The sequence below is a fragment of the Aegilops tauschii genome, chromosome 1 (assembly GCF_002575655.3).
Source record: "Aegilops tauschii subsp. strangulata cultivar AL8/78 chromosome 1, Aet v6.0, whole genome shotgun sequence".
Lineage (NCBI taxonomy): Eukaryota > Viridiplantae > Streptophyta > Magnoliopsida > Poales > Poaceae > Aegilops > Aegilops tauschii.
The window spans coordinates 481,787,514-482,075,871 of NC_053035.3; the positions used below are offsets into that span (position 1 = coordinate 481,787,514).

The 288,358-nt window shown below is 49.5% G+C and overlaps 1 protein-coding gene across 1 annotated transcript; it reads left to right on the plus strand.

The window, feature by feature from the left end:
- The first annotated feature begins 79,853 nt into the window (after window positions 1-79,853).
- Window positions 79,854-84,946, plus strand: LOC109743596 (auxin response factor 15). The gene is made up of 11 exons (XM_020302690.4): window positions 79,854-80,645; window positions 80,781-80,837; window positions 80,953-81,138; window positions 81,251-81,335; window positions 81,591-81,681; window positions 81,759-81,923; window positions 82,450-82,569; window positions 82,657-82,729; window positions 83,428-83,587; window positions 83,680-84,512; window positions 84,588-84,946. The coding sequence occupies exons 1-11, from the start codon at window positions 80,265-80,267 to the stop codon at window positions 84,642-84,644; spliced, it is 2,208 nt and encodes a 735-aa protein (XP_020158279.1). The 5' UTR covers window positions 79,854-80,264; the 3' UTR covers window positions 84,645-84,946.
- Window positions 84,947-288,358: the final 203,412 nt, after the last annotated feature.

The following is a 288,358-nucleotide window of genomic DNA, read 5'->3' on the forward strand; positions in this document are numbered from 1 at the left end:
CACAATTTTTACGAAGTGGGGTCGGCGCATTCGATACCTTCTCCAGAAGAGGTGTGGCGGATAGGTAGGATTATCCACGAAGTAGTCTTACATCAACATCATGTTCCCGAGATGGTGGTTGCGAGGGATGCAAAGACGGCCGACGGTCGATCCTCGCCGCCTCTTGCGGTTTTGATCCTCGACCTCCTTCATGGCTAGGACCGCGACCAGCATTTGCTGCCGATGGTGTTCGAGCAGCGATTCCACGTCCGATTCGTCGGACGAGGACGAATCCTCAAGCAAAAGTTGCTCGCAAGGGCTCAAATCCATCTACAAAAAACCGTATCCGAGCTCGCATCAACCAAATTTCACCTGCGGTTGAGCAATAAGGGCAGAAAAGGGGCTCACCGGGGGTAGCTCGGCGAATCCGGGGTTGCCGGCGACTCGGCGGCGATCGATCTGTTGCGGCGGCGACCCGGGGGCGGCTCGGCTCGACGGATCCGTGGCGTTGGCGAGTGGACTGGGCGTAGTGCGGGCGGGCGGAGCGATTCCGCTGGCGGAAATGGCCGGAATCATAGGCGGAGGGCCGACGGTGACGGTGGTGGGCGGCTGCGGGAGGGAATGTGGGGAGCGTGCGCGCTGAAATGTCCCTCCTGCCAACCGCGTTCGCGAGATACAGGGCACCGACGAGGCGGGAGGTGGGTACCTGTGTTTTCGCGGGTCAGGGGGAGGGGGGAATTTACCGCGCCCCTTAAAAAAATTTAAGCGTGGGACGCGTTTAAGGTTTCCGTTCGGGTTAAAAAATCTGTTAGATATACTCCTAGAGTAGTAGCGAGAACTAGTGTCAATGGTTGACGGTTATTGTCAACTCACAAGTATTACTACTAATAGCCGATGGTATACCAGATTCCCCAATAGTGAAAAACCAACCCTCGGGTATCTAATTTAGTGTCGAGCGGTTCATTGTAATGCCAGGTGGTTTTGAAATTTAATAGCCGAAGGTGAAAACGAAGCTCTCAGCTATGAATGAAAAATGACCGACCATACATATATGACTCTTTTTTTTTACAGTGAAAACAGTAGGAGAGGCTCCTACTGCAATTGAATTAATGGAATAGTGTTACATATTTACATGGCACCAGACACCACTTTGGGTGTGGTAAAGAAAAGGAAAAACTAGGGTAAAATAAAGGGTGTGTTACAACCGTAAAGAGAGTTTTATTTTGACTAGACTAGACTAGTGCTGCCATGTAGGCAGCAATGAACTCTTTAATATCCTCAGAACCCCTGTATTTGAGATTGGCAAAGTCTGACTTGAATCTTTGTTTCCAGGAAGAGACAGAAGGCACAATGTGTTGGAAATAATGTTTGTTCCTCTCTTTCCATAGGCTCCATGCAGCTACCGGAAAGATGTCCATAAACACCGGTCAGTCCCAAGCCTGTTTGGCTTCTTCCAACAACTTGAGCCTGTGCTACTGAGGAGACCAATGAATTCCCACAATGTCCCAGCATTCAGCATTGAAGGTGCAATGGAAGAACAAGTGCTCAACTGTCTCTTCAACGTGTAAACCACACAGTAAGCAGTTGAGGTTGGATCCAATGTTGTAATGCCTTCTCTTGAGCATATTGCGTGTGTTAAGAGGGCCAGTCAATAAAAACCAACTGAAGACCTTGTGCTTAGGTATTGATTTTGATCTCCGCAACCATTTGTAAGCATCATGTACCTCTATGTTTCTGAAGCAATAGTCATAGTAGTGTTTTTGCTTTGAAAGCACTAGCACCCCAAATGTAGGTCCAGGTGTCCTTGCCATTCTGTTCTAGTTGGGTGTCACTGATAAGCTGACTCATCTGCATGAATTCATCATATGCCTGAGGAGATAGGGGCAGCTGGAATGTCTCGTGCGGGTTGGCAGCAGCATTTAAGAAGTCCCAAACAGAGATATCTTCATTTGTAGTGTATGAGAACGCTCGAGGGAAGGCCTCCGACAGGATTTCAGTTTGCCATGCATCTTTCTAGAACAGAACCGAGGACCCCTCATGGACCTTAATCGAAGAAACCCCTTTGAATGTTGGACTGAGTTGCATAACATCTTTCCACCAGAATGAACCACAAGGATCCTGGGCATGTGGTATTGTGTGAGGATAGTACGTGTCCCAGATCAGTTGCACGCAGGGGATGTCCAAGCGGTTATAGAACTTGTGCAAGAATTTGAGCAAGAAGGCATCATTCTGGATGTGTTGGTTAATGATACCCAAACCACCATGTTTCTTGGGGCGGCAGACTAGGTCCCATGCTGCCAGTGAGTTGCTCTTTGTGCCTTGGTCAGTTTTTTTAACCCATAGACAATGCCTCGTAATTTTGTCTAGCTGAGCTAGAACTTTAGGATTTAATCTTATGGTGCACATGGCAAACATGGCTATGGAGGTGATCCATGAATTCACTAACGAGAGTTTACCAGCATAAGACATCATTGAAATAGCAGCAGTGATCCTTCTCTCAGCACGACACACCATTGGCATAAGATCCTGAATAGAAGGCCGAGTGGTACCAAGTGGCAACCCAAGATAGGTGAAGGGCATCTTTCCCATAGTGCAACCAAAGATTGTAGCTATGTTTTGGCAGAGGGTGTCCGGGGTGTTGATTGGGATAAGGGTGGATTTGTGGAAGTTAATGTGTTGTCCAATTGAAGAAGCATAGTCTAAGAGAAATTGCTTTATGGTGGCTGCTTGGGCGGGACAGGCCGGCATAACAATGATTGTGTCGTCCGCGTATTGAATGACCGGGTAGTCCGTAGTATTCCTAGCGGGGAAATAGTCAAACTTTCATCAGTGGTAGGGAGTTTCTGATGCGTCAAGGCAGCTGAGGGGATGTGTTGGTAACCTGGGAGTCTGGAAACAGGAATAAGAACATATCCATCAAGTGAGCTATCAGAACTGGAACTTCCAACAACAGTAATTGAGTCATTCCATGCTTGACCAGCGCTGACAGATAAACCATTAGATGGTGGCAGTCCATGATGAACCTGCAGGCCCTGGGCAGCAAGCCACTCCTGATAGTTAATCAGCATAGGAGGGGGGTGGAGGTGGTGGAGTAGGCCAAGCCCCCCATGCTGCATCAATCTGGAGCTCATCACACTACAAAAAAAATACACTTCCGTGATGATACGTGTTTGTCACAGTAGGTCACGTTTTTTGTCATGCATGTACATCCATGACGATTTTATGACAGAATCAAGATAGTCATACCTGTGCTGTCGTAGAAGTGTTCCATGACATTACCAAAATTATCATCACAGAAGTGTCCACTTCCATGACGATAAATCACGCGTCACAGAAGTGCTTTCGTCAAGGGTGACGGACACATGGCATCCACCGTAACGGAACGTCGTTAAGCTATCGGGTCCAGTTTTGGATCCGATAACCCCTTAACAGCCCTGACCAATGGGGATTTTCCACGTGTAAAATCATCATTGGCTGGAGGAAACACGTGTCGGCTCACCGTTGGGACAGATGTCATCCACTCATTGGACGCAAGGCGTCTATGATACGTCGACACGTGGCACGGCCCAACAGAGGCCCATTCCTGTGAAAAGGCCGGCCCGTTTGACTTGGTCAAAAGGTGGCGGGCCGACCCACGGAAAGCCTGTAACGACATGTTTGCATATAGCCCATTTACAGCCCGCTACCTCACGGCCCGGCCTAACGAAATTAGGCCCAGTAGCTATTGGGGAACATAGCAGAAATTCAAAATTTTCTACGCATCACCAAGATCAATCTATGGAGTAATCTAGCAACGAGGGGAAGGGGAGTGCATCTACATACCCTTGTAGATCGCGATGCGGAAGCGTTGCAAGAACGCGGATGAGGGATTCGTACTCGTAGCGATTCAGATCGCGGTTGGTTCCGATCTAAGCACCGAAGAACGGTGCCTCCGCGTTCAACACACGTGCAGCCCGGTGACGTCTCCCATGCCTTGATCCAGCAAGGAGAGAGGGAGAGGTTGGGGAAGACTCAATCCAACAGCAGCACGACGGTGTGGTGGTGATGGAGGAGCGTGGCAATCCCGCAGGGCTTCGCCAAGCACCGCGGGAGAGGAGGAGGAGGGAGAGGGGTAGGGCTGCGCCAAAAGAGAGACGTCCTCATGTCTCTTGGGCAGCCCAAACCTCAACTATATATAGGGGGGAGGGGGCTGCGCCCCCCTCTAGGGTTTCCACCCCAAGGGCTGGCGGCCAGCCCTAGATCCCATCAAGGGGGGCGGCCAAGGGGAGGAGGGGGGCGCCCCACTAGATGGGCCCTAAGGCTCATCTGGACCTAGGGTTTGCCCCCTCCCACTCTCCCATGTGCCTTGGGCCTTGGTGGGGGGGGGCGCACCAGCCCACCTGGGGCTGGTCCCCTCCCACACTTGGCCCACGCAGCCTTCTGGGGCTGGTGGCCCCACTTGGTGGACCCCCGGGACCCTCCCGGTGGTCCCGGTACATTACCGATATCACCCGAAACTTTTCCGGTGACCAAAACAGGACTTCCCATATATAAATCTTTACCTCCGGACCATTCCGGAACTCCTCGTGACGTCCGGGATCTCATCCGGGACTCCGAACAACATTCGGCAACCACGTACATACTTTCCCTATAACCCTAGCGTCATCGAACCTTAAGTGTGTAGACCCTACGGGTTCGGGAACCATGCAGACATGACCGAGACGTTCTCCGGTCAATAACCAACAGCGGGATCTGGATACCCATGTTGGCTCCCACATGTTCCACGATGATCTCATCGGATGAACCACGATGTCGGGGATTCAATCAATCCCGTATGCAATTCCCTTTGTCTATCGATATGTTACTTGCCCGAGATTCGATCGCCGGTATCCCTATACCTTGTTCAATCTCGTTACCGGCAAGTCTCTTTACTCGTTCCGTAACTCACATCATCCCGTGATCAACTCCTTGGTCACATTGTGCACATTATGATGATGTCCTACCGAGTGGGCCCAGAGATACCTCTCCGTTTACACGGAGTGACAAATCCCAGTCTCGATTCGTGCCAACCCAACAGACACTTTCGGAGATACCTGTCGTGCACCTTTATAGCCACCCAGTTACGTTGTGACGTTTGGTACACCCAAAGCATTCCTACGGTATCCGGGAGTTGCACAATCTCATGGTCTAAGGAAATGATACTTGACATTAGAAAAGCTCTGAGCAAACGAACTACACGATCTTGTGCTAGGCTTAGGATTGGGTCTTGTCCATCACATCATTCTCCTAATGATGTGATCCCGTTATCAACGACATCCAATGTCCATGGTTAGGAAACCGTAACCATCTATTGATCAACGAGCTAGTCAACTAGAGGCTTACTAGGGACATGGTGTTGTCTATGTATCCACACATGTATCTGAGTTTCCTATCAATACACTTCTAGCATGGATAATAAACGATTATCATGAACAAGGAAATATAATAATAACCTATTTATTATTGCCTCTAGGGCATATTTCCAACAGTAGCGTCATCTGGGCCGTCCAATATGATTCCAGCCCGTTGTAACTTCCGGCCCATGTATGGCCCATGACGTATTTCGGCCCATATGAGTCCCTTTGTAACTCTTGGCCCATTAATGGTCCGTGGTGAAACCGGCCCGTAATGAACAGTGTATCGCTTTATACCCATTAGCGGCCCATTATTCCATTGGGTCGTTTCCAGCCCGTGTTACCTTTCGGCCTTCTCAGGGCCCATTTATTCTTGGGCTCATTCCCAGCATTCGGTTACATACGGCCCGTTATTGGCCTTTTCTGCTTGTGGGCTAAATCCAGCCCGTGGATAGAGTCGGCCCGTTTGTGGCCCGTTAATCTGTTGGGCCATTTTCATAGCATCATCAAATACGACCTATTAACGGCCCGTTATGGTCAGCCCATAAAACGTATGATTTCCACTCTAGCCCGTTTACGGCCCCTTATACGGCCCGTACAAGGCCCATAGATGAGACGACCCGTAGAAAGCCCATGGATCCTACGGGACGTAGAAGGCCCATTGACCCGACCGCCCATAGAAGGCCCATTTATCCGACGGCCCATAGAAGGCCCATGGATCTGACGGCCCATAGAAGGCCCATGGATCCGACAGCCGATAGAAGGCCCATGGATCCGACAGCCCATAGAAGGCCCACGGATCCGACGGCCATAGAAGGCCATGGATAGTCCGTCCCGTAGATGGCCCATGGATCCTACGGCATGTGGAGGGCCATGGTCACTACAACGTTTGGGCGAGTTGGCCACCGTTTGAACGATATAGCATATTCAAAGAATTATCCTACTCTATACTATCACCTCTAAAAAACATACGCTATACAATAAAGAGACTAAGGCGTAGAAACGTAGAATAATCCTACACTATACAATAAAGAAATTACAACCGATTATACCCATTGGGCATTATGGTTCGGCACCAGTGATAATAAAGCATACACAAACAACAAATTACATACACTGGGAAAATACAGCTCATACATCATGGACGCGCATCAACATAACTTACCATTTGAACTCTAATCTCTTCAGAAAATAGAACTGGCCGGATTTAGATAGCACAAATTTAAGTCTGCAAAATCTCCAATTCCTTCGTTGTTACCTCAGTGTCTTGTTTCTTTTTCCTGACTCCTGCATCTAATACCTGCATGTCCAGTCTCAACTTGTTGATTGTACGTTGAGAATCATGTACACGTTGTCTTGCCACCTCTAGTTGATGCTCGAGAACATCAGCACATTCTAATTCCAATCGATAATCATTCGGTAACGGCCATGCCGCACTGCTCGCAGATCTTTGTGTTGATGTCACTTCATCCTGAAATGTTTCTGTAAGTACACATGACTAGGGAAAAAATATAGTTACAACAGTGAAGCGAGCAAGATAGACTATTTTGTACATGGCAAAACAGGACTAACAATAATGTTACACGTCATGAAGCATAAGCAGGTGATATTTTAAAAATTATAAAAAAGGTAGTCTGTGCAGCCTGCATACAGAAATCTCTCTTAGCTCACCAGAGGAGCATGATGTTGGGGCCCAATCCAAAACACAGACAAGTTACAAATTTAGACATCACGTTGCGTAGAAGTAAGCAAGCAGTTGGCCATTCCATAGCTCAATTAAAGTCTTAGGGAGCATAATGAACAACAGAGGGTTTCATACAAACATACTACAACAAGCAAAACTATGCAATCATTAGCCTAGTATAAACTAGATTGTGAGCCACATGCAATAATAGTTGGTTAAGCTTCAAAGCTTCAATCACACTTCGACAGAGTAATTAAATGGTAAGGCCTTTAATTATGTCAACTAATAGTTATACAAGTACCCAACACCAGGCATCGTTCTTTGGGCATCTCATAAACTGAGGACAAATAAAGCAATTGAAAAGAGCAAATTAACTATGCCTGAAACAAACAAGGAATTGAACTGTTGAGTTGGATACAGTGACTTACCTTATCAGGTTGAAGAGGCTCAACGCAACTCCTACTTATCTTGCAAGGCTCCGTCCTAACATCTTCTACTTGGAAATCCTCAATCTTATCTTCATTGCACCCCCTCTGCAATGTGACACAAACTAGTTACTCGTCTCCTTGGAAGAGAAATATGCATACTTTCCAGTCTGTGAACACAAAAGGATGACATTATAACAAAACAACACCACATAATGAAACATGCCACATCTCTTGCACTTGCACACAATGAAATGGGCATTTACTATTTCTGCAATATGTAAAAACTAGGCAAACCTTCGAACTGGATCTCCAGGTACTCTTGGAGAGCCTAGTTTAGTGTACAACCAAACCTTTACGTCACCTATGAGTTAGAAAAGGCCCCACTACAGCAGCCCTTAGTGTTTAAATCGTTGACAAGCTCTGTTAGAGTGTTAGGTCAAGAACAGCAAGTAATCAAAGCAAACAGTCCTAGTATAGCTGGCTGATGCAAACAAACAATTGAACAGATGTGTGAGCAAATCTTACATATCAAGAAAAGAAGCAAAGAAGGAGGCTTAAAGACCATCACTTGACTGACCAGATTTAAGGGGCATTTAAACATCATGTGCAACGTATGAACTAACATAAACATTGCATATTCCAGATTCTACAATGGATTGCACATGTATTAGGTTATGCCATGTATGATGATGCCTAAATGTACACTATAGCAGGCAGGAGTGATTCATCATTGCACGCACAATTGATTTGTAGGTTAAGGGCCAGTTCTATTCCGCCTTTTTAGGGCTTATTGTCAAAATAAGCCATAAAAGATGTAAAGAAGTCATTTTTGAGTTATGGGCTTGGGCTTATCTAATTTCGCTTTGGAGGGGGGGTGTTTCGGGTAGAACCTCACTAAAAATTGAAGGGAAGGGGAATAGTGAAATGACTCTGTTGTCTGCCTATATTACACTCAAAATGCAACTGCTGACGCGCGCGTCACACCTCACCCTCAAGTAAAAACAAACACGCAAGCGTTCATTGCCCTGCCCTCTTGCATCTCCTCTCCCCTTTCCCTCTACCTCGATCCCCTGCCTGCAGCACTAGGGATCCTCCAGCGAGCCGTCGCCACTGGTCCCATCTGGCCTGGTCCTCGACGATGCTCTGTCCAGCTAGGCTACATGGCCGGCGGGTAGGGGCAAATTTCCCTGGCTGCTCCTCCCTCTGGCGCCGCCCCTCATTCTCATGGTCTCCAGCAGCTGCTCCATTGTGGTTCGTCCAACGCACTACTCCGGCAGGCGCTGCACAACTACGGCTGATGCCACACTGCGGCAGAAGGCACCTTATTCCCCTTCCCCACCTCCCAGGCCGTGGCCTTGAGGTGCTGTTGAAGGATGAGCTCATCCAACAAGGTGAGGATCTCCTCTGATTTTTTGCCAAATTTTCATTCTAAGCAACTATACGATGAATTGCTATAAGCTGCTTCTGCTGCTGCTATATGATGCATTGCTATGAGCTGCTCCTGCTGCTGCTATATGATGAATTGCTATGAGCTGCTGATGCTATATGATGAATTGCTATGAGCTGCTGCTGCTGCTATATGATGAATTGCTATGAGCTGCTGCTGCTATATGATGAGTTGCTATAAGCTGCTCCTGCTGTATGATGAATTGCTATGAGTTGCTCCTGCTGATGTTATATGATGAATTGCTATGAGCTGCTCCTGCTGCTGCTATATGATGAATTGCTATGAGCTACTCCTGCTGCTGCTATATGATGAATTGCTATGAGCTGCTCCTGCTGCTATATGAAGAATTGCTATCAGCTGCTCCTGCTGCTGCTATATGATGAATTGCTATGAGCTGCTGCTGGTATATGATGAATTGCACACTGCTGGTGCTGCTGTATGATGAGTTGCTATGAGCTGCTGCTGCTATATGATGCTTTCAGGTGGTGCTGCTATATGATAATAACCAGCCACTTGGACCATCGAATTTCAATAAATAATTGTTCTTCATTTAAATGTGGGTCTGCGTTCCTCGTTTAAATTAGGCAATGGGATCTCTATGGAAAACATCGACCGAAGTAGATTGTGCCAAGTAGATGGTATCTTTGTATTTGCATTTTGAGCAAATAGTGATGGTCTGTTTTCCTATCATATTAATTACTGCACTGGGTTCAATTTGTGATGTTTGCAAGTCAAATTAATTTTCATATGGGCAGCAAAATGAAAAAATATAATGCAATCTAGACTTTTCACTGATCATACCAAAGATAAGCTGAAAACGCAATGAAAAGAACTGGTTGGCTTGTTACATGGAGCTTATATTCACAGGTGCTTATTTTCTTAGGATAACTCGTAATAACCGTCCCTAAGAAACTTGGCCAATAGAACTGACATACAAATAACATGTCACGATGATTGCAATGGAGGAGTGACGTACCATAGCACACTGTATAGGCTCACCGCTGGCTTTCCTTTTTTTGCGATGTTCCATGAAATTGCCACATACATCTTGTACTTTTTCATTGTGTAACCCTATGTGCAAGTTGACACGGCTAATTTCAGACATCTCTACATGATAATACATTGCATATCCTTTGCGCATATTTAAACCACCAATTAATGATTGTGTGCGTAGCATGAACTAGCCATGACTCTGTGTGCTAGACTAGCAGACACTCTAAGGGAGCCTAATGTAGTGCACTGGAATTCCTACAAGCCACCTACGATTTTGTGTAATGTACTGCCTCTGTTCCTAAATATATGTCTATGTAGAGATTCCAGTATGGACCACATACAGATGTATATAGATGCATTTTCGAGTGCAGATTCACTCATTTTGCTCCGTATGTAGCCTATAGTGGAATCTCTAGAAAGACTTATATTTAGGAACGGAGGTATGAGGTAGTATCATGTATGACATCTACATATCTAATTTAGCATCCAGTAGTAGAAATCATTGTCTGCACAAAGGGATTACTGGTCGAAAATCCTAGCAAAGCACGCTGGCTGGCACAGAACAATACAAGAGAGAGAGAGACGCGCTTACAAGATCATAGCAATGCCTCGGTCCAGGATCTTGGTTGAGCAAGCTGTTAGATCCAGAAGATACATCGTCCTTGTAGTTTTTGCCAGTTGCATAACAGGTAACATCGACCTATTAGTATATTTGAAGTACATCGGGCAGGTGATGCTGGACGGGTTTAAAGGTGACAAGCACCTAGGCCGTGGCGGGTGCTTGGCATCTTGCCAGACGGTGGGAATCAGGTTAGAAACGTCAAGGGTGATGACGCTGCGCTGGCTGTCGGGGTCCAGTAAGGAGATCTTGACCCGTCGAGTAGGGTGTTTGTGGAGCGGCTCTGGTAGGGTGGACTACGGTGTGGGCGAAGTGGATCTGTGGCCGTGGACGAGGGCGTAGGTGCAGCTTCTCCGGTGGTTGGGTTAAGGATGGTGTCGACGATGCGGATCTGTGGCCGTGGACGGGGTGTCAGAAGTTCCTCCGGTAGGTTGGATGAGGGTGTGAGGAAGCGGATCTGAGGGCGTGTACTTGTGAGTTGGCAAAGCGGCCCTGGTAGGGTTGAAAATGGTATAGGCGAAGCTACTCCAGTGGGGTTGATGATGGTGTCGGCGAGGGGGCTCCGGTAGGGTTGAGGAAGGTGTCGGCATAGAGGATCAGAGGCCGTCGATGGTGGGGCGGCTTCGGGGGTGTGGACGAAGCGTCTCCGGTGGGGAGTACGAATGAGCCACTGCAGATGCGCTGCGGTTGACGAGAGTACCGGCGAAGCAGATCCGGCGCCGTGGACAAGGCCGGCACTGAATGGGCTGTGGTACAATGGTGGATGAGCAGTCTACTTGTTTCTAGGGGAGGTGGGAGGGGTAGATGCAGCCGCAGAAGCAGATCCGGCGAGGTGGACGCCGCTGGCAATGAATGGGCTCTGGTACGCCGGTGGATGAGCAGTCTAGGGTTTCGAGAGGGGAGGGGAGAAAGGCCGATGAAGTACGGACTACGTAATGTGAGATGCTCTGGTGCTGTGGAGTTAGTCGTTTTTGCGGGGGGGGGGAGAGGAAATGGGGGTGCCGTGTAGTGGGGGGAACGGGAAGTTACCAAAGCAGCCCCGACCTATTAGGTAGATGAGGGCGGTATTGTAACTGTTGGTCTCAATAACATGTGGACCCGATAGGTGGCTGGTCCACATGTAATGCTCCCGAAGGCAGAGGGGTAGTGGGGCCGAGAGGAGTGAGCCGTAGGTCGGGGGACGTGTGGTGTCATGGGTTCGTGCGACGTCGTGGGAATCGCGTGTGGCTGTGGTAGAAACTTGATGCTCGTCGCATTTAAGGTGGCCCACATGTCATGCACACAAAGGCAGAGGGGCGGTGCGGCCGAGAGGGGGGAGGCGCACGTCGGGGGACGTTGTGCCGTGGGTTGGAGCAGCGTCGTGGGAATCGCGAGTGGTAGTGGATGAAACGTGATGGTCGCCGTAGTTGAACTTCCATGGACAAGCTGTCATGTGTACGGACACATGCATTGCATACCGATCACTGGAAGGAGTAGTACAAAAATCTAGGCGGATAAATAGTTCCTTATAGTCAAGCGGACCCACGCTACTACTTGTTCCAAAGACATGCACACCATCGAAATAGTCCATCTATATCAATATACACCGAGAGGGAATAATTTTTTTTACAAGAGAGGAAATAGTTCATCCATCCATAATGCCCTGCTGCCGGTGCAGCCTTATCTTCTTCTTCTTCTTCTTCTTCTTCTCCTTCTTCTTGTTCTCATTTTCTGTGGGAGACGGCTTCGCAACAAGCTATTTCGACCTTGCAGCTATCTCGAAACTCACACGGGCATCGAGGGCAACATATTTTATCCGCTCGTACGTCAAGGGATAATTCTCCCATCCAGACGACCTTAATGCCACCGTCTCGTCACCCTTCTGAAGATTTGTACCGAGCACAAAATTTGCTACGTCGAATAGGGATGGTGTCTGTTTATCACAATCTTCTATAGGAATTTTGATTCTGGTTTGTAGGTCAGCGATGCTTTTCAAATCAAGGTTGTATGGCTCCAACTTCTGTTTGTCCCCTTCGATGGCTGCCCCACAGAAGTATATGTCCTCCCGAGACAAGAAATCATGAAGCTCACCTGGTATGGAGGGCGCGTGTATGATGTGGCACACCAAAACATCATCTTCGAGGCACAGCTGAAGGACGGCGGCACGTTGGATCTTCCCAGTGGCACGCTCCGTGTACTCTGCGTCGAGACCGATGACCCTCGTCTCTACCTTTTCGAGGGAGTTGGATACATTGTTGATCCATTTTCGAACAACCCTTGGGTGGACGGTGACGGTGGCAACTATGCTCAACGAGCCTTCGACAAGGACATGTTGGACGCTAAAAACCTGCATCTCGATCTCTTTTGCCATTTGGAACCGCTGGAACGTAGGGCTATGGTTTGGAGAATTAGGATTAGATGGCTAGTCTAACTGAAGTAGTAGATGATTATTTAAAGAGGTTAAAACAATGTGAACGCAATGCGGTTTGGATGCAAATGAAGACGAGAGGGAGGTGAAGAAGTCAAGGAAAATCGGTTCCCGATGGAGAAGTAAATGGGAGAAGTGGCGTGCAGGCAATTGATTAGACGGCAAGGTAGACTAAACGAAAAGGCTATGCGGGTAGACTGAGGAGTTGTACCTGTTCGTGTACGTGCCCATCCTTCCTGATAGGTGGGACCTATGCAAACAGATAAAAAAATGTGTCGTAGCAGGTTCAGATGGATATTGGCGCGTGCGTGGGAGACACAACATTCTCTAGTTAAGGAATACACGATTATCCTCATCAAAAAAGAAAAGACCCATCTTCGCGCTTCTGCATGCACGAGAATTTGGTTCTGCTCGCAATATGGATGATACCTGGAGGATGAACTGAACAGGCATGCTAGCACGGGAGACCTATTTCCGCTATACAGTACTAGAGTACTCATGTTCCTACTACTACTAGTAGTAGTAGTAGTAGTAGTAGTACAACTGTGGTACACTTAATGGTCAAAATACTATTCATACGGTCCTCACAGTGAAGTGAAAACACCCTGCGCCTGACACTAGTCCAGGCGGCGTGTTCGGGTTACCAAAGTCATCCTCACCCTGTGCACTGTGCAGTCTGTCACCGCCGTTGTACAGCACATTAGCATGCCTCGCCTCGTCTCCCTCTCCCCTCCTGTAGCACCACTCCATCTCCATCTCCATCTTCGTCTTCATCTCACTGTGCCCCCGTGTACCGTCGCCTCGCTCGCCTCCCCCAGTACCACTATTCCCTCGCTAGCCGCTCCAGCACCTACAGCCTTCTCCCCCATAAATCAAGCCCCCCAAAAACCCCACCTTCCAAACTCCACCATGTTTGAACGCGAACCACGCATCATCCATATGAGCCGCGATTGGAGCAATCTCCCCAATGACATCCCCGACCTCTGTTGTTTGTGTATGGGTATGTTGAGCGCCCTGCAGCTGGCTGCATGCTCGAGGGACATGCACACTGCCATCGTCGAAGTGAGGCCTAAGCTTTTCAAGACACCCTGCTTGCTGCTATCTGGTCTTGCGAGATTGGCTCACCATGATACGGAGGCATACATGATGCCCCTCGACTTCAATCCAATCTCCATTAGCCGAAACTTCTTTGCAGGTATGTAGTGGGTGGCCGTACATCATTTCCCTCGACTTCGATCCGACCACCATCGCCCGAAACTTCTTGGCAGGTATGTACTGGGTCGGCATGAACTCCCACTGGATGGCTGCCTTCAGAGAAGACGGTAAAAAGTTGGTGCTCGTGAACTTCCAGACCTCCCATGAGATTATCCTTCCTCCGTTGGATTATATAGAGTTTTACCATCGCGGTCCTAGTCATCTAGATTACCACGTCAGTTGGACGGACCTTGTTTTGCAGAAGATTGTAATCTACCAAGTGCCCACACGACATGCGGATTACGCAGACTTCAAGCTAATTGCCTTGTTCGACAAGGGACTCGCCTATCTTTAGGCTGGTGCCTTCTTTAGCTGGAGACAACTCAGCTCGCAGTGGATCATCGTCAAAGTTGATACACACTTCTGTGATGCTATTGAACACAATGGCATCATCTACGCGATCGACAAACCAGATGGCACCACGTATTGCTGGGACGGCGCGTGTAAATTGTTTCTGTCTCATGTTAATGATGATGCCATGACACTGTTTGAACTTTTTGTGATGATTGGCATATCCCTGTTTGAGCAGAATTCGAGTAGAACTATGGCAATGTATTAGAGACACCGTAAATCAGCTATATTTGGAATGAATTAATTCATGCGATTGTGACCATGTCATTACAGCCAATTTGTACCCCTGAATAATCAAACGGTTAGGAATATATGGATATTCTCCTTATTTTACAGTAATCTATATTCTACTACTAAATATGAGTGTGTATCAATGGCCATGTTAGTTTCCTCATTTTCATGATGTAGAAACATGCACCACACTGTTGGTTTGATCTAACCATACATTAGGGAAGTAAATGTGCATATGGAGAACTCTATATTTGGAAGTAGTGAAATCCTGTAATGCTTACCATGTGTACATACCTATATTCGCCCTTCAGCAATCAATGGCTAGAATAATATCCTCACAAAAAAATTGCCCACAGAACACGAGTATATAACAATGCATGGTCTGTTAGTTACCTTGAAGAATTTATTTGTGAGGGCAGAACATGATTACATAACATGCATGACATGGTAGTTTCCTGTGAAGAATCGATTGCGAGATAACATGAGTATAACCATGCATGGCACTTCTATATTTTTGAACCCAGTATACATTTCCCTGTACTTTCCTCCCAGCTCCAACAGGGACATATCAATGCTGTTTCTCGCATTATCCTACTCATACTCTCAACAATGCTAATCTTACATTAACAATGCCTGTCCTTTTTGATATGATGCAGTGTCCCTACAGTTACTACCCTTTGCAATCACACCACCTTTGCCAAAAACAGGGAAGCACAACTGGTTCCTCGCTCGATTAGATGACGGCAAAAGACTGATGATCATTCGGACACATGAGCCGGAAAAGTTATATTGCAAAAAAACCCACTGTATACAAGCACCATGAAATACGTGAGTATCCGGATAGTGGTTGTTACGTCTATGAATAGGATACCAGCTTGTTGGGGCCTTCTGGATTTTTTAGTTGGAGGCGGGTAAACAGCCTTGGTTCACACCCTCTGTTTCTTGGACTCAATTATCCGATTAACCAGGAGATCACCGTTGGCAAGGACCTTGATGGCAGAGAGGCTCTGTTTGCTATGGAAAACTGTGTCTACATGGCGAGCCCTAGGAGTTCGGGAGCAAACTCCCCTGATTGTCAACGATACCGCCTGCAGCCAAAAGAAGGTGAGAATGACAAAGGCATCCGGATTAACTTTGATCGTTGGATGTCTCAATTACGACGGGCAGTGATGTGGTTCAAGCCTTCAGGTTGATAGGTAATTGGACTGTTGCGTCGAAAGGGTGGAGTACTAGTGTCTCCGGATCATTGGTCGCTGAAGCGGGGCTGCAAATTATGATGGTGTTGGATCATCTCTTCAAATGACTTTGTTGTCTTTGCTGCTTGTTCTGGATGGGTAGTTCTTTCTTTTGTTATGCATATTCCTTGTCATTTGGTCATCCTCGTCTATGTCACTCTTACTATGTAATAGTTGCCTCTGTTTAGAATGTCATTCTCGTATGGATCACGAGAGTCTGAGCGCTGCAGATGGGTGCGTTTTGGTGGTGTAGCAAGACTTCTTATGAACTATCATGTCTTGCTGTTTATGTCAGTAGTAGTCAGTAGTTAGTGTTTGAATGTTGTATATATCGTTGTTTCGAACTGTTTATTGTCTCGAACTACTGGTGGGCTAAATGAGGGCATCACCATTCTCCAGTGTTCAGAGTGTATCTCCTTTTTCAAGTTATATAATTTGAGCTCAGTGTCTTTTCGATGATGTACACTTGTTTGGGCCAGTGAGGTGTCGTTGAATATGGGCCGAGTAGTAACGCAATGCCAAACAGGTCAATTATGACTCTCAGGCCGGGCTCTCAAAAGATCCTCAAAAAAAAGGCCGGGCTCTCCAAAAAAGAAAGAATAAGGACTGTTAGGCCGACATGTGGGCGCCACCGGTGTTTTCGTACGCTTGCGCGCCGACAGCATATTGGCGCGTGTTCAAAATTCAAGCTACCTTTTCATCCCCAATCTCCCGCCCCTCCCCCACCTCTGGAATCTCGATTCCTACTCTAGTTCCCCCAAATCCCCCTCCTGTACTACCTGTACTCAAGCTCACTATCATGTCGCCGGTCAACGCTGATCACCGAGCCGGAGATCCTGAGGTCTGTCCTGTCTTCGGTCGCTGCGTGCTGTCGCTCAACAGTGGCATGGCGGCGCTTGACGACCAGTTTGCCAGCAAAGTGCTGATGCTAACCATCAACGGAGACCGGCATCCCGTCTCGCCGGACGACCTTGTCAAATCTCTTGGCATTGCGCACGGCATCCAAATAAGTGACTTGCTCGTCGAAGTCTGTCCGCCACCGGCTGATTTCTTCGTCAGGTTCCGGACAACTTTCGACTGCACTCGTGTGTTCGAATCTTCCCGGCGTTTGTTCTGCGAATGGCGCGCTGGTGAGCTTTGATCGGTGGCACCCAGGATGGGGCTCGGTGCCCTCTGAGCTTTAGTTTTTAACAAAGCTTACCTTCCACAACATGCCTCGACGTGCTTGGAACAGTGAGTCCATGAATGAGCTTATCAACGACCTTGGAGGTGAGCTCGTAAGTATGTTTGTTCCTCCAGACAGCTGGGCTCTGACGGTTATGGCATGGATGAAGAAGCCGTCCACCATACAGAAGGTGATTGGTGTTGAGATACCGGTGCAAGAACCGGGGTTGTACTATTCATTGCCACCAAGGCCGCCGCAGACCACGTTAGGGATGTACCTGTATCGAGTGTTCGTGCATGTCGAAGAAGTGGTCAATCCATCAATCGAAGTCCTGCCACCGCCGCTGGTGCCAGGGTCCGTCGACGACGTCCATTACACGAGTCAACGTCAGACTTTCCCCGTGTTGCTCGAAACGATGGATGGCACAGGCCTACTCCATCGCGCGGCGGAGGCCACTGCTTCTTTGGGAGAAGAGGCAGGGCTGGCTGCCTGGATGTGCTCTAATTTGAGGTAACAACTGAATCTTGTTAGATACTAGTTAAATCTGAGCTATGGGTGTGAAGCACTGATGTGCCAGTACATTTGATTGTGACCTGTTCTAATTTTGTACCTGAACTTTTTTTAGAAAGGGTTGTACGTCAACTTAATGTGCTAGCAAAACTTATTGTGTTGTTTGTCTGTTTTCTTTGCACAGCATTCAAGATATTTCCCCGTCATTGATAAAGACGATGAACCGTTATGTACGAGTTCGTTGGTTTCAACATAGCCCTACCCGTAGCGATCCACTGCTTCCATCCTGATTGTGCCGCCTGCGTGAAATTTTCGTATGCAAGTTCAGTGTGCTATGATGTTCTATATGACTTTGTCAACTATATAAGTTTTTACTGAGCATCAGCAATGCATATGGCTGAAAGATGTATTTACGAGCATCGATCAATGGGTCTCTCTCTCTCTCACACACACACACACACACACACACGCACACACACACACGCACACACGCACAAGTGGGACCCGTTGAATTATTTCTTTGCTCGTGACAACTTTTAATTAGGTTCCACTGTAATCTAACTTTTTTCGTAAGTTATTAATTGAGCTGAGTGACTTCAAAAAGTTGTACAAAAGCCTTGTTTGGGCCTTTCCGGCGTCGCTGAATGTGGGCTGAGTAGCCATGTTAGGTTGTACTATAATACACGGGCCTTGTTTTCAACATCAGCAATGCAACTGGGCCGACAGTTGTACAAAATATCCGGGTCAACTTGTTATTCTCCGCCATGCTGGGCTGCAAACTTTCCTAGGAGGTATGTATTAGGCTTAACAAGAAAATGGACTTTAAGAAATAATAAATAGGATGTAATTATAATAACTAGGCAATAACTATAAAAAAAGCACCAAACGCGTAATTAGTTTAAAAAATATATTATTTTTTGAATTTGAAATTTTTAATTTCATTACTTGTTGCGCGCGCAATATTTCGTTGGATTTTAACGTAATACAACTTTATCTTGAAATTATATTTAAACTGACCAGAAATTTCATATAAAAATATTTCGGATCCCATAAAAATGTGAGATTTCTTTAATTCTGTTTTGAGCGGTCGGTTGAAATTATTAATCGTTGTCCTAGCTAGAAAATGGGTTGTACTTTTAACAAACTGTAAATGGGCTGTAGTAAATTCCATTAGAATTAAAAAATGGGTTGTACATTGTTACAAATCGCAAATGGGCTATATGTTCTCTGCCACACACTTGTGGGCCTTCTAAGTTAACGCGTCCCCTAAAAAAACTAAGTTGACACGTATGCAAGGCTTTGTCAACAACACACGGTTCTGGCAGCTGTGGCCGTTGGATGTCCATCCAGAGGATGTCGTGCTTCTTCTTCAATCTCGGATATTCTTGCTTCACCCCCCAAAAAATGATTCCTCCCCCTGACATCTGGGGCGCACCGTTTCGGAGAATGACCTGTGGGCCTACTAAGTTGACGCGTACCAAGGGCTTTGTCAACTTAGTCAATATAAACGATTCTAGCTGCAGTGACCGTACGATGTCCATCCAACGGCCGTAGTGCTTCTCCAACCTCTGGTCTTCTTGCTCCGGCCGCCCAAAGCAGCGCTGGTCGTGCCGCGTGCTCCTGCCTCCCGTTGCCGGCTGTGATGCCGCGGAGGCCTCACCGCCCCCTACTACTCCCACCGCTGGTCAGGCCATCCCTCTACTCACCCACACCCCTTATTATTCTGCGGCGACGGCAGCCTCACACCGCAGCCGAACCAGTGAACCCTTGTACTCCTCTCCGCGCGGGCTTCCGCTGCCGCGTCTTCCCTGGCTCCGCGTCGTCCCCTTCCTAGGCCTCGCCGTCGTCCACCGCAGCGGTGCTCTCGGCGCGGCGTGGTCAATGTGGTCAACGACCGACTTCCATCGGAAGAGTACTGTACGTGGAGAGGCTGACAGTTGGGTCCACGGCAGCCGCAAGGAAGTGCCTCCATATTACGTGCAAAATATTTATTCCTCCACCTGACAGCGGGGACCCACCGGACGGGCCACCGTATTTCGTGAAAAAAAATGTTTCCCCCTGACTGCTGGGACCCACTAGCTACATCTTCGCACGCAAGGAAGTGCATCCGGGCAACAAAAAAAAGATTCGCCCCCTGACTGCTGGGACCCACCAGCTACATCTTCGCACGCAAGGAAGTGCCTGACAATCGGGACCCACCTTGTCGAAGCGTACGTAGCGTTGTCATTCTGGTCGTGAACGTGTACGTACATACTGGTCGATGTAGAGGGGCGCACGTAGCATGTACACGTACGTACAGCGGCCAGTGTGCAAGAAAGAAAATATGGCCACGTACGTACATACGGGCGGGGTCTCGAACACCTACTCGCGCATACGTACGGCCAGGGCTCGTGTACATGGCTGGGTCGGAACGGAGAAACTGCGTCGTCGTCGTGTTCATAGGGAGCCAACCGGCTGGGTCGGAACGGAATGCGTCGTCGTGTTCATCGGGAGGGCCTGGACGGAACAGCCGATGGAAACGAGGCCTAGCGTACCGCAGAACTGAGGAAACGGCCTTGTGTTCGACCGGCTACGGTCGAAACGGGATCCTGTTCATCGGGAGGGTCTGGCGTACCGCAAAACGGAGGAAACGGACCTCCTACTGTCGAAACCGGGGTCCTGTTGATCGGGAGGGGTGTCGCGCACCGCAAAACGGAGGAAACGGGCTAATGTTGGAGCGCTACGGTCGAAATGGGGGTCCTGTTCATCGGGAGGGGTGTGGCGTACCTCAAAACGGGACTCCACGGGATACTGTTCATCTCCACCGTCGACTTCCTCCAGCCTCCACGGGCTACTGTTCATCCACCGTCGACCTCCTCCAGCCTCCACCTGCGACTGTTCATCCACGGGCTCCTGTTCATCCACGGGCTCCTGTTAACCCAGCCTCCACTGCGCGCTACTCCACCGGCTACTATTCAACCAGCACTCTCCACGGGCTCCCGTTCAACCACTCCTCTATGGGCTACTGTTCATCCAGCCCTCCACCGTCTACTGTTCATCCAGCCCTCCACGGGGTGGTCCTGCTCATCCAGCCCTCCACGGGGTCCTGTTCATACGGCCCCAACCGGCTCGATCGATTGGGGTCCTATTCATCCAGAGGCAACACCACGGGGTTCTGTTCATCCATGCCCATCGGGAACTGTTCATCCAAACCCCCCAGCAACGCTCACTGTTCATCCAGAGGCAGCATCGATCGGCTTCAGTTAGCAGCAGTAGCGAAGGAATCGCTCGATCGGGTTCAGTTAACAGCCATCGATCGATCGCTCGGGTTCAGTAACGCGTAGCCTGCAGCGCAATCGCTCGGGTTCAGTTAGATCCCAACGCCTCGCTCGGGTTCAGGTAGAGCCCAACGCCTCGCACCCACGCGTGTGCGTGTACGAGAGAAACGTGCATTGCTCGGCCCCGACCACCCACCGTAACCGGGAACACGCCGATATTTTCCTCGCCCTTGCTTCTACCACGGTTTTTTCCGTCATGGACAGCCCAAAGAATGTCATGCAGCTGCGTCTCCGGCCCGCCGAGGAAGAAAAGCCCATTTTCTGTCATGATTTTTTGTCATAGAAGTAGGAGCCCACCACATCTGTGATGATACCGGGTTTTGTCACAATTATCGTCATAGAAGTGTCCTAACTATGACAGCAAAAGAATCGTTCGGCCCAAAATATCACGGATGTGTCTTTTTTTTGTAGTGTCATCATGATCAACATTGTTGTGCCCAGCATTTGCAACTCCAATGGGCATAGCATTGGCAGCGAACCAGTTGTGAACATGTTCTTGATGGAGTTGTTCAGTAGTAAGGTCAGATCCAAAGATTGGATGCGGATTACCATCTGGGGGTGGTGCATCCTCTCCGGTAGGTGGAACCTCCGACAACAGAGCGTTCCAGTCGTTGCTCCTGAGGATGGTGACTTGTACAGTCCAGCCTTCACATTGGCCCCCAAGCTGCCTTACAACAAAACTCTTAGCCACAAGATGAGAATGAATCACACGAGCCCTAAGCAAAACAAATCGATGGTCCTGACTCGGATTGTACCAATTCATCAGGCTACCATAACCACCCAGTGCCTTATTGATGTAATAATCTGTCTGGTAGTCGTAGGGGAAGCCAAAGAACATCAACCAAACAGCCGGACCGAAAGTGGTCTGTCGCATGTTAAGGGCAACATTGTGTGGAACGAAGTTTATCACAAGATCTTCCTCATCTAAGGTGAGCGGATTGGCAACATCAGTATCTCTGATGAAAGAATCAACAAATCCAAAGATCCCAATACCCAGAGGTTGATCGCTTACTTCAGTGGTGAAGAGTTGTTCTTCATGCAGAAGCCCTTCGATGATGGTACATAGAGCTGCACGGCGATGGTGAGGGACGAACTGGTTTGCTTCAACGATGGCGAGGGAATCATGGTTGGGGGTGGGATTGGGTGAACCACCATGCCGCTGAGGACTAGGCGGTCAGCTGGACCCGGTTCCACGGCCCATCCAGGCGGCAGGAAATGGACGGGGTTGAGCGGGTAGTTCGCCATTGCCGGAGAAACAGAGAGCTCTATTGCTTGGCGAGGGAGAGTGGCAGGCAGGGGTGGTGAAGCAGTGGAAACCGAGGCGTCCGGGGTAGAATGGGAAGGTGGAGGAATCTTGGGGATCCATTTCCAAAGTTGTTCCCTCTTCCGTTTAAAGCACGATTTTGCCAGGTTTCCATAAGCACTACACGCCTCGCATCGGACAGTCCTAGGCCGCTTGGCAGCTCGTCGAGCGAAGTTGGTCATTGCCAACTTAATATGACTCTGATCGATATGATTCCCGGGTAAGGATGATTTGACTGGACACGTAGAGGAGGGCAAGTTGCATGCCGCAGCTTTATGACCAGGCGTGGAGCAATTAATACAAATAATTTTAGCCGGGCAAGAGATTTTCTTGCGTCCGCATTGGAGGCATCTCGCACACAAAGATGCCCAGTTATTGGCAATGTCTAAAATTTCATGTTCCAAATACTTTGCCTGTGCCAAGTCACATTTATGACTGGAGCGAAGAAAAGGTGGCTATCGGTGCAAAACCGACGGATCTCGGGTAGGGGGTCCTGAACTGTGCGTCTAAGGTCGATGGTAACAGGAGAGAGGAGACACGATGTTTACCCAGGTTCGGACCCTCTCTATGGAGGTAATACCATACTTCCTACTTGATTGATCTTGATGAATATGAGTATTACAAGAGTTGATCTACCACGAGATCGTAATGGCTAAACCCTAGAAAGCTAGCCTGTATGATTATGATTGCCTCTACGGACTAAACCCTCCGGTTTATATAGACACCGGAGGGGACTAGGGTTGTACAAAGTCGGTTACGGAGAAATGAATCTTCATATCCGAATGCCAAGCTTGCCATCCACGCCAAGGAGAGTCCCATCCGGACACGGGAGAGAGTCTTCTGTCTTGTATCTTCATGGCCCATCAGTCCGGCCCATGTCCAACAGGCCGGACGCCCGAGGACCCCTTAATCCAGGACTCCCTGAGTAGCCCCTCAACCAGGCTTCAATGACGAGGTGTCCGGCGCGCAGATTGTCTTTGGCATTGCAAGGCGGGTTCCTTCTCCGAATACTCCAAACCATCCTTCGAACACAGAAAACGTGTTCGGCTCTGCAAAACAAGTACCACACACAACCGCAGAGAGTATTATATTTCACGAGTCTAATCTGCTGACAACTTTTGTAGCGTGACATCACGTCCCTTCCCGGTCATTATTTCGAACCGTTTTTTAGCCGCCCGCTCCATGTTTCGAGATGCGGTTTTATTGGCACATCTTGTCGACGCAGAGATCGTGTCCCCTTATCACGGGATTCTCATCAATATGGGCGTGGGTAATCCAACCGCTCCATTGGCACAATTCCTTGGGAATAGGCAAGTTTTAAGGCCCATGAGGAGGCGTTTGATATTCATCGCCTTTTATAAAGGGGCACAGACCCATCTTTCTCCTCTACACCTACCTCTTCCTGAACCTTTCCGACCTCGAGTTCCAACACCTAGGTTTCAACCTAATTGCTCCAAGCCTCCCAGTCATGTCCAGACCCAGCCCTCAAGGCCGGTGGGTGGCCTCCTCTTTCACAGAGGAGGATATCGCAAAGCTCCGGGCGGCAAGATACCTGACCGCGGAAATCCTCCATAGGCTCCCTGCCAAGGGGCAGGTTATTCCCACACCCAGATCCGGCGCGAGGGTCGTATTCATCTCCCACTTCCTCCGGGGGCTAGGGTTCGCTCTCCACCCCTTCGTTCGTGGCCTCACGTTCTATTATGGGCTAGATTTTCATGATCTAGCTCCGGACTCCTTTCTTCACATCTCGGCGTTCATCGTCATGTGCGAGGCCTTTCTCTGCATTCCCCCACACTTTGGCTTATGGCTTGATACGTCTCCAACGTATCTACAATTTTTTATTGTTCCATGCTATATTATATTCTGTTTTGGACATTATTGGGCTTTATTATACACTTTTATATTATTTTTGGGACTAACCTATTAACCGTAGGCCCAACCCAGAATTGTTGTTTTTTGCCTATTTCAGAGTTTCGCAGAAAAAGAATATCAAACGGAGTCCAAACGGAATGAAACCTTCGGGAACGTGATTTTTGGAACGAACGTGATCCAGAGGACTTGGACCCTACGTCAAGAAAGCTACCAGGAAGGCACGAGGTAGGGGGCGCGCCTACCCCCCCCCCCCCCAGGCGCGCCCTCCACCCTCATGGGCCCATGTTGCTCCGCCGACGTACTTCTTCCTCCTATATATACCTACGTACCCCCAAACTACCAGATACAGAGCCAAAAACCTAATTCCACCGCCGCAACCTTCTGTACGCGTGAGATCCCATCTTGGGGCCTTTTCCGGAGCTCCGCCGCAGGGGGCATTGATCACGGAGGGCTTCTACATCAACACCATAGCCTCTCCGATGATGTGTGAGTAGTTTACCTCAGACCTTCGGGTCCATAGTTATTAGCTAGATGGCTTCTTCTCTCTTTTTGGATCTCAATACAATGTTCTCCCCCTCTCTCGTGGAGATCTATTCGATGTAATCTTCTTTTGCGGTGTGTTTGTTGAGACCGATGAATTGTGGGTTTATGATCAAGTTTATCTATGAACAATATTTGAATCTTCTCTGAATTCTTTTATGTATGATTGGTTATCTTTGCAAGTCTCTTCGAATTATCAGTTTGGTTTGGCCTACTAGATTGATCTTTCTTGCAATGGGAGAAGTGCTTAGATTTGGGTTCAATCTTGCGGTGTCCTTTCCCAGTGACAGTAGGGGCAGCAAGGCACGTATTGTATTGTTGCCCTCGAGGATAACAAGATGGGTTTATATCATATTGCATGAGTTTATCCCTCTACATCATGTCATCTTACTTAAAGCGTTACTCTGTTCTTTTGAACTTAATACTCTAGATGCATGCTGGATAGAGGTCGATGTGTGGAGTAATAGTAGTAGATCCAGGCAGGAGTCGGTCTACTTGTCGCGGACGTGATGCCTATATACATGATCATACCTAGATATTCTCATAACTATGCTCAATTCTGTCAATTGCTCAACAGTAATTTGTTTACCCGCCGTAATACTTATGCTCTCGAGAGAAGCCACTAGTGAAACCTATGGCCCCGGGTCTATTTTCCATTATATTAATCTTCCACTACTTAGCTATTTTCATTGCCTTTTATTTTACTTTGCATCTTTATCATAAAAATACCAAAAATATTATCTTATCATATCTATCAGATCTCACTTTTGTAAGTGACCGTGAAGGGATTGACAACTCCTTTATTGCGTTGGTTGCGAGGATTTTATTTGTTTGTGTAGGTGCGAGGGACTCGTGCGTGGCCTCCTACTGGATTGAAACCTTGGTTCTAAAAAACTGAGGGAAATACTTACGCTACTTTACCGCATCACCATTTCCTCTTCAAGGTTAAACCAACGCAGTGCTCAAGAGGTAGCATGGCTCAAGACCTTTAATGTGAAGCCGAGGGTAGTTGACGGGGAGCAAGCGGAGTGTGGCGGTGCTACGGTGAGCAAACTCACCAATACTCTTTGGCCAAAAGGCTCTTTCACGGAAACTTCCAACCTATGGTAGCGGGAGTGGTTTTACATCACTGAACCCCGTGGTACCAAGTGGGCAGCTATGCCTGCGTTCTGATCTGGCCCTCCATTACGACTCGCATCACGGATTAATAAGGGGCTGGACTGGGGATCAATTGACGAAGTGCAGACGCTACAAAGCAGCATCCGGAGCCTCCTCGAAAAGGACGCCGGCCTCATCAACATAATCAAGGTAATGGTAGTTCGCCGGGTCCTGCCGTGCCAGCGACGGCTCCTCCGTATGTGAGAGTTCAATCGGGAAGGACCACGGACCCTTGAGCACTTCTTCGGCACGACGCACAGAGGAATGTGGAAGTTATTCTTCGGGACCCGAAAGCAGTGGTCGGATACATCCGAAGACATTATCCTTGACTGTAACCATCCGGATACCTCCGTAAGTTTTCAATTTCTGAACGCAACTTGATTTCATTGTCCCATAGAAATGTGCTAAGAAACCTATCTTTGACCAGGGCTGGATAAAGAAGGCAGAGCGCATCAGGTGTTCGGCTCCACTTCCCGAAGATTCAGCCAATCCTTTGATGAGGATGCTGGCCCCGGCGCCGTATCAAGTGCCGATGAAGGAGAGCAAAGAGGCTGAAGGTGGCCTCCACTCTAAAGATACACTGGACATTACATCCAGGGAGACTGAGACTCCCTCTTCCGAAGACGAAGGCGAAGGAAATGAAGAAGGTGATAGCCCTTCTCCCCACGGGAAGAAAATGTCTGCCTCTGAAGACTTGGAGGAAAAGGCACCCAAGAGAGGGAAGACATCCCTGTCCGATGGATCGGGCTCGGAAGCCGATGTTGCCGCCAGGCACCTTTATAGGGGGAAGCCCCTCGCCGAATCATAAGTGAACAAGGATGCACTAGACATATCTCATTCTTTTTCCGGTCGTAAGGGTAGTAACTAAATTATATGTTTGCAGTCTGGCCTACTCGCTTCCTCCACAGCCCTCCTCATCGGGGGACTTACTTCCGGAGATGATGGAAAGCGAGACGCCCCCGCAAGCATCCTCGCCTTTATGGTGGATGACTCCAAAGTTTCATCCAGGAGGATCTCTCCTGACCGAGAAGCGGCGCGGGGGACCATTAAAAAGGGGCCCGAGGGTGATACTTCAACCGTCAAGGGTCCAGGGGGCTCAACCCCCACGGGGACCAACAATGAAGGACCCGAGCTATCCGGTTTACAGCCGAAGATGTTTCTAGGGTCGAGTAAGCGGACCCCTTTGAGGGGAGTCCGTACTCCTGCAGCAACCTCCAAGAATCCGGAGGCGCCGTATACTCTGATGGGCACATTGCAGAGTGCGTCCATCTTAGAGGAACACCGTACCTTAATGGGTACGGTGGTTGAGAGGATTTTGTCCGCGAAAAGCGGATTGAATGAAGCCTTCATGGGCCTGCTAAGAGGCTTCGAGGTATGCAATATCATGTTTGTAATTGCTCTTGTCATGAAAAAATGTACCTATGCATAGATAGTAGCCCCTGAGGCTTCTGTCGGTTCCCACAAGGAAGCGATCAGAGGATCAAAAAGATATGCTCAGGTGGTAACACAAAAAAATTGAAACAGGTAGTTAGGTCGATGGAGACCGCTCAAGCTACGGAAGTTGCAGATTTAAAGCAGAAACTGGAGGTGGCGGATGAAGACGTCACTCTTATTAACAGGCAGCTCGACGAGGCGCAAGGTATATGTTGGGACAGTTTGTTTATGCACACATACTAGTATGAGCATGAAGCTAAAGATCATATACTGTGATATGCATAACTTGTAGATGGTGCTACCGCGGTTGAGATTCTTCGGGTTGAACTTGCCCGGGCCAAGGAGCAGGCCAGAGTGAGCAATGTTGCTGCCAAAAAGGTGGCTGCTGATTTAAAGGCCGAACAGGCCACACGGCTCAAGGGCGAGGAGAGAATATCTTCCATAGAGCGAGAGCTAAAGGGTGCCACTGGCAAATGCCAAACACTCGAGGAGGAGAACGAAACCAAGACGGCCGATCTCGACAAGGCCTTACAAGAGGCACGAGAGGCACGATCCGAGTCAAGGACGGCTCGGGAGGAGATCCGGCAAGCTGGGGAGATAGCGGCTGGTAAGCCTTTTCTATTACAGACTAAATTCGGCGATCCGAAGTATGCTCCTCTTAATCAAATGTGGAGTTCTCCAGACGCATTCTTGGACCTGCCAAAGAGTGTCTCCAATGCGGCACAGTTTTTCCAAGCGCAAGAAGGGTGTGCAACGGAGAAGCTTTTCTGATCACAATTCAGCAAGCCAAAGCGTCCATTGTTGCTGAGCGAATAGATGGCCTAGTGGGCCAAGCTCCACAAGATATCCGGAGCTACCATGAAGGACGTCGTGGTCCGGCTGTGGCCGACTAAGCCAATTCCAAATAGTTATTTCGGTTTGGTGCAGCGATTTGTTGATGCGGTGCCGCGTATCGACGCCGTTAAGCGGTCGGCGTGCATTGAAGGTGCACCGATGGCCTTTGCCCGCGTCAAGACTGTCGGCGTTCTGCGAAGGGGGGTCCCCAGACTTGCCTGCCTGCGGCCCACGGCGTGGCTAAGCCAGCGGGCCGTACGGTCCATCTTCATCAACAAGGCATCGAATACCCTCGCGAGGGGCCAAGCCTCGCGAGGCGGACGACGCAAGACCTCCTCAGAAGTAGCCTAGTCAGGAAGGATCACGAGGAGCAGAGATATCAAGGCGGGGCAAACCTCACGAGGCTCTCGTGACGTGAGCCATGACGATCGACACCAGGCGGGCGCCAGGCGGGCGCCAGCGCGTGCAGCGTCCTTGTTTCCTCTTTGGTGCTAAGGAGGCCAGCGCAGGCGAGGAGTACCGAGGCATCAGGCAAAGGTTGCCATATCGGTGCAAAAAGACCAAGACCAGAAGGACGGCAAGACGGAGGTCATCGTGGAGCCCAAGACGACATCACCACCAGAGCCTTTTGCAGGCGAAGACCGCTTTTGTCAGGATAGCTTGTACTAGCTGTACCCCTTCAAATTTGCCCGCCGTTGCTGGCTCCCTTCCTGCTCGATATTTGGGAAGAGGACCAGGGCTTATATAAGTAGAGCTAGCCACCACAGTAAGGGCATCGAGCAGTTCATCCAGCTCTCACCCACTAGTTCACCAAGCACAAGAACACCCCTACCTCAGGAGGCTATTCTTCTCCTTGTACTGTTCATCATCAGCCCAAGAGGCAATCCACCACCACCACACTGGAGTAGGGTATTACACCACAACGGTGGCCCGAACCAGTATAAATCTCGTGTCTTTCTATGTTGTGAGTTCGTCGAGTTCGTCCGCGAGATCTTAATGAGCTAGGGCGCGGATCGATAGAGAGAGAGAGACTTCATGCGCACCCCAGTGTTCGAACCTTAAGGGTTTTGCCGGAACCCCACATCCGACATTTGGCGCGCCAGGTAGGGGTGCGCCGGAGCTTCTTCTCTGTCAACCAGCTCGCCTACGCTCGACAGGCACGATGTCCGGCGATTCAAGGGCCGGCTCCGACCGCTGGGCAGCCTGGCCAGCCCGGGCAGCGCCGCCTGCCCATGAAGACCTCGACCCCGCGTTCCAGGCGGCGCGAGCGCCACCAAACTCCGCAGGGCGCGGGGGGCGCTGCCAGGCATCGTCCACCCTCACCCCACGGCAAGTACGAGCCGCTGCAAGAGCGGCGAGCCATGCCGCAGCAACGGCGCCGCACTCACGGCGGGAGCAAGCAAACATGCGGGCAGCACTCACGATGGCGAGGGAGCTGCTGCGATGCAGGTTGATGGAGATCGGACGGGATGCACTGCTGGAGCGCGTTGCCGAGCTGCTGGATGCAGCGGCGTCGGGAGCACCGCCTTTCCGCTATCGACTTTCTCCTCAGGCCACCGCAGGGCCACACAGCGGGCCTCACCACAACCCCGCGCCATCGGCTACGCCCGGGGGCTTCATTAGCATCAGCACGGCCGGCGGCGTAGGGGGCTCTGCCACCCCCATGCCGCCCGCGACAAGCATGGGCGCAAGCGTCGCCCCCCATGGTCCTGGCCGGATGCCGCGCTACCATCCTTAGGACGCCACCCTAGGCCGAGCAACGTGGAGCGTGGGGCACTATGACGAGGTGTTCGGGGTGGTGGCCCCGGAAGCCTACGTGCCCCGCATGATGGACCAAGAGTACGCACCGGAGGACGACCCCGGCTCATTCGTTGGAGAAGATTGGGAAGAAGGGGCGCTAGGAGCTGAAGCCTTCCAAGAACCAACGGAGAACCACGACGATCACGCCGGCAACGGCAACTACAGGGTACCGCTAATCTCTCAGGAACAGGCTTACGCTAACCATGGGCTACAGATGAATCAGGTCGCGGCGTCGATCGACGACCCTAGCACAGCAGCGTCCCTTCCAACAAGGGAAACATGCTGGGGGCCACCAGGAGGGAGCCAGGAGCAAGGCCCCTCCCCGCGTCGCGCGAAGCCCAGCGACATCCGGAGGTAGGCCCTCTACCGGGGAGGCCTCGACAACCCTTCCCCCGGCAGAGGACCCGTGGTCGTCGAGGGCACTGCTGGCGTCCTCTTTCCCACCCTTGACTTGTCCCGGCTGCCGGTAGGCTCAGGGGTGGTCGAGGGTGGCGCAAGGCGGGGCCCTCGTCTGGCGATATGAAGCAAGGCCGGTACCTGTGAAGAAGGCCCAGTGCCTGTGAAGCTCGCCGCCCGTGACACTCTCACGTAATAATGAGTTGGGGATGTACACACCCCGGTGTCTCAGGGGTGCCGGCCTCAGGCCCTGGGGCTCCCTCCCACGCCCAGTGGCAGCACTTAGCTCCGCGCTGGTGCGAAGACTTGAAGACCAGAAGACTAGACTAGGTGTCGGATGCGGCCATTTGCTTTGGATCTCTCCTTTTGTAGCTTTGCTTTCTGTATCTGGATTGAAGTTGAAGCCGAGTTTTTATTGATGCGCGCGAGGGGTGCCTTTTCTCGTTCGAGCAGTTTCTTGCTTTCTGGGTTTCGTTCGGTCTGGGACTCATGTCCGCCGCCTTTCCCTCATGAGCCCCTCACGAGCGGGACTGCGCGAAGAACACGCGCGCCGAGCGCGCGCTAACGCTACAACTGGCGCTTGCCCCTTGCGGGGCCCCTTTCTGACAGGTCGACAAGCTCCGCAGGATTCTCAGAAACTCGTCGCCTCGCGACCCAGCTCGGAGCTGGCGCAGACTAAGGTTAACCACGACAGAAAACACGCCCCTGGATTCACGAGTTCAAGGGGGCACATACCCAATACCGCATAGGAAAATAAAGGTGCAACTTGCTTACATGAGGGGCTCCCCCTCTCAAAATGCTCTCACAAGTTTTCCAAGGGCCGCGCCCGAGTTTTGTGTATAGGGTGAAACGACAGGAGAACATGGGACCAGCCAGAAATGTCACTCGCTACATCACCCTCGGACGCGTCACTCGCGTCGGCACCTTCGTCGGCACCGTCGCCGCCGTCGGTGACGCCCCCATCGCCGCCGTCAACCACGTCGCCCTCGTCTGCAACGACCACCACCGCGTCATCCTCCGAAGTGAAGGCCCTGACCAACGCGTCCACATTGTCCTCGACCCAACGCGCCAGGTCGCCCCGGACGGTCGTGGGTACGGGGGCAATGGCGGCGTCGAAATCAAAGTTGGGGTTGGCGTTCAGAAGGTGGCTGAAGACACGAGAGAAAGCGCGCTCAAGCAGGCCACGACCCCTCTCCTCCACAAGCTGGCGAGCTTTGTCAGATCGGGTTTCCAGGCGCGTCACCACCTCGGTGAAGAAGGTCACGTGGCTGGCATAGTCATTCGAGTCAGGGGCCGGCGCATCCTCATCGCAAATATGGCCCAGGGCGGTATTAGCCCTGTTCCAGAGACCCTGAAGCATGGGGGCATGCTCGCGCTCCAGCGTTCGTCGTTGGAGCACTTCCTCCCTGTTTTGCCGCGCGACGGCCTCAGCGTCATCAACCCGCCTCCGGAGAGAAAGCAGCTTGGCGCGGGCGGAGGCCAAGTCCGCCTGCGCCGTGACCAGGGCGGCAGATGTGGCCTCTCCGCCTCGTGTAACCTGGGCCTCACGGCAGCGGCCCTGCCCGCATCCTCCGTACCTACGAGCTTCGGCTTCAAGTCATACCTACCCTCTAGGTCAGCGCGAACCCGGGCCACCTGGCGCTCGATTTCCTCCTGGATCCTGGCCTCACGAGCCCCGACGGCGTCTTCCGCCTGAGCGACTTGACGCTCCCTCGTCTCCAGTCGCTCGAGCTCAAGACTGCTCCACGGCTTCCAGGGCCAGCGCCTCCTCGCGCTCCCGGACCTCCCCTTCCTACGCGGGCGTCCCCCTCAGGGACGCAAGAGCGGCTCTGCGCGCTTCCACCTGCTGCTCAAGGGATGCGCTCCAAGACTAGAGCTCCCACGCGCGCTTCTCCGCAGCCTCGCGAGCCTCCTCCAAAGCTCGCGAGCACGCTTCATGGAAAACCTTGAGGGACGCCTCAGCCTTCGCATTCTCAAGGTCACGCTGATAGCGGTCGAGGTTGATAGCCACCTTCAGTTTGCGCCGCTCCTCCACCAGCCGAAGACCCTCAGTCTCGAGGCGCGAGTCAACACCCACGAGCTCTTCACCAAGTCGGCTCAGTGCACCCATTGCCTCCTGGAAGATCTCATGGCGGACTACGCTTCGCCCGCGCTCAAACTCGAACGCGCGGCCCGCCTCGTCCTCCGCCTCGGGGGCTATGGGCGGGGCATCAAGCGGCGCAAAACCTCTCGGCAGGGGGCTGGGCGCTGGTGCTGCACCTGGCGCCGACCAGTCCTCGCAAGGAGCCCAAGCCAATCGGGGTTCACTGCTTAAGGAGGAACCGAAGATCGAAGCCAACCAGCAACTGTCCACGACCAAAGGAGGGGCCTTGGGCACACTACAAAAAAAATACACTTCCGTGATGATACGTGTTTGTCACAGTAGGTCGCGTTTTCTGTCATGCATGTACATCCATGACAAATTTATGACAGAATCAAGATAGTCATACTTGTGCTGTCGTAGAAGTGTTCCATGACATTGCCAAAATTATCATCACGAAAGTGTCCACTTCCATGACGATAAATCGCGCATCACAGAAGTGCTTTCGTCAAGGGTGACCGACACGTGGCATCCACCGTAACGGAACGCCGTTAAGCTATCGGGTCGGGTTTTGGATCCGATAACCCGTTAGCAGCCCCGACCAATGGGGATTTTCCACATGTAAAATCATCATTGGCTGGAGGAAACACGTGTCGGCTCATCGTTGGGACAGATGTCATCCACTCATTGGACGCAAGGCGCCTATGATACGTCGACACGTGGCACGGCCCAACAGTGGCCCATTCCTGTGAAAAGGCCGGCCCGTTTGACTTGGTCAAAAGGTGGTGAGCCAGCCCACGGAAAGCCTGTTAACGGCATGTTCGCATATAGCCCATTTACAGCCCGCTAACCCAAGGCCCGTTACGCCCTATCCGAATTAGGCGCAGTAGCGTCACCTGGGCCATCCAATATGATTCCAGCCCGTTTTCACTTCTGGAGCATGTATGGCCCATGAAGTCTTTCGGCCCATATGAGGCCCTATGTAACTCTTGGCCTATTAACGGCCCGTGGTGAAACTGGCCCGTAATGAACAGTGTATCACTTTACACCCATTAATGGCCCGTGGTGAAACTGGCCCGTAATGAACAGTGTATCACTTTATACCCATTAACGGCCCGTTATTCCGTTGGGCCATTTCCAGCCCATGTTATCTTTCGACCTTCTCAGAGCCCATTTATTCTTGGGCTCATTTCCAGCATTCGTTTACTTACGGCCCGTTACTGTCATTTTCTGCTTGTGGGCCAAATTCAGCCCGTGGTTACAGTCGGCCCGTTTGTGGTCCGTTAATACGTTGGGCCATTTTCATAGCGTCATCAAATACGGCCTATTAACGATGGCCGATTATGGTCGGCCCATGAACGGACGATTCCAACTCTAGCCCGTTTACGGCCATAATGCGGTTTGTTTGGCCCATGTTTGGCCAATCGATCATACGGCCCGTATAAGGCCCATTGATGATACGGCCCGCAGAAGGCCCATTGTTTCTACGGCCCGTAGAAGGCCCATTGTTTCTATGGGCCGTAGAAGGCCCGCTGTTTCTATGGCAAGTAGGAGGCCTAGTGTCACTACAGTAAATATTAGCCCATGGTTATTGTGGCCTAGTTTTAAAAAATAGGTTATTGCAGCCACTAGCTAACCGCGGAAAAAGAACTGCAATGACTACAAGAAAACAAATAAACAAGACAACAAGGAAATAAATAAGCAAGCAACTAACGCTAGGCTATCACGGCTATTACACATATTACATCCACTGGGCATCAAAGTTCGCCACCAGTGCAAATATAGGGAACAAAGCAGCATATCATATACACTGGTTGTCAAAGTTGGCGACCAACGCAAATAAACGCCGCAGCAAAACAAATCCAGAACTAAAACAACTTCAGAAGATCTCAAGAAACAATATCTTGGGTACCCATAATGCTGGCAAGATGCTTTGCAAGCTTATTAACTTTCTCTTGTTTGCCGCTTAAATCCTCCAGCGCTTGCTGTTGCACCAGAAAGTATGCATCTGAATTCTGCAGGGACTTCCTCAGTCCTTCAGCTTCCTGTCGCAGCACATCTGATCGATGTCTTTCAACTTGAAGTTGAGACTCAAGAAGACGAACTGATTCAGGCAGCGAGTTCGAAGAGCTTGTGCCAGCAGTAGTGGCCAGTAACTCGAACACTACATCAAGATAGGACTTTTGGGTTCCCTCATTGTCGTCAAGATAGTTTTTATCAGCTTTCTTGGAGACCAACAGGGATGTCTCACTATCTTGAACCTTATCTGCATTACTTCCTTTACCATTGGATAACGCGGTACTGTTCTCCAATATTTTGTCCGCATTCTAAAAGAGAAACAAGCACACACATCACATGTTTACCATGTTGTATATGAAACTCATTTTGGTAAATGAGTTCAGTAGTAAAGTGGACAGGATAACAGCATGAAACAAACATATATCTATGTACCATGGTCACTTTATGGTGTATATCATTCTAGTTTTTGTTGCCAAATCAAGATAGAGACACAGTTCAAATAATATTTGTTCAAGACAAAGCAGAATAGACAGAATATAAGTGTGGGTAACTATAGAGCAATAACAACACTTGTAATGTGCATGACATGAGAACATAACTGTTTATTCAACTGAAACTGAAATCAACATAGAGCAGGGTACAACAGCAAACCAGTTAAAGAAACAGGTTTAAAACATACCTATTGCGCCATTGGAGTTTCAATTCCATCCTTCAAAATTGAAAATAGTTGGTATGAGTAAATACAGTAATCCAAGAGCAAAGGAGTATGAACCATAGCTAGAGAACCTGACCTGAGAACAAATCTTCTTCTCCTTTAAGCGTTGAGTTGGGATTCAGAGTGGTGGTCCTCGTGCTTTGGGCACTGCAGTTCCCTTACTAACTGCTCGTGTTTGGGTGCTCTATGGTGGAGACGGTGTTGTGTCAACTGGAACTGGGTTACTATCTGCCGGGGTTGGGGTTAGAAGGGGTGTAGCTGGTTCTCTGTCCAACTGGGTAGGGGTACAATCTGCGAAAGTCTGGGTTATGTGTGGTGGATCTGGTCCTTGGGCAAGTACAACCGTGGTTCTATCTGCATCAACTGGTAGCACTATCTTTTCTGAAGACCGTGTTGTTACTCCCTTAGATACTGCCATCATGCTCTCCAATTCAAATGGCTGATAAACAAGAAAAGTAATTGAAAGTATAGACATTGTATGATAGACAGGTGCAATGGATAGTGGGGAATAAAAGAGGGCATGAAATAATTCATATTTATGTTGTCTAACCAAACAGGATAGCATGACACAATTTCACATATATGATGGCTAACTAAACAGGATAGCATGACACAATTTCACATTATGATGGCTAACTAAAAAAGATGGAAAGACATAGTTCAAAATATGAGACTATGTAAACAGGATGACATGACATAACTATATAATGTGTTTATTAAATAGGTTGGCATGCCATAATTCACATACATTCACGGATAGAATGCCATAATTCAAAATATGATGACTGTAAACACTAAACAGGATGAGATGATATAACTATATGATGTCTTTATTAAATGGGTTGCCATGCCATAATTCAGATAGATGATGTGTATGTACTATGTAAACATGATGGCATGATATAATTCAAATATATGATTTATATAGTAAGCAAGTAAGCAGATGGCAATTCATATATGATGTAAAAACTAAGCAATGCAAGACAACATGCATGACATGGGTAATATAACCCTGCCAAGTTTGAGCATAGACCTCAGGGGGGAAATAGGACTGGTCATCAGTCTCTGAATCCTCCTCTGAGGAGCTCTCTGTAACCAGCAAGATGTCTACTTCAGCAGGTAGCATTGTCTGCTCTGAATACCTTGTTTTCACTCCAGATACTTCCATCACCGCTTCAAATGGCTGATGCATAGGAAGAGTAGTTGAATATACAAACGTTGTCGACAAATGGAACACGTAATACAAAAAAATGATAGCATGATATAATTCACATACATGATGATTGGCTAAACAGCATGGCATTGCATAATTCACATATATAATGCCTTTGCAACAAGATAGCATTGTATAATTCACATATATAATGTCTTGCAACAAGATGGCAATGCATAATTCACATATATGGTAATTAGACACTGAACATGTGGCATTCACACAAAGCATGTCTAAACTAATCAAATGACATAGAAATGCGAGACGCCATATGCACGATATGAGCAACATAACCCTGCCAAGTTAGAGCATACACCTCGGGGGGGGGGGGAATAGGACTGGTCATCTGTCTCTGAATCCTCCTCTGAGGAGCTATCCGTAACCAGCGAGATATGCGCTTCGTCAGATAGCATAGTCTGCTCTGAAGACCTTGTTTTCACTCCAGAATTTGCCATCACCGTGTCAAATGGCTGATGCACACGAAGAGCAATTGAATGTACTAACATTGTTGACAAATGTAATATGTAACAAAAAAAGGATGGCCTGATATAATTTACATATAAGATGACTGGCAAAGCAGGATGGCATTGCAAAATTCACATATATGATGCCTGGCTAAACAAGATGGCGTTGCATAATTCACATAAACGATGAATAAACTAAACAGATGGCATTCGCACAAAGGATGTCTAAACTAAGCAGATGACATATTTGATGTATAAAGTAAGCAATGCAAGACACCATATGCATGATATAACCAACATCAGCATGCCAAGTTAGAGCGAAGACCTCAGGGGGTAAATAGGAGTTGTCTTCTCCTTCTGAATCCCCCTCAGAACAGATATCTTCCTCGCGATTACAATCCGAAATGCGTGGAGGGGGGCTGCCTTTGCGCCTACCATGGAGCGACGTCTGCATGAAATTTTATTGCCACGCAAGGCTCGTCTCTTTTGCTCTACATGTTCAGTTCCATTGTTTACAATAACCGTCATGCATAGGAAGAAAACATAGTGAGATTATGTAAGGAGTGCATGCAGAAATCCAGAGTGATGGTAGCAACCTATGGATAGACCCAAAACCAATAATAGCAGGCAGATACTGGCTTCAGTTAAAAAATACAGATAATGGCTTCTTTACTATTTGTTTCCCACCCAACATGAAACTCATAGTAGACACCGGAGATTAACCACATAGTAGATAGATACTATTGATAGCGGCCCCGATATGTACCCCACAACCATTTAAAAACTCAAGTTTGACCATTAGTTTGGAGCTGACTCAGAGTCTAATCGGTGAACAGGACGATAAAGTAGCATGTAGTATTAAGCGATGCATAACGTAAGCAGACACGAAAGAGTGCGACCTCTCTTGCGGACTGGTGTAGTCCTCGAGGTCATCTGCTTGGTTGATGATGGTAATGCAGTTTTCATGGCTGCCAGCGGCGGGGAAGAAGATCTGAGGCGGCAAAAGACAGTCTGGAGGCCGGATCCCTGCTGTGCTGGACCCTTCTGTCGTTGGAGCAGCTGAGCTGGGGTGGACGACGGCGCAGCAGGAGCGGGACAAACCACGCAAGGTTTTCTTTGACAACTATCTACAAGAGAAGTAATTCTGTAAGGGCTCGTTTGAATTGGAGGATTCCAACAATGCAGGGATAGGAAATAGACAGGAATAGGATAGGAATGCACGTGCAAAACAGAGAATTTAAAAACACAGGATTTCTGCCAATCTGGGTGTTTGATTCACAACAATTGGAAGATCACAGGATGCAAAGAAGCATGGTGAGATTAAGTCAAACCACAAGAAAATGTACGGTTATAATGCTATTATGCTACTATCTCTTAGTCTTGTGCTTCATGAATAGGAATTTGAAAAGGAGGACAAGTGAAAATTAAAATTCCTACGTTTTTTCTTTCAAGGAGACACTAAAGGAACAAATCCGTGTGCTCAGTGGACAATATATATAACATGTAGAGTAAAAAAGAGATGCAACAAGTGTACAACCTCTTTGGCGAAGCCATGTCGATCTCAGCGTGATTGGGTTGGCCGGTGAGGATGCTCCAGCTGACTTTGCTGTCGGAGGAGGGGAAGAAGATCTTAGGCGTCTGGAGATGGAGCCCGAGGTACTGCTCCGCTGTGATGGAGGGTTTCGTCGTTGGAGCAGCTCCGGTGAGTTGTACGACGCCAAGGCTGAAGCAGGACAAGAGAGACAACGAACAACGTTAACCTAAGTGGAATTCTAATAGCATCTCCAATACATGACGTAAAATACATAACCACAAAGTGCTAGATGTAAAATACATCAGCCGCTCACCTCTCAACTTAACTGTCGAAACTGAACTTATCTGTCGAAACTGAACTTAACTGTCGAAACTGAACTTAACTGTCGAAACTGAATTTTGCTGTCGAAACTGAATTTTGCTGTCGAAACTGAACGCACTAGCAAGGTGAGGCTACACGTCGGTCGACTGACTTTTTCATCTCTGGTCAGTCGATTTTGCAGCCGTTGGATACGAAATCAAGGGCCTGCGGTTCATCTTCAACCTCCACCACCCTGAGCCGCCAGCCACCACCGGCCAAACAGCAGCCCCCCGCCGCCCGCGGCCGGCGGTGCGCCGCCCCGTCCGTCCCGAAAACACTCTCCACCGCCGGTCCGCCGCCGCCCCGGCCATCCCTCTAGCCCCCCCCCCCCCCCCGTGCCGAGATTTTTCTCCGGCGATCCCCACACCACCGCCCCGCCACCGCCGGCGTACACCGCCCCCATCCTGAACCCTAAGATAGATAGTGGGGTACCTCTCCGGCGAGCCCCCCTCCCCGCTGCGGCTGGTTCTTCCTTCACCCTGGCGACCCCCCCACCCCCTGAAAATCGACTGACCCAAAAGTCGATTCAGTCGACTGAAGTGTAGCTAAATCGGAGCAGCATCGCAAGCAAGAGCAAGAGCGAGAGCAGCACGCGAGTAAGAGCAATAGCAAGAGCAGACCAGGCAAGGGACCGAGAGCAAGAGCAGAGCAGCAGCGCGAGCGAGAGCTAAAGCAGCAGCAGCTCCTACTAATGTGGACGTCGCCGCCGAGGGAGCGACGCCGTGGAGGAAGTGGCCGGCGACGCCGCCGTGGATGGAGCCGCGCCGTGTCGGCTCGGGACCGAGCGCCGGCAGCACCGTGAGATCGAATCAAGAAGAAAACGCGGCGATTAGTGTACAACCTCTTTGGTGGCGCCGATTAGGCCGCAGCTTCATCCGAGGAAACAGTGATGATGATGCTCTTCCGGTGGTGCAGGTGAAGACGGCGGTGTGGGAATGGAGGTGGCGCAAAAGACGAGGGGAACGTCGGGGCAGCTCCTTGGAGGTGGAGGACGGTGTGGCTGAACCGGCAGGACGATGAGATCGACGACGGATCCTCATCCGGTACGGTGGATGAGGGACGTCGAGGTGTTGCTGTGGACGACGTCGTCGGGGAAGAGGCTCCGGCTGGGTGGCGGACGGAGCAGGGTGTGGGGTTTCGTCACGGGTTTTCGCGGCCTCGGTGTACGAATGGGTGGGCGGATGGGATGGCAGTGGGGAACCATGGCTTAGAGACGCGCTTGTCCGAAATGTGGGGTAAGTTATGAAAGTACCCCCACCGATTTGAGGCTGTTCTTTCGGTTCAGGGGTAGCACGGGCATTTCGTGTGTCGGGATTTCACAGGAGGTGGGAGTTTTCGCGCGCGTTGTAATTTCGGAATAGCAAGGCGCGGGTTGAGATGGAGGGAGTTGTCGGAGCACAACGAGACAAAGATATATCTGAAATATTTCGGGCTAACAAGGCGCGGGTTGAAATTTCCGGACAAGCCTAACGTGTACTGTACCAAATCAATGCGCACTACAAATCTCATTCAAAACTTTGAATTCATGTTATGTTCAATTAAAATATTTCGCTACGTGTATAATGCATGCAACCTACTACTCAAATGAACGTTTTAGTTCATTCCAAACGTATATACTACCGCTTCAGTATGAACTAAATTTGAATTCGTTTCTCTATTTGAATAAGATCTACAGTAATGATTGTTGTGAAGCCAAAGCATTTGAATTCGTTTTTTGTTTTAATAAGATCTACAATCATCATTATTGTCAAGTTAAACCATCGTTTGTGTATTATCTTCACAGCACACCACTTGATTAGTCTCGAGTTACATATGAACTATGTGTACTATATGAACTCAAACTAGATTTTTTGAATCCACTTTATTTTGATTTCAAATCACATTACATTTCTAGCTCTAGCTAGATCTTCATAATCTAAACCATGTCTCATATGTATAATGTGTTTATCACATTATGTATGGTGCCCCGCCCCTTACGCCTACAAGTATTTAGATGTGAGTTGCAAACACCACACATTACCACAAATTCAAATAAAATGTGAGAATGTTCGATATATAGGATTGTTTAGATTGTTCGATATTTAGTTGTAAGCTGCAAACGCCACACATTATCACAAATTCAAATAAAATGTGAGATTGTTTGATGTATAGTATGGTTTAGATTGTTCGGCATTTAGCTGTGAGTTGCAAACGCCATGCATTATCACATTATGGTATAACATGTGCACAGCACGTGTATCACCGCTATATTCATGCATGCAATGTTTAAAACACTATGATCTCCTATTCAAATATATGAATCCGCTTTCATATCAAATTATGATCTTTGTTAGTCTCTTACACCCACACAATCCTCTAACCTTTGTAGCTACCACTAACTTTCTCTCGTGCATGCACACGCCCTCCTCGCCCTCCCCCTCCCTCGGCATTCTATCCACCGGGCACATTCATTTTTTTCTTTAGGTCGTTCTCCCAGAGTCTCCACAACTCCTTTCCGACACACACCGATCGATAAACCTCTCCAGCGATGCCTGCCTACAACATACACACACACCTTCAATCTCCTCCTTTATGTGTCCTTGCCTCGTGTCTCTCATACGGTCAGACACACGTGTAAACTCACGCCCCTCTTTTCATCGATCTCACAACCGCACACTCCTCCCCCTATCTAGCTAGTAGTTGGGCCTCTCGCACCACCTCCTAGCTCCATTCTCTCTGTCTATCCGTCTCGCTGGGCCTTATTTGCCTCTAACAAATGGACGTACACCGACCGATCTCTCGCTATACATATAGCTAGCTAGGTCCTTATAACTTGTTTTTACCCACACGTCAATCGATCTACCTCATTAGTTTGGTCTCTCCCTTCCTCCGACAAACAACAATTGATCTACCGATCTAGTTAGGTTTGCTTACCAAACACATGGTTCCCCTTCATCATCCATGGATGCGTCCCGACAGATCTATCACGCACAGGCACACACAGAAACACATCCCCACTCTTATTGATAACATTGTAGTTCCACCCTCAGTTTGGCTAGTAGGCCTCTCCCACCATCTTCAAGAAGCAACTCCATCACCCATCCAACACTCTACCCCTCTCCCTCCCTCTCCCTCCCTCTCTCTCTCCTCTCTCTCTCTGTCCCATCATATTTCCCGTCCTTCAGTTATGTATGGATGTCGACCGATCTCCCTCAAGACATAGCTGGGTCTCTCCTTCTCAACACATATACGAGTCGTTCTACCTCTATAGTTAGGCCTCTGCCTACCCCACCCCCTCCCCCCCCCCCACACACACCGATACATCGAGCGCTCTAGTCATGTCTCCCTGCCAGACACAACTTGACATGTGCCCTCTAACGTTCCGGTAGGCCAGTCGCCCTATATCTTTGACTTGCACACACACACAATTTCGATGGCTCTCTTCATCGATCTCGCACCAACCCACTTGATCCTCTCTTCGACTCTATCGATAGCTATGACCCCTCCCTCTCTTCTCGTGGATTGCCCGACCCTCTATGTATGATATGGATAGGCCTCCATTTCACACACATTGCATGCAAAACTTTGTTTGAGATGTCATCGACACATATTCCCACAAATAATTAACGAAATCAACCCCCCACCCCAAAACAAAAAACACTCACAAACGCGGTTTGTATCTCTCACACACACCCACGTAGGTGGGAGACATGCACGAAGAGAAGAGGTGCATGCACGGCGCACGTACTCCCGTCTCTTTCCCAACCACACCCGCGCGGTACACGGTGGAGCTCATTTCTGTACGAAAAAGGCAGCCCACGTGGTAATTTGGCACATGTACTGGCTGTCCACTTGGTGGAGGGAGGATCGTCTACCACGGGTGAACAAACAAATTGTGACTTGACGTGTTATGTTAAAAAAAGAGGCAAACCATGTGGGGCCTACCTTAGAGGCAAGGCTCTATACACTGGAGTACTTTTGATGTGTCCCGTCAACTCGCAGAACGAGGAGAAGCTTGCTTAGTACGCCGTCTCCCCAGCCCACTGGCGCGGTGGCTCGCAGGATGAGGTGAAGCTTGCTCCGCCTTACGCCCGCTCCCTCGCCCATGCGCGCGGTGGCTCGCAGGACGAGGAGAACAATTTACTACTCCCTCCGTTTACTCCTCGTCCCTACTACCTTGGTTATAGAGATTATATCATATTGTTTGGAATATATATGTCCTTTAGTAGATTTCAATATGAACTACTAGTACATACTCCAAACACTGATGTATATAGACGTATTTTAGAGTGTAGATTCACTCATTTTGCTCCGTATGTAGCACTCTCCCTCGCCCCTCGACCCTCGCCCATGTGGTGGACGTGCAGCAATTCATTCGGTCTCATATACCAGAACGATATATACTGCACTACCATTATTGCTCGACTTCCCGAAGAGGCGAAGAGCCAATCGCAATGTTAATATTTTGGAGATGCCAAGCGCAAGGTTATAGGAGAACGAGTAGTAGGTGCCGCGTCATTTATAAATAAAGTTTTTTTCTTCAGTGGCACGTACGCAATATGATAGGTTCATATGGAGAGAAAAGAAAACCGCTCCACTATATACATAGTCAGGACGGGCCAGCCTACACGGTTGCTTGCTGGGGTTGCTCTCTTCACACTCTCTCGCACAAAACGACTGTGGCCACATCTCTAACATCCCGGCGGATCACGTCCGCTTGGGGAAGGGGTGGATGCTTAGCGTAGATGCGGTGGCCGTCGCCGACGGCGAAAACCCACTGTCGGCACGTCCCGATCAGGGGTCCCCGCCGTTCTCTCTCACAAAGCCGGTGAGGTTGCCTTCGTCCCTTGCTCACTGCCGCGACGTGGGCAGTTGCTGCCTCCCGCCGCCTCCTCAAGGTTGTGCTACGTCCCTCAGGTACAACTCCCTTTACAGCCGGCTTGCACCACTGCTCCAGCTGCCCACATCACTCCCTGTGGATATTTCTCTACTTCTTTGCCCCGCACATACCTCTACTGGCTTCTATGTACTGTATTTGTGATGAGTTTATGTCTCATCAACTAGTCCCAGTAATCTTATTCTAATCACGCTTCTTCAATTTCTTTGCCATAGGGATGCTCATCTCGATTTTGGTGAAACTACACAAAATGATCCGATGGTCAAAAGGTTGCAAACTTCATTTATTAGGAAGGTCGAACATTGCTAGCAAATTGAAGCCTGGTCAGGGTTCACGGTTCAAGGGCTAGGGACTACATGGATCATTTTTTTCTTTAGCTACCTCTGTTCCAAAATAAGTGTCAACTTTAGTAGTAGTACAACTTTGTACTAAAGTTTGCACAAAGTTGAGACACTTATTTTGGAACGGAGAGAGTACATATTTGCTATGATCTGTCAATCATTTAGATGCAATAGCATGCATGTTAGTATCCTTTGTATTTGATGAAATGTTGCAACGGGCAACCTTGGACGCAAGATACATGTAACAGAAGCTGGAAGCTTCATAGCATTGTACAAATTTATCTCGCTGATAAATTACAGTACGTACTATACTAGTACTTCCTTCGTTCCTAAATATAAGTCTTTGTAGAGATTTCACCATGAACCACATGCGGATGTATATAGATGCATTTTAAGTGTAGATTCATTCATTTTGTTCCGTATGTAGTGGAATCTCTACAAAGACTTATCTACTAGTAATAGCTAGCCCCACTACTAGGAATTCTCTATCCTCTCCTTGAGCCACATCATCAAAATTGATGTAGCCGTTAGATGAAGTAAATCAGTCCATAATAGCCGTCTGATCTAGACGTTGAGAGGCTCTGCACTAAGCCACATGCAAGCATGCAGAAATACCGTGGCACATGCATGTGAGTGGGTTTTAAATCACATCAACATGTCTGCATGCAAGCATGCACCGGTAGCATGCATGTAAGTGAGCTTTTAAGTCCCATTAACATGTCAAAAAGAAAAATATAATCCCATTTGCAGTAGGAGTTGGCTGATCTTTTTTCCTTATGTGGGATGATCTAAATGATGATGGGAGTTTATTTAGTTTGGCTACCACATTTGTCATGCGGTTATAGAGTTTTTTTAGTTCTATGAAATCGATAATTTTGCGCAGAGAGATATACCGCTGTTACACGGCAACGCGCGGGGACTCATCTAGTAATATTTAGGAACGGAGGGAGTACTATGTAAAGAGTTAGGTGTCGCACGGTGATAGTGTGAGGTGGGCCATGTAATCACTAAGCCTGCGTGTTTTCACTGCTCTTGCACGCCTCCACTGTAAGAATGGAGAAAATTGTAATCTAGTAGTAGTACCTCCTTTCGCCGAAAGCGTGGGACATCCAGCAGTCCTACCACCTCAGTAATAAAGACCAATGAGCCATCAAATCACATAGACCCAGCAGTAAGTTGGACGGACGAAGCAACCATCACTCTTGCGCCAGTGAGAGGTCGCGTCCGCTCTGCCCGGGCATGAATGCGGCACTGATTCTTTGGAGCGGTGCTGACCGTTTCGGGCGGGAAGCGCGCGCGGGCGATGGAGGGGCTTTGGGTGGGCCAGGCTGGTCAGGAGCGGGCGTGGCAGCTGTCCGCATGTCCCTACCGGACACGCCCGGAAACGAGAGGATGCACCGACTCTCGCGGCTAAAATCGTACACTACACAACATCTCTCTGTAGGAGTAGGTCGATCTATCGCGCTCTCTAACACACACATGCTGTTAAACACACACACACGCACACGCACGCACCTTGGTCCCGTTGCACCTTCTAACGTGACTTATTACACCTAGACGGAGGGAATAGTAAGTATACGAGATACGGTGGCACACTGACTTAAGTCGAATACAAGTGCCCAAAATTTGTGTGCATGTTATAATAAGGATTCACTTAAAATAGTACGTGAGCGAACAGAGGGATCAATTGGACAGTGTTCCCGAGCAGTAGCGAGATGTGTGAGGTAAGATACACCGCTGGCGCTTTTAATTTTTCTTATTAATTTGTTTGTTTCACCCTCTGACTGGTGGGACCCAACGTACTACGTGGAGAGAGGTAAGGTGACTAAGGCTGCATTATTTCTGCACCACTGTGGATAGTCTTACCACCAAATCCACATGACACGATTATGATTGAAATCCCAATGACTCCCACACACACAAAAAAAACACGGCATGCTTGTCACACGAATGCAGGAATGTATAAAAGGTTATTTCCCTCTCGTTGAACATAACGGGAGGGTTGTGTAGCTGGTTAGCCTGTTCGCTCATCAAACTTGAGGTCTCGGGTTCGATAACTACACTTGAGCATAATTTGTGCCAGGAGGATTCTTTGACTGGTCAAAATGTTTTCTAGGGTTTGCACGCTTCACACTCTCTCTCCAGTATATATATACACGCTGGAGCCTCAACGCTTGTAGTTGCTCTCTTCACACTCTCTCGCCCTCTCCTGCTGGAGCCTCAGCGCTTGTAGTTGCTCTCTTCACACTCTCTCGCCCTCTCCAGATCTAAACAAGACTTCCTTGGCCTCTATCTCCCCTCACAGCTGCTCAAAGAGCCGGCAGGATCCGTCCGCCGGGAAGGGAAGGAGGCTTAACGATGTCGCCGTCGGCGAGGGACTACCGGCGCAGCTGCTCACTTTCCACCCAGCGGCGGCGCGGGAGGGCCTCCGACCCCTTCTTCTTCGCCGCCGTCCCATCGCCCACCGAACCACGCCCCAAGTACCTTAAGGTATAATTTACTTACTCCACATGCATTGCTCTAGCTGCATGTATACCATGAATCTAGGACGTGGTTCAAAGAGGAAAGGAGTGGGGGAAAGTAGTGGGAAAAGTTGTATATAGCATGAATCTAGGACGTGGTTGAAAGAGGAAATGAAGGGGAAAGTTGTATAGCATGAATCTAGGACGTGGTTCAAAGAGGAAAGGAATGGGGGAAAGTTGTATCGCATAAATCTAGGACGTGGTTCAAAGAGGAAAGGAAGGGGCGAAAGTACTAGTTCAAAAAGGAAAGGAAGGGACAAGGCTGTAGAGTTTGAGCATGACTAGATTTGCTGCGCTCACATAGGGAAAGGTGTCTAAAGATAACAAAACTGGGACCAACACAAATATGCTCCTTGGTTGTTTGTTCTTTGTTGCAACAGACTGTGCATGACCACAGTACATCAGTAGATGCACATGGTGCTGGTGCGTCCACTGTCCCGTGCAACTCATTAGCTGTTGTTAATCTAAGGCCCTGTTTGGTTAAAAACTCCCTAGTCCCTACCTGCTTGGTTCCAGGGACTAAACATGGACTAGAGGTTATTAAATGACATGCTAAAAGACCATGTTACCCCTAGTAATGAACTAATAGAGACAAGGTGCGATGCGTGGCAGGGGCAATTGTTGGAAAAAGTCCCAAAAAGACTCCCTCGGGGTCTTCTTTCTTTAGTCCCAAATGCCCACTTTTAGTCCCTAAAAGTCCCTCCTGTTTGGTTTAGATGGGACTGACACGGAGTTTTTTTAGTCCCTACACCAAAATGTCCCTGTAAACAAACACCCTCTAATAATGCCGCTGGAAAATTGATGCAATGCCACAGTTAAAAGCAAATTACATGTTTAACAAATTTTATTGTTAATATAATCTCTATGTTAATATTAATCAATGCCATCGTTTGAGAAATGCTACTGTCTTGCTTTCCCATTTAGATAAGGTAGATGCTTCTTTTTGTTGGCTTCTGTGTCATCCACCGTTATTGACCACTAATTGTTTCCTTTGCACCTCTGTGTAAACAGGGTTATCTACTTCACCTCGTTGCCATTGTGACCTTTTGTTGCACTGTACAAAACACTTTTGTTTTAAGAGTGTTTTGTGCAGTTCAACCAAAATGTCACACCGACAACGTTGCTTGATTGTTTGATCTTAGTGGAACTGCACAAGAGGAGATCTTACTTCCTATCCGTTAAGGCGAATTTGGTTCAGATCTTCTTCTTGTGAGTTGTTTGAATTCCGCATCATGAGAGGTCAGTACTAGCCTTCTTTCACATGATTCTGCAGTGTGCTTTCATATGTTGTGCTACTTGTACGATAATGTTGCTTGATTTTAGTGAACTGCACAAATGGAGACAAGACTTCCAATCAGTATGTGCACCGTAATATCCCATTGAGGTAAGATAAGGATTTTCACAAGGAGCGGTTGAAGGATGGTTACATTACTCCCCACAAGACCAAACTAACTTCAGCTCAGAAGGACTGACAAATCTCCATCTTTTTGCTGTGATGCGCGAGTACAATGTTGTTCTAGGATTCTTTCTGGTGAGTTCCATTTTTCTAAAAGTGTGCTCTACATGGACCATGTATGTGCCTGTTGAAACTGTCAATTCATAGTACAGTTTGCTTTATACTAATCACTTTTTTGTATTTGTGCAAACAGGGGTGCTCAGCTTGATTTCAATGGGAACTGCACAAAATGTTCATGAATACATCGAATCATTCATTTCCACCACAAGAAAGGAGGTGCCGATAAGTTCAAGGCATTGCAACATATAAGGGCGAAATCATACAAGCTACGCGCGAATTTGGTTGATTTTGGTGGAACTGCACAAAAAGAACAGTATTTAGCACGAGGTGCCATGTCAATGTCCGAACTGATGGCAAACCCTTCCCATTCCACAATCGTAGGCATTTGATATTTTGGAATGGGACAACCTTGTCAAATTATGCTCATTGATTTTAGCAAGACATGCGTTTGATATTTCCGAATGGGACGCCCTTTGCTGTCAGCAGCGTCGATCAATTTTTTCTTTATTCTTTAGTTGTGAAGTAAATATTGCCTCTGACATGTGAGTAGCTGAGATGCATAATCATCGATTGTTTTGAATGTTCTCTATGAATTGTCAGGCCTGTGTGTTTGATTGCGATGTACAGAAACGCTAAAAAGCTGCTCAAACTCTTTGTACTCCTTCTGTTCCTTTTTACTTCGCACATTGTGAAAGTGCATACTTTTTTGTATAAGATTGGTCAAAGTAGAGATACTTTGACTGCAGACAAAACTTGTATGCAGACTAGAAAGGACCGGAGGGAGTACATGTGAAACTGCTACAAACGAGGAGATCACCCTGGGAATAATGCTAGTACGTATTGTTTTGCATGTTCATCCAATGCAAGTGATACAGGAATTCAAACGAATCGAAATAAATTCATTCATACACGGTCAGATTTCATATAAACATGCCGGATTTCATTAAATTTCATACATTCTTCAACTAAAAAGGGGTGCGCTGGAGGTATAATTAATTAACCGAAGCTACCCACCTGTGTCCCGCTGAGCCGAACAGAAGCTTCAGTGACTTAACTGCAGGTGCAGTTGCGTAACTGACATGTGGCATGTTGGGCCCACGTGTCAGTCAGCCAACTGCACCAGCAGTTAAGTAGAAGCAGCGTTCTTCTCCAGCGCAGCTCTCGGACTCCACGTCGCCGCCAAGAAGCTAACCGGCCGTCAATGGTCAACCCGCCTAGCTTGGCTTCAACCGGAGGGTAGCAGCGGTGGCCTTACTTGGACCCGAGCGGTGGCGACCTACCGTGTTCTACTCTTCCTCGTTTTCTGTGTGGCGCGGCCTCGTTGGCAGCGGCACGGGGCCTCGGCACGGCCTCGGCGGTGCCGGCAATGTCCTCTGTCTCGTTGCCGGCGGGCGACGCCTCAGCGGAGCGGTGGAAATCCTCCCCCACGTTGCCGGCAGGGTGGGGCCTCGGCTGAGCCGGCGATGTCCTCTGCCTCGTTGTTGGCGGGGCGGGGCCTCGGCGGAGCCGGCGGTGTCCTCTGCCTCGTTGTTGGCGCAGCGGGGCCTCGGCGGAGCAGGGCCTCGTCGGAGCCAGCATTGTCCTCTGCCTCGTCCTCGGTCTCGCCAAACAGTGACTCGCCCGCTTCATTGCCCTCTTTGCTAACCTCTTTGTAGGCGGCCGCAGCCTCCGCCACCCGCATGCGGTACCGCCAGCGCTCGAGGCGGCCCTTGCGGGCGGAGCGGTACGAGTCGAGCAGCGCCTCCTGCTCCGCCCGCTCCGCGGCGATCTGCTCCTCCGCCTGCAGGTGCTCCTGGAGGAGATGGTGGTTGTAGGCGGCGTCGGCCTGCGCCTCCCGGAACTGCTCCTCACGCATCTGCCTCACCCTGTCCATATATTGGGCACGGGCCTCGCCGATTGTCATGTTGCAATGCACCGGCGAGGATGGCGCGGAGGAGGGTGTTGGCGCCGGATCGTCGACTACCATGTTCTCCATTGGGACGTCGTCGTCCTCCGGCTGCCTGCCGGCCAGCCGGTCAGCAGCAATGGTTGCCATCTCCTTGTGGTCCGTCGTCCGCCCGTCCCGAAGAGCGCTGGAGCGCGAGGAAGCCATGGTGGGCAGTAGTGGTGTGGACAGGAGAAAGGGAACGGATGCGGATGACTTCGGCTATGGCTGGCGCAGCATTTTATATAGCAATGGTGGGCGGGTGGAGGGACGGACGTGTGGCGCCGGAGTAGCCGCCTTGGCAACCGCGTATCATTAATGTGGGCGGCAGATGGACGGACGGACGGCACTTGTGTCGTTTGAAGGCGGAACAATCGCCTGCACTGGGAAGCGGGGCGGGCGGCGCTGACTGTTTCGGGCGAAAAGCGCGCGCGGGCGAGGAGATGACTTTACTTGGAGAGGATGACAATGGGGACCCACCAGGTCCATAGCCTCACGTACGCAAGTGCCTCCTTATTATATATATATATAAACTATAATTTATTTTGCTTCCTCCTGGTTTCCTGACATCACGGTCCCACACCATTGTCAACCTATGTAGTAGTCAATAAACGAGAGAATTGCACAAGAATCGGCCGACAGCTGGGACCAAGCAGCTCGAGCAGTATTTGTGTTTTTGAGGTGTGAGCACTGCAGAGTTTTTCAATGTTTAGCCCAGATATTAATTTTTCTCCTCTGAACAACAACGAAAACATCGCTGCAGGTATTAACTGGGCGGGCTGTGGCCCGTCTAGCCAGGCCAGATATCCAGCCCAGATATTAATTTTTTTCAAGCTGAAAATGGCTAGCCCAGCTATACTTTTTTTAGGAATACCCAGGCAAGGTCAAGTGGTTATTCTCCGCCCCGCTGGGCTGCAAATCTTTCCTAGGAGGGATGCATTAGGCTTAACAAGAAAATGGGCTTTAAGAAATAATAAATGGGATGTAACTATAAAAAATGCACCAAACACGTGATTACTTTATAAAATATTATTTTTGGATATTGAAAATTTTAATTTCATTAATTGTTGCCAGCGCAATGTTTTATTGGATTTTTACGTAATATCAATTTATATTGAAATTGTATTTAATCTGACTAGAAATTTCGGGATAAACATATTTCGGATCCCATCAAAATGTGGGAAATTTTATTGAATTCTGTTTTGAACGGTTGGTTGAAATGGGCTGTACTTTTAACAAACTGTAAATGGGTTGTAGTAAATTCCATTAGAATTCAAAAATGGGCTACACATTCTTACAAATCTCAAATGGGCTATAAGTTCTCTGCCACACACTTCTGGCCTTACTAAGTTGACGCGTCCCCTAAAAAACAGAGTTGACGCGTATGCAAGGCTTTGTCAACTTATAGTCAACACACGGTTCTAGCAGCAGTGGCCGTTGGATGTCCATCCAACGGATGCCGTGCTTCTTCTTCAATCTCGGATATTCTAGCTTCACCCGCCCAAAAAATGATTCCTCCCCCTGACATCTGGGGCGCACCGTTTCGGAAGCTGACTTGTGGGCCTACTAAGCTGATCTGCATGCACTCAAAAAAAAGTTGACGTACCAAGGGCTTTGTCAACTTAGTCAATATAAACGATTCTAGCTGTAGTGACCGCACGATGTCCATCCAACGGCCGTCGTGCTTCTTCAACCTCTGGTCTTCTTGCTCCAGCCTCCCAAAGCAGCGCCGGTCGTGCCGCCTACTCCTGCCTCCCGTGGCCGGCAGTGCTGGCGCGGAGGCCTCACCGCCCCCTACTACTCCCACCGCTGGCCAGGCCATCCCTCCACTCACCCACACCCCCTGTTATTCTGCGGCGACGGCAGCCTCACACCGCAGCCGAACCAGTGAACACTCGTACTCCTCTGCGCGTGGGCATCCACTGCCGCCTCTTGCCCGGCTCCGCATCGTCCCCTTCCTAGGCCTCGCCGTCGTCCACCGCCGTGGTGCTCTCGGCGCGGCGTGGTCAATCTGGTCAACGACCGACTTCCATCGGAAGAGTACTGTACGTGGAGAGGCTGACAGCTGGGTCCACGGCAGCCGCAAGGAAGTGCCTCCTTATTACGCGGAAAATAATTATTCCTCCACCTGACAGCGGGGACCCATCGGACGGGCCACCAGTATTTTGCGAAAAAAATCATTTCCCCCTGACTGCTAGGACCCACCGGACGGGCCACCGTATTTCGCGAAAAAATGTTCCCCCCGCTGTCAGCTCGGACCCACCGGAAGTGCCTCCTTATTACGCACAAAAAAATGAATACTCCCCCGGCTAGCTGGGACCCACCTTGGTGGGAGGCTGACTTGTGGGCCTACTAAGTTGACGAGGACGAAGGGCTTTGTCAACTTAGTCAATATGAACGATTCTAGCTCTAGTGACCGTACGATGTACATCCAACGGCCGTAGTGCTTCTTCAACCTCTGGTCTTCTTGCTCCAGCCGCCCAAAGCAGCGCCGGTCGTGCCGCATGCTCCTGCCTCCCGTGGCCGGCTGTGCTGCCGCAGAGGCCTCACCGCCCCTACTATTCCCACCACTGGCCAGGCCCTGCGGCGACGGCAGCCTCACACCGCAGCCGAACCAATGAACCGTCGTACTCCTCTCCGCGGGCTTCCACTGCCGCGTCTTCCCCGGCTCCGCGTCGTCCCCTTCCTAGGCCTCGCCGTCGTCCACCGCCGTGGTGCTCTCCGCGCGGCGTGGTCAACGTGGTCAAGGAACGACTTCCATCGGAAGAGTACTGTACGTGGAGAGGCTGACAGCTGGGTCCACGGCCACAGCCCAGTTTTTTGTGATTTGCCAAGTAAGTCGCTTTGTCAGGCCTGTTGGGCTGCAAATATTTCAAGATGAGGAGAGCTTTCATTTGGCTGGCCGAGAAAATGGCCCATCAGTAATGAGAAATGGGTTGTACATTTTTAAAACACATCAAACCGGCAATTAGTTTCAAATATCTTTTTTTTCATTTAGAGATTTTAATATACATTAATTTTTATGCGTGGAGAATTTGTTGGAATTTATATTGATATACATTTATTTTTAAAATCAGTTTGAATGTGAGTCGAAATTTCGGGATTAAAAACAGTTCGGACCGCACCGAAATATGCAAAATTTCATATAATTTTTTAACCGTGGCCACAATATGGGCTGTAATGCTAACAAAAAGAATATGGGCTCCAAAAAAACCTTAAGAATTAGCAAATGGGCTGTAAATTATTAGAAATAATGGCAGATAGGCTCTATGCTGTTTTCCACAGATTTGAGGCTTTCCTAAAAAAAAGGTTGACGCACAAGCACTGACTGTTGGATGTCCATCCAACGGCCGTCCTGCTTCTTCAATCTTTGCTCTTCCTGCTCCAGCCGCTCAAACAACCGCCGGCGGGACTGCCTGCTCCCTCCTCCCCGCGGGCGGCTGTGCTGCCGCGCAGGCCTCACCGCCCCACCGTACTCCCATCGCTGGCCTAGCCATCCCTCTACTCACCCACACCTAGTGTTATTCTCCGGCGACGGCAGACGAACCAGTAAACCCTCGTACAGTCGTACTCCCCTCCGCGTGGGAAACAACTGCCGAGTCTTCCCTGCCTCCGTGTCGTCTCCTTCCTAGGCCTCGCCGTGGTGCTCTCGGCGCGGCGTGGACAATGTGGTCAACGACCGACTTCCATCGGAAGAGTACTGTGCGTGGAGACGCTGACAGCTGGGTCCACGGCCGCAGCAAGGAAGTGCCTCCTTATTACGCGCAAAATAATTATTCCTCCACCTCACAGCGGGGACCCACCGGACGGGCCACCATATTTTGCAAAAAAACGTTTCTCCCCTGACTGCTGGGACCCACCAGCTACACCTTCGCACGCAAGGAAGTGCGTCCGGGCAAAAAAAACAAAACGATTCGGCCCCTGACTGCTGGGACCCACCAGCTACATCTTCGCACGCAAGGAAGTGCCTGACAGTCGGGACCCACCTGGTCGAAGCGTACGTAGCGTTGTCATTCTGGTCGCGAACGTGTACGTACATATATACTGGTGGATGTAGAGGCGCGCACGTGTTGTAGTAGAGGCGCGCACGTAGCATGTACACATACGTACAGCGGCCAGGGTGCAAGAAAGAAAATACGGCCACGTATGTGTACATACGGGCGGGGTCTCGAACGCCTACTCGTGCATATGTACGGCGAGGGCTTGTTGACATGGCTTGGTCAAAACGGAGAAACAGCGTCGTCGTCGTGTTCATGGGGCGGCAACGGAATGCGTCGTGTTCATGGGGAGGCAACGGAATGCGTCGTGTTCATCGGGAGGCAACGGAACGCGTGGGAGCCAATCGGCTGGGTCGGAACGGAATGCGTGGTCGTGTTCATCGGGAGGGCTTGGACGGAACAGGCGATGGAAACGAGGCCTGGCATACCGCACAACGGAGGAAACGGACCTCCTACATTCAGAACGGGGTCCCGTTGATCGGGAGGGGTGTGGCGTACCGCAAAACGGAGGAAACGGACCTCCTACGGTCGAAACGGGGGTCCTGTTGATCGGGAGGGGTGTGGCGTACCGCAAAACGGATGAAACGGACCTCCTACGGTCGAAACGGGGGTCCTGTTGATCGGGAGGGGTGTGGCGTACCGCAAAACGGACGAAACAGACCTCCTACGGTCGAAACGGGGGTCCTGTTCCTCGGGAGGGGTGTGGCGTACCGCAAAACGGGACTCCACGGGATACTTTTCATCTCCACCGTCGACCTCCTCCAACCTCCACGGGCTACCGTCGACCTCCTCCAGCCTCCACCGGCTACTGTTCAACCACCCCTCCACGGGCACCCCTCCACCGTCTACTGTTCATCCAGCCCTCCACACCACGGGGTCCTGTTCAACCACCCCTCCACGGGCACCCCTCCACCGTCTACTGTTCATCCAGCCCTCCACCACACCACGGGGTCCTGTTCATCCAGAGGCAACGCCACCGCTCACTGTTCATCCAACCCCCCCCCTCCCCCCCCCCCCCCGCAACGCTCACTGTTCATCCCAGAGGCAGCATCGATCGGCTTCAGTTAGCAGCAGTAGCGAAGGAATCGCTCGATCGGGTTCAGTTAACAACCATCGATCGATCGCTCGGGTTCAGTAACACGTAGCCTGCAGTGCAATCGCTCAGGTTCAGTTAGAGCCCAACGCCTCGCTCGGGTTTAGTTAGAGCCAACGCCTCGCACACACGCGCGTACGTGTACGAGAGAAACGCGCATCGCTCGGCCCCCGACCTCCCACCGTAATCGGGAACTCCCTGAAATTTTCCTCGCCCTCGCTTCTACCACGGGTTTTTCCGTCATGGACGGCCCAAAGAATGTCATGCAGCTGCGTCTCCGGCCCGCCCAGGACGAAAAGCCCATTTTCTGTCATGATTTTTTGTCATAGAAGTAGGAGCCCACCACATCTATGATGATACCGGGTTTTGTCACAATTATCGTCATAGAAGTGTCATATGTATGACAGAAAAAAAATTCGTTCGGCCCAAAATGTCACGGATGTGTTTTTTTTTGTAGTGGCATGCCAGCCAAGCTCCATGCCAAACCATAGGGGAGGGGCGACGAAGCCGCGGGTTCAGCACGCCCTGGAGGCAGGAGTGCTCCTCCAACCGACCTTGCTCCAGGGGCAGTAAGCGGACTCGGAGCGCTCAAGGCCGACGGGGAAGTTGAGGAAGGAGGAGGCCAATTCTCAGGAGGTGCAGCCGCCTCGACGGAAGGAGCCCTGAAGAACTGACGTCAGGGGATGAAAACAACACACAAGGAGCCACAGCGATACGGTACTTACACGTCAACGGCGATGTACTTCCTCCGCTTCAGCGGTCCAAAGATGTTGTTGCCGCTCGGGGATCCTTTCCTCTTGCGGAGCTCCGCGAAATCAACGCAAAGCCGACCATAGCGTTGGACGTGGCGGCCAGCACAGGGCGAAGAGCTTGGAGAGACAACTTCAGGGGTGCCCGGTTGCGGCAAACGGCCAGGCACCGCCTCATCACCAACTCCCGAGGCTTCCGGGGCCTTAGCCTCGGGAGACGCACGCCGCGCCCCCTCAGCGACCGGCGTCTCAGGAGAGAGGTCACGAGCTCCCGAGGACAACGCTCCAGGATCACCGCGCGGCATGTGCTCCTCGGCACTTGGGCCACCAGCTTCCGTCAGAGCTCACCCTCCTGCACCCCCACCAGGGGTGGGCTCGGCACCAGCGGCAAGGAAGGGAACCACGACGACGGGGTTCTCGCGGGGCCCCACCAGACCGATCGGCCGCATCCCCCATTCGTCAAAGGAAGGCATGCTCGCTGCAAACTCGTCCTTGTTCTTGCAGTGATACAGCAGGCAATTCTTCCCAGGCATGTCAGCCGGCAGAGGGACACCCGTCAAGACCTTGAGCACTGTCTGCCGCGTCCCGAGAGGGAGCCCAGACTCCTGGAACCTCATGTGGTCCTGACTATTGAACAAGGTCCACATTGGGCGAGAATGGCGCTGAAGCGGAGCAACCCGGCGTTTGACGAACTCCTTCACCACCATGGGCGCAGTCACGCCGTGGTCCTTCAGCAGCCTCAACCTGGCCCAGACAAGAGCAAGGCGGGGGCTCGAGAGCTTCTGGTGGCCCCGGTCAGGGTTTGGAACAGCAGGCCCCGCCGGGAGACGAAGCAGGGGGCTGAGCACACCGGCATCAACAAACACCCATCGCGCACGAAACTCGCTCGTGGATGAAGGGAGCTCGAAGTCAATCCCTGCGCCCGCCGTCGCGGCCACGGCCTGGAAGCTCACGCACCCCGAGCATTGCTGAGGACCGGTCAGGTGCAACGAGAAGAAATGGCGGAGGAGGGCCACGGAAGGAGCGATGCCCACCATGGCCTCGCACAAGAAGGCGAAGACGGTAAGAAGGGTCACAGATTGGGGGTCGAGATGAAGCATGTGGATCTGATAATGCTCAAGCACCGCGTTGAAGAAGGCGGAGAAGGGAGGAATCAGGCCAGCCCAGAGGGCATCTATGAAGATCGGGACCTCAGTGGCTGCCCGAGCCGTGCGAGTGCGAGACGCGGGCCAAGCCACCATCTCTCCCCACTCGTTGAAATCAGAGGCAAGCATGGGGCGCACCTTGTCCATGGCCTCGTCGTTGAGCACCCGAGGTTGGCTGAGCGCAGGCTCAAGGGATGGAAGCGCGGTTGGAGACAGAGGTTTCTTCCCCTTCTCAGCCTATTTCGGCGCCATGGCGATGAAGCAGGCGGAGCGCAGGTCAGATTGGAAGGGCAAAGCAGGGCCTCGAGGAAGTAGGGACATTGGAGGAGCCAGGCGTGGGCGGAGGAAGAATAACTGTGTGAGATGCGGGGGCCGCGTAGCCAGGCGGATTCAAGGGCAGCGTGGGGAAGCGGAGACACCCACGTCCAATCAACCGCCACGCGTCAACCGAGGCCGCAGGCTTTTGGGGCCCACGGCGCTCCGTACTTGACCCTTGGCTTCGCCGCGAAGCCAAGCCCGAGCGCACCTTGGGCCCGGGGGCTACTGTCGGCGTTCTGGGAACGGGGGTCCCCAGAATTGCCTGCCTGCGGCCAACGGCGTGGCTAAGCCAGCGGGCCGTACGGTCCATCTTCATCAACAAGGCATCCAAGACCCTCGCGAGGCGGACGATGCAAGACCTCCTCAGAAGTAGCCTAGTCAGGAAGGCTCACGAGGAGCGGAGATATCAAGGCGGGGCAAACCTCACGAGGCTCTCGTGACGTGAGCCATGACGATCGATACCAGGCGGGCGCCAGCGCGTGCAGCGTCCTTGTTTCCTCTTTGGTGCTAAGGAGGCCAGCGCAGGCGAGGAGTACCGAGGCATCAGGCAAAGGTTGCCATATCGGTGTAACGAAACCAAAACCAGAAGGACGGCGAGACGGAGGTCATCGTGGAGCCCAAGACGGCATCACCACCAGAGCCTTTTGCAGGCGAAGACCGCTTTTGTCAGGATAGCTTGTACTAGCTGCCCCCCTTCAAATTTGCCCGCCGTTGTTGGCTCCCTTCCCACTTGATATTTGGGAAGAGGACCAGGGCTTATATAAGTAGAGCTAGCCACCACAGTAGGGGCATCGAGCAGTTCATCCAGCTCTCACCCACTAGTTCACCAAGCACAAGAACACCTCTACCTCAGGAGGCTGTTCTTCCCCTTGTACTGTTCATCATCAGCCCAAGAGGCAATCCACCACCACCACACTGGAGTAGGGTATTACACCACAACGGTGGCCCGAACCAGTATAAATCTCGTGTCTTTCTGTATTGTGAGTTCGTTGAGTTCGTCCGCAAGATCTTAATGAGCTAGGGCGCGGATCGATAGAGAGAGAGAGACTTCGCGCGCACCCCAGTGTTCGAACCTTAAGGGTTTTGCCGGAACCCCACATCCAACAAAGATGTACTGGACAAAGATGAAGGCCACCGATATTGCAGCGAAGAGTCCACCCGGGGGTAGGGATCATCACACGGCGGAGCATTATTTTGAGGATGTCGTAGAGGGCGCCCGCTTGATAGAGGGTCAGTGCTCGAAAGATATTGTGTTCGAGTGAATGTATCAGGATTGTGATAACAATATTATGATATATTAAGGGTGTGTTATGTTTATGCCTGTTGCCTGAAAGGTATTTCCTCCTGTGCGGCCGTTTTTTATAATCTGAAAGTTTGCCAGTCGTCGGCTTCAGCCCCCTCACATATAATGCAGGGGTGTTCGGAATAGCAACTGACTACACTTGACCCAACGTCTTGGTCCGTGAAGGAGGTGTCAGTGTGGTGAACTAGGCAATCAGACTATAGGGCTTTAACACCTTCATTTAGCCATAGGAGTTTGACGGTGGGTCTACGATATAGCCCCTGGTATGTACGTGTTTATCTGAATATGGTGTGTTTACATAGGTGACCGGAAGAACGGCCCTTCGTGTAATACGGAAGGAATCGCGAAAGATTCTGATAAGTCATCGAGTGGTTGACCAGGTCTCGTCGCATCATGACAGTCAGTTTTTGGCTTTCTCTACTGAGGTGTTTGACCATGTGAACCGGAAACACAATCGCAGTAGTTCTCCCTTTACAACCCTAGCCGATAGAGTAACCAAAGGAGCCGGGCAACCCAACTATTGACCAAAGACATGATTCGGAGCTGATGCATATAAGGCCAAACTCGTGACGCCGAAGTATGCTATAAAGCTGTTCGGACTTTTCGGCAACTAATATGTTGCCTTATCGAGCCCCTGGCAATTTGTGCCGCGGTGCGTGCATGAAACAACCGAAGAAGTGAAATTCAGTCCTAGAAAAAGCAAAAACTGAATGCGGATTATGTTCACTGAAATCTGATTAATTCGTCAAACGAAATCTTTCAGATTACAACACCACTACCAGGCCATTTGACATGCCAGGGGCCGAAGGCTGAAAAAAAGGCACTTTACAGGTTTGAAATAAAGTGTTCGGTCTACAAAAAATCATTTGGACCTCCTGTCGCATGTCTGCGATGCCTTCGCCTCAGCAAAGAGATTCCTTAACAGGAATGGCCTTTGGTTATTTATACGAAGCCGAACTCGGAAAGAGTCCTTGTAAGTCCGTAGGATAAACAGGTTTGAATTCACCTGTAGTAAAAGGTAAAAAATGGTTAGAAAAAAAAGGAAGGCTATAGGGGTGCGAACCGCATTGTAGGCCTGTCCGTATGGTGCCTCCGCCGATGACCAAGGTATTTCAAGTGCATAATTATGCATGCGTGATACAAACTTCGCCGGTATATGAGGCGAACGACGGAGGCCGAACTGCTAATCCAGCTCTGGAATTGATCGGTCCTGCATAGTAGAGGTCGGCGGCTTGATGGCCGATGAGATATGCGGCTTAGTGAGGCCGCTTTGCACTTTGGCTGCAATAGCCGCAGTATGCTCCTCTCTACGGAGGGAGCGTTCCGTATTTCCGTTTATAGTGATGACGCCACGTGGACCGGGCATCTTAAGCTTTAGATAGGCGTAGTGTGGGACCGCATTAAAACGAGCAAAAGCGGTCCGCCCGAGCAGTGCATTGTAGCCGGTGCGGAATGGGACAATATCGAAGATCAAGTCTTCGCTTCGAAAGTTGTTCGGCGAACCGAAGACGACTTCCAATGTGATTGAGCCCGTGAAGTGAGCTTCTACACCAGGTATTACTCCCTTGAAGGTAGTTGTGGTGGGCTTGATTCTCGAAGGATCAATGCCCATCTTGCGGACAGTGTCTTGGTAGAGTAGATTGAGACTACTGCCGCCGTCCATGAGGACTCTCGTGAGATGGAACCCATCGATAATTGGGTCGAGGGCTAGAGCTGTCGAACCTTCGTGCTGGATACTGGTTGGGTGGTCCTTACAATCAAAAGTGATCGGCAGGCCGCCCATGGGTTAAATTTCGGGGCGACCGGCTCTATAGCGTAGACGTCACGTAGTGCGCGCTTGCGCTCCCTTTTAGGGATGTGTGTCACATATATCATGTTTACTGTTTTCACTTCGGGGGGAAATTGCTTCTGTCCCCCGGTGTTCGGTTGGCGAGTCTCTTCGTCATCGCTGTCACTGGGCGGCCCCTTCCCCTTGTGTTCGGCATTTAGCTTGCCGGCCTATTTGAAGACCCAACAGCTTCTATTGGTGTGATTGGCTGGTTTATCGGGGGTGCCGTGTATCTGACATGGACGATCGAGTATGCGGTCCAAGCTGGATGAGCCCGGATTGTTTCTTTTAAACGGCTTCTTCCGCTGGCCGGACTTGGAGCCACTGAATCCGGCGTTGACCGCCGTGTCATCGGTATTATCACCGTTGCTTCGACGCTTGTGTCTGTTGCGTCTGGGCTTGCCATTGCTATTTCTGGCTTCAGAGGTGCCAGGTTCACTTGCATTGTTATTGCTACGGGCTAGCCAGCTATCTTCGCCCGCGCAAAAGCGGGTCATGAGCGCCGTGAGGGCTGCCATGGACTTCGGCTTTTCTTGGCCAAGGTGCCGGGCAAGCCATTCGTCGTGGATGCTGTGCTTAAAGGCCGCTAGGGTTTCGGCATCCGGACAGTCGACGATCTGGTCCTTTTTGGTTAAGAACCTAGTCCAGAATTTCCTGGCTGACTCTCCGAGCTGTTGGACTATGTGACCTAAGTCATCGGCATCCTGAGGTCGGACATATGTACCTTGGAAGTTGTCTAGGAAGGAGTCTTCCAAGTCCTCCCAGCTGCCAATGGAGTTTTCGGGCAGGCTGCTCAACCAGTGCCGAGCTGGTCCCTTGAGTTTTAGCGGGAGGTATTTGATGGCATGAAGATCATCACCGCGGGCCATATGAATATGGAGAAGAAAATCCTCAATCCATACCGCGGGGTCTGTTGTCCCATCATATGATTCGATGTTAACGGGTTTAAACCCTTCTGGGAATTCGTGCTCCATTACTTCATCAGTGAAGCAAAGGGGTGTGCGGCGCCTCTATATCGGGCCAAGTCGCGACGTAGCTCGGATGGAGTCCGTGTGCGGTTTTCGGCCCGGCCGGGCGTGGTTATGTTTATCACGTCCGGCTAGATGGTCGCCGTTGCACGTCGGGGCACGCCCCCTCGATCCGTAGATCGATCTGGTCTGACCTGCTCTATTGTCCAAGTCCTGCCGCAGGTCATATGTATAACCCCGAGTTGTTATGTCTCTGCCTTTACGACGAGGTAGTATGGGCTGGTGTTCGGCTTGAGTTGCCGCTTTGTCCCGGCCACGTGGTGGTCGGTTAGCCGCATTACGCGTTGATGGTACGGGCTCCAGCGCCTCGTCATTGAATTGAGGTAACAATTTGCGCTTCGGGTAACTTTTGGTTGGGCGCTCGAGGCCGTATTCCTCGGCTGCCAGGACATTAGTCCACCTATCATTGAGCAGATCTTAATCAGCTTGAAGCTGCTACTGCTTCTTTTTCAGGCTCCTTGCAGTGGCAATTAGCCGGCGCTTAAAGCGCTCCTGCTCGAGAGGTTCCTCAACGATAAAGTCCTCATCGCCGAGGCTCACCTCGTCCTCGGAGGGTGGAAGATAATTACTGTCCTCCGAGTCTTCGTTTATGGCCTGTTCATCAGGGCTAACTTGCCCATCTCCCCGATCGTCCTGTTCAGAAGTTGGCTCGACGGGGTCTTCTCAGTCTTCGGCATCGTCCGGAGTGTTGTTGTCTCCTGTGCTGGTATTGCTGCCCTTTCCACGGCGTGATTTGGAGCAGCGCCGCTGACGTCGGCGCTTTGGCTGTATCTCAGGAGGTTTATCCTCAACTGGGTTTTCCTTGTCATCGCCATTAGCTTCTTTGGGTGTATCCACCATGTACACGTCATACAAAGAGGTGGCCGTCCAGCATCCGGTAAACGGCGGGTTTTGGGCCTGCTCTTCTCTGGCATCGTCGTCCATACCGTCGATGTCTTCGGAGCCGTAATCGAGCATGTTGGTTAAGTCCTCGACAGTGGCTATAAAGTGGTGGGACGTAAAATTCCCTGCTCTCAACCCCTAGTCCGGGCTGGGCGTAGTTTGGACTTTGCTCCTCTGTGATGACAAGGGATCGCATTAGGTCCAGAGCCTCGCTTAAAGGCGAGGATTGGCCGGGGATAAGAGAGTCCGTGGAGTACGGCGGGAGGGAGACTCCTGGGCCGATCTCGCGTGATGCTGACTCCGAGGGTTCGGAACCAGTGCCCGGAGAAGAGTCCGGCTCCATGATGGTTGCCAGCGACACTACTTCCCCCAACTCTCCCGTAACGGGCCTAGTGGTCGCAGATAGTCTGGCGGGCTCAGGAAACCCATCTTTGGACCTGGCGATACGCTCCGGATCTAAGGCCAGAGCGGAGGTTGGGGTTGCGAATCCTTGGAAGATCAAGTCTCCTCGGATATCGGCGACATAATCCAGATTTCCAAAACTAATTTGGTGACCTGGGGCGTAGTTGTCGATCTGCTCTAGATGGCCAAGCGAATTGGCCCGCAGTGCGAAGCCGCCGAACATGAAGATCTGGCCGGGGAGAAAGACTTCCCCCAGGTCAGCATTGTTGTAGATGATTGATGGAGCCATCGAACCTTCTGATGACGACACGGAGGAACTCTCAATGAAAGCACCAGTGTCGGTGTCAAAACCGGCGGAACTCGGGTAGGGGGTCCCGAACTGTGCGTCTAAGGTCGATGGTAACATGAGAGAGGGGACACGATGTTTACCCAGGTTCGGGCCCTCTCTATGGAGGTAATACCCTACTTCCTACTTGATTGATCTTGATTAATATGAGTATTACAAGAGTTGATCTACCACGAGATCGTAATGGCTAAACCCTAGAAAGCTAGCCTGTATAATTATGATTGCCTCTACGGACTAAACCCTCCAGTTTATATAGACACCGGAGGGGACTAGGGTTGTACAAAGTCGGTTACAGAGAAAGGAATCTTCATATCCGAACGCCAAGCTTGCCATCCACGCCAAGGAGAGTCACATCCGGACACGGGAGAGAGTCTTCTGTCTTGTATCTTCATGGCCCATCAGTCCGGCCCATGTCCAACAGGCCGGACGCCCGAGGACCCCTTAATCCAGGACTCCCTCAGTGGCACTGAGAATAAGGCGGTGCATATTTGAACGCAGAAGCAAGAAAACATTGTGGAGTAGTCGGGTATGGTATATCCAAAGGGCATTTGACCGATCCCAAATAAAGATAATTAGCCTGTTGACCCTCCTCCAATTGCTCCTGCAATAAAAACCTGTCAGACAGAGGGAGCGGATTTTGCACCGAGGAAATCATGGTGGGCAATAACTCCTTTTCCACGTCAGCATGCAATGAAGATGGCAACCCAATTACCGGATTAGCATTCAAATTTTCTGCATGATGATTCAAACTGCATGCTGAAGAACTTTCTTTGAACAATGGCAAACATGAACCGGATGTGGAAGCTTCGGCATGATTCTTGTTGGAGAAAGCCATGTAATTTATCGGACGTAACTCAAACTTGGATAGTTCTGGCAAGATAGTCCTACACCCTTGATCACGTGAATGCAAAAATTTTGAAGCAGATCGAACTGCGATTGGATGCCGAGCCGATAGTTCATGAAGAACCTCATCAACATGCCAGGTTGAGTGTAAACTTGCAAGCTTGGCAAAGTGGCATTAAACAACTGAAAGTGACAAACGAAGTCTGGCCAAATTCTATCCCGAAGGCCATAAATGAAATGGCCAACCTTGTTATTTGCCACAGAGAAACGAAATGCCTGATGATTCAACCTCAACACCTTGAAACCAGTACTGATTCCCCCAATGCAACATTGCAAAGCAATCAAAACTGATTCTTCCGAGAGAGCAAAAGAGGCCGAGGAAAAAGAAACCACCAGGAAGAACTCTTTGGTGTCTCGAGAGGGAGAAAAGTGTACCGTGGATCCAAACCTTCTCCTCACCTGTTCTGCAAGGGCAATGCCCGGAGAGAAATCCCAATGAAGCAATCCTTCCATGAAGATCAGATGGAGTTAGATCCATGGTGGTAGGGTGGTGGGACAGGGGAGAGGAGGGTGGGAGGGTGGGAGAGCCATCCTCCGGTGTTACACAGACTCTTGGTTATGTGAGAACATACCCGACGGGTGATAGCAATAACCGACTGTTATCTTTCACTCTCGATGATATGTTTCAATTGACAACGTGGATAAACATGTGGAATAACCGATGTTATAATCCAGATAAATTCCAGATAAAAATTTCCAAGAATGAAGAAGTATAATTGCTATAGTGAGTACATTATGATGTTTTCCACAATTAGTATATATGATGATTAAAAAAATTCTACTAAAAATACAAATAGGATGGTCAAAAAATGTTCACATACAAAGTACCTTGAGGAGAGAATCCTTGAAAGTCGAGAAGAAGTCATCGTCCCTACCATGATCTATCTTCTCCTACGGGGTCACCGCATGGAGTAGTGCTCAATGCAGTCACTGATTTACAATGTTTAGGTATAGGCTAAGTTGTCACATCTTGTGGTGCATGACATCTTGCTGTGGAGTGCATTGCATGCTCACGATTTGAGAAGTGGTTGGTGGCTCATGACGCTTGCAGTCTTGGTGGTACTGGTTGTTGGCCAGCTGCTACGGAGTGTGCCGCTGGAATCTTTCAATATATATGATCGGTTGGTTCCTGCTCTATATGTGCTTTTCTCCTTCCCGTGCTTCCAAGGTCTACGTGGTGACAAAAATAGGATGGGAAAACATGGATTTTTAGATTGAGATAGAGTTCAAATCTAGTGGTTGCTTTGGAGCGGCTACGACGTCTACTATGGGTCACAGGTTGCCGGTCTCTAGCACAACACCACATGTGTTGGCCCAATCGAATTGAAATGCTATCATCAATTTATATTGAACTTTTTCCCCTTGTGAAAAATCTATTTTTATAAAAGAAATATTATTAAAGATACCATTTTGTATATGCTATGTTGAATACATTTTGGCTATAGCTTGCTTGATTAATTATGTAAGCGGCGTCATGTACACTAATGTGCATGTCTTTCAAGTTGCCTTAATATATATCATTACAAATGTGTTATACATCGTTGATGTGATTTTATTTTGTAAAAAATAAGTTTAACAAACTCTAATTATAATAGATATCACCATGAATCAAGAACAACAATATTATCATGTTGCACACTTGTATATGTTATTTCTATAGAATCATTAAATACCTAACAAACTTGGTTGAGATTTTTGACATTGTATATAGAAGTATTTATCAAAGAACTAGGGGAAGTTTCTAGAGTACAACTATTGAGAACATGCTTAAGAACGAGGTCGATTGGAATCTTTAGGATTTTTTCCTTATGATGGTCGTTCGATTCATCGAATTGAATCATAGGAATTTATCCTAAGGATTATTTTGTAAAACATTCCATAGAAAATTTAGCAACCATTCAAACCTCTTGAAAGGAATCATTTTGTTTTCTTGTGATGTAGTCCAACAAGTCAAAATCCTTTAGGACTTAAACGGACATGACATTGCAATCCTATGTTTCCTTATTCCTACGTTTTTAAATATTGTGAACCGAAGAGGCCTAATTCTAGAGGGTGAAAGGGGCCTAATTCTTGCTAACATTATTGAAAAGGTGAAAGTTGACATTATTGATCTCAGAGCGACATCAGAAATATAACGAAACAACTTGCATTAGTGAATGTCCTTTCGTGAAGAATGCTTCTTGCCATAGGTTCATGATGCCAAGATTTGTGGGTATTATGTAACATACACAGTATAACTGAGCCATCGATCACACTAAGTAAACGAAGTCATGGAGTAGTTGCTTGTGACATATGTTGAGAAAGAAGAGGCCTTGACTTCAGTTACTCTTGTTCATTGGTTTTGCCCCTTTTAATTTGTTGTGTTTGTTCTTCCTTCATTTGTATTTTGATCTTCATTGATTTTCCTCCACTTGAATAATTATGATTTTGTGTGTGTGGCTTTTCTCGTTGCATCCTATCCCATTGATTTTCATTTTTTTCACTTGCATAATTCAATTATTCATTTTAAAATTTGGTTGTGTCTACCTTTTTTCTTTTTGTATTCTACCCTATTGATCTTTCTTTTTTGACTTGCATAATTTTATCACATTCAAACCTATAATATGGATGATACATCTAGATATTTTATTTTTTATCATCTCTTTCATCTAGCCGAGAAGGAAAAAACTCATTGCGGAACAAGCCACGACTCTTCTAATCAATTACGTTACAAAGAAGTACTTTATGAACGGGATTGACCCACTTCCTACCATAGTGCTTGAGAACCATGATTTGTTTCTTGCTCATCAGCTATAGAAGGTTTTAACCCATCAAATGAACTCGACTTGTAAATATACCAACTTTCTCATTCAAATTGATTTGGAGCTATTTAAATTTCTACTTTACCATCTGTTCGATTTGTAGAGCCAATTCCTTTGAAGAATTATCAACTTTGTCTTTCCTGGACTGAACAAAGTGGAACACCAAGTATCATCGTAGTTGGCTCTGTTAGTGACTCATAAGCAAGAAGGAAATTGGAAACATAGAAATCTACACAAGCTTCCATGTAGGCCCTTGGTTTAATAATCACCAAAGAATTCAATGCCAGCACGAGTTCCATGTCTTTCCTCGAGTGAACAGAGTGCCGACAAGTTTTTTTTTAAGAATCCATTGTTTTCTTGCAACCTTTTAATCCTAATTTGGTTCCATTGCATACACCTAGGTAGCTAGGTTTTTTCTACGGAACTAAGCTTCACGTGATAGGGAAGCATGCGTGATTGTGCACGAGACAAGACAGACTACAAGAATTAGAGCTACCTAGGTATGTTGTTGTGAATGGCTGCAATATACTGCACATGATTGACACGGCTAGAAGCATGATTTACTCAACAATGGGCATGGTGATTTATAAGTGGCCTTTTTTTTATACCGAAAATCATATTATCTGTGAACTTGTGTTTTATTTTTTCTATGCAAGCTACGCTTTTTATGAATGCACATCTATATGTATATCGATGTTTTTAGGTTTAAGTCAAGGGTTGAGATGTCTCTACTATCTGTACTCAATGGTGTTTTCGTCTCATATCCCCTCACAAATATATTGTCAAGGTAATACATTAGCAAAACAAAAATCACACTCATTTTAAGATTTTCATAAAAAAAGTTACATGCTTACTCTAAACAATGTTTCTTTCAAACAAATTCTCTATCATTAACTTATACTATGCTTCATAAATTTCTGATGTTTTTTAACATTGAATTATTTGTTAACAGTTGCCACGGCAACGCCCGAGGTATCATCTAGTTCTCTTTATTTTTAGGGTAATGTTATCTTGGGACCGTTCTCTTGGGACGAAATTCTAGCGAAGGCCCCACAAACCACAGGATCAAGATCTGATGGTGGCAGTTTTTTGATGAAAAATGCACTAAAAATAATAAAATGCCATGCTTTTTGTAAACAAAATCATCTCAAAACACAGAAACGGGCAACCATGCCCGTTCGCAAATGCCATCCTGCCCGGCGAACGGTCCCTGGCTATTGTGGTCCTTTTTTTAGTGTCCATCTCTGAAGTCTCAGGCCTGCCATCAGGTTTGTATGCACAACTTTACTTACTCGCAGCCATCCACATCAATTTATCTTCATTTTCCAAATATATAGTACCATTCAGTGTTGACTTATCCTAGAGCTATAGCCAGAGTGGCTAGCGGATTACTCCGTATGACTGTAGCACCTCATTGTAGGCAATAGCATAGCAAGCCAGTAACCACTCAATTTCTCTAAGAGCATGGTTTATAATATAGCCAACAGTTGGCTATATATTATTGCCATGTCATCAAGAGCTAGCAATATCATTCACTCATACAATAAGGTTGGCTCTAATGCTAGTGATTTTTTTTCCACCCTCTCTCGTCCTTTTCTCCTCTCATTTACTGATTTTACCTATGAGTATTTGAAGAAGCTAGCTATTGCATTAGAGCCCACTCCCTCTCTTTTTGTTTGTCTCTCTCTTTCACATAAACAAAAAATGCCATGTAAGCGGGCTTGTAGTCCACTATTGTACTTGCTCTAAAAACAGCGGCTAATCACTATACTACTCCTTATATTCTATAATGTAAGACGTTTTTTGACAACCATAATACGGCTAATAAGTGGGATTTCAATTTGTGGCTGTCATGATGATTGAGAGCTACTCTTAATCATCATGACAACAGTGTAGTGTCAAAAAAACGTCTTACATTTTTTGACATCATGACAGAAGTGTAGTGTCAAAAAAGTTCTTACATTTTTTAAAGGAGGAAGTAGCTCTCAATCATCATGCAGCCATAAATCGAAATCCCACTTGTTAACCGTATCATGCTACTTGCAAACAGTGTGTCATACATGAAAAAGACAGGTGTGCATCGTATAGACACGAGTCACACGACCGAAAGTCTACTACTAGCTCCGATATCTGTACTCCTTTTTCCGTTTCTCTCTCGTGACAACCCAAAATAGAAGTATACACCGCACTACTAATGGTGCATGCCGCGCGCTGGATCGGCTGCAGCCTCTTTCAATTCCGGTAGCTAGCCAGCCATAAGTGGTGGCCGCTCGACCGATCCTCGCCTCTCCCGGCGGCCGGCCGCGCGATCCACAGCACCCATTTATGGGGCAGCATTGATACCGGTCGCATCGTAGTACGTACGAGAGCAACGTCCACCCGTTCCCCCGGCTGGTCGACGACGATGCATGCATCGGTCGGCCGAGCCCCCACCCGCGCCCAGGCCCCGGGCACACGGGAGGAGGAGGAGGAGACGGATCCGTCGACGACGGCGACGAGACGATCCCCACCACGTGATCGTGCGCGTACCTCCGCCCTGCCCCCCGAGCGGCACGGGCGAGATTTTTTCATAAAGCTTTCGCTCTGGCTTTGGTCAAGCGTGCTGTCCACAGCACACACGCACGGGGGCGGTGATCACGCTCTGGTCGGGGGGACACGGGAGCAGAGCGGCGCACGCAACAGCGATCACGAAATGACATGGCTGCCACGATCACATGTCACTCACTCTCCCTGTAGTACTACGTGGAAATGACGTGGCTGCCCCTGTCTCTCTCTGCTCTGCTCGCGCCCGGAAAAGCGGAGGGGCGTCTCCCCGGGCCGTCATGTCATCCTCAGCCCCATCCCTGGTGTCTCTCTAGTCACTACCTACAGGCTACAGCTTGCTCGTAGATAGTATCGCCCAGACATCCATCAATGACAGCTCGGAGCGTAGCCAAGCTCGTAGCTAGCCTCTCGTCACAAGCCAACAACACTATTTGACTGTTCAAGTACTGCACTGCAACAGCTGGCTGGTCAGCGGGCCCGTGCATGCCGGCCCTACGGCGCAGCTCGGCCCTCTCATACGCAGCCAGCCAAAGAGAGCCAGACCGGCCAGGCTTAAAGCAAGCAAAGCATACGACGACACGGGAGCGGCTCCGTAGGCCCGCCCGGCCCATGGCCCGGACACCGTCGCCCCCACCCCCACAGTGGAGCGCAGGATCAATCAATCTTCTTCCCGTAACAGCTAGCACCATGCAATGCAATGCAATGCAATGCGACTGACTGCGTCGCCCGGAATCATCGAGGAAATGCGATGACCTTCTACTCTACCCCAATGTTCTGGGTTTTCTGAGCCGGCCGGCCAGTTTTATTAATTACCATGGCCACCGGCGGTGACGTTGCTCGCCGCGCGGCGTCAACGGAGCAGCACGTACGTACAGCACGGGCACGTTTACCGCGACGCAGCGGCAGCGGCAGTGCCGTGCAATGGCAGCAGGCAACAGCGTCGTCAGCAGGAGCGAGCAGAGCGGGGCGCTCGTGATCCATGGAACGGAACCGGAGCAGAGCAGGCGAGGGAGGGCGCGCCCGGGTCCCCAGGAGCGCGCGGCGCAGAGGCTGCCTGCCTGCACCACGACGACGACGACTGCTTCCTTGCTGCCAACGGCAGCGCTGCCCCACGCCCGATAAAAGCGAGGAGAAAGGTGGCCTAGCCCGTCTCAGTTTCGCACGCAGCTAGCTACAGTCGCCGCTAGTACTACGTAGAGTGTAGCTGTGCGCTCCCTATAGGCTGTAGCCATCCTCTTTTTTAGTCCGCAATTTATCGGTAATTGGCTATGGCTCCTAGGTGCATATGCACCCATTGTCTAAAACACATTTTAAAAAGTTGAAAAATCCCGAACAAAAACCCCGTGTGTATATCCGGAACTCTATGTGTGTGCACAAAGTTTCCGGTGAAAAACGAGGTTTTTTGTGGTTTGTGTAAAAAAGATAATTTCTATGCTCCAGTATAACTATTCATGAGGCATTTCTTTATCTTTTTTACACAAGCCACAAAAAATGCTGTTTTTCACCGAAACTTTGTGCACGCACATAGAATGTCCGGATATACCCACGGGATTTTTGTTTCGAATTTTTTAATTTTTCAAAATGTGTATTTAGACAATGGGTGCATATGCACCTAGGAGCCAGAACACCGCGTCCTTTATTTATTTGCTTGCCCTACTACGTCTCCTGGTAGCTGTAGCTACACCGAGAGGGTCCTGGCGTGCACGTTTGTTTAATGCACGTTTGTGTCCTGGGGCTCTGCCATGAGTAGACGATCATCACGGTCATCATCATCACATCTAGCAGCACGACGCACGTCGCTGTAGATATATAGATGTGGGGTGTGTTCTCTCCCTGCATAGATACAGATATACAGAGGTAGGAGTATGCATGCATGCGTTGGGTGGGATGGATGTATGTGTCCTGCTGCCTATGTGTGAATCAGACGGGTGTGTGTATCTGGCCGGCCGGCCGGCGTGGTGACTGCGGGCCGCTTTTGGTCGTTTTCCGCCTTCCCTTTCGACGGAGCGGTGGCACGGCATGGCCATGGCAGCACCCAGCAGCGACAGCGCCATCAAATTCGGCACCGCGCTCAGTAAAGTAGACAGAAGCGAGTCCTGAGCCAGGCATGGTGAGCCATGGATATTTTGTGCCTATTCGGTTGCTCCTCAATTTGCTTTGCACCTGTCCTCTTGGCACCCCGCAAATTGTTATCCGCTGCCCGGACGGTCACGGCAAACATAAAAACAACCGAAGTACACACAGAGAGAGAGACACATGAGCGAGCTGGTGGGTGCTTGCGTGGGCATGGGCATGGCGCGGTACGTGGACGCGCACAGTTTGCGTACGAAGATTCGAGCGCATACACAAATAAGTATATATCTGCATCGACCGTCGGTACGCCAAGTACACAGCCATCGCGCTCGAATAGGGAGAAAATGCACGGATCATTGGCAAGGACGACGCGTCCTGGAAGGTGGAGGGCAAGCAATAAATGGGCTCATAGTCACGGTAGCGGCAGCCCAACGCTGTCGCCGCGGGGATACTCTCAGCTCGCCGCCGTGGATGCAGGGGAAGCCGTAGACGGGACGGGACGGGACGGGACGGAGAGTTTAAGAAGAACGGGACAGACAAATCTTCTCTCCCAGAGAGCGAGGACCACGTAGGACGTAGTACCTCATGTGATCCCGACCGGTGATACGCGCTCCTCCATTCCATCGACGATGATGGATGGACCACGGGCTGGGGTTGCCGACCGGGCCAATAATGGCGAGGTGGCGTGCCACCGCACGGACATTAACGTCCCGCTCGAACCGGAACGGCCCAACGAACCAGGCGAGACAAGACTCGCCGTGTTAATGTCGCCGGTGCCGCTACTCCGGCCCGGGCTAGCTGCAGCTGGGGATTTCTCTTGTGGAGGAGGTCGGGGGACACGAGCAGATGGCTACAGGGCACGAGTAATGGACGCCCGGGCTGCAGGAGGGGAGGTACGGTTCCTCCGCCTTCGATGCGCTTTGACCCCATCGCCATTAACGACTCACCTCGCGATGCATGCCACTGCTGTGATGGTGTGTGTACCTTGTGATACTCTACTATACTCCTACCAGCTGGAGTACTGTACGCCCGTACTGTACACGAGACAAGAAGCTGCGAATACAGGGAGCGGGATTAGGCGTAGCAGACAGACTGGCGCGGGCGCGGGTGGGTACGCACGTACTACACGCGTAAATAAATAGTATAAATACGGTCAGTGCCGTGCGCCGCAGGGCGACCTGCCACAAGTACGCTCGATTACTACAGTACCGGTGCTGGTATGGTGTAGTAGTACTACTACGTAGTAACTCGTAGAGTATAGTACTAGTACTGGTAACGTTAATGTGGATGACAGGAAGAGTGCGTGTATCGCGGAGAGTAGACAGGGATCGCTGATGTGACGGACTGCACTGCACTGCTGGTCTTGCACGGTGTCGTCTGCCGTTCCAAGTTCATTGACGTGGATTCGATCGAGGCAGACGACTGTAGTAAGTCCACTACTCCTACTGGCTAAGGGGGTGTTTGGTTTAGAAGTCCTAGGACTTTTTCTAGTCCCAGGGACTCTAGTAGAGTCTTTTTCTAGTCCCTGTAGAAAAAGTCCCTCCCGTTTGGTTCCTAGGAACTTTTTAGGGACTTTTTCTAGTCTCTGGGACTAAAAAGTCCCTGAACCAAACACCCCCTAAAAATGCTAGGGAGTTGTCGAGAATTCATAGTTTCCAGCTCCAAGAAGCATTTCTAAATCAATCTACAGCGGTGTGCTATTTCTGAATTCATGGCATAGCACGGATAAGGTGGTTTGCTATTTCTAGCCTGTATGATAAACATAGCAGGTTCTACGCCGGCTATGTTTCCAAAATGCCATGCAAGTGCTCGACCCGTTTATAAGTGTATCTACTGAAAAAGATGTTCGCCACAAATGAGCATCAATACATCACTGCAGCTTTGACTATCTCTACATAGGGCCTCTTTCATTCAGAGACTTCCTACGGAAATTTTTGGAGGATTCTACCCCTTCAAAAATATTTCTATGTGGGTGGCTGATTCTACATTGGCGTGACACAAAGCAATGGCTAACCTAGAAATTCATTACCCAATTACTAGTAGGATTTAATGGAAAACTACGACAGCGCTGACCTCAAATCTCCGTCACTCATATGTGAATGGATAGCTCAAGATGAAGATCACGCATACGCCGAAGGAGATGACAACGGTCCACCCCTCGACCAGGGAGTGGGTTTGTCGACCGCAAGATCGTACCACGACCATCATGAACGAGCAATTCATCATCTAACTATCGACCAACATAGAAGGGCCGACGTCCGCTCGCCTTGAATTTCGTACCAGAAACATGTGAAGATGACCGAAAGATGCAGGGAGAAAGATCAATTTTATGGGATCACGTAAAGTTATACTCACCTCACGGGAAGTATTGGAGAGGTTCTTTTTACCTCAACATCCCGTAAACGACGATTAATTTAGAGATATGAGAGCTATTGTAGAAGTTTTTTACAGTCGAGACAACATGGAGACAAATGCGTGTTGGCCTCGAGCTCAAAACTCCCTTCTGCAATACAACAATTTTTTATTTTTACAACAATATTAAAAGAACCCAAGAAAGGCACAATCATATACCGTATGCCACTAACGCATGGGGACCACAAGTGCTATGCCCACTCATCCAACAAACCGTGATATTTCGAAAACAATACTCCCACGTGCGCGACGCAAAAAAGGAAAGAAATCCCGCTGATTTCCTCATGCCCTCCCCAAAAAATTTCCTCCCCGCCTCCTGCCACGTCCGCTAGTGGAAGTGCGGAACCGCCACCACCATGTTCACACGTGGAAAAACACCAAACCGAACCGGCGCCTCCCGCGGTAGGCAGTAGAAAATTTTTGGGCCAAGGACGCGAATTTCTCCTTCACATATTTATGAAGCAAAACATCTTACCACAACCCAGTTTCTTTTTCTAGTTCCATAACCATTTGGCAAGCAAAGCTTTATTCATAAGCTCCAAGTTCAAATTCTCAATCCCCCTTGATTTTTGGATTAGCAACATGTTTTCCAGTTTACAAAATGGTACTTTTTCTTATCTCATCAGCTTACCAAACCAACCTATCTCTAAAACATCCGCGTTCTTCCTCATTCCAACATGAATGGGCTAGAAGGACATCATGAACAAAGGATTGTAGCTAAATATGTTTTCATTAGGGTAACCTTACCTACAATGTTCAAGAAAATATTCCCTTACATGCAAGCACACCTCTTCTCAATTTCGGTAGTCACTTTACGATGTTTGTCTTTAATCACTATGTTTAAAACATGAACACATATATACTTAATGGGAACCTCCCCGGCTCACAAGTAAAAAATTCTTGGTATAATCTAGTTTTTGTATAGCCTCCCCAAAAAGGAAGAGCTCACTCTTCTACAAATTAATGGTCAACCCTAACATTTGCTCAAACGGACACATGATTAATTCAAGATTTCTTGCACTAATTTCATCATCTTTGCAGTAAACATGGTATCATCCACATAGTGTAACATATTCACCCCTTTTTCTAGATTTGTTCGCAAAACTCCTTTGACAAAACCATTTTGCCTAGTTTTTCCCATAGTAATGTCCAAAGCATCGATACCCAAATCAAAGAATAATGGTGATACGGAATCCCTCCGTGTCAAGCCTTTATGTGTTTTAAAGTAAGGACCAATGACACCATTGACTTTGACTCCCACACGTCCCCCTCTCATAGTATGCTATAAACCAACAGGTAAACCATCAGGACCAAGGCTTCTCTTTTTTCCAGTTGAAACACTACAGATTGTAACTCATCCATAGGGAAAGGTTCCATTAATTTTTAGCATCTCTATTTGAGATTTTGGAAGCCTCTTGAACATTCAGGAAAATAGTAGATTACTCAACATGCCCAAACATTTTTTTATTAATGTAGCTCAGTAGATGGGCCTCTCCCTCAATCACCCCTTCTTCTTGCTCGAAGGAAACAATCCAATTTCCCCTCCTTCTGCCATTGTCTTTAGCATGAGAGCATGTAGTGTTACTATCACCCTCCAAAATTATTTCTCTATGTTTATATCTCTGCAGCCACTTCATCTCTTCTTGTTTCAGAATTCTCCCCAATCAGACCTCACCCCTTCTTCTTGCTCGAAGGAAACAATCCAATTTCCCCTCCTTCTGCCATTGTCTTTAGCATGAGAGCATGTAGTGTTACTATCACCCTCCAAAATTATTTCTCTATGTTTATATCTCTGCAGCCACTTCATCTCTTCTTGTTTCAGAATTCTCCCCAATCAGACCTTTAGATCTTTTTGCTCATTTCTCTCCTGAGCAGCCAGACCACTAATCCCAACATTTTTTTATCAATGTGTCTAGATTAGCTAGGAGATCAGTTTTGATCTTCCTACACCAAGCATCATCATTCTTATTCCACTCCATAACTTTTCTCCTAAGGATTCTCAATCATTTTTACCATCTATTTATACTAGAAAGACCATAATGTATATTACAGGTAGAAGTGACAAACTCTTTAAAGCCATTTCCCAACATCCAATAGTTCTCAAACCTAGAAATGTGCTAAGAAATTTTGTGAGAAACAACATCAAGAATGAGAGGAGTGTGGTCATAAACATCTCCCTCTATTGCCTGAAGGAGGGGGAGTGGGTAATGTTCTTCCCAATGCGGAGAAATAAAAACTCTATCCAATTTTTCATTAGCAGGATCTACCATCACTAGTAGAAAACAGAGCTTTAAAACCGGTTCGTAAGGGCCTTTAGTGCCGGTTCTGCAACCGGCACTAAAGGGTGGAGACTAAAGACCCCCCCCTTTAGTATCGGTTCGGCACGAACCGCCACTAAAGGCGCACCACGTGGCGTGAGCTCGCGCCGTGGTATGGGGACCTTTAGTACCGGTTGCTGTTACCAACCGGTACTAAAGGTATTTTTTTATATATATTTTTGAAAATTTTGGAATTTTTTTGATTTTTTTTATTTTCAATTTTCTGAATTGAATTATTTGATGATTTAGTCTCTAATCACCCCTCTTAACTGCTCAAGTGTGGATCATTCCAAATCGTCTAACTTCCCGACCGGTCACCCATCCTCTCACTCTCCCAGCCTGAGCACGCTTAACTTCGGAGTTCTATTCCCCCTACTTTCCAAGTCTGCACTTGTTGTTTTCCTGACAAATGTAAGCTGTCAATCCTATTAACCCTCAGCAGTTTAGCTTGAACATTTGGTCACACGTTTCACCGTTTGAGTTTGAAACTATTATTCTAAAAAACAGTAATTATTTAGTAACACTAATATTTCTTGAATAAGTTTGACCATAGTTTGACCAGATTTGACCAAAATCTAAAAATTGAAATAATTATTTAGTAACACTAATATTCTTGAATAATTATGTAGCAACATTATACTACTTGAATAAGTAGTTTGACCAAAATAAAAAAAAACTGAAATTTGAGCATATCTTTTTTTCCTTTTGGAATTTGAGGATTCTAAAAAATTGCAAACAGGCCGTAGGCGGTCAAAATCGGATGCGGATTTTCGTGCTGAATTTTTTGATATATTATACATTTTTTTCCGACATCGTATGCAAAAGTTATAGCCGTTTTACATTTTCCCTACACTTTTTGCAAAACATGTCCAAATTTAAGTTTTCAAAATTTCCTAACTAGTAGGTGTAGTAATATAACTACCTCTCGAGGGATTTTATTTTCTGAAGTTTTTATCATTTTCTTTTGATTTTTTCAAAACTGAAATGGCGATACACGGGGGGGGGGGGGGGGGGGTAGAGTTTGAAAATTGCCCTATAATCCCGGTTTGTGTCTCCAACCGAGACTATAGGTCAGACCCCTTTAGTCCTGGTTCATGGCACGAACCGGTACTAAAGGTTAGCCCTTTAGTACCGGTATGTGCCACGAACCGGTACTAAAGGTGATCGTGGGGCCCCGACCTGACGCCAGCCTCCCACCACCCCTTTAGCACCGGTTCGTGGCACGAACCAGTGCTAAAGGTTCAACACGAACCGGCATTAATGCATAGCCGTTCGAACCGGCACTAATGGTACCATTAGTACCAGGCCAAAATCGAACCGGGACTAATGTGTCTCACATTAGGTCTTTTTTCTACTAGTGCATATTATTAGCACAGGTAAAAATTTCTTCCGTTAAGAGGTAATTCTCTCAACCTAGCACTTTCAATAATACCATTAATTACAGGTTTATTTATTTAGAACCATTCCTAAGGATATTAATATGTCCACCCACCAAACATGGCAGGGGATTGTCATGAGAAATCCTAAACAACTCTGCTAAGAATGCATCTTTACCATCAGTCTGAGCATCACCATAAAACAGTGATGAAATTCCAATGAAGTTTATCATTTTTATGAAACACCATTATTCTAGCAAAAACTCCAAGTACAACTTGGACCACATCCAACATGTCATTATTAACGCCAACCAGGATACCTCCACATCTGCCTCTAGGATGTGACAAATTCCGAACAAATTTTCTCCCACCACAGAAGTCATGAAGTTCGTTTTCTGTGTCATTAAAGTTAATAGTCTCCTATAGACCAAAAAAATCAAGTCTTTTCCTCCAAAATCAATTCTCTCACAGATCTCTTTTCAATATCCTGGCCAATCCCTCCGATATTCAAGAAAACACCTATCATTTTTAGTAAAGATCAAGATTTCTTTGTATGCTTTTCTTTCCTCCGAAGAAGCAATGTGCTTCACACAAACCACTCACTCATGAGCCACTTCCCCTTTTTTCCGACTAGAAAAAATATTTTTCAATTAGTGAAAATAACCTTCGGCAACATTAGCATCCGAATGATCATTATTATAGCACGGGTCAGAATATGAGCACCTCAAATGTCAATTGGACCTGGAGAGGTGGGTTCATGTACACTATTCTCGTTAACAATATTTGGGACATAAAAATCATTTCTCACTTGTTCCATCATACCAATAATGTCCAGACTATGATCAACCATTTGAATAGAATACCCAAGATCAATTCCCACCGAACCAGACATATGTAAACGGGAAGATTTAGAGAGGGAAGTCAGGTTTATTGCCATAATTGTTTATCTTTGCAACTATTTCTTTAGCCAAATATTCCACTCTCATGTCTTCTCTATCTTTCAGTCTAGGGCAGCTTATGGGAGGACCATCAACATCCTTGTCTTGTCCAGCTCCTGAGATTTAGCCATTTTTTAGTCAATGAAGTCAATGGTCTCCTGACTGTCATTGTAGTCAACCGGTTCCAAATAAGCACTACCATCTTCAGCATTGTCATGAATGTTGTCGACATCCAAATCTTCCTGAACAAAACCAGCAATTTCTTTATCCAAACCTCTCTTTGATCAATTTCATGCATTAACTGTTTTAGCATCTATTGATGAACCCTAACCTTTAGTTCCATTTTCTTTCTTATCAGTTTATATATCTTATATTTTGCTCTCCTCAACAGCTTTCAAAGCAGTATGCCTAGCCCCCTTTCTCTTCCTCCATAAGTATGATCTTCCTCATAACTAACTCTAAGTCATTCTCAATCTTCTCTCTGGATTCTAGTCCAGCCACACGATCAAAATGAGTACTCGTACTTTCCTCACTTGTTCGATTGTTTCCTCAAATCGAGCCAAGTTCATACCGCCGAGAGAGATCACCTATCTGCTAGCCTCCTTGTCCATTCACATTGCCTTTTAGAACGTGTTAAGAACAATTGCACCTTGCTCAAAATGAGCAGAGCGAGCAGGCACACAAGTACTACAATAGTACCGGTGCACGAAAAAAGCAAATGGAGGACGGGCTCCATGATGGACTTAACAGAAACATATTTCCACATCACAATTTTTTGTCCATAACAATACACTTCCATACAGGCGCATACAAAAAGGAAACAAATACATAACGGGCCCTTTTTTCGTTGTTGTTGGGCCAGGGTTTTTTTTTGCGCAGCTTGCAAAAAATGATGTTTTTGAACAAAATTTTACAAATCCGTCACGGATAGTTATAAGTTTTCACATAATTGTTTTCATTATGTTTAAAACTTAAAAGCATAATTTTTGAACCATTTAATATGAAGTCCATCAATATACCCGTCCACCCAAACTTGGCACTCCTGCACGAAAAGCCTAATACTACTACTACGGTGAGATCGGCCGCCGGTGGGCGAAACGGAAGTACCACCACCGCCTACGAGCAAGCAGCAGTGCACTCATTAGTCCCTCAAAAAAAAAAGAAAAAAAGAAGCGGAGCACTCATTATTACTGCTCCTGTTTACCGACTCCTAGTGCTCCGGCCGCACGGTCTACCATACAGAATACGGTCGTCTACAATAAGGTGGAGTAGGAGTAGGGGTACATGCCTCCCTGCCGTCCGCCCATTCCGTCTGTCCGTCCCCCTCCACCTCTGCCGCTGCTGCTCTGCGGTCTGCGGCGGCAGCATGACCGCTGCCCGCCTCCCGCCTCTTCCGCTCTCCTTTTCACCTCCCCCCCTTTCTTCTTTAATCCCCCCACGCCCCCACCCCACCCCTCCACGCCACCCCTCCTTTTCCCCTCCCACCAAGGATTGAAAATATCCACGCACAAATAGTTGGAAGCGTATTGATTTCTACTGCGCCCGCCCGCCCCTTTTCACGCGACGGACGGACGGACGGACGCAGCCGTTGCAGTCGTCTCCTCTCCGCTTGGCCGCTTCCCTCCGCCCTCACCCCTTTCGTTTTGGACGCCACTACTAGTAGCAGCAGCACCCCCCACCCCGGCATCGACACACCCCATAGCAAGCATAGCCGGAGCCCCCCCGTCCATGGCCATTGCCACCATGCGCCGCCCCGCCGCGCCGTCTCCCCCGCTCCGCCGCCCCTAGCCAGACAGCCTCTCCTCAGTTCCCCGCCCCGGCCGCCCGTCTCTGCTCGAGCTAGTCACTTCGATCCGTCCCTCCCGGCCCGCCGCCTCGTGCTTCGCGTCGCGCGCGCGTTTTTGCTCGCCGCGGATGGCGGGGATCGACCTCAACACCGTGGAGGAGGACGAGGAGGAGTCCTCCGCGGAGCTGCTGCTCGCTGGGAGCGGTGGCGGCGGGGACTGCTCCTCCCAGTCGCAGTCCCACTCCCACTCCCACTCCCACTCGCAGACCCACTCCGGCCACGGCCAGGCGAGCTCGTCCGTGGCGGCCGCGACGCCGCCGAGGCCCAGCGCGGTGTGCCTCGAGCTGTGGCACGCCTGCGCGGGGCCCGTGGCGCCCATGCCGCGCAAGGGCGGCGTCGTCGTCTACCTCCCGCAGGGCCACCTCGACCACCTCGGCGACGCGCCCGCGCCGTCGCCCGCCGCCGTGCCGCCCCACGTCTTCTGCCGCGTCGTCGACGTCACGCTCCACGTAAGTGCGTCCGCGCGCCGGTTCGCTGCCTCCGGGCCTCAATGCGTTCGCCGCTCGGGTGTTCGATGGTATGCCGTGTCACCTGCGACCATGGCGCTGAGGTTAATCTGTGCTTCGTTTTGCGCTTATTCGCAGGCGGACGCGTCCACGGACGAGGTGTACGCGCAGCTCTCGCTGCTCCCCGAGAACGAGGTGCGTGCGTGCCGGCAACATGCCCGTGCTCTCATGCCTACAATGGCGGCTCCGTTCGATTCGGTTCAGTTTCTGTGGCGGCGTTTTGCTGAGCCTCGGGCTTGATCTGCTGCAGGAGGTGGTCCGGCGGATGCGCGAGGCCACGGAGGACGGGAGCGGCGGCGAGGACGGCGAGACCGTCAAGCAGCGCTTCGCGAGGATGCCGCACATGTTCTGCAAGACGCTCACCGCCTCTGACACCAGCACCCACGGCGGCTTCTCCGTTCCGCGCCGCGCCGCCGAGGACTGCTTCCCCCCTCTGGTGCGCGCATTGGCCTGGCCACACCCCTCTCTCCATCGATTTCTGCCATTGGACGCCTGCTGCGTTCTCAGTCGAGCGGTCTGCTGAAAACTCTTCTGTTCTGGGAACGCAGGACTACAGCCAGCAGCGGCCGTCTCAGGAGCTGGTCGCCAAGGATTTGCACGGCACCGAGTGGAAGTTCCGCCACATCTATCGAGGTACTACAGCTGAACAAAACACATTGATGATTTTACCTTGCTTTGGTAGCTCAGATATGAGCTGCGCACTTGGTAGCACATTCCAAGTTATGTACAGTGCATTCATTTGGTAGAAATGTTAGCTGCATTATTCATTTGCTAGACAACTTTTCTGCCGGGAAGTTTGGTCACTTTCGAGGCATGCAAAGGACAACCATAAGAAGTTAAGGGTGTCTTGATTGCTGATACATCCACATCTAACTGAATGTGATACAGGCCAGCCGCGCCGGCACCTTCTAACCACCGGATGGAGTGCGTTTGTCAACAAGAAGAAGCTTGTCTCCGGGGACGCTGTACTGTTTCTGCGGTAGGCTAACATGATCATGCATACAAGTACCTCAAGATGTTGCCGGTCCATTTTAATCATTTCCCATCAATTTCCAGGGGCGACGATGGGGAGCTTAGGCTGGGAGTACGCCGCGCGGTTCAGCTGAAAAATGGATCTGCTTTTCCGGCGCTTTATAGCCAATGCTCGAATCTTGGTACACTAGCTAATGTTGCTCATGCTGTGGCTACAAAGAGCATGTTCCAGATCTTCTATAACCCCAGGTAATGATGAGCGTGTTTGTTCTTTTATTAATGCCTTCAGAAGTTGATACTTGGTAAATTTTCATTATACTACTGCAATACTCTTAGAAAAATAGGACGCCTTGTGCTTGCATAAGGTCTGATATATATAGAAGTTCTCGCTGTGCTAGAACTATTTAGTGATGGACTGATGCTTTGACACACAGTATTTGTTATTAGATGTTTTTTATTTTTAATGACACATTAGGATGTTGCATTACATGTTTTTCTTGGCTACTCAAGTGCCTGCTGAAATTTCAAGGTTTGAACTTAAGAGGGGTTGCCTTCGATAATTGATTCTAAACTACTTTTGCGAAGCTGTTTTGAGTACTAGTTCACCTTCATGTATTTTTGTTCTTTGTCTTTTAAAATCACGTATTTTGTGATGCTAAAATCGATTTTAAGGTAGAATTGCAAATACTGATATACTTTGCTGCTACTCCATTTTTTTCTTGATGCAATGTACAGTAGTTCTGATGTTTGTTATGGTTTCTTAAATAATTGATAGGTTAAGTCAATCTGAATTCATCGTACCCTACTGGAAGTTCACCAAAAGCTTTAGCCAACCATTTTCTGTTGGATTGAGGTTCAAAATGAGATATGAAAGTGAGGATGCTGCTGAAAGAAGGTTTGTTTGCTGCAACTGTCTTACCAATAACTCGTATTATCTGAACTGAATTCAGCTGGGTTGCTAATGCGTGAGATTATCCTACAGGTACACAGGGATAATTACTGGAACTGGTGATGCAGACCCTATGTGGCGTGGTTCAAAGTGGAAATGCCTGCTGGTATGCTGTAATTTAATGTTTCTCACAGTAGTTGTTCACCGTAAATGCTGCGCTTGCACTTTTGCAGTACACCTTTCTGTTTTGTACTGTCAAGGTAATATTGCAACTTACTAACCACCAACTAGTAATATTGCAACTTGACCACACACTAGGCGCAAAAACATACCATAATTCCTCCATATTATTCTGATAACAGCTAATAATAAATGTATTTAATGCTGACGGTGCACAACTGGACATATTGATTCACCTCTAAACGAACAGGAACTCATTGAATAGAAAATAGTGACTGATCAGAGGTTGTAAGTTGTAACAGATGCGAATATGAATCGAATACCTATTGATTTGGTCGAATCTAGATACCTATTGTAATTTATGCTGTAATGAGTGCAATACGAACAGGAACTCAGAAGTCATAATAACTTAGTACTACTTCTGTATCAAAATATAAGACGTTTTTGCAGTTCAGTAATGGTTCTGCAAGACTCTTAAGTGTTCTATTCGTAATTCATTTACCGTAAACTCTTACTGCTTTGTTTCACACGGAGAATTCTACTCTCTGTGATGGTCTGGCCTTATATTAAATTATACTGTTTTACAATTCGATGGTCTGGCCTTCATCCCTAAGAGTGTTTTGCATTGCATTAAACAAAACTGGCTTCTAACTATATTTAATTAACCTACCTCCATCTTGACAGGTAAGGTGGGATGATGATGGTGAATTTCGTCGACCAAACAGGGTATCTCCTTGGGAGATTGAGCTGACCAGTTCAGCTTCAGGATCCCATCTGGCCGCACCAACTTCAAAGCGGATGAAGCCATACCTTCCCCATGCTAATCCGGAATTCACAGTTCCACGTATGTCTCTTATTGTAGTTTAAAATAACTGTCAACCAAATATTTCTTTTGCTGTATCTAACCTGAAACTATCCTTTTCTTCCTTTTAATAGATGGAGGTGGTCGCCCTGATTTTGCTGAGTCTGCACAACTCCGCAAGGTCTTGCAAGGTCAAGAATTATTGGGTTATAGAACTCATGATGGTACTGCTGTTGCTACTTCACAGCCATGTGAAGCAAGAAACTTGCAGTACATCGATGAACGAGGTTGCTCTAACAATGTGAGTAACAATGTCCTAGGGGGAGTCCCAAGCCATGGTGTGAGAACACCACTTGGAATTCCCTACCATTGCTCTGGCTTTGGGGAGTCTCAGAGATTCCAAAAGGTCTTGCAAGGTCAAGAAGTTTTCCGTCCGTACCGAGGAAGTCTGGTTGATGCGCGCATGAGAAATGGCGGCTTTCAACAACAAGATGGTCCTTATGCATCTGGTCTGTTGGATAAATGGCGCGCTCAACAACAGCATGCATTCGGTTTCGGGCCACCAGCACCAGTTCTACCGTCTCAGCCATCGTTATCACCACCTTCTGTGCTGATGTTTCAGCAGGCTGATCCAAAGGTCTCTCGATTCGAGTTTGGGCATGGGCACTTGGATAAGAACGTCGATGATCCGTATGCTAGGTTTGTCTCCGCTGAAGGCATTGGAAGGGGAGAGCAAACATTGTCGCTCCGGCCTCATCTTGGTTCAGAAGTGATTGATAGCCGTGTTGCAGTTGAGAACAAGGGTGTTGCACCTACCAACAGTTGCAAGATATTTGGCATTTCTCTGGCTGAAAAGGTTCGGGCAAGGGATGAGATGGGTTGCGATGATGGTGGTGCCAACTATCCATCTCCAACGCAACCCTTGAAGCAGCAAGTGCCGAAATCCCTCGGCAACAGTTGTGCCACTGTAAGTGCTTCTACTGTTGTCCGCAAGTCTTCATAGGTAAAGTAAAACTGGCTGCTAACTGAATGTTCTGTGCAGGTTCATGAGCAGAGGCCTGTTGTCGGCAGGGCGATCGACGTCCAACAATGGATATGAAGAAGCTCTGATCTAGGGGGCGGGCTGGATTCGCGAGTCGATCATCGTCATCTGTTGGTGATTCTTGATTTGAAAGCAGAGAAGCGTCTGCTCTGACCATTTCCAGTCGAACCTTGTGTATCTTTTAGTAGTTGTATGATAACCGGTGGAGTTGTTGTTATTCTGTGACCTAGAACTTAGTTGGCCATATCATCAGCTTGACTTTTGGCTGCTGAAACTTCCCTATATGATTAATATGTATGCTGTGGGAGGCCATTTAGCCGGTTCTGCTATAGCGCAATTCCCATGGCGTGCTTTGCTCCTGTCTTTCTCTCCCAGTTTTACCAGTTCTTGTGTTTGGCCATATGAGGATGTGGTTGGCCGGTGATGGCATAGTGCTATGATTTCGGACCAGACTGGCCAAGTTAGTCTTGCAATACTCCCTCTGTTCCATATTAAGTGTTGCTGATGTACAAAATTGTCGTACTAAATTAGCGACACTTGATATGTAACATGGAACGGCCGGAGTATTTGTCAATTTGTATCTAGCTAAAGGATCATTGGCATGCCTTGTGTATGATCCAAACAAAGACAAGTTTTTGGTGATAGCCAAACTATTCATAGGTAAGCTTTTAGCCACAATCAAAATATACCCTAGTTCACCACGATCACTCGGCCCGATCTACACATAGTAATCTTTTTGGTACGTATCCGTTTGGTTATGGTTGAAGCATGTCAACATGTCATCGAATTACTCATTGCATTACAGCTCTTGGACGGATTATTCTGGTCAAGTTGGTAGTCGGGGACTAGTTCTCACAATGTTATCAGCGCGTATGCCCCGTCAGTAGGCCACATTGAGAACACCAATATGGGTATTCGAGAAAAGGAGAACACCGTTAGGGATTTCTAGGAAAGCCTAAAGGACATGGTTAGCAGTGTACCTATTGACGAGAAGCTCTTCATAGGAGACCTCAATAGTCATGTGGGTACATCTAACATAGGTTTTAAAAGGGTGCATGGGTGCTTTGGTTATGGCATCAGGAATCAAGAATGCGAAGATGTCTTAAGATTTGCTCTGGCCTACGACATGATCGTAGCAAACACCCTCTTTAAAAAGGGAGGATCACATCCAGTGACATTTAGTAGTTGTCAACAGTATAGCCAATTCAATTTCATCATCTTGAGAAGAGAAGACAGACGTGCTTGCCTAGATTGTAAGGTGATACCTGGGAAAAGTGTTGTCCCTCAGCATAAGCTTGTGGCTGACTTTCGATTTCGGTTTCGTGTCCAGCGGGATAAGCGTTCCAAAGTCACTAGAACAAAGTGGTGGAAAATTAAGGGGGAGGTAGCTCAGGCGTTCAAGGAGAGGGTCATTAAGGAGGGCCCTTGGGAGGAAGGAGGTGAGATGTAGACAATATGTGGATGAAGATAATGACGTAAGGTGGCCCTCACAGGAGTTCGGAGTGTCCATGGAAAGTAGAAGTGAAGCTAAAGATACCTGGTCGTGGAACATGGCGTCCAGAAGACTATTAAGAAGAAGAAAGATTGTTTGAGATGCCTTTACCTGGATAGGAGTGCAGAGAACATGAAGAAGTACAATGTGGAAAAAAGGCTGCAAATGAGCTGTGAGTTGGGATCATGAGGACCTCTACTAGTGGTTAGATAGAAAGGAGGGCGAAAGGGACACCTATAAGATGGCCAAGATCCGAGAGAGAAAGACGAGGGATGTCGACCAAGTCAAATGCGTCTAGGACAAAGCAGACAAGCTCCCGGTGAAGGGTGAGGATATTAAGCATAGATGGCGATAGTACTTCGACAAGTTGTTCAATGGGGAGAATGTGAGCTCTATCATTGAACTGGGCGACTCCTTTGAGGATCCCAGTAGGCGTTTTAAGCGGCGATTGTAGGAGTCTGTGGTCAAAGAGGCTTCAAAAATGATGAAATGGGGCAAGATGATGGAACCTGAATTTATCCTTATTGAGGCGTGGAGAGGCCTCGGAGACATAGCGATAGTATGGCTAATGGCATCTCCAAAGAACAACGTCAAAGCTCCAGTATATGTCTGGATTGTGGTGTCCGGACCATTTGTGTCAACTTTTGTCATCTAACGTGGACCCCATCGGTTTGCGAAGTAGCCCGGATGTCCTTTTTCGGCCAATCTGAGACAAACGTGGGAGCTTTGCGGGAGTCTGGACATGCAATTGACCAATACAAAGCCTCCGCGTGGTCCTCCTTTCCCCCCTTCATATGCATGGTCTCCCTCTCCTCTCTCCTCCCAATCGGACACCACACCACAATATCCCACACATGCATGGTCCCCACCAACTTTCTCTCCTCCTAACCTGATTACTTTTTGAATAGCACTGGATGTATCCCTCCCGCATCATGTCCGCGGACTACATCAGGACATTATCCGTGTCCATTTGTGGGTCAACGTTGGAGATGCCCTAACTAAGCTTTTCAACCTTATTTTTTTGGGCAAAGAAGATGCCAGAAGAATGAAGACGGAGTATATTAATATCAATCTTCAAGAACAAGGGGGATGTACAAAGTTATACTAATTACCATGGGATTAAGCTGATGAGCCATACAATGAAGGTATGTGAGAGAGGCATTGAGCATCGCTTAAGAAGAATGACAAGGATGACCAAAAATTAATTTGGTTTCATGCGTGGGAGGTCGACCATGGAAGCCATCTTTTTTGTACGACAACTTATGGAGAGATACAAGGAGCAAAAGAAGGACCTACCTATCGTGTCCATTGACTTGGAGAAGTCTTACGGTAAGATGCCGCAGAATGTCATGTTGTGAGCCTTAAAAACAAAGAATCCCAAAGTATTTCACTATTCTCATCAAGAACATGTACGATAATATTGTGACAAGTGTTCGAACAAGTAATGACGATGACTTTCCGATTAAAATAGGAATGCACCAGGGGTCAACTTTGAGCCCTTATCTTTTTGCCTTGGTGATATATGAGGTCAGAAGGGATAGGCAAGAAGATATCTCGTGGTGTATGCTCTTTATGGATGATGTGGTGCTAATCGATGATAGTCGGATGGAGGTTAATAGAAAGTTAGAGCTATGGAGACAAACTTTAGAGTCAAAGGTTTTAAACTTGGTAGAACTAAAACCGAGTACATGAGGTGTGATTTCAGTACCACTAGGCACGAGGAAGAGAAGGTAGCCTTGATGGGTAGGTGGTGTCTCAGAAGGACATCTTTCAATATTTGAGGTCAATGCTGCAGAAGGTTGGGCGTTAGGGAATATTTCTCCCTTAGTGGTTTTGCATTGGTGATTGATGACAATGCGCTTTGCGCACTAACCATGTGCATTTAGCTTTCAGAGATTATCAGATGGCACGCGACGGTTTATTTTCCCTCAGTGTTTAAGAGAGAGGACGGTTATTTTCCGACGATTTCTCTATGGTGGATTTAAGTCGTAGGAAATCCGTACTATCGAGAGGGGGTCCGCTTTTGCAAAGGCTAGGGTGGAACCAACACGTACGCGGTCACTTTGCACCCCACTTTCCTTTCCGGCACTTGGAGCTTTGTCATCCTTTGCTTGTGCTTGCTAGAGGCACCTAAGAGGTAGTACCACTCCAGCGGTACTGCCGAACTTCAGTGCTACTGGCACCTCTGCTTATATTTGCTCTGTGTGTTTGCAGCGGAAGTAGGGCGTTGTAGAGAGCGGTAGTACTGCTCTGGCGGTTCTGCGACTCGATCTACTGCCCCACTACCGCTGTCCTCACCGTAGGCGCAAGTGCTAAGCGGAAGTACCGCTCCGTCAGAGCGGTAGTACCACTTGGGTGGTACTACCGGCATCTTCTTTCGCATGGAGTACCGCTTAGCTTTTGCTCTCCGTATTACATATTCCTTCGAGCGGAAGTAGAGCAGCAATTGTGGGCGGTAGTACCGCGCTACCCAACTCTACTACCGCGGTTTTACCTGCATACGTAACACCTAGCAGTAGTACCACTGGTGGGAGTGGTAGTACCGCTCCGGCGGCACTACCGCCTCCTTGAGTTGCTCAGATGCACGTTACGGCTGAAACTACCGTGCCAGCGGAAGTACCGCTCACCCAAGCGGTACTACCACTTGTTCACGGGCTGAAGGGGCATAACGGTTAGATCCCACCCTCACTATATAAGTGAGTCTTGTTCATCAAGAGGACTTACCTTTTTCCCTCCTAAGCTCCATTGTTGCTCAAAGCTCCATTTTTGCCCGATCTATCTCGCTAGCCAATAATTCTTGTTGATTTTCTAGAGTTTAGTTGAGAGGGCTGAGGGAGTCCTGGATTAGGGGGTCCTCGGGTGTCCGATCTATTCGATATGGGCCGGATTGATGGGCCGTGAAGACAAAGCAGAAGATTATCCCCCGTGTCCGGGTAGGACTCCTATGTGCGTGGACGGCAAGTTTGGTGTCCGTATGTACTATTTCCTTCCTCTGCAAACCGACTCTGTACAACCCTAGGTCCCTCCGGTGCATATATAAACCGGAGGGTTGGGTCCGTAGAAAGGGGGAAGATTGATAGGCTAGACAACTAGGGTTTGGCCATTACGATCTCGAGGTAGATCAACTCTTGTAACCCTTATACACACCGAATACAATCAAGCAGGACGTAGGGTTTTATCTCCTTTAAGAGGGCCCGAACCTGGGTAAACATCGTGTCCCTATTGTCCCTTGTTACCATCGATCCTTAGACACACAGCTTGGGCCCCCCTACCCGAGATCTGCCGGTTTTGACACCGTCATTCGTGCTATCGTTGAGAGTTCCATTGTGTTGTCGATAGAAGAATCGACAGCTCACCTCATTATCGACAACAACGCTATTTCCAAGGAGACTTTTCTCCCCGGTCAAATCTTTGTGTTTGGCGGCTTCGTGCTACACGCCAACTCAACCGGTCACCTTGAGCAGGTCGACAGCTACGTCCCTGGTCACCGGATCAGGTTTAGAAGCCTGAACTACATCGCCGATATCCGAGGAGACCTGATCTTCAAGGGGTTCGTGGCCTCGGCCGCCGCTCCCCACCCGCACGAAGGAGGCCCTTCGGATCTACCATCAGATCCCGTTAGGGGGTCGACATTCATGCCCGCCTTCGCCTTAGATCCGGGGCGAACCACTTCGTCCGAAGACGGGAGGATGAACCCCGCCGGACTCTCTTCCATCACGGAGCTTCTAGCCAGAGACCCAGATGCGACCACGCCTTCGGCGGACTCAGAGTCAAACGGGACTCCCCCCGTCATCGGGGAGCCGGACTCGCCTCTGGACAAAAACTCCAAACTCTCGAGGTCTGCGTCCTTCGGGCTTGATCAAGTGGTTATCGCCGAGCCTAGCTCCGTAGATCCTTAGACGCCCGTCCAGCTCTCGCTCTTAAACATAACGCTGGACTTAATACCCTCGCCATTACGGAAGTGTCACCTTCGAACTATTCCCAGCTTGAACTGGGGGCTCAAAGAACGGAATTTTACTTCCCACCTACCACCCACTTAATAGCCACCATCGAGGATCTAACAGACATGCTAGACTACGCATCCGAAGACATTGATGGCATGGACGATGATGTCGAAGCCGAACCAAGTCAAAACCCGCCCATCACTGGGCGTTGGACGGCCATGTCTGCTTACGATGTATACATGGTGGACACGCCTGAGAAGAAGGACGACGATGGCACTCAAGATCCAGATGAGGATAAGCCCGTCGATGAACCACCAAAACGCCGGCGTCAGCGGCGCCGCTCACGATCGCATCGAGGAAGGGAAAGCAATACCGGCACTGAAGATAATGACTCTCCGGACAATGCCGAAGACCACGACCACCCCGTTGAGCCTGCGTTCGAGCAGGATGAGAGGGAAGATGGTCAATTCAACCACGATGAACTTGCCGATCACGAGGATTCGGAAGATAGTAACTACTTACCTGTCTCCGAAGAGGATGTTAACCTCGGTGACGAAGATTTCATCGTCCCATAGGAACCCCTCGAACAAGAAAGCTTCAAGCGATGGCTCATCGCCATGGCACGGAGCCTGAAAATGAAACAGCAGCAGATTAAAGCCGAACAGGATACGCTCAACAACATATGGACTAAGGTCCTAGCCGCCGAAGAAGGATACGGCTTTGAGCGCCAAACAAAGAGTTACCCCAAACGCAGGCTACTGCCACAATTCGACGATGAGGCCTTTGAGCCAATACCATCAAAATACAATCAGGCTGATTAATCGGACCGACCACCACATGGACGGGACAAAATGGCTAATTATGCCGAACACCAGCCTGCGCCCCCTCGTCATAGAGGCAAGGAAGCAGCGGCTCTGGGCGACCACGTGACCTTGCTAGATTCATGGCACCCCTGACAAGCCTGCCAACCACACCAACAGAAACTGATGGGTTTTTAAACAGGCCGGTAAATTAAATGCCGAACATAAGGGGAAAGGACCTCAAAGCAAGCACGATGATGAGCCTCGCCCGCCGAACACTGGGGGAAAGAAACAGTTTCCCCCGAGGTGAAAACGGTGAACATGATCTTTGTCACCCACATCCCCAAGAGGGAGCGCAAACGCGCATTAAGGGACGTCTACACCGTAGAGCCTGTCACCCCAAAATTCAACCCATGGTCGGCTTATCTGATCACCTTTGATCGCACCCAACTAGTATCCATCACGGAGGTTCGGCGGCCCTAGTACTCGATCCTATCATCGATGTATACCATCTTACCAGAGTCCTTATGGACGGCGGCAGCAGCCTCAACTTGATCTACAAGGATACTGTCCGTAAGATGGGTATCGACCCGTCAAGAGTCAAGCCTAGCAACACTACCTTTAAAGGAGTAATACTCGGTGTGGAGGCCCGCTGCACGGGCTCCTTAACACTGGAAGTAGTATTCGGCTCTCGAGAGAACTTCCGAAGCGAAGAATTGATCTTCGACATTGTCCCTTTTCACAGTGGTTATCATGCACTGCTTAGACGATCTGCTTTCGCCCGCTTTAATGCAGTCCTGCACTATGCTTATCTGAAGCTCAAAATGCCTGGACCTCGTGGCGTCATCACAGTAAATGGGAATACGGAGCGCTCCCTCCGCATGGAGGAGCGTACCGCGGCCCTAGCGGCCGAAGTACAAGGCGGCCTCATCAAGCCGAACAACTCATCGATCACCAAGACCCATGACACCACTAAACGTGTCTGACCCGCGTTACAATGCGGTAGCTCGGTGGCACCGGAGCTTGAATAGAAGTTTCACCTCCGCCGATCGCCCCATAAGGTTGCAGCATACGTACCTCGCGTACATAACTACGCGCTTAAAATACCTTGGGCAGCGCCGGAGGCACACTGCAAAAAAGGTCCATAGTACGGCTTGACCCTATTTGGACCTCAAATATGTTTTCCATTATAGGTTCATTAAAAAACCTACCCGATCTATGGTCGTACGGGGACTCCTTTCCAGGATCCTCTTTCTAGCAGACGACCATCAGACTCCTCCCCTTCAAGGATGTCTCACCAAGGAGAAACGGCGCAGACGTGCAACAGGGCATCATAGGGATTCTTAAACACTACAAAAAAAGACACATCCGTGACATTTTGGGCTGAACGAATTTTTTTTGTCATACTTATGACACTTCTATGAAGATAATTGTGACAAAACCCGGTATCATCATAGATGTGGTGGGGTCCTACTTCTATGACAAAAAATCATGATAGAAAATGGGCTTTTCATCCTGGGCGGCGCAGCTGCATGACATTCTTTGGGCCGTCCATGATGGAAAAAACCGTGGTAGAAGCGAGGGCGCGGAAAATATCGGGGAGTTCCCTGTTACGGTGGGTGGCCGGGGGCCGAGCGATGCACGTTTCTCTCGTACACTTACACACGTGGGTGCGAGGCGTTGGGCTCTAACTGAACCCAAGCGAGGCGTTGGGCTCTAACTGAACCCGAGCGATTACACTGCAGGCTACGCGTTACACTGAACCCGACCAATCGATCGATCCCTTGCTGTTAACTGAACCCGAGTGATTCCTTCGCTACTGCTGCTAACTGAAGTCGATCGATGCTGCCTCTGGATGCACAGTGAGCGTTCTTGGGGGGGGGGTTTGGATGGACAGTTCCCGGTGGGGGGTTGGATGAACAGGACCCCGTGGTGTTGTCACTGGATGAACAGGACCCCGATCGATCGAGCCGGTTGGGCGTGGATGAACAGGACCCCGTGGAGGGAAGGTTGAACAGTAGCCGGTGGAGGGCTGGTTGAACAGTAGCAGGTGGAGGGCTGGTTGAACAGTAGCCCGTGGAGGGGTGGTTGAACAGGACCCCGTGGAGAGAGCTGGTTGAACAGTAGCCGGTGGAGGAGCGCGCGGTGGAGGCTGGATGAACAGGAGCCCGTGGATGAACAGTCACATGTGGAGGCTGGAGGAGGTCGACGGTGGATGAACAGTCGCAGGTGGAGGCTGGAGGAGGTCACGGTGGAGATGAACAGTATCCGATGGAGTCCCGTTTTGCAGTACGCCACACCCCTCCCGATGAACAGGACCCCCGTTTCGACCGTAGTGCTCCAACACAAGTCCGTTTACTCTGTTTTGCGGTACACCACACCCCTCCCGGTCAACAGGACCCCGTTTCGACCATAGGAGGTCCAACAGAAGTCCGTTTCCTCCGTTTTACGGTACGCCAGACCCCTCCCGATGAACAGGATCCCGTTTCGACCGTGGCCGGTCGAACACAAGGCCGCTTCCTCCCTTCTATGGTACGCCAGGCCTCGTTTCCATCGGCTGTTCTGTCCAAGCCGGTTGGCTCCATATGAACACGACGACGCATTTCGTTCCGACCCAGCCGGTTGGCTCCCCATAAACACAATGAAGACGCAGTTTCTTCGTTCCGACCCAGCCATGTACACGAGCCCTAGCCGTACGTCTGCGCGAGTAGGCGTTCGAGACCTCGTCCGTATGTACGTACGTGGCCGTATTTTCTTTCTTGCACCCTAGCCGCTGTACGTACGTGTACATGCTACGTGCGCGCCTCTACTACGACACATGCCCTTCCTTGCACGGCGACGGTTCATCGCTGCAGCCTGCAGACAGACCGATCGACCAGTTTGTACGTACACGTTCACGACCAGAATGACAACGCTACGTACGCTTCGACCAGGTGGGTCCCGACTGTCAGGCACTTCCTTGCGTGCGAAGATGTAGCTGGTGGGTCCCAGCAATCAGGGGGCGAATCATTTTTTTGCCCGTAATATGGATGCACTTCCTTGCGTGCGAAGATGTAGCTGGTGGGTTCCAGCAGTCAGGGGGAGAAAACATTATTTTTCAGGGTAAAAAGGATGCAGCTGCATGCATGCATCCATGGGCGTGGTGCGTCCCCACTGTTAGCATCTCACGTATAGTCATCTTCCGATGACTCTCGGTTGTTGACCACGTTGACCACACCGTACCGAGCGCACCAAGGCCGGTGGACGACGGCGAGGCCCCAGACTGGAACGACCTGGAGATGGGGAAGACGCGGCAGTGGAGTCGCAGATGGAGAGGAGTGGGAAACTTGACTGGTTCGGGTGCGCGGTAGCACTACCGCGGTGCCGCCCACGGGAGACGGGAGCAAGAACAGAGGTTGAAGAAGGAGCATGACTGTTGGATTAACATCCAACGGTCCAGCTGCTAGAATCAATTGTTGATTAAGTTGACAAAGCCCTGCGTACACGTCCGCTTAGTAGGCCCACAAGTCAGCCACCAAATCTAATGGGTCCCAGCTGTCAACGGGAGGAATACTTTTTTTCGCATAACAAGGAGGCACTTCCTTCTGTGCGAAGATACAACCGGTGGGTCCCAGTTGTCAGGGGGAGGAAACATTTTTTTCAGCTTAATAAGGAGGAACTTTCCTTGCGTGCGACCATGGACCTCATGGATTCCAGCCGTTAGGCTCTCCACGTACAGTCCTCTTCCGATAACTCTCATTTGTTGACCACGCCGCACCGAGCGCAGCGAGGCGGTGGACGACGGCGAGGCCCCGGACGGGAACGACCCGGAGATGGGAAGACGCTGAAGTGGAGTCGCAGATTGAGACGAGGAGAAGGGTTATAACTGGTTCTGGTGCGGCGTGGGGCTGCAGTCGGTGGAGAATAACAGGAGGTGTGGAGGGATAGCCTAGCCGGCGGTGCGGTAGCTCTTCACAGCGATGCATGCTAAGCAGAGCCGCTAGCCGCCGGAGGCCGGACCAGGCGGCCCCGGCGCCGCTGGAGGAAGAAGACGAGAGATTGAAGGTGCATGCCGGCCATTGGATATAAATCCAATGGTTGTGGATGTCATAATCATTTGTTGATCAAGTTGACAACGCCCTGCGTAGGCTTCGACGTATTGGCCCACATGTGAGCCTGCAAACATGTGGCATATATTTAACCCATGTTTTGTCCATTTGCTGGGCTAGGTGAACAAATAATTTCGCGTCATTGCGGCCCATTTATATTTTCTAAGAAATCCCAGCCCATTTGCACTTTCTTGAAATACACAAATTAGCTGGGCTCGTTCTATATATAATGTTAGGTTAGAAGGAGCAATTAATATCAAAAAATAAACCGGAGCGACACATTTTTTATATATTAAATTAACAAATTAGCGAGTTATTGCTCAAAATAAAAATGAGCGCGTTATTATTACATTGTTCCTTAAAATCTTCGCAAGCTTTTGTACGCAATCACCAGGATTTTCCTTGCCTGTGAGTCAAAAACAACCAGGATTTTCTTTCCCAACTTCTGTTAAACATTTACTTTTATAAGTTAATAACACGTGGGATGTTTTATAATGTATACATAAGTCTCTATAAAATATACAATAATAGTAATAATATAAATATATATAATATGGTTAGAAGGGAAAACATAAATTGGAGACAACAATATTATTCTTATATATAGATAAATAGAACAGAGATCTGCGTTTTATTAAGAAAAATACATTGGGCTGCCGATCTTTAAGAAAAAGCCCATAGGCCAGTATGGACCTGAAAAATAAGTTGAAACCACTGTCTCCGTATGTCGTGGGCTACGCATGTTAAAAACAAAACCTAGGCCTAGCTGATACTTGTTCGCCCTCTGGAAAAAAAATGATACCAGCTAGATCCCCAAGCGAACTCGATTATAGAGGGGGCCGGCGGCGCGGCTGAAGAAGCACATCAGGAGCGATTTTTTTCTTTAGTGGATGACTCTCGATGGCGTTTTTTGACTTGCCTCTGCACCATACAACTTGTATTTTTAGCCTCCTAGTCCGTGGTGGACCAGCAGCCCATTTGCTGGGCGGGCCAACCTACAGAAACCAGCAATCGATTTTTCATCAAGCCCCAAAAACAACGCAGTACTATGTTTGTTTTGAGGCCGAAAACATTATGGCAGGGGTTGAGCGGGGGGGGGGGGGGGGAGACAGAGCAAAAATATTAAAATGAGCTAATGCGCCGTTGCTACCCCAACAAAGCAGGTGCAATTCTTCTCAGGAAGAAGGTGTGCCGTTGACACCCACACGTCACAAATCCCACAGTAGGCATACTAACAAGTTTACACACAAGTACAACAGAAAAGGTAAACATTCGTATCAAACTCAGGTTCACAGGACACGTTCATATTCATAGCCAACATTCACAATCAAGAACTCAAAAGATTCATATATACACAAGTTCAGCATGTCTACGCATCCAAATGATTGATAGATCACACGAAAATATTCATAGATAAATCACAAAAAGATTTAGATATACACATGTTCAGTATGTTTATGCATCCAAATGATTGAGATCACAGCCAATATCATCCATGGACGAACTTTAATTACCTAGGGTATAGACTGGTAAATGGTGTTCAGTCGGAGGTACTTCTTGCTAAAATTAGTGCTTGTACGAGTAAACTTTCGAGTACATAAGAGGCAGCACAGACAGTATGAACTTTGCTTGTAGGTTTATCCTCAAATAGTGGCCTCGTGCCGAAGGAGGTTTGAGCAACTTGGCCACTACTTTCATCCAACTAGTTTACTGGCTCATCTTGGTCCTGTAGCTCGCCAAAATTCTACATTGCAGACGAGAAAGGAGGCGGTTGAGAAAATGAACCACCCAATTTTTTTGTGCAGTTCAACTGAAATGGAGCATCCCTGGCGTGCAGACTGATTAAGTGCCAGATGAATATACGCGTCAAACAACTTGTCTGGAATCTTTAGACTCCATGCCATACAGTTCGCTAGCATATGTGCCGATAAGCAAAAGGCACAAGTTGGGACCAAAGACCGGACTGCGTTTTTCTGGGCTATGCGCCAAGCAATATTTTTGGCGTTCACTCTCCTAATACTTGGAGTTTGACAACTGGTTGACGTCGGTTGATACTCGAATGAATATAGGCACTTCTTCTTGTCAACATCGATGCTTGTCTGAGTGAACTTTGGAGTACATAGCAGCAGCATAAGTACCTGTCCATCTGATCTTTTTGTGCAGTTCTACTAAAATCACCCAATGTAATGATTTGCCTGCGAGTTCAGGCTCCAAGTTACTCCTTTATGAAATCGGCAAACAGTAGCACAATACCAAATTACCAATACATATGACAAGCACAATAATCAGGATAAAGAACAGTACCAACACTACAAAAAAATACACTTCCGTGATGATACGTGTTTGTCACAGTAGGTCATGTTTTCTGTCATGCATGTACATCCATGACGATTTTATGACAGAATCAAGATAGTCATACCTGTGCTGTCATAGAAGTGTTCCATGACATTACCAAAATTATCATCACGGAAGTGTCCACTTCCATGACGATAAATCATGTGTCATAGAAGTGCTTTCGTCAAGGGTGACCGACACGTGGCATCCACCGTAATAGGACACCGTTAAGCTATCGGGTCCGGTTTTGGATCCGATAACCCGCTAACAGCCACGACCAATGCCGATTTTCCACGTGTAAAATTCTCATTGGCCGAAAGAACCACGCGTCAGCTGCACGTTGGCACATGTGTCACTCATCAAACGGTCGAGATGGGCCTATGATATGTTGACACATGGACGGGCCCAAAAGTGGCCCATAAAGTTTAAATGGGCCGGCCCAACTAAAGGCCCACAAGATTTAGCGGACCATAATGGGCCGGCCCAGCTAAAGGCCCACAAGATTTTGCAGACCATAATGGGCCGGCCCAGCTAAAGGCCCACAAGATTTAGCGGACCACAATGGACCGGCCCAGCTAAAGGCCCACAAGATTTTGCAGACCATAATGGGCCGGCCCAGCTAAAGGCCCAACATTCTTAGTTAAGGCCCGTACGGCTAATGTCAAATCGGCCCGTCAACGGCCTGTCCTAAACTTGTCATCATCACGGTCCATGGTCACTTCTGGCCCGTTAACAGTCCGCTAAGTATATGGGACGAATTACGGCCCGGTGTATTTCTGGCCTGTTAAAGGTCCTGCTGCATTTGGGCCCATTTACAGGCCATTGAAACTTTCGGCCCATAAACGACCTTGAAGGATTTGGGTCATATTCGGCCATGTCTGACATTCGGCCTGTTAGAGGCCCACTATAGATTTGGGCCACTTTCGGCCTGTTGTGATTTTCGTCCTCTTAACGGCGGACGAAATCCATGGGCCATATGTGGCCCAACGTCACATCGGGCCCATTAACGGCCCATATAAAAATGACGATAATGTAGCCCGACCGAACTTCCGGCCTGTTAAAGGCCCGTGTATTAGGTCGGCGCATTTACGGCCCGTTTGAATTTCGGCCTGTGAAAGATCCGCATCATAAATGGGCCACCATTTCGGCCTGCTAAGACCAGTGGGTTATTTGGCACAATCAGGGCCCAATCTCACTTTCGGTCTATTAAAGGCCCATGTTTTTATGGGCTCGAGATATTTACACCTGTAGACTGCCTATTGTTACCGAGGGCCCAAATTATGTTTAGGCCTGTTAAAGGCCCACTATGGGCACAGGCCTACCAGAAAAATATGAAAACTTATGCTGATTTAGGCCCAGATATTTTTAGTGGGCTACATGAAAATGTCGGCCCATAATCATTTTTAGCCCAATTGGAATGGGCCCGACGAATGTTGGCATGTTGGGCTCCTACAAAGCTTTCGGCCAAATACATTACTAAGATAAACCTATACTACAAAAATAGCGTCGTAATTACTGCAGCCTTTGGCAGCATCATAAATGCTGTATCACAACAAAATAAATTCCAACCATACAACAAAAGGCCTGTTGGCATAAAGTTTACAGTCCTTGCAGATAAAAGCACCATCAGATGTATAGAAGCACAGATCCTTTGACCTAAGTGCTCAGGCTGTAGAATCTGACCTAAGTGCTCAGGCTGTAGAATCTGATGGAGTAGCACGATCTTCACCTTTTTTCTGCCATTGCTCTTGAACAACGAAGCGAATGTCTGATAGTCTGGTTTCAAAGCCATTCATATCTTGACGACATTTGTCAACCACTATTCTTGTTTCTGAAACAACGTCCATTAGGGATTGGACTTGTGTCTGGAGCACAGATATATCACTCTGTCCAGCAGGAAGATTTTGTTCAGTAGGCGATTTGGGCAAGGTTACCTTGACAACCAACCCAGAATTACGCAGGAAGGTGCTTTTTGCACTGTTAGTGGAGAGATACTGACGCACTGCAGCAAGAGGTGACATTGTGCCTGTGGTAGCCTCGTCACCTTCAGGTGGTTGTGGCTGTTCAATCATTTGTTCCATAGCTTCCTGAAAGTTTGAACTTGTAGATTAGTGTACCGGATAAGTTACTAATGAGATAAAAACAAACAAAGTAGGTTACACGTTTATACATAATTTATTTTGGTGAACTACTGTAATACATTAGCATGTATTGTAGTGCCAACTACATAATAAAATCACTTTCGGAACATATGTCCATGTAGCATGCCTACTGTATTGTCTATTTCCTCACATTCGTTGACATCTAAGGATAAAGAGACATGGTTTAAAGTAGGATGAACATAGTATGACATCATTCATATCATGGTAAATAGATATAAAACAAACATGCTATTTTATCATTGTGTGCGCACGTGAACATAATAACTAGATTACAGATCAAGACCAAAAGAATATCCTTCATCTCTTTTAAACCATGTAAGGTGAAATGATACGTTAAGACAACTGTGTACAAAAGTGAACAGAGTAACTGGCATTGGCTGCAAACCAAGTAGTTAAATGAACACATCAAGTATCAATTAGTTCAAAGGCAGGAGGAGTAAGGACTTACAACAGCGCCTTGAACTGGTGTGCTCATGCCCTTCATCTTGCTGGTGTGGCATTCCTTGAAGATTTACACTGCATTTGGTTCAGGTTCTTTTTGGTCCGCACGAGCTTTCCTCTGTATTTGGGACAAGTCAATATAGATATGATAATATGGCACAGAAAAAAGAAGGAAGTAGCAGCTATTTACAAGAGCCTCGCAGTGTGCAATATAGCTATGAGATTCTGTTGTCTGTTGGAATTTCACTTTAGAACGGTTGGTCTTGTTCTTCAAACAGTTAGCCTAGAAGAAGATACACTTGGAAGGCACATACATAAATACAAGTTCAATATGTGGTCTGATCAAATACATAGCCTACCTGATACTTTGGATCAAACCAGTGTTTAACGAGGGCTGTCCAGTCTTCATCTGTAATATATTCCACTGCAGATGTTTGGGCGATTTCATTGTTAGCCTTGCCTTCAAAGTGAGATTTTCTAAGGTGGTACCGATACTGTCACAGAGCAGACTGAAAAACATGAGTGCATGCTTGTTTAGTTGCATCATCTTTCGGATCCAACTTGAACCTCATATGTTGAAAAAAGAATGTGAGTCTTATTAGGAGGAAGCTAGAAAGTATGGGACAGAGCAAGACAATATTACTAATTGCGATGAATAACATTACTTACGGATAAATGGTCAAGGAAGGTGTTAAACTGGGTATTGTCTTTCTCATTCCTGTACTGGATCCACGTTGGGAGGATACGTGCATGACACCTAACGGCAACGGCTGCCTTTGATACTAACTTGGCTGACTCTGTAGCATCACGTGGCCTTTTTAAACCTGGCACAAAATGGATCTCCATTCTTCCTCCTTTAGATTTTGTTAATCTGTCAAGCATTATCCCTGATGTCTGTTTCCGCTTGCGCCGTGGTGCTAGTTCAACAACGAATATGGAAAGTGTTAGTGTACATCAAACTGTGAGAGTACATATAAAGGAGCATGCAACTGCAACTTGACTCGGTCAGGTACCGTCTTGGTGTTGATGCTCATGAGGTTCATCTGATCTTGCCAAGTCCTGTTGTGTCAGCAGTGCTTCGGAAGTAGTGTTAGGTGTGAAGGCAGCTTGGGAACTGGCCAGTTCCGGAGCAAACGAACGAGTAACTCGTTGAGATGCTGGTACAGTTGAAGCGGATGCTGCAGCTGGTGGAGCAGGTGATACTGTGTTTGTAGACTTAGTCGGTGGACTTGGACCTTCTACTGCACTATAAGTACCAGCAGAATCTCGACCGCAGATCCTTTTCCATTTCACCCGATGAGTAACACCACTCCCTACTATATTATTTTCCTTGCTCTTTTTGGACTTTGCCATGTCAAGCCATACCCACAACACAAAAGAATAAAATCGCTCTTCAGAACTCATTGATACATGATACAGACAAGCAATACTTTGATGTAAGACAACCGTATGAGGATGGAATATGTAAGAAAAACAGGACATCATGACATATTCACAGTTACGATGTGTAAACTAAGCAGAAGGATTTTCAAGAAAATAGAAGTAATGCAAGCTAGACACCATATGAAGGATGCAACCAATATTACTCTGCCAAGTTAAAAGTGTCTTGTCATAAGTGGCAATTCGTAAAATTAGAAGCAGTACAACGTAGAAATCAATGCAAGATGCAACCACTATCAGACTGCCATGTTAAAAGCGTCCAATCATGAGTGACTGATGCGGGATACACAATAGCAGTACTTTGATGTAAGAACATGGTATGATAGATAGATGCAGTGTATTCTAGACACAGAAAGCCATGTCATATGCACATGTATAACGTATAAACTCAGCAGGTGCAATTTAATCAAAATAGAAGAAATACAAGATAGACAACATATGCAACATGAAACCAATTATCACACTGTCAACTTAGAGCAAGCACATGCGATGGTGGAGTACGGGAGATGAACTCATCATGTAGACTTGGGACTTCAACTTCATTAGCAGTAGGAGTGGCAAATCTAGAGAGTCTCTGTTTGCGTCGGTGCGGAGGACCACCAACATCCCCTAACTTACTCTTTTCCTTCCTATTTTCTGATATTGCCTTATGAAGTCAAAACCACAAGAAGATGAATAAAATTAGCTCTGCATAACTGGTTGATGGATGATACAGACGAACACTACTTTGATATAAGGCAAGCGCAGCATAGGAGGATGGAATATATACAAAAAAGACAGCGTTTCATATTCACACGTACGATAGGAGGATGGAATATGTATGAAAAAACAGTAAGCGGAAGGCATTTCAACAAAATTAGAAGAAATGAAAGCTAGGCACCATATGAACATGCAACCAATATCACTCTATCAGGTAAAAAGTGTCTCGTCGTAAGTGCCATTTCAAGAAATTAGAAGCAGTACAAGCTAGAAGACAATGCAAGATGCAACCTACATCACAGTCCCAAGTTAAATGTGTCTTATGGGTAAGTGATTGTTGCAGGTATAAGTTGTAAGATACGCAGATGCAATTCAACACAATCAGAAGCAATACAAACTAGACATCATACGGAAAACGCAACCACATATAACAGTTCCAAGTTAGAGCAAGCACCTGTGATGGTGGAGTAGGGGAGATGTGCTCATCATGTACACGTATGTTCTAGAAACAGGAAGACGTGTCATATTCACAGGTATTATGTGTAAAGTAAGCAGATGCAATTCAACAAAGTTAGGAGCAATACAAGCTAGACATCATACGCAACATGCAACCACATATAATAGTGCCAAGTTAGAGCAAGAACCTGTGATGGTGGAGTAGGGGAGATGTGCTCATCATCTACACAACTACGTTGACTGTCCAGCCTTGTGTTGTCTTGCGAATCTTGGTGGGAGGATGGCGGAGTAGAATCTGTAGACACCCCCTGTTTGAGTTGCTCCGAAGGACCACCATCATCCACTGCCGGACTAATTTCCTTCAGTTGTAATGATTTTGCATTGTGAAGTCAAACCGATAAGAAAAAGGAATAAAATTCGCTCTTCAGAACTCATTCATGCATGATACTGACGAACACTACTCGGATGAAAGGCAAACACATGATGCGAGGATGGAATATGTATGAAAAACAGGATGACCTGACATATTCACACCTATGATGTGGTTACTAAGCAGAAGGCATTTCAACAAATTAGAAGCACTGCAAGCTAGACACCATATGAAAGATGCAACCAATATCACTCTGCCAAGTTCAATTAACTGTATGGCGTTTCAACAAATTAGAAGCAGTACATGCTAGAAATCATATGCAAGACACAACCAATATCATAGTGGCGACTTAAAGGTGCCTTATCATAAGCGACTGATGCGTGATATGCAAGAACATCGTGTGATCAGATATAGTATGTTCTAGAAACAGGAACATATGTCATATTCATAGGCATTATGTGTAAAGTAAGCAGATGCGATTCAACAAAGTTAGAAGCAATACAAGCTAGCCATCATACGCAACATGCAACCACATATAATAGTGCCAAGTTAGAGCAAGCACCTGTGATGGTGGAGTAGGGGAGATGTGCTCATCATCTACACAACTACGTTGACTGTCTAGCCTTGCGTTGTCTTGCGAATCTTGTTGGGAGGATGGCGGAGTAGAATCTGTAGAGAACCTCCGTTTCAGTTGCTCGGAAGGACCACCATCATCCAATGCCTTGCCAATTTCCTTCAGCTTTATTGATTTTGCATTGTGAGGTCAAACCGACAAGAAAAAGGAATATAATTCGCTCTTCAGAACTCATTCATGCATGATACTGATGAACACTACTCTGATGAAAGGCAAAGTCATGATACGAGGATGGAATATGTACGAAAAAATGGACGGCTTGACATATTCACACCTATGATGTGGTAACTAAGCAGAAGGCACTTCAACAAATTAGAAGCATTGCAAACGAGACACCATATGGAAGGTGCAATCAATATCACTCTGCTAAGTTAAAACTGTCTCGTCATAGGTGGCGTTCATCAAACTAGAAGCAATACATGATAGAAATCATATTCAAGACGCAAACCAATATCACACTGCCAACTTAAAGGTGTCCCATCATAAGTGACTGATGCAGGATACACAAGAAGAGTAGTTTCATGTAAGAACATGGTGTGATAGACAGATATAGTATGTACCAAAAAACAGGAAAGCGTGTCATATTCACACGTATCATGTGTAAGCTAAGCAGATGCAGTTTACACTAATTATGAGCAATACAAGCTAGACACCATATGCAACATGCAACCAGATATCACACTGCCAAGTTAGAGCAAGCACCTTGGATGGTGGAGTAGTGGAGTGGAGACTTGGACCTTGTAATGCACTATCAGTACAAGGAGAATCAGTACAGATGCTCCGTTTCATTGCTGCAGAGGACCACCATCATCGCCTTCCTTACTCTTTTCCTTCCTCTTTCTTGATTTTGCCTTGTCAAGTCAAACCCACAAGAAAAAGGAATAAACTTTGCTCTTCAGAACTCACTGATGCATGATACTGACGAACACTACTTTCATGTAAGGCAGCCACATGATAGGAGGATGGAATATGTATGAAAAACAGGACGGCATGACATATTGACATGTATGATGTATAAAGTGTAAACTAAGCACAAGGTGCTTGAACTTGTTAGAATCAATGCAAGCTAGAAACCATATGAAAGATGAAACCAATATCACTCTGCCAAATTAAAAGGGTGCCCTAACAAATGTATTTGACCAAATTAGAAGCAATACATGGCAACAGGCTAGAAATAATATGCAATATGCAATGAATAAAGGTGACTCATCGTAAGTGATTGATGCAGGATACAGAAGAGAGGTAGTTTCATGTAAGAACAAGGTTAACACATAGATGTAGTGTGTACCAAAAATAGGAAGGCATGTCATATTCACAGGTATAATGTGTAAACTAAGAAGATGCAATTTACCCTAATTAGAAGCATTGCAAGCTAGACACCGTATGCAACATGCAACCATATATCACACTGCGAAGTTAGAGCAAGCACCTATGATGGTGGTGTAGGGGAAGTGCGGTCTTCAGGTACAGAGCTACGTTCAATATCTTCATTTAGGCTTGCTATTTCTTGAGAATCATGTGGAGAGGATGAAATTGCATTCTTTATAAGAGTAGTGCGTCTCATATTAACCCACGGGTGTGACTGTCTCATCATAAGCGATAGATGCAGGATACACAAGAACAGTAGTTTGATGTAAAAACATGGTGTGATAGGCAGATGTAGTATGTACCAAAAACAGGAAGGCGTGTCATATTCACATGTATAATGTGTAAGCTAAGGAGATGCAATTTAACAAATTAGGAGCAATACAAGCTAGGCACCATATGCAACATGCAACCAGATATCACATTGCCATGTTAGAGCAAGCACCTTGGGTTGTGGAGTAGGGGAGATGAGATTTGGAACTAGCACTGCAGTACGAGTAGCAGGAGAATCTGCAGAGATCATCTGTTTCGGTTGCTCCAGAGGACCACCATCATTCCGTGCCTTCGTCCTTTCAGATTTTGCCTTGTCAAGTAAACACACAAGAAAAAGGAATGAAATTCGCACTTCCAAATTCGTTGATGCATGATACTGACGAACACAACTTTTATGTATGGCAACCACATTGTAGGAGGATGGAATATGTATGAAAAATGCTAAGCAGAAGGCATTTCAACAAATTGGAAGCAATGCAATCTAGACACCATATGAAAGATCCAACCAAAGTCACTCTACCAAGTTAGATGTGTCTCATTACAAGTGGCACTTCAACAAATTAGAGGCAATCATGTTTGAAATGATATGCAAGATGCAACCAATATTACACTGTCAACTTGAAGGTGTATCGTCAGAAGTGATTGATGAGGGATACACAAGAAAAGTAGTTTGATGTAAGAACATGGTTAATAGAAAGACGTAGTATGTACCAAAAACAGGAAGGCATGCCATATTCACAGGTATAATGTGTTAACTAAGCAGATGCAATTTACCCTAATTAGAAGCATTACAAGTAGACACCATATGCAACATGCAACCACATATCACACTGCCAAGTAAGAGCAAGCACCTATGATGGTGGTGTGGGGGAATTGCGGTAATCAACTACAGAGCTACGTTGACTATCTTCATTTAGCCTTGCTGTTTCTTGAGAATCATGTGGGGAGGATGACACTGCACTCTTTAAACGAGTATGGCGTCTCACAGTAACCCACTGGGGTGACTGTCTCATCATAAGTGATTGACGAGGCATACAAAAGAGCATTAGTTTGATGTACGAACATGGTTGATAGACATATGTAGTATGTATCAAAAACAGGAAGGCATGTCATTATCAAAGATATAATGTGTAAAGTAAGCAGATGAAATTTAACCAAATTGGAAGCAATACAAGCTAGACACCATGTGCAACATGCAACCACATTTGACAACGCGAAGTTAAAGAAAGCACCTGGGATGGTTGTCTGTGGCAATTTAGATCATCAACTGCAGAGCTACGTTCACTGTCTCCAACTGCTGACACTGCACCCTTTACAGCGCTAAAACGCTTAGTGCTTATCTTCGAATTACACTGGAGCGACTTCTGTCTTTTCTTTTCTGCATTCATCAACACTGCGTCTGAAATACCCATGCATAAAAAACAATAGTGTGAGTATGGGTGAAGTGTGTGCACAATTAGTACAGTGTAAAGGTAGCAGATAGCAGGTCGGTGAGAAATAAATGACGGGAGACATATGATAGCTGTACAACATGCATGGCACACTAAATTACTACAGGATTCTATGAAAATAACAGTCGACTGAAAACAAATAGGCCAGTCCATTTTTTCTGCACCGTCCGATGTACAAAGAACGGGAAGATCGCCTTCATCTACCTCCAGCCAGTTAGTGTTGACGATCTTCCTCGAAACGCCAGCGACCACCGGCCTAGTCCCCTGCCTGCGCCCTCCCCTCGACCTCACCGCACCACCGTGCTTGGCACCACCCCCTGGCCATCCATTCAAGCCCCGCCGACCTCCAAATTGGGCGCAAGCAGCCCCTGCGCCCCACACCCCTATGATAGACACCGATGCGCTTCCCCAGCGAACAGGCGGACTAGGTGCTCCACTCGGCTAAGCGGGTGCTGCTTCTTTTAATTGCGGTTGGACTGACCCTGAATTGAAATCCAGGCGGGCTACTGACCTCTAGCAAAGGTGAAATAGTAAAGGGAGGAAACCTTGTGCATTTAGTATCACGAATAAGATGCAGTAAGAAGCGCTCAACTAGTTTCTTTCGTGGGATGAATATGGTGTGAGCAGAGACGTAAGGTTTGCACGAATAAGGGAAGAGGAGTACCTCTTTCTGCTAGCAGTGCTATGTCCTCCTTTTGTTTTTCCAACGATCTTCTTGTGGTTCACTGGAAACGAGAAGTTGTGGAGGGTGTTGGAGCCTTGGAGGAACCTATGGCCAAGTTGTTGAGTGTGGTGCGGTGGCCGTCTGTCGGATGCAGGGAACCAGATCCGAGGCGGCGGACGACGGCGTAGCGGGAACAGCTCCGGTGCGGTGGACAGTTGCGACAGTGGAGCGGCAACAGTGAGGCGCAGGACGGCATGGTCGGAGTGGTTCTGGTACGGCGCATGTCGGCGTCGGCGTCGTGGAGGCAGCTCTGCCTCGGCTTCAGCTGCTAAGTCCTTGAGGGCGTTGCGGTTGCGGTTGCGTTGGACGACGACGTCGGGGTACCGGCTCCAGCGTGATGGAGGAGGGCGGTGGTGGATTGGGCGCTATGGGGTGGAGGATGGAGGAGGCTGGGGTTTTGCGGCTGGTGGAGAGGGCGTTTTGGCGCCCACAGAGTATGAATGGGGAAATGGAGGGAGGCGGGGAACTAAGGGGGAAGAATGTTTCGGTTTGGGACGCGCTTGTTTGAAATTTGGGGAAAGTTACAAACTTTGCCCCATCTAAAATTTCGGACATATTGCGGGTTGGGGGTAGGACAGTAATCTCAGGTGTCCCAAATGTGGGCGGGATAGATTTTGGCTGAGCGCATGGGTGTTTAGGCGCCCACTGCGTATGAATGCTTCTCGGAGGCGGTTGAGACTAGCGTCTTGGTGAAGTTACAAACCTACCCCGGTTTAGACCTTTGGACATCGGGCCGATAGGCTACACGGGCCATAGTCAGGACAGTAATTTCCTACCACCAAACATTAGTCTCGCGCGGTTTCGGGTGACCAGAGGCCTATTTGGCGTTTCGTTCAATATTTGGGAGCAGAAGCATTAACATTTTCGGTTCTCTTGAATTGAACTTTCAGGATTTGTCAAACTTCACGACTCTTTACTCTTGAAAATCCTAAAGCTACGATTATTTTGGAATAGAGGGGGTACATTTGAATATACATTGTACACGAGTATATATTAAAAAAATATGCAACTTACCTCAGTTCATGCATGGTTCTAGATATAATCTCCTTGGTTGCAAAAAAAAGTTAGAGATGCGTATGAATATATATAGCATGTTCAAACGCACAACAAAGATTGATGCCCCCTTTTACATTTACAAATGCCATTATCTCGGGTTCAAATAGATGAATGCACTTCCTATGAATTCGAATCTTCGAAACCCCCTTTATGTTGAATTCGACATGTATTCTATTTTGTAGCTAGCAATTTGGAATGTATCCATGCAAGTGACAAATGTATAAAGTGCTTCACACTAACAACATGGAGTGCACTAATTAATGTTTATATATGAATTGCAAAAGCATCCATTGCCTGTATTTCAAACCGCTCTCAATCTATGGATCGATAATATGAAATAAACACATGCACATGCTAGAATTCAATAGAGTATGGGTGTCTGATAGACCGATTTTCGTCCATACGCAATTTGCAAAATTCATGATCTCATACAAAAATAATAATGCCATTTATATTTTAATGTAATGCATAGAACCGCCTTTTACACGTAGATGCACTATGCCTCGGCCCGTTCTCACAAACGCGCTATATATCTCTCTATCTAACACATAAGTGCACACACTTTATATGCATCGGCATTTCTCTTTCACACATGCTCACAATCTCTCTCAGGGTGTCGGGGTGTCTCACACACATGCTACCTCTGTATCTCTCTCTCTCTCTCTTTCTGACTACTATGTACCACACTTTTCACTAATCTCAGTTGGAAAACACTATTTCTCTCACATGCATATATACACACGCACGTTCTCTACTAGCCCTATATACGCACATATATGTGCCTACATGTCTCCCGCACGCACATTATCTTTAGGCCTCTCTCGCACACATTGCCCCCCCAGACACACCTCTCTCTTAGTAGTTGGCAGATATGATTCCATCATATCATTCGTTAGGATATCCCTGACTGTTAGGCTGGATGGTAATACGAGGCAAAGTTTTACCCTAGTTCGGACCCTTGGAGTTGAGGAAAAAGCCTACTCCTTGTACTGTATATTAGTGATAGGGGTGTGTACAAAGTACACATGAATACCAGGCATTGTGTGTGTGTATACTATCGGCGAACTAGCCCCCAAGCTTCTATAACATACTGGGGGCCTAGGGTTACAAATCATATATAGTCGGCTTATCACCAGTGGGGATAGAGTCCTCCGCGACTCCGGTAGCTAGCTTCGTGTTGTACGCCGAGTCCTCCACATGGGTCTTCGTATAACGCGTCTTGGTCCAACCTATGTGACGCAGGATGGAACCGACCCATGAGTCCTCATGTTGACCCACCACAACTAGAAATGATGTGCCCACCACACCACACACGCAATCGGCCACTAAGAAAATAAGCATATAGAATAGTACAATGTTATACATGAAAGTTAATTGCATGGTGCATCCAAAAATATTTGTTCTGCATTGTGAATGTCTATATATTCTCCTAAAATATTAGTCACGGGAAAGAGAAACGAAGGGCATATCTCTCCTTGCCTCCACCGGACACCCCCTCTTTCCACACCACTTTCACGTACGCACACAAACTATCTCTCGGCCCTCTAAAAGTATGCATGCCCACGACATATTCACGCGTGACGGTCACTGTATTTCAAGCTAAAGCACTATACGGTAACTGGACTTCAGAATATGCTCATTACGGTCATCGTATACATTCTCATGGTGATCATACGGTATCTAGCTCACGATACGTCTCCATATTTTCTTGATGACACCGACGGACTTTGCATTTGATGCGTGCTCCGTATTTTGTTGACGACACTTACGGTCATTGTATTTGAAGCGAAAGCACGATATGGTCACTGGACTTCAGAATAAGCTCATCACGGTCACCACATACATTTTGTCGTGCTAACCAACATGTGGTTGGATGGCTAGGAGGACAGTGGTTTCTCGAGCCCACCAGGGTTAAAGTCCCGGTGCTCGCATTTATCCTGGGTTAGTTTTAGTATTTTTCGGCGATGTGCGTTCAGTGGGAGGAGACGTTCCACTCGACTACGAGGCACCTATGGTGACTTCGTAAAATCTCAAGATCATATGCTGGCTCACTCTCTCGAATGTGCTCATAGGGGTAGGGTCTGCGTGTGTGCACTTATAGCGGTGAGTGCTTGCGCGTACATATGAGCCCTTGCGTCTGTACCGTGTTAAAAAATACGTGTCATGATTATACGGTCACTGGCTCACCCGTACAACTCCGTATTTTGTTGATGACACAATCAATTGACCAGTCAAATGTTCCACGTGGCGCAACTAGTGTTGCACCATCGGGGCGCGTAACCGTGGGGCCCACCTGTCAGCCCCTATATGAAAGAAAGAAATGGTAGTTTGAGTCTGTACTGTGTTAATAAAATACATTTTAGGGTGATCATACGGTCACTGGCTCACCATACAGCTCCGTAATTTGTTGATGAAACGATCAATTGACCAGTCAAACGGCCACATTCAGCAGCGCACATTACCATAGGGCCCACCCGTCAGCGCGTATATGACGGACAGAAATGGTAATAAATTAGTGGTCGGTGGGTATTCGAAGTCGTGAGACCTCTGGTTGGCAGTCGCCGGCGGTGGGGGGGCCGTTGAATGGGCGGTGGGGTGGGGATCGCCGGAGAAAAAGCTCGACGCGCGCGGGGGGGGGGGGGGGGGGGGCTAGAGGGATGGCCGGTGCGGCGGCGGACCGGCGGTGGGGAGTGGTGTCGGGGCGGGCGGGCCGGCGGTTCGGCCGGTGGTTGCTGGCGGCTCACGGGGGTGGAGTTTGATGATAAACTGTAGGCCCTTGATTTCGTATCCAACGGCTAGAAAATCTAATGACCAGAGATGAAAATGTCAGTCGTCTGACGTGTAGCCTCACCCCGCACGTACACATGCACGCACGCAAGACACACACGCATGCAGGCGTGCAACACTGACACATACACATAACAAACACACGCACGCATGTAGGCGTGCAACACTAACACATACACATGCACTCACAAACACACGCACGTACGCACACATGCATGCAACACTGAAACGTACCCTTGCACGCATGCAACACTCGCACGCCTGCATGCACACAACACACGACGCAAGACACACGCTCAACCTATACGTGCATGCACCCTTTGTTAAGGACATGGATTGTTACGGGTATTAATAATTCTTATCTGTGATAAGCAAAACATTGATGTTTGCGGCGGTCTTTATGAATCACAACGTATCGAACGGGATATCAACACAGTAGGCTTATCTACATGAAAAATATGACGTCACACTCAATGAACAGTCATCCGTTTATGAAATGCCCGCTTCTGACCGCCCTAGCCCACCAAAGGTTCCTCTGCTGTGCACTGCCTGCGTTGGGTCACTGACATGCAGGCCATGTACCCAAAGAGCCCACACGTCAGTGGAAGAATGGCGCGGTGTCCTACGTTAGAGTCGAGGGCGCCACTCGCTGCACGCCCGGCTGAACACGCCTCCTTGCTGCATTCAAACGCCTCCATGAAACCCGCCCGTGTGGAAGCCGAGAAACCCACTCTAGACACACGTCCGTTCATGACCGGGCCGGCATTAAACGCAACGCCGGCCGAGCTCCTCCCGCCCGCCGTCTATTTAATCTCCTATTTAAATGAGGCCAAACGCCGGCCAAGAATCGCACACCTCCGCCGCTCCCCTATCTCCTCCTTCACCATTTTGTCCACTCTTACAATGGCTTACGAAGAGTAGTTATTCCGCATCCAAGCCGGTTGGGTGGCCCGCCAAGCCCGCCGGATACGAGCTATGCAGCTCGTTGATCCACCTCCCTCACCTCGCCCGACGGAGCCAGTTGCTGCCCCAAGCCGGCGCGCGGTTCAGCAACTCGCGCCTCCAGGCCAGCTCGACGAGGAGCGGCGCACGAGCGTCGTTGCTGCCGTCCACGCCGCCTCCTCGTACAACGTCTCCCGTTTCTGTGGCCGAGACTCCCATGCTGGCGGCCGCGCCATGCAAGCAGCGACAGAAGCCGGGTGTGCGAAGAGCGACGAGTCGGTGGCCAGCGCCTCCGCGTCCACCGCCATCATCGAGGAGAAGTAGAACATGGGAGGCCGCCGCCGCTTGGGTCCCATGAAGGCCACCGCGGAGGCGACGCCGGCGTACACAGCAGGTGTCTTGCCGGATCCTTTTGTTGCGAGGACCTTCGTCGACCCCGCATGGGCTCCACGGAAGCGGGGAAGCCCCCTTCCACCATCATCTTCGACATCAGCCAATGATATTAGTTGGACAGTGGGGAAGCGAGCCATCCTTTGCGCTGAAGCATATACCTCCGGGGCTCCCGACAGTCCGGTGATCGTGCTGCCGGACATGAGGAACACAAATCGATCAACGGGCGACCATTTAGGCCAGGTATTATATACCTGTGCTATCCAGAACTAGCACCGCGTAGTTCATTTGAATGTAATGAAATCCGTCATGTTTGTATGAAAATCCGGTATCTTATATGATTTCCGTCGTTGTTTATATGAAATATCGCCATGTTTGCGTGAATCTCCTCCGGTTGGTTGAGTTGCTGTCATAATGTGTGCGGCTACAGTTGGATGGCGTAATTTGCGGGTCACCGGTCGGTCTGTGGGTTGCTCGGGCGGCGTGGTGGGAAAAAAAGAACATAGCTCGTGTGAGCTCGTCTCCAACGTGCGCGCTGGAGGATGCATGAGCACCCGAGCCATTCCTCGTTCATCGGTGGCAAAGGCACCGGTGGACAAAAGGGTCACCAATATTTTGGCTACCCCGGGCAAGATCCAAACAGCCCCTCCCAACAGATTCAAATCCCTCGTTCGCCGTGGAATTTTTCCATGTGTTGTTTTCATGGACTAGCAAGATGCCCGTGCATTGCACGGAACATCAAGATGCATTTTTTGACAAAACACCTGTTGTGATTGACCCATGCAGGAGTAATCCCATTTTGTAAAAACTAATGATATCTCGAGAATTTTATCGGATAAATGGTATCTCGAGAATTTTATCGGACTCCATTTTTGTATACAAGGCCACAAACCCATATTACAGGTACCAGGGCAAAAATTAATGTCTTGTAAGTCAATGTTGCAAGCCACCTTGTTTCCTTGTTTGCCGTGTAAATTAATGTGTATTCTTCTCTTTCATGCACATCAAGCCAATGCTCACACTCCCGCATCACTACAAAAAAAATACACTTCCGTGATGATACGTGTTTGTCATAGTAGGTCGCATTTTTTGTGATGCATGTACATCCATGACAAATTTATGACAGAATCAAGATAGTCATACCTGTGCTGTCGTAGAAGTGTTCCATGACATTACCAAAATTATCATCACGGAAGTGTCCACTTCCATGATGATAAATCGCGCGTCACAGAAGTGCTTTCGTCAAGGGTGACCGACACGTGGCATCCACCGTAATGGAACGCCGTTAAGCTATCGGGTCGGGTTTTGTATCCGATAACCCATTAACAGCCCCGACCAATGGGGATTTTCCACGTGTAAAATCATCATTGGCTGGAGGAAACACGTGTCGGCTCATCGCTGGGACAAATGTCATGCACTCATTGGACAGAAGGCGCCTATGATACGTCGACACGTGGCACGGCCCAACAGAGGCCCATTCCTGTGAAAAGGCCGGCCCGTTTGACTTGGTCAAAAGGTGGCGGGCCGGCCCATGGAAAGCCTGTTAACGGCCTATTCGCATATAGCCCATTTACAACCCGCTAACCCAAGGCCCGTTACGCCCTATTCGAATTAGGCCCAGTAGCGTCATCTGGGCCATCCAATATGATTCCAGCCCGTTTTCACTTCTGGCCCATGTATGGCCCATGACGTCTTTCGGCCCATATGAGGCCCTATGTAACTCTTGGCCTATTAACGGCCCGTGGTGAAACTGGCCCATAATGAACAGTGTATCACTTTACACCCATTAACGGCCCGTGGTGAATCTGGCCCGTAAAGAACAGTGTATCACTTTATACCCATTAACGGCCCGTTATTCCGTCGGGCCGTTTCCAGCCCATGTTATCTTTCGGCCTTCTCAGAGCCCATTTATTCTTGGGCTATTTTCCAGCATTCGTTTACTTACGGCCCGTTACTGTCATTTTCTGCTTGTGGGCCAAATTCAGCCCGCGGTTACAGTCGGCCCGTTTGTGGTCCGTTAATATGTTGGGCCGTTTTCATAGCGTCATCAAATATGGCCTATTAACGATGGCCCGTTATGTTCGGCCCATGAACGGACGATTCAAACTCTAGCCCGTTTACGGCGAGAATGCGGTCTGTTTGGCCCATGTTTGGCCAATCGATCATACGACCCATATAAGGCCCATTGATGATATGGCCCGTAGAAGGCCAATTGTTTCTACGGCCCATAGAAGGCCCACTGTTTCTATGGCCCGTAGAAGGCCCACTGTTTCTACGGCCCGTAGAAGGCCCACTTTTTCTACGACCCATAGAAGGCCCACTATTTCTACGGCCCGTAGGAGGCCTAGTGTCACTACAGTAAATATTAGCCCATGGTTATTGTGGCCTAGTTTAAAAAAATAGGTTATTGGAGCCACTAGCAAACCGCAGAAAAAGAACTGCACTGACTAAAAGCAAACAAATAAACAAGACAACAAGGAAATAAATAAGCAAGCAACTTACACTAGGCTATCACGGCTATTACACATATTACATCCACTGGGCATCAAAGTTCGCCACCAGTGCAAATATAGGGAACACAGCAGCATATAAACGCCGCAGCAAAACAAGTCCAGAACTGAAACCACTTCAGAAGAGCTCAAGAAACAATATCCTGGGTACCCATAATGCTGGCAAGATGCTTAGCAAGCTTATTAACTTTCTCTTATTTGGCGCTTAAGTCCTCCAGCGCTTGCTGTTGCACCAGAAAGTATGCATCTGAATTCTGCAGGGACTTCCTCAGTCCTTCGGCTTCCTGTCGCCTAACATCTGATCGATGTCTTTCAACTTGAAGTTGAGACTCAAGAAGCCGAACTGATTCAGGCAACGAGTTCGAAGAGCTGGTGCCAGCAGTGGTAGCCAGTAACTCGAACACTACATCAAGACAGGACTTTGGGGTTGTCTCAGTGTCTTCAATATAGTTTTTAGCAGCTTTCTTGGAGACCAATAGGGATGTCTCACTATCTTGAACCTTATCTGCATTACTTCCTTTACCATTGCATAACAGGGTACTCTTCTCCAATATTTTATCCGCGTTCTAAAAGAGAAACAAACAAACACATCTCAGGTTTACAATGTAGTATATGAAACTCATTTTGGTAAACCAGTTCAGTAGTAAGGTGGACATGATAACATTATGAAACAAACATATATCTATGTAGTATGGTCACTCTATGGTCTATTTCATTCTAGTTTATGTTGCCAAATCAAGATAGATACAGTTCGAATCATATCTATTTAAGACAAAGCAGCATAGACAGAATATAAGTGTGGGAAACTACACAGCAATAACAACACTTGTAATGTGCATGGCATGAGAACATAACTGTTTATTCAATTGAAACTGAAATCAACATAGAGCAAGTTACAACAGCAAACAGCCAAACACATTGAAGAAACAGGTTTAAAACATACCTGTTGCGCCATTGGAGTTTGAATTGCATCCTTCAAATTTGAAATTAGTTGGTATAAGTAAATACAGTGATGCAAGAGCAAAGTAGTATGAACCATAGCTACGGAAACTGACCTGAGAACAATTCTTCTTCTGCTTTAAGCGTTGACTTCGGGTTCGGAATGGTGGTCCTCGTGATTTGGGCACTACAGTTGCCTTACTAACTGCTCGTGTTTGGGTGCTCTGTGGTGGAGAAGGTGCTGTGTCAACGGGAACTGGCTGTCTATCTGCTGGGGTTGGGGTTAGAAGGGGTGTAGCTGGTTCTCTGTCCAACTGGGTAGGGGTACAATCTGCATGAGTGTGGGTTATGTGTGGTGGGGCTGGTTCTTGGGCAAGTACAACCGTGGTTCTATCTGCATCGACAGGTAGCACGATCTTTTCTGAAGACCGTGTTATTACTCCCACAGATACTGCCATCACTCCCTCCAATTGAAATGGCTGATAAACAAGAAAAGTAATTGAATGTACAGACATTGTAAGATAGACAGGTGCAATGGATAGTAGGGAAGAAAACAAGGCATGAAATAATTCACATTTATGTTGTCTAAGCAAACAGAATAGCAGGACATAATTTCACATATATGGTGGCTAATTAAAGAGGATAGCATGACACAATTTCACATGTATGATGGCTAACTAAACTGGATAGAATGACATACTTCAAAATATGATGACTATGTAAACAGGATGACATGATATAACTATACGATGTGTCTATTAAAGTGGTTGGCATGCCATAAATCACAAACATGCCGTCGCTGGAAACATGATGGCATGATATAATTCACGGATAGAATGACATAATTTAAAATATGATGACTATGTAAACAGGATGAGATGATATAACTATATTATGTCTTTAGAAAATGGGTTGGCATGCCATAATTCAGATACATGCTGTCTATGTAAACATCATGGCATGACATAATTCAAATATATGATTTATATACTAAGGAAGTGAGCAGAGGGCAATCGCATATATGATGTGTCAACTAAGGAGATGGCATTCAATATTGTGTATATGATGTAAAAACTAAGCATTGCAATACAGCATATGCATTATATGAGTAATATAACCCTGCCAAGTTTGAGCATACACCTCAGGGGGATAATAGGACTGGTCATCTGCCTCTGAATCCTCCTCTGAAGAGCTATCTATAACCAGCAAGATATCTGCTTCAGCAAGTAGCATTGTCTGCTCTGAAGACCTTGTTTTCACTCCAGATTTCTCCATCACCAATTCAAATGGCTGATGCACAGGAAGAGCAGTTGAATATACAAACATTGTCGACAAAAGCAATGAGAAATACAAAAAAAGGACGACATGATATAATTAACATATATGACACTTGCCTAAACAGCATGGCATTGCATAATTCACATACATAATGCCTTGCAACAAGATAACATTGCATAATTCACATATATAATGTCTTGCAACAAGATGACATTGCATAATTCACATATATGGTAATTAGACACTAAACAGGTGGCATTCACACAAAACATGTCTAAGCTAAGCAAATGACATAGCAATGCAAGATACCATACGCACGATATGAGCAACATAACCCTGCCAAGTTAGGGCATGCACCTCGGGGGGGGGGGGGGAATATGACTGGTCATCTATCTCTGAATCCTCCTCTGAGGAGCTATCTGTTACCAGCAAGACATGCACTTCGTCAGATAGCATTGTCTGCTCTGAAGACCTTGTTTCCACTCCAGATTTTTCCATGACCGTGCTGAATGGCTGATGCACAGGAAGAGTAATTGAATGTACTAAAATTGTTGACAAATTTAACACGTAATAAAAAAATGATGGCATGATATAATTCACATATAAGATGACTGGCTAACCAGGGTGGCATTGCAAAATTCACATATATGATGCCTGGCTAGACAAGATGGCATATCATGATTCACATATACGATAAAGAAACTAAACAGATGGCATTGACACAAAGCATGTCTAAACTAAGCAGATGACATCTTTAATGTATACAGTAAGCAATGCAAGGCACCATATGCATGATATTACCAACATCAGCATGCCAAGTTAGAGCGAAGACCTCATGGGGTAAATAGGAGTGGTCTTCTCCTTCTGAATCCCCCTCAGAACAGTTATCTTCCTCTTGATTACGATCCGAAATGGGTGAAGGGGGGCTGCCTTTGCGCCCACCATAGAACGACGTCTGCATGAAATTTTATTGCCACGCAAGGCTCGTCTCTTTTGCTCTACATGATCAGTTCCATTGTGTATAATAACTGGCATGCATAGGAATAAAACATAGTGAGATTACGTAAGGAGTGCATGCACAAATCCAGAGTGATGGTAGCAAATTGTGGATAGACCCAAAACCAATGAGAGTAGGCAGATAATAGCTTTAGTTAAAAAATACAGATAATGGCTCCTTTAATGTTTGTTTGCACCCAACATGAAACTCATAGTAGACACCGGAGATTAACCAGATAGTAGACAGATAGTACTGATTGCTGCCCCAATATGTACCCCACAACCATTTAAAAACTCAAGTTTCAGCATTAGTTTGGACCTGACTCGGAGTCTAATAGGTGAACACAACGATAATGTAGCATGTCATCATATTAAGCGACGCATAACGTAAGCAGACACGGAAGAGTGCGACCTCTCTTGCGGACCCGTGTAGTCCTCAAGGTCATCTGCTCAGTTGATGATGGTAATGCAGTTGCCGTGGCTGCCGGCGGCGGGGAAGAAGATCTGAGGCGGCGAAAGATAGTCTGGAGAGCGGATCCCTGCTATGGTGAACCCTTCCGTCGTTGGAGCAGCTGAGCTGGGGTGGAACACAGCGCCACAGGAGCAGGACAAACCACACAAGGTTTTCTTTGACACATATCTGTAACAGAAGTAATTGAGTAAGGGCTTGTTTGAATTTGAGGATTCTAACAATGCAGGGATAGGAAATAGATAGGAATAGGATAGGAATGCACGTGCAAAACAGAGAATTTAAAAACATAGGATTTCTGCCAATCTGGGTGTTTGATTCACAACAATTGGAAGATCACAGGATGCAAAAATGCATGGTGAGATTAAGTCAAACCACAAGAAAATTTACGGTTATAATGCTATTATGCTACTATCTCTTAGTCTTGTGCTTGATGAATAGGAATATGAAAAGGAGGAGAAGTGGAAATTAGAATTCCTACGGTTTTTCTTTCAAGGAGACACTAAAGGAACAAATCCTACAGTTTTCCTTTGCTCCCTTCCTTTGCACCAAATTCATGAAAAGTAGTACCATAGGAAACTTTCCAATTCCGATGTTTTTCATTCACTTTTCCTTTCAAGCACTGGCGATTCTAGTAGGCAGGCTTGAGCAAGGAAAATCCTACACTAAAAAATGTTTTTGTGCTACTTCTATTACTTTGGACCCAGGCCACTGCCATACTAGCTCAACTCCCAGGCCCATCGACAAATGCACAACTCAAACGCGAAGAGTTAAATAATGATGGCGTTCAAGAGAGTCCATCACAGATAGCTAAGTTGCCTGGTACCTCACTGCTTGTCATATAGTAGGTTAAAATAATTGTATTTCCCGTTACTACGAGTGCTCAGTGGACAATATATATAACATGTAGAGTAAAAAAGAGATGCAACAAGTGTACAACCTCTTTGGCGAAGCCATGTCGATCTCAGCGTGATTGGGTTGGCCGGTGAGGATGCTCCGGCTGACTTGGCTGTCGGAGGAGGGGAAGATCTTAGGCGTCTGGAGATGGAGCCCGAGGTACTGCTCCGCTGTGATGGAGGGTTTCGTCGTTGGAGCAGCTCCGGTGAGTTGTACGACGCCGAGGCTGAAGCAGGACAAGAGAGACAACGAACAACGTTAACCTGAGTGGAATTCTAATAGCATCTCCAATACATGACGTAAAATACATAACCACAAAGTGCTAGATGTAAACTACATCAGCCGCTCATCTCTGAACTTAACTGTCGAAACTGAATTTAACTGTCGAAACTGAACTTAACTGCCAAAACTGAATTTTGCTGTCGAAACTGAATTTTGTTGTCGAAACTGAACGCACTAGCAAGGTGAGGCTATACGTCGGTCTACTAACTTTTTCATCTCTGGTCAAGCGATTTTGCAGCCGTTGGATACGAAATCAAGGGCCTACGGTTCATCTTCAACCTCCACCCCCCTGAGCCGCCAGCCACCACCGGCCAAACAGCAGCCCCCGCCGCCCGCGGCCGGCGGTGCGCCGCCCGCAGCCGGCGGTGCGCCGCCCCACCCGCCCCGAAAACACTCCCCACCGCCGGTCCGCCGCCGCCCCGGCCATCCCTCTAGGCCCCCCCGTGCCGAGCTTTTTCTCCGGCGATCCCCACGCCACCGCCCCGCCAACGCCCCGCCACTGCCGGCGACCACCGCCCCCATCCTGAACCCTAAGATGGATAGTGGGGTACCTCTCCGGCGAGCCCCCTCCCCGCTGCGGCTGGTTCTTCCTTCACCCGGCGAGCCCCCCCACCCCCTGAAAATCGACTGACCCAAAAGTCGATTCAGTCGACTGAAGTGTAGCTAAATCAGAGCAGCATCGCAAGCAAGAGCAAGAGCGAGAGCAACAGCGCGAGCAAGAGCAATAGCAAGAGCAGACGAGGCAGGGGACCGAGAGCAAGGGCAGAGCAGCAGTGCGAGCGAGAGCTAAAGCAGCAACAGCTCCTACTGATGTGGACGTCGCCGCCGAGGGAGCGACACCGTGGAGGAAGTGGCCGGCGACACCGCCGTGGATGGAGCCGCGCCGTGTCGGCTCGGGACCGAGCGCCGGCAGCACCGTGAGATCGAATCAAGAAGAAAATGTGGTGATTAGTGTAGCCTCTTTGGTGGCGCCGATTAGGCCGCAACTTCATCTGAGGAAACGGTGATGATGATGCTCTCCCGGTGGTGCAGGTGAAGACAGCGGTGTGGGAATGGAGGTGGCGCAAAAAACGAGGGGAACGTCGGGGCAGCTCCTTTCAGGTGGAGGACGGGGTGGCTGAACCGGCGGGACGATGAGATCGACGACGGATCCTCATCCGGTACGGTGGATGAGGGACGTCGAGGTGTTGCTGTGGACGACGTCGTCGGGTAAGAGGCTCCGGCTGGGTGGCGGACGGAGCAGGGTGTGGGGTCTCGTCACGGGTTTTCGCGGCCTCGGTGTACGAATGGGTGGGCGGATGGGATGGCAGTGGGGAACCATGGCTTAGAGACGCGCTTGTCCGACATGTGGGGTAAGTTTACTAAAGTACCCCCACCGATTTGAGGCGGTTCTTTCGGTTCAGGGGTACCACGGGCATTTCGCGTGTCGGGATTTCTTAGGAGGTGGGAGTTTTTGGACGCGTTGTAATTTCGGAATAGCAAGGCACGGGTTGAGATGGAGGGAGTTGTCGGAGCACAACGAGACAAAGATATATCTTAAATATTTCGGGCTAACAAGGCGCGGGTTGAACAGGCGGGAGTTTCGCAGCACGATAGACAGAGACGCTAGCTTGAATTTTCGGCATAACAAGGCGCGCCTTGAAATTTCGGAAGAACAAGCTTAACGTGTACCAAAAAAAGACAATTTGCACCTCAACACACACAACACACACACAAACACCATTTAGACTAGAGTAAGGTACACGTACATTGCACGCATGAGATTTGGCAACCAAATTATGAATAAATACCGCATTATAGCATGCAAGCTTTGAGTCATATATGCATGATGTAGATGTTCGTTTAATTCTTATAGTTCATTTCATTCAAAATCATCTAGTTTTTATAAGAAAGCTAATCTATTTTAAGATTCATGGAATTGTGCGTCGTAAGACATAAAGTAAAAAAAAATAATGGCAAATCATGTAGAAAAACATTTGGTCAATTCTGATACGGAAGATTCTAGAACAAATAAGAAGTGCTTGTGTTTTGATGTTTGTGCATTATGCTTAAGTTCAACCATGGAGTCTTCTAGATTATACATGTGGCGAAATCTGGTGGAATCTAGATGATATCCAACGGCCAGTAGTGCTCAAATTTGCCATCTTTGGACCATCGGATTCGCCTCATCCAACGACCATCTTTCAAAGTTAAAGTTACCCGCACACAATAAAAAAAATATAAAATATAATATATATATAGGGGTATAGATATAGATATGTGATGCGAAAGCCGCCCATCATCTCCAATTAGAATAGTGTGTCCATGCACGGATGCGACGTGGCCAAATGATGTCTGCCATCGGTATCTCAAATTCAAATCAGTCTGACCTTGTTCAATGTGTATACATTACAACATGCTTGTTTCCAAACCACACCGCGCAGATCTCCGTTATATTCATGCATCATGGGTTTCAAACATCAGGATCTCTTGTTCAAATATTTGAATTCAACTTTACATTGATTATGACCTCACCTATTCTTTTACACCCACACAGTAGTCTTCTCTTTATAATTGTACCACTAACTTTCTCTCGTGCATGCAGGCACACACACTACCAGTCGGCATTATCCATCGCACGCATACAATCTTTTTCTTCAGGTCGGTCTCCCATGAAGGCACACACCCACACACATCCCCCTCTCCATCATATCGGGCATTCTTTATCTCTCACGCGTGCATGCGCAACGATCGATGTTCCTCTATGTATGTGTGTATATAGCTAGGTCTTTCATAGTTTTCCACACAAACCGATCAATCGATATATCCAGTGAGGTCTCCCCCTCTTTCCCACGTCCACATCGATCAATCTATACCTCTCTATATAGGATTAACATATATAGCTAATACACCCACATTAGTTATATATCCAACGTCCCCCTCTCATCATCCATGCCTTCCGCTTCATCTCTCAGCCGCGTGCACAATGGCGAAGACAGGGGGCAGTAAGGGCCCTGCCCCCCTCCCCCCTAACATCACTATATATCGAGGCTAATATGAATGTGATCATTAGAAAATTGCTGCTAAAAATGGTTTAAGTTCATGAATTGACCCTCCTCGTAAAGGATTACCAATGCTTGGCCCCCTAGCTCATTTATTTTTCATGGCTCCGCCACTGCGCGCAACAACGCACGTGTTCGCCCCCTCTCTCTAAATATCGATCTCGCACTTGTGCATTCCTTCATAGTCTCCCTCCACTCGGCCCCTCGCACCATCTTCTAGCCCCCACCGGATTTTGCCACATGTACAATCTAGCAGACTCCATGGTTGAACTTAAGCATAATGCACAAACCTCAAAACAACAGGTTCTCTTTTGTTCTAGAATCTTCCGTATCATAACTGCCCAAATGTTTTTTCTAGTTGAATTGCCATTATTTTTTTTACTTTATGCTTTACAACGCACAATTCCATGAATCATAAAATATATTAAGGGCTTCTTTGATTCAAAGGATTCTCAAAGGAATTTTGGAGGATTCTAATCATTAGGAATTTTTCCTATCTTGGTTGTTTGATTCGTAGGATTGTAAACCATAGGAATTTTTCCATATGATTCATTTGCACTAGATTTCATAGGAAATATCCCATCCACTCAAACCTCTTTGAAAGAATTCTGTGTTTTTTCTATGCACAATCAAACACTCGTACAATCCTGTAGGATTCAAGACGACATTCCACTATAATCCCATGTTTTTCCTATTCCCGCGTTCTTAGCTTTTTTATAAAAACTAATTGATTTTGAATGAGATGAACTATAAGAATTAAACGAAGGGCTACATCAGGCATATATGACTCAGAGCTTACATGCTATAGTGTGGTATTTATTCATAATTTGGTTGCAAAATCTGATGCGTGCAATGCACGTGTACCTTACTAGTACTTCGAGTATGTGCAAAACACGTAAATTAGAATACCAATGGCACGCTACACAGTGTCTCTCTTATAGTTCATGAAGCCACGTGGCACGTGTGGAGGCGTTGTCGCGACCTCCTTGCGTGGATTGATCACAGTGACGTGCTGCTGGTTCCAGAAGAATGTACTCGTCCTCCCTGAGCCATACTGGCGGTACATGCACGAAGCGAAGATGTGCACGCACGCCACACACACACTCATTCCTCGCACGCACACGCGGGTACACGGGCGGACGCAATTTTGTTCCAAGATCCACCCCAAGTGATAATTTGACGCGTCTAAAGTCGTTCACTTCATTGATGGTCAATTAATACAGCGCATGCAAATTGAGTGGACGTGAGGGCGGAAGAAAGACATTATTACTCCACTGCGCGCATGCGAGTAGTTAAATCGTGGGTTGCTAGTAGTACTTCCATTGGTCTCCTTCGTATTTTGTTCCAATTTTTGACAGTAACATAATATTTACGACTTTGAGCAGTGTAGTACTTGAAATTTATGTTCCGCTAAACTCATCGGGAGCCATTTCGGGCCTCGAAACCAAAACCATCAATTAATCTTTACCTTGTTCCCATCACATTCGAAAGCCTGCTCACACCTACTAGTACGTACCAAACCTGAACGTGTTCCCACTATGCAGGTATTAGTACCAATGCTAGTACTTAGGTTATAAAAAGGGGAACTACCTAACCGAAAATTACTCTAGGTCGAGAACTACTCGTAACAAGGGAGCGGCAACCAAGGCTGCGGAAAAAAAGAGAGGGCTCGCCGCCACGCAGAGACCTCGAAAGATCTCTCACGGGCAGGCGATGGCTCCCAGGAGTGCCCTAGCCGCGGAGGCGAACATGCCGAGCCGGCGGAGCTGGAGTCGTTATCCCTCGACGGCATGCCCGATCAGCTCAATAAGCAGAAGGAGTTCATCCAAGGCTTGATGGAGTTGCTGAAGGAGAGCCTCGACGACATGCCCGCTGAGCTGAATTAGCAGGGGGAGTTGACCGCCGGCTTGGTGATGCTGCTGAAGAAGAGCATTGCCTCGGAGAAGAAGGCGACCGGCGAAATCCTGCGACTTCAGGAGGATAAGGCGAAGCTCTGCCACGAGATCGACCTGTTGAAGGAGAAGAACGCTGGCTGGAAGAAGCTGCATGAGAATAGTAGTTCCTCGATGAAGATGTTGCAGGCCCTCGTCATGGAACAGAAGGAGGAGTTGGCGAAGCTCCGCATCAAGCACCCGGCTGCTGTCAAGGTACGTAATGCGGCCGTGGAATAGATGATGAAGGCTCGCGTCAAGAAATCCCGCGTCATGGACAGAATGAAGAAGATGGCGGAGGAGACGCACAAGGAGATGGAGGTCGTGGAGGCGATGAAGAAGCAGTTACGACTCCGCGGCGAATTAGATCATTTGGGGTGATAATCTTCCTTCTTCTTTTGCTCCTGTGTTTCATCTTTTGCTTCGGGTGTTTCGCCGCACGTGTCACGTTCTCTGCGAGGCATGAATAGAACAATGTTTTTTGAGGGAATGAATAGAACAATGCTAACAATGAGATGACTAGCAAATTAGATCATTTTTTATCGCCATATGGCACTGGGCTGCCGTGTTTCGTGCTCCTCCGTCGCAGTACTACTCCAGTGGAAAACTTGAGTATACCGCACGGTTCTTTGCTCCTCCTCGATCAGGTCGTTGGCGCATTTATACGAGCAGTCAAATCACAAGGCCCCGCCTTCCAGCAGTAATGAGCCATCAAATCACAAAGGCCCTCGCCTCTCGTGAAACCGACCAAGCTAGACTGCCCCGCCCTCTAGCCTTTTAAAAAATGTATACTTTTGTACAACAGTAGTATCGATGGATTGCGCCATGGAGCAAAACTTGAAATTAAAAAAAAGGTGGTACATATAGAGAGCGCTCGTCGCCAAATTATGCATATAGTACTATTAAAAAGGCTAGTCACAATAATGGTGTCCAGCACAACCCACCCCTCAAATAAAACTAAGAGGGTGCTTGGATACGTTTTAGTCCCATGACTAAAAGTAGTGGGACTAAAACATGCTAGCCTCACCCATGCTTGAATCCAAATACTAAAAAGGCTAAAATCAAGTTAATGAGCATTTATTATCCTCCAAACCCTCCAATCCAGAACTCGCCTGTGTTAAAGGAGAGGAGTTAAATGAGTAGAGAGAGGACTAATCCACATTTTAGTAGGGGTACCCCTGACTAAATTTTTTTACTCTCAAGACTAGTTTTAGCCCCTCTTTAGTCAGGGGTGCTTGGAACTTTAGCCTCTTAAAGAGACTATTTTTAGTCAGACTAAAATAAGTCCCTTGGATCCAAGCACCCTCTAAGCATCCTAGAATTCTTTGACAAAACTAAGCACCCTGTAATTCTTTGACAACTAAACTGCTGGCTATATGATGTTGGCCATATATATTGTACGTATATAATGTGAAGAAACGAGTGGTAGTACTATACCAACTAAAAGATGAAATGTAAGAAATACTAGTATGTACGTACTGAAGAGTTAAAGTAACAAGAAGAAACATAACATAGTTCTGCTGGGGGCTCAGCACAACACACCCCTCAAATTAAATTAAGCACACCTGAAATTAAACTTTGCAACTATTCCGGTAGACACTGCATTAGAACCACCATGAGCAACGACACTGCCATCTTACTCGGAGTCCTCGTCCACGTCCTCGACTTCATCCTTGTCCCTCTTCCTCTTGGTCGATACTTCTTTGCTTGAACCGCACACTTGGCTGTTGCTCTTCATCCAACCCTTGTAGATATTGAAGCAAAGGTACCATCCATTGCAGCATAGTGGATGTGGTCTATATCTAGTACATTCCGCTGCCATGCATGACGATGAAACGTGTATGGAGGTTCCTTCAGTTTACCGTACGAAGGATGAACCATGGCTCCTGCAAGGGTCAGCATTGAAGGCTGATGAGAGGACACCAGCCGATTCTTCTGGAGGTCGAAGGTGTTGCCTACAACGAGGCCTATCCGACGCAGGACTTCTTTGTCGTTACCAAAGTCTACAGTAACGAATTTGACTAGGTTGCTCTCGAGGAAGTCCTTAAAATCCTGGCACTCAACGTCGGCATGGCATATGTGGTAGACCAAGCATAAGTCATGCACGCAAACCTGGATCACGGCGGGCTTCTTCCTCTCTTCGTCCTTCAGATCCTTCTCTCGTCCCAGGACTGTGGTGTACTCAACATCTAGCCCAGCGACCCACTCATCATCTGAGTCTTCGAACATGCGTCTGAAGCGAGAAAGGCATCCTTTCACCGTCGCGGAAGAACGGGTGTAGATGACGTCGAACTCATCGCCGGTGATGGTTCTAACCTTGTACTCACCGCCGATCGTGGAGATTTGGGACACCATGGATTTGGGAGGAGGGTTAGGATTAGTGGAACTGCCGTAATGTGAATGGACGGGACGACTAGGAGCGAACCGCCGTAGTATTGAAGGACGTGCGGGGACGAGTAGGAGCGAACTGCCAGCGTGCGAACTCCAGGGTAGTGGCTTTCCATTCTCCCATGAAACGGGCTTCCGAGAGCCCTTGGATCTGAGATCGAACGGTTGCATGGCGTGATTCTAGACCTATGGGTGAATATCCTATCCTGGAGGGTTATTCTGCAAATTTTCAGCAACTTAGCATGCAACCGTTTGATCTCAGGTCCAAGGGCTGCCAGCAGCCCGTATCATGGTCGCGCCTACCACGACCATCGCGTCGCTCGCGCGGTCGTGCCCTTGGAGATTTAACACGGTGCGTTAGGCTATCTGATGTTGGCATGTCATACATAGTCATCACTTAGTCACTCATACTACAACAAGGTTGGCTATAAGGTTGGCTATAAGTGTAATTTTTTTACTCCTGTCTATCTCTTTCTTCGTACTCCCGCCGTCCCATAATATAAGAACGTTTTTGACACTAGTGTAGTGCCAAAAACGTTCTTATATTATGGGACACAGGGAGTACTAGTATTTATTGCATTTGCCAAGGAGTGACCTCTTCCAATGAAATGGTGTTGCTAAGTTTGCTTTATTTAATTAGCTATAGACTCAAAATTGTCTTTTCACCTAGGTACACGCGCTTAGCACCGTTTCTTCCTTGGGTCACCAAACTAGTCTCTCTCTTCTTGATTAACTTGCCACATCAGACTTTATGCTTATGTGGCAAGCTTAAGCACCTGTAGGAGCAAGTAAAAGTAAGTACAATAGTGTGCTTTACATGGCATTTTTGCATATGTGGAGGAAAGAGAGGCAAGGAAAAAGTGGAGAAGTGGGCTCTCATGCAAGAGCCAGCCTCAACTACATGGTGGAGCATTGGGAGAGGCACCTGTATGGAGGTGGTCAGGAATCGGGAGACTCACGCCGGTCGTAGCGCCGCAGTTAAAATGATAATGGCAAGTCAAATCATGGGGCCCCACCTGTCCAGCAGTAACTCGCTGTCAAATCACACAACCCTACGTTTGCAGCAGCCTACTCCCACGTCTTCTCGCGTCTCTGTTGAACCGACTAGGCGGAACTGCCCCGCCTACCGCGCAGGAAAAGCCCCGCCCTCGACTTTTAAATAGTATACAGTATACTAATTTTGTATCCATGGATTGCGCCCGCGCCATGGAGCAAAGCGTCTAGGAAACGGCGGTACACATGTACGGAGTATACAGCACGCCCGTCACGTTCACGTCGCACCCCAGACGGTCGGTCGGTCTGGCACGCTGCTCTCCGAATGGAACGCGCGTCATATTGCGTTTGCACACACATGTGGGACGGCAATTGAGAACCGACCATAGGCACACTCCCCGGCCCCGCAAGTCGGGTGACTTAATAGAAGAGGGAGACGGGCGATAGTACTAGAGAAGTGTTGTACTACGTTGGTGCCTGGACGATCCTTGCAAGACATGGAAGATCAGTTTGTCCATGCATGTGACCAGACTCCAGCAGACACGCCTGGATTGGCTATCGTCTACATATCGTGCAGGCTGTGTTGTACATGGCTGTAGTTGTGGTGAGAAATCTAAAATAAGGTTTCTTGTCATCTCGCAAAATTAGGTGTCATGTGCTTCGGATCACTGCGAGGGTTAAACAGCGACAACAGAGTGCCGTTTGTGAGGGTGTCCTGCCAGAGCGAGCCGGTGGAGTCTTCGTCGACCGAACCCAACTGCAAGAGGAGAAATCCGTTGGCCCGACGACGCTTCCCCGCCATCGTCTCCCTCGCCGTTCACATCGTCTCACGGGGCGGCTGTCTGCCGCCGAGGAATAGGAGGGGGCTGCCCCCCTAGCCCAATAGCCAGGCAGGTTGTGAATTGTCAGGAGGAGCTTAGGGTTGTCAGTATTTGCAGGTTGTGAATTGTGTTTTGTGTTGTGTATTTTGAGAGTACTTTCAGATATGAATGTCTTTTGAATTTCAGATTTGCAGTATTGAGCATATGAAGTATTTTATGAATTCTAGAGATCTATTTTTAGCACTTAAAAAAATGTAGTTTCATAGGAGTATAAAAGTGCAGACAATGTGATTCTCAGAGAAGAAACTGCAAGTTTCAGTTTTAGATAAGAAACTACAAGTTCAGTTTCAGATAAGAAACTGCAACTTTCAGAGGCAGAGCATTTATATTAACACGGCCTTTTCAAACAGGGTTAATATCATATTGGAAGTTTTATTCATGGTCGAAAATGGAACTACCAGCCAGTTAACATCATGCCGATCAACATTCATGCATAGCACATCTTCATATGATGCAGAGTCAAAATGCCCACACAATGTCGACTGTGCGAAACACAAAGAAAACGAGGGACGAAGTTTTGGCAAGTGTTGGACGTGGTTTTGGGCTGCCCCGTCTAGGCCTCTCCCTCCTCCTCGCGGCCGGCCCTGCTGCCGCACAGGCCTCACCGCCCCACCGTACTCCCATCGCTGGCCTAGCCATCCCTCTACTCACCCACACCTGCTGTTATTCTCCAACGACGGAAGACGAACCAGTAAACCCTCGTACAGTCGTACTCCCCTCCGCGTGGGAAACAACTGCCGAGTCTTCCCTGCCTCCGTGTCGTTCCCTTCCTAGGCCTTGCCATCGTCCACCGCCCTGGTGCTCTCGGCGCGGCCTGCTCAACGTGGTCAACGACCGACATGCATCTGAAGTGGACTGTACGTGGAGAGGCCGACAGCTGGGTCCACGGCCACACGCAAGGAAATGCATCCTTATTACGCGCAAAATAATGATTCCTCCACCTGACATCAGGGACCCACCGAAAGGGCCTCTGTATTTCGTGAAAAAAACGTTACCGCTGCTGACAGCTCGGACCCACCAGCTATATCTTCGCACGCAAGGAAGTGCCTCCTTATTACGCACAAAAAATGAATACTCCCCCTGCTAGCTGGGACCCACCATGGTGGAAGGCTAAATTGTGGGCCTACTAAGTTGACTGGGATGGGGGCCTTTGTCAACTTTAGTCAATATGAACGATTCTAGCTCTAGTGACCGTACGATGTCCATCCAACGGCCGTAGTGATTCTTCAACCTCTGGTCTTCTTGCTCCACCCGCCCAAAGCAGCGCCGGTCGTGCCACATGCTCCTGCCTCCCGTGGCCGGCTGTCCTGCCGCGGAGGCCTCACCGCCCACTACTATTCCCACCGCTGGCCAGGCCCTGCGGCGACGGCAGCCTCACACCGCAGCCGAACCAGTGAACCCTCGTACTCCTCTCCCCGCGGGCTTCCACTGTCGCGTCTTCCCGGACTCCGCGTCGTCCCCTTCCTAGGCCTTGCCGTCGTGCACCGCCGTGGTGCTCTCCGTGCGGCGTGGTCAACATGGTCAAGGAACGACTTCCATCGGAAGAGTACTGTACGTGGAGAGGCTGACAGCTGGGTCCACGGCCACAACCCAGTTTTTTTGTGATTTGCCAAGTAAGTCGCTTTGTCAGGCCTGTTGGGCTGCAAATCTTTCAAGACGAGGTGAGCTTTCATTCGGCTGGCCGAGAAAATGGCACATCAGTAATGAGAAATGGGCTGTACATTTTTAAAACACATCAAACCGGCAATTAGTTTCAAATATCCTTTTTTTTCATTTTGAGATTTTAAATTACATGAATTTTTATGCGTGGAGAATTTGTTGGATTTTATATTGATATACATTTATTTTTAAAATCATTTTGAATGTGAGTCGAAATTTCGGGATTAAAAACAGTTCGGACCGCACCGAAATATGCAAAATTTCGTATAATTTTTTAACCGTGGCCACAATATGGGCTGTAATGCTAACAAAAAGAACATGGGCTCCAAAAAAAACCTTAATAATTAGCAAATGGGCTGTAAATTATTAGAAATAATGGCACATGGGCCGTATGCTGTTTTCCACAGATTTGAGGCTTTCCTAAAAAAAAGGTTGACGCACAAGCAGTGACTGTTGGATGGCCATCCAACGGCCGTCGTGCTTCTTCAATCTCTGCTCTTCCTGCTCCAGCCGCTCAAACAAGCGCCGGCGGGACTGCCTGCTCCCTCCTCCCCGTGGCCGGCTCTGCTGCCGCGCAGCCCCACCGCCCCACCGTACTCCCATCGCTGGCCTAGCCATCCCTCTACTCACCCACACCTGCTGTTATTCTCCGGTGATGGCAGACGAACCAGTAAACCCTCGTACAGTCGTACTCCCCTCCGCGTGGGAAACAACTGCCGAGTCTTCCCTGCCTCCGTGTCGTTCCCTTCCTAGGCCTCGCCGTCGTCCACCGCCCTGGTGCTCTCGGCGCGGCCTGGTCAACGTGGTCAACGACCGACATGCATCTGAAGTGGACTGTACGTGGAGAGGCCGACAGCTGGGTCCACGGCCGCACGCAAGGAAATGCCTCCTTATTACATGAAAATAATGATTCCTCCACTTGACATCAGGGACCCACTGAAAGGGCCTCAGTATTTCACGAAAAAAATGTTACCGCCGCTGACAGCTCGGACCCACCAGCTATATCTTCGCACGCAAGGAAGTGCCTCCTTATTACGCACAAAAAAAATGAATACTCCCCTGCTAGCTGGGACCCACCATGGTGGGAGGCTGACTTGTGGGCCTACTAAGTTGACTGGGACCGGGGCCTTTGTCAACTTTAGTCAATATGAACGATTCTAGCTCCAGTGACCGTACGATGTCCATCCAACGGCCGTAGTGCTTCTTCAACCTCTGGTCTTCTTGCTCTAGCCGCCCAAAGCAGCGCCGGTCGTGCCGCATGCTCCTGCCTCCCGTGGCCGGCTGTACTGCCGCGGAGGCCTCACCGCCCCTACTATTCCCACCGCTGGCCAGGCCCTGCGGCGACGGCAGCCTCACACCGCAGCGGAACCAGTGAAATCTCGTACTCCTCTCCGCGCGGGCTTCCACTGCCGCGTCTTCCCCGGCTCCGTGTCATCCCCGTCCTAGGCCTCGCCGTCGTCTACCGCCGTGGTGCTCTCCGCGCGGCGTGGTCAACATGGTCAAGGAACGACTTCCATCGGAAGAGTACTGTACGTGGAGAGGCTGACAGCTGGGTCCATGGCCACATCCCAGTTTTTTTTGTGATTTGCCAAGTAAGTCGCTTTGTCAGGCCTGTTGGGCTGCAAATCTTTCAAGACGTGGAGAGCTTTCATTCGGCTGGCCGAGAAAATGGCCCATCAATAATGAGAAATGGGTTGTACATTTTGAAAACACATCAAACCGGCAATTAGTTTCAAATATTTTTTTTTCATTTCGAGATTTTAAATTACATTAATTTTTATGCGTGGAGAATTTGTTGGATTTTATATTGATATACATTTATTTTTAAAATTAGTTTGAATGTGAGTCAAAATTACGGGATTAAAAACAGTTCAGACCGCACCGAAATATGCAAAATTCCGTATAATTTTTTAACCGTGGCCACAATATGGTCTGTAATGCTAACAAAAAGAATATGGGCTCCAAAAACACCTTAATAATTAGCAAATGGGCTGTAAATTATTAGAAAATAATGGCAGCTGGGATGTATGCTGTTTTCCATAGATTTGAGGCTTTCCTAAAAGAAAAGTTTGCCGCACAAGCAGTGACTGTTGGATGGCCATCCAACGGCCGTCGTGCTTCTTCAATCTCTGCTCTTCCTGCTCCAGCCGCTCAAACAAGCGCCGGCGGGATTGCCTGTGCCCTCCTCCCCGCGGCCGGCTCTGCTGCTGCGCAGGCCTCACCGCCCCACTGTACTCCCGTCGCTGGCCTAGCCATCCCTCTACTCACCCACACCTGCTGTTATTCTCCGGCGACGGCAGACGAACTAGTAAACCCTCGTACAGTCGTACTCCCCTCCGCGTGGGAAACAACTGTCGAGTCTTCCCTGCCTCCGTGTCGTTCCCTTCCTAGGCCTCGCCGTCGTCCACCGCCCTGGTGCTCTCGGCGCGGCCTGGTCAACGTGGTCAACGACCGACATGCATCTGAAGTGGACTGTACGTGGAGAGGCCGACAGCTGGGTCCACTGCAGCACGCAAGGAAATTCCTCATTATTACGCGCAAAATAATGATTCCTCCAGCTGACATCAGGGACCCACCGAAAGGGCCTCTGTATTTCGCGAAAAAAACGTTACCGCCGCTGACAGCTCGGACCCACCAGCTATATCTTCGCACGCAAGGAAGTGCCTCCTTATTACGCACAAAAAAATGAATACTCCCCCTGCTAGCTGGGACCCACCATGGTGGGAGGCTGACTTGTGGGCCTACTAAGTTGACTAGGACCGGGGCCTTTGTCAACTTTAGTCAATATGAATGATTCTAGCTCCAGTGACCATACGATGTCCATCCAACGGCCGTAGTGCTTCTTCAACCTCTGGTCTTCTTGCTCCAGCCGCCAAAAGCAGCGCCGGTCGTGCCGCATGCTCCTGCCTCCCGTGGCCGGCTGTGCTGCCGCGGAGGCCTCACCGCCCCCTACTATTCCCACCGCTGGCCAGGCCCTGCGGCGACGGCAGCCTCACACCGCAGCCGAACCAGTGAACCTGCGTACTCCTCTCCGCGCGGGCTTCCACTGCCGCGTCTTCCCCGGCTCCGGCGTTGTCCCCTTCCTAGGCCTCGCCGTCGTCCACCGCCGTGGTGCTCTCCGCGCGGCGTGGTCAACGTGGTCAAGGAACGACTTCCATCGGAAGAGTACTGTACGTGGAGAGGCTGACAGCTGGGTCCACGGCCACATCCCAGTTTTTTTTGTGATTTGCCAAGTAAGTCGCTTTGTCAGGCCTGTTGGGCTGCAAATCTTTCAAGACGAGGAGAGCTTTCATTCGGCTGGCCGAGAAAATGACACATCAGTAATGAGAAATGGGATGTACATTTTTAAAACACATCAACCTGGCAATTAGTTTCAAATATCTTTTTTTTTCATTTCGAGATTTTAAATTACATTAATTTTTATGCGTGGAGAATTTTTTGGATTTTATATTGATATAGATTTATTTTTAAAATCAGTTTGAATGTGAGTCGAAATTTCGGGATTAAAAACAGTTCGGACCGCACCGAAATATGAAAAATTTCGTATAATTTTTTAACCGTGGCCACAATATGGGCTGTAATGCTAACAAAAAGAATATGGGCTCCAAAAAAAAACTTAATAATTAGCAAATGGGCTGTAAATTATTAGAAATAATGGCAGATGGGTTGTATGATGTTTTCCACAGATTTGAGGCTTGCCTAAAAAAAGGTTGACGCAGAAGCAGTGACTGTTGGATGGCCATCCAACGGCCGTCGTGCTTCTTCAATCTCTGCTCTTCCTGCTCCAGCCGCTCAAACAAGCGCCGACGGGACTGCCTGCTCCCTCCTCCCCGCAGCCGGCTCTGCTGCCGCGCAGGCCTCACCGCCCCATCGTACTCCCATCGCTGGCCTAGCCATCCCTCTACTCACCCACACCTGCTGTTATTCTCCGGCGACGGCAGACGAACCAGTAAACCCTCGTACAGTCGTACTCCCCTCCTCGTGGGAAACAACTACCGAGTCTTCCCTGCCTCCGTGTCATTCCCTTCCTAGGCCTCGCCGTCGTCCACTGCCCTGGTGTTCTCGGCGCGGCCTGGTCAACGTGGTCAACGACCGACATGCATCTGAAGTGGACTGTACGTGGAGAGGCCGACAGCTGGGTCCACGGCCGCACGCAAGGAAATGCCTCCTTATTACGCGCAAAGTAATGATTCCTCCACCTGACATCAGGGACCCACCGAAAGGGCCTCTGTATTTCATGAAAAAAACGTTACCGCCGCTGACAGCTCAGACCCACCAGCTATATCTTCGCACGCAAGGAAGTGCCTCCTTATTACGCACAAAAAAATGAATACTCCCCCGCTAGCTGGGACTCACCATGGTGGGAGGCGAACTTGTGGGCCTTCTAAGTTGACTAGGACGGGGGCCTTTGTCAACTTTAGTCAATATGAACGATTCTAGCTCCAGTGACCGTACGATGTCCATCCAACAGCCGTAGTGCTTCTTCAACCTCTGGTCTTCTTGCTCCAGCCGCCCAAAGCAGCGCTGATCGTGCCGCATGCTCCTGCCTCCCGTGGCCGGCTGTGCTGCCGCGGAGGCCTCACCGCCCCTACTATCCCACCGCTGGCCAGGCCCTGCGGCGACGGCAGCCTCACACCACAGCCGAACCAGTGAACCCTCGTACTCCTCTCCGCGCGGGCTTCCACTGCCGCGTCTTCCCCGGCTCCGCATCGTCCCCTTCCTAGGCCTCGCCGTCGTCCACCGCCGTGGTGCTCTCCGTGCGGCGTGGTCAACGTGGTCAAGGAATGACTCCCATCGGAAGAGTACTGTACGTGGAGAGGCTGACAGCTGGGTCCACGGCCACAGCCCAGTTTTTTTGTGATTTGCCAAGTAAGTCGCTTTGTGAGGCCTGTTGGGCTGCAAATCTTTCAAGACGAGGAGAGCTTTCATTCGGCTGGCCGAGAAAATTGCCCATCAGTAATGAGAAATGGGCTGTACATTTTTAAAATACATCAAACCGACAATTAGTTTCAAATATCTTTTTTTTCATTTTAAGATTTTAAATTACATTAATTTTTATGCGTGGAGAATTTGTTGGATTTTATATTGATATACATTTGTTTTTAAAATCAGTTTGAATGTGAGTCGAATTTTCGGGATTAAAAACAGTTCGGACCGCACCGAAATATGCAAAATTTCGTATAATTTTTTAACCGTGGCCACAATATGGGCTGTAATGCTAACAAAAAGAATATGGGCTAAAAAAACCTTAATAATTAGCAAATGGGCTGTAAATTATTAGAAATAATGGCAGATGCGCTGTATGCTGTTTTCCACAGATTTGAGGTTTTCCTAAAAAAAGGTTGACGCCCAAGCAGAGACTGTTGGATGGCCATCCAACGGCCGTCGTGCTTCTTCAATCTCTACTCTTCCTGCTCCAGCCGCTCAAACAAGCGCCGGCGGGACTGCCTGCTCCCGCCTCCCTGCGGCCGGCTCTGCTGCCGCGCAGGCCTCACCGCCCCACCGTACTCCCATCGCTAGCCTAGCCATCCCTCTACTCACCCACACCTGCTGTTATTCTCCGGCGACGGCAGACGAACCAGTAAACCCTCGTATAGTCGTACTCCCCTCCGCGTGGGAAACAACTGCCGAGTCTTTCCTGCCTCCGTGTCGTTCCCTTCCTAGGCCTCGCCATTGTCCACCGCCTTGGTGCTCTCGGCGCGGCCTGGTCAACGTGGTCAACGACCGACATGCATCTGAAGTGGACTGTACGTGGAGAGGCCGACAGCTGGGTCCACGGCCGCACGCAAGGAAATGCCACCTTATTACGCGCAAAATAATGATTCCTCCACCTGACATCAGGGACCCACCGAAAGGGCCTCTGTATTTCGCGAAAAAAATGTTACCGCCGCTGACAGCTCGGACCCACCTGCTATATCTTCACACGCAAGGAAGTGCCTCCTTATTAGGCACAAAAAAATGAATACTCCCCTTGCTAGCTGGGACCCACCATGGTGGGAGGCTGACTTGTGGGCCTACTAAGTTGACTGGGACAGGGGCCTTTGTCAACTTTAGTCAATATGAACGATTCTAGCTCCAGTGACCGTACGATGTCCATCCAACGGCCGTAGTGCTTCTTCAACCTCTGGTCTTCTTGCTCTAGCCGCCCAAAGCAGCGCCGGTCGTGCCGCATGCTCCTGCCTCCCGTGGCCGGCTGTGCTGCTGCGGAGGCCTCACCGCCCCTACTATTCCCACCGCTGGCCAGGCCCTGTGGCGACGGCAGCCTCACACCGCAGCCGAACCAGTGAACCCTCGTACTCCTCTCCGCGCGGGCTTCTACTGCCGCGTCTTCCCCGGCTCCCCGTCGTCCCCTTCCCAGGCCTCGCCGTCATCCACCGCCCTGGTGCTCTCGGTGCTCCGTGGTCAACGTGGTCAAGGAACGACTTCCATCGGACGTGGATTGTACATGGAGAGGCTGACAGCTGGGTGCACGGCCGCAACAAGGAAGTGCCTCCTTATTACGCGGAAAATAATGATTCCTCCACCTGACAGCTGGGACCCACCGGACGGGCCACTGTATTTCGCGAAAAAAACGTTTCCCCCTGACTGCTGGGAGCCACCAGCTACATCTTCGCACGCAAGGAAGTGCGTCTGGGCAAAAAAAAATGATTCGCCCCCTGACTGCTGGGACCCACCAGCTACATCTTCGTAGGCAAAGAATTGCCTGACAGTCGGGACCCACCTGGTCGAAGCGTACGTAGCATTGTCATTCTGGTCGCGAACGTGTACGTACATATATACTGGTGGATGTAGAGGCGCGCACGTGTCGTAGTAGAGGCGCGTACGTGTCGTAGTAGAGGCGCGCACGTAGCATGTACACGTACGTACATCGGCCAGGGTGCAAGAAAGAAAATACGGCCACATATGTGTACATATGGGCGGGGTCTCGAATGCCTACTCGCGCATACGTACAGCCAGGGCTCGTGTACATGGCTAGGTCAGAACGGAGAAACAACGTTGTCGTCGTGTTCATGGGAAGGCAACGGAATGCGTCGTGTTCATGGGGAGGCAACGGAATGCGTCGTGTTCATCGGGAGGCAACGGAACGCGTGGGAGCCAACCGGCTGGGTCGGAACGGAATGCGTGGTCGTGTTCATCGGGAGGGCTTGGATGGAACAGGCGATGGAAACGAGGCATGGCGTACCGCATAACGGAGGAAACAGACCTCCTATGTTCGGAACGGGGTCCTGTTGATCGGGAGGGGTGTGGCGTACCGCAAAACGAAGGAAACGGACCTCCTACGGTCGAAACGGGGGTCCTGTTGACCGGGAGGGGTGTGGCGTACCGCAAAACGGACGAAACGACCTCCTACGGTCGAATCGGGGGTCCTGTTGATCGGGAGGGGTGTGGCGTACTGCAAAACGGACCTCCTACGGTCGAAACGGGGGTCCTGTTCATCGGGCGGGGTGTGGCGTACCGCAAAACGGGACTCCATGGGATACTGTTCATCTCCACCGTCGACCTCCTCCAGCCTCCACGGGCTACCGTCGACATCCTCCAGCCTCCACGGGCTCCTGTTCATCCAGCCTCCACCGCGCGCTACTCCACCGGCTACTGTTCAACCACCCCTCCACCGTCTACTGTTCATCCAGCCCTCCACACCACGGGGACCTGTTCAACCACCCCTCCACGGGCACCCCTCCACCGTCTACTATTCATCCAGCCCTCCACCACACCACGGGGTCCTGTTCATCCAGAGGCAACGCCAGCGCTCACTGTTCATCCAAACCCCCCCCGCAACGCTCACTGTTCATCCCAGAGGCAGCATCGATCGGCTTCAGTTAGCAGCAGTAGCGAAGGAATCGCTCGATCGGGTTCAGTTAACAGGCATCGATCGATCGCTCGGGTTCAGTAACGCGTAGCCTGCAGTGCAATCGCTCGGGTTCAGTTAGAGCCCAACGCCTCGCTCGGGTTCAGTTAGAGCCAACACCACGCACACACGCGCGTATGTGTACGAGAGAAACGCGCATCGCTCGGCCGCCGACCTCCCACCGTAACCGGGAACTCCCCGAAATTTTCCTCGCCCTCGCTTCTACCACAGTTTTTTCCCTCATGGACGGCCCAAAGAATGTCATGCAGCTGCGTCTCCGGCCTGCCCAGGATGAAAAGCCCATTTTTTGTCATGATTTTTTGTCATAGAAGTAGGAGCCCACCACATCTATGATGATACCGGGTTTTGTCACAATTATCGTCATAGAAGTGTCATATGTATGACAGAATTTTTTTCCGTTCGGCCCAAAATGTCACGGATGTGTCTTTTTTTTTGTAGTGGCATCCATGCAAGGGATAATTAATGTCCTCCTTTGCTAGTACTACGAGGCAAACACCATTAATATTGCATCGGTTAGTGTTAGTTGCCTTGTATATCTGCAAATTGTAATTTTGATAGTGGCCTTGTATATAAAAATGGAGGGAGAAAGATGAGAGATAAGGTGAGGAGGAGTGGGGCGTGGTGGTGAATGGTGGTCGGACTGGGCGGAGGCATGGGGATGGATGACACATTATGTCTAGGTTTGTATCTCTCTCTCACACACCCACGTAGGTGCACGCATGGCGCACGTACTCCCGTCTCTTTCCCAACCACACCCGCGTTGGTACACGGTGGAGCTCATTTCTGTACGAAAAGGCAGCCCACGTGGTAATTTGACACGTGTACTGGTTGTCCACTTGGTGGAGGGAGGATCGTCTACCACGGGTGAACAAACAAATTGCGACTTGACGCGTTATGTTAAAAAAGAGGCAAACCATGTGGGGCCTACCTTAGAGGCAAGGCTCTATACATTGGAGTACTTTTGATGTGTGCCGTCAACTCGCAGAACGAGAAGAAGCTTGCTTAGTACGCCGTCTCCCCCACCCACGGGCGCGGTGGCTCGCAGGATGAGGTGAAGCTTGCTTACTAGTAGTAGTACTGTATGCCTTACGCCCGCTCCCTCGCCCACGCGCGCGGTGGCTCGCAGGATGAGGAGAAAATTTTACTACTCCCTCCATTTACTCCTCGTCCCTACTACCTTGGTTAGACAGATTATCATATTGTTTGGAATATATATGTCCTTTAGTACTCCCTCCATTTACTTATACGAGGCCACTATAAAAAAAATACATTTTGCATCTATACAAGGCCACAAATAGTAATTGAGACAAAAGTTACTACTCCCTCCTTTCCAGTTTATGGCTCAATTTCAAAATCTCTCCAACCAAGGTAGATGGTGAGTGGTCGAATTAATTTCGTACTCCTAGTTTGCACAAGTAATTAGTACGCTCATTTTTCTCCAGAAGTTATGTTTACCGAGGCATTAATTGGAACGAATGCATGAATGACCACTAAATTTCCATGAACTCCTACATGCATTGGTGAGTTTTCTCTTGACACTGCTTGCATTGGGTGATCTAACACACCTCGAAATCCAACATGTGATGGTACTACTACTAGTAGTAGAATTGAGACTTATAAAATGGAAAAACGAAAGTTTTTTAGTTGAGCCCTATAAACCCTAGTGGGTACGTACTCCGTAAAATCAGATTTTCCCAAAACTATGTCGCTCAACCTTTATTTGCTTGTTTCCCTTCCTGTCTCCTTGCCTCGAACAGACTATGCCAAACTCCCCTGCCTGCCGCGCGGGAAAAGACCCGCCCTCGCCTTTTTTTTGTCCGGGTTTGTATCGATGGATCGCGCGAAGCAGCAAAAACCCAAGCTGTGTCTTGTACTCCTCCGTCGACGCTCGCTTTCATGAATTCTGTACTTCCTGTTGCCGACATGTGGGACATATAGCAACTGGGTCGACATGTTAAGCACCAAATAACAGTGCAGAACAGCAGGCGGGATGCACCCCAGTCGTACCGCCCTAATAGTAGTAATAAGCAATGAGACGTCAAATCACAATGCCGCACCTTCCCAGACGGACGAAGCAACCATTATTTCACACTTCGGTTCGCCATCATCTCAAACCATGTAGTTTTGCTTCTGCCTCAAGAGGGACACGCGCATCGCCTTGGTACATCATGACACGTGGGACCGCATGACAGGCCATGCTCCCCCGCCGATCGCTCGGTAAAATCACCTCATTTCTACTATACTTCCTCCGTATCAGTTTACATGGCATGCACGTCGTTCTAGGTTGAGAATTTAACTGACTATGTATGTGATGAACAGTATATGTTTAGAAACTACATCCGCTTAAGAATCCAATGATATACTTTTTGTGACATAGTTACTCATATTTAGTTAGTCAAATGGATGCCCTAGAACTACGTGCACGCCCTATAAACCGAGACGCCTAAAAAAACGAGACGGAGAGGGTAGTTTAGCACGTATCTTTTTAGATCCATATAGTCGGGATTCACCAAGGAGCAAAACCAAGTGGTAGGCTGCTCCTGTCATGTTGGCGTAGCAACTCAAGCAGGGTCAGTCCGCACACGAAATGGCGACACACTTAACAGGACCGCTTTGGCCGACATGTGGCTCATCCACCGTCTTGTTCCACGTGCGATGCACCAAATTACAGTTCGGAGCAGTGGTTGGAATTGGAGGCACCCCGGTCGTAGCGCCGCAGTAGTAGAAAATGAGCGATGAGGGGTCAAATCACAAAGCCCCACCTTTCTCGCATTAAGCTGGATAGACGAAGCAACCATCATTTCACACTAGGGCGCAAGAGCATAAAGAAAAGAGAAAACCAATGATGCATGCGGAAGCTACCTAGGGCACTCTAGGGTAGGGGTCTCCACTACAGATCCTTTTTTTAAAGAGCCTCCAGTACAAATCGGCTTCTCCCTCGTCCTCTTGAAGAAAACCGATGATGCGTGCGGCGGTAGGGTTTGTAGGAGTACTACAGCGTGCGGGGCCACGTCGTAGTAAACGGGAGAGGGATTGAGTTTGAGTCGACGCCTTAAATATGTGTGGGCCGCTTGGTTTTAGGGGAACGAGGCAACATTTTGGGTTCGGGGACCAGTGGAGATATAGTACGTACAAAAAATTGTGGACGTAGGTTCGACCGAAAGGCAATGATGCATGGGCCTTGCATTTTGATATACCCGGGGCCGCGTGAAATTTGCTACTCTACTCAAAACTAGTAAGGTACACATGCATTGAACGCATGAGATTTCGAAGCCAAATTATGAATAAATACACACTATAGCATGTAAAGCTTTGAGTCATATATGCATGATGTAGATGTTCGTTTAGTTCTTATAGTTCATCTAATTCAAAATCAATTAGTTTCATAAAAATGTTAAGATTCATGGGGTTGTGCATTGTAAAGCTTAAAATAAAAAACAAATAATGGCAATTCATTTAGAAAAAAAATCAATTATGATATGGAAGATTCTAGAACAAAGGAGAAGTGCTTGTGTTTTGAGGTTTGTGCATTATGCTTAAGTTCAACCATGGAGTCTTCTAAATTGTACATGTGGCAGATCTGGTGGAATGTTGATGATATCCAACGGCCAGTAGTGCTTGGATTTCCCATCTCTGCACTGTCGGATTAGCTTCATCCAACGACCATTTTTCAAAGTTATTCGCACACTATATAGTTCTTGTGCCATAGTTGCATGTCTTGGAAAAAACTACTAGTGGGTTGTACTAGCTATTTAGGAATAGAAGATGTATACATGGAAGTTGTAGGGAAAGAGATGACATGGAGTATCTCAATTCCTATGAGTAGGGATTGGAAAAGAGATGTCATTTGGTTCACATCATAGGAACTTTTCTATTGAATCTAGAGATAACATGTATCTCAATTCCTATGAGGAGGGATTAGAAAATATATGTAATTTGGTTCATATCATAGGAACTTTTCTATTGAATAGACGCTAATGTTTATTTTCCTTTGAAATTATGGGAGTATAGGAATCCATTCATATGAACCAAGTGGCTCTAAAGCTATAGAAATGATATCATGTTTATTTCCTTTGAAATGTGGAGTATATGAATCTATTCCTATGAACCAATTGGCTCTAAAGGAAAAAAATCCTATAAAATCATATCATATAGAGTTCCTATGATATTCCTCCACACCAAAGGATGGTTGAAATTGCTGCAGGTGATACGATGGTCTTTCTTTGTAGACTCCTCCCCCATCTTTATAGTTACCTCTCGAAGATGAATGAAATGATATATACAGGGTATTCTACATGTGCAATTTGGTACACGAAAACTCGGTAAAAGTTTGCGAGATTCGAATTTTCAATAAAGCTATATGCACTGCATTTTGGAACGGAGGGAGCATACGACAGTTGCAAACACTCACGTGGAAGATTTGTGTGTAGGAGGAGTGGCTGTTCTGTTAAATGACATGGCAAAACTGACACTGTGGGATGCCGATCTAACGGTTCTTACGGCGTTCGTCAGGAAAAGGCTTGTGGCGAACGTTTGTCGGATAATGCTTTACGGACACATGCATTGCATTGATACGTGTCCCCCTCTCTCTGTCGGGGGTTGGGTGCGACATATGCCAAAGGATGGCTTATCATGGTGGGAGCGAGTAGAACGTCGCCGGTGCCTGGAAGCGGGATGAGGCGTAGACACGAACGCTGGCGCACTTTACCCAGGTTCAGGAGATAACACCCCTAGTCCTGCTCTGCGGGGTCTCCGCATGATAACTAAAGCACTAGTCAGTACAAATGTGCTCCTCGAGCTGTATGCTAGAGGTAGAAGAAGGCAAGGCTCGCTCCCTTCTCCCTCTATATATGAGTCTAGTTCTAACAGGTTCGGAACCCTTTGCTTGGGCGCCCTGGGGGTTTATATAGGCCTACCCCCTAGGGGTACAATGGTAATCTGACCAGGTGTAGGACCCGGCCGTCAGTGACTCTGGTCGCCAGTTTCTCCACCGGCTGCTGGGGCCCGCCGCCTGGTGGGCCCCGCCGACTGGTCTGGTACGGAGCCGACAGGCCGCCTCCACCGCTTGCGGGTCTGGTCGGTGGCTGATTACTATTGCCGCAATGTTAATGACGCATGCTTGGTCAGGGGAGCGTGGCTACAGTCCCGCCGCCTGGTGGGAGATCACTATAGCCACACCCGGTCTCATCTGGTTAATGGTGCAACGGGCCCCGAGGGAGGAATGGACCGCCTGCTAGAAGCCGGCCTCCCTCGGGTCCGACTGTTCAGGCTTCCACCGTCTTCTGGGCTGTCGCTGCCTGGTAGGGCCCGCCGCTTGCAGGCCGTACCGACAGGCCGTCGTGGGAACAGGGCTCCGCTTGACAGGAGTGACGTCAAGGGCGGAGTAGCGACAGTGCCGCGTCGTGCGGAGCACTGTGGCCGCGCCCTGCCCTGGACATGGGGGATGGGCCATGCTACCTCTTGAGCACTGCGTTGGTTTTCCCTTGAAGAGGAAAGGGTGATGCAGTAAAGTAGCGTAAGTATTTCCCTCAGTTTTTGAGAACCAAGGTATCAATCCAGTAGGAGACCACGCGCGAGTCCCACGCACCTACACAAACAAATAAGAACCTCGCAACCAACGCGATAAAGGGGTTGTCAATCCCTTCATGGTCACTTACGAGAGTGAGATCTGATAGATATGATAAGATAATATGTTTGGTATTTTTATGATACAGACTAAAAGTAAAGAAAGCAAAATAAATGGCGCCAAAAATAGCTTCTTGACGGGAGATTAATATGATGGAAGATAGACCCGGGGGCCATAGGTTTCACTAGTGGCTTCTCTCAAGATAACATAAGTATGACAGTGGGTAAACGAATTACTGTCGAGCAATTGATAGAATTGAGCATAGTTATGAGAATATCTAGGTATGATCATGTATATAGGCATCACGTCCGTGACAAGTAGACCAAAATGATTCTGCATCTACTACTATTACTCCACACATCGACCGCTATCCAGCATGCATCTAGAGTATTAAGTTCATAAGAACAGAGTAATGCTTTAAGTAAGATGACATGATGCAGAGGGATAAACTCATGCAATATGATATAAACCCCATTTTTTTATCCTCAATGGCAACAATAGAATACGTGCCTTGCTGCCCCTGCTGTCACTGGGAAAGGACACCGCAAGATTGAACCCAAAGCTAAGCACTTCTCCCATTGCAAGAAAGATCGATCTAGTAGGCCAAACCAAACTGATAATTCGAAGAGACTTGCAAAGATAACCAATCATACATAAAAGAATTCAGAGGAGATTCAAATATTGTTCATAGATAATCTTGATCATAAACCCACAATTCATCGGATCTCGACAAACACACCGCAAAAGAAGATTACATCGAATAGATCTCCAAGAAGATCAAGGAGAACTTTGTATTGAGATCCAAAGAGAGAGAAGAAGCCATCTAGCTAATAACTATGGACCCGAAGGTCTAAGGTAAACTACTCACACATCATCGGAGAGGCTATGGTGTTGATGTAGAAGCCCTCCGTGATCAATGCCCCCTCCGGCGGAGCGCCGGAAAAGGCCCCAAGATGGGATCTCACGGGTACAGAAGTTTGCGACGGTGGAAATAGGGTTTTGGCTCCGTATCTGATGGTTTGGGGGTACGTAGGTATATATAGGAGGAAGACGTACGTCGGTGGAGCAACGAGGGGCCCACGAGGGTGGAGGGCGCGCCTGGTGGAGGTGGGCGCGCCCCCTACCTCGTGCCTTCCTCGTTGATTGCTTTATGTAGACTCCAAGTCCTCTGGATCACGTTTGTTCCGAAAATCACGTTCCCGAAGGTTTCATTCCGTTTGGACTCCGTTTGATATTCTTTTTCTGCGAAACACTGAAATAGGCAAAAAAACAGCAATTTAGGTTGGGTTCCGGTTAATAGGTTAGTCCCAAAAATAATATAAAAGTGTATAAGAAAGCCCATTAAACATCCCGAAGCTTAACTCCTGCTCGTCCTCGAGTAGGTAAATGATAAAAAAAACAGAATTTTTGATGTGGAATGCTACTTAGCATAATTTTCAATGTAATTCTCTTATTTGTGGTATGAATATTTAGATCCGAGAGATTCAAGACAAAAGTTTAATATTGACATAAAAATAATAATACTTCAAGCATACTAACGAAGCAATTATGTCTTCTCAAAATAACATGCACAAAGAAAGTTATCCCTACAAAATCATATAGTCTGGCTATGCTCTATCTTCACCAGACAAAATATTTAAATCATGCACAACCCCGATGACAAGCCAAGAAATTGTTTCGTACTTTTGGTGTTCTCAAACTTTTCAATCTTCACGCAATACATGAGCATGAGCCATGGACGTAGCACTATATGTGGAATAAAATAGTGGTTGTGGAGAAGACAAAAAGGAGAAGATAGTCTCACATCAACTAGGCATATCGACGGGCTATGGAGATGCCCATTAATAGATATCAATGTGAGTGAGTAGGGATTGCCATGCAACGGATGCACTAGAGCTATAAGTATATGAAAGCTCAACAAAAGAAACTAAGTGGGTGTGCATCCAACTCGCTTGCTCACGAAGACCTAGGGCATTTTGAGGAAGCCCATCATTGGAATATACAAGCCAAGTTCTATAATGAAAAATTCCCACTAGTATATGGAAGTGATATCATAGGAGACTCTCTATCATGAAGATCATGGTGCTACTTTGACGCACAAGTGTGGAAAAAGGATAGTAGCATTGTCCCTTCTCTCTTTTTCTCTCTTTTTTTTAGCTGGGCCTTTTTTCTACTTTTTATGGCCTCTTTTTTTCTCTTTTTTATTTTTCATCCAGAGTCTCATCCCGACTTGTGGGGGAATCATAGTCTCCATCATCCTTTTCTCACTTGGTACAATGCTCTAATAATGATGATCATCACACTTTTATTTACTTACAACTCAAGAATTACAACTCAATACTTAGAACAACAATATGACTCTATGTGAATGCCTCCGGCGATGTACCGGGATATGCAATGAATCAAGAGTGACATGTATGAAAGAATCATGAACGGTGGCTTTGCCACAAATACGATGTGAACTACATGATCACGCAAAGCAATTATGACAATGATGAAGCGTGTCATAGTAAACGAAACGGTGGTAAGTTGCATGGCAATATATCTCGGAATGGCTATGGAAATGCCATGATAGGTAGGTATGGTGGCTGTTTTGAGGAAGGTATATGGTGGGTGTATGATACCGGCGAAAAGTGCGCGGTATTAGAGAGGCTAGCAATGGTGGAAGGATGAGAGTGCGTATAATCACTGGACTCAACATTAGTCATAAAGAACTCATATACTTGTTGCAAAAATCTACAAGTTATCAAAGCAAAGTATTACGCGGATGCTCCTAGGAGGATAGATTGGTAGGAAAAGACCATCGCTCGTCCCCGACCGCCACTCATAAGGAAGACAATCAATAAATAAATCATGCTGCGACTTCATCACATAACGGTTCACCATACGTGCATGCTACGGGAATCACAAACTTTAACACAAGTATTTCTCAAATTCACAACTACTCAACTAGCATGACTCTAATATCACCATCTTCATATCTCAAAACAATTATCAAGCATCAAACTTCTCATAGTATTCAACACACTCATAAGATTTTTTTTTACTAATCATGGATGCCTATCATATTAGGACTAATTTTTATGATTAAAGCAAATTACCATGCTGTTTTGTAGGACTCTCAAAATAATATAAGTGAAGCACGAGAGAAAAATAGTTTCTATAAAACAAATCCACCACCGTGCTCTAAAAGATATAAGTGAAGCACTAGAGCAAAAACTATATAGCTCAAAAGATATAGTGAAGCACATAGAGTATTCTAATAAATTCCGAATCATGTGTGTCTCTCTCAAAAGGTGTGTACAACAAGGATGATTGTTGTGAACTAAAAAGCAAGGACTCAAATCATACAAGACGCTCCAAGCAAAACACATATCATGTGGTGAATAAAAATATAGCTCCAAGTAAAGTTACCGATAGACGAAGACGAAAGAGGGGATGCCTTCCGGGGCATCCCCAAGCTTTGGCTTTTTGGTGTCCTTAGATTACCTTGGGGTGCCATGGGAATCCCCAAGCTTAGGCTCTTGCCACTCCTTGTTCCATAATCCATCAAATCTTTGCCCAAAACTTGAAAACTTCACAACACAAAACTCAACAGAAAATCTCATGAGCTCCGTTAGCGAAAGAAAACAAAACACCACTTCAAGGTACTGTATTGAACTAATTCTTTATTTATAATTGTGTTAAATCTACTGTATTCCAACTTCTCTATGGTTTATAAACTATTTTACTAGCCATAGATTCATCAAAATAAGCAAGCAACACACCAAAAACAGAATCTGCCAGAAACAGAACAGTCTGTAGTAATCTGTAACTAACGCAAACATCTGGAACTCAAAAAATTCTACCAAAATAGGAAGGCCTAGCCAATTTGTTTATTGATCTACTGCAATTTGAATCAATATTTTATCACGTTCTGGTGATTTTAAACAATTGTTTTCGTGAATAGAAAGTTTCTGGAATTTTCAGCAAGATCAAATAACTATCATCCAGGAAGATCCTATAGGTTTAACTTGGCACAAACACTAATTAAAACATAAAAACAAATCTAACCAGAGGCTATATCAAATATTTATCCCTAATCAGAAGCAAAAAGCAAAAAACTAAAATAAAATTGGGTTGCCTCCCAACAAGCGCTATCGTTTAACGCCCTTAGCTAGGCATAAAAGCAAGGATAGATCTAGATATTGCCATCTTTGGTTTTTGAAAAAAAAGAGCAAACTTATTACCTATGGCATTAATCTTTCTATTTTGATAAAGCACATGGCTGTTAATGGTAGAAGAAAGATTAAGCATTTTACGGAAATTTGCATCTAAGCTAGCTTTCATCTCTTTGATAGATTCGTTTTGGTAGGAGAGCAAAAGAGAAGTAGATTCAACCTTCTCATTCATGGGGTGCCCAAATATGGTTTTCATCTTTTCATAATTATCTACGGCATCCCCTTCAAGAAAACCTTCTTCAAATATAGAATCTAAGACATTCTTAAACGAAGACGGTAGGGCAACATAAAAGCTCTTTAAGTAAATTTCAATTTGGTATTGGGGTAAATAGCTCCGGTAAATAGTCTATCCATAGTCTATCCCAAGCATCTTTCAAAGATTCATCGAGTAAATAACGAAAATACCCGGAATCATCTTCATAAAAATTATTAAGATTCTCATTGATAACTCCGGTGGGTCTTTCCATAGCATCATTATTTATGAGTTTAGAGAGAATAGAAGGATTGTCAAAAGTACTAAAACTCGGGAGAGAACCCCCAACCCTTTTTGGTTCTGACATGGATAAAGAAAGGTGAGCGGAAAAGAGAGGGCGAATAAAACGGCAAGGGTGAAGTTGGGGAGAGGAAAACGAGAGGCAAATGGCAAATAATGTAGCGCGAGGGATAAGAGTTTGTGATGGGTACTTGCTATGTCTTGACTTGTGCATAGACTCCCCGGCAACGGCGCCAGAAATCCTTCTTGCTACCTCTTGAGCACGGCGTTGTTTTTCCCTTGAAAAGGAAAGGGTGATGTAGTAAAGTAGCGTAAGTATTTCCCTCAGTTTTTGAGAACCAAGGTATCAATCCAGTAGGAGACCACGCGCGAGTCCCACACACCTACACAGAAAATAAGAACCTCGCAACCAAAGCGATAAAGGGGTTGTCAATCCCTTCACGGTCACTTACGAGAGTGAGATCTGATAGATATGATAAGATAATATTTTTGTTATTTTTATGATAAAGACTAAAAGTAAAGAAAGCAAAATAAACGGCGCCAGAAATAGCTTCTTGACGGGAGATTAATATGATGGAAGATAGACTCGGGGGCCATAGGTTTCACTAGTGGCTTCTATCAAGATAGCATAAGTATTACGGTGGGTAAACGAATTACTGTCGAGCAATTGATAGAATTGAGCATAGTTATGAGAATATCTAGGTATGATCATGTATATAGGCATCACGTCCGTGACAAGTAGACCGAAATGATTCTGGATCTACTACTATTACTCCACACATCGACCGCTATCCAGCATGCATCTAGAGTATTAAGTTCATAAGAACAGAGTAATGCTTTAAGTAAGATGACATGATGTAGAGGGATAAACTCATGCTATATGATATAAACCCCATCTTCTTATCCTCGATGGCAACAATACAATATGTGCCTTGCTGCCCTTGCTGTCACTGGGAAAGGACACCGCAAGATTGAACCCAAAGATAAGCACTTCTCCCAATGCAAGAAAGATCAATCTAGTAGGAAAAACCAAACTGATAATTTGAAGAGAATTGCAAAGATAACCAATCATACATAAAAGAATTCAGAGGAGATTCAAATATTGTTCATAGATAATCTTGATCATAAACCCACAATTCATCGGATCTCGACAAACACACCGCAAAAGAAGATTACATCGAATAGATCTCCAAGAAGATCAAGGAGAACTTTGTATTGAGATCCCAAGAGAGAGAAGAAGCCATCTAGCTAATAACTATGGACCCGAAGGTCTGAGGTAAACTACTCACACATCATCGGAGAGGCTATGGTGTTGATGTAGAAGCCCTCCGTGATCAATGCCCCCTTCGGCGGAGCGCCGGAAAAGGCCCCAAGGTGGGATCTCACGGGTACAGAAGGTTGCGGCGGTGGAAATAGGGTTTTGGCTCGGTATTGATGGTTTGGGGTTACGTAGGTATATATAGGAGGAAGAAGTACGTCGGTGGAGCAACGAGGGGCCCACGAGGATGGAGGGTGCGCCTGGTGGAGGTGGGCACGCCCCCTACCTCGTGCCTTCCTCGTTGATTGCTTTACGTAGCCTCAGAAAAAACCTCTGGATCACGTTTGTTCTGAAAATCACATTCCCAAAGGTTTCATTCCGTTTGGACTCTGTTTGATAGTCTTTTTCTGTGAAAGACTGAAATAGGCAAAAAACGGCAATTTGGGCTGGGCCTCCGGTTAATAGGTTAGTCCCAAAAATAATATACAAGTGTATAATAAAGCCCATTAAACATCCAAAACAGAATATAATATAGCATGGAACAATAAAAAATTATTGATACGTTGGAGACGTATCAGGCCACACTGTAGCCACATCCTGTCTTGTCTTCTTAATGGGGGCGTAGACTTTGAGGGCGCCGTGGGCCACCTGCTAGGAGCCGGCCTCTCTGGAGGCCGCCTGCTAGGAGTCGGCCTATCTTGGTGCCGTCTTCTGGAGCTCGGCCGTCTTCTGGCAGCTGGCCTCTTGAGCCAGCCGACCACCAGAAGGCGGCACTTCATTCTGGTTGTTTGTGGGGCGCAGCCGGCCCAATGTCTTGAAACGCTCAGGAACTCGGGTTAGGCTACCCTTGGCCCTTTACTCCGACAGTAGTCGCCGAAGCTGGTGAGGCGTCGTGGCTGATAGGTCGAGAAGCCTCAGTAGTTTCCTTCTCCGAGTGCTCTTGCTGAGTGCCTTGTCCGTCTCTTGGCGCGCCGCCTGTCGGAAGTCGGACGCGACCAGGCGGCTTCGTGTAATGATTTCGAATCTCCAAGGCGGGAACCAGGTGGCGTGCTTGCTAAGCCTCTAGGCCTGCCACCCGCTGCAAGTACGCCACGCGGCACCAGCCAGCCGGGCCAGCCTGCCAACCCACGCTCACGATGGGACGTGACAGTGGGCCGGGCCCGCCACTACCGGGCCTCGGTGCGCGGGCGGATCCGCTGCGGCCGAGGCAAGCGGTTGCGATTCCGAGGGGAGTAACTGCGTAGTAACTTGTGAAATAAACGCGGGGTCATGGGTCGTGGGCGCAGTTAATCCCACGATCCCACGCCCCGCCCCCTCGGTTTCGTAGCCCGTGGGCTATAAGTAGGGGGAGGAGGGAGAGCGGCGGAGCACGCGCGCCCTCCTCTTCCTTTGGCCATTTTCACCTTCTTCCTCCTCTCGCTGCTGCTGCACCTCCACGCTCCGCCAAGGCGCTGCCGCAGCTCGCCGCCGTCGAGCTCCTTCGCTCCAAGCTTCTCGCTCGATCCCGCTTGGTCTCCATGGCGCGCGAGAAGGGAGGGGACTGGGATGGCTCACTCGTCATCGATGACCATCTCTCCTTCCTCCACGCCACACGGCGGTTGCCCGGCGAGGGTTTCGTCAAGGTGCGCGTGCTGCCGAAAGAGGAGATCTCGCCGGTGCCGCAAGGAGGCAAGTGGGTCGTCTTCCGCTCGCACTTCCTTCGTGGCTTCGGTCTGCCGGCAAGCGGATTCTTCTGCTCCTTCATGGAATTCTACCATCTCCAGCCGCACCACCTGACGCCCAACACCGTGACGCTGTTGTCCGCCTTCGTCACGGCGTGCGAGGGCTACCTCGGCATCCTCCCCACCATCGAGTTGTGGGGAGCCTTCTTCTACACCAAACTGGGCTCCTCCGCTAAGGAGAAGGCGGCCCAGTGTGGTGCCTTTGTCGCGGTGCGCCGGCCGTTGCCGAAGAAGGTCTTCCCCGCCATCAAGCTGTCACAATCGGTGAAACTGTGGCAGAAATCATATTTCTACGTGGAGAACGTCGACCCGGCAATCGACTTCATCAACTTGCCGCCCTACGAAGCCGGCCCTCCGGCTGAACCTCGTGCCAACTGGGGCTACAAGCCGAAGCCCGTGTCGGCCGACGCCACCGCCGCCATCAACCGACTCCGAGTGCTGACGGAGGCGGAGGGCCTCGTGGCGTCTGACTTGCTGGTCGCCTTTGTCGAGCGTCGGGTTCTCCTGCTCCAAGGCCGGCCTCATCTGATCTATCGGGTGAGTGGCCACCGCTACCCGAGCCGGATGTGCACAAGGGACATGCCGACTGCCGAGGTGGCCCGGATGGTGAATGATATCGCCGACCTCAAGCTGTCGGAGGGGTCTTGGCAGTTTGGCAAGCGGCCATACTCCCGCCTCAACCCGCCGCCTGCTGTGAGCTCTTCAACTCTTTCTTTTTAGTACTTGCCTTGGTCTTGATCTTGGTCTTGAACAGTCGATCTTTTGGACGTAGATCTACATATCTCCGGCGACAGCCGCCATCGTAGGGCCAGGTGGAGACTACCTGCCGGACCGGGAGGTAAGTGATGTGGACGACCCCGACTTGGGGACGGCCGCCTTGGAGGACGACGCTGTAGGCGGTGGTGATGGAGCAGGCGGCTCCGAAGAAGGGGGCGGCATCGAGACTTGGCCCGATGATGACGATGAGAAGACGAGCCGCGCCCTGCACGAGGCGCCGACAAGGCGGGCGCGGGCCCCTCAGCCAAGCCGATTGCTCGAGGCGGCATGCGTAAGCGAAAACAGGGCGTCGTCTTGTTTGGCAGCGCGCCGAAGAAGGCCAAGAACCCGACCGCTGCGACCAGGCGGAAGGAGGCCGCAACGAAGGCGGCCAAGTTTCAGAAGCTCCCGAAGGCGCCTCCCATGGTGTCGGCGCAAGTATCTTTTCTTGTGCTTTTTCCTTTCTTGCTGATTCATTCCGAGCTTCCTTGCTTTATTTTCCTTGACTTAGGGCCCCGCTCTCCCTTGAGAAGTCGACCACCGCCTCTGTCATTGGGTCGGTGGAGACCTCCACCACCACCCGGCGAATCGATCCGGCCGCCGACCTCCGGGAGGCGCAGGAGTGGAACACGCGGGAGGCGTGCGAGGAGCAGGAAGCCGCCCGCCTGGAGAAGGCGGAGGCAGACAAGGCGGATGCCACCGCGCTGAAGAAGCTGGCGGACGCTGAGGCTGATGCCGCCGCGAAGAAGCGGCTTGAAGAAGCCGCGCGCCGCCAGGAGCCGCTATTCGTTGTTCCTTTGAACTCCGCGCTGCCTCCACCAGAGTTCATGGCACCGACTGGGGGAGCCGGCGACGAGCACCCGAATATGGAGCGGGAGAGTGGCTATGTCGTCATGCCGGACATGGCCGTGCCTCTGCCACCGCCATCTGGATTGGCGCGAGACAAGCAGCCGGCTGCCCCGCCGGCGCCACCAGCCGGAAACGAGGTGGTGACGGGCCCGACTCCTGAGGCCCTCACACCAACGCGTCGTCATCTTGCTAAAGCGGCCTCAGTGCCACAACCACTGGAAGCTGGCGCCGCGAGCTCATCAGCCCCAGACGTCGAACCGACCAGCGCCGCGCCCGCTGACTGGGTACGGGGAGGCGGGACCGGAGCCTTAAACAAGGCGGTCCTTGACGTCGAGGCCAAACTCCGAGCTGAGGCTGACGCTCTCAAGCAGTGCAACAAGGCATTCCTGGATTCGCGAGCGCCATCCGGGTATGTTTCTTAATTTTTCGTCTTTGATTCTTGTACTACTCTGTGGGGGCATGCCAGTGCACCCACTGGGTGTAGCCCTCGAGTTTCGAGCCGGCTGCTGAGCAGGCGGCTCGGAACTTTAATTGACAAGCTTCGAGTACTAACGTTGTCTGATATCTTCATTGTAGGATTATCATAACCTTCGCGCGACCACCTTCAACTCCAACGTCCGAGAGCTGGACCAGCGGACCGCCGACTTGTCAGAAAGCCAGAGTAAGTCTTTGTCTTCTTTCCCTGCGGGGGCGCGCTGGCGCACCCGCGGGCTGTAGTCACCGAGATTCGGGCCGACTGCTGAGCAGTCGAGCCGGATCTCTCCGGCAACTGCATTTCTTCTTTGCTGATCGTTGATAACTTCTTTCTCTGCGGGGGCGCGACAGCGCACCCGCGGGCTGTAGTCCCCGAGATTTGGGCCGACTGCTGAGCAGTCGGGCCGGATCTCCCCGGCAACTATACTTCTTCCTTGCTGATTGCTGACGTCTTTTCCTTCTTCTACTTTTGCAGAGGCCAACGCCATCCTACAGCAGCAGCTGGGCGAAGCCAGCACCGCGTTGCGCGCCAAGGAGGCAGAGTGCAGCAAGCTGGTCGAGGAGCGTGACTGGCTGGCCACGCAACTGGCGGAGCAAGCGAAGCTTCTCCAGAAGGCTCAGAAGGAGGCGGAGGTGAAAGAGTCCAATCTCCTCACCGATTTCGAGACCGAACGCTCCACCTGGGCCGACAAAGAGACGCTGTTGACTGCTGGCTTAGGTAGCATTAAAGACATGGTTGATGGTAAGCTTCTTTTTTCTTTCTTTGGGCCGCCGGCTGTTTGACCAAGCTAGCTTATAGCTTCTGACTTCTGTCTTTCTTGCTTTCTGCTCGTGCAGACTTCTTCCCTAGCCACACTGGCGCCGCCAACCAGGCTATTGAGGCTTATCGCGAGGAACAAAGGCCGGAAGGCACGCAGATTGCTACCGATGCCCCTGGACCCTTAGCGAGCAGCTTCTCAGCATCCAGGCCCGCCTTCGGCCGGCTCACCGGATGCTGCGCCATCTTCAACGTGTCAGAGCCCAGGCGATCTCCTCCCTTTGGCCAGACATGCCGGCTCCGCGCACTCCCAGTCGGACTGCCGACTGGCTGGAGGTAGCGGCCGGCCGCCTTGAGGCTTGGAAGGGTTCCTAGGCCCAGGCTGGAGCACAAAGGGCCCTGGAGTTTGTCAAGGCGTGGTACCCTGGGCTAAATCTAGCCCAGTTGACCACGTTTCGGCAGGAAGCCCAGGAGGAGTTGGTGGCGGTGGAGCGTGATCTTGTCAAGCGGGCGGCGGCAATCGCCGAGTACACCAACAACAACATCTTCATCCCCGAGCTGACTGAAAATGGTGCCGAGGCGCCACTGGATTGGTTTGGGCTGAACCCGGAGGATGACGAGGACTCGACGGAGGTGATCGACTCCAGCGATGAGGGAGAAGGCGAGGAGTACGAGGAAAGCGGAGAAGATGCGCCAGAGGTCGAAGCGGACAGCCAGCCTCAGCTTGACCGCGCCTCGAGCAACGAGCCATGCTCGAGCGCGCCAACTGCTGCTGGAGGCGACCAAGCGGAGACTGACCAGCCGTCCACTCCACCAATCGGCATCACCGACTCCATCACCCAGCCGGACCCCTCTGCTGCTCCCTAGGCTGCCGCCTTATCTTATTTTTCCTGCTTTATCAGTCTCAACAAACTTTGTTAAATTTGCACAATTCCACCCGCGTTGTGTATTTCAAGCTCTGTTGAATGCTGGCCAAGGGCCTTTTGACATGTAAATATTTTTGCCGAGTTCTGTCTTTTCTTGCTTTCTGCTCTTTGGCTTTTTTCCTTTGCCGCCCTCCCTTGGCTGCCGTCTTCAGCCGAACAGCCGCTCTGCGAACTGTGCCTGGGTCAAGTACTTAGCTACTTTCGGGAGGGTAAGTACTTAGCCAACTAGAGCATTTAGCAAGTTGAGTAGAAGCCGGTCGCTGAGGCGGGAAGCCGGCTTGAACTATGTATGTGCTTTGGGTCCTTAGCCATTTTTCATGTGGGCACCCTTTTCTGCCTTTAACCCCTGCCTGCCGGACAGTCGCTCTGCGAGCTGCGGCCTTGGCAGGAGAAGGTTTAAGTGCCAACACACTACTTGTCCGGCTACAGGAAGCACTACATAGTACAAGGCGGCGAGCCCCCGGGCCGACTGGTCGAACCCGGTGCCAGGCGAAAAAATGAAATAACACATTGATAGGCATAATACTTATCATATGGATAAAAGAGAGTAGTCCCCGAGCTCTTCTCGGGGGACCCGGAGTCTTCGTACTTAATACAAAAGGTAGTGTGGTACATACTGCATCAACTGTAAAATCTTCGAAGGAGATTTGCATTCCATGGACGCTCTGTCTCCTTGCCGGAGTCGTCTCTTTTGCATGCTCTCGGCTTCTGAGCATCGATCAGGTAGTAGGAGTCGTTTCCCAGAACTTTGCTGATGATGAAGGGGCCTTCCCAAGGTGCCGAGAGCTTGTGCTGGCTGGCTGTTCGCTGGATCAGCCGGCGCACAAGGTCTCCCTCTTGGAAGGATCTTGGATTGACCTTCTGGTTGTAGTACCGGCGTAGACTCTGCTGGTAGATGGTGGACCGGCTGAGTGCCAACAACCGGCCCTCTTCCAGCAGATCGACATCGTCTTCTCGTGCTTCTTTGGCATCCTCTTCGGTGTACATGGTGACTCGAGGGGAGTCGAATTCTATGTCCGTCGGGATGACGGCTTCGGCACCGTAGACGAGGAAGAAAGGCGTGAAGCCAGTTGACTTGTTCGGAGTTGTGCGCAGGCTCCAGAGGACGGTTGCCAGCTCATCGAGCCAACAGCCGGCCGAATGCTCTAGAGGCTCGACCAGTCGGGGCTTGATGCCGGACAAAATGAGGCCGTTTGCTCGCTCCACTTGGCCGTTTGATCGCGGATGGGCAACGGACGCTAAGTCCAGTCGGATGCCCTGCGTTGCGCAGAAACGTGCCAAGGCGCCTTTGGCAAAGTTTGTGCCATTGTCGGTGATGATGCTGTGCGGTATGCCAAACTGAATGGTGATGTCAGCAATGAAAGTCACAGTAGTCGGACCATTCAACGTCTTGATTGGCTTTGCTTCTATCCACTTGGTGAATTTGTCCATGGCAACAAGCAAATGAGTCATGCCACCACGTGCTGTCTTGAATGGTCCCACCATGTCCAGCCCCCAGACGGCAAAGGGCCAGGCAATGGGGATAGTCTTGAATGCAGAAGCCGGCAGATGTGGCTTGGAGCGGAACTTCTGGCACCCTTTACACTTCTGGACCAAGTCTTTGGCATCTTCTAGAGCAGTCGGCCAGAAAAAACCATGGCGGAAAGCTTTGGCAACAAGTGATCTTGAAGCCGCGTGGTGACCACACTCGCCTTGGTGGATATCTTTGAGGATTGCTTGGCCTGTCTCCGGCTCCACGCAGCGCTGGTACACACCAGTGACACTGCACCTTACAAGCTCTCTGTTGACAATGGTGTATGCTGCTGCCCGATGTTGTACTTGTCGGGCCGAGATCTCATTACTTGGCAGCTCTTTGTTCACCAGAAAGTTGAGGATGGGCTGAGCCCATGAAGGTGCTGCTATTTCTTCGACTGTCAGAACTGCAATTTGCACGAGCATGGTTGGGCCGGGAGGCGGCGAGTTGGAATCGGCTGCCGCTTGCTGAGTCGGTGAAGTCCCCGGGCCGACTGCTGCAGTCCCCGGGCCGGGTTCTGAAGTCCCCGGGCCGGGTGCGACTGCTGCAGTCCCCAAGCCGCCTGCCGAAGTCCCCGCACCGGCTGCTGGGGTCCTCGAGTCGGGTCCGACTGCTTCAGGAGGAGCTGGCACGAAGATGTAGTCTAATTCTGGTGACGGCTTGACAGACGGTTCGAGGAGGCGTTGCAGGGCGACATCGACTGGTACTGCTTGCCGGGTGGAGCCGATCCGTGCCAAGGCATCTGCTTGCTCATTGTCATTTCTTGGCACATGGAGGAACTCGCACCCTTTGAAGTATTCACTGAGTTGCTGTACGAGGAAGCGGTAGCTTGCCATATTTGCATCCTTGGCGTCCCAGTCGCCCGACGACTGCTGGACCACTAAGTCGGAATCACCATAGCACAGGATCCGGCGAATGCCGAGTTCCTTGGCAAGCCGGAGCCTGTGTATGAGTGCTTCGTATTCAACTACGTTGTTGGAGGCGGCAAAGTGAATTTGCAGCACATATATGAGCTTGTCGCCTTTCGGAGAGGTGAGGACGATGCCGACTCCTAAACCGGTGCGCATCTTGGAACCATCAAAGTGCATCCGCCAATGGGTGGAGTCCGGCGCTGGCGGCAGGTACTGGGTCTCGGCCCAGTCGACGAGGAAGTCGGCCAACGCTTGTGACTTGATGGCGGTGCGAGGCTAGTAATAGATGGTGTGGGGGCCAAATCTATGGCCCATTTGGCCACTCGGCCCGAAGCATCTCGGCTTCCAATGATCTCGGCAAGCGGAGCAGTGCAAACAACAACGATTGGGTGCTCCTGAAAGTATAGCTTCAGCTTCTTGGCGGCAAAATGCATGCCGTAGCACATCTTCTGATAGTGGGGGTAGTTCTGCTTGGAGGTGGACAACACTTCACTCAGGTAATACACCGTCCTCTGGACTGGTAGTGCTTTGCCTTCTCCCTTGCGCTCCACAACTATGACTGTGCTGACCACCCGACTGGTAGCGGCGATGTAGAGAAGCACGGGCTCCTTAGCAGTCGGAGCCGCCAGGACGGGCGGAGTAGTTAACATCTTCTTGAGCTGGAGAAAAGCTTCGTCCGCCTTGTCGTTCCACTCGAAAAAAGTGGTCTTCTTCATGAGCTGGTACAGGGGAAGAGCCTTCTCGCCCAGCCGACTAATGAAATGGCTGATGGATGCCAAGCAGCCGGTGAATTTTTGCACGTCCAACAGTCGGGTGGGCACCTCCATCTTCTCGATGGCCTTGATCTTCACAGGGTTGCACTCTATGCCGCGCTCTGATACTAAGAAGCCAAGAAGCTGGCCGGCTGGTACTCCAAAGCCGCATTTCTCCGGGTTGAGCTTGATTTGAAATCAGCGCAAGTTTTCAAAGGTTTCCTTGAGGTCTTCTAGTAGCATGCCACGCTTCTCCGTCTTCACCACAATGTCGTCCACATAGACATGGGCGTTTCTGCCGAGTTGCTTGAGGAGGCACTTCTGCATGCAACGCTGAAAGGTGGCGCCAACATTCCTCAAGGCGAACGTCATGGTTAGGTAGCAGAAGCCTCCGAATGGTGTGATGAAGGCGGTCTTCAGCCTGTCGGCCGGGTTCAGCTTGATCTGGTGATACCCTGAGTATGCATCCAAAAATTTCAACAGCTCGCATCCGGCTGTGGAGTCTATCACTTGGTCGATTCTTGGCAGGGCAAAGGGATCTTTGGGGCAAGCTTTATTGAGGCTGGTATAATCGTTGCACATGCGCCACTGCTTATTCTTCTTTAGCACGATGACTGGGTTGGATAGTGTAACACCCCGGATGTAACTTTCCATATTTGTAACTCCAACTCTTGCCATTTTCGGCTAGGTGTTATGATATTCCCTCTGTGGTTGGGTTTTGTCTTTCGTTTTGCATTTTGTTCATGTCATGCATCTCATCTCATGTCATCATGTGCATCTCATTTGCATACGTGTTCGTCTCATGCATCCGAGCATTTTCCCCGTTGTCCGTTTTGCAATCCGGCACTCCCACATGCACCGGCGCACCCCCTGTTATTTCTTTTCGTGAGCGGGTGTTAAACGTTCTCGGGAATGGACCGAGTCTTGCCAAGTGGCCTTCGTATACCACCGGTAGACCACCTGTCAAGTTTCGTTCCATTTGGAGGTCGTTTGATGCTCCAACGGTTAACTGGGTAACCGCAAAGGCCTTTTGTGTGTTGCAGCAAAACCCCCCTCCTAACAGCCCAATAACCCATCTAAGTCCCCTCCATGCTCTCGGTCGTTCGATCACGATCGTGTGGGCGAAAACCGTGCCTCATTTGGACTCTCCTAGCTCCCTATGCCTATATAAACACCTCCCCCTCCGAAATTTCGGGTCCAAACCCTAGCCTCTTCCTCCTCCGCGCGCCGGACAAAATGTCCGCCCGCCGCCGGACACGTCCGCCTCCGCCCTCGCCCAATCCGCCGCCGCCACGTGTCCCGCCGCCGCCACCCACCGCTCGCGGCCCGGAGAGCCCGAGTCGGGCCCTCCCGGCCCATCTCCCCGTCGCCCGCGCACCGCGCGACTCCCGCCGCCACTCCGCCTACATCGCCGGCGCCTCCCGCCGCCGCGGCTCCGCCGCGTCCGCCGCCGTCCGCCTCCACCGACCGCGCGGCTGCCCGCGCCTCGACGCCCGCGCCAACTCCGGCAACTCCGGCGCCCGTGCCCCTGCCACCTTCTTTCCTCGCCGCCGCTCCGGCCTCGTCCCCTCCGGCGTCCCCGTCCTCGATCTCCGGCGAGCTCGCGCTGCTGCCTCGACTTCCGTGCCATCTCCCGAAATCCAAAGTCCTGAATATTTCACATTATGTGCTCATGTTCATTGCATCATATCTCATCTCATACTGCTCCGTTTTGCGTGCATGATATATCGCAATGTTCGTATCGAGATACTCTTCATTTTGTTCCATTGTGCCATGCTCGTTTGGGTCTATCTTGATGCCCAAATCTCTGGTGCAAGAGTGCTATATGATGTTTACTGCCGTTACTTATCAGAACTTGGTGTTTTGTTATTTTTGTTGCATTTGATGTGTGCATCTTATGGGCATGAGCTCTACAGGTATTTTGATCTATGCCATGCCATATTTACAGAGGTGTATGCCATGTATTTTTGTGATCTATGTGGTGACTAGAAAAAGCATGCAAACTAGGCTTCGTGATATTTCTGTTTTCAGGGACTAGGGATTTTTGCCAAGTCTGTTAGTGCTGTTATTTTGTTGGCATGTATCCATGTGTCTACAGAGGGATCCATGCTTCTTTTGAGTATGTTCAGTAAGGATGTTTTGTAGATATAGTTGTGCTCTATACATCCATGCCCCTATTTGCAATTATGGAGTGCCCTAGCATAACTCAATCTTACTCTACTTTTTCTATAAAATATTTCTGGCAGAATGTTAACATGATATTCAATTTTGCCATGGTTGTTGTACTTGATCTTTTCATGCAATGTATTTGCTCTTGCCATGGTTAGCTTCATAAATATTCCATCATGCTGTAGGTATGCTTGTTTTGTCATGCATTTCTTTGTGATGAGTGAATCAAGCTCACCAAGATGCCTTCATAATGCTGTTAATGCCATGCTCTGTTTTCTGCTAAGTCTGAAACCTGTTAACGAAACTTGCTATGTTTACATGGGTGCCATCATATCTTCTGATCCTTTTTGGCTCATGGCTAGCAAGGGACTTTTGTTCTATGCTTTTATTAAATTCATGCCATGCCTTGTTTTGCTATGTTAATTTCCTGTAGCATGTTGATTACTTGCTCTGAACAGTGCTACCTGATGCTGTTTCAGCCATGTCCAGTAATTTCAGCAAGTCTGAGAAGCTGATATCTTTTGCATTTTTGCCATGCTTGTTTGAACCTGTTATGTTGTGATCTAGCCGTAGCTCAGTGTTCATCTTTTGTCAAGCATCTCCTGTAGATCACTTCCATATGCTTTGTTGCTATGTTGGGGTGCTGTAGCTTAGTTACTTGATGTATTCTAAGTGCTATCATGCTGTTAATCGCAGATTCGTGTCATTCTTGTTTGGTTGCCATTTGCAAACCGTGCATCCGTTTCCGGTGATCTTTATATCGATTTCCAGCGGCATACTTGGTTTGCCAAGTTACTGCTTTGTTCACGCTTTTTCTTCCGGAGCACGCATACGCATCGCATATCATATCTTGCATATCATGCATGTATGGCATCATGTTGCTTGTGCATTTCCCGTGATTGATTGTGGTTCCATTGCTTGTGTTCTTGCTGTGGGTAGAGCCGGGAGACGAGTTCGTGAACGAGGAACCTGTTGAGTACGCTTACGAGGATCAAGCTTTCGACAACTCTGAGAACCTTGCAGGCAAGATGACCATACCCTCAAAATCACTTCTATCTTTGCTTTGCTAGTTGTTCGTTCTATTGCTATGCTGCGCTACCTACCACTTGCTATATCATGCCTCCCATATTGCCATGTCAAGCCTCTAACCATCTTTTCCTAGCAAACTGTTGTTTGGCTAAGTTACCGCTTTTGCTCAGCCCTTCTGCGTTGTTAGTTGCAGGTGAAGTTGAAGTTGGTTCCACGTTGGAACATGGATATTTTGGAATATCACAATATCTATTATTTAATTAATGCATCTATATATTTGGTAAAGGGTGGAAGGCTCGGCCTTATGCCTGGTGTTTTGTTCCACTCTTGCCGTCCTTGTTTCCGTCATACCGGTATTATGTTCCTTGAGTTTGCGTTCCTTACGCGGTTGGGTGATTTATGGGACCCCCATGACAGTTCGCCTTGAATAAAAATCCTCCAGCAAGGCCCAACCTTGGTTTTACCATTTGCCACCTAAGCCTTTTCCCTTGGGTTTTCGCGAGCCCGAGGGTCATCTTTATTTAACCCCCCCGGGCCAGTGCTCCTTCGAGTGTTGGTCCGAACCGAGCAGCCTGCGGGGCCACCTCGGGGAAACTCGAGGCCTGGTTTTACTCGTAGCTTGACTTATCCGGTGTGCCCTGAGAACGAGATATGTGCAGCTCCTATCGGGATTTGTCGGCACATCGGGCGGCTTTGCTGGTCTTGTTTTACCATTATCGAAATGTCTTGTAACCCGGGATTCCGAGACTGATCGGGTCTTCCCGGGAGAAGGTTTATCCTTCGTTGACCGTGAGAGCTTATCATGGGCTAAGTTGGGACACCCCTGCAGGGTATTATCTTTCGAAAGCCGTGCCCGCGGTTATGAGGCAGATGGGAATTTGTTAATGTCCAGTTGTAGAGAACTTGACACTTGACTTACTTAAAATACATCAACCGTGTGTGTAGCCGTGATGGACTCTTTTCGGCGGAGTCCGGGAAGAGAACACGGTTTGAGTTATGCATGAACGTAAGTAGTTTCAAGATCACTTCTTGATCATTTCTAGCTTCGCGACCGTTGCGTTGCTTCTCTTCTCGCTCTCATTTGCGTATGTTAGCCACCATATATGCTTAGTGCCTGCTGCAGCTCCACCTCATTACACCATCCTTTCCTACAAGCTTAAATAGTCTTGATCTCGCAGGTGTGAGATTGTTGAGTCCTCGTGACTCACAGATTCTACCAAAACAGTTGCAGGTGCCGACGATGCCAGTGCAGATGACGCAACTGAGCTCAAGTGGGAGTTCGACGAGGAACGTGGTCGTTACTTTGTTTCTTTTCCGGATGATTAGTAGAGGAGCCCAGTTGGGACGATCGGGGATCTAGCATTTGGGTTTATCTTATTTTCATTTGGATTTGACCGTAGTCGGTCTATGTGTGGATTTTGGATGATGTATGAATTAATTTATGTATTGTGTGAAGTGGCGATTGTAAGCCAACTCTCGTTATCCCATTCTTGTTCATTAAATGGGATTGTGTGAAGATGACCCTTCTTGCGACAATACCTACAATGCGGTTATGCCTCTAAGTCGTGCCACGACACGTGGGAGATATAGCCGCATCGTGGGCGTTACAGATAGCCATTTAGGGAAGAACACTCCCATGATGAAGCCGGCTGCTAGAAGCCGAGCTATCTCTTCTCCAACGACTCTTCTCTTCTCTTCTGACAGGCGGCGCAAGGGTTGCCTGACCGGCTTGCCATTAGGTCGGACATGTAGCTTGTGCTCGGCGAAATCCGTCGGAACACCCGGCATGTCCTTGGGAGACCACGCAAAGATGTCCCGATTCTCACGGAGGAAATCGACGAGCTCGCTTTCTTACTTGCTGTCAAGGTTCGCACCAATGACAGCGTGCCTCTCCGGGTGCTTCGGGTCCAAGGGTATTTTCCTTGTTTCTTTGCCGGCTTGAACGAGCCCTCAGCTTCTGACTCCTTGGGGTTGGGTGACATTTCCTGCTGCTTGCCTGCCATTGCCACAACCTGGTCAAGGAGCCGCTTCTCTGATGCGATTACGAGGGACTCGGCTAGCCGGCTGTTGTCTGCTGCACAGGCTGACAACTTCTTGTAATCTCCGGTTATGGTCAGGATTCCCTTTGTACTCGGCATCTTCATCTTGAGGTAAGCATAGTGGGGGACTGCCATGAACTTGGCCAGGGCAGGCCGACCAAGTAGCGCATGGTAGGGGCTCTTGTCGTGGAATTGTCACGGCAGATGTCCTAGTATGAGGACTTAGTCGTGAGGCCAACGCATCTTTCTAGTAGCTTGAGAGGGGTTGAGCGGAATCGAGAGACGCAACACAAGACAAGGATTTAGACAGCTTCGGGCCCCGGGAAACATCATCCGGTAATAACCCTACATGTTGTTTGTGGCTAGGTCTCATTATGATCATGAGGGAGTCGCCGACTTGGCCGGGTCTTTGTGTCTAGCCCTAGAGATTGTTTTCTCCCCCCCTTGGGGTGCCCCGCCCCTCCTTATATAAGCTGAAGGGGCGGGTTACATGTAGAGTCCAAGTCGGACTTAAGATTTAACCTTATTTTGACGTCTCACCATGGGCTTCTTAACGTCTTGGGCTTCTTACAATCTAGCTTACCATCTGGCTTACCATCTGGCTTACCGTCTGGCTTACGATCTGGCTTACCACCTGGCTTACCATCTGGCTTAACATGCGCCGGGTTACATGACTGTGTCTGCCGGGTTACATGACTGTGTCTGCCGGGTTACATGACTATGTCTGCCGGGTTACATGACTATGTCTGTCGGGTTACAATGCTCAACTGTTCCCGCGAGCTTAACCTACTTAACTATACCTACCGGCTTATAGTCTGTCGGGTCATGAATGAAACATCCAATCCCAGCCGGGTTATATCTCCAGCCGGGTCATACTGCGGGGTATATCCCCGACAGCTCTCAAGGTCCACCACCTCAAACCAGACTGGCCCTCGGCGGAAGTGATCTTTGTCCCCAAAGAGGACTTCTATCTGTGTCTTGCTGATTGGTGAGCAGGAAAGGCCAGGAACTATGCCATGGAATACAATCTGACTGGGCTGAAGCTGCCTCTGTTTGATTCCCAACTTCTCCATTGTGTCACGGTATAGGATGTTGATGCTGCTGCTGCCATCTATCAGGACTTGGGAGAAACGAGCAGCCCGCCTATCTGTTGCAAAGGTGGCATCTAAGACGAAGGCATAGGAACCAGGAGAGGGCATCACCTCCGGGTGACCAGCTCTGCTCCAACTGATAGGCTTCTCAGACCAATGCATGAACTCGGGGGTCTCTGACGCTACTGCATCCACTTCTTGTTGCCGTTGTCGTCTGCTGTGCTTGTCGTCGGCCATGCTGGTGAACACGACATAGGCTCCATGCTCCTCAGGATACTCATCTTGTATGGCGCCGACTGGCCGAACCGCTGGCTGCTGGGGAGGAGGAGGCGGCGGGCCGGTAGGCGGAGGGGCAGGAGTCCGTCACCCTTGGCGATTCTGGTGAGCCAATGGCATTTCCGAGTGGTGTGGTTGGAAGGCTTCGCGCCGCTGTGAAACTTGCAGGGTGCATCAAGAGTCTGGTCGTAAGAGAAGGCGGGTAGCCAGTTGGGCTTGCCGCCCTTTTGACGCTTGGGTAGAGGCTGCCCTTCCGGCTGCTGGTCTTCGACTGTCGCCACCTGCCGGCTTGTGGAAGCCGGCTGCGTGGCCTTGCGCTTGTTGTCACTCTGATGCCGACGCCGACTGGTATCACCAGCCGGAGTCCGAGGAGCTGGAGGAGCCACTTTGCCAGATGCATCAACTTGGATCTCCGCCTTCATGGAGGAGTCGGCCGTGGCGTACTTGTCTGCTATGATCAGTAGTTCGTTGAGGGTCGCCGGCTCATCGCAGAGAAACTTGTGCTTCAGGAGGGTGCCTTCTCAGCACCCGGCAGTGAAGTACTCGATGGCATGTACCTCGTGCATGCCTTCACAAGAGTTGCGCAGTTCGGCTCAGCGCGTGAGGTAGTCGCGAGTCGACTCGTTGGGGCCTTGGACGCACAAGAAGAGTTGGCAAGGCTTGGGCGGTCGCTTGTACATGCTGGTGAAGTTGTGGATGAAGGCTTCGGTGAAATCAAGCCAGCTGTTGATGTTGCGGGGCTTCAGGCTATTCAGCCATGTCCGGGTTGTGCCCTGGAGCATGAGCGGGACGTACTTCACAGCAACACGCTTGTTGCCGTTCGCTATGCCGACGGCCGTGGAGTAGTCGACCAGCCAGTCTTCCGGCTTCACGGAACCAGTGTACTTGAGCGTATCTCTTGGGAGCGTGAACCCTTTGGGGAAGGGCTCATCTCGGATGCGGGGTCCAACACAAGGCGGACCCAGCTCGTCTTCTTCTTCTAGTACCAGGGATCGGTTGAGGCGGTCGATCCAGTGGCGGGCGTCGTTCTCTCCGACTCCTTCCCGGCGGCCAAGGCGGTCGCCGAGTGTCGGGTGGTCAACATGCGGCAGGGAAGCGCGCCTCTCCCTGCGGGGGGCATAAGGAGGCGGACAGTCGTCCCGTCATTACACAGCTCTTGGGCGGCCGTCTTGGTCGCGCTCGATGGTGATTCGAGTCTGGCTGCGGCTGGCAGCCGGCTCCTTGTCTCTTCTACCGCGGACGCCACGACTCGGCGTCCGGGATGTCGCGCCCTGATCCCGGCGAGGAGCCGGATCATCGTTTCGCCGGTTGGGCTTTTCAGTGCGGCAGCCGGCCTCTTGCTGCCCAGCAGCCGCGTCAAGGAGCTACTGGACGCGCTCCGTCATGTGGCGACGCTTGTCGCCCTCGAGCTTGTCTAGCTCATCAACTGCCGCCTGGGCTGCTCGTATGTTCTCCGCGGGCGTGGCGTAGACGGGACAATCTGTCCCGAACATGCTGGCAATGGTCGCGTCGCGCTGCCGGATCATGCCGATGCGGCTAGGCCCACCTGGACCCGGCGTGCCGCCGCCGACACGGTCCATCGCACGCTGGTAGGCCTCTGAAAGGCGTCTCATGCTGGCCAGCCTGTTGGCGCTATCAACGAGCTGGACGCGGCGCCTCCAGCGTCTCAGCGTCGGCGTCTTCTGGAATGGGCGTAGTCAGGTCTTGCAACGCCACCTCGAGCGGGTCTCGAGCACCTCCGCCAGAGTGCTCGCCATGGCTAATGACAAGCACCTCCTTGACGGTGCTTCCGCCACTATCAGCGTGAGGGAGCGGCTCATCGTAGACCACCATGTTGGTGGGGAAGGCGTCGAGCGATGTCGTGTCGTAGTCGACAAGCATCGGATCGGTAGAGCCGACCGACTCCAAATCCACAGCAGGCTCGCTGGCGACGTGGAGCTGGTCGAGGAGGCTGACGAGGCGACTCTCAGGGCCATCTGTGGCCACATCAGATACGGGCTCGTCGGAGAGGCGAATCTCGCCAACAAGATCGGCGAGGCAGCTCGCCGCGCAGGCGACCTCTGCGCCGTGCAGCACGTCGGCGCAGACGCCGTCTAGCGTGCCGGGCTGGCTGCGCTCGCCAGGAAGGAACAAGGTTCCCGTCCAGAGCAGGTCTCCGGGAGACGGTGCACCTCGCCCCACGGTGGGCGCCAAATGTTGGGGGTTGGGTGCGACATATGCCAAAGGATGGCTTATCATGGTGGGAGCGAGTAGAACGTCGCCAGTGCCTGGAAGTGGGAGTAGGCGTAGACACGAACGCCGGCGCACTTTACCCAGGTTCGGGGCTCTCCTAGGAGATAACACCCCTAGTCCTGCTCTGCGGGGTCTCCGCATGATCACTAAAGCACTAGTGAGTACAAATGTGCTCCTCGAGCTGTATGCTAGAGGTAGAAGAAGGCAAGGCTCGCTCCCTTCTCCCTATATGTATGAGTCTAGTTCTAACAGGTTCGGAACCATTTGCATGGGCGCCCTGGGGGGTTTATATAGGCCTACCCCCCAGGGGTACAATGCTAATCTGGTTGGGTGTAGGACCCGGCCGTCAGTGACTCTGGTCGCCGGCTTCTTCGCCGGCTGCTTGGGCCCGCCGCCTGGTGGGCCCCGCCGACTGGTCTGGTATGGAGCCGACAGGCCGTCTCCGCCGCTTGCGGGTCTGGTTGGCGGCTGATTACTATTGCCGCAATGTTAATGACGCATGCTTGGTCAGGGGAGCGTGGCTACAGTCCCGCCGCCTGGTAGGAGATCACTCTAGCCGCACCCGGTCTCATCAGGTTAATGGTGCACGGGCCCCGAGGGAGGAATGGACCGCCTGCTAGAAGCCGGCCTCCCTTGGGTCCGACTGGTCAGGCTTCCGCTGTCTTCCGGGCTCTTGCTGCCTGGTAGGGCCCGCCGCCTGCAGGCCGTACCGACACGCCGTCGTGGGAACAGGGCTCCGCCTGACATGAGTGACGTCAAGGGCGGAGTAGCGACAGTGTTGCGTCGTGTGGAGATCTCCGCCCGTGCGGGGCACTGTGGCGGCGACCTGCCCTGGACATGTGGGGATGGGCCACACTGTAGCCACATCCTGTCTTGTCTTCTTAATGGGGACGCAGACTTTGAGGGCGCCGTGGGCCGCATGCTAGGAGCCGACCTCTCTGGAGGCCGCCTGCTAGGAGTCGGCCTGTCTTGGTGCCGTCTTCTGGAGCTCGGCCGTCTTCTGGAAGCCGGCCTCTTGAGCCAGCCGGCTACCAGAAGGCGGCGCTTCATTCTGGCTGTTTGTGGGGTGCAGCCGGCCCAATGTCTTGAAAGGCTCAGGGACTCGGGTTAGGCTACCCGTGGCCCATTACTCCGACACTCTCTCACGCACACGCACCCTTACGAGTCACGACTCTCCTGAGTCCTCTCGCACCCACCATCTATCTACAGCTAGACGTCACACACATATGTGCTCTTCACACTCTACCCTCAGAACTTCTAAAAAAAAGACGTCGCGCACATTTTATTCTAGCTCACACGTCACACACTTATACTATTACTCTTGTGGCGAATGTTCTTTGGGCATAGTATATTGTACTCTCACGAAGAGAAGCGGTGCACGCACGCACTAGTTCTGTCACACCCACTCGTGGGTACATGTAGGAGCGCATTTTTTGAAGCTGGTACAACAAAATCACTCCACTATATATATAAGCAGGAGCCTTAGCGCTTGCTTTACTAGGGTTCCTCTCGTTCACTCTCTCATGCTCTCCAGATCTAAGCAAGACATAGGTGGCCACACTCTCTCTCAGCTCATGGCTGGTCACAAATCCGGCCGGACAACCTCGACCAGGGCAGGGGTGTAGGTGCATCGTTCACGCTGTCCTCGGTGGCGAGGGAGGAGACCAACGGCTGCCCGTGCATCCCTATCAGCGGCCGTGCCGTTCTCTCCGAGAGAGTGCCGGCTCGGGAGGGCCTCCGACCCCTTCTTCCTCCTGCGGTATTGTGGCCAAGATGCGGCCTCCCGACGCCGTCTTTGCCACATGCCGACGACCCTCAGGTATATATTCCTTTGAAACCTGCCTTGCTCTACTGCCCTAGCTCCCCACTTGGCTTCGTGTGGATCTTTTTCTACTTCCGTCCGCTGTTCCAAAGCCACATAGACTTTTACTATTATTAGAGGTAAAGCTAGTTCATACAGTCGACTTTAAGAGTTGGTTCAAACAGGGAAGAAAGTGGGAAAGTGGTAGCATGACTCTAGGACTTGGTTCTAAGAGGAAATGGGGGAAAGTAGTAGATACTGGCTACCCAACCGGTCTCTTGGTTGAAAAGGCGAAGAAAGCATGGTGGATGGCGAAGGGTGGGGGGAAGTGGACCTATCTCTTGGTTGAAAAAGGAAAGAAAGTGACGGGTGTTGGGGGACAACGCAAATGAGAATGAGCAGGTCTAGATTTCCTACGCTCACATAGGAAAATGTCGCCGAGGAGATAAAAAATGGGACAAATGCAGACATGCTGCCTGAGTGTTTGCCGCTCTCTGCAACCACATCTGCCTCACCACTTTATGCCCCTGCTGTCCCTACGCCCATATCGCTACCGTTAATGTAAAATCACATGAAGCATTAAGCAATGCCACCTGATGTCACTATAAGTAATGGTCTAGTGCCGTCGATAAATTGAAGCAATGCCACCTCCATTTTATGAAGTGCTTCTATCTTGCTTTATTTCCCATGAATTGTGTTTTTGCAGTTACACTTAAATCTCACACCGCTAACATTGCTTCATCCCAGTGGAACTGCACAAATTTGATTGCACATTTATTGACCATGTGCTACTCTCATGATAGTAATACTAATGCTATTGTTATGCATGTTAATCTAGTGGCAGTGTTGATGTGATGTGATGCTACTTACTTAAGGACACTTTCATACGGTCAATCTAGTGCCAATTGTAACACAATAGATGCTGTCGTTAATCATATGCCACTGCAAATATCTGTCACTGTTTAAATAACCGTATTTCGTATTTGCGCAAACAGGGATGTCTGTCTCCATATCCTTTCGGGGTGTCTGTCTCCGTATCACTTCTATCCGCGCAATCAAAAGCACACACCTCAGTTTTAGTACAACTACGCAAAATGAGATGGCTATACCTCGCTGTCATCGTCTAACCACCCATCTTGCAGGTATTCCTACATTGGTAGTTACTAGGTAGAATGACCAACGCAATCTAAAAGAAGCTGATTCGTACGTTTTGCTTCTTGATTGTAGTGCAGGGACGAGCGAAAACATCTGCATCCTAGTCTGGAATGCACTTTCTTCGTGTTCATCCATGGATCGAGGACTAGCTGGCAAGGCTGCACGGAGGTTTTTGGGACAGGTGCACGGACAAGAGGCATTGTGGTCTGCTTATTTCTGCAAATAGCGGCGCTTAAATTTAGTGGAATGCACAAGACTTTCAGCTGATCAGTACACTACATGGTTCAGTTCAGCATTCCAGCTGAGAAGACAATTATAACTGGTTATTCTGGAATAGGAGAACCTAACCCTGAATAGTGGCAACAAGAAAAAACCAGAGTGAACTCCAGGAAATTTAAGCCTGCCGGGAGGCCCTTTGCTTAGAGAAGCCTTGCTTGTTTTTTTCCTGATTTGTAAACCTTCTTAGAACTTTGTCTTTTGCTGTGAACTAGTATATGTTTGTTATGTTCTATGAATCATTGAGATGTATAAAATTACTTAACTTATGCTTTTCAAGTTTTTTATGAAGCCGAGTTTAATGTGAGTGTTCCACATGAACGCTGGAGTAGCGTGTGAACGTTTGGAATTTACATTGTGGCCTCAGTTAACTGCATGAACCACTGTAACAAGATACATAGTTTCTTATATGTCAGACAGCAGATTGTTGATTGTTAGCTGGTCGATAGCCTAGTGCTGAAGCGAGCTGAGCCAATGTGCCGTGTTTTGCACAACTGCTTACAAGTGGGGTAGCACCAACAGTGTTTACAAGCACTTATGTATACGTCGGTGCACAGTTCTCGAATGAGTACTCTCTTTCATCAAAACACACACTGCTCGTATGATAAACTGTGACAACTTATGTCTTACCATGCCATATTCATGAAAAAACTAGTGAGGACGCATCTGTTTCGGCAACAATTACGATGGTTCTCACATGATTCACGGGCACACAAAAGTAGCAGCAGTTCCCATAGACGGATTCAAACAGAGTACTAGCCCCAGAGGGCTCGATAACAGGCAAGGTTCAGACAATTAGACACAATCCAAACTACCATTAAACACTAGTTCGGGCAACTATTTCATGCCTCAATCTAATTTGGGCTGGACACAAGACGGGCCTTGCCATGAACATCATCGAGGACGTCCGGCAGCAGCTCAATCCTGTGAACCTTCATGAAGACAACCTTGTGGCCTTGCCACTCATAAACTTGTTTGTGGAGGCATGTCATGTCATCTTCCTGCGTAAGCTTGACAAGAACACTATGCCTCACAAACTAAGGAGTAGCTTTGAACTTCTTGTGCTTCAGTACACCCTGGACAACACACCTGACAACAGTGAGGCTGGAATACAACTCTTCATTGGTATAAGCGCAAATGGCTTCCAGGATCCAACAGCCTAAAAACTCTGTTTTCCCAGTGCGTATATTCAGGTCATCCGCCTCATAGCGAGTGACATGTACAACCACACAATCCTTGTCTGCATCAGGGCTCTAATTGAAACAGAAACAAATTCTGAATTACTTTCCGGTATAAGAAACACAAGTTATTTAAACCACTATGTATAGCATGGCATCGAAGCTAATAAAATTTTGCATTATTCATCACCACATACTTAGATGAAAAACCAGAATCGAGATCGGCGAAGAAGAGAATCACCTTGGGCAGCTTAGCCGGGGGGGGGGGGACACATCCTCGAAGGGGGAAAACTGCTCCTGCAGTGCCACGGGCGCTGTAACCTCAAATGGGGCATTGACCATCTCAGTAGTCCGTGAGCGTATCTGGGGTCGGCTCGGTGTATGCCTCCATCTTCTTGGAGCTCTCTGTCTCGTGGGGATCAGCCTCCCGCGTCTGCTCCAATATTGGTAGATCTTTTCCTGGTTCTCCTTGGTCCATCATGGAACTGACGAATACTAGGAGACCACTGAAAGGAAAACACAATCGCAATGACAATGAAACAAAAAAGAGAGTGATGATCGGTTACTGCTTTGCAAAAGTTCTTTTTTTCTCTGAACAAAAATATACCAACATCATGGATCCGCTTACCTTCCCTTCGCTGGGAGAGAAGAACAGTGGCAGATGCGAGTGTTGCCTTTCTTGAAGACGGTGAGGGAGAAGGGGATCTTGCGAAGAGTGAAATGATGGTTGCTTCATCCGTCAAACTTAGACTGCGGGGAGGTGGGTGAGGGAGTCCTGGACTAAGGGGTCCTCGGGCGTCCGACCTATTATCCTTTGGTCCGGACTGATGGGCTGTGAAGACATGAAGACCGAAGACTGTACCTGTGTCCGGATTGGACTCTACTTGGCGTGGAAGGCAAGCTTGGCAACCGACTATGTAGACCCCCTCTGATGTAACCGACTCCATGTAAACCTAGATCTCTCCAGTGTCTATATAAACCAGAGAGCGTAGTCTGGATAGACATATACTCGTTACCATAGTCATACAGGCTAGACTTCTAGGGTTTAGCCATTATGATCTCGTGGTAGATCAACTCTTGTAACACTCATATTCATCAAGATCAATCAAGCAGGAAGTAGGGTATTACCTCCATAGAGAGAGCCCGAACCTGGGTAAACATCGTGTCCCCCGTCTCCTGTTACCATCGACCCTAGACGCATAGTTCGGGACCCCCTACTCGAGATCCGCCGGTTTTGACACCGACATTGGTGCTTTCATTGAGAGTTCCACTATGCCGTCGACGAAAGGTTCGATGGCTCCTTCAATCGTCGGCAATGACGCTGTCCAAGGAGGAACCTTCCTCCCTGGACAGTGCGGGCCAACTCCCTTGGCCATCTGGAGCAGATCGACAGCTACGCCCTTGGCTATCAGGTTAGATTTGGGAGCTTGAACTACGTCGCGGACATCCGTGGAGACTTGATCTTCGGATTCGAAACCGCGGCCACGGCGCCCCTTCGCCCTGATGAGCATGGCCTAAACCTGTCATCGGGCCCCATCCAGGAGATAGCTCCTGCAACAACTCCGGCCTTAGATCTGAATCAGATCGAGTCATCCGAAGATGGGAAGCTCAAACCCGTCACAGAGGCTGCTGATCCAGCGGCGTTGGAGCCGCACACGGATTCTACTTCATATGATATCTGCATCAATGGAACCCCGGACTCGTCTCCGGCGAGAAGTTCTGAACCCTGCGAGTCCGCGGATGCCGAACTCAATCGGTTATCGATCTTCAAGTTCAGCGCCGCAAACGTCTTCCAACACTCGCCCATGGGTGACGTACTAAATTCACTAAAAAACCTATCCCTGGTAGGCGACTCGCCGCCGAACTATGTTCGGTTCGAACTTGCGGCGGATGATGGAGAATTTTGCTTCCCACCCGCCACCCACTTCATAGCCACTGTCGAAGACCCAACCAACACGCTTGGCCCCAGCTCCGAATACATCGAAGGTATGGACGACGATGAGGGGCAAGGCCAGAACTCACTACCCGCTAGACGCGGGATGGCCACTTCATGGTACGACGTGTGTATGGTAGACACACCCAACGACGCTCTCGACGATGACAAGGAGGACTCAGTCAAAGATAAACCTCCTGGTACACAGTCCGAACATCGGCGCGCCCGGCGCCGCTCTAAGTCACTTCGCTCAAGAGAAAACAATACTAGCACCGGAGAAGATAACACTCCGGACAATGAAGACCCTGTCGAGGTAGGATCTGAACAGGAGGAACAGGAAGGAGGGCAAGACAGCCCTGATGAACATGCCACATATGGCGACTCGGAGGATAACAATTATCTCCCACTCTCCGGTGAAGAAGAGACCCTCGGCAACGAGGATTTTATCGTGCCTAAGGAAGCTCTCGAATAGGAGCGCTTTAAATGTCGGCTCATAGCTACTGCAAGGAGCCTAAGGAAGAAGTAGCTGCAGCTTCACGCGAGCCAAGATTTGCTCAATGATAGATGGACCGAGGTCCTGGCCGCCGAAGAATACGGCCTTAGCAGCCCAGACATAAGCCACCCCAAGAGTAGGTGGCTCCCTCAATACGATGGCAGGGCGTTGGAGCCCACACCACCATCAAATAATGCGGTAGGCCGACCACAGTTCGGTCCGGATAGAGCAGCAGCCCAAGCAGAGCACCATACCAACCCATCCGGCCGTCAAAACAAGAACAAAACAGCTCGGGGGAATACTCGCGACATCCAACAAGACATGGAGGGTAGAACAGGACACACAAAATTAGTATACAGATCGCGGGGACATGCCCCGACCGGTGATGAGGGTTACCTATTCGGACACAACAGAGCCGACCACGCCCGGTCCAAACACCGTAAACGGAGTCTGCCGGAGGTGCTTCATAGTGTGGCCCAACATAGAGGAGCCGCACACCCTCTCTGCTTCACTGACGAGGTAATGGAGCATGAATTTCCAGACGGGTTTAAACCCATTAAAATCGAATCATACGATGGAACAACAGATCCCGTGGTATGGATTGAGGATTACCTCCTCCATATTCACATGGCTCGCGGAGACGACCTTCATACCATTAAATACCTACCTCTCAAGCTTAAAGGGCCAGCTCAGTACTGGCTCAACAGTTTGCCAGAAATTTCTATTCGCAACTGGGAAGATTTGGAAGACGCCTTTCGACACGACTTCCAAGGAACATATGTCCAGCCACTAGATGCCGATGACTTAATTCATATTGTCCAGGAGCCCGGCGAGTCAGCTAGGGAGCTCTGGACTAGGTCGACTGTCCGGGCGCAGAAGCCCTCGCGGCCTTCAAACATAGCGTCCGGGATGAATGGCTAGCGCGTCACCTCGGCCAGGAAGGACCGAAATCCATGACAGCCCTTACCGCTCTAATGACTCACTTTTGTGCGGGAGAAGACAACTGGCTCGCTCGTAAAAGCAACAACGCCAGCGACCGGGCACTTCTGAAATTCGAGACGGCAACGGTAAGCCACGACGAACTGAACACAAAAGTCGCAATAATACTGAAAGATTACGCGACACGGCGGTCAACGCCGGATTTCACAATCCAAAACCCGGTCAACGGAAGAAGCAACTAAAGGCAAACTCGGATGGACCATCCACCCTCGACAGGATATTGGACCGACCTTGTCAGATTCACGGTCACCCTGATAAGCCAGCTAATCATACCAACAGAAATTGTTGGGTCCTCAAGCAGGCAGGCAAGCTTAACGCCGATCACAAGGGGAGGAGGCCACCAGGCGATAAAGATGACGGAGCGGCTCGCCAGCCGAACATGAGGGGCCAGAAATAGTTTCCCTCAGAAGTTCGATCACTCCCGGAATGGAAATAGCAGTTCAGTTTCCGCCACCCACCTAACATACTGGCAAGATTTACACCACGCGTACATCACTACGCACTCAATATACCATGGGCATCGGCGGAAGCACAATACGGACAACCCTGCAAGCATTCCCGTAATGTTTTTATCTGTTTTTCTTATTTTTTGTATCATCTCTTAAGAACAGGTGACCAATAGGACATCATCTACAACGGACTCTATCGGAGTTCAAATCCGTACACTCACCTAAGGGGCTACTTCCGTTTAGGATTCCCCTCCCCGAGGACGGGCGGCGCAGACGTGCGACAGGAGGTCCAAAATAACTTTTTTGTAGACCGCACTCTTTATTCCGAGCCTATACTATGCCCTTTTTCCTCTGTTCCCGACCCCGAGCATGTCAAATAGCCGGGTTTGTGGTTTCTTTTTTTATATATACATAAATTTATCATTGGCATATTGCTCCGCTCCCAGTAAATCTCGTCTGAACTAATCTTTCATACTCTTTCAACAATGAGTACGGCCTCAACGGGTGCTTTACAGATGCACCTCGGCATACCCTGCCAGGGGCTCGGTATGGGAACGAATGACTTGCCAGCAAAAGTCCGAACAACTCTATAGCATACTTCGGCGTCGCAAGTTTGGCCTTATATGCATCAGCTCCGAATCATTGTCTTGGGTCAATAGTTGGGTTGCCCGGCTACTGTGCTTGCTACCCTACGTTCCACTCTATCGGCAAGGGTAGTAAAGGGAGAACTACTACGATTGTGCCCTGGTCTAAACCGGATGAGCACCTTAGTAGAGAAAGCCGAAAACAGACTGTCATGATGCGGCGAGAGTTGGTCAACCACTTGACGACTTCTTGGAATCCTTATCGATTCTCACATGAGGGATCTTTTTCAGATCAAATATGTAAGGCACTATACGCCGCATACATACCAGGGGCTATGTCGTAGTCCCACCATAAAACTCCTATGGCTAAGTGAAAGTGTTAACGCCTTATAGTCCGATTGCCTGGTTCGCTGCATTATCACCTCCTTCACGGACCAAGACGTTGGATAAAGAGTGATTAAATGATTTTCCGAACACCCCCGTACTTCCTACGAGCGGGCTGAAGCCGACGACTAGAAAACTTTCAGATTATATTAAAACGGCCGCACAGGAGGAATTCAAGCTTTTGAGCAAAAATATAAAAATAGATCAATTATAAAATTGTCTTTTACAATTCTAATACACCTCACTCGAACATTATGTTCTTCGAGCATTGACCCTCTATCAGGCGGGCGGCTTCCAGGAGGTCCTCAAAATAATGCTCCGGCACACTACGGTCCTTGCCCTTGGGCGGATTCTTCGCCGCAACATCGACGGCCTTCATCTTACCCCAGAACATCTTGGCTCGAGCAAAGTCCATCCGTGCACCTTCAATGCACGCCGACCACTTCGCAACATCGATACGCGGCACCGCATCAACAAGACACCGCACCAGGCCAAAGTAGCTCTTTGGAACAGGCTCATTCGGCCACAACCGGATTATGACGTTCTTCATGGCGTCGCCGGATATCCTATGAAGCTCGGCCCATTGGGTCATCTGTTCATTCAGCAACACAGGGCGCTCTGATGCGCCAAATTGTGACCAGAAAAGCTTCTCTGTGGCATACCCCTCTTGTGCTTGGTAAAATTGCGCCGCATCGAAAGAACTCTTCGGCAAGTCCAAAAATTCAGCCGGAGAACTCTAGACCTAGTTCAGCTGAGCATAGTCCGGATCGCCAAACTTAGTCTGAAGCCAAAAGGGCTTACCGGCCGCTATATCCTTAGCCTGTCGAATCTCTTCACGAGCTGTCCTAGATTCAGACGGAGCTTCACTCGCATCTCGTACGGCCTTATCAAGTTTAGCCATTTTGGCTTTATTCTCCTTCTCAAGGTATTCACGGCGGCTGGCACCATCTGCATTCATGCACATTTCATATAAAACTCTTTTCGGCGTCAGGCCTAAATAACAAACACATTGGTGTAAGGAATGCTCGAAATACATACCTTGTGAGTCGTCAAGACGCGTGTTGATCAATGCAATGTCATCTTCCGCAATATCCAGCTTTCGCTGCAGTTCGGCCACTTCCGTATTTCAGGTAGCCGCAGGAGGAGAGACAGCTTGTATTGCAAGTTAAATCAAGGTTAGTACCTGAGCACATCTTTTTGATCCTCCGATCGCTTCCTTCGGAAGCCAACCCGAGTCTCAGGGGCTACTTCATATACAACACGTGCATTCTGTCAACATTATTCAATTGGCAAAACTACATCACAAACCTCAAAACCTCTTAGAAGGCTCGAGAAGGCCTCGTTCAATCCGCTCTTCGCGGATAGAACCCTTTCGACCACCGTAACCATTAAGGCATGGTGCTTCTCTGAAATGGACGCTTGTCGCAGCATGTCCGGGGTCTTCGGAAACCGCCGCCGAAGTACGGCAATCCTTTGAAGGAATCCGTTTACTCGCCTCCAGAATCGTCTCCGGCTGTAAACCGGACAGTTCGGGGCCATCATTCTTGATTCCCGAACCCTGAGTGACAGAGGCACCACCTTCGGGTAACGCCTTCTTCGTTTCCTGCACTACTTGACGACCGGGAGGAGCCCTTCGGGACAACACCTCGGTATCATCCCCCCTATTGGGCGAGGAGGCCGGAGAAGACGTGTCACTCTCCATCATCTCCGGAAGAAGGTCTCCCGAGGAGGAGGATGATTGAGAAACACCAGGCGTTAACCTGCGTGGATGTACATATGTCGCATGATTACTTCACTAATAGGAAAAGAATGAGGTACGTTTAAAAGTGCCCCAGGTTCTTTGACGGTTTGGCCAGAGGTTCGTCCTCGTCATAAAGCCCTACGGCAGCATCGCTCGCCCGGCCCGAGCCCCCCGACGATGGCATTTTTCCTCTCTTGGAAGGCTTCCCCTCCTGATCTTCGGAAGCGGCCCTCTTTTTTCCATGGAGGGTTTCCTCTGGACCTTTGCCCTTGGACAAAGGGGTTTCGGTTTCCCCGAACACAACGTATAATTCATCCTCAGGGCGGGTATCACCTCTGGGCTCCCAGCTCTCGCCCCCCTCTTCGGATACCTGGTACGGTGTCAGAATCAGCATTCTCGTTAGCAGGGCGGTCGCAGAGTCTTCGGGAAGGGGCGCCGGACACCAGATTAACACCGCTTTCTTTATCCAGTCCTGTATGCGGACGGATTGTTTAGTATCTTGTTAAGAGATGCTTGAATGGAAGGTATTCTGGGATTGAATACTTACCGCAGTGTCCGGGTGATTGCAGTCAAGGCCAACGTCTTCGTTAGTGTCCGGCCATTGCTCTCTTTCCCCGAAATACAATTTCCACATTCCTTCGGTCATGGTGCCGAAGAAGTGCTGAAGAGTCTGCCGCCCTTCTGGATTAAACTCCCACATACGGAGAGGCCGCCGCTGACATGGCAGGGTCCGGCGGACTAGCATTACTTGAACGACGTTGACAAGATCGATGCCCTTCTTGGTAAGGCTTTGGATGCGACTTTGCAGAGTCTGCACTTCATTGATGGATCCCCAGTCCAATCCCTTATTGATCCATGAAGCAAGCTGAATTGGAGGGCCGGGTCGGAACGCAGGCGCAGCCGCCCACTTGGAGCCTTGCGGCTCGTTGATGTAAAACCACCCCTGCTGCCATAGGTCGGAAGACTTGGCGAAAGATCCTTCAAACCAAACCGCGCTGGCAAGCCTGCCTATTATGACGCTGCCGCACTCTATCTGCTCCTCCTCTGTCACCTGCGGCCTCACGTCAAAGGTCTTGAGCCACAAACCAAAGTGCGGAGGAGTCCGGAGGAAGGCCTCACACGTGACGATAAATGTCGAGATGAGGAGAATAGAGTCTGGGGCCAGATCGCGAAAATCTAGCCCGTCGTAGAACATGAGCCCCCGGACGAAGGGGTTAAGCGTGAGCCCTAACCCGTGGAGGAACTGGGACACAAATATTACCCTCTCGCCGGATTTGGGGGTAGGAATAACCTGCCCCTTTGCAGGAAGCCGATGAATGATTTCTGGGGTCAGATACCTCGCCGCGCGGAGCTTTGCGATATCCTCCTCCGTGAAAGAAGAAGCCACCCACCGGCCTAGACGGCTGGATCCAGAGATGATTGGGGCTGGTGGAGATTGGAACCCGAGGGTTAGAACTCGAGGTGGCAGGGGTTGAGGAAGAAACAAGCGCAAAAGAAAAAGACGAGACTGGGTCCCTATATAAAGACCCCAAATACTGAGCGTCTCCACCTGGGTCTCGAAACTTACCTATCCCCAAAGAGTTGTGCGCAAGGGACGGTTGCATTAATGGAAATCCTGTGAGTAAAGGGGACATGATCTCTGCCTTGACAAGACGTGCCAGTCAAACCGCGCCCCGAGACCTGGGGCGACGTGCTAGCCAACGGTTGGAAATAGTAACCGGGCAGGCGTGTTACGATGTCATAAACAGTTATTAGCAAATTGGACTTGTGGAATATTGTATTCTCTGCGATTATATGCACGGGTCCTTATATACTTACTACATCCGAAGGCTATTCTGGAGTTCGGAAGGAGGAAACCCGCCTTGCAATGCCGAAGACAAATCTGCGCGCCGGACTCCTCGTCATTGAAGCCGGGTTCAGGGGCTACTGAGGGAGTCCTGGACTAAGGGGTCCTCGGGTGTCCGGCCTGTTATCCTTTGGGCCGGACTGATGGGCTGTGAAGACATGTAGACCAAAGACTGTACCTGTGTCCGGATTGGACTCTACTTGGCGTGGAAGGCAAGCTTGGCAACCGACTATGTAGATCCCCTCTGATGTAACCGACTCCATGTAAACCTCGATCTCTCCGGTGTCTATATAAACCGGAGAGCGTAGTCCGGATAGACATATACTCATTACCATAGTCATACAGGCTAGACTTCTAGCGTTTAGCCATTACGATCTCGTGGTAGATCAACTCTTGTAACACTCATATTCATCAAGATCAATCAAGCAGGAAGTAGGGTATAACCTCCATAGAGAAGGCCCGAACCTGGGTAAACATTGTGTCCCCCGTCTCCTATTACCATCGACCCTAGACACACAGTTCGGGACCCCCTACCCGAGATCCGCCGGTTTTGACACCGACTGTGGGGTTTTGTGATACGATGGCTCATTACTGTCGCGCTACGACCGGGGCGACTCTCTGCCTGCATACTGCCTTCTAATTTGGTGGATGGCATTTGGGCCCGTGCGCTGCCTGGCCCTCATGTCGGTGAACAAAAGTATAATGGCATTGATTAGAGGGAGACGTTTCGATGACCTAGGAGGAGCCAGAAGCAGTATTGTGTATCCACTGTACTAGTAGTAATTATTTTTCTGGGTAGCTGTAGAGTGTCTCCACTGTACTAGTAGTAATTGTTTCTCTGGGCCCAAGACAAAACAGCCCATCCACCCTAGTAAATAGTAAAATCAATTCAAAAGCCCATATATTTACTGAATGAGAGGCACTACCCACACCCAGCACACCGCCCCCCCCCCCCCAAAAAAACCTGGGTGCTCTTCTTCCTCCTCACTCCGACCCACCTCACGTCAGCTCGCTCTACTCGCACCCCCAAATTCCTCACCTCACTCCTACAGAAAACCTCAGCTCCCCTACAAATCCATGAGCGCGACGCGACGCCCTCGAGGAAAATGGAGTCGGCTGACCCCAGCGCCAAGAAGATGAGGCTCCCGCTAGCGGCGACGCCTGTTGTAGATCCCGCACCCGACAGCGCGGGGAGAAGCGACGACCCCGCCCCCACCGGATCCCAGGAACCCGTAGAATCTTGGGTGGACCGCATCAGCGATCTCCCGGACGCCGTCCTTGGGGAGATCATCTCGCTTCTCCCCACCAAGGATTACTGCCGCACCCAAGTCCTCTCAATTCGGTGGCGCCCTCTATGGCACGCCGTGCCCCTTAATCTCGACTGTTGTCAGCTATCTCTCTTCAATGATTTTGAAATCCCCAGAGCCATCATCTCCTCCCACCAAGGCTCCACTCAAAGACTCTGCATCCCGTCATGCTACCTGAGCAAGCATACCATGCCCTACACGGTGGACGCCTGGCTGAAATCCCCTGAATTCACAGAACTACAGCTGCTTGAGTTCTACTATTCCCCTGGAGATCACATACCACATACCGAACGCCATGTACTTGTGCCCTCAGCATCGATGCCCATCTCGCGGTTTTCCTCCTCTCTCTACACCGCCACCTTTGCGCTATGCTACCTATCAGACAATCTGGTACTAAACCTTCGACTTCCATTTCTCAAGGAACTTTCACTTGTGCGGGTTCGTATATCGGAGGCCTCATTGCACAACATCATCCACTCCAGTTGCCCTACCCTGGAGTGCTTGGTGCTTGTTTTCACAGTTAGAATCGATTGTCTCCAAATAAAGTCGCCTAACCTTGTAAGAATTGGAATTTCTTTTGACGGAAGGCAGCTCATCATCGAAGATGCCCCGTCACTTCAAAGGTTGATCCTTGATTCTAGTTATTCACCGTTGCAAATAACCGTCCTCTCTGCGCCTAAACTGGAGACCTTGGGTGTAATACACGATCTCTGTGCTCATTTCAATATGGTGTTTGGCTCCACAGTTCTTCAGGTACTTTATGTTATCATCTACACTTGTAACCATAAGCTGCATTTTAAATTTCTGCGCATAATTTATATATCATCTTGGAGCACACATTTTGTACTAATATTATGTTCTATGCTCAATGAAGAGTTTCTCCATGGATGGTCTATCAATGGTGCTAAATTCTGTCAAGATCTTATATATCCAAATGAATAGTTTTGATCTGAACAAGATTATTGGCTTGCTGCAATGCTTTCCATGTCTGGAGAAGTTGTATATAAAGGTGATAATTTCACGCACATTGGAAGCCCGCATATAGTGTACTAGAATTAACCAGAATTAACCGTTCAGCTGTTGCTCTTTCGACACTCTTTTTTTAGACCTTCACTGTTTTCAATCTTCATGTCTATTTAGGCAATAGGACGGGGTAAGAAAGTTATAACCAATCGGTGGATTTGTAAGCATCGGCATTTTCTCACTTCTCATGAGATTCGATTGAAGACAATAACGCTAGAATGATATGTAGCCAACCGTGCAAACACTAGATTTTTCACATTCTTCCTGCTGACGGGGTGAGAAAGTTACTATTGTCCATCAGGCATAAGTTTATCAGCAGCATGGTTTTGACGGATGGGTATGTGGAATTGCAAAAAAAGGAGTTTCAGGTGGGCAAAAGAGCTTCTGAACGTGTCGGGCTTCTATTTGCAACATATTGTGGTAATAATCCAGTAAATATTACGACCCAGGATGTTCATTCTATGGACCTGACCGATCCATTTGACCGTGACTGCCGAAAACAGTGATGGAGTTAGATGTTGTTGCCCTTTTCAACCTGGATTTTTTTGTAAACCTGATGAACAATTAACCCTCGTGCTTTTGTACAGTTTGTAAGCTGGAGTTAGATGTTCTTGCCCGTTTCAACTCGGCTGTGACTGTCATATTTTCTTTGAAACAAGGCAAATGGCTTACCAGTCATTTAATTTAGAGTGAAATATTGTAACAACTAACAAATCCCAACCAAGGGAAATAACATCACTCTCGCCGGCTGCTTGAGCTCACTGTGCATTACATAAGCCAAGTTATTAGCCCCCACCAGCACTCACAGACTTATTTCGAACTAGCACATCAAATGGGCTGTAAATTTTCATAGGAAAGGCTGCATGACCGTGATAGATTTGGATTCTGACATTTGGGACCCGCGAGGAAATAGCCTATCCAAGGTGGTGTCGGCTCACTAGCCAGTCAACAAACGATTCTGCCTACCAGCCGATGGATTGACATCCAACATCTGTCGCGTATCTTTTATCTCTTGTCTTCTTCTTCCTCCAGCCGCCCAAACCAAACCACCACGTCGGCTCCGCCTGCTCCCGCCTCCCATGGCTGGCTGCGCCTCCGCCGCCCTACCGTACATACCCTCCAACATTGGCCAGTCCCTCCCTCTATTCCCCCACACGTCCTGTTATTCTCCGGCGACGTCAGCCCCAACACGCACCCGTACCTGAACCAGTCAACCCTCGTACTCCCCTCCGCCTGCGACTGGACCGGCACATCTTCCACGGCTCCTGTTTGTTCCGTCCGAGGCCTCGCCGTCGTCCTCCGCCTTGCGGCCTTGGTTCGCTCGCCGTGCGCGGTGCGCCGCCCTCTTGCGTTGTCAACATCGTCAACAACCGGGAGGACCAAGGAGATGACTGTACGTGGAGAGGATGACAGTAGGGACCCACCAGTATCATGGCAGTACGCAAGCAGGTGCCTCTATATTACAAGCCCAAAAATATGGTTCCTCCTAATGGTTCGACATCTGGGGCTCACGCCATTATCAACGTAGTCAATAAACAAGAGAATTACACTACGAGCGGCTGACACCAGGGACCCAGCAGGCCCCGCAGTTTTTTTTTAGGAACAAACAGTTGTTATTTATACTAGTTTTAGCGATGGATCAGGGCAACAACGGGGCTGTGCGGGGTGTGGCCCGTCTAGCCAGGGTTTTATTTATGTTTACCACATCATGAGCCCAGTTGTGTTTTTTTCTTGCTGAAAATGGCTAGCCCAGTTCTATTTTTTTTAAAAGAAATACCCAAACGAGGCCTACTTGCTTTATCAGCCCTGCTGGGCTACAAATCTTTCAAGACGAGGAGAGTTTCATTTGGTTTGCCCAGAAATGGGCTGTACATTTTGAAAACACATCAAACCGGGAATTAGTTTCAATTATTTTTCATTACAAGATTTTAAATTCCATTGATTTTTATGCGTGGACAATTATTTGGATTTTCTATTTATATAAATTATTTTTCAAAATAGTTTGAATGTGAATCGATATTTCAGGATTAAAAAGGTTGACCGCACCGAAATATGCAAAATTTCGTATACTTTTTAACCGTGACCACAATATGGCGTGTAATGCTAACAAAAAGAAGATGGGCTCCAAAAAAATTCTTAAGAATTAGCAAATGGTCTGTAAATTATTAGAAATAATGGCAGATGGATTGTATGCTGTTTTTCACAGATTTGAGGCTGACTTGTGCGCCTACTACAGGTTGATGTGTATGCTTTCCTTAAAAAAAGGTTGACGCACAGGCAACACCGTGTCAACTTAGTCAACACACGAGAATCGAGGCTTTCCTAAAAAAAGGTTGACGCCGTGTCCCACAGATTTGAGGCTTTCCTAAAAAAGGTTGACACACAAGCACTGACTGTTGGATGTCCATCCAACGGCTGTCGTGCTTATTCAATCTCCGCTCTTCCTGGTCCAGCCACTCAAACAAGCGCCGGCGGGACTGCCTGCTCCCTCCTCCCGCGGTCGGCCATGCTGCTGAGCAGGCCTCACCGCCCCACCGTACTCCCATCGATGGCCGAGCCATCGCTCTACTCACCCACACATGCTGTTATTCTCCGGGGATGGCAGACGAACCAGTAAACCCTCGTACTCCTCCGCGTGGGAAACAACTGCCGAGTCTTCCCTGGCTCCGTGTTGTTCGCTTCCTAGGCCTCGCCGTCGTCCATCGCCCTGGTGCTCTCGGCGCGGCCTGGTCAACATGGTCAATGAACGACATCCATCGGAAGTGGACTGTACATGGAGAGGCTGACAGCTGGGTCCACGGCCGCACGCAAGAAAATGCCTCCTTATTACGTGGAAAATAATGTTTCCTCCACCTCAGAGCTAGGACCCACGGGAAGGGCTTCTGTATTTCATGAAAAAAACGTTCCCCCCGCTGACAGGTCGGACCCACCAGCTATATCTTCGCACACAAGGAAGTGCCTCCTTATTACGCACAAAAAATGAATACCCCCTGCTAGCTGGGACCCACCATAGTGGGTGGCTGACTTGTGGGCCTACTAAGTTGACGGGGACGAAGGGCTTTGTCATCTTAGTCAATAAGAACGATTCTAGCTCCAGTGACCGTACGATGTCCATCCAATGGCCATAGTGCTTCTTCAACGTCTGGTCTTCTTGCTCCAGCCGCCCAAAGCAGCGCCGGTCGGGCCACCTGCTCCTGCCTCCCGTGGCCGGCTGAGCTGCCGCAGGAGCCTCACCGCCCCCATACTACTCCCACCGCTGGCCAGGCCATCCCTCCACTCACCCACACCCCCTAATATTCTGCGGCGATGGCAGCCTCACACCGCAGCCGAACCAGTGAACCCTCGTACTCCTCTCCGCGTGGGCATCCACTGCCGCATCTTCCCCGGCTCCGCGTCGTCCCCTTCCTAGGCCTCGCCGTCGTCCACCGCCTTGGTGCTCTCGGCGCGGCATGGTCAATGTGGTCAACGACCGACTTCCATCGGAAGAGTACTGTACGTGGAGAGGCTGACAACTGGGTCCACGGCCGCAGCTGGGTCCACGGCCACTGCCCAGTTTTTTGTGATTTGCCAAGTAAGTCGCTTTTGTCAGGCCTGTTGGGCTACAAATATTTCAAGACGAGGAGAGCTTCATTCGGCTGGCCGAGAAAATGGCCTATCAGTAATGAGAAATGGGATGTACATTTTTAAAACAAATCAAACCGACAATTAGTTTCAATTTTTTTTTAATTTCGAGATTTTAAATTGCATTGATTTTTATGCGTGGACAATTTGTTGGATTTTATATTGATATACATGTATTTTTAAAATCAGTTTGAATGTGACTCGAAATTTTGGGATTAAAAACAGTTCGAACCGCACCGAAATATGCAAAATTTCGTATAATTTTTTAATCGTGGCCACCATATGGCTGTAATGCTAACAAAAAGAATATGGGCTCCAAAAAAACCTTAAGAATTAGCAAATGGGCTGTAAATTATTAGAAATAACGGCAGATGGGCTATATGTTGTTTTCAACAGATTTGAGGCTTTCCTGAAAAAAGGTTGACGCACAAGCAGTGACTGTTGGATGTCCATCCAAAGGCCGTCGTGCTTCTTCAATCTCTGTTCTTCCAGCTCCAGCCACTCAAACAAGCGCCGGCAGGACTGCCTGCTCCCTCCACCCCGCGGCCGGCTGTGCTGCCGCGCAGGCCTCACCGCCCCACAGTACTCCCATCGCTGGCCTAACCATCCCTCTACTCACCCACACCTGCTGTTATTCTCCAGCGACGACAGACGAACCAGTAAACCCTCGTACAGTTGTGCTCCCCTCCGTGTGGGAAACAGCTGCTGAGTCTCCCCTGGCTCCGTGTCGTCCCCTTCCTAGGCCTCGCCGTCGTCCACCACCCTGGTGCTCTCGGTGCGGCCTGTTCAACGTGGTCAACGACCGACATGCATCTGAAGTGGACTGTACATGGAGAGGCCAACAGCTGGGTCCACGGCCACACGCAAGGAAAAGCCTCCTTATTACGCGCAAAATAATGCTTCCTCCGTCTGACATCTGGGACCCACCGAAAGGGCCTCTGTATTTCGCGAAAAAAACGTTACTGCCACTGAAAGCTTGGACCCACCAGCTATATCTTCGCACGCAAGGAAGTGCATCCTTATTACACACACAAAAATGAATACTCCCCCTGCTAGCTGGGACCAAGTATAGTGGGAGGCTGACTTGTGGGCCTACTAAATTGACAGGGACGGAGGGCTTAGTCAACTTAGTGAATATGCACGATTCTAGCTCCAGTGACCGTACGATGTCCATCCAATGGTTGTAGTGCTTCTTCAACATCTGGTCTTTTTGCTGCAGCCGCCCAAACCAGCGCTGGTCGTGCCTCGTGCTCCTGCCTCCCGTGGCCGGCTGCGATGCCGCGGAGGCCTCACCGCCCCTACTACTCCCACCGCTGCCCAGGCCATCCCTCTACTCACCCACACCCCCTGTTATTCTGCGGCGACGGCAGCCTCACACCGCAGCGAACCAGTGAACCCTCATGCTCCTCTACGCATGGGCATCCACTGTCGCGTCTTCCCCGGCTCCGCGTCGTCCCCTTCCTAGGCCTCGCCGTCGTCCACCGCCCTGGTGCTCTCGGCGCGGCGTGGTCAACGTGATCAAGGAACGGCTTCCATCGGACGTGGACTGTACGTGGAGAGGCTGATAGTTGGGTCCACGGCCGCAGCAAAGATGTGCCTCCTTATTACGCGGAAAATAATGATTCCTCCACCTGACAGCAGGGACCCACTGGACGGGCAAGCGTATTTCGCGAAAAAAACGTTTCCCCCTGACTCCTGGGACCTACCAGCTACATCTTCGCACGCAAGGAAGTGCGTCCGGGCAAAAAAAATGATTCGCCCCCTGGCTGCTGGGACCCACTAGCTACATCTTCGCACGCAAGGAAGTGTCTGACAGTCGGGACCCACCTGGTCGAAGTGTACGTTGCGTTGTCATTCTGGTCACGAACGTGTACGTACATACTGGTCGATGTAGAGGCGCGCATGTGTCGTAGTAGAGGCGCGCACGTAGGATGTACACGTACATACAGCGGCCAATGTGCAAGAAAGAAAATACGGCCACGTGCGTACATATGGGCGGGGTCTCGAACGCCTACTCACGCATATGTACGGCCAGGGCTCGTGTACTTGGCTGGGTCGGAATGGAGAAACAGCGTCGTCGTCGTGTTCATGGGGAGCCAACCGGCTGAGTCGGAATGGAATGCGTCGTCGTGTTCATCAGGAGGGCTTGGACGGAACGGCCGATGGAAACGAGGCCTTGCATACCGTAGAACGGAGGAAACGACCTTGTGTTCGACCGGCCACGTTTGAAACGGGATCCTGTTCATCGGGAGGGGTGTGGTGTACCGCAAAACGGAGGAAACGGACTTGTGTTGGAGCGCTACGGTCGAAAGGGGGGTCCTGTTCATCGGGAGGGGTGTGGCGTACCGCAAAACGGGACTCCACGGGATAACGTTCATCTCCACCGTCGACCCCCTCCAGCCTCCACGGGCTACTGTTCATCCACCGTCGACCTCCTCCAGCCTCCACCTGCGACTGTTCATCCACGCGCTCCTGTTCATCCAGCCTCCACCGCGTGCTACTCCACCGGCTACTATTGAACCAACCTTCTCCACGGGCTCCTATTCAACCACCCCTCCACGGGCTACTGTTCATGCAGCCCTCCACCGTCTACTGTTCATCCAGCCCTCCACGGGGTCCTGTTCATCCAGCCCCAGCCGGCTCGATCGATTGGGGTCCTGTTCATCCACCCCCACCGGGAACTGTTCATCCAACCCCCCCCAGAAACGCTCACTGTTCATCTAGAGGCAGCATCGATCGGCTTCAGTTAGCAGCAGTAGCGAAGGAATCGCTCGATCGGGTTTAGTTAACAACCGTCGATCGATCGCTCGGGTTCAGTAACGCGTAGGCTGCAGTGCAATCGCTCGGGTTCAGTAGGCGAACGCCTCGCTCGGGTTTAGTTAGAGCCCAACGCCTCGTACCCACGCGCATGCGTGTACGAGAGAAACGCGCAAACCTCCGTGCATCGCTCGGCTCCGACCACCCACCGTAACTGGGAACACCCCGATGTTTTCCTCGCCCTCGCTTCTACCACAGTTTTTTCTGTCATGGACGGCCCAAAGAATATCATGCATCTGCGTCTCCGGCCCGCCCAGGAAGAAAAGCCCATTTTCTGTCATGATTTTTTTTCATAGAAGTAGGAACCCAGCACATCTATGATGATACCGGGTTTTGTCACAATTATCGTCATAGAAGTGTCATAAGTATGACAGGAAAAAATTTCGTTCGGCCCAAAATGTCACGGATGTGTCTTTTTTTGTAGTGCAACCTGTGTGAGGTAGCATATCAATTACTATTTCCTTTTACGAGAAGCCGAGATAAGCCAAGCGACTGACAGCAAAGGAAGAATACAAGCCCAAATTAGCGACTAGCAGGAAAGGAAGGAAGCTGTTGAGGCGATGAAGCACCCAAAGTTTTTGTGCAGTTCCACCAAAATCGAGTATCCCTGTTGGCACATATATTGAGAGAGTGATATTACTATAATAGTGGGACTAGTTGATGAAACATACACTAACAAATAGAAGCACCCTCATTATCTTAATGGGTAAAGTTAGCAACATAGTAGTCTTGCTTAAAGAGAGGTATTTATTTATTTAATCAGTGCAAATTAGCTCAACACTCAAAGCATTTCCATGTATCATAGGTTTCAAAACTTTAACGTGCAAAGATAACGGAGTTTCTCATGACAGTAGCACGATACAAATAGAGATGACAGCAAACTAATATGGATAAAGGCCTTAGGCTGGTACAAACCTGAGGAAAAAAGCTTATTCATGTAGTCCCATAAGAGATGATAAAGCACTCACTGGAACACTCAATAGTGTATATTTTTTTGCACTTCAAATGTATGGTTGAAACCACTCTTGTTTACCAGTGCTGAGATTATATCGAAAGATTATCAAGAACTTCCAGCAGAGTTAAAGCACTGGCTGGGATACAGTTCATTGTATTGTCTTGTGTAGTTCCACTAAAATGTATGATTGGCACAACATGATCCCTGTTTGCACAAGTAGGAACAAGGTGAAACCGTCATTAGCTTGGTGAGAAAGGATAGAAAGACATTAGCATATTACTCTAACAGTAGCATCAAATTCATGATGGACACTACGCAAAACATTGCCTCATTAAACCAATGGCAATAAATTGACATGCAAAACAATAGCACTATTATGTCATGACACTAATAATATTCCCTCCCTGCTCCACCACATGATTCACCTCCATAGACAAACATACACACGTACATGATTCAGCATAAGGTGCTACTAAAGATTTGTTTAACTCCGACAGGAAAATTAGGCAGCAATAAATTAGTGGTACTTAAGTACTCCTAATTAATTAAGTGACCTTGCAGGAGAGACAACAGAAGTGGAAGGGCTCCCTGGAGGATCGTCTCACATGTAAGGTAGACGTTGCCGGAGCCCATGAATGGCCTCGACTGAGGCCTCTGGCTTCAGCAAGATCACCTTGGCACTATTTATTCTTCTTCTTCCTCTTCATGCTCTGTTTCTCTTTCTCCTCACCAGTTGGTGAAACCAAGTACATGATTGGCCTTCTATTTCTGAATTGGTTTTGTCAGTGAGGGAGTACAAGTGTACTAGTAAACAATAGCATTATTTTCTCATGGGAGTCGCAAAATAGAGATGAACACATGCATTAAATATCATTCTTACCTAAAGGAAGGTTATGGCGCCAATATGGATGATGAGGAGTGGAACACATATCTCCCTTTGTGTAGTTCCACCGAAATGAATCAACTGTTCCATTCTGACATTCCAGTTAAACAGCACAAAAGTCACTTCTTTTAAGAAGTGTTTTGTGCAGTGCACCAAAAGGTCACAACAGCAACCTGGTGAAATGGATATCCCTGTTTACACAAAAAGCTACAATGGAAACAGTCAGATTCTCAAACAATTACAGGCAAAAACATTTTGCTAAACTTGTCATGGCTTATAACAGTGGCATGGCTTCATTTTACCAGGGGCATTAGAGTAAGAACAACTAAATATTTGGTATAGGGGCATGGGACAGTGGGTGCACCAGCAGTCCAGCACCATGTACCTAAACAGGGGCATAAAGTGGTGATTCGGAGTTTGTTGCCCCGAGAAACAAACATCCAAGAAACATATCTGGGTTGGTCCCATTTTTGTTCACTCTAGCCACCTACTCCTATGTGTGGATAGCAAATCTAGTCCTGGTCATACCACTGTGTACAGCGTTACCCCAATATTTCCCTTTTCGACCAAGAGACCGGTTGGATGACCAGTCTGTACTACTTTCACCCCCTTTACTTCCTGTTTGTACCAAGTACGATGTACATACTAAATTCCCCCACCCCCACTTTATTTCTTATTTGAACCAAGTACAAGATTCGACTCCATGAAGTAGCTTTACCTCTAACAATAGAAGAAAAACAATAGGTGACGTTGGACCATCCCATCGAGATGGGCTGAGAGGCAGAAAATGATGCACATGCAGCGACGTAGCGAGCTGGGGAAGTAGAGCTAAGGCAGTTTCGAAGGAAGATATACCTGAAGGTCGTCGGGATGTGGATAGGTGGGCGGGGGGAGGCCGGATCCGCCCACACTAGGGCAACGACGAAGGGATCGGAGGACCTCCCACGCCAGCGCTCGGCCAGAGATAACGGTGCGGCCGGCAGTAGGTCTCCTCCCTCGCTGTCGACGACGGCCTAAACGCTGCCCCTCCTCCCCTTCACCGGCGAAGGGGGATACGTCCGGATCTGTAACTAGTGGTGAGGATAGAAAGGCAGTGTTTTTTGAAGGGAGAAAGACAGTGTTACCACCACTATCTTGTTTAGATCTGGAGAGGATGAGAGTGTGTGAATAGAGCAACCCTAGCAAGCAAGTGTGGAGGCTCCGGCCTATATATACGTACTGGGGTAGTTTTCCTTTTTCACTCCATCAAAACAATCGTTTAAAATTGTGTACGTGCCAGGTCACCGTTTTTTAGTTGTTGATTGTTTTTTGAGATAGCTACCCGCTTATTCCAAGTGGTGTTACGGTGTGCCAGGTCGCACTTTGTATCGTTCAAGTCTGGTACAAGACCCTCCATTAAATGAACAACCACCCCCTCATAAAAATTGTGAACAAGCCCACGGCTAAAATTATCGGAAACGTGGGCTGCCCCAACATGCATTATTATTTATATTTTCTACTCCCTCCGTTCCTAAATATAAGTCTTTTTAGACATTTCAAATGGACTACAACATATGGATGTATGTAGACATATTTTAAAGTATGGATTCGTTCATTTTGCTTCGTATGTAGTCACTTGTTAGAATCTCTAAAAAGACTTATATTTGGGAACGGATGGAGTATGTGGTAGTATCCTTGAAACAAAATGTGAGAGTACAATATTTATTGGGCGCCTTTGTAATTGGTGCTAAATTTTGACCAAAGATTTAACTCACAAAATGTTAGTGCAATATAGTTTGATTCATATTTGAACATAGTTTTCAATGATGTAGGGGCTGTTTGGTTTCCACCCACATATTGCCACACTTTGCTACACCTCACCTTAGGAAAATTTGACCAAGTTAGGTGGGTGTTTGGTTCTAGCCACACCTAAGACAAGAATTTTTTTATTAGCAGTGAACCCCACATGTCATAGACACAAAAAGTGTGGCAAGATTCCCTTAGGCAAGCCAAAGTGGGTCTAACAATTTGAGCAACTGAAGTTAGGCAAGTGTGGCAAAAATAATGTGGCAACATAAGACAAACATAGTCACAATCCAAACAGCCCCGTAATTTTTTGTGACATGCATGAACATTTGGTTAGTTAAATTTATAGTCAAAATTTGGCAAGGTGCATCAAATCAACACATGCAAGTATCAAAAGGAAAGTCATGGCATGCATGCATGCGTTGTACTCCCTCTGTTTCCAAATATAAGTCTTTTAGGGATTGCAACAAGTGACTACATATGAAGCAAAATGAGTGAATCTACACTCTAAAATATGTCTACATACATCCGTATGTTGTAGTCCATTTGAAATGTCTAAAAAGACTTATATTTAGGAACGGAGGGAGTAACTAATGCATTGGTAAACGCAAATTATTGAAATATATCGAGTGCAGTGCTTTGATGTGTCGCGTCAACTCGTACAAGACCGAGAAGTTTGATTACTACCACACCCTCTCACCTTAACCGCACCTGCCTTTGGCCGCATGACAGGTGGGCCACCCACCTGTTGGGCCCACCTGTCATAGACGCAAAGGCAGGAACAGTAAGTCAATGAAGCTGCATCCCTCCCTCGCCCATGAGCATGGTGACTGGCAGGACTAGGAGAAGCTTTCGTTCGCTACACCCTCTCCCTCCCGCACGCGGTGGACATGCAGCAGTTCAATCGGTGTCAGATGGCCAGAAGCATCCTGTAGTACTCCTCCACTGCAGTAGTACTCCATCATTGTTCGACTTCCCGAAGAGGCGAAGAGCCAAGCGCAGCCCGGACGCTCGTGTGGCAGTTTCATGTGTAGAGTAGTCTAGGATAGCGTGTACCGTGCATGTAAGCTTAAAATCGTTGGGCCCGGCTCCATGCTTTTTTTATTAAAATAATCTTCTGGCCCTACCTGTCATCCTGGTGATTCTAGTTTGCACGCTCATCTGGTCAAGACAGGAATATATATTTTAATTTGTGGTGGGGTAATGTTAGAGGTTGCAGCAAATGGAGTATTGTACATTGTGGGTCTTTCAACCAAGTTTAGAGGCAACCATGTGGGGCCAGTGCTATGATGTGTCACATCAACTCGTACAACGGGGAGAAGCTTGATTTTACTACTACACGCCTTCTCCCTCACCCATGCACGTGGTGGCTATCCCTCCCGCACGCGGTGGACGGACATGCAGCAGTGGATTCGATACTGTAGAACTAGTAGTAACATCATTATTCGTCTTCTCGAAGAGGCGAAGAGCCAAGCGCAACCCAAACGTGGCAGTTGCGAACGCTCACATGGCAGTCTTTGTGTAGGGGTGGGGCGTGGTGCGGAGCCTTGGAACACGCATATTGTCAGGCTCTTGCATGAGACAAAATTTCTATTTGATTCCACTATTGTTGTACTAGTACTTGCTAGTATAGCACTGTAAACCGGAAAGTAGTATTTGCCTTTCTAGAGATTTCAACAAGTGACTAGACTACACCGCGTGCAGTACTGGCTCAAATCTCACATCTCATCAACCAAAGCATTTTGTGATTGGAGGAATGTATCTCGTACATTACAAAACTACCCTAATTAAACTCATGCATTAATTATGTAGTTCTCTCATTTTCCTCTCCGCCTTGGTCGCGGTTCACAATATTGAGCACTCCTATATGACTAGCCGCTCTATCTACATGCGGGACATCAAAGCATCCGGGCCCTCGTGCCATCCACCAAATCACAGCGAGATGCTACAGTCGAGACTCACCGGTCACCCCGGTGTGGCCGTCATGACCCGTCATATCACAAAACCCACCTTTACCAGCAGTGGTAAAATGGCCTCGAAGTGGCCTTGAAGTTGGACTGGACGAAGCAACCATCATTTCACGGGAACGCTCGTTGAATCCCTTTCTCCCCTTTCTTGAAGAAAACCTCACTCCAGGCTACTCACTTCTGCCATTTTTCTTCTATACCGACGAAGGAAAGGTGGGCGAATCAGTGATGCTGCTATATTTTCATTCCAAGAATCTTCTTTTTGCGAAGCACCGACCGATTCTCACAACCTATTATTTTCCCGTTTTCATTGCGATTGTGGTTTCCTTTCGGTTGCTTTTTGTTTGTCAGTTCATTGATGGATCCTGGAGCACTAGGCAAAGAGTTGCCGGTGGACAACCCTTTGGAGACAGCGATCTCCAGGAAGCGAGCACCGACCAATGAGTTGATCATGTTGGTGGGCCAACCTATGGAGACGAAGAACTCCAAGAAACAAGAACTGGCCGAAGAGTTGACGACGTTGGCGGACGGACTCCTCAAAGAAAGTTGGAAGAACAGCAAGGGCCCCACCGTGCCTACCCCAGAAACTCTAATGGCCACCTATGCGAGGCTCAAGGCCGAGTTTGAGGAGATAGTCGCCGTTGAGAAGCAGTATTCCCCTGGCAAGGTGATGGCCCGCATCGAGGATGGGGAGATGGCCCCCAGAGGAATGGGATCCCCCGGTGAGCTGCACAAGGTAAAAAATAATGGCTTACCATAGTTGTGGTTTTTGATTATTTGCAATGTGCTTGCTAATATGTTAGGTTTGTGCAGGTGCCGGTGGACGTCCTTGATAATTCCGATGTCGCGGCCTGTCTTGTGGACAACACCCTAGAGGTCGTTTTTGATGTCGCGGTCCATCCTGTTGACATCGCCCTAGAGATCGATTCCGATGCCGCTTTCCATCCTATGGACATCGCCCCAGAGATCGATTCCAATGCTGCGGTCGGTCCTGTGGACATCGCCCCAGAGATTGATTCCCATGCCGCTGTCCGTGTTGTGGTCATTGCCCGAGAGATCGATGACAAGAAATAGTTGGTCGCGCTAATCCTTCAGGGCAGTTTGCATTGCCCTGTGTTTAATTACCAGAACGATGCGTGTTATCAAACCATCTTAGGGCTAGTGCACTGTCTTGTGTGGGCGGTACTTGCTACTTTTGTTTGATAGTGAATCAAGCGAACCCTCTCCGAGTAATGGAAACAGATGTATCCTCACCAGCTTTTGATGTAATATATCGCATGCTTAGATGTAAGTTCGAACTGTTTATCATATCAGCAGGGCTTGTTTGATGATACTTGGTGTTAGTAGGCTAGCTACGGTGCCAGCTATAGTACTTGCAAAACACTCACCAAAGAGAAATGTTGGGGCTAATGAGCTCGTGGTACGCTTATACTTATCCATCGTCGATCGGCCAATAGCCCAAGCTCCTAAAATTGTAGGCTTAGTGCTCGATCAGACAATAGTCGACACGGATACATTCAGGCCTCATTTGGTTCATAGGGTAGGAAAATCATAGCAAAAGTATAGAGACGTACAACACAAAATCATAGCAGTACAGAGACGTACTCCCTCCGTTCCAAAATAGATGACTCAACTTTGTACTACTAACTTTGAAACGGAGGAAGTAAAAATCCTAGGCGGGCTAGTTTGGCCTAGTGGGTTTCAGTGATATGACGTGGTACAGTGTTGTCCAGTCTTCACGTGTGGTAGCAGTATTGCGGGTACAGTAAGTTTTCTGGAAGAAGCGGAATTCAACGAAGTCATGATGGTTCCTTCGTCCGACCAACTTATAGTAGGAAAGGTTGGGCCTGCGCTGCGACCGGGGTGGACCAGGATAGTTTTGTGCATGGCAGGTGGACCAGGATAATTTTGTGCATGGCAGTGGACCAGGATAATTTTGTGCATGGCAGGTGGACCAGGATGGTCGACGTCCCACATGTCGGCAAATGGAAAGTATTCTTTTCCGATATAGAGGACGAGCAACGAGTATTCATTGTTTATTTTTTATGTAAGCTATTGTCTCCACTGTTATGACGAAGGAGTGTGGAACACGGCAGCCCAGTGAACTTGGCATGTGCACCACTCCCTCCTTCCTCATGTAATACTACCATAGTGTTGACTATAAGGTTGGCTATAAAGGTTACAACTTTTTCTCACTTTCTCTCTATCTATTTCCTCTCAAATGTTTTTTTACCTTTCTTTCTTTTAGACACAATTGTTTTTTTATGCCTCTTTTTTTAGAATTAGTTTTTTTATACCTAGGAGCACGTGTAGAGACGGGCTCTTGCAAAGCCCACTCCTTGACTTTGTCAATGCCTCTCTCTCCTCCACATAAGCGGGCTTATAGGCCAGTATTTTACTGGTACTACTTGCTATGAATGCGGGCAGCTGGCGTCTGAGGGGGGAGGGCTTGGAAGTGGTCCGGACTCCCGCATGGGCCACCTCACATTATCACCATATATTTCTTGGAGTCCGTGCGCGGTGGGCGGGCGATCTCTTCTCCCTCCCCCGTCTCTCTCTTCTGAGCCAACGCCCGCCGAGCGATTAGATTTTGGCTGTCGACGGTTTATTCAATTGCAGTCCCACATGTCAGTGAAATTGCAAGACAAGGCGTGTCCCTTCTGGTGAGCGGCGTGCGAGCCGGATTGTCGCGGGTGCGACGCGTACGAGTTGTAAGTGTGCTGCCTTTTCTTTTGAACTTGCAAAGAGAAACATTTTCGTGCGATCGATCGATAGAAATCTAGAACAAAATGACGAGGGCGGTGCTTTCCCGCGCGTTAGGTGGGCTAGTTTGAGTGATATGACGTGCTACAGTGTCGTCCACTTGCTCCATTTTTATGTAAGCAAGAGTTTACACTCTTACGTGGGAGGAGTGCGAAACACGGCGGATCTGATTTTGATCGAGGCATAACTGTTCCCTGCCAAATAATGGAGCACTATTAATCTCTAGCACCGGCCCACAAATTTACACTGGCATCTGTCCGAGGACACTGATGGATGCCGTCCAATGCTGCCCGCATACCTTTCGACAACTATATGAACTAACCGGACGAAATTCGTGCAAACAAAGCAAATTTCAAATTAATCGGATGAAATTCATTACATTTCGAAAACTTTTCCTACAAACTGGACGAAATTCATTACATATTTCGCACAAATCGTACTAAAACCTACTGTAAACCTAATCTAAACGATTGCCGGCGCCCGACCACCATGTTCGGCCATGAACCCGAGAAAGCCGACCATTGCCTTTGCCTCCTCCTCATCCGCCTCGATAACCTCCTCCTCTGGAGCACAAGGTTCAGAAGATTTCTGCCTCCACGTCGCCATCAAGCGGCTAATCGGCCGCCGAGGTTTATCCCACCAAGCTTGGCATCGACTGAGTGGAGGAGCGGTGGCCTTCCTGGGACCAGAGCAGTGGCGGCTACCATGTACTACTCTTCCTCGCTGCCGGCTGCGCCGGCGCAGGCGCGCCGACTTCGTGGTAGTGGCGGTGAAGGGCGGCCGGGGGGAGCCGACAATCTCGTTCGTCTGCTCCTGCGACAGTACGTCCAAGAGAGATTTGGAGCGTGCCCGGAGCGGAGCCGCCGATGTCCTTCGTCTGCTCTTACGGCAGTACGTCCAAGAGAGCTTTGGAGCACCAGGAGGCCATGGTTGGAGTGGTGCCGATAGAAGGAAGGGACTGGAGGAGAATGAGTGTGGGTCTTTGGCTATGGCTGGGAGTTGGGGCTCAAGTTAATATAGTGGGCGAATGGCAATGGCCCGCGGCAGACGGATAGACGGCTGGTGCCGGAGTCGGGCGTGAATGCGGACGCTGCTTCAGTGACTTAACTTCAGTGACACACCAACTGCACCTGCAGTAAAGTCCGGTGAATGCGGCATTGACGTTCTGGAGAGACGATGACCGTTTCAGGCGGGAAGTGCGCGCTAGCGATGGAAGTGGTTTCGGTAGGCCAGGGCGGTCAGACGCTAGCGTGGTGGTAAAATGTGAACTCATGGATGACAAGCCTTTGAAGTGTATACGGCACGTATTGACAACCAGGCTTCCATGCAACCAGTCTTGTCGCCAGCTAGCCTTCGACGACCACCATTAGACACCACACAACCATGCATAACTTACGAATAATGGACGAATCGATCAGACACACACTCGTGTGCAGTGGCACTATGATCGGTCGCTCACGATAGTACATACTCCATACCATAGTACCCTCTCTAGCTAGGTTGTTTTCTATATTGTCGTTCTGATGGACAATATACATGAGCAAGGCGCCGAGTCCCGAGTATGACCGTTGGTGTTGAGCCAGGTGAATACATGCTCGGCGTTCGCGGAGGCCTCCATCAAACGTCTAAACAGTAATGTCAGGCACCGCCGGGGCGCGTAGGTGACGGGCTCGCCCTTTGCGTTGTGCCATGATCAGGACTTTGATTGAGAGGGCAACATGCATGCATTAGCATGGTTTGACAGCGTGATCGTGAGTGTCTGCACGCGTACATGCTACTTGCCTCTATGGACGGTGTGCGCTAATGTGTGCATCACGTATATTATAATGATCAAAGTGAGCTATCAACACAAGTTCGATGACCGCCAAAGCATTTTACTCGGTAATAAATGACCAGGATTGAAGGGGAATCCAAATTTCCTTCGTCTTCTGTCCTTGAGCTCTTGACAAACCAATGCACTATACGGTTGTCCGGCCACTCCACCCCAGAGCTTTCACGAAGCGTCGTTCATGCCACCGCGCCGCACACTAACCGCTAAGGAAGCGATGGCATCCCGCCGCGCCGAGTTCCTCGCCGCCCACGACCTAACACAAACTGGTAGGGAAGCGATGGCATCCCGCCGTGCCAAGTTCATCGCCGCTCGCGACCTCACACCTACATGGGCGGAATTTGAAGCTGCCAAGGCTGAATGGGCGGTAGAGCAAGAGGAGGCCAAAGCCGCACAGAGGGAGCGGAGAAGTCAGAAAGCACTCAAGAAAAGAGAGGCCCGCTGCCGCAAGAAAGAAGAGGACGCACGCGCTGCTGCGGAGAGGTCGGCGGAGATCCAAGCACGGTGGGGTGTCGCCGACAAAGCCGGGAAGGAGAACGACGGCGTCTGACCAGCATGTGAGAAGTAGTAGTACTAGTAGTTAGTGTGTGTGTCTGTGTCTGAGTATGAGCATGTACTAGTACTACTATTTACTACTATGGTTTTTAGAGCAAATTACTAGTACATTAGCCTAGACTCAACGGAAAAATTCCTATCCTATGCATCAAATGGCATCTCTTTCCCTATAGGAATTGAGATGCATGTCATCTCACTTCCTATGATTTTCATATTCGTATAAAATTCCTATGCTATGAACGAAAGGAGGCCTCTGCTGGAGTAACTATTGTAGCTAGCAGTACTGCTGGTACAGTAGTTTTCTTCAAGAAGCGGAATTCAAGGAAGTCATGATGGTTCCTTCGTCCGAGCAACTTCACAGTGGGAAAGGTTGAGCCTGTGATTTGACGGTTCAATAGTCATTATTACTGCGGCACGACGACCGGGGTGACTCTCCCTTGGAGTTCTGCGTGCATGGCAAGTGGACCAGGATGGTCGACGTCCCACATGTTGGCGAACGGAAGTATTCTTTCCGATATCGAGGAGCCAGGAAACTGCGTGGTATAGTATCACTGCTGATTTATATTATTCTTTTCTGATGAATGCTAGCGTTTCAACTCTTACAACGAAGGAGTGCCAAACACGGCATGTGCTGGATGTCCCACACGTCAGCGAAAGGAGTGGGACATGAACAGCGTGGTAGAGCGTCTCCACTTCTTCTACTTCTGGGTCGGAGACCACACGTAGTAGTAGTAGTAGTAGTACTAGTCGTATGAACGATACAAAGTGTGACCCGGAGAGAAAGACACGTCTAGTTGGAAGGTCTCGGGGCATACACGTAAACAAATATAAAACCTAATATGTGCCTCCAATTAATAGTAGTAGTAGAGTACTTAGGCACCTACTCCATAACATCACCGTGCATTGCACGTACAACATTTAGTGGTACGTAGTAAGAGACAAATTCCTATATGCCACGCATGTTCATACTATTTGTGCCTTTCTACTTCACTTACTGCGCTACATTACTCTGGTTCGTACGTCCACTCCTGGGTAAATGTCCGTCTCATAGTTCCAGTCCCACGTGTTCTTCATAGATGGAACGATCCATATCATCGCAGTTAGTGTGGCTCCCCACAATGGAGGCTGATCCAAACTATGGCCAGCCTCGACGGGAAGCAGGCGCGTGCACCAGGAAGCGCCGCTCTCTCGGCCGTCGTGCTGCTTCAAAACTGGCGCCAGTGAGAGGTTGCCTCCGCTCTGGCCGGGCATTAATGCGGCACTGACGCTCCAGGGCGACGCTAACCGTTTCACGCGGGAAGCGCGCGCTGGCAAGGGAGTATTGGTTTTGAACCGTTTCGGGTGTAGTACTGGTAGTTTGCAAAACTACTCAATTATTGCACTCAGTTTCCAAAGAAATTTTGGTAAAAAACGTTACTCCACAGCCCGCTTCCCTTCTCCTTCCTCTTCCACCGCCCGCGCACGTCCGCGGGAAGCGACCGGTCAACCCTTATATAGGAGTGCTAGCACAAAAAGATGCACGCATGACCACTAAAATTTCCAGATTAAAGCGCCGCTCCAGCGGGAGTATGGCGTATGTCGTTACCTTCGGCCAGGCCATGGCTACCGGGCGACGGCGACCAGAGAAGAGGAGGCGGGAGGGGAATGAATGCAGCTACTGTTTGGGTTCGCCGTCCGGCTTAAATAAATGCGCGCCATCACGTGTACCCGCGGGTGCACAAATTGTAACATACGTGTCTGCTTAAATGGGTGTCACGTAACTGGTGTGTGTGTGAGATTCTGAGAGACAGAGTGTGTGTGTGTGCGACTCTACTCTTCGTACATGTCACTACAGGAATTAGCTATTTTGCCGTCTGCCACGGCGGACGGCAAAGGCATGAACGGCGGACGGCAAAGACCTTTGCCGTCAGCCGCGGACGGCAAAAGGCTCTGGCAAAGTAGGCTACGGTAAAGAGCTACTTTGCCGTCTGCTTCCTGGCGGCTGACGGCAAAGGCCCTTTGCCGTCTGCCACGGACGGCAAAGAGAGCGGACGGCAATAATTGCGCTGTCATTCCGTTAAGTGGCTAACGGCAGGCCTTTGCCGTCCGCCGCTGACGGCAAACTTTCTAGCGCCTTTGCTGTCCGCCACTGACGGCAAACTTTCTAGTGTCTTTGTCGTCCGCCGTATGATGTCATCTACATGTCACTACATGGCAGGCCTTCGCCGTCCGCCGCTGACGGCAAAATCGTTTACTCTTTGCCGTCTGCCACTGTAGGCAAACTGACCAAATGGGTCAGCTCCCAGGAAGCACAGCTGGATGCCACGTGTCAGACGGCAAAGAGCCTGCATATTGGCTCTTTTTTCTGTTTTTTATTAAATCGAACAATTTTCACAGGAATATATATGACATATATAGATATATTTCACAAGGCAATTACAGAGCAAACATATAAGATATCCAACACAGAACTTCATCATACATGCATAGTTCCATCCAACCATACCAAGTTCCATGCATAGTTCCATCATAAATAGCAAGTTCAACATAGAGGCATCCAACCATATATATTACAATAGTTTCATCCAACGATACATGCATAGTTCAACGATACAAAAGAAACAGAGAAAGGGATAAGGAGCACTCCATCTATGCAGGCTTTCGTCAAGTGAATGAAATCTGCAAAATGAAAAATAAGAAAGTTAGAAATAGGTGACTAGAATAAGAAGACTAGAACAAGAAGAGTAGAACAAGAAGAAGACTAGAACAAGAAGAGTAGAACAAGAAGAAGACTAGAACAAGAAGAGTGTGTCATTTATGAGCTAACTTACGTGAAATGGATCATATATGAGCTAACTAAGTTGAAATGGGTCGTTTATGAGCTAGCTAAGGTGAAATGGATCATTTATGAGCTAACTTAGTTGAAATGGGTCGTTTATGAGCTAACTAAGGTCAAATGGATCGTTTTTGAGGTAACTAAGGTGAAATGGATCGTTTTTTAGCTAACTTAGGTGAAACGGATCATTTATGAGCTAACTTAGTTGAAATGGATCTTTTTTAGCTAACTTAGGTGAAATGGATCATTTATGAGCTAATTTAGTTGAAATGGATCTTTTTGAGCTAACTTAGGTGAAATGGATCATTTAAGAGCTAATTTAGGTGAAATGGATTGTTTTTTAGCTAACTTGGTGAAATGGATCGTTTATGAGCTAAATTAGTTGAAATGGATCGTTTATGAGATAACCTAAGTAAGATGGGTCATTTGGAGTTAATCTAGGTGAAATGGGTCATTTTAAAGCTAACGTAGGTAAAATGGATCATTTAGGAGCTAATCTAGGTAAAATGGGTCATTTTGAGCTAACTTGGATGAACTGGATCATTTATAAGGTAACGAAGGTAAAATGGGTCATTTTAGAGCTAACTTAGGTAAAATGGATCGTTTATGAGCTAACTAAGCTAATTATGCAATTTTTGACATAAGTAAGCTAAGTACAGATCGTTTTAGAGCTAACTTAGGTAAAATGGATTGTTTTGGAGGTCAGTAAGCTTATTAAGTCATTTTGGAGGAGAAGAAGCTAAGTCTAGGTCATTATGGTAAGCATTGGAGGAAATAAAGCTAAGTCTAGGTCTTTATGCATGTGTTAAGCAAAACACTAGATAAACTTACCATGATCTAGGAGGTGTAGGAGCGGGCTGGCTCGTCTCGGTAGCTGGAGAAGGATCGTGCGATGCTTGTCTGGAGTTACGCTGCACCAAAGATGTCGGGTGGTTGGTGCGACATATGCCAACGGGTGGCTTATCATTGTGGGTGCCAATAAGACGTCGCCAGTGCCTGGAAACGGGATGAGGCGAAGACATGCACGCCGGCGGATCTTACCCAGGTTCGGGGCTCTTCGAGGAGATAACACCCCTAGTCCTGCTCTGCGGGGTCTCCGCATGATCACTAGATCAGTAAAAGTAGCTACAATCGCTCCTAGAGCTGTTGGGTTCAAGGTAGAAGAAGAACAAGGCTAGCTCTCACTTCTCTCTCTCTCTATGGTGTGTGTGCTATGCTCAGAAGCCAACCCTTTGCATGGGTGCTCCGGGGGGTTTATATAGGCCTACCCCCCGGGGGTACAATTGTAATCCGGCTGGGCTCTGGTCCCATCCATCAGTGTCTACGCTCGCCGGCTTCTCCGCCGGTTGTTGGGGCCCGCCGACTAGTGGGTCCTGCCGGCTGCCGGCCTCTTGGTCGACAGGCCAGCCCCACCGCCTAGGATCTTGTCGGCGGCTGCTTACTGTAGCCTCGCCCCTGATGACGAGGGCATTGTTGAGGTAATCGTGGCTACAGTGGGCCGCCTCGAGGGTCCTCACTGTAGCCTTACCTCGTCTTGTCTCCTTAATGGGGCGCATGCTTCGAGGGAGGGGGTAGCCGGCTTCTGGGGCCGGCTATGCCCTTGGCCGACTGGGGGAGGCCGGGCCGCCTCCGCGCTTCTCTCTGGCCGAGGGGATCCGCCGCCCGTGGGCCGTACGGGAGTCTGTCGTGGATGACGTTGAGGCTAGCATGGCTACAGTGCCGAGCCGAACGGGAGACGGCTGTCCCGTACGGCCTCCTGTGGCCATGCCTGCCTCGGGTTTCGGGGGTAGTGGGCCGCACTGTGGCCACACCCCGTCTTGTCACCGTTATGTGGGTGTAGCTTTGGTGGTTGTGGTCTCGGCCGGCTTCTTGGAGTCGGCGCTCTTCGAGGCCGGCTTCCTGGAGTCGGCCACCCCGCGGATATCCTGGGGGGAGGTTGCTGAGGCTGGGCCGCCTCCCGTGAGTCGGCTTCGGGGGTAGCCGGCCAGGGGAGGGGGTCCAATGCTTGGAGTGCTTGGAGGCCCAAAGGCCTGATAATTTTTCAGAAGAACCAGGGGCAGTCGGTTAGGCTACCCGTGGCCATTTACTCCGACAGTAGTCCCCGAAGCTGATTGGGCTTCGAGGTTGGGTAGGAGTTGAGAAGCTCGATCAGCTTCCTATCTTGACAAGCCGGCAGCTGGGAGCCGGCTTTGGTTAGGCGTGCCGCCTTGGTCGAAAACTCCGGAGTCGGAGGGCGGGAGCTCGCCAGTGCGTGCACCGGGCCGCGGGCCGGCCACTTGCCGTCTGCGAACCACGTGGCCCCTCTTGGCCGGAAAGCCTGCCAACCCAAGCGCGCGACGAGACGTCGCCGCAGGGCGGGGGCCCGCCACGTCCACGCCCGGGCCCAGGCGCGGATTCTCTGCATCCCGAAACCGCCCGCACGTCTCCTTGCGGCAGTTTCGGCTCGCCTTTAGGCCATAATAATCGCGAGGCGTGGGGGGAATGGGTGCATTTCCACGTCTCCCCCCAGGTCCGGCCTCCCCGGCCTTGCCTCGCGAAGCTATAAGTAGGGGGAGATGGAGGAAGGCAGGCTCTCGCACGCTCCTCCTCCTTCCACCATCTTCTTTCGCTTGCCGTTTCTTGCAACAGCGCCTCACCGCCGCGCTCTTCCACCACACGTTCCTCCGCCGCCGCGCTCTTTTTCGCCATGCCTCCCGCCATGGAGCAGTATGGCGGGGATTGGGACGGCTCCAACGTCCACGAGGATCACGTCGAGTTCCTCCGCAATACGCAGCGGCTCCCCGGCGCGGACAAGGTGGAGGTCCGTCTTGCGCCGGCGAAGGAAATTACGCCGGAGCCGCGGGAGGGCGAGCGGGTGGTCTTCCGCTCGCATTTCTTGCGTGGCATCGGCCTGCCAGTGAGCGCCTTCTTCCGCTCCTGGCTCGATTTCTACCAGCTCCAGCCGCACCACCTCACCCCAAACGCGGTGGTGCTGCTGTCAGCCTTCGTCACCCTGTGCGAAGGCTACCTCGGCGTCGTCCCTACCCTTGAGCTCTGGGGGAAGTTCTTCCAGTCCAAGCTGGGCACGCGCATGCGGGGCGTGCCGGCTCAGACTGGCGCCTTCATCGCGTCGCGGAGGTCGGTCGCCGACAACCCCTTCCCCGTCATCACGCTGATCCAATCGGTGAAGAAGTGGCAAAAGTCGTACTTCTACGTGCGGAACATCGCCCCACGGGGCGACTACATCAACCTGCCGGCCTACGTAGCCGGCCCACCGGCGGGCAGGCGGCCCCAGTGGTCCTTCCGGGCCGTGACTCTGACGCCGGCTGGGTCCGCAGCCGTCGTCCGAGTGCGAGTGATGACCCAGTCGGAGGGCCTGACGGGGCCCGACCTTCTGGCCGCCTTCGTCACGCGCCGGGTTCTTCCGCTCCAGAGCCGTCCTCATCTGATCTGTCAGATGAGCGGCCAGCTCGATCCGAGCCAGATGTGCACCAAGGACATGCCGCACGAGGAGGTCGCCTATATGGTGAACTACCTCGCGAACTGCAAACTCTCCGAAGAGTGGCAGTTCGGCAAGGAGCCATACAGCCGAGCCAATCCACCGCCCACGGTATGCTCTCCTTGTTTCTTCTTTTTCTCTTAACTTTGTTGCCGAGTTCCCCTTGGCCGACTCTAACTTAGTCGGCTTGTTTTTCGACAGAGCCTTCTTCTTCGGCCGGCCGGCGGGTCAGACACGGAGCGTCGATTCATCCCCGACCGGACGGAACACGATCTGGAGGACCCCGACTTGGGGGCGGCCGCTATGGACAACAACATTGAGCCGGATGGTGGCCAAGCCGGCGGCGAAGCAGGCGGCTCCGGGCACAGAGTCACCTTCGACGACTGGCCAGACGACGATGAGGCCGAAGTCGCCCCGCGCCGTCGGCCGGCATCTGGACGCGGCACGGGTTCCTCCGCTGCACCGCCTGCTCGGGGCGGAGGGCAGAAGCGTCGCGCCGCCCAGGGTTTGTTCGGCAGTAGGACGAAGAAACCCAGGGGCGGGGCGGAAGAAACCAGGCGGGAGGAGGCGGCCGCGAAGGCGGCTCGCTTCCGCAAGACGGTGAAGCAACCGCAAACCGTGTCGGCGTAAGTTCGAATTTTTTTGTATACTCTTTTTCTTTCCCTTCTCTGGTGGTTCCTGAACCCTTGTCTTTTCCTCCAAACGATCAGAGCTCCGTTGTCGCTTGAGCGGGCGGCTGCCGCCTCCGTCGTCGAGTCGCCGAGGGGGTCTGGGAGCACCACTCACCGCGTGGACCCCCGTGCCGACCTTCAGGAAGCGATAGAACGGAACGCGCGGGAGGCGCGGGAGGAACGGGAGGTGCGAGAGGCGGAGGCACGGAAGGCGGCCGCCGCCCAGGCGGCGCGGGAGGAAGAGGCGGCGAAGGCGCTCGCCGACGCCGCAGCCAAGGCCCAAGCGGAGGCTGCAGCCACGGCGGCGGCGGAGGAGGTCTTGATGGTCACCCCGCTGCGCATCGTAGCGCCTGGGGACATGGAGCCCCCGCCACAAGGGGCCAGCGGCGACCAGCCAGGACTGGAGAGGGACGACGACGTCGTCGTCCTGGAGAGGGCGCCGATGCCGACCCCGCCAACTGGGGCAGCTCAAGGCGGCCGGCCTGATCTGCCGCCTGTGCAGTCGGCGGGGGGCGAGCCGGCCGTGAGGAGTGAGATGGCGGTCCGGATGCCGCCGAGCCGTCGTGCGGGGAAGGCTGCGTCGGAGCCACAGAAGGCCGCGTCGGAGCCGCAGCCGGCCGCGGGCTCCAGCTCATCGGCCCGGGATGTGGAGGTGGCCAGCGCTACCTCGGGGTGGATGCCAGGCGGAGGGACAGCCGTGATGAACGTGGCCGCGCAGGACGTCCGGACCCGGCTTCAGGCCCAGGCTACGGCGCTGAGGCAGTTCACCGACGAGTTCCTTGCGACGCGGGCGGCCATCCGGGTTAGTCTTCCCATCTTGCTTCTTCTTGATCTTGATTTCTTCTTGATCTTGATTTCTTCCGTGGGGGCGCGTCAGCGCACTCACTGGGTGTAGTCCCCGAGTTCCGAGTCGGCTGCTGAGCAGGCGGCTTGGAACTTCTTAGTGGATTTGTCTTTGCTATTCTTGTTCTTACTTCGATCTTCTGTCTATCTTGCAAGACTACCACAATCTTCGTGCGGCCGCCTTCAACTCCCAGGCTCGGGAGCTGACCCAGAAGACCGCCGACCTTACTGAGAGCCGAGGTACGTGCTTTGTTCTTTATCTCATGTGGGGGCGCGTCAGCGCACCCACTGGGTGTAGTCCCCGAGATTCGGGCCGACTGCTGAGCAGTCGGGTCGGATCTTCCTTGACGACTTCCTCTTACTGTTCTTTCTTTTTCTGCCATCTCTGCAGCGGCCAACGCCGGTCTGAGGGCACAGCTGGGGGAGTCTCAGACTGCCTTTCGTGCCAAGGATGCCGAGCTCGCCGCCTTGGTGCAGGAACGCGACCGCCTGGCCAAGAAGTTGGCCGACCAGGAGGAAGGCCACAAGGCGGCTCTGAAGGCCGTGCAGGACCGCGAAGCCGCCCTCCAGGCCGAGTACGAAACGGAGGCGGCTGGCTGGGCTGAGGCCAGGCAAACTCTGATCTCTGGCTATGGTCAGATCGAAGATCTGGTTGACGGTAAGCCGCCTACCTCTTCGTCCTTTCTTGCCATCTGCCACTTTTGGCTCATTTTCTGACTTGGTGCTCTTTTCTTCTTTTCTTCTTCTTTCTTGCGCAGAATATTTCCCTGGCTATTCTACCACCGCCAACCAGACCATCGAGGCCCGCCGACAGGCGCGGAGGCAGGCTGGCTTCGAGATTTCGCCAACCGCCGGCCGTTCGCTGGAGGAGCAGCTCTTGTCGATCCAGGCCCGCATCCAGCCGGCTCACCGACTGCTCCGCCGGCTTCAGCGTGCCGGGGCGCAAGTCTGGGCCGCCCTCTGGCCCGGCCAAGTGGTTCCTCGCACCCCCAGTCGGACTGTCGATTGGCTGGAGGTGGCAGTCGGCCGCTTCAAAGCCTGGAAGGCCTCGGCGGCTCGCTCCGGCGCCAAGCGGGTGCTGGAGTTCGTCAAGGCCTGGTATCCCGGCCTGAGCCTGGATCAGCTGGCTACCTGGCGGCAGCAAGCCGACACGGAGCTGGAGCCGGCGCGGCCGGCTATCATCCGGCGGGCTTCCGCGATCGCCGACTACACCGACACCTGCGTCTTCGCCCCCGAGGTAGACGACAACGGTGTCGCCCAGCCGGAGGAGTGGTTCGGGCTGAACCCGGCAGATGGTGTAGACTCGGCGGAGGAGATCGACTCCAGCGACGAGGGTGAAGAGGAGGAGGAGGAGGGTGAAGACGCCGAGCCGGCTGGTGGACCAGCCGACCAGCCTCAGCTTGACCGCGCCTCCAGCACCACGTCGCGTGCGAGTACATCGCCTGCCGCTGGTGGTGACCAAGCCGAGACCCGCTAGGCGGCCACTCCTTCAGCCGGCGAGGCCGCCTTCACCGACCAGCTCGGCCTCCGCACCACGCCTTAGTTTAGTCTGCCGTCTTTTGTTTTTCTGTCCTGTTACTTTTGGAACAATACTGTGTTAAGTCTGCACAATTCCACCCACTGGGGGTGTATTCGAACCATGTTGATTGCCGGCCTGTTGGGGGCTTTATATGTATATATAACTTATGCATGCATTTGGCTTTTCCTCGTACTTTGCTTTTTTATCCTTCTGCTGTTTCCTTTGCCGCCCTCCCTTGGTTGTCGCCTCCCTAGTCAGGCAGTTGCTCTGCAATCTATAGCTGGAGGAGTGCTTGGCCAATTGGGGGGGGGTATTCTAGCTTTGCTGGACTAAAGCTAAGTGTTGAGGAAGCCGGCCAGCCGGCTGTCAGGCAGGCATGTTTGGAGGCCGTCTTTTTGCTATATAGGTTCGTTGTTCCTTAGCCATTTTTCGTGTGGGCATCCTTTCTGCCTTGCCTCTTGCTAGTCGGACAGTCGCTTCTTCGAGCTGCGACTTTCAACAAGAGAGGACTCGGGAGCCGGCACACTACTTTTCTGACTTCAGGTAGAACTTTTAATATAGCTCAAGGCGGCCAGTCCCCGGGCCGACTAGTCGAACCCGGTGCCAGACAAGAAATCAAATGTAATAATACATTCATGGATATGACACTTGTCATTCATAGATAAACGAAGGCAGTCCCCGAGTACTGTTCGGGGGGCCTGTTAGTTTGTACTTAATACAAAAGGGTAGCATGATACATACTGCTTTCAACTGTAAAATCGTCTCAGGAGGTTTGCGTTCCATGGTCTCTCCGACTCCTTGCCGGAGTCGTCTCCCTTGCGTGCTCTTGGTTTTTGCGCGTCGATCAGGTAGTAGGAGTCGTTGCCTAGTGCCTTGCTGATGACGAAGGGGCCTTCCCAAGGGGCCGAGAGCTTGTGCTGGCCGGCTGTTCGCTGGATCAGCCGGAGCACAAGGTCGCCCTCTTGGAAGGATCTTGGCTTGACCTTGCGGTTGTAGTAGCGGCGCAGCCCTTGCTGGTAGATGGCGGACCGGCTGAGTGCTAACAGCCGGCCTTCTTCCACTAGGTCGACACCGTCTTCTCTTGCTTCCTTGGCCTCCTCCTCCGTGTACATGGTGATCCGAGGTGAGTCGAACTCGATGTCTGTTGGGATGACAGCCTCGGCACCATACACAAGGAAAAATGGAGTGAAGCCGGTTGACTTGTTGGGTGTAGTGCGCAGGCTCCAGAGGACAGCCGGCAGCTCATCGAGCCAGCAGCCGGCCGATCGCTCCAGTGGTACAACCAGTCGGGGCTTGATGCCGGAGAGGATGAGTCCATTTGCTCGCTCGACCTGGCCGTTTGACTGCGGGTGGGCAACGGACGCTAAGTCCAGTCGGATGCCCTGCGTCACGCAGAAACGTGCCAGTGCTCCTTTGGCGAAGTTCGTGCCGTTGTCGGTGATGATGCTGTGCGGCACGCCGTACCGAGTAGTGATGTCAGTGATGAATGTCACGGCAGTCGGCCCGTTCAGCTTCTTAATCGGCTTTGCTTCGATACACTTTGTGAACTTGTCCACAGCGACTAGTAGATGTGTCAAGCCACCGCGGGCTGTCTTGAAAGGGCCCACCATGTCCAGTCCCCAGACGGCAAAAGGCCAGGTGATGGGAATGGTCTTGAGTGCAGAAGCCGGCAGGTGTTGCTTGGAACTAAAAACTTGGCATCCTCTGCAGCTCTTGACTATTTCTTTAGCATCCTCCAAGGCAGTCGGCCAGAAGAAACCATGGCGGAAAGCCTTGGCCACAAGTGATCTTGAGGCTGCGTGGTGGCCGCATTCGCCTTGGTGGATGTCCTTGAGGATTGCCACTCCTTTTTCTGGCTCGACACAACGCTGGAAGACTCCAGTGACGCTGCGCTTCACAAGCTCTCTGTTGATTATTGCGTATGTTGCGGCTCATCGTTGCACTAGTCTTGCTGAGATCTCATCAGCCGGCAGCTCTCTGCCGACTAGGAACTTGAGGATGGGCTGGGCCCATGATGGAGCTGTGACTTCTTCTTCTGTTAATGTAGCCACCATGACTCGGGTGGGTGGGTTGGGTGGCGTGGAATTGGAGTCGGCCACCGCTTCTTGTGTCGTTGCAGTCCCCGGGCCGACTGCTGCAGTCCCCGGGCCGGGTTCTGAAGTCTCCGGGCCGGGTGCGACTACGGCAGTCCCCGGGCCAGTTGTCGAAGTCCCCGTGCCGCCTGCGGGTTTTCTCCAGTCGGATCCGGCTGCATCTGGCGCAGGCGGTACGAAGATAGAGTCCGACTCTGGAGACGGCTTGATGGATGGCTTGAGGAGGCGCTGGAGGGAGACGCCAGTCGGTATGGCTTGTCAGGTGGAGCCGATTCGTGCCAGGGCATCTGCTTGGTCGTTGTCGGCCCTTGGCACGTGAAGGAACTCGCACCCTTCAAAGTATCCGCTGATCTGCTGGACGAGGAATTGATAGCTCGCCATGTTCACGTCCTTGGCGTCCCAGTCGCCAGACGACTGCTGGACCACCAAGTCTGAGTCGCCGTAACACAGGATCCGGCGTATGCCGAGCTCTTTGGCTAGCCGGAGCCCATGTACGAGCGCCTCGTACTCGGCCACGTTGTTGGAGGCGGCGAAGTGGATCTGCAGTGTGTACTTGAGCTTGTCGCCTTTGGGAGAGGTGCGAACGTCGCCGGCTCCCAAGCCGGTGCGCATCTTGGACCCGTCAAAGTGCATCCGCCAATGGGTAGAGTCGGGAGCCGGCGGTAGGTACTGGGTCTCGGCCCAGTCGACGAGGAAGTCGGCCAATGCTTGGACTTGATGGCGGTGCGGGGTTGGTAGAAGATCGTGTAGGGCGCCATTGCAATGGCCCATTTAGCCACCCGGCCGGATGCATCCCGGCTGCCTATGATCTCGGCGAGCGGGGCGGTGCACACGACCGTGATGGGGTGCTCTTGGAAGTAGGGCTTCAGTTTCTTGGCAGCGAAGTACACCCCATAGCACATCTTCTGGTAGTGCGGGTAGTTTTGCTTTGAGCTGGATAGCACTTCGCTGAGATAGTACACCGGCCTCTGGACTAGCTGGGCTCGGCCTTCTTTCGGGCGCTGGACCACAACAACAGTACTGACGACTCGGCTAGTCGCGGCGATGTAGAGGAGCACGGGCTCCTTCTTAGTCGGCGCCGCCAGGACAGGCGGAGTGGTCAGCATTTTCTTCAACTCATGGAAGGCTTGGTCGGCTTGGTCATTCCACTCGAAGTGAGTGGACTTGTTCATGAGTCGGTACAGGGGAGGAGCCTTCTCTCCTAGTCGGCTGATAAAACGATTCAGGGAGGCTAAGCAGCCAGTGAACTTCTGCACATCTCGCAGTTTGGTGGGAATCTCCATCCTCTCGATGGCCTTGATCTTGACAGGATTGCATTCGATGCCGCGTTCGGAGACCAGGAAGCCTAGCAACTGGCCGGCTGGCACTCCGAACACGCACTTCTCGGGGTTGAGCTTGATTTGGAATCGGCGCAAGTTGGCGAATGTTTCTTTCAGGTCTTCCAGCAAGGTACCGCGCTTCTCTATCTTCACCACAATGTCGTCTACATAGACGTGGGCATTTCTGCCGAGTTGTTTCAAGAGGCATTTCTGCATGCAACGCTGAAAAGTGGCACCGGCATTCCTCAAGCCGAATGTCATAGTCAGGTAGCTGAAAGCTCCAAAGGGTGTGATGAAGGCAGTCTTCAGGCGGTCAGCTGGGTCCAACTTGATCTGATGGTACCCTGAGTATGCATCCAAAAAACTTAACAGCTCGCATCCGGCTATGGAGTCTATCACTTGGTCAATCCGTGGCAGAGCAAACGGATCCTTTGGGCAGGCCTTGTTCAGGATGGTGTAGTCTATACACATACGCCACTTGTTATTCTTCTTCAGAACCAGAACTGGGTTGGCAAACCATTCTGGAAAGAACACTTCCATGATAAAGCCAGCGGCAAGGAGCCGGGCTATCTCTTCTCCCACGATTCTTCGCTTCTCTTCTGATAGTCGGTGGAGGGGTTGCTTGACGGGCTTCGCGTCAGCGCGGACATGTAATTTGTGCTCGGCGAAATCCTTCGGGACACCAGGCATGTCCTTTGGGGACCATGCAAAAATGTCTCGATTCTCACGAAGGAAGTCGACGAGCTCGCCTTACTATTTACTGTCCAAGTTCGCGCCAATGACAGCGAACCTCTCCGGGTTCTCCGGGTCCAGAGGTATCTTCTTCATCTCTTTGGTAGGCTGGAAGGAGCCCTACGCATCACAATCTTTGGGGTTGGGGGACAGGGCCGGCTGCTTGCCGGCCATGGCCACAACCCGTTCCAGCATCTTCTTCTCTTCTGCCACCACGAGGGACTCGGCCAGCCGGCTGCTGGCCATGGCGCACTCGATGGACTTCTTGTAGTCGCCGGCTACCGTGATGATCCCCTTCGAGCTCGGCATCTTCATCTTCAGGTAGGCGTAGTGGGGCACAGCCATGAACTTTGCCAGAGCAGGTCGGCCAAGCAGAGCATGATAGGGGCTCTCCAAATCCACTACCTCGAACCAGATTGCTTCTCGGCGAAAATGATCTTTGTCTCCGAAGAGAACATCCATTTTAATCTTGCCGATTGGGGAGCAAGACAAGCCGGGGACGATACCATGGAAGACGGTGCGGCTCGGCATGAGCTGCTTCGCTTTGATGTTCAGCTTCTCCATGGTATCGCGGTACAGTATGTTGATACTGCTTCCGCCATCTATCAGGACGCGGGAGAATCAGGCAGCTCGCCTCTCCGTCGCGAGGGTGACATCCAAGACCATTGCATAGGAGCCAGGAGAGGGCATCACCTCTGGGTGGTCGGCCTGGCTCCAGCTGATTGGCTTCTCTGACCAGTGCATGAACTCGGGGGTGCTAGAGGCGACTGCATTAACTTCTTGATGCTGTCGGCGTCGACTGCGCTTGTCGTCGGCTTGACTGGTGAAGACGACGTAGGCGGCGCGCTCTTCGGGGAATTCGTCTTGGATGGCGCCGACTGTCGGCCGAGCCGCCGGCTGCTGGGGGGCTGGAGGCGGCGGACCGGGAGGCGGAGGCGGCAACATCCCCTCGCCCTTGGTGATGCGGGTGAGCCAATGGCATTTCCGGGTTGTGTGGTTGGACGGCTTCGCGCCGCTGTGGAATTTGCAGGGGGCATCAAGAGCCTGTTCGTAGGAGAAAGCCGGCTGCCAAGCCAGCCTGCCACCCTTCTTCTTGGGAGCGGGCCATTCTTCGGGTTGCTCATCTTCAACGGTGGCCACCTGCCGACTGGTGGAAGTCGGCATGGGGGCCTTGCGCTTGTGGTCATTCTGGTAGGGGCGCCGATTAGGGTCGCCAGCCGGCGTCTTAGGAGCCGGAGCAATCACCTTCCCCGAGGCGTCTACTCGGAGCTCGGTCTTCATTGAGGAGTCGGGCGTGGCGTACTTGTCCGCGATGACCAGCAACTCGTCGAGGGTAGCCGGCTCGTCACAGAGGAGTCGGTGCTTGAGGAGGGTGCCCTCTCGGCACCCGGCGGTGTACTCGATGGCCTGGACCTCATGCACCCCCTCGCAGGAGCTGCGGAGCTCGGCCCACCGCGTGAGGTAGTCGCGGGTCGACTCGTTGTGCCCTTGGACGCAGAGGGAGAGCTGGCCAGGCTTGAGAGGCCGCTTGTAGGTGCTGGTGAAGTTGCGGACGAAGACTTCTGTGAAGTCCAGCCAACTGTTGATGTTGTAGGGCTTGAGGCTGTTGAGCCATGTGCGCGCCATGCCTTGCAGCATGAGGGGGACGTACTTCACGGCGACGCGCCGATTGCCGTTGGCTATGCTGACGGTCGTGGAGTAGTCGATGAGCCAATCTTCCGGCTTCACTGAGCCGTTGTACTTGGGCGTGTCTCTGGGGAGCGAGAACCCTTTGGGGAAGGGCTCGTCGCGGATGCGGGGGCCAAAGCATGGCGGGCCGACATCGTCTTCTTCTTCTAACGCCAAGGATCGAGCAAGGCGGTCGATCCGGTGGCGGGCGTCGTTCTCGCCGACTCCTTCTCGGCGGCCGAGTCGGTCGCCAAGAGTCGGGTGCGTGATAGGCGGCGGGGTGGGACGTCGCTCTCTTCGAGGCAGGGGGGAGGCAGATTTCCTTGGTGCTCCACCGCTCGCGGGCGGCCTTCCGCGTCGCGCTCGATGGTGATGCGAGTCCGGCTGCGGCTAGCAGCCGGCTCCTTGTCTTTCTTCTGGCGAGCGCCGCTCGCAGTCGGCGAGCGGGACGTCGCGGCGTGCTCCCGGCGCGGGGGATGACTATCAGCACGGGCGCCGGCTTCGTGCCGTTCTGCAGCCGCGTCGATCAGCTGCTGGATCCGTCTTGTCATGTAGGGAACTCATCGGCTCGCAGCCCATTGAGCTCTTCTGCGGCTGCCTGAGCGGCTCGCAGATTCTCGAGCGGGGTGGCGTAGACGGGGCGATCCGCCCCCAGCATGCTGGCGACGGCCGCGCCGCGCTTCTGGACGAAGCCGGCTCGGCTCGGGCCACTAGGCGGCGGCGTACCGAAGGCGGCGCGGTGGACTTCGCGCTGGTGGGCCTCGGTGAGGCGTCTCATGGAGGCTATCTTCTGGCCTTCCGCGATGAGGGCGAGGCGGCGTGCCTCCGGGTCTCGGCGTCGGCATCGTCGGGATGGGGACGGAGAGGTCGTGCATCGCAGCTTGCAGGGCGTCGTGGGCGTTCTCGCCTGAGTTGGCGACGTGGCTGATGACCAGCACTTTGGTGACAGTGCTGCTGCCGCTGTCAGCTCGAGGGAGAGGATCGTCGAAGACCACCACGTCGGAGGGGTAAGCGTCGAGCGATGCCGTTTCGGAGTCGACAAGCATCGGGTCGGTGGAGCCGACCGACTCCACATTTGCAGCAGGCTCGCTGGAGACGTGAAGCTGGTCGAGGAGGTTGATGAGGCGGCTCTCGGGGTAGTCAGTGCCTGCGTCGGACGCAGGCTCGTCGGAGATGCGAGTCTCGCCGAGCAGATCGGCGAGGCAGCTCGCTGCGCAGGCGTCGTCGACGCCTTGCAGCGCGTCGAGGCAAACGCCATCGGGCGCAGCAGGCTGGCTGCGCTCGCGGTGGAGGGAGAGGGTTCCCGTCCAGAACAGGTCTCCGGACGACGGTGCACCTGGCCCCATGGTGGGCGGTAAATGTCGGGTGGTTGGTGCGACATATGCCAACGGGTGGCTTATCATTGTGGGTACCAATAAGACGTCGCCGGTGCCTGGAAACGGGATGAGGCGAAGACATGCACGCCGGCAGATCTTACCCAGGTTCGGGGCTCTCCGAGGAGATAACACCTCTAGTCCTGCTCTGCGGGGTCTCCGCATGATCACTAGATCAGTAAAAGTAGCTACAATCGCTCCTAGAGCTGTTGGGTTCAAGGGAGAAGAAGAACAAGGCTAGCTCTCACTTCTCTCTCTCTATGGTGTGTGTGCTATGCTCAGAAGCCAACCCTTTGCATGGGTGCTCCGGGGGGTTTATATAGGCCTACCCCCCGGGGGTACAATTGTAATCAGGCTGGGCTCTGGTCCCAGCCGTCAGTGTCCACGCTCGCCGGCTTCTCCGCCGGTTGTTGGGGCCCGCCGACTAGTGGGTCCTGTCGGCTGCCGGCCTCTTGTCGACAGGCCGGCCCCACCACCTAGGATCTTGTCGGCGGCTGCTTACTGTAGCCTCGCCCCTGATGACGAGGGCGTTGTTGAGGTAATCGTGGCTACAGTGGGCCGCCTCGAGGGTCCTCACTGTAGCCTTACCTCGTCTTGTCTCCTTAATGGGGCGCATGCTTCGAGGGAGGGGGTAGCCGGCTTCTGGGGCCGGCTATGCCCTTGGCCGACTGGGGGAGGCCGGGCCGCCTCCGCGCTTCTCTCTGGCCGAGGGGACCCGCCGCCCGTGGGCCGTACGGGAGTCTGTCGTGGATGACGTTGAGGCTAGCATGGCTACAGTGCCGAGCCGAACGGGAGACGGCTGTCCCGTACGGCCTCCTGTGGCCATGCCTGCCTCGGGTTTCGGGGGTAGTGGGCCGCACTGTGGCCACACCCTGTCTTGTCACCGTTATCTGGGTGTAGCTTTGGTGGTTGTGGTCTCGGCCGGCTTCTTGGAGTCGGCGCTCTTCGAGGCCGGCTTCCTGGAGTCGGCCACCCCGCGGATATCCTGGGGGGAGGTTGCTGAGGCTGGGCCGCCTCCCGTGAGTCGGCTTCGGGGGTAGCCGGCCAGGGGAGGTGGTCCAATGCTTGGAGTGCTTGGAGGCCCAAAGGCCTGACAATTTTTCAGAAGAACCAGGGGCAGTCGGTTAGGCTACCCGTGGCCATTTACTCAGACAAAAGATCATTTCCAATGTCTTGTTAGCATGATGACACTCAAATGTTAAGACTAGCAAGTAATGTCCATTCAAATTAAACTCACCGTGGTCCCAGGAGCAATCACTGGCATCGGCGGAGCGGTCTGACTGGTCTTCTCGCACACAGACTGCACATTTGGTTTTGATGACTCAGTCATACTAGTTAGTAATGAGACAAACACTACATGAATGTTTTGGCTAATCTGCAGAAGAAACTTACCACAAGGAGCTCGTACATGGCCCTTGCCTGCATGTCATTCCATGCCCTCTCCTCCTCCATCATCTTTGTCGTCCTCTCCTCCAACTCCCGCGGCCTCTCCGCTGCCTCCGCCAGAAGTTTCTCCGTTCTAACTCTCTCACTCTGTATAGCAGCCTGCAACACCACTCACATGACCATTTGTAATCATTGATGGAAGAGCACACAATGTAATGGAGAAAGGTAGCTGAGTACGTATCACTAACCTTGATGGCGAGTTGCACTGGCCGTTCACGTGGCCTTATCTCAGGAGCGGAGCTCGACTGGCGTGCCTTGATCTCCGGGAGAGTGCTAGGACAACGGATAAGTCCATCTCCAATGGCTATGGAGCCATGGGACCTCCCTCCACCAGATATCATCACCATCTCTGGATAATGGGACCCTGGCTCGGGTTAAAGTCCTCCCATTTCCTCGCCTTCCCCTCATCTCTATATCTCACGAGCTTGTTGTGGGAGGAGATGTTGGTGAAGTTGTTTGCATCATCGAGGTCAGACTGAGAGAAAGCCTTGACTTTCTTGAAAGAGGCAGTGTGGGCCATGGCATACAGGTCGTACACCTCTGGCACCTTATCCACCTTATTATGGCGCGCCTGAAAGAGAGAAACAATGTAAATTATTAATTAAAGGGCTCAAGCTAGCATGATGAATGAATTGCATGAATCATGAAGCAAACCACATAACCAGTTCCGCCCGAACTAATATAAGTTGGAGCTGCCTTGATGGTGTGGCACACCTTCCATTTGGGCACGTTTGTCCTTGGCCTTGTTGTGGAGGGCTAGCCATTCCTTTGAGCACCACTCATTGACCAACAGCTCCCAACAATCCATCCGATCCGCACACCATCTCGGAGGCGCCTAAGTTAGCAAATAGAAACTTGAGCGCTACGGCTAAGAATTACTAAATGAAGGAACTTAAGTAGAAGGCCTTAAGAATTACCTTCATGTACTGCTCCTTACTCAGGAACTTATCGCGGCACGCCGGCTTGGTCTTCTTGATACCACGCAAGGCGTAGTAGTCTCGAACAGCCTGCACCCGAGCCTCGTGCCGTAAGTTCTGTAGTAGGCGCTTGCAGACGTTCTCGATAACATGTGCCGCGTCCTCCTCGTATCCCTCCTCACACCTGTAGAATGTCTGCAATCAAATGAGACAATATTGATTAGTACAATTAATAACTAGCTAGTTGAAGATTTTTAAATGTGTAAAGGAGAAATTACCCAGAACTTTCTGATCACCATGTCTGCCCTCGTGTCGCACACGACACCGTCGATAATCTCATCCGGCTGGGCCGGGGCAGCCACATAGTGCTCCCAGCTCAATCCAAGCTCTAGAAGCCGACCCTCACCAAGCAACGTGACAAACCCCGGGAAGTTTTGCCGGCAAAGAACTCCAAGGACGGAGTTGGGCCGGCGGACACTATGATGGTGGTCCCAACCCCTGCAGCATGACAAGGCCAACGCATTAGTTATTTGAAGAAACGTGAATGCAGAAGGTACAAAAATATTAAATGCACTTACGTACCTCTCCCCATCAGGGAAAATCAACCACCTCTGCTCACGGGTCGCCGGCACGGACGGGAGCCGAGTAGCACCACGCTAGTAGACGGTGCCCCCCTCCTCCTGAAAATCAGTCGGCTCCCCGCCATCATCAGCATGGCCACTCGGCTCCTCGGGCTGATCCGGCCAGGCACCCCATCCGGACATGTGCTCCTCCGGGGTCTCATGGGCCGAAATCTCGTGGGCCGAAGGCCAGTCGACCCGAGGCTCATGGGCCCAAGACCCGTGGACCGGAGGCTCGTGGACCGGAGTCCGTGTAGCCTCCTCCTCAGATGAGTCCACCCTAGCAGTCACGTGCTCGGGTGAAACAGCTGGGGGTGGCGGCGAGGAAGGCGCCGTAGCAGTCACCCTCCCTCCTCTCCCGCGACCATGTGCCCCACCTCCTCTCTTCCTACCTCGTCCCCTGCTGGGCACCGCGGTCGATGAAGAAGGGCCCGGCGGTGTGGCCATACTATCCAGCAACGCTCGGCGGAGAGGTGCGTCTGGAATGGAAGACCTCAGACCACGCGCCGACGAAGAAGGGGCCTTGGCGCGCTCCCGACCAGCGCCCACCATCTTTCAACACCTGCCATGACAAACAGTAAACAAAATTAGTACAACATAAAAAAAGACCGACATGAATAATAATATGTGTATCACTTAAGTGTATCATCATCAAGTACAACATAAAAAAATTTAATACCTGACACTACTAATAATCTCGATCAGTATCATCAATAAATGCATAATCATCATCATCACTATAATCAATGACGGGCTCATAGGGTTCAGTGGCATCAACATGTGGAAGGCCACCTTGACGTAATCGGTCAAGCAATGACAGGTCATCCGCAGCAGTAACCTCTTCTTGTTCCTCCTCTGGGGTGATGTCGGATTCACTGTCGCTGTCTACTTCAATGTTTTGGGGTGAAGTATAGCGGTTCTTGAAACGCATTTTGGAAAGACGTGTCTCTTGGAAGAATTCTCCTTCATATGTGTCTGGGTTAATGTGAGGTTCATAATCCTCTTCCTTTGGGGGAGATAGTCTAGCACGTGGCGGCACTTCATAAACGACATCCCAACCTTTCAGATTTGGATTAGTTTGGCAGGCCCACGGTAGATAGAATACTTGGGTCGCCTGTTGAGCCGTAATATAGACATCAGGAACATCTAAATGGGTGCTTTGGTTGATTTCAACTAGCCCTATATGTTCATGAGTCCTTCTAGTCTCCTTCGGCTGAAACCAATAACATTTGAAGACTACGACATTCGGTGGGTTTTCACCATAGAATAGAAGTTCATAAATTGCTTCAACTCTCCCATAATACTCGGTACCTCCTTCGCCGATATTAGATACACAACAATTTGTAGACTTTCGGTCGGCCATAGATAGCTCTTTGCCATAGGTACGAAAGCGATACCTGTTGATGTTGTATTTGTTAAATGAACGGACCTTATAGTCAAAACCATTAGCGACTTGTCTCAATTCGGCGTCCATAGACTCTGAATTAGCCTACAAGTTTAATATGAAAGGATTGTTGCATTACGCAAAAATTAGCGAATGAAATGAAATTGTCTAATAGAAATTACCGTTTGTTTGAACCAAGAGATGAAACCGGGATAGCCGCCTCCTTGCTTTGCGAGAAGCTCATACTCTTCGACAGAATCCTTTTGGATCACCGCTCCATACGAGAATAAGGCAACGTATCGATTGTATGAAATATCCAGGAATAAGAGCAGTTCAAAGGAAATAGAAGTTGCGAAACTATGTACCGAGAACTTACTCGATGTACGGCCGCACTTCTATCAGGTTGTTGAAGATATACAATGAAATGGTCCGCCATTGTTCGTTATCCAAAGATACTGGATTTGAAACACTGGCTGGTGCGAGATTCCCTTTGAATAGGCTGAGGTTGGATCCACCCTTTTTAGGTTCGTCAGCATTGTACCGAGGCTTCGGATTATGCAAATGACGATTATTGGCTTTGTAGTGTGCTGTCATGAAGTTTGCCGCCTCCTCGGTGATGAATGCCTCAGCCATCGATGCTTCAATTCTACGTTTATTTTTACATTTTTGTCGAAGCGTCTTCTGCATCCTCTCAGTTGGGTAGCACCAACGATTTTGCACGGGCCCCCCCAATCTTGCCTCGGTCGGGAGATGCAAAATCAAATGTTGCATTGGATTAAAGAAGCCTGGTGGAAAGATCTTCTCTAACTTGCAGATCAACTCCGGCGCCAACTCTTCCATTTCTTCTAGCACGCCAGGCGATAGTTCTTTCGCACAAAGAACACGGAAGAAATAGCTGAGTTCTGCCAGTACTAGCCATTCATCCTCAGGGATGAAGCCACGCAACATCACCGTCATTACCCGCTCAATCCATATGTGCCAATCATGACTCTTGAGAGCAAATATCTTCAATTTATCAAGACTGGCTCCCCTCTGTAGATTAGCTGCATACCCATCGGGGAACATCAACTGCATTTTCACCCACAAGATAATTTCCCTCATAGCTGGCCTTCCAAGATTGAACCATGCCTTTGGCTTCGTCCAGTTCTGCTTTCCTTTCGGTTCTTTCATGTTTTGTAACGGCCTATCACATAGCGCCTCCAGATCGACTCTAGCCTTAGTATTATCCTTTGACTTCCCATCTATGCCGAACAATGTACCAAAAAGTGCCTCGGCGATATACTTCTCAGTGTGCATCACGTCGATGTTGTGTGGGCAAAGGAGGTCTTTGAAGTAAGGCAGATCCCATAAGTATGTTTTGTGAGTCCAGGCGTGCTTAAAATTATACCCCTTGAAGTACCCTGGACGCTCTGGATCTGGCTCGAGAGCGTTTAACTGATCCAGGGTCTGTTGGCCTGTCAATGCAGGTGGTGCAGAGTTTTTGACAACTCTACCTCTGATGAAGTTCTTCTTGTCTTTTCTGAACTTATGGCGAGGATTCACGAACTGTCTATGCATGTCGAAGCAAGAAAACTTGCGACTGGCCTGAAGCCAACGAAACTCAAGAGCTCCCTTGCTTGTGGGGCACGGGAACCTTCCATGCACACACCAGCCAACGAATAGCGCATACGCCGGCAAGTCATGTGTCGAGTACATGTACCAGACACGCATTATGAAGTTCCGTTTGCTATAGGCGTCGTATGTCTTGAACCCATTATCCCAGGCTTCTTGCAATTCGTCCTTAAGCGGATGCATGTACACATTCATATTTTTCCCCGGATAGTTGGGCCCTGGAATTATCAACGTCAGGAAAATGTTCTTTCTTTGCATAATCTGTCCGGGGGGAGATTGAGTGGAAAGACAAATACGGGCCAACAACTGTATTGTGTTGCCGTCATACCAAACACACTGAACCCATCCGTGCTGATGCCGACTCGAGGATGCCTCGGATCTGCCGCTTTGTCACCATGTAATTCATCAAACTTTTTCCACGCAACACCATCCGATGTGTGTACAATCATCAGATTCCCATCTGCATCTAGTTCGGTTCTTTTGCCCGTTTTGTGCCATGTCATCTGTCTGGCCGTCTCTTCGACCATGAAAAGACGTCGAACTCTTGGTACGATTGGCATATACCGAAAAACACTAACGGGGATTTTGGTATGTGTCTTCTCACCCATACCGTTGTCTACCACAACATACCTGGAAGACTTGCAAATGGGACAATAGTTCAAGTCCGCATAGTCAAGCCTAAACAACACACATCCTTTCTCACAGGCATGTATCTTATCATAGGGCATCTTCAGTGCACGGAGGATTTTGTCCGACTGGTACAGGTTTGCAGGCATTACATGGCCTTTGGGTAGAAAGCGTCCAAATACTGTCATCATTGCATCGTAGCATTCTCTGCCCAAGTTGAACTGATCCTTCAGAGCCATTACTTGTGAGATGGCATCCAACTGATAAAGCTCAGTGTGCTCATGGAGCGGACGTTTTGAAGACTCCAACATTTCATTGAAGGCCTTTGCAGATTCCTCCATCTCCTCGTCCGAATCCCGAGCATCATCGAAGTCTTGCACCATGTTTTCCATCTCGGTACCATGCTCGTCGGTGCGACGACGATCCACCTCAGCTCGGTCACGTTGGGCAGACTCACCATGAAATGTCCACACCGTATAATCGGGCGTAAAACCACTCTTCTGCAGGTGTTTGCCCATTTCAGCCTCTGTCCTCTTTTCCCAATTGCCGCACCGTAAATAGGGGCACCAGGTTTTCCTCTAGCCATTTGCAAATGCAGCTCGCACAAACCCCTTGGTTTTTTGAACCATCTAGTGCTCCATTTGTTCTGACCAGTGTGACCGGTGTACATCCACGCACGATCACTCATCTTGACTTTCAGAGCTACTAGACACACAACAAATATATATATATATAATTCAACATGTATATATTCATCAGTTGATCTACTTTGTCAATTTTATTACGTCCATGCAACCTACACTCTAATAGGTAATGATAGGTCCTAATCCCACCCGAGTATGTTTAGATTGGGTTCATTTTCCCATGCTATGCTCCGGATCCTACGCAAAATTTCGGCACCACCTCCCCGCTGTTCTCCTGATACACGTCTATGAAATAAACAGAGAGGATGTGTCCCGGAGAACAACATAGGAGGCACTGATGAAATTTATGCGTCGGATCCGGAGCAAAGCATATGGGAAAACGAACCCAATCTAAACATACTCGGGCTGTCCATGGATAGCGTTGGACAATTCGAAAGAATCAAGGTTATAAATATGCAAATGCATGCATATTTATAACTATGACGCTTTCGAACGGGAGACACATATTGGTTACGCATACTGATGATTCAAGACACATATATAGCTAGCTATCAAGTTTCATCGGAATAGATCAAATAATTAATGGGGGAGGAGGACATGTCATTTGTGCTCACCCACGAACGAAGGGGCAGAGCTCGTCAAACGCACGGCGAGGTCGTCGAACACCAAACCTCGCAGCGATGAAACAACTGCACATTTAAAACTACCCGATCAACACAATTATATATGATGTTTTTATAACAAAATTGAAAAATATATGACCTAACTAATAATTCACAAATATATGACCCCGTCGGCTTCTCGAAGGCCAAAGAACACCTTTTCGGGAGGTGTCGGGGGTCGGGGTGTCGTGTCGGTGTCGGGGTGCCGTGTCGGGGTTGGGGTCGGGGTCTCGGGTTCGGGGTGTCGGGTCGGGGTCGGGGTGCCGTGTCGGTGTCGGGGTCGGGGTGTCGGGTCAGGCTCGGGGTCGGGGTGTCGGGGTCGGGGTCGGGGTCGGGGTCGGGGTCGGGGTCGGGGTCTCGGGGTCGGGGTGTCGGGTCGGGGTGCCGGGTCGGGGTGCCGTGTCGGTGTCGGGGTCGGGGTGTCGGGTCAGGCTCGGGGTCGGGGTCTCGGGATCGGGGTCGGGGTCGGGGTCTCGGGGTCGGGGTGTCGGGTCGGGGTGCCGGGTCGGGGTCGGGGTGCCATGTCGGTGTCGGGGTGTCGGGTCAGGCTCGGGGTCAGGGTCTCGGGGTCTGGGTCGGGGTCGGGGTCTCGGGGTCGGGGTGCCGGGTCGGGGTCGGGGTGCCGTGTCGGTGTCAGGGTCGGGGTGTCGGGTCAGGCTCGCGGTCGGGGTCTCGGGGTCGGGGTGTCGGGTCGGGGTGCCGGGTCGGGGTCGGGGTGCCGTGTCGGTGTCGGGGTAAGGGTGGGTGTGGTGTCAGGGTGTCGGTGTCGGGGTGTCGTGTCGGGGTCGGGGTGTCGTGTCGTGTCGGGTGTCGTGCCGTGTTTGTCGGGGTGTCGTGCCGGGGTTTCGTGTCGGGGTGTCGTGTCGGGGTGTCGCGTCGGGGTGGGGGTGTCGGTCGTCGAGGTCGGGGTGTCGGTGGTCGGGGTGTCAGGTGTCGGGGTGTCGGTGGTCAGGGTCGGGGTGTCGGTGGTCGGGGTCGGGGTGTCGGTGGTCTTCTTCTTCTCCTCCTCTCCTCTAGCTTTCTCCTCCTCCTCCTCCTCTCCTCTTTCTTCTTCTTCTTCTTCTTCTTCTTCTTCTTCTTTCTTCTCCTCCTCCTCCTCTTCTTCTTCTTCTTCTCCTTTTTCCTCTTCTTAAACCTAGCACTAAGTAACCTAAAACTAAACTAAAAGTAATCTAAACTAAAAAACAGAAAAAACAGAAAAAAAAATATCTAAAAATAAAAACTAAACTAAATCTAAAACTAAACTAAAAGTAATCTAAACTAAAAAACAGAATAAAAAAAGGAGAAGAGGGGTGGGGCTCACCTGCGGCAGGGGTGTGGCGCTCGCCGACGGAGGGGCGGCGGGGTGGCGCTGGCCGGGCGGAGGGGTGGGGGGCGACGGGACGGAGGGGGCGACGGGGCGGTGGGGTGGGGGGGCGACGGGGCGGCGCCGGGTGGCGGGTGGGGGGCCGACAGGGCGGATGGGGCGGCGGGTGGGGGGCGTCGGGGCGGAGGGGGCGACGGGGCGGCGGCGGGCGGCGGGTGGCGGGGCGGCGGCGGCGGCGGGCGGCGGCGGTGGGGTGGGATGTGGTGGCGGGGCGCGTCGGGGAGGAGAGAGAGGGAGAGAACAGAGAGTAACGGGCGGGGGGTACGGGCCGTTAGGTACTCTCCTCTTTGCCGTCCGCCAATCTTTGCTGTCCGCCTTTTTGTCTCTTTGCCGTCTGCTGGCGTTAAGTTTTTTCCAAACGGGCGGGGGGTGGGGGCCACCTCTCTCTTTGCCGTCTGCCAGCGGACGGCAAAGATTCTTTGCCGTCTGCTAACAGACGGCAAAGAGCTCGCAGATGGCAAAGACCTGTTTTGTCGTCTGCCATTTCTTTGCCGTCTGCTTTTAGGTAGCTGATGGCAAAGAGCTTCTTTGCCGTCAGCTAGCAGACGGCAAAGAGCTAGCAGATGGCAAATTAGCTGATTCCAGTAGTGTGTACTCAACCTCTTGCATCGGGATATAAGTATAATGGTATTACACTTTAGCTAGTGATTTACGTGGCCATGTTAACGTGGTTGTGTAAAACAAATGTCACTTCCTGCTCGTGATTTGCGTTATATAATTACAAGCAAGATGCTCGTGCATTGCACGGAACATCAATATGCATTTTTTTTACAAAACACCTGTTGGGATTGACCCATGCAGGAGTAATCCCATGTGTAAAAACTAATGATATCTCGAGAATTTTATCGGAAAACTGGTATCTCGGGAATTTCATCGAAAAAATGAAAGATGAGAGATAAGGTGAGGACGAGTGGAGCGTGGTGGTGATTGGTGGTCGGACTGGGCGGAGGCATGGGGATGGACGGCGCCGGCAGGCGGCAGCGGCCACCATGCTAGATTGTTCGAGAGACTTCCTTTCTTAATTGCTCAGCAATGAGGTTGTGGGAGATAAGGATGTGGAGAGAGGTGCGGGTATCTTTTGTAAATTCATCATAGTTTGCTTTCTATCCATCATATATAGATCGGACGGTCTATATTACAAGATGGTAGGCACACCATCATCACCAACTCGGTTTTTTATAAGAATAGAGATGATAAGTTTGCTAACTACTAAAGTAAAGTGGAATTTGTCCATGTTATACAAGTAAATTAAGGTGATTGTTTATCATAAGGGTAAGGTTGGACGAAGGGTGGTAGGAACAAATGCTCCGCCTAGAGCATGTGTGTGTGAGATGGAGTCTTAGTGTGTGCGTGTGTGTCTGGGGTGGTGGGTGGGTGCGTGTGTGCGTGTGTGTGTGAGAGAGAGATGGAGTCTTAGTGTGTGTGGGGGCGGGGGTGGGTGGGTGGGTGGGTGGGTGCGTGTGTGTGTGGGGGGTGGGTGTGTGTGCGTGACGCGGGGTCCTCGGTGGCGTATGTAATTTAAGTGTGTGTGGCTTCATCATAGAGAGGTGATGTGTATGGTAGAGGCCACCAACGATGGGGTGCGAGAGAGAAAAGGCCCGTAGAGAGGGAAGAGAATGTGTGTGCGCGTGAGAGGAGTCGACATCGAGAGAACGTGTTTCTTCGAGAGACACTGAGAAAGACTACTATATATCGATGGTGCATGTAGGCGGGAATTAAATGAAGGGATGGTCTTATTAGTTTTGGGGATATAGGGGAAGAGTGAGAGGGGGTAGCTAGAAGGAGATTGTTAAGTGTGAGTGTGTGTTTTACCCATCCAGACGGAAGTTATGTGCACACAAGAATAGAACGATTCGATGTGGCATTAGGGTTGATGGTAATTAACTACGTATGGAGACATAGAGACCTTGAATGTGCATGTGCGAGAGGTATACATGTATACGTGGATGTGTGTGTGTGTGCGCGCTCGCATGATCGAGATAAAAGAAAGAAGACATAAGTCATAAGATCAACGACATGGGAGGGACGGCTCGGTATGAAAATATGCATGCATGTGAGAGTGCAGGGAAGAAGGCCCGACAATTGAGATGGAAATTTCTGCGAGATGGAAATTACTGCCTATACCTGCCACGCAAAGCCTATCGGCTCGATTTTTATAGGTTTCGATAGGGGTAGGTTTGTAATTTCACTCAAACGTGACATACCCGCCTCTCACCCAGATTCATACATGGTGGGCGCCAAAACACAGTGTCTCCTCGGCCGAAATCGGCTCCCTCCCCGATTCATACACGGTGGGCGCCAAAGACAGACTCTCGTCGGCAAATATTCGGTGTATGCGAGCTTACCGTCCTATCCCCAACCGACTAATATTGCTGTGATGTAGGAAATTTTAAACAGGGGCTAAGTTTGTAAATTTCCTCGCATTTGAGACAAACGCGCCCTGAAGACATGGTTCCCCCCTTCCTCTCTCCCTCCATTTCCCCATTCGTACTCCGTAGGCACAAAAATACCCTCTCCACCCCAGCCTCCTCCGTCCGACTTGCCATCCACCGCCGTTGTAACACCCCGCATGTAACTTGCCATATTTGTAACTCCGACTCTTGCCATTTCCGGCTATGTGATATGTTTTTCCCTCCGTTGTCGGGTTTTGTCTTTCGTTTTGTTTTTGTCATGTCATGCATTTTCATATCATGTCATCATGTGCATTGCATTCGCATACGTGTTCGTCTTATGCATCCGAGCATTTTCCCCGTTGTCCGTTTTGCAATCCGGCGCTCCTATCTCCTCCGGTGCACCCTTCTTGTTTTCTTTCGTGTGCGTGTGTCAAACTTTCTCGGAATGGACCGAGGCTTGTCAAGTGGTCTTAATATATCACCCGGAGACTACCAGTCAAGTTTTGTTCCATTCGGAGGTCGTTGGGTACTCCAACGGTTAACCGGGCCTCCGCAAAGTCCATTTGAGTATCCAGCAAAAACCCCTCCAAAACCAGCCCAAAGCCCACCAAACTCTCTTCCATGCTCTAGGTCGTTCGATCACGATCGTGTGGGCGAAAACCGCACCTCATTTGGAGTCTCCTAGCTCCCTCTACCTATAAATGAGTGGGCATCCCGAAAAACGAAATCTCAGACGAAACCCTAACCCTCTCCCTCCGCGCCACGCCGGACGCGTCCGCTCCGGCCGGACAACGTCCGCCGCGCGCCCGGCCAACCGGAGCGCGCCACGTCACTCCGCCGCCGCCCGGACCGCGCCGGCCCGCCGGGCCCGTGGCCGGCCCCCTCGGCCCGCTCCTCCGCGCCTCCACGCCCGCGCCTCCCGTCGGCCGCCGCCGACTCCGCCGCCGCAGCGCGCCGCCGCGCCCGCCCGCCGGCCGGCCCAGCCGCCTCCGCCGCCGCGCCGCGGGCCTCGCCACCGACCGCCGCCGCGCCGGCCACCGCCTCCTCCGGCGCCGCCCCCGCCGGCGGCCCCCTCCTCCGGCGCCGCCGCCTCGCCACCGGCCTCCGGCCCCCTCGCCCGCCGGCCCCTCTCCTCCTCCGGCCCGAGCCGGCGAGCTCGAGCTCCCGTTGACCGCGATCCAGATCTGGTCAAAGGTTGACCCGAAACCCCCCCTCCGTTTTGCCAAGTCTGGTAATTTTTCTCAGCATATGCTCCTGTTCCCGATGCGATAACTTTGTGCATGTACCTCCGATTCGCGCGTATAATATGTCAAATTGTTCGTCTCGTGATGCTCTTCATTTTGTTAAATTGCATCATTTTCATTCGAGCTTATCTTGATGCCTAAATCTTCGTTGGAAGAGGGATAGTTGCTGTTAATCCTCTGGTTCTTGACAGAACTTGGAGATTTGTCTTTTTTGTATCATTTATTCTGTGCATCTTTTGAGCATTAGCTCTACATGTGTTTTGAAGTATGCCATGCCATCTTTCCAGTGGTATAGTCCATGTATTTTTGTGATCTTTGTGGTGACTAGCACAAGCATGCAAAGTAGGCCCCGTAATATTTCTGTTTTCAGGGACTTAGTGATTTCTCTATGTTTTAGACTGCTGTAATTTTGTTGCCATGTAAACTTGATGCTACAGAGAGATCCATGCATATTTTGGAGATGTTCAGTAAGGATGTTTTGTAGCTATAGTTGTAATCGATCTATTCCTGCAATTTTTTACAATTTTAGAGTGTCATAGCATGACACAATCTTGCTCTACTTTTGCTATAAAATATTTCTGGCAGATTCTTAACATGACATGCATTTTTGCCAAGCTTATTGTAGTTGATCCATAAATGCCATGCATTTGTTCTTGCCATGGATAGCTTCATAAACATGCCATATTACTGTAGGTATGCTTGGTTTGTCATGAATTGCTCTGTAGTGAGTGCATCAAGCTCACAAAGAGGCCTATATATTAATATTTCTGCCATGCTCTGTTTTCTGCTAAGTCTGAAACCTGATAACGAAACTTGCTATGTTTACATGCTTGCCATCATATCTTCTGGTCCTTTTTGGCTTATGGTCAGTAAGGGACTTTTGTCATGTGCATTTAGTAGAACACTACCATGCCTTGTTTTGCTATGCTAAGTTCCTGTAGCCTGTTGATTTCGTGCTCTCAACATTGCTACCTGATGCTGTTTTCTCCCATGTCCAGTTTTTCACTAAGTCTGTGAACCTGTAATCTTTTGCACTTTTGCCATGCTTGTTTGAGCTTGATATACTGTGAACTAGCCGTAGCTCAGTGTTCATCTTTTGTCAAGCATCTCCTGTAGATTACTGCCATGTGCTTTGTTGCTATGTTGGAGTGCTGTAGCATTGTTGCTTGTTGTATTTTAAGTGCTATCTTGCTGTTTATCGCAGATTAGTGTCATTCTTGTTTTGCTTGCCATTTGCAAACCGCGCATCCGATTCCGGTGATCTTTATATCGATTTCGACCGAAATCATCTCATCTTTCCAGTGGCATGCTTGGTTTGCCAAGTTACTGCCATGTTCATCATTTTCCTAACGGAGCACGCATATGCATCGCATATCATATCTTGCATATCATACATGTTTTGCATCATGTTGCTTGCGCATTTCTCGTTGTTGATTGTGGTTCCGTTTGTTTGTGTTCTTGTCTTGGGTAGAGCCGGGAGATGAGTACGCTTATGAGGAACCTATCGAGTACGCTTACGAGGATCAAGCTTTCGACAACTCTGAGAATCTTGCAAGCAAGATGACCACCCCTCGAAATCACTTCTATCTTTCCTATGTTAGTTGTTCACTCTATTGCCATGCTCGCTACCTACCACTTGCTATATCATGTCTCCTATTTTAGCCATGTCAGCCCTAACCATCCTTTCCTAGCAAACCGTTGTTTGGCTATGTTACCGCTTTTGCTCAGCCCCTCTTATAGCGTTGCTAGTTGCAGGTGAAGTTGATGTTTGTTCCATGTCGGAACATGGATATGTTGGGATATCACAATATTTCTTATTTAATTAATGCATCTATACATTTGGTAAAGGGTGGAAGGCTCGGCCTTATGCCTGGTGTTTTGTTCCACTCTTGCCGCCCTAGTACTGTTATACCGGGATTATGTTCCTTGAGTTTGCGTTCTTTACACGGTCGGGTGATTTATGGGACCCCCTTGACAGTTCGCCTTGAGTAAAACTCCTCCAGCATGGCCCAACCTTGGTTTTACGAGTTGCTACCTAAGCCTTTTCCCCCGGGTTTTCGCGAGCCCGAGGGTCATCTTATTTTAACCCCCCCCCCCCCCGGGCCAGTGCTCCTTCGAGTGTTGGTCCGAACCGAGCAGCCTGCGGGGCCACCTCGGGGAAACTCGAGGTTTGGTTTTACTCATAGCTTGACTTATCCGGTGTGCCCTGAGAACGAGATATGTGCAGCTCCTATCGGGATTTGTCGGCACATTCGGGCGGCTTTGCTGGTCTTGTTTTACCATTGTCGAGATGTTTTGTAAACCGGGATTCCGAGACTGATCGGGTCTTTTCGGGAGAAGGTTATCCTTCGTTGACCGTGAGAGCTTATGATGGGCTAAGTTGGGACACCCCTGCAGGGTATTATCTTTCGAAAGCCGTGCCCGCGGTTATGAGGCAGATGGGAATTTGTTAATGTCCGGTTGTAGATAACTTGTCACTTGATCAAATTAAAATACATCAATCGCGTGTGTAGCCGTGATGGTCTCTTCTCGGCGGAGTCCGGGAAGTGAACACGGTCTGTGTTATGTATGACGTAAGTAGGTGTTCAGGGCCTCTTCTTGGTCATTACTAGATGACGTCCGCTCCATTGCTTCTCTTCTCGCTCTCATTTGCGCAAGTTAGCCACCATATATGCTTTTGCCGCTGCAGCTCCACCTCTTTGCACCATTCCCCCCTTTAAGCTTAAATAGTCTTGATCTCGCGGGTGTGAGATTGCTGAGTCCCCGTGACTCACAGATACTTCCAAAAACAGTTGCAGGTGCCGACGATGCCAGTGCAGACGATGGCGTCGATCTCAAGTGGGAGTTCGACGAGGAACGTGGTCGTTACTATGTGTCTTTTCCTGATGATCAGTAGTGGAGCCCAGTTGGGACGATCGGGGATTTAGCATTTGGGGTTGTCTTATTTTCATCTGGATTTTGACCGTAGCCGATCTATATGATTGTATTTTGGATGATGTATGATGATATTTATGTTTTGTGTGAAGTGGCGATTGTAAGCCAACTCTTTATCCCATTCTTGTTCATTACATGGGATTGTGTGAAGATGACCCTTCTTGCGACAAAACCACTATGCGGTTATGCCTCTAAGTCGTGCCTCGACACGTGGGAGATATAGCCGCATCGTGGGCGTTACAAGTTGGTAATCAGAGCCATCCCCGACTTAGGAGCCCCCCTGCTTGATCGAATCGCTGGCGTTGTTGAGTCTAGAAAAAAATGTTTTGAGTCTTAGGATTATATATATCGGAGAGTAGGATTCTTTTTACTCCTCAGTCCCTTCGTCGCTCTGGTGAGGTCTCCTGACGTAGCAGTTTGACTACTCTCTCCTCAAATTTCACTAAAAAAAATTTAGGATCACGCGGGTATCTTGGAATCGTTCCGATGGATTTGTGATGAGAACATTCTTGGTGACTCGGATATTGATCTTATTCTCGGGATGGACTGGCTTTCTAAGCACAAGGCTCAACTTGATTGTGCTGCCAGAGAAATTCAATTGACACACTCGTCTGAGGATGTGATTATTTTTGCCGCTCGTGATGAAACCATTCGGTTTTTCTCTCTCAATGAGAAGGGCGAATTGAATGCCATCTCTCAAATTCCAGTCGTTTGCGAGTATCAAGATGTCTTTCCAGAAGAGCTTCCGGGTATGCCACCTCATCGGCCAGTTGAGTTCGTTATCGAACTAGAGCCTGGTACTGTACCCGTTTGCAAGCGTCCATACAAGCTTGGACCAAACGAGCTGAAGGAAATGAAGAAGCAGCTCGATGAACAAGAGCGTCTGGGTTTGATCAGACCGAGTTCTTCTCCATGGGGTTGTGGTGTTCTTTTTGTCAAGAAGAAGGATGGCACGGACCGACTTTGTGTCGACTACCGTCCATTGAACAAGAAGACAATCAAGAACAAGTATCCACTTCCCAACATCAATGAGCTATTTGAGAAACTCAAAGGGGCTAAAGTATTCTCGAAGCTTGACCTTCGTATGGGTTATCATCAGATTCGCATTCGTGAAGAAGATATTCCCAAGACAGCATTCAGAACAAGTTTTGGTTCTTATGAATATACTGTCGTGTCTTTCGGCCTTGTCAATGCTCCTCCGGTGTTCTCTCGGATGATGAATTTCATCTTCAACCCCTATACCAATGAATTCGTCCTGGTGTATCTCGATGATATCTTGGTTTTCTCCAAGAACAAGCAGGATCATGCCAAACATTTGCGATTGGTGCTCGACAAGCTCAGAGAGTATCAATTCTATGCGAAGTTCTCCAAATGTGAGTTTTGGCTCGATGAAGTTCTTTTCCTTGGTCACATCATCTCTGCCAAAGGCATCGCTGTTAACCCCGAGAAGGTGTCCGCAGTTCTGGATTGGGAACCTCCTCAAAATGTCAAACAGCTTCGAAGTTTTCTGGGTGTTGCAAGTTATTGCCGAAGATTCGTTGAGAATTTCTCCAAGATTGCAAAGCCTCTTTCCAACCTCCTACAGAAGCATGTGAAGTATGTCTGGTCTCCTGAGTGTGATGTTGCTTTCAACACGCTCAAACAGAAACTAGTCACAGCTCCTGTCTTGACTCCTCCTGATGAATCCAAGCCGTATGAAGTTTTTTGTGATGCTTCTCTCCAAGGTCTCGGTGCTGTGTTAATGCAAGAGAAGAAAGTTGTGGCCTATACCTCTCGGCAATTGAAGCCCAACGAGAAGAACTACCCCACTCACGATCTTGAGTTGGCGGCAGTTGTCCATGCATTGGTTACATGGAGACATCTCTTGTTGGGAAGACAAGTGGACATTTTCACTGATCACAAGAGTCTCAAGTATATCTTCACTCAGCCCAACCTCAACCTCAGGCAGACTCGATGGGTCGAAATGATTCAAGAGTACAATCCGAGTATCGAATATACTCCAGGCAAGGCTAATGTCATTGCAGATGCTTTAAGCAGGAAAGCTTATTGCAACAGCTTAATTCTCAAGCCTTTCCAACCGGATCTTTGTGAAGCTTTCCGCAAGCTGAATCTTCAAGTTGTTCCTCAAGGCTTTCTCGCCAACCTCATAGTATCTCCTACTTTGGAAGATCAAATTCGTGAGGCACAACTCCTTGATGCCATGGTGAAGAAGGTGAAACGTGGTATCGACAAGGGTCTTTCCAAATACAAGTGCTATCGCATTGATGACAGAGACACTTTGTTCTTCGAGGACCGGATTGTGGTTCCGAAAGGTGATCTACGGAAAGTCATAATGAACGAGGCGCACAATTCTCTCCTTTCCATTCATCCTGGAAGTACGAAGATGTATCATGACCTCAAGCAGTCGTATTGGTGGACTCGAATGAAGCGAGAAATTGCTCAATTCGTGAATGAATGTGATGTCTGCCGAAGAGTGAAAGCAGAACACCAACGACCAGCTGGTCTCCTCCAACCTCTTGCTATTCCGGAATGGAAGTTTGATCATATCGAAATGGACTTCGTGACTGGTTTTCCCAAGTCCAAGCGCGGAAATGACGCTATCTTCGTTGTCATCGACAAGCTCTCTAAAGTGGCTCATTTCCTTCCAATCAAAGAATCCATCACAGCAGCTCAGCTGGCAGAGCTCTACACCTCCAGAATTGTCTCTTTGCACGGCATTCCACAATTGATTTCTTCAGATCGTGGAAGCATCTTCACCTCTAAGTTCTGGGACTCCTTCCAGAAGGCCATGGGCACAAACATTCGCTTCAGCACAGCTTTTCACCCTCAAACTAGTGGCCAAGTCGAGCGAGTCAATCAAATTCTTGAAGATATGCTCAGGGCTTGTGTCATTTCCTTTGGCATGAAATGGGAAGATTGTCTTCCTTATGCTGAATTCTCCTACAACAACAGCTTCCAAGCGAGTTCGGGCAAGGCCCCATTCAAGATTCTCTATGGCAGAAAGTGCCGTACTCCTCTCAATTGGTCAGAGACTGGTGAACGCCAACTTTTTGGCAATGACTTAATCACTGAAGCTGAAGAAATGTGTAAAGTCATCCGTGATGATCTCAAAGCCGCGCAATCGCGTCAGAAGAGTTACTATGATAGTAAGCATCGTGATTTGGCTTTCGAGATCGGAGACCATGTCTACCTCCGCGTCTCTCCAATGAAAGGCACTCGTCGCTTCGGTATCAAAGGAAATCTTGCCCCTAGATACGTGGGTCCTTTCAAGATCATTGGCAAAAGAGGCGACCTCGCCTATCAACTTGAGCTTCCTTCCAACTTCGCGAACGTGCACGATGTGTTCCACGTGTCACGGCTCCGCAAGTGCTTCAAGACGCCTGAGCGCACTATCAACTTCGAAGAGATTGACCTCCAAGAATATTTGTCTTATCATGAGCACCCCGTTGCTATTCTTGAAGAAACTGAGCGCAAGACTCGCAACAAGTCAATCAAATTCCTCAAAGTGAAGTGGTCGCACCATTCCAACCGGGAAGCCACCTGGGAACGCGAGGACCATCTCCGTTCTGAATATCCGGAGTTCTTTCAGTCCTAGATCTCGGGACGAGATCCTCTCGTAGTGGTGGAGTGTTGTAACACCCCGCATGTAACTTGCCATATTTGTAACTCCGACTCTTGCCATTTCCGGCTATGTGATATGATTTTCCCTCCGTTGTCGGGTTTTGTCTTTCGTTTTGTTTTTGTCATGTCATGCATTTTCATATCATGTCATCATGTGCATTGCATTCGCATACGTGTTCGTCTTATGCATCCGAGCATTTTCCCCGTTGTCCGTTTTGCAATCCGGCGCTCCTATCTCCTCCGGTGCACCCTTCTTGTTTTCTTTCGTGTGCGTGTGTCAAACTTTCTCGGAATGGACCGAGGCTTGTCAAGTGGTCCTAATATATCACCCGGAGACTACCGGTCAAGTTTTGTTCCATTCGGAGGTCGTTGGGTACTCCAACGGTTAACCGGGCCTCCGCAAAGTCCATTTGAGTATCCAGCAAAAACCCCTCCAAAACCAGCCCAAAGCCCACGAAACTCTCTTCCATGCTCTAGGTCGTTCGATCACGATCGTGTGGGCGAAAACCGCACCTCATTTGGAGTCTCCTAGCTCCCTCTACCTATAAATGAGTGGGCATCCCGAAAAACGAAATCTCAGACGAAACCCTAACCCTCTCCCTCCGCGCCACGCCGGACGCGTCCGCTCCGGCCGGACAACGTCCGCCGCGCGCCCGGCCAACCGGAGCGCGCCACGTCACTCCGCCGCCGCCCGGACCGCGCCGGCCCGCCGGGCCCGTGGCCGGCCCCCTCGGCCCGCTCCTCCGCGCCTCCACGCCCGCGCCTCCCGTCGGCCGCCGCCGACTCCGCCGCCGCAGCGCGCCGCCGCGCCCGCCCGCCGGCCGGCCCAGCCGCCTCCGCCGCCGCACCGCGGGCCTCGCCACCGACCGCCGCCGCGCCGGCCACCGCCTCCTCCGGCGCCGCCCCCGCCGGCGGCCCCCTCCTCCGGCACCGCCGCCTCGCCACCGGCCTCCGGCCCCCTCGCCCGCCGGCCCCTCTCCTCCTCCGGCCCGAGCCGGCGAGCTCGAGCTCCCGTTGACCGCGATCCAGATCTGGTCAAAGGTTGACCCGAAACCCCCCTCCGTTTTGCTAAGTCTGATAATTTTTCTCAGCATATGCTCCTGTTCCCGATGCGATAACTTTGTGCATGTACCTCCGATTCGCGCGTATAATATGTCAAATTGTTCGCCTCGTGATGCTCTTCATTTTGTTAAATTGCATCATTTTCATTCGAGGTCATCTTGATGCCCAAATCTTCGTTGGAAGAGGGATAGTTGCTGTTAATCCTCTGGTTCTTGACAGAACTTGAAGATTTGTCTTTTTTGTATCATTTATTCTGTGCATCTTTTGAGCATGAGCTCTACATGTGTTTTGAAGTATGCCATGCCATCTTTCCAGTGGTATAGTCCATGTATTTTTGTGATCTTTGTGGTGACTAGCACAAGCATGCAAAGTAGGCCCCGTAATATTTCTGTTTTCAGGGACTTAGTGATTTCTCTAAGTTTTAGACTGCTGTAATTTTGTTGCCATGTAAACTTGATGCTACAGAGAGATCCATGCATATTTTGGAGATGTTCAGTAAGGATGTTTTGTAGCTATAGTTGTAATTGATCCATTCCTGCAATTGTTTGCAATTTTAGATTGCCATAGCATGACTCAATCTTGCTCTACTTTTGCTATAAAAATTTTCTGGCAGATTCTTAACATGACATGTATTTTTTCCAAACTTATTATAGTTGATCCATAAATGCCATGCATTTGTTCTTGCCATTTATAGCTTCATAAACATGCCATAACTGTAGGTATGCTTGGTTTGTCATGAATTGCTCCGTAGTGAGTGCATCAAACTCACAAAGAGGCCTACATATTAATATTTCTGCCATGCTCTGTTTTCTGCCAAGTCTGAAACCTGATAACGAAACTTGCTATGTTTACATGCTTGCCATCATATCTTCTGGTACTTTTTGGCTTATGGTCAGTAAGGGACTTTTGTCATGTGCATTTAGTAGAACACTACCATGCCTTGTTTTGCTATGCTAAGTTCCTGTAGCATGTTGATTTCGTGCTCTGAACATTGCTACCTGATGCTGTTTTCTGCCATGTCCAGATTTTCACCAAGTCTGTGAACCTGTAATCTTTTGCACTTTTGCCATGCTTGTTTGAGCTTGATATAGTGTGAACTAGCCATAGCTCAGTGTTCATCTTTTGTCAAGCATCTCCTGTAGATTACTGCCATGTGATTTGTTGCTATGTTGGAGTGTGTAGCATTGTTGCTTGTTGTATTTTAAGTGCTATCTTGCTGTTTATCGCAGATTAGTGTCATTCTTGTTTTGCTTGCCATTTGCAAACCGCGCATCCGATTCCGGTGATCTTTATATCGATTTCGACCGAAATCATCTCATCTTTCCAGTGGCATGCTTGGTTTTCCAAGTTACTGCCATGTTCATCATTTTCCTTACGGAGCACGCATATGCATCGCATATCATATCTTGCATATCATACATGTTTTGCATCATGTTGCTTGCGCATTTCTCGTTGTTGATTGTGGTTCCGTTTGTTTGTGTTCTTGTCTTGGGTAGAGCCGGGAGACGAGTACGCTTACGAGGAACCTGTCGAGTACGCTTACGAGGATCAAGCTTTCGACAACTCTGAGAATCTTGTAGGCAAGATGACCACCCCTCGAAATCACTTCTATCTTTGCTATGTTAGTTGTTCGCTCTATTGCCATGCTCGCTACCTACCACTTGCTATATCATGTCTCCTATTTTAGCCATGTCAGCCCTAACCATCCTTTCCTAGCAAACCGTTGTTTGGCTATGTTACCGCTTTTGCTCAGCCCCTCTTATAGCGTTGCTAGTTGCAGGTGAAGTTGAAGTTTGTTCCATGTCGGAACATGGATATGTTGGGATATCACAATATTTCTTATTTAATTAATGCATCTATACATTTGGTAAAGGGTGGAAGGCTCGGCCTTATGCCTGGTGTTTTGTTCCACTCTTGCCGCCCTAGTACTGTTATACCGGGATTATGTTCCTTGAGTTTGCGTTCCTTACCCGGTCGGGTGATTTATGGGACCCCCTTGACAGTTCGCCTTGAGTAAAACTCCTCCAGCATGGCCCAACCTTGGTTTTACCAGTTGCTACCTAAGCCTTTTCCCCCGGGTTTTCGCGAGCCCGAGGGTCATCTTATTTTAACCCCCCCCCCCCCCCCCGGGCCAGTGCTCCTTCGAGTGTTGGTCCGAACCGAGCAGCCTGCGGGGCCACCTCGGGGAAACTCGAGGTTTGGTTTTACTCGTAGCTTGACTTATCCGGTGTGCCCTGAGAACGAGATATGTGCAGCTCCTATCGGGATTTGTCGGCACATTCGGGCGGCTTTGCTGGTCTTGTTTTACCATTGTCGAGATGTTTTGTAAACCGGGATTCCGAGACTGATCGGGTCTTTCCGGGAGAAGGTTATCCTTCGTTGACCGTGAGAGCTTATGATGGGCTAAGTTGGGACACCCCTGCAGGGTATTATCTTTCGAAAGCCGTGCCCGCGGTTATGAGGCAGATGGGAATTTGTTAATGTCCGGTTGTAGATAACTTGTCACTTGATCAAATTAAAATACATCAATCGCGTGTGTAGCCGTGATGGTCTCTTCTCGGCGGAGTCCGGGAAGTGAACACGGTCTGTGTTATGTATGACGTAAGTAGGTGTTCAGGGCCTCTTCTTGGTCATTACTAGATGACGTCCGCTCCATTGCTTCTCTTCTCGCTCTCATTTGCGCAAGTTAGCCACCATATATGCTTTTGCTGCTGCAGCTCCACCTCTTTGCACCATTCCCCCCTTTAAGCTTAAATAGTCTTGATCTCGCGGGTGTGAGATTGCTGAGTCCCCGTGACTCACAGATACTTCCAAAAACAGTTGCAGGTGCCGACGATGCCAGTGCAGACGATGGCGTCGATCTCAAGTGGGAGTTCGATGAGGAACGTGGTCGTTACTATGTGTCTTTTCCTGATGATCAGTAGTGGAGCCCAGTTGGGACGATCGGGGATCTAGCATTTGGGGTTGTCTTATTTTCATCTGGATTTTGACCGTAGCCGGTCTATATGATTGTATTTTGGATGATGTATGATGATATTTATGTTTTGTGTGAAGTGGCGATTGTAAGCCAACTCTTTATCCCATTCTTGTTCATTACATGGGATTGTGTGAAGATGACCCTTCTTGCGACAAAACCACTATGCGGTTATGCCTCTAAGTCGTGCCTCGACACGTGGGAGATATAGCCGCATCGTGGGCGTTACAGCCGTCCTACTCAACCATGCCGGAGCTGATACCCCGACGTCGTCGGCCATTACAAGAGATTGACCTCTCTCATCCACGGCTTCGGACCGGGATCCTTGCATCCCGTCCTCTCGCTTCATCCCTGCTGTCGTCGACCTTGCCGGCGCCGCTCCCATGACCGTCTTGTCCACCGCGCCCCGCCGCCACCATCTACCCTCCTAGATCTGCTTCCATGCCGCGACAGCCATCGCTACCACAGCACCATCAAATTCTCAGTAGATGCATACACGGCGCCGCACCAGAGGCGGTACTCTTTCGTATCTGCTCAACTTATTTATCGCAGCAAGAAAATAGATCGCCACTGCTTTACTCTGATTTCTTGTCCATCACTTACTTGTTAGTTGAAAGCAAACATTGGTTGCGAAGTTGCCTTTGTCCGGTTTGCATCTTTAGATCCGCCATGGCACGCTCAACACTATACTCGCAATGCTTATGGTTTTCCCATTTTATATTCCACACTAGTTAGATGACAGTAGACTAAATTTCAAAATTGGGTCAGTCGATTTTTAAGAGCTCGCCGGAGTTCGCCGGTGCGAAGGAAGGGGCTCGGGTGGGGACGGTGGTTGTGGGGGCGGTGGTGGGGCCTCGCCGAAAGAAGAAAACTCAACGCGGTTGGGGGCGGGGGTGGGGTGGTGGTGGAACGTACACAGGCGGTGGGGGCGGTGGTTCGGCCGGCGACCCGTGCGGTGTTCTGTATGGGAAGCACAGTATGTTCCTTGTCAGGAAGGGGAGCAGGGACATCTGCAGTCGACACCTCTATTGGGCCGGTTCTGCTAAATGATTTCGCACTTCGATTTGGTCTGCCATAATACCCCGGAAATGGTGGGAGCAGCGCGGTCTTTGATAGACTAAACTGATAGTAACAGTTGTGCACCTTCAGATGAATAGAGCTGGCCTGTAGGTGATCGATAGGCTGCATATTAGTAGCGGCAAAACCCTATGTTTTCCAGCCAGTTCCGCTTTCCCAATTTATTTATGGTGGTTATGGTGTACCCCTATTGTCTACACTACGACCTGCCTACTGGCTCTACACTCTCGCTATCATGGTTTGGCAATAAACTTTCTATACGGTATATTACGAACCTATCATCTGCCAACTATCCTTACATCCGGGGCCCCCAACAGGGAGCCTATTTTTTTTGTAGTTGTGCCAGATTATCTTAATCTACTTAACATATTACAGCACACATGGGCTCTCTCATCAGAATCTAGTGATAGCACACAAGGGTTTACAGGAGCCTCTATTATATTACAATATCCTCTGCATTACAAAGATAATCTCACTACTATTTGTGTTTTCATGCTTTACAGATATTGTACGTAATCATGATGAATATAAGAATGCGCTCATCAGAAGAATATTGCGGAACAGTTCAATGGGTAACAAACTTGGCATCAAGGGATTGAGGTCCATTGTGGATGCAATGAAACCCACATGCTCCCGACCTATAGATTCGTGTTTAGAATATGATCCTAATGACTATTCTGAGCTCAGGAGTCAAAGGCAGATGGCCTATCCTGTTCACCCAATAAGGTGTCTGTTCTAATTTGGCAAGGTTTTATTGGTTGCACATATCTTGCATAAGGTGTCTTGCATTTCTTTTGCTTCGTTGCACCGCCATTTGCTTAGTTTACTCATGATATATGTGAAGATGCCATGCCCATCCATTATCAACACCTATTCCATTTGTCGTCATACCATGTTTTTCCGTTCAAATGTTGTTCTTGTTTTTCAGACATCCAAAAGGAAGAGGGTGATTGTAGAACCTGAAGGAGTACATGCAAAGTCCTTGAAAAAGGTGGTGCTACCGGAGAAATCACATAGCACCCGACGTATATTGGCGATAGAACCAGCGCCGCAAAACCTAGGATATCGTAACTATGTTGGTCGCTGCTTTGCTCTTGTGAGTACCTATTGTCCTATCGCTGTCCTTACATTCATACCTGGTGGATTATGTGACATCATTGTGCATTATAGCTTGATTATCCATTGTTCGCTCCAAATCATCAGATCTATATTAATGCTTAAATTAATGTAGAATAAACCCAATGCCTATGTAGAAATTTAGTTCTGCATTGTTCTTGTAAGTATCTGTTGTCCTTATATTTGCCAGCTAGTTCTTCATGTACACTTTGCAGCTTATTTTCCCTTGTCCTCCATTTTTCTACACATCAGATCTACATTTACTCTTGCCAAAATATTGAATAAAACCAATGTTACTGAAGAAGTTTAGCTCTGCATTGCTCTTGTCAGTGCCTTCTTCATGTATGTTGTATTTACATTTGTACTCTGCATCTTAAGTTAAATAATCGCCATTTGTTCCTATATTTTCACATCTATATTTACTCTTAAGTAAATGTAGAATAAAGGCAATACTCTTGAAGAAGAGTGTGAGGTAAACTTCTTGAATTGCCCCCCATCAATATGGACAAGGCCTTTATAGAGCCTGTCTTCACTACTAATGTAAGTTTGTTCCCCTCGAGCCTTCACACTTTGTTGTTTATATTTGGATAGCTATGAGTGCAAATGCTGTTTATTTTTGTCGTCTGCATCAAATTGGTTGTTCAAAGTTTATAAAGTAGAAGTACATAAACATAAGTTTGTCGTTCTCAATTTCAGTCTTTAGTTGTGCAATCTAGTTCCTTATTTGTACCATGTAAATTAAACTAAACATAGCAAGTTATCTTCTTTAGCACTATGTGTATGCTTGTGTTCTTGATCTGTAATCCTATGGTGTGGTGAGACTACCAACGACAGCACAATGTCATATCCTGCTATGTCTCAACTAGGAACAATGCTATATTATATTAATGTTATTTAAATCATGTCTCTTTATTTACCAATCTGAAATGGTATAAATTGACAGTACACTCACCATTCATGCTTATATGTTGTTTAGAACTACATCTATGCTTGTGTTCTTGATCTGTAATCCAGTGGTCTGGTGAAGCTGGCCGCTCCTGCACAATGCCATTTCCTCCCGTCTTAACTATGAACAATGCCTATTATGTTAATGTTATTTTAAACCGTGTCTCTTTATTTCTCACAAAGAAATGAGATGAATTGACAGCGCTAATGCTTATACGTGCAAAACCTGTTATCTACCTACTTGTTTCTCTTTCAGGGTGACAACACTGCTGCTAGGAAGAACTGCCACAATGATAGTGAGACGAACCCATTGTTTGTCCCTCTAACACATATTCCAAAGGAGAAGGAAAAACATATTGACGGTAGGGATACAACCACGAAGTCACATCTTGATGTAGTGTCAAACTTACTCGGTGACACAAGCTCGATGAAGTCGCCACCTGAATCTGTTCGACTTCTTCAGTCTGAAATTCAAGCAGAAATACATGCTTCCGCTCAAATACAACTAGAACTCCAATCTCTATGCAAGATTAACCGTAAGTACAGGACTTCTATTGATGCTATGCAGCTTAAGTTGGTGGATATGAGCGCCAAAGAAGCACAGTCTCATCAGGTTGCTAAGCTGCTTGCGCTGCAGCTGCTGGGCCGGGCTAACCTTTCTTCAACTGTGTTGAAGTGTTGCGGTTCTGTCTATTATTTTGTCCGCCTGTTAACTTCCACTGGTGGCGACCTGCCCAGTTTATGTAATCTGTTGTCTGGTTGCCCTTTATTATCACTGGCGGCGAACTTTGATGCCGAGGGGATGTAATATGCTGTAATTTCTTTGTTGTATAGTCTAGGTTTATTCTTGGTCGGTATGCTGTAATTTAGGCCGGAAGGTTCAGTGGATCTCAGTGTTGTCGGTCTTCAGGGCGGCCCGTTACTCATATGGGCCAAAACGTGGGCCTATAATCATCTTGGGCCATTAGCAGGTCTAAACCTTATGGTTGTTTCCTGCCTTTAAGAGGCCGAGTAAAGTTCTGGCCAGCTGGGCCAGAGAATACAATGGGCTTTTAACAGGCTAAAACCTAGATTGGGCTAGCGTTGAGCCGAAAAATTCACGGGCCAATACAGGGCGAAACTGCCTAAGGCCCATGTTTGGCCCAAATAGGACGAGCAGTTAACAGGCCAAAATATATCTCGGGCCCGTTTGGCCCAATAAAATTATGGGCTTTAAGCAGGCCGGTATCTACGCGGTCCATAGGCCTAAAAGTGTCACGGGCCATTATCAGATGGGCTGTAAGCAGTCCGTACTCAACGTGGGTTGTAATTAGGCCCAACTGTTACACGGGCCATTAATAGGCCGGTAGGCCAGTTGGGCTGAAATTTATCCACGAAGACTACGGGTCGTTAAGAGGCCTAAAGTTACTTCGGACAAGAAATAGCCCAATGTCTGCATGGGCCGTTAAATGGCCTAAAGTTAAACCGGGCCGACAACGTCCCAGCTGCACCACAGGCCGCTAACAGGTCAAAACTATTATCGGGCCGAACTGGTAAACGGGCATTTAACAGGCTGAAATACAAACCTATCTTAGAATGGGCCCAAAAGAACAGTGGCCTGTTAACGGGCCTGATCCAATATGGGCCATAATTTGGCCCAAAACACGGCAGGCTGTGCACGGGCCTGATCTGGTATGGGCCTCAATTTGGCCCAAAACATGGTAGGCTGTTAACGGGCCAGCCCACTTGTGCGTGAAAAAACATGGTGGGCCTTTAGCTGGGCCGGCCTTTTCACGGAATGGGCCTCTGTTGGCCGTGCCAGGTGTCGACGTATCATAGGCGCCTCCCGTCCAATGAGTGGATGACATCTATCCCAACGGTGAGCAAACACGTGTTTCCTCCGGCCAATGAGTATTTTACACGTGGAAAATCCCCATTGGTCCGGGCTGTTAACGGGTTATCGGATCCAAAACCGGACCCGATAGCTTAACGGCGTTCCGTTACGGTGGATGCCATGTTTCGGTCACCCTTGACGAAAGCACTTCTATGATGCGTGATTTATCATCATGGAAGTGGACACTTCCGTGATGATAATTTTGGTAATGTCATGGAACACTTCTTCGACAGCACAGGTATGACTATCTTGATTCTGTCATAAAATTGTCATGGATGTACATGCATGACAGAAAACGTGACCTATTGTGACAAACACGTATCATCACGGAAGTGTATTTTTTTGTAGTGAAACCATTTCGTGTAGGCTCTGCATAGACCTTTCCCTTGTATAGACTTTTGGCATGTAAAATGACCTCGACGTTTTTTGGCATTATCTGTAACAACACGGTTCGACGTATTAATCAGGGTATAAAGGAAGCAATTGATCGCCACTTCGTTTGGCAATCATTTTATTTTATATTATCATCTGTATCCCCTCCCTACAGCAGACTGCCACACGTGCATTAGTCCGGCCCTAACACCGGGGGCCGTATTCGGCCCTGCACATTTCAAGTCCGAACACCTATAGGGCACTCTTTGGCATGCCGAATATTGCATTATATGCATCGGCTCCGAATCATGTCTTTGGTCTATAGTTAGGTTGCCCGGCTCCTGTACTTACCACCTTACATTCCGCTCGTTCGGCTAAGGTAGTAAAGGGAGAACTACTGCGATTGTATTTCTGGATCGTCCAGTCAAGTACCTCAGTAGAGAAAGCCGAAAACTGACTGTCATGACGGGCGAGAGCTGGTCGGCGATCCGGCGACATAATATTATACTACAAATCATTAGCGATTCACCCCGTGTTATACGAGGGGCTGGTCTTCGTCCATCCACGTGGAAGAGGCACCGTAATCCAGATAGCCGCACACGCACAAGGGGCTAGTACTTAGCCCCACAGTCAAACTCCTATGGCTAAGTGAAAGTAATAAAGCCGCATAGTCCGATTGCCTGGTTCACCTCGCGGACACCTCCTTTACGGACCAAGACGTTGGATAAAGTGTGGTCACGCGTTATGCCGAACACCCCTGTAGTATCTACATGGGGACTGAAGCCGACGACTGGCAACTTTCAGAAATATAACAATAAATGGCCGCACAGGAGGAAAAGTCGCTTGAATAGAGGGCGCAAAACGTAGTTATATAACAGCATGGGTTCATAGCATAGTTTGTACAACCCAAACACATTTAATCAAATATTACGCACATTTAATCAAATATTACGTGCTTAGAACACTGACCCTCTATCTCTCAGGCTCCTTCTGGGACGTCGTCGAAGTACCTTTCCGGCTTCCGATGAACTTTACATTCGGGCGGGCCTATGGTGGCCACTTCAGTGGCCTTCATCTTTGCCCATTGCATTTTGACGCGGGCGAAGGCCATCCAGGCACCCTTTATGCAGGCCGAGCGCTTCACAGCATCAAACCGCGGACGCCCGTCAACAAGCCGCGCCACCAAACCGAAGTAGTTGCTAGGAATCGGCTCGGCCGGCCAAAGTTGGACTATCAAGTCCTTCATAGGCAAACCCGCCACCCTATGCAACTCTACCAGCTGCTTCAGTTGGTCGTTAAGAGGCGTCGGGTGTCCCGGTGCGAGAAATTGCGACCAGAACAGCTTCTCGGTCGAGCTCCCTTCCAGGGCTCGGAAGAACTGCACGGCATCGGAGGCACTCTTCGGAAGATCCGTAAACGCCTCGAGAACTCCACACTCGTGTGAGCAAAGGGTACTTTTGACTTCCAAAGACACTCTGCAAAAGAAAGGCCTTACTAGCCGCTATCTGCCTCGCCTGGTGGATCTCTTCGCGAGCGCTCCGGGACTCACTCCGCGCTTCTTTGGCATCCTGGAGAGCCTTGGCAAGCTCGGACGACTGGGCCGAAGTCTTCTGCTCCAATGTCTCGCATTTGCTGATGGCATCCTTCAGCTCGTGCTCGATTTTGGTCACCCGAGCTTCTTGTCGACGGCAGGCAGTTTGTTCGGCCTCTAGTTCAGCAGCCGCTTTATCAGCAGCTGCCTTATTCGCCTCTGCTTCTTTCTTGGCCTGGGTGAGGGCGCCTTTGAGGGTCTTGACCTCGGCTGCGCCAACTATGCTCATAATCAAAGCATTCTATGAGTTAACCCCTCAATATAAATATCACCTTTGATATAAAAATAAATTTTTAACATCGTACGCATACCTTGCATCTCGTTGAACCGCTTATTAATGCGGTCGAGTTCCTCATCTGCCACCTGAAGCTTTCGATTGAGTTCAGAAACTTCTGCGGCATGGGCGGTTGCCGCCAACATGGAGGCCTGTTACAATAACAACACAATATGTTACTCTCCTGAATACTCTGTGGATCCTCTGTCCGATTTCTTTTAAACCGGACAGAGCCTTAGGGGCTACTGTCTGTACACAGGTTTATTCTTCTATATGAAAAGTTTTTTAGAACATTACGTCGCATAGCTCAAAGCCTGACAGTAGGCTGCAGAAGGCTTCTTTCAGTCTGTTTTTAGTACACTGAACCTTCTCCGTAACCACACCCATCAGGGTGCGGTGCTCTGTCACGACGGAAGCACTTTGCAGCGCTCCTTCCAGAGCATGGGGCACCTCCGGATTAGTGGAGGCTGCCGATGGAGCTGGTGCTCCACCCCCCTCTTTCGAAGGGGGCTGCTTATCCGATCCCGGAGCCATGCTAGCCTCCGGAACGGTGTTCGGCTAGGGCCCGGATTGTTGGGGCTCCTCGCTGTTGGTTGTCATAGGGGTCGCCTCCCCTAGGTCTTCGGTGACTGAGGTATTAACCACGGGCGCTCTTTCGACGGCTTCGCTCGCCTCCTCTCGGCCAGGGGATGTCCTTAGGGACGACACTTCGGTGTCCTCCATGGCGATAGGCGAGGGGGCTCGCAACGGCGTGTCACTCTCTGCCATTTTGGGCGGCAGAGAGTTCCCCTCCGACAACGGAGTATGCGGGAGCACGCGGGGAGGGCTGAAAGTCAAATAACAAAATAACTTACATAATGGAAGCAAGTAGACCAAACATAACAATGAGTTTCTGAATACTTACGATTCGGCCAGGGGCTTCACCCTGGGAGGTCTTTTGGGGACTTCGGACTCTGAGTCTGAACTGTCCGGGAGGGTCAGTTTCCCCGTATTGCGCGCCTCCCCCTCTGAGTCTTCGAAGGCCGCCCTTTTTTTCTTCCTCCCCTTAGGGGGGAGTCGCTTTCCACCTCCTCCTCTTCTTCTTCCTCGTCTCCTTCATGGGAAGAGAGGGCTTCGGTCTCTTCGGACACTGTTTCCGAAGGACCCTTGGGGCGGGGGCCACCCTTGGCCTCCTTGCCTTTCTTCTTCTTGGTTTTCTATCGGGCGCCGGGACCATCATCTCTGTTAGCTGGGGTGTGGCCGGGTCCTCAGGCAGCGGTGCCGGATGATCTGTTCCGCCTTTGCCTTCCAGACTTGTAAGGAAAGCAAGCAATATAATTTCTATTATATCGGAAATATCGACCGGATAGGTCTTCAGAAATATTATGCTTACCGATGTGGCCGGGTTCTCGATGTCGAGTCCGATGTCCTCGGTCTTCTTCGGCCACTTTTTCTGAGCCTTGGAGAGCTGCTTCCATATATCTTCGTGCGTGGTGCCGAAGAAGCGCTTCAGGGTCCGTGGCTCCTCCGGATTGAACTCCCACATGGGGGAGCCCCGGAGTTGGCAAGGAATGATGCGTCGGAAGAGCATCACTTGAATCACGTTTGTGAGACCGGTGTTTTCACCCAACATGTCGGAGATGCACTTCTGGAGCATCTTCACCTCCGATTTGGACCCCCAATCAAGGCCCTTGGCAGTCCATGAAGTTAGTCTCGCGGGGGGTCCGGATCTGAAATCAGGCGTGGCCGCCCAGGAGGAGTCGCAGGGTTCGGTGACATAGAACCACTCCTGCTGCCATGCCTTGACTGTTTCTACGAATGCCCCTTTTGGCCAGATTGCATTGGGGAGCTTGCTTACCATAGCTCCGCCGCAATCCGCATGTTGTCCGTCGACCACCTTCGGCTTCAGATTGAAGACTTTAAGCCACAAGCTGAAGTGTGGGGGGTGCGGTGGAGAGCCTCACACACGACTATAAAAGCCGATACGTGGAGGAAGGAATTTGGGGCTTGATCGTGGAAACTAGCCCGTAGAAAAACATAAGACCCCGGACGAAGGGGTGGAGGGGCAATCCTAGCCCCTAAAGAAATGGGGGATGAACACAACCCTCTCACCAGGCTCTGGAGTAGGAACGACCTGGTCTTTATCTGGAATCCTATGCGCGATGTCCGCGGACAGATAGCCCGCGCTCCGGAGATCCTTGACGTCCTTTTCGGTGATGGTGGAGGCCTCCCACTTGCCCTTGGAGCCGGACCCGGCCATTGCTGGGAAGGGCGGCGGCGGTGGAGGAGGTCAGAGTAGTGGGCGCTGGAGCTTGGAGATTGAGAGACAGAAGCTAGAGGAAGGCGTGAAGAAAAAGGAGGGGTCTTTACCCTTTTATGGACGATGAAAATCCCAAGCGTCCCCCTCTTAAACCATAAAACTCGCCTGCTCCCAACGAGATCGTGCGTAAGGTGTGGTTGGATTACCCAAACCATATTGATGAGAACCCCGTAATGGGCGGGCATGATCTCTGTTTTAACAAGACGTGCCAATGGAGGCTAAGCCTCGAAACACGAGGCGAGGAGCATGAAAACGGTTCGAAGTGTTGAAAAGTCAAGTGTGACGCTTCGTCAAAAGAGTTGTCAGTAAAGGCACAGTTTCTATTTGGACGCCATGCTTTTGTGGCTAAGGGTTGTATTAATTATGCAGAACCGGACACAATCCCTTCATGCAGGAGGCCTAATTAAAATATTCAAGAGGAGGAACCCGCCTTGCAATGCCAAAGACAATCCGCGTGCCGAACACATCGTCATTGAAGACTAGTTCAGGGGCTACTAAGGGAGTCCTGGATTAGGGGGTCCTCGGGTGTCCGATCTATTCGATATGGGCCGGATTGATGGGCCATGAAGACAAAGCGGAAGATTATCCCCCGTGTCCGGGTAGGACTCCTATGTGCGTGGACGGCAAGTTTGGTGTCCGGATGTACTATTTCCTTCCCTTGCAAACAAACTTTGTACAACCCTAGGCCCGTCCGGTGCATATATAAACCGGAGGGTTGGGTCCGTAGAAAGGGGGAAGATTGATAGGCTAGACAACTAGGGTTTAGCCATTACGATCTCGAGGTAGATCAACTCTTGTAACCCTTATACACACCGAATACAATCAAGCAGGACGTAGGGTTTTACCTCCTTTAAGAGGGCCCGAACCTGGGTAAACATCGTGTCCCTATTGTCCCTTGTTACCATCGATCCTTAGACACACAGCTTGGGACCCCCTACCCGAGATCTGCCGGTTTTGACACCGAAAAGGGCCCCGATCTACACTTCCACCAAGAGATATTTGATTCCCCAACCGAATCCCTAGCGGACCTTGTTACTCTTGCATGTTTGAGCACCCTAGACGGAAGAGGTCACCTCGAAGCCACAATCCATTATGGTGAAGCTTCATGGTGGTCTTGGGAGCCTCCAATTAAGTTGTGGAGAGAGCCCCAACCTTGTTTGTAAAGGTTCGGTTGTCGCCTTCAAGAGCACCAGTAGTGGAATCTCGACATCTTGCATTGTGCGAGGGCATAAGGAGAATACGGTGGCCCTATTGGCTTCTTGGGGAGCATTGTTCCTCCACACCGCTCCAACAGAGACATACTTCCCCCAAAGGGAAGGAACTTCGGTAACACATTCTCGTCTTCAACGGCTCCACTTGCGGTTATCTCTTACCTTTACTTTGTGCAAGTTTGTATTGTGGTCTATCTCTTGCTTGCTTTTGTTGTTGTTGTTAGCATCATATAGGTTGTTCACCTAGTTGCATATCTATACAACCTATTTGTTAAGAAAAGCTAAAAATTGGTAGCTGCCTATTCACCCCTCTCTAGTTAACCATGTCGATCCTTTCATTGGGGATATCGATGAAGATGTGAACCATCGAATCAAAACTAGACAGATGAAGTGGCATAAAGCTTCTAGTGTTCTCTATGACAAGAGATTGTCATAAAAGCTAAAAGGCAGATTCTATAGGATGGCAATTTGACCCGCAATGTTGTATGGCGTTGAGTATTGGCAGACTAAAAGGTGACATGGTCAACAGTTAGGTTTGGCGAAGATGCGCATGTTGAGATGGATGTTTGGTCACACAAGGAAAGACTGGGTCCGGAATGATGATATACGAGATAGAATCGGGTAGCAACGATTAGAGAGAAGTTTGTCCAACATCATCTGAGATGGTTGGGACATATTCCGCGCTGGTCTTCAGAAGCTCCAGTGCACAATGGACGGCTAAAGTGTGCTTATAATGTGAAGAGAGGTCGGGTAGACCGAACTTGACATGGAAGGAGTCTGTAAAGAGAGATCTGAAGGACTGAAGTATCACAAAAAAACTAGCCATGAATAGGGATGCGTGAAAGCTTGCTATACATATGCCAAAGCCATGAATCGGTTGCTACATCTTATGATTTTCAGTTTTAGCCTACCCAACTTGTTTAAGACTAAAGACTTTATTGTTGTTGTATTACAGCTCTTGGCCAGGCTTGGCTCACTGTCTGTTAATTTGCTTTCCTTCTATTTCTCTTAGGAAAGGAGGGAATACCCTAATCTTTGCGGCAAGTGGTACAAGCAACCTCATCTATCGCAAAGAAAAGTGTAACGCCCACACGTGTGGGCGTTAGCCAACTCACCCACACGCCTCCATCACCGTCCAGTAACTTCTGCACAAATCTTGGCACGAATTAGCTGATTTTTTATGCCACGTAGGACAACTCGTGTGTGTGGTGTGTGAGAGAGGTCGCCCACACATCTGTTTTACCACACGAAGGAGCCGGTGTGTGGGCGTTTAGCAGTTCGCCCACACACCAGTTTTTAGTCACGTACAAGGGCTGGTGTGTGGGCGTTTGCCATCTCGCCCACACGCCCGCCTCCTCTCCCACACCCAAGCTGCCAGTTGCCAAGCGTTTTGCAGTGTACATGGCAACTACCCTAGTGTGATTGCAAGCATATGGCAACTCTCTCTTTTTTTACCCGAACATGTCAGTTGCCATATGTTTTGTATGGTACATGGCAAACTGCCCTAGCGTGCACGTAGGCAGATGGCAACTCTTTTTTTTTACATGGCAACTGCCCTAGCGTGCTTGTGAGCACATGGCAACTCTTTCTTTTACCCGAACATGTTTTTTTGCCATGCCTTTTTTTTGTAGTGCTACATGGGCAACTGCCTAGTGTTAGTAGGTGGCAACTCCTAAAGTTTTGAAATCATGGAAACTGCAGTAGACCAGACCACACATGGCAACAGCTGTAGTTTTCCAAAAAATGGCAATCTGGAACTTTAACCTGAGATGGCAACTGCAGTTGAGCAAACATGGCAACCGTAGTTCAGCGACATGGCAACTGCACTTAAACGAACATGGACGAGGGTCCGGCCGATGGCAACTGCGGGCGCGCGGTAAAGTGTCACGTGGGGCGTGCGGGACCACGAGGTACGAGGCCTGACGTACCGGGCGTGTGGGCGTTATCTATTTCGCCCACACGCACGCATGTAAGAGGGACCGGGAGGGAAAAAACAGGCGTGTGGGCGCTAGTTATTTTGCCCACACACAGGCGTGTGGGCTGGTCCTCTTAGGCACCACACAGAATCTGTGGGCAGATCCCTTAACGCCCACACGTGTGGCAGTTATCGGCGTCCATTAATTTTTATGAAGTATATCAAACTCAAACATCATATGTTTCCTACTTATAAGGATTGGTATTGATGGTAAGTTCACATGTAGTCTTTTCCAAATAAACAAATACACATATTATCATCCTCACATGTGAAGCTAGCACCCTTTCAAGAGATATATCAACAAATGTACTTTCCTTACATGTGGGATCTATCACAATGGCATCTCCAACGATGACCAGCAAATTTTGCTTACGCATCCGTCCGCAAACGGGGGGACCAGTCCGCGAACACGGATGCGGGAGCCGGCCATCCAGTGTAATCCCGTATATGTCCGCTAGTAAAGGGCGATTTGAAATTCAAATAAAAGTCCGATCCAAAGCGCACACCAGCGCCTGATCACATGCCCGATCACAAGCAAAAAGAGTCAAGTATGTAATTTTTTACATGCCCGATCACAAAAGAATATAAATCCGACAGTCCGTGCAAAAAAGAGATTTTTTGCCATGCCGGGCTGGCAATCCGAGCCTCCTCCATGCTCAATGTGTCGTCGTCGTCGCGTATGCAACCTCCTCCTCCTCCTTGTCCGCCGCCTCCAACTCATCTTTCTGTCGCTGCAACATCTTATAGCGGACGACTTGCACGATCTTTCTTGCGTCCGCATCCAAAGACTCCACCTTCAAGGACAACATCTTGGCGTCCTCCGCATCAGTTGGGATCTTCACCTTCTTTTCTTCGAGCACCTTCTTATCCTCGAGCATGGCCTTCTTCTCTTCGATCAATGCCCTCTTCTCTTCGAGCGCTAGCTTCTTCTCGGTCACCTTTGAACCTCTCCGCCTTTTCTCCTCCTTGATGTCCAAGCGCTTGACGTATGCCTCCCCCTTAGTGAATAAGACGCCCTCGAGCCTCTCCGTCATCTCGACCACCGCACCTGCTCCTAGCCATGAATCAGATCGAAGCTAGTGGCCAGCCATGCATCGCACAACAACTCATCCTCCCCTATGTTGAAGCTTTCTCATCTTCCCTTCTTTAAATCGTTGCACAAATCATCCGGATCGATCTTCGCCCTCGCCATCCTCATCCTCCTCCGCCTGTCCGGCGGCCCAACCTGCTGTTGTGTGCCTATGCCCGTCTAGGTCACCGTGGTTGTCGTGGACTGCCTACCAAGCTACTTCACGGCGTAGTAGTTCGGAGCCTTGTAATGCTCTAGCCTCCTCTTTGACGCGGCGATTTTGCCGCGTCGCCTAGTTGATATTCCGGTCGAGGATGATGCTCGGATCCTCCTGCACCTCCACCACCTCCATCTCCGGCAGGTCCTCATCCGGTCCATGCGTCAGCGCCGGCAGCGAAGAAGAATTTGGAAGAAAAGGATGGGAATTGGGTGGAGAGAAGCATGATGGAAGATGAGAGTGGGGGGGTCAGCAAAAACTGTGCGGATGCTACAAATGGGCGGACTCCATCTTCCTTTTGGGTGGGCCATGGGTGTAAGAGTCCGACATGTCTCGTGTCCGGACTCCCGCAAAGCCCCGCACGTTCTGGACTCTCGTGTCTCTTCACCGCCGTCGATGACCTCCGGGCCGCCAAGTCATGGAGTACCAAATGGTTTACAGCAAAAAACGACCATACCGGTCGAACACGAGATTACATAGCTTATTCACATAATCTACTATTGATACACCAGCCAAAATGGTTGAGCAAACCCGTGCAATCGTTTCCCAACGGTTGCACCCAAATGCCATGAAGCCTCCCACGCAACCACACGCTGCGTTTATGAGCATGTACCAATTGATGACATAGCTGTGAAGATCAATTGCATATTATTTTATGAAATAGACGATCTGTTGAAAATTCACCCATTCTGGCATTTTTAAATTGTCCAAAAATGACGCAAACTCTCACACGGATTTGGTCGTTCAAATTATGGTGCCCAACAAAATTTGGTATACTTGTTGGTAGTGATACATTGAAAGTAATGTAAATTGAGCACCAAATCATTATAGGGAACGGACGTGACAAAAATATACTCTAGATGATAAATAGTTCCCCATGGCCTGGAAAATAGCGTGGGAAGCTAGGTTGTAAACTTAGTGATCTAAATGCTCTTATATTTCTTTACGTAGGGAGTACTTGACAAAAATATAGATGATACTCCCTCTTTTCCGGTTTATAAGAGCATGGTTAATAGTATAGCCAGCTGCTGGCTATAAGCCAGTGTCATGTCATTTACAGCCCATCTTATAGTCAACATGTACAATAGGAGATGAAAAAAGTGTACTACTTTTTTATTATGTGGCCCACCTTTCATTCCCACAAAGTGCCTAGGAGCACGTGCTAGAGCTGGCTCTTCACGAAGAGCCCGCTTACCTTCTCTCTCCTCTTCTCTTTCCTCCAACTAAGCAGAAATATACTAGTTTATTCCTTATAGCCCGCTGACTCAGCTCTATTGTACTTGCTCTAAGGCTCAATTCAAAAATCTCACCAACCAAGGTAGATGGTGAGTGGTGGAATACTTTTTGTAGTTTGCAAAAGCACCCAATTAATGCTCTTGTTTTCCTCAAAAAAGTATGTTTACCAATGCATTAATTGCAATGCATGCATGCATAAATTACATGCATTGGTCAATTTTCTCTTAATATTTGCATGCAATGATTTAATGCACCTTGGAATCTGAACATGTGATGGGAAACAACCAAATTGAGCCTTATAAAATGGAAAAACTAAAATTTTGAGATAAGCCCTATAAACCGGAAAGGAGGGAGTAAATACTATTTTTTTAGATGATAAATACTATTAGTACATGGTTCTCAACGCAGGTCAATGCTCGGAATACGTATTGATAGTGCCACGCTTGGATAGCAGGCCATTTTTGTTTACCTCATGGGCAACTCGGCTGTCACTGTGCCGTCCGTTGCGTTGGTCGACGATCGGATGCTTTGGCTGCACGCGCATGCGTGCCACAGTGCGATGGACAGGCTTCATGATTACCCGTGTGATTGGCAAGCAGTAGTATCGTTGTGTGCTACTGCTACCCCCCGGACTTGGGACCGTGAATGACGCCGTTGTATTTTGGTTCGTAGAGTCTTACCTTGTACGACGGTGCGATCGTACTTGGTAGTACGTAGCCTCGCACGGTTGTGTCGTGAGCAGTAGAAGAAGCGACTGTGTGAGCTGAGTTCTTCGACCACTGCGCATTACAGTGCACTCGTCTTACGCTAGAACGAGACCACCGGAGTGGCAAAACCAAGCATAAAAAAATACACACATGAATAAAGCATGGTCTCTCTCGTGCAAGCGAGAAAAGGATAGATAGATTCCCGTCTTTTACCACGGGTTACAAGGATGCGCCTCGTGCCACTTGCTGTCCGTCACATTGGGACAGACAGAGCACCCTTTTTTCTCCCCATATAAACGCACGAGAAGAGACAGGTCCATTTATATGTGGCAGGCATGTACTACTGCTTCCGTCGTGACCCTGCTGAACCTCGGAAAATGTTGCGCCAGTCAGGCTACGCCTAGGCGAGAACAGAATCTTCACCGCAAAATCTACAGTCAAAACAAAGAGTCGATGTGACATGTGCTGCAGGTCTGAGCGCGTGCCTATCCTGTTGGATAAGTACCAGGTCACCCGATAAAAGAAGCTAGTCTACTCGTGAATTGTGTGCAGAGAATCTTGTTCCTTTGGACGACTCACTCACTGCGTAGTAGGAGTAGAGTAGGAATGAGCTAATCCCGGTTCATTAGAAAAATGAATCAGCTTATTGAGGAGGAGACCGGCATTGCTTGGGAAGAGCGACACGACACGACACGACGCGAGCGAGCTTAATTTGGGCAAGCAAAATTGTGGAGAGTGGCAGGCATTGCTGTGCTGGTTTAACTAGGAAAAAGGCAAGATCCGTAGTTTTGTGAGCCGTGAGGTTTCACTGTTCAATGATGCTATTGTGAGAGCCATCTAGGGGAATCTTCAGGCATCAAGGTGAGTAGGATGATTGTGAAATTCCAGTCCTTGAAAATATCTATCTTTGCTTCGAGGTGAATGCCCGACCTCATGATTTTGATCCCCGGTTTGGCATAAGGCTGCGTGTCCACTCCTCCTAGCCCTTTAGCAATCGATCAAATGCTGCGCACCTAGACCCGTGGTTTGCCGATGCAAATCAATAGGACGCACCGTACATACATACAGACCTATTGGACGGTATCCGTGTCACCCACCTCAGCAACGGCTTGTTGTTAGTGTTATCATCTCCATTAATGGTGTTGACAAATAGGAGCAACGTTTGGTCACAAAATTCAAAAATGTGCAACAACTACGGTTGACCTCCTTTCCTGGCTAACATGAAAAAACAGATTATGAACCGAAATTGAAACAACGCAACCGTACTACTCCCTCCGTTCCAAAATAGATGACCTAACTTTGGCCATCTATTTTGGAACGGAGGGAGTATCTATTTACGATAATTTGATTGCTCACAACATCAGGCTTCTCTCATTCTTATTTATATAGCTGCTACTTTACCGGGCCGGAAAAGTGACACCATCACGTCTCAGGGTCGACAGTCCTTAACTAACCATATAATAAAAACCCCAAATGTGCAAACTCCAAAGCTAGCATTTCCCGGACATACCGGCCGGCGACCGGGACACCCCAAACCACTCCACGAACTACACTGACTTGCTAGCACGGTGAGTGATCTACGGGTCTCTGCTAGCTGCCGCATTCTGGTTCCCGTAGTAAACAATGCTCCTCCTGCTGCATGGGTCTAGCCGCTGCATTTTACAAGGGCACATTTTAAGCTGGCACGTCCTGAGCTGCGATTGGCAGGGCATGGCGGATAAATGCAAATGTGCAATCACGCAGCAGAGCACGGATCAGCTGCCTGGACCAAGCTAAGCTAGGCCCGTGTCGCAACCAGAGCACGGACCAGGACCGGGCCTGCGCCAACTCGGAAGGGTTCGTCTGATTTTTCCCGGAGAAGCCGGGGCGCGCTGCACACGTCGCTGGCCTTTTGCGATGCCCGAATGACCGGCAGATGTTGCCAATGCCTGGCAGGGGCTCTATACTAGAGTAGGCGTGAGTGACCACATCACGAACACAAAAGTGAGAGACTGATGCAGAGGTGAAAAGATGCGCGTCGACTATCTACCTCTGCATGCATGCATGCTTGTGTTTCTACTCCTTGGGCATGGTAAAAAGATGCACATATTTTCGATTGTGACAGCACACGTTCACGACATCTTTGGATACTATTAACAATGGGAACCATGGAAACCAAAGAAAAAAGGTAACACGCAAGAATTTGACACGAGTATAAGTGCAAAAAAGGGTTTTAAAACGGAGAGAGGCGTTTTGGCTCCCAGGATCATCTGCACCTGCGCTCAATAAAAATTTCAAAACAAAATACTAAAAAAAATCAAAAAATTCCAATTTTTTGGCATGGTAGATAATTTGGTGTGTGATGTACGCTCCAAATTTCAAATCATTTGGACATCTGAGTACCTCTCGGCAAAAAGACAAATTTAGGGTCTGTTAAATAGTGTACTGTTCATATACTGTTCTGACCCAATTTATCTTTTTTGCTGAGCGCTACTCAAATGTCCAAATGCTCTGAAATTTGGAGCACACCTCACGCACCAAATTATCTACCTTGCATAAAAAATTTGGATTTTTTTTTGAATTTTTTTATGAATTGTTTCTTGAGCGGGTGCAGTGAGCCCGAGCTCAGAATTGGATATTCGTTTAAAACGCATCATAGCAGCAGGACCTGACATGACGGGAAACATGAAAATCGTCTCGACTCAATGTGAATCCTATATACCTAAGAGATTCATCTTGACTATTTTATTTATCTTGACATGCAAGCTATCCACATCATCAAGGAGGTCCACCGTGTAAAAATGCTTTCCCATTAACTGTTCGTACACATGCTCCCACTCATTTTTCATGCGCATGCAATCTGCCACATAGAACCATTAATTGTGTTTTCGTGCACTCTCAAGCAACCACGTCATCATAGGTTTCTTTAGCTATATGTATATGTTTTGACGTCATCCGATCCACTCCATACATATAACACGAGTCCCCGGCCAACCATGTGGTTAGACTTATCCTCACTATCTTATTTATCTTGACATGCAAACTATCCACATCATCGAGAAGGCCCACCATGTAAAAATGCGTTCTCACTAACTCTTCACGCACATGCTCCCATTATTATTTTTCATGTGCATGCAATCTGTCACATATAACCATTAATTGTGTTTTCGTGCACTCAAGCAACCACGTCATCCTAGGTTTCTTTAGCTATATGTATATGTCTTAACGTCATCCAATCCACTCCATACGTACAACATGAGTCCCTTCCAACCATTTGGTTAGACTTAATGTGTTGTTAATGCTTTCATTTGATTCTAAAAGCGCAAACAACCGTCTTTTCTCATTCCCAATCTCTTGTGCATTCTGTCCATGTCTCTTTTGCTCGCAACAGGCCAGAGAACTGCGTTAGATGCCTTCGTTCCCTCGAACATACAATGTTCCAAGCAACCATTTAATCCCAATTAATTCCATTGCGTACGGTGAGGTAGTTCATCAATTTTTTCCTTTTTATACATCCGTCTTTTCTCATTCCCAATCTCTTCTGCTTTCTGTCCATGCCTCTTTTGCTCCCAACAGGCCAGAGAATTGCGTTAGATGCCTTCGTTCCCTCGAACCTACAGTGTTCCAAGCAACCTTTAATCCCAATTTAGTTCCATTGCATACAGTGAGGTAGTTCCTCAATTTTTTCCTTTTTAAGAATCCATTATTCTCATGCAACCGTTTAATCCCAATTTTATTCCGTTGCATACACCTGGGTAGCTAATCAGGTCTTTCATGACTAACTAAGGTTCACCTAATGGGGAAGCATGCATGGTTGTGCACGTGTAAAAGATAAACAAAAAGAATTGGAGCTACCTGGGTATATGGTGGTGAACGAGCTACCTGGTTAAGTGACCTTCGTCTCTTAATAGAAAATCAACTTATGAGTGAGCTAACATTTTTTTTCATGCGAGCTATTTTTTTATGAATGCACATATGTAGTTGATATCGTTGTTCTAGGTTTAGCCAATGGTTGAGATGTCTCCACTGTCTCTACACAACACGGTTTACATCTCATATCACCTTGCTGATATATTGCAAAGGTAATAGATCAGAACAAAAATCACACCTATTTTTTTATTTTTCATCAAATTTGCTTTAAATGCTTACCCTAAACAATATTTCTTTCATACAAAATTATTTACATCTACTTATACTATGTTTCATAATATTTTTCATGTTTTTAAACATAAAATTATTTATTAAAGGTCCCGCAGCAACGCCCAGGGTATCATCTAGTAAGTAAAGAAACTAGTCCCTACAACTTGGTTCAAGTGGATGTTCAACGTATATCGACATACACATCGGGCATATGAAACTAGTCCCTAGAACTTGGTCACCGGCATATCCTACATCCACACTTCAAAGGGCATTCGTCGAAACAAAACAAATCCCGATGATCATAATCGCACCCTAATCCTATGAAATCCACACAATCAAGAGACAGAGCCCTTCCTTTGATATGTGCTAACATATGACTGAAGTGCATCAGATGCACAATGGTTCTCTTTGGTTCAAATGAGTTTCAAAGATCTTGCTCCCCAGAATTTTTCTTAGGGAACCGCTTTGGTTTGTAGGTAAATTTGCGCAAACAAATTAAAATGCTCGACTTGCGTACATTTTCAAAGAAAATTTGCACGAGTTTCAATAACACAAGTAATGCGGATATTCATGTATTTTTCAATGATGCAACCAAACACTTGTTGGCTTACGGATCGAATCGAGGGGTGGTCGGCACGGGATCAAACAACAAGAACGAATACAGATGAGTTTTGGGTTGCTCCAATGCATAACTTTTCGGACTTTTTTATTTCCCTTATATAAGACTCAAAGAGCCGACCTCGCATCCAACACGGCCTATGATACTTGCTCAACACGACGCAGCTTTAATCACATATCAGTCGGGTTTAAACTTGCCTTCTATCTCTAACAAATTGAAGCTATCACGACTCAGAACGAACAAATTGGGTGGGCCAGGACGGTCCGCCCCCCCCCCCCCCCCCCCCCCCCCCCACGCACATGTTTGTCTCCGGTTTGCGGGACAAAACATGCTCGAACCGCTCGGCGGATCGATACAACCACTTGTTGAATGGCTTCCGTAGTTCGAACAGTGTGGTCCGAACATGTGTGAGCGGTTTGAAGATCGGCGTTGGAGATGCCCTTATCCTGTTATCCAGGCCACGTGACAGCAGATTCAGATACTCCACTTCACGCTCAAAATTCTGAATTTTGGATAATGGCCTTGCATTTCTACCCCGTAGTGGATTTACAATAGCTGTGTACTGCCTGAACTTGGAACGCCTGACGGCACCGAGCAAGAAGAGCAGCAGCAGTAGTACATCACATCATCTATCCCTGTCCACTCTCCATAATACACGGGCTCAGCCTGTCATCCACATTAAGTGTACTGCTACTACCAATTCCATACAGTATTACCCGCACCGGTGCAGAAGTGAGTACTTGTGGCAGGCAGCCCTGCGGCGCACGGCACTGACTGTATTATTACGCACGTACGTAGGTGTGGACCCACGCAACCACCCGCGCCAGTCTGTCTGCTACTCCTACTCCCACTCCGCTTCGGCGCCACGTATCTGCAGCTTCTTGTCTCCTGTACAAGCCGGCGTACAGCTAGGTAGGAGTATCCGAGTATAGTATAGCACAGTACAGTAAGAAGCTACGCACAACATCATAACAGTGACATGCACCGTGGTGTTTAATGGACGCACCTCCCCTCCTGCAACCCGGGCGTCCATTACCCGTGCCCCGTAGCCATCTGCCCGTGTCCCCCACCTCCTCCACAAGAGAAATCCTCAAGCTCAGGCCCGGAGCGGAGTAGGCGCAGCGGCACCGGCAACATTAACACGGCGACTCTTGTCTCGTCCCGGTTCGTTGAGCCGTTCTGGTCTGACGCAGACGTTAATGTCCGTGCGGTGGCATGCCACCTCGCCATTATTGGCCCGGCCGGCAAGCCCCCGTGGTCCATGTCGGTCGTCGATGGAATGGAGGAGCGCGTATCACCGGTCGGGATCACATGTGGTACTACGTCCTACCACTATCAGAATAACTGCTTGAACCGACGGCCTCGTCTATGCCGACGGCCCCCGTCGGCATAGATGGACCTATGCCGACGGCCAAGGATAGGCCGTAGGCGTATAAAATCCGTCGGCATACATCCATCTATGCCGACGGGGCCGTCGGCATAGACGAGGCCGTCGGGACCGCTCGAGATACGCCTACGGGGACCGTCGGCATAGGCCCACCTACCCGGTCAGCGCTGACCGTTTGACGGCGTTGAAACTACGCCGACGTGAGTTAACGGCGGCCGTCGGCATATCTATGGCAGAGGTATGCCTACGGCATAGCCGTCGGCATAGACCTGGCCCATGCCCCTCTGCCACGTCATCGATCCGTGTCCGCAGCTACTGCCGTCGGGATATGTTTATTTAGTTTTATTTTTAATTTTGCTTTATACTATCTATGGCAAAGGTATGCCTACGGCATAGCCGTCGGCATAGGCCCCTCTGCCACGTCATCGATCCGTGTGCCATGCCACGTCATCGATCCGTGGGACTGCATCTCCGTGTGTGCACAGATGGCCGTCGGCATACATTTATTTTACTTTATTTTTTATTTTTACTTTATTTCGTTATTTTTACTTTATTTTAGTTTTTGTTTTTCAATAAGATAATTATGCCTTATCTTAAAAAACATACCCCGATGGTATATCGATTGCCCCCCGTTACGAACGTCGCTATTGCCGTGTCACGGAGGGGGGAAACGGTCGACACGGAGGGAATTCTGGTTGGTGGGGGGATTCAGGGTGTAGCTATGTCACCGAAACATCGCACGGGTCCCGATGCATATGTGAAAGTGTTCAGGCATGCGTAGACGCCCGTCTTGGGGCTCCGCGGTGTGCCCCCCTGCACGCAAGGCAGTGCCCCCCTGCCGTCACTTGGAGGGGCCCAAACCCCGGAGATGCGTGCCACCTCTTCAGACATGCCACCACACCGTACGACATGTATGAGGTCCCGGTGCGACGCTCGGGTGGCATTGCTACCCCCGTAGGCCCCCCGTCCCGCCTAACCCTGTAGCGTTTGGCCACGGGATCTAACCCTTTGACTTTGCACGGACGGGCTTTGAGCAGTGGACCTATCCACCCGGTTGTGTTAGGTCAGCCCATAGGAACACTTTGGAGCAACATCTGGGCCAGACCCATAGCAAGATCCCCTCCGTGTAGACCCGACGCGTCCGTTTCCCCCCTCCAGGTGCCGGCGGCGGCGCCGTCCGTGAGGGGGGGGGGCACACCCCGGAGACGCGTGCCGGGCGTTTGCACCCGCCACAACACTTCCAGACTTGTGAGAGGCCGCCTACGCAAGATTTGGCGGCATGCTAGCCCCGGAGGCTGCCGGCCACAGTCGTAGACACGCGAAGAGCAATCCGCGTAGAGGGAATTGTTCAAATACTACTCCATCACGAACAATTATGAAAAGTTACCATCAGTCCTACAACACATGTGCCCACGTCGTGTAAAAAACTCATGATTTTATCGGGCTCCGAGTATTTAATAATATTCACGCCGCATCGTTACCGCAGAACGTCTACTACAGTGTCATCGCCGTTCGTGAGGCGGGGCACACCCCGGAGACGCGTGCCGCCTCTTCAGACATGCCACCACACCACCCCGCATGTATGGGGGCCCGGTGCGATGCTCGGGTGGCATTGCTACCCCCCAGGGCCCCCGTTCCGCCTAACCCTGTAGCGTTTGACCACGGGATCTAGCCCTTTGACTTTGCGCGGACGGGCTTTGAGCAGTGGACCTATCCACCCGGTTGTGGTAGGTCAGCCCATAGGAACACTTTGGAGCAACATCCAGGCCAGACCCACAGCAAGATCCCCTCCGTGTATACCCGACGCGTCCGTTTCCCCCCTCCAGGTGCCGGCGGCGACGCCGTCCGTGAGGGGGGGCACACCCCGGAGACGCGTGCCAGGCGTTTGCACCCGCCACAACACTTCCAGACTTGTGAGAGGCCGCCTACGCAAGATTTGGCGGCATGCTAGCCCCCGGAGGCTGCCGGCCACAGTCGTAGACACGCGAAGAGCAATTCGCGTAGAGGGAATTGTTCAGATACTACTCCATCACGAACAATTACGAAAAATTACCATCAGTCCTACAACACATGTGCCCACGTCGTGTAAAAAACTCGTGATTTTATCGCGCTTCGAGTATTTAATAATATTCACGCCGCATCATTACCGCAGAACGTCTACTACAGTGTCATCGCAGTTCGTCAGGGGGGGCACACCCCGGAGATGCGTGCCTCCTCTTCGGACATGCCACCACACCACCCCGCATGTATGAGGGCCCGGTGAGACGCTCGGGTGGCATTGCTACCCCCAGGGCCCTCGTCCCGCCTAACCCTGTCGCGTTTGACCAAGGGATCTAGCCCTTTGACTTTGCACGAACGGGCTTTGATCAGTGGACCTATCCACCCGGTTGTGGTAGGTCAGCCCATAGGAACACTTTGGAGCAACATCCGGGCCAGACCCACAGCAAGATCCCCTCCGTGTAGACCCGACGCGTCCGTTTCCCCCCTCCAGGTGCCGGCGGCGGCGCCGTCCGTGAGGGAGGGGCACACCCCGGAGACGCGTGCCGGGCGTTTGCACCCGCCACAACACTTCCAGACTTGTGAGAGGCCGCCTACGCAAGATTTGGCGGCATGCTAGCCCCCGGAGGCAGCCGGACACAGTCGTAGACACGCGAAGAGCAATCTGCGTAGAGGGAATTGTTCAGATACTACTGCATCACGAACAATTATGAAAAATTACCATCAGTCCTACAACACATGTGCCCACGTCATGTAAAAAACTCATGATTTTATCGCGGTCCGAGTATTTAATAATATTCACGCCGCATCGTTACCGCAGAACGTCTACTACCGTGTCATCGCCGTTCGTGAGGGGGGGCACACCCCGGAGACGCGTGCCGACTCTTTGGACATGCCAGCACACCATCCCGCATGTATGATGGCCCGGTGCGACGCTCGGGTGGCATTGCTACCACCCCCAGGCCCCCCGTCCCGCCTAACCGTGTAGCGTTTGACCACGGAATCTAGCCCTTTGACTTTGCACGGAGGGGCTTTGAGCAGTGGACCTATCCACCCGGTTGTGGTAGGTCAGCCCATAGGAACACTTTGGAGCAACATCCGGGCCAGACCCACAGCAAGATCCCCTCCGTGTAGACCCGACGCGTCCGTTTCCCCCCTCCAGGTGCCGGCGGCGGCGCCGTCCGTGAGGGGGGCACACCCCGGAGACGCGTGCCGGGCGTCGCACCCGCCACAACACTTCCAGACTTGTGAGAGGCCGCTTACGCAAGATTTGGCGGCATGCTAGCCCCCGGAGGCCGCCGGCCACAGTCGTAGACAGGCGAAGAGCAATCCGCGTAGAGGGAATTGTTCAGATACTACTCCATCACGAACAATTATGAAAAATTACCATCAGTCCTACAACACATGTGCCCACGTCGTGTAAAAAACTCGTGATTTTATCGCGCTCCGAGTATTTAATAATATTCACACCGCATCGTTACCGCAGAACGTCTACTACAGTGTCATCGCCGTTCGTGAGGGGGGCACACCCCGGAGACGCGTGCCGCCTTTTCGGACATGCCACCACACGACCCCGCATGTATGAGGGCCCGGTGAGACGCTCGGGTGGCATTGCTACCCCCAGGGCCCTCGTCCCGCCTAACCCTATAGCGTTTGACCACGGGATCTAGCCCTTTGACTTTGCACGGACGGGCTTTGATCAGTGGACCTATCCACCTGGTTGTGGTATGTCAGCCCACAGGAACACTTTGGAGCAACATCCGGGCCAGACCCACAGCAAGATCCCCTCCGTGTAGGCCCGACGCGTCCGTTTCCCCCCTCCAGGTGCCGGCGGCGGCGCCGTCCGTGAGGGAGGGGCACACCCCGGAGACGCGTGCCGGGCGTTTGCACCCGCCACAACACTTCAAGACTTGTGAGAGGCCGCCTACGCAAGATTTGGCGGCATGCTAGCCCCCGGAGGCCGCCGGACACAGTCGTAGACACGCGAAGAGCAATCTGCGTAGAGGGAATTGTTCAGATAGTACTCCATCACGAACAATTATGAAAAATTACCATCAGTCGTACAACACATGTGCCCGCGTCGTGTAAAAAACTCATTATTTTATCGCACTCCAGGTATTTAATAATATTCACGCCGCATCGTTACCGCAGAACGTCTACTACCGTGTCATCGCCGTTCGTGAGGGGGGGCACACCCCAGAGACGCGTGCCGCCTCTTCGAACATGCCACCACACCACCCTGCATGTATGGGGGCCCGGTGCGACGCTCGGGTGGCATTGCTACCCCCCGGGCCCCCGTCCCGCCTAACCCTGTAGCGTTTGACCACGGGATCTAGCCCTTTGACTTTGCACGGACGGGCTTTGAGAAGTGGACCTATCCACCCGGTTGTGGTAGGTCAGCCCATAGGAACACTTTGGAGCAACATCCGGGCCAGACCCATAGAAAGATCCCCTCCGTGTAGACCCGACGCGTCCGTTTCCCCCCTCCAGGTGCCGGCGGTGGCGCCGTCCGTGGGGGGGGGGGCACACCCCAGAGACGCGTGCCAGTCGTTTGCAACCGCCACAACACTTCCAGACTTGTGAGAGGCCGCCTATGCATGATTTGGCGGCATTGCTACCCCCCTGGCCCCCCGTCCCGCCGTGTAGACCTCATGGGCGTCGCTGCCGCCATGTCTCGGAGGGGGGAAACGGCCACCACAGCTTACACACGACAAACAGACAAAAAGTAATAATTGAATTTATAAGAAAACACCGGCATCCATCTTGGAAAATGGACTATCACGGTGAAACCTTCAGACCCGGGCACCGGGCTGGTAACTGAACGTTTCACCGTAATTGTCCATTTTCTTAATAGAAGTCTAATGAATACCGGAGCTCACGTCGTATGGATTAGCCAACTATTTAAACAGGTCATGTTGCTTGCCTTTGGGCCAGGTGGGACTATTTTTTACATTGTGCTGAGAGTCACACATATGCCGCAAAAAAAGGAAAGTATCTATGCCGACGGCTTAGCCGTCGGCATAGCAGCGCACACGGCCACTGATCGATGACGTGGCAAAGGGCTAGGCCAATGCCGACGGCCAGGCCGTCGGCATAGGTTGACCTTATCCGCTGCGGTTCGCCCCCGACCACTCATTCCCCATCACCCCCTGTCCCCCGACCCACACCCGCGTCGCCGCCCACCACCCCCGCCGCCCGCCCTGAGCACGCCACCGGCGGCCCCGAGCCCGCCGCCGCCCGCGCCGCACCAACCCCGCGCCTCCCCGCCCGACCCCGCGCCGCCCCACCCCAAGCCCTCCGCCGCCCGCGCCGCCCCGCCACGAACCCGCGCCGCCGCTCCCCGACCCCGCATCGGCCGCCCGCACCAACCCTGCGCCGCCCCGCCCCGACCCCGCGCTGGCCGCCCTGCCCCGACCTCGCGCCGGCCGCCCCACCCCGACCGCGACCCCGCGCCTCCCCGCCCCAACTCCGGCCGGCCCTCTCGAAGGTGAAAATTTTATGTATTTTTTAGTGTTTTTTAGTAATTTTGTAGCTAGTTAGAAAGATAGTTAGATAGGTATTTAGGTAGGTATTTAAATAGGTATTTAGATAGTTACATACATAGTTAGATAGATAGTTATATAGATAGTTAGATAGGTAGATTGTTAGATAGATAGTGAGATAGGTAGTAAAAAAATTGGTTAGATGAGATGCTATATGTTGCATATCTTGAAAAAAAATTGGTTCGATGAGATGAATCAATGATTATGACGAATAGGTGATAATGATGATGATGAATATGTGATGACGATGATGAATATATTGTTAATGTTGTTAGTTTTTTTGCCTACATGATGCAAAAATAAATGAATGCATGTTTAAATGTTTTAAATATGCTCTATGAGTTGTGATGTTCTAATTTTTTGTAGCGATGGAATTTGCAGGCTTTGTGGTTTCGCATTTCATCGGAGTGACCGTTGTCCGACGCGTTGGTCCCCCTGAGCATCCCTCTGTTGTTCGACTACTTCCTCTACAGCCGAGGGTGAGCTACAAGTCCATCTCCTCCATTTTTTCATATCACTAGATTTCATTCTCAAGTCAACTGGCGTAACCTAGGCGTCTCCCGTCCGAAAGGGTTGCATCGATAAATATGCATTCAATTGCATATTTATCACCGCAGCTCTTTCGGATTGTCCGGCGTTTTCCATGGACAGCCCGAGGATGTGTAGATTGGGTATGTTCTCCATGTTCTACCCCGTTCCGAGACAGGATTTCGGTGGCGCCTCCCCATTGTTCTCCGGAGCACATTCTCTCGGCTATTTGCCGAGACGTGTATCTGGAGAACAGCGGGGAGGTGCTGCCAAAATTTTGTCTCGGAACGGGGTAGAATGGAGAACGTACTCAATCTACACCTCCTCGGGTGGGATTAGGACCCATCTTTACCTATTAGAGATGTAGGTGGATTTAACGTGGTAGAAACTGAAAATTTGATGTGATTAATTTAAGTGAATCCTTAATTATGTTGTGTGGCTTGCAAAAAAGCAGAGGATGGCAGATAATCAGTGGATGTACAGTGGTTTTATCCGTCGGAATCAAGTAACATCAAAGTGGATCGCGAAAACCGATGTGTATTTGAAGGAGATATTCCGTCGTCCAATGAGAATTATCCTAACATGCCCCTGTGCGAGATGTGCCAGACGTCACCGTAGAAATCAGACGGACATGAGTGAGCACCTTCGCATGCACGGATATATGCCAAACTTTGACATGCCGCCGATAAACATAGCCGAGCAGGACCGTGGTAGAGAGGAGGTGATGCGACAACGCATCGATGGATATGAGGACGACGGGGTTAGGGACATGCTAGATGATGTCATTGTTGCAGAAACGGCAAATGCGACACCTTCAGAGAATGAACCAGAGGAGCCGGAGGCAACCGCAAAGGCCTTCTTGGAGGTCTTGGCCTCGTTGAAGAAACCTCTTTATGCGGGTGCGAAAATATCTCAGCTGGATGCCATCTCGCAACTGATTGCAGTCAAGGCTGAGTACGGCTCTAGCCAGAAATGCTTCGAAGCATTCCTGGGAGTATGGGCTAACAGCCTCCCTGAGGGTCATGAACTGCCGAAAAGCATGTACGATACAAAGAAAATCATGAATGCACTCTCTATGGATTATGAGAAAATAGATGTTTGCCCGAAGAATTGCCTTTTGTTTAGGCACGAGTATGCGGATGATAAGTACTGTAGGAAGTGCGGTTCGTCTCGGTACATTGAGGTGGTCGGTGAGGATGGTGAGAAAAAGCAGCTAACCATCCCCGTTAAGGTTCTTCGGTATCTTGATTTTATATAAAGACTGCAGCGCCTTTTCATCACGAAGGAGTCTGCCAAAATGATGAAGTGGCACAAGGAAGGTATAAGGTACAATCCAAAAAAAATCGTACATCCATCGGAAGGGGAAGCATGGAAGTCGTTCGATGAAGAATACCCCGAGGAAGCAGCCGAGGCTGGGAATGTCAGAATAGCCATATCAGGTGATGGGTTGAATCCATATGGTATGTCGTCCAATCCATACAGCTGCTGGCCCGTGTTTGTAATTCCGCTCAATCTTCCTCCCGGTGCCCTAATGCAATGGAAGACTATGTTCTTGTCGCTCATCATTCCGGGGCCTGAATACCCGGGGAAGCAATTGGGTGTGTTTATGCAGCCGCTGGTGGATGCTTTGCACCATTCTTGGTACTTTCCGAGGTTGACATACGACCGGGATCTGCAGAGAAATTTCTTGATGAAAGTTTGGTTGCACTATTGCATGCATGACTTTCCCGGCTATGCTCTATTCCGCAGATGGTGTACAAGTGGAAAGATGCCATGCCCAGTGTGCATGCAGGCTCTGCGAATGATTTGGCTGAGTAAGGGTGGCAAGTATGTAGCCTTTGACTTGCATCGACAGTTCGTCCCTCCAGACCATCTAGACAGGGAAGACAAGAAGAACTTCACGAAAGGCCGGGTTGTTCATGAAGTAATCGAGATTCCAACATTTTCGGGGGCAGATGTTCTTGCTCAGCTAAAAGCTCTCAAGCCTAAAGTCAAAGGCAAAGGCAAAGGCAAAGGCAAAGGCTTCGAGGGATATGGTGAGACACACAACTGGACTCACATTACCCCCTTCTTGCAGCTTCCCTATTTCAAGGACCTCAAACTTCCTTACAATATTGATGTGATGCACACCGAAAAGAATGTGGCAAAGTCCCTTTTCCACACGATCCTCAACATTCCTGATAAGATGAAGGATAACGTTAAAGCTAGAGCCGATCAACAGGGAATTTGTGATAGACCACGCCTGAACATGAAGCCTCCCACAGGCGGTCGAAAAAACTGGTTCAAGCCAGATGCTGACTTTGTCCTTAAACCGCGAGAAAAAAGGAAGTACTTATCTGGCTGAAACAAATTTTGAAGTTCAACGATGGTTATGCATCGAATATAAGTAAGGGAGTCAATCTTTCAACAGGCAAAGTGACCGGCCTGAAGAGTCATGACTACCATGTATGGATTGAGCGGATAATGCCGGTGATGGTTCGAGGCTATGTCCCCGAGCATGTCTGGCGAGTGCTTGCCGAGCTTAGCCATTTCTTCCGCACGCTCTGTGCTAAAGAAGTACGTAAAGAGGTGATTGAAAATTGCATAAGAAGGCACCGGAGTTGATAGTCAAGCTAGAGAAGATCTTTCCGCCAGGCTTCTTTACTCCGATGACACATCTCATTCTGCACCTCGTGAACGAGGTATTGTTGGGGGTCCTGTGCAGAATCGCTGGCAGTACGGCCCTGAGAGACAGAACAAGCATCTCCGACGGAAATGTGGAAACAAAGCTAAGATTGAAGCTTCCATAGCTGAGGCATTTATCCTAGAGGAGGTGTCAGACCTCAGGACATCATACTATCTAGACCACGTTCCCCATCTGCATAACAAGGTGCCTCGATACAATATAGAAGAGCCCAAGTATCAACCCATGCTCCATCTATTCAACGCGCAAGGTGGGAGGGCTGGGGCCTCGAAATCTTATAACATGCCACGACAAGAGTGGGAGGACCTCATGTTCTATATCTTGCACAACATCAAGGAAGTTGAGGAAGTGTGGATGAGGTAATACCACTACACCATTCCTTTATGTCTTCCACATCATCATGTTCCATGTTCACTTAGTCCCGGTCTAACACCGCTTTTCTTTTTTTAGTGATTTCGTTCAAGAGGAATGGACGAGAATGAATCCACCTACTGAGGCGGAGGCACTTACTCTTCTCCGTCATGGAAACCCTGGACGTAAAAATTTTGTTGCTTGGTTCATGGAGAAAGTAATTTTCCACACTCCCCTATTAAATACCTAGTTCAACATTTATTAGTTAACCGAACTAATGCACACAACAATTTCAATTATACTTGTAGGGAAAAGATCCGAACATATCTATGGATGATGAATTGAGATGGGTTTCCATGGGTTTTGACCCTGCCGTCATGACATGTAAAAAGTATGATGTGAATGGGTATCGCTTCCATACAGAGGAGCACCAAAACAGCCGGCCCAATCCCAAAACTATAAATACCGGAGTGTAGACCCCCAGTCAAAATTCAGTAGACTACTATGGAAGGGTACAAAATATATACGAGGTTAAATTCCGCCAGGGGCGTGAGACCCTAAGTCTGCCTGTGTTCAAATGCCGATGGTTCAATCCACGGGAGGGGGTAAAACATAGGCCTTCCATTGGTTTGGTCGAAGTTAAACCATGAACCGTCTATGCCGGAGCCGATCTCTTCATTGTGGCTACCCAAGCTACACAAGTATATTATCTGCCTTACCCATGCCAGAAAGAGTATCTAAAGGGTTGGGAAGTTGTGTTCAAGGTGTCGCCACATGGTAAGCTACCGGACCCGAATGAAGACGATTACTACAACATTAACCCCATGACATACGAGGGAGTGTTCTATCAAGAGCAACCTGATGATGATGTGGTTAGAAACGATGACGCTAGACCATTGGGTGATGATGATGTGGATCCAAACGTCGACGATGCACGGAATGATGGTGAGACCATTGTCAATGAAAATGACATACTTATGCTAGAAAAGTTAAACGAAGACGCTGACGACGAGGAAGAGCCTCCACCTCCGTCAGACAACGAAGATGATATGATTGATAGTGATGATGAGACGGATCGAGAAAGAGGTTACAACAGTGATGATTCATATGGGTTCTAGCAGATGTACGTTTCAAGTCTTTTTTTCTATAGTTTAGGAATATGCTTTTTTATGCATTTTTATTAATGTGTTTATTATCATGCCTTTTCCTTCATTTCATTAATTTACTAATTGCTTATTCTCTTTTCAATGCAGGCTCATGGAACATGGGCAAGGGGAATGCCGACGGCGTGGGTTTCCTACGCAAGGTCGTCGGCCTGCCTAGTCGGAGTGGTCGAGGACGTAATCCTCCCCCTCGGCTACTTGACGATGACTCCTCATAGGGAGGTCGAGGGAGAGGTGCCCCTAGAGGAGGAGGGGGCGGGGGGAGAGCCTCTAGAGGGCGAGGTGGTGGGGGGAGAGCCACTACAGGGGGTCGCGGCCAGAAAGAGCGCACCCTCACCGACTTAGGGGTGTTGTCTTCGAGGCCCTCCTCTAGTGAGGTACCCTCTGGCGAGGAGGAGGACGAGGAGGAGGAGGAGGAGGAGGTTCGGGATGGGGCCGAGTAGGAGGTGGAGGAGGAGGCAGGCGAGGAGGAGGAGGACGAGGAGGAGGAGGAGGTTGGGGAGGGGAGGCAGGCGAGGAGGAGGGTGGTGGCGGGGATGATGGTGGTTACAGGAAGGGGGTTGAAAACAAGGGGTGGCTGCGTGGTAACGCAAAGCTACCAAAGCAGGTTCCTGCTACTGAGGAGCAGAAGTGGCTCATTGAGCCCACGGGGAAAGAGTAAGTTCCACTTTATAATAATTTCATTATTTTGCTTGTCACATGCTTATTCCGGTTGTTATTTATTTTGCTTGTCACATGCTAATAGTTCATTCTTTTGCAGCAACTGGATATATTCTAAAGGGGTCCGTATACCCAACGGCCTCATCACCGTCTTGCTGAAGTTATACTGGTCGGGGTTGTACTGTCCGGATCCAGTCAGGAACCCGGCCGTCGGGTTTTGGCCACGAGCTGGGACCACTGGGAAGCGGCCCTCCACGCGGACCATGAGACCCATGCCAAGGCCGTGATCACTACTTTCTGGGTGAGTTCTCTTCAGAAGCACAAGTACATTCTAGTTTCATGAATGATTTAACTCATGGCTTCTTCCATTCTTGTTTCATGCATGATTGTAGAAATTCTATCGAGTTCTTCCGGAGCACAGGGCTAGAGCGGACCAGATCGTGCTACGCCAATGCAAGAAGAAGGCCCGTCAGATGCAGTACGAGGTGCGCTATTTGGCCATCTCGACATACTACCACGACTATCTTGGTGTGAAGATGACCAAGGAAGAAGCGCGGAGGATGGGCATTACCTTGGAGAGGGACGAGTTCTTGGCGGTAAGTGTAAAAGATTTTTCATTATGCTTTCATTACCTTGTGGTACATTTCACTGTTTTGTGTTGACATGCCATTATGCTTTTATTATGTAGGTGTGTCCAATTGGTGTTATGGAAAAGACGAGTCTTGGGCGGCATTGGTGGATCTTTGGTGTGATGAGGCTGGAGCCTGGGCGGCTATGAGAATCAAAAACAAGGCTAACCGAGGGAAGGAGGGAGTACATGCTCAGGGAAACCAAAACCACTATCTCCAAAAGGCAGTTAATGTATGACTAACCCCATTAAACATTCTTCTTCTTCTATTTACCATCACTTTCTTATGTATGACTAACCTCTATTTGGTAGTGCAGGAGGAGAAACTGAAGCGGCTGCTCTCAGACATGCAGGCGTGGGAGATCGCCCATACGCGGAAGGACCCCAAGCCTGGCGAGCCAAGTACTACGACAAGACGACCGCGGGGAGGAAGAAGGCCTACTCACTAAAAAAAATACACTTCCGTGATGATACGTGTTTGTCACAGTAGGTTGCGTTTTCTGTCATGCATGTACATCCATGACAAATTTATGACAGAATCAAGATAGTCATACCTGTGATGTCGTAGAAGTGTTCCATGACATTGCCAAAATTATCATCACGGAAGTGTCCACTTCCATGACGATAAATCACGCGTCACAGAAGTGCTTTCGTCAAGGGTGACCGACACGTGGCATCCACCGTAACGGAACGCCGTTAAGCTATCGGGTCGGATTTTGGATCCGATAACCCGTTAACAGCCACGACCAATGCCAATTTTCCACGTGTAAAATTCTCATTGGCTGACGGACCGACACGTGGACCGGCCCAAAAGTGGCCCACAAAGTTTAAATGGGCCGGCCCAACCGAAGGCCCATAAGATTTAGCGGACCATAATGGGTTGGCCCAGCTAAAGGCCCACAAAATTTAGTGGACCATAATGGGCCGGCCCAGCTAAAGGCCGACACGATTTTGCAGACCATAATGGGCTGGCCCAGCTAAAGGCCCATAAGATTTTGCGGACCACAATGGGCCGGCCTAGCTAAAGGCCCACAATATTCTATAGACCATAATGGGCCGGCCCAGCTAAAGGCCCAACATCCTCTGTCAAATCGGCCCGTCAACGGCCTGTCCTAAACTTGTCATCAACGCGGCCCATGGTCACTTCTGGCCCGTTAACAGTCCACTAAGTAATTGGGCCGAATTACGGCCCGGTGTATTTCCGGCCTGTTAAAGGTCCGGTTTCATTTGGGCCCATTTACAGGCCATCAAAACTTTCGGCCCATAAACGACCGTGAAGGATTTGGGTCATATTCGGCCATGTCTGACATTCGGCCTGTTAGAGGCCCACTATAGCTTTGGGCCACTTTCGGCCTGTTGTCATTTTTGGCCTGTTAACGCCGGACGTAAACCATGGGCCATATGTGGCCCAACGTCATATCGGGCCCATTAATGGCCCATATAAAAATGACGATAATCTAGCCCGACCGAAGTTCCGGCCTGTTAAAGGCTCGTGTATTAGGTCGGCGCATTTACGGCCCGTCCGAATTTCGGCCTGTCAAAGATCCGCATCGTAAATGGGCCACCATTTTCAGCCTGCTAAGTCCAGTGGGTTATTTGGCACAATCAGGGCCCAATCTCACTTTCAGTCTATTAAAGGCCCATGTGTTTTATGGGCTCGAGATATTTACACCTGTAAACAGCCTATTTTTACTGAGGGCCCAAATTATGTTTAGGCCTGTTAAAGGCCCACTATGGGCACATGCCTACCAGAAAAATATGAGAGCTTATGCTGATTTAGGCCCAGATATTTTTAGTGAGCTACATGGCAATTTCGGCCCGTAATCGTTTTTAGTCCAATTGGAATGGGCCCGACGAATGTTGGCATGTTGGGCTCCTACGAAGCTTTCGGCCGAATACATTACTAAGATAAACCTACACTATACAAAAATAGCGTCGTAATTACTGCAGCCTGAGGCAGCATCATAAATGTTGTATCACAACAAAATAAATTCCAACCATACAACAAAAGGCCTGTTGGCATAAAGTTTACAGTCCTTCCAGATAAAAGCACCATCAGATGTATAGAAGCACAGATCATTTGACCTGAGTGCTAATGTTTCAGGCTGTAGAATCTGAAGGAGCAGCACGATCTCCATGTTTTTTCCGCCATTGCTCTTGAACAACGAAGCGAATGTCTGATAGTCTGGTTTCAAAACCATTCATATCTTGACGACATTTCTCAACCACTATTCTTGTTTCCGAAACAAGTCCATTAGGGATTGGACTTGTGTCTGGAGCACAGATATATCACTCTGTCTAGCAGGAAGATTTTGTTCAGTAGGCGATTTGGACGAGGTTACCTTGACAACCAACCCAGAATTACGCAGGAAGGTGCTTTTTGCACTGTTAGTGGAGAGATACTGACGCACTACAGCAAGAGGTGACATTGTGCCTGTAGTAGCCTCGTCACCTTCAGGTGGTTGTGGCTGTTCAATCATTTGTTCCGTAGCTTCCTGAAAGTTTGAACTTGTAGATTAGTGTACCAGATAAGTTACTAATGAGACAAAAACAAACAAAGTAGGTTAAACGTTTATACATAACTTATTTTGGTGAACTACTGTAATACATTAGCATGTATTGTAGTGCCAACTACATAATAAAATCACTTTTGGAACATATGTCCATGTAGCATGCCTACTGTATTGTCTATTTCCTCACATTCGTTGACATCTAAGGATAAAGAGACATGGTTTAAAGTAGGATGAACATAGTATGACATCATTCATATCATGGGCAAACAGATATAAAACAAACAGGCTATTTTATCATTGTGTGCGCATGTGAACATAACAACTAGATTACAGATCAAGACCAAAAGAATATCCTTCAGCTCTTTTAAACCATGTAAGGTGAAATGATACGTTAAGACAACTGTGAATAAAAGTGAACAGAGTAACTGAAATTGGCTGCAAACCAACTAGTTAAATGAACACATCACAATACCAATCAGTTCAAGGCAGGAGGAGTAAGGACTTACAACAACGGCTTGAACTGGTGTGCTCATACCCTTCATCTTGCTGGTGTGGCAATACTTGAAGATTTGCACTGCATTCGGTTCAGGTTCTTTTTGGTCCACACGGGCTTTCCTCTGTATTTGGAACAAGTCAATATAGATACGATAATATGGCACACAAAAAAGAAGGAAGTAGCAGCTATTTACAAGAGCCTCGCAGTGTGCAATATAGCTACGAGATCCTGTTGTCTGTTGGAATTTCACTTTAGAACGGTTGGTTTTGTTCTTCAAACGGTTAGCCTAGAAGAAGATACACTTGTAAGGCACATACATAAATACAAGTTCAATATGTGGTCTGATCAAATACATATAGCCTACCTGATACTTTGGATTAGACCAATGTTTAACAAGCGCTGTCCAGTCTTCATCTGTAATATATTCCACTGGAGATGTTTGGGCGATTTCATTGTTAGCCTTGCCTTCAAAGTGAGATTTTCTAAGGTGGTACCGATACTGTCACAGAGCAGACTGAAAAACATGAGTGCATGCTTGTTTAGTTGCATCATCTTTCGGATCCAACTTGAACCTCATCTGTTGAAAAAAGAATGTGAGTCTTATTAGGAGGAAGCTAGAAAGTATGGAACAGAGCAAGACAATATTACTAATTGCGATGAGTAACATTACTTATGGATAAATGGTCAAGGAAGGTGTTAAACTGGGTATTGTCTTTCTCATTCCTGTACTGGATCCACGTTGGGAGGATACGTGCATGACACCTAACGGCAACGGCTGCCTCTGATACTAACTTGGCTGACTCTGTAGCATCACGTGGCCTTTTTAAACTTGCCTCAAAATGGATCTCCATTCTTCCTCCTTTAGATTTTGTTAATCTGTCAAGCATTATCCCTGATGTCTGTTTCCGCTTGCACCGTGGTGCTAGTTCAACAACGAATATGGAAAGTGTTAGTGTACATCAAACTGTGAGAGTACATATAAAGGAGCATACAACTGCAACTTGACTCGGTCAGGTACCGTCTTGGTGTTGATGCTCATGAGGTTCATCTGATCTTGCCAAGTCCTGTTGTGTCAGCAGTGCTTCGGAAGTAGTGTTAGGTGTGAAGGCAGCTTGGGAACTGGCCAGTTCCGAAGCAAACGAACGAGTAACTGGTTGAGATGCTGGTACAGTTGAAGCGGATGCTGCAGCTGGTGGAGCAGGTGATACTGTGTTTGTAGATTTAGCCGGTGGACTTGGACCTTCTACTGCACTATAAATACCAGCAGAATCTCAACGGCAGAACCTTTTCCATTTCACCCGACGAGTAACAGCACTCCCTACTATATTATTTTCCTTGCTCTTTTTTGACTTTGCCATGTCAAGCTGTACCCACAACACAAAATAATAAAATCACTCTTCAGAACTCATTGATGCATGATACAGACAAGCAATACTTTGATGTAAGACAATCGTATGAGGATGGAATATGTAAGAAAAACAGGACGGCATGACATATTCACAGCTACGATGTGCAAACTAAGCAGAAGGATTTTCAAGAAAATAGAAGTAATGCAAGCTAGACACCATATGAAAGATGCAACCAATATTACTCTGCCAAGTTAAAAGTGTCTTGTCATAAGTGGCAATTCGAAAAATTAGAAGCAGTACAACGTAGAAATCAATGCAAGATGCAACCACTATCAAACTGTTGGAAATATGCCCTAGAGGCAATAATAAAATGGTTATTATTGTATTTCCTTGTTCATGATAAATGTCTGTTGTTCATGCTATAATTGTATTAACTGGAAACCGTAATACATGTGTGAATACATAGACCACAACATGTCCCTAGTAAGCCTCTAGTTGACTAGCTCGTTGATCAATAGATGGTTATGGTTTCCTGACCATGGACATTGGATGTCATTGATAACGGGATCACATCATTAGGAGAATGATGTGATGGACAAGACCCAATCCTAAGCATAGCACAAGATCGTGTAGTTCGTTTGCTAGAGCTTTTGTAATGTCAAGTATCATTTCCTTAGACCATGAGATTGTGCAACTCCCGGATACCGTAGGAATGCTTTGGGTGTACCAAACGTCACAACGTAACTGGGTGGCTATAAAGGTGCACTACAGGTATCTCCGAAAGTGTCTGTTGGGTTGGCACGAATCGAGACTGGGATTTGTCACTCCGTATGACGGAGAGGTATCTCTGGGCCCACTCGGTAATGCATGATCATAATGAGCTCAATGTGACCAAGTGTTTGATCACGGGATCATGCATTACGGTACGAGTAAAGTGACTTACCGGTAACGAGATTGAACAAGGTATTGGGATACCGACGATCGAATCTCGGGCAAGTAACGTACCGATTGACAAAGGGAATTGTATACGGGATTGATTGAATCCTCGGCATCGTGGTTCATCCGATGAGATCATCGTGGAACATGTGGGAGCCAACATGGGTATCCAGATCCCGCTGTTGGTTATTGACCGGAGAGTCGTCTCGGTCATGTCTGCATGTCTCCCGAACCCGTAGGGTCTACACACTTAAGGTTCGGTGACGCTAGAGTTGTAGAGATATTAGTATGCGGAAATCCGAAAGTCGTTCGGAGTCCCGGATGAGATCCCGGACGTCACGAGGAGTTCCGGAATGGTTTGGAGGTAAAGATTTATATATGGGAAGTCCTATTTTGGCCACCGGAAAATGTTCGGGATTTTTTGGTATTGTACCGGGAAGTTCTAGAAGGTTCCGAAGTGGGGCCCACCTGCATGGGGGGACCCACATGAACGTGGGTAGTGGGTGCAAGGCCCCACACCCCTGGTCAAGGCGCACCAAGATCCCACCTTAGACGGAATAAGATCATATCCCGAAGGGATAAGATCAAGATCCCTAAAAAAGGGGGATAACAATCGGTGGGGAAGGGAAATGATGGGATTTCTTTCCCCCACCTTTGCCAACGCCCCAATAGACTTGGAGGGCAAGAAACCAGCCCCCTCCACCCCTATATATAGTGGGGAGGCGCATGGGAGCAGCATCCCAAGCCCTGGCGCCTCCCTCCCTCCCGTGACACCTCTTCCTCCCCGCTTGCGCTTGGCGAAGCCCTCCCGGGATCCCACTACTTCCACGACCACGCCGTCGTGCTGCTGGATCTCCATCAACTTCTCCTTCCCCCTTGCTGGATCAAGAAGGAGGAGACATCCCCGCTCCGTACGTGTGTTGAACGCGGAGGTGCCGTCCGTTCGGCGCTAGGATCATCGGTGATTTGGATCACGACGAGTACGACTCCATCAACCCCGTTCTCTTGAACGCTTCCGCTCGCGATCTACAAGGGTATGTAGATGCACTCCTCCCCTCTCGTTGCTAGCATCTCCTAGATTGATCTTGGTGACACGTAGGAAAATTTTGAATTTCTGCTACGTTCCCCAACAGTGGCATCATGAGCCAGGTCTATGCGTAGATTCTATGCACGAGTAGAACACAAATTAGTTGTGGGCGATGATTTGTTCAATTTGCTTACCGTTACTAGTCTTATCTTGATTCGGCGGCATTGTGGGATGAAGCGGCCCGGACCGACCTTACACGTACTCTTACGTGAGACAGGTTCCACCGATTGACATGCACTTGATGCATAAGGTGGCTAGCGGGTGTCTGTCTCTCCCACTTTAGTCGGATCGGATTCGATGAAGAGGGTCCTTATGAAGGGTAAATAGCAATTGGCATATCACCGTTGTGGCTTTTGCGTAGGTAAGAAACGTTCTTGCTAGAAACCCATAGCAGCCACATAAAACATGCAACAACAATTAGAGGACGTCTAACTTGTTTTTGCAGGGTATGCTATGTGATGTGATATGGCCAAAAGGATGTGATGAATTATATATGTGATGTATGAGATTGATCATGTTCTTGTAATAGGAACCACGACTTGCATGTCGATGAGTATGACAACCGGCAGGAGCCATAGGAGTTGTCTTAATTTATTGTATGACCTGCGTGTCAATGAAAAACACCATGTAATTACTTTACTTTATTGCTAACTGTTAGCCATAGTAGTAGAAGTAATAGTTGGCGAGACAACTTCATGAAGACACGATGATGTAGATCATGATGATGGAGATCATGGTGTCATGCCGGTGATGAAGGTGATCATGCCGCGCCTCGAAGATGGAGATCAAAAGGCGCAAGTTGATATTGGCCATATCATGTCACTTTATGATTTGCATGTGATGTCTGTCATGTTTACATCTTATTTTCTTAGAACGACGGTAGCATAAATAAGATGATCCCTCACTAAAATTTCAAGAGATGTGTTCCCCCTAACTGTGCACCATTGCGAAGGTTTGTTGTTTCGAAGCACCACGTGATGATCGGGTGTGATAGATTCTAACGTTCGCATACAACGGGTGTTGACGAGCCTAGCATGTACAGACATGGCCTCGGAACGCAAGCAAAACACTTAGGTTGACTTGACGAGCCTAGCATGTACAGACATGGCCTCGGAACACAAGAGACCGAAAGGTCGAACATGAGTCGTATAGTAGATACGATCAACATGGAGATGTTCACCGATGATGACTAGTCCGTCTCACGTGATGATCGGACACGGCCTAGTCGATTCGGATCATGTATCACTTAGATGACTAGAGGGATGTCTATCTAAGTGGGAGTTCATTAAATAATCAGATGAACTTAATTATCATGAACATAGTCAAAAGGTCTTTGCAAATAATGTCGTAGCTTACGCTTTAGTTCTACTAAGATATGTTCCTAGAGAAAATTTAGTTGAAAGTTGATAGTAGCAATTATGCGGACTGGGTCCGTAAACTGAGGATTGCCCTCATTGCTGCAAAGAAGGCTTATGTCCTTAATGCACCGCTCAGTGTGCTGAACCTCGAGCGTCGTTTGTGGATGTTGCGAACATCTGACATACACATTTTGATGACTACGTGATAGTTCAGTGCGTAATGTTGAACGGTTTAGAATTGAGGCACTGAAGACATTTTGAAACGTCGCGGAACATATGAGATGTTCCAAGAGCTAAAATTGGGATTTTAGGCTCGTGCCCACGTCAAGAGGTATGAGACCTCTGACAAGTTTCTTAAGCCTGCAAACTAAGGGAGAAAAGCTCAATCGTTGAGCATGTGCTCAGATTGTCTGAGTACTACAATCGCTTGAATCGAGTGGGAGTTAATCTTCCAGATGAGATAGTGATGGTTCTCCATAGTCACTGCCACCAAGCTACTGGAGCTTCGTGATGAACTATAACATATCAGGGATAGACATGATGATCCTCTAGCAACTCGCGATGTTTGATACCGCGAAAGTAGAAACAAGTATGAGCATCAATTGTTGATGGTTAGTGCTGAGGATATAGACCTTAGAGTCACCCGCCAGGAGGGGCCGGGTTACTCATATGGTCGTTGCCAGAAGCCCGGAGCCAAGCTTGAAGACGATGGGCCAAAGATGGGCTTAAGACCCGGATATGGCTTAAGGCCCGTAGTTACAATCATTATCATGGTAGAACTTGTAGTGCAAGGCAAGAATAGCTGAGAGTCCGAGCCGGACACTTTTATGAGCCGGCCGGGACTCTAAGAGCTGCTGGGCGTCGGCCTCCCTATATAAAGGGACGACCTGGCAGTGGTTTAGGGACAAGAACAATCTCATCGAAAGCCGGGCATAGCAGTTTAGCTCCCTAGCGATCATAACCCTAATCAATACCACCTCAAACTGGACGTAGGCTTTTACCTTCATCGTAAGGGGCCGAACCAGTATAAACCCTCGTATTCCTTGTCCCGCTTAACCCCTTTAAGCTTCCTAGCTGCGATGGCTCCACGACTTAGTCCTAGCTCGAGGACATCTGCCGTGACAATTCCACGACAGTTGGCGCCCACCGTGGGGCCAGCGCACGGTGGATTTGAGTTCTTGAAGGGCATCTTCGAAGGGCTCAAGGGATACGCTATGGGCCGGATGACCAAGAGTCGTCGCGGCAAGCTTTACATCGACGATGCAAACTAGGGCCCCGACGCCGGCTCAATTGAGTACGGGTACCGGGTCCCCTTCGGCGGAATTCATGTTTTCGTTGGCAAGATTGGTGAGCCGGGCCCTGAGCCGGATCTCTGCACCGATCTCATCGAGACGGCTCAGCGTGCACGACCCGCCTGGGCCCGGCCTGCCTCAAGGCATGCTTTTGTGGGGTGTATCCATGGAGGACTTTCTGATCGATCTGGATCTGTTGATGAGACGGCCGCCGGCTCTGACGGCGAGTCGGACACCGATGAGTCAAACTCGTTGTATCAGCTCCAAGACGGCAGGCTCATGGGTTATTCCGATGGTGACAGTATTCCGGACCTATTTGAGCCGCCAAGCCGGGTTGGAATCTTTATGGCCGGTGCGCAGCCTGTTCAGAACCCCGCTGATGGAGCGGGAAACCCGGTGCCTTCTCCGGCTCAGGTGCTGATGGATCTCACAGACAAGATGACGGCCCTGTTAACCGCCACGGTTGACCCGGCGGATCAAGCTCAGCATGATGCGGAGGTGGCACAGTTAAAATTGGATCTAGCGAAAGCTAAGGAGGAGCTTGCAGCGGAAGGGATCAGGCTGGCTGCGGAGAGGGCGGCTCTCGATGCCCAAACTCAGCTGATCCAGGCGCAGTCCTTCCAACTCACGATGGATCAGAACGTGTCCAATGAGGTCATGAGAAGGAGGCATCAAAAGACCCAATCTCGACTCCCTCCGGTTTACGATGCACGCAACCTCTTCAACACGCCAGGTGCAGGGTCTAGTAACCCCCCAGGGGTCATAGTGCCCGGGTCTGGAGCCCCTATTCAGCCACGAGTGATGGGGCCTCCCCAGGTGCCCCCCGCCCCGCCTCAGTATGTGCCAATACCCCCGGGTCATTATAATAACCCGCTGGAGAACATTGTCGCTGCGGCAGCACGGCTGGCGGCTCTCCCAGTTGACGGCGACTCTCCGACGGCTATTGAAACCCGCCGGGTCAGGGAACTCCTTCAGACAGCACTGGCGCAGCAAGAGGCGTACTCCTACAGCCGGGACAGGATCCACTCGACCCCTCGTCCAGGTCAGAGCCCGAGTTATAGCAGACACATGGTCTCAGCGACCGGCTCAAGTAACGTCTGACGCCATGACCCGCCTCCTGGCCATGGCCCGACTCATAATGGAGCCTTTCACGCAGCAAATCAGGACAAAGCGCGGCAAGAGGCGGAGCAAATGCCTCAATTGACGGCTTACCAGACCCCCCCGGCTTATCCGACGACTTCCGTCGACGTGGGTATCCCCACCAGGACTGGGGGTGTCCCTTGCTTAGTACCAGCTATCCGCAATGAACGTCTACCCAAGGACTTCAAAGGCCCTAGGAAGGTGCCCAATTACACGGCTGACTTACAACCCGCAGCCTGGATCGAGAGTTACGAGATGGCCATGGAACTACTGGAGGTCAGTGAGGCGGCAATGGCCAAGTACTTCACCATGATGTTGGATGGGACTGCCCGCACTTGGTTGAAAGGGCTACCACCGAATTCCATCAGGTCTTGGGCTGAGCTGAAGGCCCGGTTCATCCAAAACTTCAAAGATACCTGTAGGTAGTCTATGTCAATTGTGGATTTGACTAACTGTAAGTAGCAGGAGGGTTAATCCACGACTCATTGGGTTCGCCGGGTCAAGGAGATCATACATTCATCAGATAAGATGGATGCCGGCTCTGCAGTCTTAATGTTGGAACAGAATTGTCGCTTCGTGCCCCTGAAGATGAAGCTCGGGCGGCTTAAGCGCGACTGCAGTGATATGGGTACACTAATGGCGGCTCTTGTCAAGTACGCCGATTCTGATGGTACCAAGGATCCCCCTTCAGATGATGAAAGGGCAGGGAAGGGAAAGAAGAATGGCAATGGGAAGGGTCCTCAGCATAACCCGGGGAACCAAGGAGGAGGCAAGCGCAAGGCCGATGGCAGCCTAGAGTTTGTAGCCAACGCCAGCTCACAAGGTAATAACCAGCGACGCAAGGGGAGGCCCCCTCCCCGAGGCGGCGGGTCAGGCCCGACACTGGAGCAACTGTTGAATGAGCCTTGTCCAGGGCATGGCTCTAGAGAGAAGCCAGCGACTCATCTATGGAAGGATTGTGCAATCATGAAGGCCTTTAAGAATTACAATGGCCCGGGCGGCGGCTCAGGCGCCGGCGGCTTTCATGGCCCGGGCGGCGGCTCAAATTCTGGTCCTCAGAACGGTCAAGGGGGCTTTAATCAACAGTCTGGACAGGGTCATCAATAGCAGCAGGGGGTTACCAGACCAATCCAAAGAAGCTTAGCGGTGGACAGTATCATGTGTTTACCACTAGTCTGTGCAAGCGAGATCAGAAGCTTCATAAGAGGGTTGTGAATGCTGTTGAGCCGGCGGTTCCGCGCTACTTGCGGTGGTCCGAGCAGCCTATAGTGTGGAGCAGGGAGGATCACCCTCCACGGGTGGATAATCCGGGTCACTTGGCCCTGGTGGTGGCTCCTCAGGTGGGAGGATATAAGTTCACTAAGGTGCTCATGGATGGAGGCAGCAGCATCAACATCCTCTATTATGAGACATTCCGTCGTATGGGGTTGATTGATAAGAACCTCAGCCAGTCCAACACTATTTTCCACGGTGTGGTACCTGGTAAGTCGGCTTATCCAGTCGGCAAGATTGAGTTGGAAGTGGCCTTTGGTGATGAGAACAACTACAGGGTGGAGAAATTGACCTTTGAGGTGGTCAAGATAAGAAGTCCATACCATGCTATATTTGGACGGCCGGCTTACGCCAAGTTCATGGAACGGCCGTGTTATGTGTACTTACAGCTCAAGATGCCGGGTCACAATGGGACCATTACGGTTCACGACAGCCGGAAAGTGGCTCTGGAGTGTGAGGAAGGCGATGCGGCTTACGCAGAATCTGTTTGTGCTACAGAGGAGTTGAAGTTTTACAAGGACAATGTCGACCCAACAGATATGACGTCTCTGAAAAAGCCGACTACAGAGAATGAGCCAGCGATGAAGTTTAAGTCGGCTGATGAAACTAAGCTTGTTGACTTTGTTCCAGGGGATTCATCTCAGCAGTTTAGCATCAGTGCCAATCTGGATCCAAAATAGGAAAGCGCGCTCATCGAGTTCATCCGTGAGAATAGGGACATCTTCGCATGGAAACCTTCTGACATGCCAGGTGTACCTAGAGAACTCGCTGAGCACACTCTCAATGTTGATCCGAAGTTTAAGCCGGTCAGGCAGTTCCTTCGGCGGTTTAATGAAGAGAGGCGGAAAGCTATTGGTGAAGAAGTGGCCCGGCTCTTGGCGGCCGGGTTTATTGTTGAAGTCTTCCACCCAGAATGGTTAGCTAACCCGGTGCTCGTACTCAAGAAGAACGACACTTGGCAGATGTGTGTGGACTACACGGACTTAAACAAGGCGTGTCCGGCTGATCCTTTTGCCCTTCCCCGTATTGATCAAATTATTGATGCTACGGTGGGTTGTGCGCGCTTAAGTTTCTTGGACGCTTATTCTGGATATCATCAGATTAAAATGGTAGTTCAGGACCAGGAGAAGACGGTGTTCATCACTCCCTTTGGAGCCTTCTGCTATGTGTCTATGCCCTTTGGACTCAAGTGTGCACAGGCGACTTATCAGCGTTGCGTGCAGAACTGTCTTCATAAACAGATTGGGAGTAATGTTCATGCTTATGTGGACGACATTGTGGTTAAATCCATAAAGGAGGAAACCCTGATAGATGATTTAAGGGAAACCTTTGATAATCTCCAGGTCTACAAGATGATGCTTAACCCAGCCAAGTGTGTCTTTGGTGTTCCTGCAGGCAAACTCTTGGGTTTTTTGGTTTCTGACAGAGGCATTGAAGCTAACCCGGAGAAGATCAAGGCCATCACCTCCCTGGCTAAGACGGCGTGTATAAATGACGTTCAGCGCTTGGCGGGTCGTATCGCTGCTTTAAGCCGGTTTATAAGCCGTTTGGGTGAAAAAGCCATGCCATTATATCAGTTGATGAAGAAAACTGATAACTTTGTTTGGAATGATGCGGCTAATACTGCCTTTGAGGATTTGAAAAAACAGCTGGCAGAGCCCCCAGTCCTTGCTGCTCCGGTTGATAAGGAGCCCTTATTACTGTACGTGGCAGCGAACACACGAGCCGTCAGTGTGGCTATGGTGGTGGAGCGCAAGGAGGAGGGCAAGGAGCATCCGGTTCAGCGCCCGGTTTATTATGTCAGCGAAGTGCTCATTGAGTCCAAGCAGCGATATCCGCATTGGCAGAAGCTTGTTTATGGTGTGTTCATGGCGAGCCGGAAACTTAAGCATTATTTTCAGGGTCATCCCATCACTGTGGTCAGTTCTGCCCCTCTTAATGATATCATTCAAAACAGGGAGGCCACAGGGAGAGTAGCCAAGTGGGCTATAGAGCTTGGACCTCATGGTCTCAAGTATGTGCCACGCACTGCTGTTAAATCTCAGGCCTTGGTGGATTTCATCAATGACTGGACAGAGTCACAAGTGCCCGAGCAGAAGCCGGATAACACATATTGGACTATCCACTTCGATGGGTCCAGGCAGTTGGAGGGCTCGGGGGCTGGAGGCGTGTTGGCTTCCCCTAAAGGTGACAAGTTCCATTATGTGCTACAGTTGCTGTTTCCTTGCACTAACAACGCGGCTGAGTACGAGGCCTTGCTCCATGGTCTTCGGATGGCTAAAGAGATGAGCTAAAGCCGGGTAAGATGCTTCGGCGACTCAGACTTGGTGGCTCAACAAGTATCAGGAAAGTGGGATTCCAAGGACCCTCTCATGGCGGCTTATCGCCGCGAGGTTGATGCTATTGCTGGGCACTTTCAGGGTTATCAAGTGGAACACATCGATCGCAGGAAGAACGAGGCGGCGGATGCTTTAAGCCGGCTGGGCTCTCAGCGAAAACCGGTGCCGCCCAACACTTTCCTGGACGTCCTGTGTAGCCCTTCTGTTAAGTTACCTACAGAGGAAGACTTGGCTGTCCCTGACCCGGAGGCACGACTGGTAGCGGCTCTTCATATCATACCAGACTGGACAATGCCATATCTGGCTTACATGACCCGGCGCGAGTTGCCTGAGGATGAAACTTTGGCCAGGCAAATAACCCGGCGGGCTAAGTCAATGATTGTTATCAATGGAGAGTTGCATCACCGCAGTGTTACGGGAGCGTTTCAGCATTGTGTTTCCCCTGAGGAAGGTCAAGAAATCTTGCGTGAGATCAATGAAGGGGATTGTGGCCATCATGCCGGCTCAAAGTCTCTTGTGGCCAAGGCTTTTCGTCATGGTTTTTATTGGTTGACGGCTCATGCTGATGCAGAGGACTTGGTCAGTAAGTGTGATGGTTGCCAAAGGTTCTCGCGAAGGGCTCATGTGCCGGCTCAAGAGCTGAGGATGATCCCAATTACTTGGCCCTTTGCGGTCTGGGGGCTTGATATGGTTGGGCCTTTTAAAAGGTCCAAGGATAAGAAGACCCACCTTTTAGTGGCAGTTGACAAGTTTACCAATTGGGTTGAAGCGGAGCCCGTTAGCAAGTGTGATGCAGCCACGGCGGTTCAGTTTATGAAAAAGGTGATCTTTCGCTTTGGTTTTCCACACAGCATTATAACTGACAATGGCACCAATCTCTCCAAAGGTGCCATGGAGGAGTTTTGTCAACGAGAGC

Bases quoted from the DNA above. Each gene is read 5' to 3' on its own strand.
- LOC109743596 (XM_020302690.4), top strand. From the start codon at position 80,265: ATGGCGGGGATCGACCTCAACACCGTGGAGGAGGACGAGGAGGAGTCC. The intron at 80,838-80,952 runs GTGCGTGCGTGC...GATCTGCTGCAG, and splicing joins CGCTGCTCCCCGAGAACGAG to GAGGTGGTCCGGCGGATGCG. The intron at 81,336-81,590 runs GTACTACAGCTG...AATGTGATACAG, and splicing joins GTTCCGCCACATCTATCGAG to GCCAGCCGCGCCGGCACCTT.